Source organism: Acartia tonsa, chromosome 9, assembly GCF_053477335.1.
Source record: "Acartia tonsa isolate MP-2025a chromosome 9, ASM5347733v1, whole genome shotgun sequence".
Lineage (NCBI taxonomy): Eukaryota > Metazoa > Arthropoda > Copepoda > Calanoida > Acartiidae > Acartia > Acartia tonsa.
Genome location: NC_137268.1, coordinates 16041566 through 16279693, shown reverse-complemented (window position 1 = coordinate 16279693; position 238128 = coordinate 16041566). Strand labels below are relative to the sequence as shown.

Here is a 238128-nt window from a genome sequence, read left to right as displayed (position 1 = left end):
TTTTAGTTTAAGGCAGAAGTAAGGTTTTCCAAAAAAAAAAGAAAATTCTCAGAAATTACAAGTAGATAATACTATTGAAACAACAAATTAATATTTAAAGTGCTTTTTTTTGAAAATTTGCTTAACATGGCTCCAATTCAAGTAGGTGTCTTTTTATTTAACCCAACCTGTAGCTTCTAACTAATGGATGACTCTCTGTAACAGTTAAAATTGTGCTTAGAGACTCTTTATATATTTCAGAAATATATATAGTAATATTTCTAATACAAAACCTGTTAGCTTTAAGCAAAAGTAAGGGTTTCCAAAAAAAGTAGATAATACTATTGAAACAACAAATTAATATTTAAAGTGCTTTTTTAAAATTTGCTTAACCTGGCTCCAATTCAATTAGGTTTTTTTTCATTTACCCAACCTGTAGCTACTAACTAATGAATGCTTATCATAACTCCAATTTAATTAAATGGTCATTTAGATAAAGTTTCATTTCTTTAATAGAAATGCCATTAATTCAATTTATCGGCTGTTGTCTTATCCCTTAAGTTCCCTGATCGGAAGAGAGTGTGATGGAAATTTAGAAATTCAAAGAAGAAAAGAAATATTGACATTTGGTTTATTTAAAATTCCATGGAATTGGATAATTAATGATTCAGAAATTTATTTCTTACACTATTGTTACAATCTATATTCTATTTTTTGAGTGTATTTGTCCAGTAAAACCTACGAAAATAGTCATCTGGTTGATTTTAAATTTGTTTCAGTTATATTTTGATATATTAAACCCCTAAGTATTTATTTCCCCTTAAGAAGGTAAGGGGTGAAGTACTCATCGAGGACTGATGGAATTAGTTTACTAATTTAAAACTAAAATTTCAGCCTTTAAACTAATGTACAAAAATATGCCTTTTGTTTAAGTTAATGGTTAAAAAGTTTGCACACTGCTAGTTTAAAAAAACAACTCAGAATTGACTAATGGTATTCAAAGTTTTTAAGCTAACTACAGGGTGTCCCACGTAAACTGTTTTTTTTAAAACGCTTATTACTCACTTAATATTTGAGCTATCTTAGAAAAATAAAAAGTATTTGGCCGCCTACTACTGACCATTTTATAGGGTATTGATGAAAAATCCACAAAATAAACAGGAAAAAATCTACGAGGTATTACATAAGAGGTTCATTTTATTGAATTTAGACTAACCCACAAGAAAATATTTGCTTTGTGAACTTTAAGATTAGTTTGGGTCCAAACTGCTGGTTGCTCAGACTTTTTAAGCACAAAAATAGAAAAATCTTGACATGGCATACTAGAAATTCTCAATATTTAGGAATCTGAAGTGTAATATAAGTGAACAATATGTAAAAATAGGCATAATATTAATCTTCTTTGTTAATTTTTCATGTGAGCTCGCTTTAAATGCATACAAGAACCTGAAATATACCAGATTTTTTATTAGACTACAATGCCAGTTCTTATAATGTCAGAGTAAGTCTTTGTGATCCACCGTTTGACCACCAGCTGCTTTAAAAGTTAACTAAGGCATATTTTTCTTGTGTATTAGTCTTATATTCACTAAAATCAGCCTGTTATGTATTACCTTGTAGATTTTTTTCTGTTAACTTTGCGGATTTTTCATCACTATATCATTAAATGGTCAGTAGTTTGCTGCCAAATACTTTTTATTTTACGAAGATAGCTCAAATATTAAGGGAGTAATAAGCGTTTAAAAAAAAACAGTTTACGTGGGACACCCTGTAATTAGAAATGCAATGTTTTTTGAAACTTTGGATACCAGTATAATTAATAGTCAAATGTTCTTATCTAGTCTTATTTCTTACCAAATAATACAAGTACAACAACTTAAAAAAGTTATTCATTTTTTTTACTTTCAATATAATATTTCATCTTTGATATTATTAATTCCTAGAATAATAATTGTAAGATAAAAATAATAAACTAATTGGGGATTAATCCAATTATCTTATTGTTAATAGGTATGCTTACGTTACTTTAAAAATTAAGGTTTTCTATATCTAGGTTCTGTTAGTTCGTACATCCGTAAAGGATAGCTTGTCACGTTAATATAGTTGTGTTAGTATAATCCTATTGATTTCAAACTTGCAACATTATAATCCCTTTCACATTAGTTACAATTTAATAAGTGTAGCAATTCTACAATCACAACTAGACTTGGGAAGGTTTATTACTATTTTCGGGAAGGTAACCACCACTCTCCCAATAGAAATCACCCCTATAAAAAAAAGTTACCCCCACCCCGCCAAAAATGTAATTTTTCTTAAAAAATCAAAAAGGAATTAAAATAAAAAACAAAAAGTCGAATTCAACCTCCCACCAAATCAAGTGCCTCTATTTTTTCTCCAAGTGTAATATCCCTTTTCCTCTGGGAGAGCTGATTGGATTAGCTGGAATTACAAATTAATTTAATATATGCAAACTTTTAACTTTTTAGCTTATCTGTAAAATTCACATTTTTTAGATTATAGCTAAAAAAAACAGTTAAAAAAGTTCCGTCTTGAGCACTAATAACCACCCCTCCCCTTTTTAAAAGGTTAGTTTTTCGTTTTTTCATCTTTTGTACCCAAAATTTTATAAACACGATCTCTCATTTGTTTGCTTAAAAGCATTAGGAGGTTTTATTATATCTTATTTGGTTGATTCAAAACAAAAGTGTTTCTCCTTTTCAACCAATAATTTTATAATAAAGCAGGGGCAATTTTGTTGATTATTATTAAGGGTTAACATAAATTTATCTATTTCTATTTATTCGAACAAAGAAGAATTAGCAAAAGCACAAATTATTTTTTCATGTTTCGTTTATACCTATTTAAAAAAAACAATTCTCAATTTCCAAATGACCTAGAATTCATTAATTGATTCATCAATTAGTTAATATTATTTAAAATTAGTTAAAATTATTTTGGGAATAGTTCCTTTCGTGGCAGCGCCCCTTAAGGGACAATTCGTCGTATTTTTAAAATGGCTTTTCATTGGTTATTTTAGGCTATGTTAGGGTATTGGGTTAGATGATTGCCCCACAGGGTTAGAGTCCCCCGCTGGGGCTAGTAATAGGAGAAAAGCTACTGTGAAAAAAACAAACGCCCCTTAAGGAGCGTTGCCACGAAAGGGACCATACCCGACATTTTAAAATGTACTGTATACTACAGGGAAAGAAGGAGGGAGGGGATTTTCTGAATTAGGATTCTGAAAATTTAATTTTCATTAATTCTAGATATATTTTACCAGGGGCGTCCAAGCTTTTTTTTTTGGGGGGGTAAAAAATTTTAGGGGGGGGGGTAATTCGTGTTTGGGGGGGGTAAAATGGCGCGCGAAGCGCGGCGAAATTTTTTTTTACCCCCCCCAAAATTTTTACCCCGGGGGTAAAATTTGATTGGGGGGGGTAATTACCCCCTCTAAAGTCTGTTGGGGGGGGTAAATACTCCCCCCAAATCTGTTGGGGGGGGGTAATTACCCCCCCCCCAAACTAATTTACCCCGGGGGTAAAATTTTTGGGGGGGGGTAATTTAATTATGTAAAAAAAGCACCTACCTAATCTATTAAGTTAATAAGTACTATCTTATAACATAAAGTAGTAAGTAAGGTTTATTTGACTATAGCTTCAGATTTCATTACTTTTAATACTGAGTTCTCCTTTTTAGGAAAGCTTCACATAGATCCCATGATGGTTCCACACTATTATAGGTCAATCCTTTGAGTGGTTTTAGGCTATTTTTCTCCTCCCTTTTTACCCTTTAGAAAACACGAGTTCTTAGATGCTAAGGGCGCCACTACTATTCAAATATATAGTAGTATCTCATTCTTTAGAACATAAAAATACAATAATTAACTCACTAACCAATGAACCAATATGATTTTACTTTAAAGTGAAGCGTCTTATAGGTCCTGGTAAGTTTTATAACTAGTTTTGAGACACCCTGACATCCTCCCAAAAGAAATCGCCTATAGAAATTCTTTTTCATTATTTAATGAAATATTTAATTTAGTTAGGTATCTATTTTATGGAATCTTCAGTGCTTTACAATTACATCATAGATCCCCGGGATGGTTTTAGCCCTTATAAAGGCCCAAGCAAATAAAACATGATCAAACTATTAAATTTTTTGTTATCATGGTTAAGAACTGTTTTAACTGGTTGGACAGTAAAATTTTTTTTTAAGAACATTCAATTTGGGGGGGGTAAATACCCCCCCCAAAAAATTTTTTTTAAAGAAAATTTATTTTTGGGGGGGTAATTACCCCCCCCAAAATCGTTGGGGGTGCCTACGGCACCCCCAAGGTAGGGGTAATTTTTTTTGGGGGGGGTATTGTTCACAAAATTTTGGGGGTGCCAAATGGCCCATTACCCCCCCCCTTGGACGCCTATGTATTTTACAGACAATTGTAGACAATTTCTTAGAAACTAATTTGGCTAGATAAACTTCAAGATTATGGGGTCATTTAGCACCCTTTGATTATCAATTATACACCCACTAAAAATTAGAGTAAAGCAAAGAGTGGGAAGGGGTTAAATAACTGTACGTCCCCTTCCCTGGGACCCTGTTCCGACTTTCAATCTTTGAAAATCAACCAATATCGTCGGGAATATTAACACAGCCATGTAGCTACAAAAGAGCAGAAAGCAATTTGCAAGCAATCGAAAAAGGTCCCCAACAGTGGGATCCAGTTAGTTGTCCGGTGATACATCTATACCCGTCCCGTTTTAGAAAAGTTTTGTTAAAATTTTGACCCTCAGCCAAAATATGGTTGATTTATGCAAAAAAAATGACCCATGCAAAATATTTTTTCTGTAATGCAAAAATTGCGTTGGTACAAGCTATGCAAAGTTTTTAAAATCTACAAAAAGACCTGTTTTTAAAGCTCTTGTACCATCTCCATTTTAAAGATTTTAATCTATACTATAGGTTTATTCACTAAACATAAAAGTTAACTCCCCAAACAATCCTTCTGTAGGTTCAAATTGTTAAACAATTTAGGTTTGATTTACGTACCACCCTTGTGCCTGGTTTTGAAAAAATAACCCCCCCCCCTCCCCACCCACCGCAATTTTCATTAATCTTTTCTTGTAAACTATCACTTGAGTTGTTTATGATCATTGGAGATGCTGGATATAAACAAAATTTAAATATTAAAGTCATTAATTTTGAAGACACAAGTAAACAAACATGTATTTATAGAAGTAGCGAAGCTACTCTATATGTGTTTGTGTCTGTCTGTCAGTCAATATTTTGTTATTACTCATTTTATTATGTTTTGTTTTTCTTAATTCTTTCTCTTTCAGTCTCTCTATGTTTTAATTACGTTCCTCATCAAATTAAAGTTCAAACTTCCAAAGACATATGATAAAAATCAATAAAGATCTGTAAAATATTTTTGTTGCCTTAGCACTAGACAGGATTGTACTTGGTTTATTTGTCTATAACGTCATTCTAAATTCAAATTTTTTTTGTTATGTTATTTATTATGCTAAATATCATGCTACCAAATAATATTTTATTTTATTTACTTCAAAATTTTGGTAGAGAGAGGCTTAATGAAACTTTGAAATTAGCTAATTTTTTTCTGTTATAAAAAACTTTTGTTATTAAAACAAGAAGAATTATTTTCTAGGAAACACATAATTAAATAATTTAAAAGCAGAGATACTCTGCAACATGCTGTAACGATCGTTACACAATTTTTAATAAGCCATGGATATTTGTATATATGCGTGGATATTATGACAGGAGAAAAATTGTCACCAATTTAGGTTGCTAACATGGACATCACTTATTTGTCAGTTCGTTCTTCCAGTAAAAGGGCAGAGGATAGGGTAAAGGGGGTTGGTGGGGGATCGTTATTTTAGCCAGCTAAAAGTTTCACTCTATTATAAAACATGAAAATCTGGTGTAAGTAATAAAATATCCATTCTTATTGGACGGTATTAAATGCCTTTAAAAACTTTTCTCGTATTCATTCGAATCCGGTGGATAGGAACCGGTTCAAATCCATACGAAAAAACTATGTAGCATCGTATTATATCCAGCTTTCAACGAATATAAAAAAGTAAAATCATAAGATTAAAACCAGTTTTTTAGCCGGTGCCTTCGGCACCTCGGGGCTAAAAAAACTAGTTATAATCTTATAATTGTACATTCTATATCCGCGGAAAGCCGTTTTTAATACGATGCGAGAAATAACTATTCTGTCTTTTCTATCTACAGGAACAGACACAAAATGTATGGCTTTCTTTACTATTTAGCGTGTAAAATTATGCTGGTTTTGGTACATTTAATTGGCCAAAATAAATGTAAACAATTTTTTTTTATGGTGGAACATCCTAATTTTAGAAGTTGATTGTCTGTTAAAAAGTCTCTTATTCATTGTTTTAAAACTCATAATAGGGTAGCTGTGCTTTTAACAAAAAAAAGTGTTAAACTTTGCCTAAAAAGTTGTTTAATACATAATAAATGTGCAAATCCTTGCAGAAAAAAACTTTTTCTTTCAGATTTTCATTTCATACTCTCTGCACATATTATTTAGTTTTTTTAGGATAATATCTTTAGACTAAGATTTTTAAGTTAAAATGAAATATAATATTTTTAAATTTGAAAAAAAAGGCCTCTAGGGGACGAACCCTAAACTGTCCCACTTTGAGAAGGACGATTCCAGTGACGTCATATACGTTTCGGGAAAGAAAAAGGGAAGGGGGGACGAAAATCTCTTCAAAAGAGATGGGAGAAAAGGGAAGAAATTTTCTTCCCCCCTTCCCTAAACGTATATAACGTCACTGGAATCGTCTTTCTCAAAGTGGGACAGTTTAGGGTTCGTCCTCTAGGATGAATGAAGTCCAACTCAACTTCAAGTGGAAATTGCCCATTTCCTTTTTGCAAAAGTTATCCTAAAAGTGTCTGAAATGAAGTGGATGGAAAATGCATGTTCCTTCTTTCACAATCTGCCAACATTGTATTATGATATATCACTATATACTTACTATTCACCCAGTGTGGCTCTAATATAGCAAGATATACCAACAGGGTATTATGGTATATCACTATATACTTACTATTCACCCAGTGATTCTCTAATATAACAAGATATACAAACATTTTATTATGATATATTACTATATACTTACTATTCACACAGTGTGGCTCTAATATAGCAAGATATACCAACAGGGTATTATGGTATATCACTATATACTTACTATTCACCCAGTGATTCTCTAATATAACAAGATATACAAACATTTTATTATGATATATCACTATTTTCTTACTATTCACACAGTGATTCTCTAATATAACAAGATATACCAACATGGTATTATGATATATTACTATATACTTACTATTCACACAGTGTGGCTCTCATATAGCAAGATATACCAACATTGTATTATGATGTAGCACTATATACTTACTATTCACCCAGTGTGACTCTAATAAAGCAAGATGTACAAACATTTTATTATTATATATCACTATTTTCTTACTATTCACACAGTGTGGCTCTCAAATGGCAAGATATACCAACATTGCATTATGATATATCACTATTTTCTTACTATTCATACAGTGTGGCACTCATATAGCAATATATACCAACATTGTATTATGACATATCACTTTATATACTTACTATTCACACAGTGTGGCTCTCATATAAAAGATATACAAACATTTTATTATGATATATCACTATTTTCTTACTATTCACACAGTGATTCTCTAATATAACAAGATATACCAACATTGTATTATGATATATCACTATTTTCTTACTATTCACACAGTGTTGCTCTCATATAGCAATATATACCAACATTGTTTTATGACATATCACTATATATACTTACTATTCACAGAGTGGCTCTCATATAGCAAGATATATCAACATGGTATTATGATATATCACTATATACTTACTATTCATAGAGTGGCTCTCATATAGCAAGATATACCAACATTGTATTAAGATATTACTATATTAGTAGTATATATACTCACTATTCACACAGTGTGGCTCTCATATAGCAAGATATACCAACACTGTATTATTTTATATCACTATATATAATTACTATTCACACAGTGTGGCTCTCATATAGCAAGATATACCAACATTGTATTATGATATATCACTATATACTTACTATTCATACAGTGTGGCTCTTATATAGCAAGATATACCAACATTGTATTATGATATATCATTATAAACTTATTATTCACACAGTTTAGCTCTCATATAGCAAGATATACCAACATTGTATTATTATATATTATTATAAACTTATTATTCACAAAGTTTAGCTCTCATATAGCAAGATAACTCAACATTGTATTATTATATATTGCTATATAAATTTTTGCAAGTAGAACCTTTCCCTTAAAGTCCCTGCTTATTTTTGAATTTCATTTATATTTCATTTCTTAATAAAAAGGGTTTCTTTCCTCGACTTGGTACATGACTTAAAATTGAATAATATCTGTAATCAGCTTTAAATTGACAACATTAAATTTGAAAATATAGGAAATGTGATTTCATAAAGGTAAATGATACATATACTAAAGGATACTATAGTTTGTCATGTATTTTGCCATATATTGGCTACAGTACAGTATCATTTGGGAAAAGGATATAGATCTCATTCAATAGCATTGTTACTAAAACTATGAATGAGAAAAATTTTCTTTTTTATTGTCACATCAAACCTTTCTTATTTTAGATATCAAGTGTCAAAAATCTTAAGGATAAACTATTGTTTGCTTCTTTTGCTGGAAAAATAAAAAGTTCATTATTTGAGACATGTCCTTCAGAATGATTTCCTTTATTAAGTAAAAGAAGAAATTTGGTATAAATATTTTTTATTTCGATTAAGTGAAAGGAGAATGATTTTTTTTTATTGTTCATATACTGGCTTATTAGGGCTATTTCATATAAACTACACACATACATTTTAGGTTTGTGTAATAGTTAAATATCTTACGATAAAAAAATTCCTAACATCATTGAGAATACAAAAACAAGTGTAGTCTAGCAATATAAAAGAAAATGAATAATTTAGAAGAAAATATGTGTCTGGTTCTAAATTCTGTTCATGTAGCATGAAATATATATATAGAGATTTTATCCCTGTAATTTAGGATTATATATCCTTCAAGTAAATGGGTTGGTGTTTAGTATTCATGATTCACTTAAACAAATTCATGTATTAGTGTTAATAAGATTATTTTTGCTTATCTTCATTTGAACCTACATTATTTTTTTTATATCCCAATCTTGTTTTTGAAAAAAATTAAAGAAAATAAAAAAAATTATTTTAAGATGAGTTTCATGTTAACTCTTTAACAATATTAAGTGTTTTTTACTAATGGCAAAAGAAAACCTAAAAGTTCACTACCAATTTATTTATTACTAGCGGCTACAGCCCTAGAGGCCTCTAGGGGCACTTGAGGACAAGGAGGGGAGTGTCAAATTTGATAACCCAATTGTGATACCTATTAGATTTGAAAAGAAAAAGTAAAAAAAAATTTTGGGGGGAAATAATTTTTTTTTTTGGAGGGTGGGTTGCCTTCCCCCAGTTTAAAAAATAAAAATAAAAAATTTTGAGGGGGTAGTTTTTTTCTAGGGGCGATTTCTCTTAGGAGGGTGGTGGTACCCTTCCCCAAAATAGTTATAAACCTTCCCAGAACCTATGAGAAGCTACCCTGTTAAGGAGAACCCGATCGGTTCAGCAGTTAGCAAGATCCTTCGGTACAAACACACAGACACACATCCTGTTACTTTAGTATAAGGATAAACATAAATTTATTTGCTATAAAAAGATAATTTACAAAAAATGTAAAACATTTTCTACAAAGAAAATAAATTAAAACTTTCCTGGTTCTAATTCTTTTTTGTATAAAAAGCAACTTAATCAGCAAATGTTCCTTGATTAAGACCCAGATGCTGGTAAAAAAGAAAGATCAAGTGTTTTTTACTAATGGCAAAAGAAAACCTAAAAGTTCACTACCAATTTATTTATTACTAGCGGCTACAGCCCTAGAGGCCTCTAGGGGCACTTGAGGACAAGGAGGGGAGTGTCAAATTTGATAACCCAATTGTGATACCTATTAGATTTGAAAAGAAAAAGTAAAAAAAAATTTTGGGGGGAAATAATTTTTTTTTTTGGAGGGTGGGTTGCCTTCCCCCATTTTATTTTCAGTTTAAAAAATAAAAATAAAAAATTTTGAGGGGGTAGTTTTTTTCTAGGGGCGATTTCTCTTAGGAGGGTGGTGGTACCCTTCCCCAAAATAGTTATAAACCTTCCCAGAACCTATGAGAAGCTACCCTGTTAAGGAGAACCCGATCGGTTCAGCAGTTAGCAAGATCCTTCGGTACAAACACACAGACACACATCCTGTTACTTTAGTATAAGGATAAACATAAATTTATTTGCTATAAAAAGATAATTTACAAAAAATGTAAAACATTTTCTACAAAGAAAATAAATTAAAACTTTCCTGGTTCTAATTCTTTTTTGTATAAAAAGCAACTTAATCAGCAAATGTTCCTTGATTAAGACCCAGATGCTGGTAAAAAAGAAAGATCATTGCATTTGTAAAGTAAATATTTGATTATATTCAATTTCCTGATACAATTGTCTGTAAACTAATCTAATCATAAGTGAACAATAGCATTACAGCAATTATACTTATTGACATGGAACTGATCAAGAACTTTTCTTCTGTACTATACACAATAGGATTGTAACATAACAAAAGAACACATGTATAAACGAATATTGGAACAATTACATACAAAAATGATTGAGTTGGCATAGTGAAGATGTTATTGTACTCAATAATATGATTTAATCCATATTTTATTGATACATACTTTTTTTTATGCTAAACTTCCTTAATTTTTTGTGTCAAAGAAAACAAAGGTTTAACAATATCAATCTTATGTAGCACAAATTCTAAATACTTTTGATAAATAATTAACTGTTATTTCAATAAATATTTATAGTTTTGAGAAAAATTTCATAAACTTATTGAGATGGATTGATAGACCAATCTTAGCTATAGAGTGTCTTGCGATACTAAAAATAGTATAATTATATTCTGTTCATCTAACTTTTCTTTGCTAATCATGCTAGCAGCTTCGCCCCTAGTAAATAGAGAAGAAAATAGCATGAAACTATATTAAGATATAAATAATAAAAAAAATTGGATAAAACCTTCTTGGGAGCTTTATGAAGCTTTGCTAAAATATAGAACTCAATCAGTCCAAACTACTGAAATTTCAGCTACATACAAATAAAACCTTACTACTTGATAAATAGGATTATTATCATGCATCAGGTGTACTTATGTATACTACTACAAATTATAGTTATAAATTGGTTTCTACCAGATAAATTTTCCAATGACACATATAGGTGTGTAAACTGCTGGACCAATCTAATTTTTTTTTTGTCAGTGACGATTAGTACAGATTCTTCAAACAAGAAAAAGTATCAACCCCCCCCCCCCCCTCCTCCACACTCTTGTATCACATCACATCTAGGGGCAAAGCCACTAGTTTTTACAAGTTTTGTATTGATTACAATATGAGTCTAGTGTATTTATTTGAAAATTTACAAATTGCTACAGATTTTGTGGCTATTTTCGAGGAACACTATTAAATCTTTTCATACATATTTAGATGTAAACGAAACGATTATTTCCAATAAAACTTTCAAACAGCTGGATTAGAATCTGGTTTTAATCTCATAATTTTTCAAATATCCGTTGAAAGCTGTCTATACTACGATGCGATAAATAACTATGTCAGTATGGCTTAAAAACCACTAAATTAGAACCGGTTCTTTGTCATACTGAAACATGTGTAGTATCATATTACAAACAATTTTCCACGAATTTTAAAAATCATAAGATTAATATCTGCGAAAAACTGTCTATTTTACTATACATAACAATTATTTTCAGAAAAAAATGTAACTGTAAGAACAAAGATTGGATTGTATTACTCAACAATATCAAAACAGGAATTCATATTATTCAATAATAGGCTGCTGGCTTAAACATAGAACAATTATTAACAAGGATGCAAAATTCTATAAAAGCACAACTCAAAATACAGATAAATGGTCAAATCAAACTCTAACAATTCATCAATTTCAGTGAAGTTTAGTATCTGTCTTTAAAAGGTTTCAGGTTAGGGTGGGGGTGGATAAAGGGGGGGGGGGGGGGTTTGTTGGGGGCTGTGATACCAAACTAAAAACTGAAAAATCAGTCCATACCCCAATTTTTAAAAACTGTGTTTGTATGGATGGAAATTACTATCTTTTCTCAAAGCGAAACCCTTTGATGCAAGGAAAACAAACCCGCCATTCTTAACATTGATAGTAAAATACTTAAAGTTATAATTAGAGTTGAGCCAAATATTCGGTTTGGCCGGATATCCGGCAATTTTCAATATCTGGCCGGATAACGGATATTCAAACTATCCGGATACCAGATATCCGGCTGATTTTTAATGCCAGATATCCGGTAATTTGCCGGATATCGAACGTTGACCAGATATCCGGCCCATCCCTAGTTATAATAATGATTAAATTGAATAAATAAATAAGATAGAAACAGAGCCAAAAATAAAAGATGACAGATTCCAATAACCTTCCAACCAGCTGGACATACCTAGAACCAAGAGAGGAAAGATCACAATTTCATAAGAATTTAAGCAGTGGCGTGCACAGGGTTCAGAACCTTGAACATTGGGGATGAAAATGAGGGGTAATTTTATTGACACCCCCCCTTTCGCATCAAGTAGAGTTGCTAGATTTAACTTAAAACGACAACCACCAAACAAATTTTTCTTTATTTATGTTGTTGGTATATCTTATTTCAGTATAACTATATGTTAAATACTCTGTTTTAAAACTACTTTACTTATGGAGGGAGGTGGCATTGTATTGTAAAATATACTGTTACCTAATGTTTTTAATGTCATTTTTTGGCTTTTATACTTTGGGTACTTTTATAAGGTCTTTTAAACTAGCAGAGTTTAAGGTTTTCCATTAATAATTTTAATCTACGAAATGCTTATTAGTTTATTATAATCGGTGTTGTATATAAATTTTTTATCATTCATTGTCTTATCTCCTAAGATCCCGGCTTTTACTACCTAGTATTTACCTCTTTATTATTTACTTTTATCTTCTCAAATTTGTGCAATCAATTTAAAACCTAATTGATTAAAGGGGTAGTTTCACGAAATGCATTTGAACTTAATTTAGAGAACCGCATATTTTTTGCTAGTTAATGGTTTTAACTATATTTAAATTTTCTACCACGTAGTTTTTAAAATATCAAGACTTGAAAATCGTCTTTTTAAATTGCATATATCACAAAAAGACGATTTTCAAGTCTTGATATTTTAAAAACTACCTGGTAGAAAATTGAAATTCTTTCAAATATTTCATTTTATGCAATTTAAAAAGAAGATTTTCAAGTCTTGATATTTTAAAAACTACGTGGTAGAAAATTGAAATTCTTTCAAATATATGTCATATAGATGTAGTTTAACCAATTAACCAGGAAAAAATATGCGGTTTACTAAATTAAGTTCAAATGCCTTTCGTGAAACTACCCCTTTCATCATATTTTCTATTGCGCAGCTACTATATAGTTAGGAAAGGCCCGTAAGTCCGTCCGTCCATTTATCCATGTGTCACAGTATAAAAGTAAAAACTAGTAAAAATGTTTTTGCACTTTTTAATCTTTACTACTTTTATGAAATTTTTATTCATATGCTTTTTAACAAAATTATTATAGTGAAAGCTTTCCTGCAAATAATACCTTTCTTTGTATTTACTAAATTTTGACCAACACTAAATCAAACAATAAATAGTGCTTTTCTTCAAAGTGCTTGATGGGCACAGAATCCCCCCCCCCCCCCATATTTTATAATGAAATATAGGAGTATTGCCTGGCTATATTGTACTTAATGTAACCTAACCTAACTAAAGTAATACATAAAGACACGAAAATATCCCCCTATCCAACTGGTCCACTAGAAACTTTAAGGGCAACCACCAAATAACAGTACATACAAACATTTTAAAAATTTTCTATTTTGATGAAGTGAAAATCTAACCTCTTGTGACAAATTGTAAATTGAATTCAGGAATTTTTCAGCGGGTTTCGTCAGCCACAGCTACAGCCAGAAATGTGAGAAATGTAAAGCTGCCTTTTATAAATAAGTAGCTTCATTCAGTCCAAGTTTAGTAAGGCTGATACGAAATAAGAATTCAATAATGGATTTATTATTACTTGGATCTTACACCAGATTATCATGTACTCTAGATAACTCGTAGCTTGATAAAAAAAACGATACCACCATTCTCTCCCCTCCTACTGGTTGGACGAACTGACCAATAAATGATGTCTATGTTTATCGCGGCTGAAAACAAAACATTAGCTTCAGTTGCAAATATTTTTAAGCTTTTTAACAATAGAGAGTGCAAGTGCATCCAAAAAAATGACGGTTGCCGATCCCTATCTTTTTTTGATATAAAAAAGTTAGAAGGAAAACATCTTAGATATTAAAGAAAGGAAATTATAATCATCCTGAATATTATACAGGGATCTAAAGGGATAAGACAATGGATGCAAAATTAAGATTATTGATTAAAAAGTTTGGATATTGGAGATTGTACAACACCCTAAAGATTTGTATTCCCAATGTTGATCATGTTTTAAACACTTTGGGTACCAATTTTTTCCTTTAAATCCCACCCCCTGACTCCCAACCACAACGATTGCGCAGCCAAGCCTTCCTAAGAAATATTAAACTGCCGAGCCCTGGACACAAATATATATTTGCAGCAGCACGCATAAGGAAAAACTAAGTTTTGTTACGTAAAGTAATTAATATAATTTGATTTAATCTTAAATCGTATTTGAAAACATATAAAACTAAAAAAATGCATTTAAGAGCAAAAAAACTCAAGGACGAAGAAGTTCTTTGTAATTAACAGATGGCCAAATCCGATAAAAGAAAGTTAGGATGTTTTAGCCTTCTATGGACATAAAGTCTGAACTGCTTGAAAGTTTTGATTATGCCTTGTAAGAAAGATAATTGTCCTTGTTTAGAAAATTATTTTTTATTAACTAGCGAGAGGCCACCCCTAGAGATCTTTAGAGGGAATTAAGGGGGGGGGGGGGAGGGATTTCCTTCGATTTTCCATTTAGATTTTGTAGAGAAAAAGTGAAGAGACAAAGAGATATCATGTTACATCCAATAAGAATTTACGAAAATTTTTGGTAGCTTTAAGAATAAGCCAAAAAAATAAAGTTAATTTGCTAGTTGCTATGCTTCTAGAAATCTTGTTTTAGCCGTTATTATGACGTATGACTACTTGTGCATATAAATTCCAAATTTCCAATTAATTATACTATGAAAGTACAAAAAGTATGCCTTTTTCTGCTGCTGGAAGCCGTTTTTTGGTTGCTAAATAAACAAAAATTTTAATGAAATTGTAGACAAAATTATTCCCTCTGTAGATAAAAATAATGATGTAAACGTTTGGACACCATAGTTTGAAGCCAACTAATCAAGATTGATTAAATGTACCCAAAGTTTTTAAACCAACAGAGCTCAATTATTAACCTTTGGGTACCAGTTTAATTTCCTGACCAATATGTCTCTTCCTTCTATATATTAACCATTTTTTTTATTTGCAGCTAAAATGAACCATAACTTGTCTCCATTTAAAAATACTAGCTTATTATTGGATGATGTAGCGGCAATTCTTAGATTGATAATTCTGATGCTGTCTAAAATGGTGCAAAAAATGGGGACAAATTTCAAATTGATTTGACTGGGCTGTTTATTTACGTCACAAGTGAGGGGAAAGAAAAGGGAAGGAGGAAAGAAACCCCCTAGAAAAGAGATGGGGGTATGACGTCACACGCCAAAACAATTTGAAATTTGTCCCCATTTTTTGCACCATTTTAGACAGCATCATAATTCTACATAATATGTGACATCATACGATGCTTGGTTACATGTTATTGCTGCAATACTTATGGATAAAACTGCCCTTGTTCCAAGGACATCCAAGCTTGATCAAGGTGTTAAAACCACTTTTTTGGTTAATTCTAAATTCACATCATTTGAAATAAGGCACGAAGCACAATTTTTGGGGTGGGGTAAAGCATCCTTGCCTTGTTATTCAAAAATTTTGTTTTTGCAACTTGTGATCTCTGAAACAGGAGGGCAGTCTTGTTCCTACACCTTTACTAATTTGTTTTGGTAAGTTAGTGTTTGTTAAAAGCGAAGCTTTTTTTTCTAAATTTTATGGCTATTCCGGATGTCCTACGAAACCACTTTTTTTATAGTAGGGATGGGAATAAAAAACGCTTCTTTTATTTTTAAAGCACTTACAGTCTCTTTAGTATATAACAGATAAAACGGCTATAATAAAGAGATCGATAAAAATACAAGATAAAATTATACCAATTTTTTTTTTCAGGGGGCCTAGCAATCCTTGTTTTTGGGGCCATCTGTTGTGGCATTGCCAGAATGTGCAGGTATGATAAAATGCATTTTTGGGAAGGATATAAGTTCACTGTAAAATGTTGCTGGAATCTAACTTTCCCCCCTCAAAATATTTTTCTTTTAGATCACGTCAGGGTCACGGTAAAATGTTGCTGTAAATGACCATTACTGCTGGCGGCCAAACGGCCCGCCCATAATTATGAAAATGGAATTCGATGGGGCTTAAGAAAACATTTATATCATATTTAATTTTATTCCCCCCCCAAAAAAAAATATTTCAAAATGATTATTTAAACAAATTATATCTATAAGATTTAAACTTTTAATTGAGGTAAATCATTTTAATTCTGAATTAAACATTCATTTAAAATTTTGTCTAGACGTTTATTAGACAAAAATTTAAATTGTCATTGTTAATGATAAGTAATAAGTATTAGAATGTACAATTTATTGCAGCTATTATTGAAAACAAGGGTAACAGTAACAATTAAAGCGAAGCTTTTCAAACCGATCAAATGAAGAATGAAAGTTATGGAGTTTTCATACCCAATCGTCTGGGAATCACTATAAAAATGACTAAGATAACTTGTTAATGTTCTGGCTTGCTTTCAACATAATATCACATTATTACAGGAATCTTTTGCACTATACAAGGTATTTTAGCCAGTTGCGACTATTACATGAAAATCTGGTGCACCATCTAAGTAAAAATATATATTGATTATGTGAAGTTCAAAATGTACTATTGAACATACAATCTTTTGGTAACGTTTTAGGAGAGTCTCGATTACCAAATAGCTCTAATAACTATCATACAAAGTTTGAATTTGAACGAACAATTTTAAAATACATAAATTAACGGACTGATTATGGTTTATCTTTTAAAAATTTAAAATTATCCTATTATATAAAGTATTAAGCTTTTTTGTCTGTAGCGAAGAATCTTCGTAACCGCTGAACCAATATGGTTTCCTTTACAATGAAGCCTTTTATAGGTCTCTGTTTTAGGCTGTTTTATATATCTAGGCTATTTTCCTACTTTCCTTACTCCTTTGATTCCAGAGCTTTTAGATGCTAGGAGCGCAGTCACTAGTCTTTTATATAGTAAACAAGGATGACAACATCCATACGTAGCGAAGCACAAAATTTTGTGGATGGGACTGACCGTCATGGTTGTTTCTTCAAACGACGTGAAATATAATTTTGATATCTTTAACTGAAAAAAAATTGAAAATCGGACTAAAAACACCAAAGATATGTGGGAAAATGTAAAAAATATAAAAATAGCCAGAAACCTGCAAAAAGGCAGTCTGACCGTCATTATTGTTTTCTCCAAACGACGGAAAATTTAATTTTGATATTTTTAACTGAAAAAATTTTGAAAATCGGACTAAAAACACCAAAGATATGGGGGAAAATGTAAAAAATATAAAATAGCCAAAAACCTGCAAAAATGCAGTCTGACTGTCATAGTTGTTTTCTTCAAACAATGTGAAGTTTGATTTTGATATGTATAACTGAAAAAATTTTGAAAATCGGATCATAAACACCAAAGATATGTGGGAAAATGTAAAAAATATAAAAATAGCCAGAAACCTGCAAAAAGGCAGTCTGACCGTCATTATTGTTTTCTCCAAACGACGGAAAATTTAATTTTGATATTTTTAACTTAAAAAATTTTGAAAATCGGACTAAAAACACCAAAGATATGGGGGAAAATGTAAAAAATATAAAATAGCCAAAAACCTGCAAAAAGGCAGTCTGACTGTCATAGTTGTTTTCTTCAAACAATGTGAAATTTGATTTTGATATGTATAACTGAAAAAATTTTGAAAATCGGATCATAAACACCAAAGATATGGGAGAAAATGTAAAAAATATAAAAATAGCCAAAAACCTGCAAAAAGGCAGTCTGACCGTCATTATTGTTTTCTCCAAACGACGGAAAATTTAATTTTGATATCTTTAACTGAAAAAATTTTGAAAATCGGACCATAAACACCAAAGATATGGGGGAAAATGTGCAAAATTAAAAAATAGCCTAAAACCTGCTAAAAAGCCGTCCGACCGCCATTGATGTTTTATAGTTAATTGTGCTCCTTAATGATTGGAATGTTGTCAATAAATTTCAGAATCCTATCTTTTATAGGAGCTGAGTAAATCCCATTTCCCCCATAGCGTTACGGACGGACGGACGGACGGACTGACTGACGGACGGACGGACGGACATAGTGAATTATAGAGTAGCTTCGCTACTAAAAATGTGTGATTTTTTCAAAAATTATGTCAAATAAAAATATATAAAATGACTCTTTCTAAATATATATATCTTTCTTTTGGATGTGCTGAAAATGGATTGCCTATTTCTTCCCTAATTTCTAAAGTTGTACAGCAGATAACCTAATTATTGCAAACGCTATTTTCAGCTACTCCGGTCAAAGGTAAAAGCGATATAATGTATAAACGATTTATACATTATACATTCAAAATTTCAATCTTTTTAAATTTAGATTTTTTTGGAAGTTTGAAGCTTTTTTAGCTAGTAGCAAATATAGAGGTAGGAGGCGGAAGCTAGGTACACCTTCGGAAACTAAAATTCAGTACATCTTCTTTTGTGACTTCTATTTTTAAGTAAGTTTTGTAAAGTTTTGAGAATAATAAAATTCATAGGAAAACAAGAATGACAATATACATTAAATATAAAAGAGAAAAACATCAGCGTGATTTAAACGGACGAACGGACTTTCTGGTAACGATTATAGAGTTATTATTACTCTTTATATTAGTTCCTAATTGTTAAATGAATCATAGTGTAAGGTTTGAAATGGAGAGGAGAATTCTAACATGTCTAAATTAACGAAAAGAGCTAACCGTTCCAGACGGACGGCCCGACTTCAATTATAGAAAAGCGTTGCTTTTAAAACAAAATAGCCTCATACTATTAAGCTTCTCAAACATTAAGAACTAACTCGTTTAAGTGATATAGATTAGTCAACACAATACGATGCTATTAACTATCAGTGACGCACAAAATGACAGACGTAAATTTATGCCCTAATTCTAGAATAGCTGCGCTGCTAAAAAGATATAATATTGATATATGCTTAGCTGGCACACTTCAACTTTAAATTGCAAGAATATTTTTTCAAAATTTGATTTTCATCTGTTTTTATCTGTCAAAGAAACGTATTTTCCGCTGGTTTTGAGCAGTTTTATAATATCCTTTATACTTAGTATCATGATATCCGTCTAAGATCTCGTAAACGGCTAGGCCAATCGTTTCTAAACTTTCAATAAAGTTTATAAACAAAAAAAATGTGGGGGATGGTAATACTACTTTAGTACTTAATTGCACAAAGTCAATAAAGGCTTCCTCCGCCCTTCCCCCCAATTATTAAAGCAAAATAGATATAGGTTAAACCCGTACCAACATTAGAGAGTGTATATAACAAGGATGACAACATCCATAAGTGGCGAATCTTGATTATCTCGAAATACGAAATTAAAAGATGGATAGGAAAAATGAATCTACTAAAAAAAAACCTACAAATATAATGAGTTGTAGAACAATCGATCATATCTATAATACAAAGTACAATGATGTCTTTCCGTCTTTCTGTCTTGCTGTCCGTCTGTCCCTTAAGATCTCGGTAACCACTGAACCGATCGGATTCTACTCTTCAGGGAATATACCTACTGGTCCTTTGGTGGTTTTAGGCTATTTTCTTGGGTGTGGGACACCCCCAACCCCCCAAAAAACAAAAAAAATCCCTTCATTTTTTTATTCGCATTTTTTTTCAGCTGGGTAGGTAATAGAAGATGTAATTATACCTCTTGGGGAAAAAAGCCCCTAGAGGATGGGGGCGAAGCCGCTAGTATTCCATAAAATATGACGCACGGACCTACGAGTATTATGATTATAGAGTAGCTTTGCTAGTAAATATTATATATTAGATGTCATAACCAGAAAAAGAGCATGTTTACTTAATAAATACATTCAATTAGTATCTTGATTGCCCTATTAAACAAACATACCAAATTCTTTGTTTAGGTCTAGGTGTGGTTTTGATATCTTATACAAAGAAAATAATTTTTTTTATTGGATTTTTCCTTTCTATTAATTATCAGGGATCTTAAGGGATAGCCTATATAGAATGGAATACACCACGAGATCTTATTCGTTGTATCTCTGAACTAAATCTTGATTATTATGCCCCATGATTATAGGGTCGAACACCCTTTTGAAAACTAACCCTTTAATTACACGACTTATGTCTGGAGGTTCTAACTGTGCATAGTAATGAGTTGTGCTTAGTTTGGGCCAAAGAATTACAATTACTCTAACTTGAGGAGGGGGGGGGGGGGGTTAGAAAGTATTTCCACTCTCCCAAGAGAAAACTCACCTTTAAGTCCAACAAGTTTTAAAAAACATTATATGCATTCAAGTGCAGGATGATAGCCATTAATTCAATTGATTAATTTTCTGTTTTAGAAAAGAAGAGTTTATTGAGATGGAGGATGGGCAGTTGACCCAACCCCTGGGCCCCGGTGGGGCGGGATATAGTGTCGCCATCAGTAACAGTCTTTTCAAAGAAAATAGCGAGTAAGTACAATTTTTACCAGGGTCGACAGCCGCATGGATGCTGCATGTTAGCCCCTCAGGGAAATGAACTTTTTAGAAATTTAAAATCAGCTGTAAGTGTAAACCTGACTCAAATATGGTAATCCCTCGTTTCAAAAAACTTTCAATGCACCCAAAATTATATTAAATTAAATATATAATACCCCAAGTCCAAGAAAACTTGATAGTACCATCATTATTATAAAAGCTTGTTGTTGGTTCAAATTCCTGATCTTTACTACTTATGGATATTGAAATACTTGACTATATAAAAAGAAAAAACACTAATAAACAAAGGATTAATAATTTTCCTAATAAATGTTACTTAAAAAACAGTATTAATAAGAATTACACTTAAGAATAGATAATTAAAAAACTAAGACAATTAAATCAAATAGTGTTATTAAAAATTAGATTTAGGAAGATTTTTAGTATCAGCTTTAGGTAATTTAATATTACCAGGAAGGGAGGGGATATGGATCTGCAAATTATACTGGTCCCCAAACTTTTATAAACACGTTGGCTTAACATATGTGGGAACTTAAATATTGATTGAAATCCTCACCAATAATTTTAATCTACAGAATAGATAATCTTGTTTATTATTTATTGGACACTTTATTATTCTTTAAAATATTTATTATTTAGGTACATGGCACTTTTACGACTATCAAAAGTTTCTCAACCTACTGTCATAAACACAGTAAATTAACTGTCATAAACACAGTAAATTGACGGCCACAAACACAGTAAATTGACTGTCATAAACACAGAAAATTGACAGCCACAAACACAGTAAATTAACTGTCATAAACACAGTAAACTGACTGTCATAAACACAGTAAATTGACTGTCATAAACACAGTGAATTAACTGTCATAAACACAGTAAATTGACGGCCACAAACACAGTAAATTGACTGTCATAAACACAGTAAACTGACTGTCATAAACACAGAAAATTGACAGCCACAAACACAGTAAATTAACTGTCATAAACACAGTAAATTGACTGTCATAAACACAGTAAATTGACTTTCATAATCACAGTTTTTTTTTCAAATTCATACCTGTATTTTGAATGACAAAAATATAGAGAAAATGTTAGATATATAGTAGCCTCGCTACTTATAAGAAGTTGCATATTAAGACAGAATTATAAAGAATTAAGAGTCAGCAGCAGCTATAAGAGCATTATAATTACTTTTTTGTGTAGCATTATATTATTAATCTTATACATGAAACATTGATATGGAATAAAACAAACAATAAAATAGTTATTTTAATTGAGGTTTCATTATGTTTTTCCATTACAGACTTATAGACGTTATGGATTATACAAACGGCTACAATTTTTTAGTTTTGCTAGCGGCATCTAGGGGCACTTGGGGAGGTTAAGGGGGGGGGGGAGTTGAATTTGATAACCCAATTTTATTTTAGATTTAAAAATAAAATATAAAAATAATGTGTAAATGAGAACCATATCGGTTCAGCGATTATCGAGATCCTTAAGTAAAAACAGTCAGACAAATAAAGTTAGTTATTGTCAGACAGACAGACAAACATCCTGTTACTTCATCATAGGGATAAATAAAAAGCTTCTCTGTAAATAAGAGTCATATCGGTCTTCCGTTATAGACAGACAGGGACAGACAGACAAGGACAGACAGACAGGGACAGACAGACAGGGACAGACAGACAGGGACAGACAGACAGGGACAGACAGACAGGGAAAGACAGACAGGGACAGACAGACAGGGACAGACAGACAGGGACAGACAGACAGGGACAGACAGACAGACAGGGACAGACAGACAGACAGGGACAGACAGACAAAAGAATAGAAAATCTATGAGAAAGACAGACATCCTCCAACTTTTGTATAAGGATAACTGGATTAAGAAAAAACATGAAAATTCTATAATCTGTAAGAAAAATGATGATATACTAAATTACCCCTTCTGATGATTGGTGGAAAAAGGTTTAAAGGGTGTTAAAATAAAAACCAATAGCTTCACTTTTTAGTAGCGAAGCTACTCTATAATTCGCTTTGTCCGTCCGTCCGTCAGTCCGTCCGTCCGTCAGTCCGTCCGTCCGTCAGTCCGTAACGCTATGGGGGAAATGGGATTTACTCAGCCCCTATAAAAGATAGAAAGCTGAAATTTTTTGACAACATTCCCATCATTAAGGAGCACAATTAACTATAAAACATCAATGGCGGTCGGACGGCTTTTTAGCAGGTTTTAGGCTATTTTTTTATTTTCCACATTTTTCCTCATATCTTTGGTGTTTATGGTCCGATTTTCAAAATTTTTTCAGTTAGATATATCAAAATTAAATTTTTCGTCGTTTAAAGAAAACAACAATGACGGTCAGACTGCCTTTTTGCAGGTTTTTGGCTATTTTTATATTTTTTACATTTTCCCCCATATCTTTGGTGTTTATGGTCCGATTTTCAAACTTTTTTCAGTTAAAGATATCAAAATTAAATTTCTCATCGTTTGAAAAAAACAACAATGACGGTCAGACTGCCTTTTTGCAGGTTTTTGGCTATTTTTATATTTTTACATTTTCTCCCATATCTTTGGTGTTTATGGACCGATTTTCAAAAATTTTTCAGTTAAAGATATAAAAATTAAATTTCCGGTCATTTGAAGAAATCAACAATGACGGTCAGACTGCCTTTTTGCAGGTTTTTGGCTATTATTATATTTTTTTACATTTTCCCCCATATCTTTGGTGTTTATTAATCGATTTTCAAAATTTTTTCATTTAAAGATATCAAAATTAAATTTCCCGTCGTTTGAAAAAACAACAACAATGACTGTCAGTCCCATCCACGAAATTTTGTGCTTCGCTACTTATGGATGTTGTCATCCTTGTTTCAATATAAACCTTACAGTTTTGGTCCAAAACTAATAAAAAATAATACAATTCATGCCCAAGCAATGACAATGAGAAAACAATATTGAATTTTGAATCTACTCTCCCTTCTAGCTCCCTAGAGCTAAAGACCTAGCCCTTGCAGAGAAATTTGCCCTACGCCGAAAGTGCATATTTTATTACAAATTTGTCTTTTTAAAAACCAATCGCTCACAATTTGAACCACCATAAATACTTAAAATCTTGTAGATAGACCCCAAAATTTTTGAAGTTTTTGATGGGGCATGTGAAGACCTTTCTTTAGACACCTTAACAAGGTTTCTAACTATGCAAATTTGGCATAAAAAAGAAAGACCTGTCTTTTTTATGTCAAATTGGCATAGATTGAGTTAGAAACCTTGTTAAGGTGTCTAAAGAAAGGTCTTTACATGCCCCATCAAAAACTTTAAGCATTATGGGGTCTATCTCCAAGATTTTAAGTACTTATGGTGGTTCAAATTGTAAGCGATCGGTTATTTTTTTAACACCCTTTAGATACCGCATGTTTGATAAGATTCCCAAAGTATTTTAGCTAACAACTGAGAAGGACCTCTTTTATTTTCAATCCAATATACCCCCCCCCCCCTAAATAAAAGTCTAAAGGAAATTAAGACAAACCGTCATATAAGATGAATTTATGAGTTACAACGCTTCCAAAACATGAATATACCTAAAATTACATTTTGTTTGGGTAGGATATAAATAAGATTTATATTCAATTACACCATACATTGTGTTACACATAAATGAATATATGTTTAAGTTTAAGTTTAAGTACTTTTTTACTTTTTTAATGACGATAGCACAGCTACTAAATAACTTTGTATGTCCACATGTCCGCCCTTTGTTTATTCGTATGTTACTTAGTAACACCGTTTAACTAGTTTAATTTACAAGGTTTCGTTAATTTTAATATTTGTTATTATTTACTCTATTTATCTAACTGTACGTCTGTCTGTAACGCTTCAGTATAAATTACGTCTATTTTCTTCGTTCGTATTATGTCCATGACGCTAAGGTGATATGGGATTTTCTCATCTGCTATGAATGATAGACCGACAATTTATAGTAAGATAGCCCTTACCAAATAGCATTTATGATACAACTTTATGTTCCGTCGGATTTTCGGTCATGCTACAAACTATCCAATCTTGATTAGGTTGTACAAACTATTAGTTATCAACATATTTCAATAAATCTCATCTAAAGAAATGGCAATTTTGTTTATCATCATTGGGGGTGTACCTTTCTTTACCGTCCATTATCTTAAACCCCTTAAGATGTCCTTTTTCTTTTCATTACTATGGTGCTTCTACTTAATATTTATGTATGTCTGTATGTCTTTTTAAAGGCGAAGCTTTTCTATAATTAGGGTCGGTCCGTCCGTTCGTACGTAACGGATAGCTCTTTTCGTTAATTTAGGCATGTTAGAATTGTCCTATCGATTTCAAACTTTGCATGCTGATTCATATATCAGTTAAGTACGAGAGTTAGAAAGCGAAGCAACTCTATAATCGTTACCAGAAAGTCCGGACGTCAATTTTAAATATGTTGCTTTTCAACTTTTTTAACATCAAATTTGTATGTGATAAAATTATCCGATTGGTCTGATTTTTGGAATACTGATTCCTAGGACAGCAAAGTACATTGTTATAAGCGAAACATCTCTATAATCAAGTCCGAAAAGCGTAAGTATGTCCTTAAACAATATCTGGTATTTAAGCAGTGTTTCATTAATTAGATTTACTTACAATTTTGTTTCGTTAGACTTTTATACATTTATATTCTGATTATTTAGTTCTGACAATATACAAGTGTTAATGATCGTTTGTCCTACCTTTTCAGAGCTTTGCTTTTATGGATGTTGTCATTCTTGTTTTATTAAAATTATAGGTGTACGTTAGTTTACCGTCCATTGTCTTATCCCCTAAGATACTTAGTAATGACACTGTTACGTCTATAATTAAACACCCAGAACAGTGAATCAGGGAGTAAGGGAGGGGACAATGGATCGAATTTTCAATTTTTAAGAGTTTCAGACTGTGGGTACTGGCTTAAAGGGAATGTGCACGAATTCAGCAAGTTCTGATTGAATTTGGGTACTAGCGCATCAATGCCCCGCTAACTAGCTGAGTTAGTTTTGAATATAGCAGACAGAAAAGATGGCTGGTTTTAACAAATTTTTTTCCCCAAGAAAATGGCTTTTCATAAAAAGAAACTCTACTGTGATATTTATGTATTACACAATCTAAGATCCCCTTGAATTTAGTTTGCAGTTAAAAATATATGAGAAGGGTTGACAAAGTTCTAAACACGATTTTTCTAGTGATTAATTACAGAATGTTTACTACATTGTGATGTATTGGTAATTTAATTTTCAAGTGAATGGGGTATTCCTATCCAGTTTTTTGTTTAGGAATGAATATTTCTTACTCGAGGGAATAAATGATGGACCGATAGGTCATCATTTATTCACGAGGGTAAGAAATATTCATTCCTAAACAAAAAACTGGACAGGAATATCATTCTCATTTAAACAAAAACTCATTTTTATGCTAGTAAAATGTGGTTTAATTTTGGTTTTTAAATTTCATTTATTTCCCTGGTATAATTTTTCTTTCTTTTAGTAATTAATAAAAATTATAAAATCTTCCAAAAAAAATTAAAAATCTTCTAAAATCATACCAGGGATATAAATGAGATACCAGGGAAATAAATGAATATTTACATCCACTATTTAAGGGGTTGTTTATATGGGAATGATTTTTTTCTTAGAACTAATTTTGTTCTAAATTATATTACCATGATCCCCTTACAATTTTGGTCAAATTTTTTGGATAAATCTGGTTTTCATTGCTTTTCAGCGAAAACTCTTAAATTGAATTAATTGCCCATTGTCCCCTTCCTTACTCCCTGACAGTGAATACAATTGATGATCAAATATTTTCCTGCTTATAAATTAGATTTACTCGTTTATAAATTGTTTATATATTATCATCTTATTTTCTATAATACAAAGTAGAATGATGTCTGTCCGTCTGTCTGTCCCTTAAGATCTCGGTAACCACTGAACCGATCGGATTCTACTCTTCAGGGAATATACCTACTGATCCTGTGGTGGCTTTAGGCTATTTTCTTGAGGGGTGGGACACCATCAACTACCCCAAAAAAAAAATCCCCCGCCATTTTTTAAAAATTATTTAAAATAGTGGTGGAGTGGGGGATCTCCAGGTAATAACAAAATGTAATTATACCTCATGGAGCAAAGCCCCTAGAGGCTAGGGGCGAAGCCGCTAGTATTACATAAAGTAGTACATTTTTTGTCTGTAGCTTAAGATTTCGATAACTACTGATCCGATTGAGTTGTCCATTTTTTTGGAATATTTTTATAAGTCCTTAAAGAAATTCAATTTTTATATCTAAATTTGGTTTTAGGGTATTTTTCTACTTTCCTTACTAGCTACTTGGAATACAGAGCTCCTAGATGCCAGCGGTGTAGCCGATAGTATTAAATAAAGAAGTAAATTGTCTTCTGTTTTTTCCGTTAAAGTCTCGCTAACCACTGAACCGATCAATTTTTACATTAGATAATCTTAGAAAACTTTAGCTGCTTTTTTGACTGCTTTCAGAATACTATTTATAGTGCTCTTTTAATTAAAATGTTTGATAATTTAAAAAGACGTCTTAGATACAAAAATAAATATCCAAGTAAAATTTCCATTCTTTTGTTACGCACTACTCTACACTAAAAATGTACAAATTATTCCATTTTCTCTAAAAAAAAATGCAAAGTAAACTTTAAACAAGGATGGAAACATCAATTAAAGCAAAGCTCTATAAATCAGACGTCCAAAGCAAACATCTCCATTGAATTACAGCGCATTAATATCTAACATTATATATTGAAACTTAATTATATACAGGGTGAGTCAGAAAAAACTGAGTTTTACGATTTTCTGATACAACCAGTAGGAATATTGAAAAAACAATTATAGGTTCTTGTTCTCTATAAAAATATACATTAAACTTAGAAAAGGTGTTTTTGAATATCTCTGAAAACAACGGCACTTTTTAGAGCATAAAGATTTCAAAAAGTGTGTGTGATGACTTTTTCGGCCATTATTTTGTACTTTTTAGGTAGATTTATTTATAATAAAAATGTCTACTATTCTAAAAAGATAAACAAACATATTTTTTGATTATTAGAATTTTTATTCAACAAATTGTAAATATTTAACATCTTAAAAATACAATTTATTTAAATTAAATTATAACATTATAAATCAAACGTTTTGTTGTAATCTGTTGTTAAGATTTAATACCCCACGACCGAAAAACCAGCTCATGACCGGAAATATTTCATCTTGTTACCTAAATTCTTCACCTCTCCCCCTGAATTTCCTCTATATTTGGTGCAAGACTGGATTTAATCTCCAAAATCTCCGCCCCCTTTTGACAAATTATACTTGTGTGTTATAATCCATCATAATAACTTCATTTAAATAGGGTGGGGTTTCTAAAAGGCATTTTTATTTTAAAAATTCAAACCTTGATATCTATTTTATCCTAAGAGAAATTTTTTTGTCAAATAAAAAGGTTTTTTTTCTTTTTACTATAAGCTACGTTAATATAGAAGATTCTTTTAAACCACATGCATCACAATCAAGAAATATGAAAAAATGACAAATTGCAGTATTCTAAAAATGCTTGTGTGAGGAGCCAAAAAGCATTTCACCTTTAAAACTCATTAAAGTACTTTTCTTAGACCTTTTTCTAAATAAATATTGAAATTTTAAGATTTTTTTTTATACAAAATAGATGAGTTATTTTAATTTTTCTTGATCAACATTTTTCACACAAGGCATTTTTTGACACCATACACCTATCATAGAGGCCACATTTTTAGAGATAATGAAAAACACCTTTTACAAGTTTAATGTGCTTTTGTACAGAGAACAAGGACATATAATTATATTTTCTGTATTTCTTCTGGTTGTTTCTGAAAATCGAAAAACTCAGTTTTTTCTGACTCACCCTGTATTAAGACTAGATTTGGCTTTATAGTCCCAGAAATCATCATGATAATTATTTCATTTAAAATATTGTTTTCCTAAAAGCTAAGCAATCATAATATTTATTGTGTACATACGGACTAATGATTTTAAGAATACTAAGCTTACTAAATTGTACAAATTGTATAAACTGTTACAGAATTGATTATGATAAGTTTGACATCAATAGGACAACTCTAACATGCTCAAATTAACTATAAGATCTAACAATTACGGACAGACTGACGGAAGAAATAACCCTAACTGTAAGAAAGGTTCACTTTTAAAAATATTTGTATTGACCATGATTTAAAAGTTTTTCAAGCGCAAGGGTTTGTCTAAATGTAAAATAAAAGCCTTAATAACAATAGGCCTATATATTATTTGTGATTTTACAAAGAACAATTATGTTCATATGAAGCGCAGTGTTTAATGTTAACAATAGTTTAAGCGAAAAAGAACAGTAAACTGTTATTTTAAGAAAAGCAGGAAGTTTATAAATTAAAAAATCTATAGAATAGACGTGAATAAACTTTAAGTATTAAAAACAAGAAAATTTGGTGACGAAGTTACACACTGACAGACAGACACAAGTTAGTAGAGAGAAAGGGGACTGTAAATCGTACTGGTGCCCAAAGTTTTATTACCGCGTTCTCTCATTCTTTGGCTACTTTTATTAAATCTTGGTTCAAACTAGCAATATACAAACTTTTTGTACCAAATTATTTATCATTATTTAGATATACATTAATTTAGTGTCCATTGTCTTACCACTACATATTTCATAGAAAATTGAATTGAATTTCACAAAAAGAAAGAGTTAGTTATAGAGTAGCTGCGCAACTATTCAAATTTAAAAACAATTAAATGTATTATTCTATTATTGATTTTTATTAAACTTTTTAATAAATATAATTGTCGTCAGTGCAAAAATGTTCTATTCACAATCACAAAGAATACGTGCTTTTTTTGAATTTATGCTCTCTTATGGAGCAGCCTATAGTAACTACATATCACCAATGATAGACCAGCATTTTAATTGACAAATAGTAAAATGTATATCATTGGGTATTTGTATTTTATCACATCATTTTTATATAGGCACTATAAGCTGATTATGAAATTTTATAAGTACGATAATAGCCTAGGAAAAGTTTCCATCAAAGTGCCTATTCGAGCACAGAAACCCCCTCCTCTTATATTGGAAAATTTCATGATATAAGGAATCAAGGAAAGGTCTTGACAATTGAATTGGAGTTAATAGATTTTGTTCATTTTGTAAAACTTCTAAAAGAAAGTGCAGAATATAGACTGTATAAAATCAGACCCTAAATTTGCTTGTCATCATTCAAAAAGCTCAATGATTTCACAGAAGACATAAGTAAATTGTATAGAAGTCGTCTATAGAAATATCAAATAAAAATTATTTTTCTTTCTCTTTCTTTGTTCTCAATACAACCTAGCAACATCTTTTAATAAAAATTCTTTCAACTAGCTCCTCGTTTTATATACTACAAGCGAATATGCCCCTAGAAGTATCTAGAATCAATTTAAGATTTTTTTTAAGTGCCGATTTTTGTTGCTAAGGTTCAGGTACGTTATCCTAAAATAGTTTTAAACTTTTAATGAACTTAAAAGAAGCTTCTCAGAAAAGGAGAATCACATCAGTTCGGCAATTAGCGAGATAAAAATTTCTGTTACTATATCATTACCTAAGCTTAATATTTTATCATATTTCTAAAAAATATTTATAAATACATCGCTGATGTAATCAAATTCTAATAATTTTAATATATATATATAGGTATTTTTATTATTAGGGAAGCTACTCTATAATTCGAAATGTCCGTCTGTTCGTCTGAGTGTCGTCTGAGTGTCTGTCCGTTAGACACCAAATGGGGGAAATGTAATTTGCTCGGCTCCTATTCAAGATAGACAGCTGAAATTTAGGGATTAAACAAGTTCACATCCTACATATATCAACATATATAGTTTCATCAAGATTACCCTAATAATTGGGGTACTAGATCGAATCCTACATTTTTAGGTTTTTGTGATTTTATGAATTTCTTTTCAAGAATGACAGCTAAAATTTTTTAGGGATTGAATATGTTAAGATTCTTCATATTTACATTAAGTTTCATTGAGATTTCCTTATTGGTTTGGGTATTCAAGTATTCTTGATTTACTTGACTCCTTTTCAAGATAGACGGCTGAAATTTTCAGAGATTAAGTAAGTTTATCTTCTACAAATTTTCACTAAGTTTCATTAAGATTTGTCAATTAATTGTGGTGCTAGATCGATTTCTAGATTTTTAAGTTTTTGTGATTTAAAAGGTTTCGTGATTATCAAGTTTAAAGTTTTTTTTAAAAGAAACTGTTCTATAGCTAATTTTTTTTTCTGATATCCATTTATGCTTTTTGAGCTTCGCTACTAATGGATGTTGTCATTCTTGATTGATATTATTTTTATAAATATATTTTAGGAATCAATCAATACATGTAACTTTATTAAACAGAAATAGACTAAAAGATGGACAAGAGATAGAGTTTGAAAAGAGAAAGGAAAATTTAGGGAGTGAAAATTTGTGAATTGGAAGTGAATTATCTACATTACAAACATACATGGAAACCTAAAGAGCTGCTTTGCTACAATAATATCTAAATTTTATTTCTATTCTTTTAGTGGAATGCCAGGAGCTCTTCCTTGTTTGAACTGCAGGCTCATAGAGATGGGAGAGATGGCATGCTACCAGGAGAGGTGTCCACAGTGTGGCCAGATACCACCTGGCAGGTAATATATTTAGTTATCAGGAGAGGTGTCCACAGTGTGGCCAGATACCAGGTAATATATAGTTATCAGGAGAGGTGTCCACAGTGTGGTTTGATACCACTTGGCAGGTAATATATTTAGTTATCAGGAGAGATGTCCACAGTGTGGCCAGATACCACCTGGCAGGTAATATATTTAGTTATCAGGAGAGGTGTCCACAGTGTGGCCAGATACCACCTGGCAGGTAATATATAGTTATCAGGAGAGGTGTCCACAGTGTGGCCAAATACCAGGTAATATATAGTTATCAGGAGAGGTGTCCACAGTGTGGCTAGATACCAGGTAATATATAGTTATCAGGAGAGGTGTCCACAGTGTGGCCAGATACCTGGTAATATATTGTTATCAGGAGAGGTGTCCACAGTGTGGCTAGATACCTGGTAATATATTGTTATCAGGAGAGGTGTCCACAGTGTGGCCAGATACCTGGTAATATATTGTTATCAGGAGAGGTGTCCACAGTGTGGCTAGATACCTGGTAATATATTGTTATCAGGAGAGGTGTCCACAGTGTGGCCAGATACCTGGTAATATATTGTTATCAGGAGAGGTGTCCACAGTGTGGCCAGATACCAAGTAATATATAGTTATCAGGAGAGGTGTCCACAGTGTGGCCAGATACCTGGTAATATATTGTTATCAGGAGAGGTGTCCACAGTGTGGCCAGATACCTGGTAATATATTGTTATCAGGAGAGGTGTCCACAGTGTGGCCAGATACCAGGTAATATATAGTTATCAGGAGAGGTGTCCACAGTGTGGCTTGATACCACCTTGCAGGTAATATATTTAGTTATCAGGAGAGATGTCCACAGTGTGGCCAGATACCACCTGGCAGGTAATATATTTAGTTATCAGGAGAGGTGTCCACAGTGTGGCCAGATACCACCTGGCAGCAGGGGCGTCCAAGCTTTTTTTTTTGGGGGGGGTAAAAAATTTTAGGGGGGGGGGTAATTCGTGTTTGGGGGGGGTAAAATGGCGCGCGAAGCGCGCCGAAATTTTTTTTTACCCCCCCCAAAATTTTTACCCCGGGGGTAAAATTTGATTGGGGGGGGTAATTACCCCCCCTAAAGTCTGTTGGGGGGGGTAAATACTCCCCCCAAATCTGTTGGGGGGGGGTAATTACCCCCCCCAAACTAATTTACCCCGGGGGTAAAATTTTTGGGGGGGGTAATTTAATTATGTAAAAAAAGCACCTACCTAATCTATTAAGTTAATAAGTACTATCCTATAACATAAAGTAGTAAGTAAGGTTTATTTGACTATAGCTTCAGATTTCATTACTTTTAATACTGAGTTCTCCTTTTTAGGAAAGCTTCACATAGATCCCATGATGGTTCCACACTTTTATAGGTCAATCCTTTGAGTGGTTTTAGGCTATTTTTCTCCTCCCTTTTTACCCTTTAGAAAACACGAGTTCTTAGATGCTAAGGGCGCCACTACTATTTAAATATAATAGCGGCTTCGCCCCTAGCCTCTAGGGGCTTTGCCCCAAGAGGTTTGATCAACCTAATTTTTTGTATTTTAGATTTAAAAAGAAAAATAAAAAAAAAAAATTTTTTTGGGGGGGTATTTTTCATTTTTTTGGGGGGTTTGGGGTGTCCCACCCCCAAGAAAATAGCTTAAAACCATCACAGGACCAGTAGGTATATTCCCTGAAGAGTAGAGCCCAATCGGTTTAGTGGTTACTGAGATCTTAAGCTTCAGACGGACAGACAGACGGACAGACAGACAGACAGATGGACAGACATCGTTCTACTTTGTATTATAGATAGTAGTATCTCATTCTTTAGAACATAAAAATACAATAATTAACTCACTAACCAATGAACCAATATGATTATACTTTAAAGTGAAGCGTCTTATAGGTCCTGGTAAGTTTTATAACTAGTTTTGAGACACCCTGACATCCTCCCAAAAGAAATCGCCTATAGAAATTCTTTTTCATTATTTAATGAAATATTTAATTTAGTTAGGTATCTATTTTATGGAATCTTCAGTGCTTTACAATTACATCATAGATCCCCGGGATGGTTTTAGCCCTTATAAAGGCCCAAGCAAATAAAACATGATCAAACTATTAAATTTTTTGTTATCATGGTTAAGAACTGTTTTAACTGGTTGGACTATATTGGGGTATAGTCCCTTTTGTGGCAACGCTCTTTAAGGGGCGTTTCTTCGTTTTTTTCACACAAGCTTCTCTCCTATTTCTAGCCCCTGCGGGGGGCCAATTGCTTAACCATGTGGGGCAATCACCTAAACCAATATAACCTATCCTAAAATAAACTATCAAAAGCCATTTTAAAAATACGACGAATTGCCCCTTAAGGGGCGTTGCCACGATGCAAATTATGTAAAATACAATAAAAAGAGAGAGAAACTAAAGAAAATTGTGATTTTAACAACAATTAACAATTTTCAGTAAAATTTTTTTTTAAAGAACATTCAATTTGGGGGGGTAAATACCCCTCCAAAAATTTTTTTTTAAAGAACATTTATTTTGGGGGGGGTAATTACCCCCCCCAAAATGGTTTGGGGGGGGTAAATACTCCCCCCAAAATCGTTGGGGGTGCCTACGGCACCCCCAAGGTAGGGGTAATTTTTTTTTGGGGGGGGTATTGTTCACAAAATTTTGGGGGTGCCTACGGCACCCCCAAAATCGTTTGGGGGTGCCAAATGGCCCATTACCCCCCCCCTTGGACGCCTATGCCTGGCAGGTAATATATTTAGTTATCAGGAGAGATGTCCACAGTGTGGCCAGATACCACCTGGCAGGTAATATATAGTTATCAGGAGAGGTGTCCACAGTGTGGCTAGATACCTGGTAATATATTGTTATCAGGAGAAGTGTCCACAGTGTGGCCAAATACCAGGTAAAACATAGTATTAAATGATCTCTTTCGAGGTTTAAAGTCACCCATTTATGGAAATTCCAACTATCATTCTAATTTTTTTAACAGAAAAACATTTTTAAAAATATGGCTGTCAAAAAAAGTTTATGTTTGTTGTTGAATTGAAATATTTAGAAAAGTTTCAATAAGTTTGATTATATAATATAAGAATGTATGTCAAGGGCGCTCTAGGTATTATTTTTTGGGGGTGGGGGAGTAATAAATCAATGATTATTTTTAAAAGCGAAGCTTTTCTATAATTAGGGTCGGTCCGTCCGTCCGTCACGGATAGCTTTTTTCGCTAATTTAGGCATGTTAGAATTGTTCTATTGATTTCAAACTTTGCATGGTGGTTCCTGTAGTAGTTAGATACGATTTAGAAAGCGTAGCTACTCTATAATCATTACAAGAATGTCCGTACGTCCATTTTAAACATGTTGATTTTTTTACTTTTTTAACAACAAATTTTTATGTGATCTAATAATCCGATTGATCTGATTTTTGGTATACTGATTCCTGGGACAACAAAGTACAATATTATAAGCGAAGCAACTCTATGATCAAGTCCTAAAAATGTAAGTATGTCCATAAACATTATTCTGTATCAAGCAGTTTTTCAAAATTTTACTTACAATTTTGCTTCGACATTTATACATTTATATTCTGATTATTCAGTTCTGACACTATACAAGTGTTAGTGTCCGTTTGTCCTACCGTTTCAGTGCTTCGCTTTTATGGATGTTGTCATCCTTGTTTTTCTACATATATATTAATATACAACTTTTATTAAAGAATAGCTTAATCGGTACAAAAAAAAATATGATCTCTTGATAAAAAAATTACTTAAAATTTTTGAGGATAAATTAAAAAATATTTCCCTTAAATGCCTATCAAGCATTGATCCCTATTTTTTCCAATATTTTATTCCTATTTCATTCATGATGAAACCCAATGGGACTATGCATTATCCAATATGACCTAACCTAACAAGATCTAAACTAAAAATCAAAATACCCCCCCACAAATAATTTAATTTAATTACAAAATAAAAGAATTTTTTTTTGTGAAAGTGGGTAAATAATTTTTTTTTTTTTTTGGGGGGGGGAGTATTATGGCAATAAACCACCCTTCCTTAAAATTTCCTGCAGAGAAAATGTTGTCATTATTTGTGGATAAATACAAAATATTTCTCAATACATTATCCAATAATCTCGAAACTTCACAAATATAGGGGTATAGGTTAGTTTTATCCGTTTTAAAAGTATCCTTACCTTTATTAAATATTGAATGGGTTGTACAAGCTAACTGTGTTAATACATCATTTAGAATAAACAATATCACACCTATAATACAAAGTAGAAAGATGTATGTTCGTCCTTCTGTCTGTCTCTAGCTTAAGATCTCAGTAATTTTGAACAAATGTGCTCTACTCTTCAGGAAATATATCTACTAGCCTGAGGTGGTTTTAAGCCAATTTTTACCCCCAAAAGGAAATATGAGCCCATCAAAATTGAAAATAAATTATCCCTATATTTGTGAAAAACTTACATATTTATGTCTTTTACTCATGTAATTCACTGAAAGATATTTCTAGATTTACAACAAACACAATATCGTCCAGCGGTCCAATAGTAGCGAAGAAACTTAAAGGGACTGGGAAGGGGAGAGGAAGTTCAGCAACCCCCTAGCATTCTAGACTGATAAAAAATTTATTTTTATTTTCAATAGCTGGTTGTCTTCGTTTCAAAAGCTACCAATGGCTTTACATTTATTGGTCTTGATTTGTTAAAAATAAAATCAAAGAATGAGAGTTTTTTTTGAAGATTTGTTTAGCAAAATAATTTTTTGTATTCAAATATCTTCTTTTTATGTCATTGTCAGGGATCTTAAGGGATAAGACAATGGTATAAGAAAATATACAGTACCAATTGTGATAAACAATATTATCCCTTCTGTAGAATGAAACTATTATTAGAAAAGTACCAACCAAGATTCAATAATTTTCCCCAAACTTTGGGTACGAGTACAATTTACAGCCAACCGTCCCTTCCCTACTTACTAAATATGGGATTATTTTCTATCTTATTATTCCTTTTGAAAACATGTATTTTTTTACCAAATACAAATGTATGTAATTCATACAATATTTCCTCACGACGTTTTCCACCTAAAATTCATTGATTTTCTCCGAATTTTACGCATTTTTGGAAAAAACCTTGAATAACGTTAAATCATACATAACAAAGTTCATATGCCAAATAGAAGGGTACATTAAAGTATTTTTAAAAGCGTATATTTTAATATTCAGTCAGTAAATTCGTCAATCCGTAACGAAATGTTAGAATTGTCCTATTGGTTCTAAACCTAGCATTATGATTTCTGTAAAATTTTTAAGTTCTTGAGCCAACCAGAATCATTTCGAGTCTAATATCCCACCCATCCATAGACGTCCTATGGTGGTGGTGTTTAACCCCAGAAACTTTAAAGCCCCTAATTTTACCCGCCACAAAATTTTTATGCATTAGGTTATCCCCCTTTCACCTCATAAAACCCCTCGTTTTATCCACATCGAAATAAAAAGCGTGAACGTCCTCTCCAACTCTTCCTGGGCCTTTGAAACATCCTTTAATTGCACTACCTTTATCATTTAGGAAACGAGAAAGTGTGAAGCGCTCGAGGTGGAGCATACGATCCATGCAACAGAAACAAAGATATACAGACTCAAAGGTCTAAAGACAGCAAAACAAATCTTCACAAAAAATTGTAAGTGATAAATTTGCTTTTTTTGCAAATATGAAACAATAATTATGAAACATTTAAATAAGGTAATGTGTCAATTTTAATTATTGTATGATATTAAAATATTTTTACCCTATAAGAGTAATCAAAGTATGTAAAAAATGTAAGAAGATGTAAATCAAAGTATAGATTAATATAGAACAAAAATAAATTAAATTATAAAGAAAATATTTAATTTTTTTGTAGTTATTTGAAATAGAATTTATTTTGCTCAAGAACTATTTTATTCAGATTAAAAAAATATTTTTAGATAAAAGAGAAAAATAAAAATATTAGCAAAAGAATTTAATTTTTTAATTTTTGAGACATTTTGAGTTAATTCATGTAATATAAATTTTTTTCTTTAATACCTAAACAAGCTTCGTTTAATCATAAAAATTATAAATTCTGTATAAATGTTTCTCTAAACTTTAATCTTATATCGTTAAGAAGCGCAGCTATTACAGTATATTAATCTCTTTCCGCTTTTAAAAAGTCTCTCACATTTGTCATTAATATCTCCATTAGTATCAAAAGTATCTATTCTATGTTATAACATCAACTTTTAACGTTCTACATACAAACACTAGTTTTAGAGAAGCTGTGTTACTTAATAAATTATCAATAAAACAAGAAGCACAAAAAACTAATGTAATTTCTGATTGTCAAAATTTAAAGATTTAAACTGAATGTTCTTCAAATTGATGAGTACCCTGTCAAAAAAATGTGTCTTTATCAAATCAACCCTTTAAATTTTATATCGATAGAATTCCAACATTTTTTGACAGGGTATAGACATATAACTTTAGCTACACATATACCTTTATCATTTTGAGAAGGGCAATGAATCGGCATCTGAAGAAAATTATTTTGCCTCATATTCCTTATTCACTCATTAATAAATAAAATCTGGCAAAAATTTGAGGCAAAATATTTCTTATGATGCAATAACCCTGTCATTTTTTTATTTTATGTCCTATTAGCCCTTTCAAAATTAAAGTAAATTATTTTTATTTAAACATAAATTTACAATCAATTGCTATACTAAAGTCAAATTGACGAAAAAATTAATTACTTGCTTAAAGATTATCTTATATGTTGAAGTATATAAGAAAATTTTTACTTGTTGTTTTATGGTCTAATGTTTGATTTTTGTAGCATATCTGATAAATGATCAGAGAATTCCCGTGGGTCCGTACGTCCTCATGTCTTATATATTATATTCTTTATAGCGTGGCTGCTTTATAAGAGTCTATTTGTACGTATGTCTTCTACTTAAAGCAGCTCTTATATTGCTTGACTATTAGTCGTATAAATAGTTTTTGTTTTGTTTTATTATTTACTATTTTTTTAACCTTTATCTTGTAATTTAGTTTTCTATTTATTTTTAAATTCAAACTGTATTTTGTGTATGATACTGAATATCAGAGATAAGACAATAGACAATTAATTGATAAAAATCCCCAATGATGATGATAAGCATTACCCCTTCTGTAGATTACATTATTGGTTCAAAAGTTTGGATCCAACCAATGAAAATTCAGTAAAAGTATCCAAAGTTTTTAAGTCAAAGATAAATATATATTATGGTTATAAAACTTTGGGTACCTAATTTTCGGTCAATTGTCCCCTCCCCGAGTAAATATACACAAATAAATGAATAAAATAATTGGTTTTCATGGAGAATTAAATTACATTTTCCTCTTCATTCATATGAGTACATTATGTACTTTTATATGAGATCATACAGTGCCAGCTATTTAAATTATTTTATCAGGGAGAAAGGGTCATTGGACCTCAAATAAATGAACTCGTAAAACCAATTTATCTTATTCGTTTTTTCAAAAACTTAATAAATTTTGATTGGTTGATTCCAAACCATCAGTGTCCAATCTGAACAACTAATAACAACATAATGGGTAATTTTGTTTGGTATCATTGGATATAAAAAGTAATTAACCATTTAATGTCTTAAATTAATGTACAACCACCCACAACGAAAAACAAAATTAACCATTCTGTAAATTCCGGAAACGCTTATTTGTAGTACCCAATCAAGAATTTTAAAAAAACTTTCAAGACAAGTATTAATTTACAGTCCAATGTTCCCTCCCTCCTTAGAAGTTGCAATATCTTTGGCTATTTCTCATTTATTGGTTTATCATTTAAAAGTGCAAATACAAATTGCATTTAACTCGTATAAACGTAAATAGTTTTTTAAATGCAGTTTACCCTAGAGTAAAAATTGGAAAATATATCTTTCTGAACATGTAGTCTATTAAATCTATTTAGAAAAAAACGAGAGAAAATTGTTGCCATTTATTTTGTTGTATTTCAAACCTAGTAGTGGATACTTTAGAATAGATAAACAAGAATGACAACATCCATGAAGGCGAAGCTCTAAAATCGGAGGACAAACAAACTATAACACGTACTTGTAGAGTGTTATAGTGGAATCTAATAATCGACATACTTACATATAGAGATACTTCGCTCATAATATTTTATTTTGTTGTCCTAGGAATCATTATTTCAAAAACCAAAAACATTGTTTCAAAAAGTTAAAAATCATCATGTTTTCAATGGACGTATGGACTTCATAGCAATGACAATTAGGCGATGCTAATATGTCTAAATTAACGAAAAGAACTATTCGTTACGAATGATAGGACTGCCCTAATGATAGAAAAGCTTCACTCTTAAATATATGTAGAACTTTCTTTTAATTATTTTACAATCTAAAAATTATTTAGATTTTATTTTTTCCCGCATTTTGAAAGTTTTAGATAAAAAACTTTTTTTTTCACAGAAATAATTTTGTCAGATTTTTCCCTAATTATATAATTCAAACAATTTGTTTTATTTCAAATTCTTAAGATAAGGAAGGTTTAATATTTTATCAATATCATAATTTATCAAATTATTTCTTTCTAAAGAATATTGAATTTTTCAGGGATCTAAAAGGATAAGACATTTTTTTAATAAATTTTATTTTATACCCAGTGATGCAAAACAAAATTACCCCTTTTGTACATTAATATTATTGATTAAAAAGTTTTAGACACATAGAAGCAACCAAAGCCCTTAAATTTTGAAGCCAACAAATGAATATAAAACTTTGGGTGCTTTATGAACAGTCTCACATGTCTCCACCCACCCTGGAATTTTAGAATTTTACAAATGGTTTTCTAATTCTCGTAAAACTATTATTGAAATTCCATTTGTATTTTACAACATATACCTAAAGGTGTACATTCGTTACAGTAAATAACATTTCAGTAATATCTTAAGCACAGTAAGTTGTAATACAGCTTAATGGTAAAGGATAGCTATTCTTCACATCGCTTTATAGACAGCTTTCCGCTTATATTAAAATGAAAGATTATAATATTAAATCCAATTTTGATAGTCCCGACCGGTCGAATGCCCGGGTTAACAAAACTGGTATAAATTTTATGATTTTTATTTAATATTCCTGGAAAATTGTTTGTAATATGATGCAATATATGATTTTTTGGTAGAGAACCGGTTTTTATCCAGCGGATGTTAATCGGTATCGAAGCCATACTGGAAACTTTATTACATATTTAGTAAATAGTCAATATGCTCTTACTAATATCTTAAAGAGTGTCTCTTCTGAAAGCGTATTTCTCCGTTTTTTTTTATATTTTTGATTCCATTTGTTTAACACTGTTTTAAATTGTAGGTTTTCAAAACTAATTTAAAATAAAATATGGAACAAAAGTTGTGTAAAATAAAAAGGTCTAGACCAATAACTTTTTGGAATTATTTTTCAATTTTTAAATATAATTTGTTGATTACATTTCTAAGAGAATAAAGAAAATGGTTTTGTATATAACTTTTGAATAACATAAAAATATGGGTGGTTACCCTCAAATCCCTGTTCGCAAAAAAAAAACCCCTATTAATCTAAAATATTATGATACAAGTGGAGGAGGGGTGAGGGATTGAAGAATTGTTTTCGTGTTTTTGTGGTAATACGACAACCAGACGGACAGGCAGTTTACAGAGTTGCTACGCTGTGACTTATCATAACAAACCCACTGCACTAATCTTATTATATCACCATCTATCTCATGACCGATGTTGACCCCGCTATCTAGCGGTCAAACTGGCCTGCCTAAATGTGGGGAGGGACTCAAACATGCAGCTATCACGCGCCCCTCACGCGATTATACAACCGGGAGGCGCTGCCTCCCCTTTTACCACCGCTGCCCCCACAGCCTGTCTACCGCCGGGAGCTAAGCCCTAGCGTCCCACACCCCCTTCAAACCTAACCATTGTTATAATCTGTTGTATATATATAGTAAACATTGCTTGTAAATATTATTCAGTTAAATATATAATTTCTGTATGACTAAATCCTGCTAGTTTGTTTTGGTAGAATAATTCAAGGCTAGGGCTCGTTGAACTCGAACTCGTTACCCTGTGGGCCGAGAATGCTCGGCTTACCATAACTTGGTGTCAGCGTGTTTCAATCGAGCCTTACAGAAACTAGCCTATTCTACCTCTGATTGGACCCTTTGGCAAGTAAGGGGACAATCAGCCGCCAACTGAGAAGCCAACTGACCTGTGAGACGGCCTATTTAGGTCGAATTTCCATCATTTTGAACGCAATATGTGGGCCTCTGGCCTACGGCAAGCAGATTTAGCCTGCTAAAAGCGCCAGTTAAGACGCTTTTTCCGTACCGTGTAGGAGTAGCGCTAGGTGCGCAGCCACGGTAATCGGATAATTTAGCTCAGACGGCTACAGAACTGAGTCTAAATTGGCAAGTGTAGCTGGGACAAGCCCCAGGACACCCAGGCCAAACCTACGAGACAGACAGCTGGGTGCTGGTCTCCTTGAGAAGGCAATGTGTGGCTGCGAAGCTTCAGCACACAAGTAAGCCCTACCACTGCGACGGATAGCAGATCTTGAGCCACAGGCACGGCAGGACGGGACATTCCCTGCCACTGCCTTCCAGGATTCGAACCCGAGGCGCTGTAGGACGGGCCATTCCCTGCCGCCATTTTCGGGATTCGAACCAGCGGCGCTGTAGGACGGGTCAAGTCGCGGCCGGACGCCCACGGAGCCCAGGCTGGACCCAGCGCCTCGGCCTCTCCCAGCGCCGAGCCCGTCAAATCGTGGCCGGACGCCCTCGGAGCCACACCTGGCTCCGACACGTCAGCCCCTCCCGAGGCCGAGCCCGTCAAGTCGCGGCCGGTGGGTCCCGGAGCCGAAGCTGACCCCGCACCAGCCACGTATAGGTTAAGCGCTGTCACTCCAACTGACGGCCAGCCGCCCCAACTGCGCACGGCCAAGCGGGTGGTCTTGCCTGGCCGCGGTGTCATGGCGGTCCCTGTTGAGCTAGTAGGCCACCGCACCAAGGATGCCATCCAACTAGCTGCCCCAGAACAGAGGTTTGGGGAGGATCTTGTCATCCCAGAAGGCCTGTATGCCCACAGGCCTGGATCCGCCACTGTGTTTCGAGTGCTGGTGGTAAATGAAGGGGAGACGCCCCTCTTGCTGGACGGTGGCCTCCCAGTGGCAGGGGAGCTGGTCAAGCCTGACATTTTAGAGGTTTCTGATAAGCCTCCCCCGAGTCTCCACTCGTTCCAAGAGCCTGCTGAGCCCCCAGACATGCAAGAGTTGTGGGAGGCCCTTGAGATGGAAGACAACGAGTTCCTGCGCAAGGACCCCTTGCTCAAAAAGGAGGTCTGGACCATGCTATCAGAATACAGGGACGTCTTCTCCAACTCTACCCCCGGCTGCACAGATGTAGTCGAGCTGCAGCTGCGCCTCAAGCCAGGGACCCAGCTGATCCGCCAGAGATTTAGGGATCTGAACCCGCGGCAGGAGGCTGAGCTGGAGAAACAATTGGACACCTGGCTACAGGAGGGAGTCATAGAGCCGTCAGACTCCGCCTGGAGCAGCCCCCTGGTGCCCATCAAGAAGAAGGACGGGAGCACCCGCTGGGCCGTCGACTACAGAGCCCTCAACAAGTGCCTGGAGCTGGATAGCTACCCTCTGCCCAGGATCCAGCAGTTGGTAGAACGAGCTGGAGGGCACCGCGTCTACAGTGCCCTAGACGCGGTGGCCGCATACTACACCATCCGGGTGTCTGAGGACAGCCGGCCCTGCACCGCCTTCACCACCCCCAGGGGCTTGTACCAATGGAAAAGGATGCCCTTTGGCCTAGCTACGGCGCCATCTGTCTATTCCAGATTTATTGCAGGGGTCCTAAACCCATTAGGCACAGCCAACCTCCAGTCATACCTTGACGACGTCCTGACCTTCCACCAGGATACCTGGGCCCACCTGGCTAGGCTCCGGGAGGTCTTGGAAGCCCACCGCCGGGGAGGAATCCGCCTCAAGCCAGCCAAGACCAAGCTGTTCCGAGCCAAGGTGGATTATCTGGGCCACACCCTCAGCCGTGAGGGGATAGCCATGCAGGAGGATTATATTGACCGTATCCTGGACTGGCCGGCCCCCAGCACCCCCAAAGATTTGCTGGCGCTTCTGGGGTTCTTTGGATACTACCGCCTGTTCATCCCAGAGTATGCCGACCTCACCTACGAGATGAATCGGCAGAAGACGGCCAAGACCCTAGCCTGGACACCTGAGATGGAAGCCCAGCTGCTGCAGCTCAAGGACAAGTTCCGTCAAGCCCCCATCCGAGCGCCGCCCAGGTTTGACTTGCCAGCGGTATTCCAGCTCACCACAGATTTCAACAGCCGCGCCATCTCTGCCATTTTGAGTCAATGCCAGGACGGCAAGGAGAGGCTGATTGCTGCCGTGGGGCGCAAGACAACCAACCCCGAGACTCGCTACCCGTCCTGGAAGGGAGAGATGGCCGCCATTATGTATGGAATCCGGAAATTCCACGGCATCTTGTCCTACCGCAGCTTCCAGATCAACACTGATTCCTCAGCCTTGCTGCAGATTAAGTCGCTGAACACATCCACAGGGATGGTGGCCCGCTGGCAAGAGGAGCTAGCGGCCCTAGATTTTACTGTCTGCCACCGTCCTGGCACCCAGAACACCAACGCTGACGCCCTCAGCCGCCGAGAGGACGCCAACATGCCAACGGCCAGCGCCGAAGAATTAGCAGAGCAGGCTGAGTATATCCATAACCTTTGCCAGCTAGGGGAGCCCGCAGCCAGCCGGCCCCCTGCCGCCCAACTGGACCCCACTAGAGTACTAGAAGCCCAGACACAAGACCCTCTCCTGCTCCGTGTCCGCCAGTGGGTGGCTGATGGCAGAGCCCCAACCAAGGCAGAGCTGCGCGGCAAGGAACGAGACGAGCAGCAGTACGCCAGCCGCTTCCCAGCCCTGGGACTTGACGAGCATGGCTGCCTCACCACCACTGACCAGACCCTGACAGGGGAACGGACAAGATACCTGCTGCCTTCGGCCCTCCAGCAGGACGCGTTTTTTCTAGCCCATGGGACCCCCATGGCCGGGCACTTTGGGATGGACGCGACTATCGCCCACGTTGCCATGCACTTCTGGTGGCCCAACCTGGCCCGTGACGTCCGCCTGATGGTTCAGACTTGTCCTGAATGTGTCCAGAAGGTTACCAAGGAAAGGTTGAAGCAAGGGATACATGTGCCCTCCCGCCAGGGGTATCCACAGCAAGTCCTGTTCATCGACCTGGTGGGGCCACTACCAGAGACTCCAGCCGGGAACCGCTATATCCTCACCTGTCAAGACGGGTTCAGCCGGTTTGTCAGCCTCTACGCCATCCCCAACAAGCGCACCCTCACGGTGGCTGAAGCCCTGCTGCACCGCCACCTGGCCACGTTCGGATGCCCCCTGAAGATCCACTCCGACAATGGAATGGAGTTCACCGGCCAGGTATTCCAGGAACTGGCCTCCAGGCTTGAGATTGGCCTGACACATCCACCACCCTACAACCCGCAGTCCAACCGAGTGGAAAGGTTTCATCGGACGCTCAATACAGGCATGCGTCTGTTCTTAGACAGAGACGACAACAACTGGGAGCCCCACTTGCCTGCCATTGCCTTCGCCTACAACACCAAGGCCTGCAGATCTACCAGCGTGACCCCGTTCCTGGCCTCTTCTTTGGGAGAGAGGCCAAGCTTCCGGTGGACATGGTGCTCCGGCTGCCAGAAACAGAATATGCCTCGGTTCCAGCCAACGTCCAAGCTCTCCTGCAACGTTACCATGCAGTGTATGATGCCATCCAGCAGAAGGAGGAGGGAGCCATCCGGAGGAGCGCGGCAGCCTACGAAGGCACGGCCAAGTATGAGGTTGGAGACTTGGTCTGGTACCTGGCCCCCCGCCTGGTGCCAGGGAAGGCAGCCAAGATCACCAAGAGATGGACTGGCCCCTGGAAGGTAGTGAGGAAAGCTACAGAAGTCCATTATGTCATCAAACCTGCCTCTCCAATAGCCAGGATCTCGGAAGTTACCGCGCATGTAGGCCGACTGCGCAAATACACTGGAGATGTGACTGCCCACCAGATTCCAGCAGACATTCAAGTCGACGTGGACGGCGACGAGGATGCCACCGAGCTGCCGGTTGGAGCGGCGGCGCCCGCAGCTAGCGACCCAGGACAGTTCCCAGTGCACCAGCCGGCCGCAGCCGCCCCACAGCCCAGCGGCCAGGATCGTGACCCAGTAGAAGAGGACCTGCAGGAGCAACCCAACGAACCACCGCCGCCGCCAGCTCCAGAGCCACCCAGAGATGCCATCTGGAATCCTGATACAGACATGGAGCACCTGCCAGCCAGCAGCGAGCCTGTAGGAGGAGAAGCAGCTACTGCAATGGAAGAGGCCGCCCCAGAGGACGAAGCTGAAGCCATGTGCCCCCTGTTGATGACAGCCATCCCTATCCGGGTAGGAGCTAGGAGGCCAAGCAACCTGAATCAAGCAGGCGCCCCCATGGAATTTTATGCGCCCTCATCCATCGTCATTCCCCCCTTGGGAACCACCAGAGTTAGCCTAGGCCTCCGTGTCCAGCTACCCGCTGAGGCAGAGCTAGTCCTGCAGACGAGGCAAAATTTCCAGCGCCGGGGCTTAGCCGTCGCCAACCCCCGTCTAGAAGCCAACCAGGAGCTGACAATGCTGATATCCAACCACAGCCAGACCGAGCAACGAGTGTCCCGTGGAGCCTGTGTAGCCCGAGCTGTCCTCCATCGAGCTGTGCCCCAGGAAGAGCCTGTCCTGCGCAGACATAGGTTGTCGTATCCCCAGGTTCAAGGCCTGGTGGCTCGAGAGCCACGCAACCCTTGAAGGGGAGGTTGTGGTAATACGACAACCAGACGGACAGGCAGTTTACAGAGTTGCTACGCTGTGACTTATCATAACAAACCCACTGCACTAATCTTATTATATCACCATCTATCTCATGACCGATGTTGACCCCGCTATCTAGCGGTCAAACTGGCCTGCCTAAATGTGGGGAGGGACTCAAACATGCAGCTATCACGCGCCCCTCACGCGATTATACAACCGGGAGGCGCTGCCTCCCCTTTTACCACCGCTGCCCCCACAGCCTGTCTACCGCCGGGAGCTAAGCCCTAGCGTCCCACACCCCCTTCAAACCTAACCATTGTTATAATCTGTTGTATATATATAGTAAACATTGCTTGTAAATATTATTCAGTTAAATATATAATTTCTGTATGACTAAATCCTGCTAGTTTGTTTTGGTAGAATAATTCAAGGCTAGGGCTCGTTGATCTCGAACTCGTTACCCTGTGGGCCGAGAACGCTCGGCTTACCATATTTTGGTTTTACTTTAGGTTAGGTTAAATTTGGTACTATTGGGTACAGGGTTAAGGTACCCGCGGTAAAAACCCAGAAGGGTTAGGTCCACCAGCAGGTGTTAGGCATAACACATCCAAATAAGATGAGACGTATAGATACAACTGTTACACAGAAAAGCTTCGCTATCAAAAATAAGAAAACTTATTATTGTCCTATTTTCTAAAGAAATTGTCAATTTATTTGTAAAAAGAAAAAATCTTTTCATGACCTAAATTTTTCTCATATTACTAAAATTCTTCAAGTTAAAAAAATATGGTTTTTTTTTTGTATTTTTCTTGATCTAATATATGAGATTCATTTGTAATTATGTTTATTTAAAATATTCTTATTAATTTATGTTTAATAAGTATTAATATTTAATACTATTTTACTATTTATCCCATGTAAATTTGTATTTATTAGTAATAATGTGTTTGTTTTATGACAAAAATATTCTTCAATTTAATCGGCTGCTAAATAATCAAACTGATGTTCGATAAATGTTGTCATCCTAGTTAAATTTTAAAATCTCACCTTAATAAGAATTCTTTTTATTAAGGTTACATAGGTTAAATCAAAGAATTAAATTTTGTTCATAAAAAAACACTTTGTCATAATTTGTATAAAAATCTATTTCAGTATGGCTTTAAATCCATTAAATCTCTGATAGTTTAAAATCAGTTCTGAGCCATACTAGGAATTCATGTATCGTATCACAGAGAATTAAATCAAATTTAAACCGTAGAATTAAGTACTAAGTTATTGTTGGCCCGGGTCTCTAGCCAATCTTGGCCTACCACCAAAATAATTTTAATTCTATAACACGCGGAAAACTGTCTATAATACGATGCTATGAATAACTATTATTATATTTTCCTTACAACCTGTAAATAATAAAATTTTTATATCTTTCAAAATGTATTAGTGTATATAAATAAAGATGAAACATATATTTTTTTATTTTATTTGCATTACCGATAGAATTATAATTAACAAAACAGGTTTATAGATTATTTTATTATCTTATTTTAAAAAATAAGTTCCATATCGTTTTGAAGTTAACTTTCTAATATTGCGTAACTTATGAACATAAATGTCCTTATTTACATGAAATCATGGAATATTCAAAGAAATTTATATTAAACTTGAGATAAGGACACATTGTAAAGTGTTAGTTTGACTTTACTAAAGCCTTTGATCCCCATTCTTACAGACAAACGTACTGACGAACAGACTGAATGCAACGGGCGGGCATACTAATGGATAAAGTGATTTATAGAGTAGCTTCGCTATTCTATTGTTCCATCAGTTACTAAATTAAAGTGTTTTTTAAAAGCCTTCGTCATTTACGTCCAAGGGTGGTAGCAAAGGGGTGTTTACCCCTCAAACTTTGAAACCACTCATTAACCACCCCCCCCCCTTTCAAAATTAAAGAAATTCCTCTTAAATATCTAAAATCCCTCATTGATCCCCCGCAAATTAGAAAGCTTAGACGTCCCTGCCTTCGATCCTTGTTCTGGGACCTTCTTTTTTAGGATAGGTCATTGTTTCTGTACTCGAGTTTATCAAAAATCTTAAAAATATACAGTATAAACCCTTAACGGTCGGGGGGGGGGGGGCGTTGAACGCCCCCCCATCCGGTTTTTTCTATCTCATTTTCTGTGTGTGAAAGATAAAGAGCCCAAACTGCTTGACTTTTTAAGTATGGGTATGACACATAACTGAGAGTTGGAATTTTTTGAATATCTCCATCCTGGCGGGCACAGGATGCCAGCAAACCTGGCAGGGTCATCCAGGTAAAGAGCAAAAATATTTTTTTGACTAAAACAAAGCATTTTATCATACCAAAATACTAAAAAATCCTAGTAGTACATCCTTATATAAAATACAGGTGTTCAAGTCACTTTCAGGTACCAGGTATGATCCTGCAGGTCCTGATCCTCCAGGTCTCCAGAAATCTTTAAAAGGCTCCTGTGGCCGTAATTTTTTATTTAGAGACTTCAAATTTTAAACATAAGCTTTTCTTACATGTCTACATAACGTATTAAAATTTCATTAAGATCCGCCGCCGTTTTCCCGCCGACCGCCGACTGCGGCGGCTGGCAGCTTCCAAGTACAGCTGCGCCCGCTGAAACTTATATTTGATATTTCTAATGTAAAATTTACATAAAGATAAACATTTTGTGGAAAAAAATTTTCTTCTAGCTTCAAAAATAAGAAAGTTACAGCCGTTTGAAAATTTTAAGTAAAAAAAGACCTAAAAACAAAGGTTGTTAAATAAAAGGGTGAAGGAAGCGAAAATTGACTTAGACTTAAAAAAGGTCTATCAAACCATGGACTTGCACAAAAAAATTTAGCCCTCTAGCTCTAATAGGAATTGAGATAATAAGGTGCGATTAAGGTGCGGCAAGGGGCCCGACTGTAAGGGGTAAAGATAACATACAGTATAATTTACAGTCAACAACACGTTTTAAGCATATGAATGTTTCAACAGACAGACAGACAGACTGGAAGATTTGCCTCGCTAATACGCAAATAAAAGTATAATTTTCCTCTCATAAGTTCTCATAAGTTTTTGACATAATTTTCTTTTCTTTTTTGATTTTATGATAATAAATACAGGAGTATAAAGGAATAAGACAATTCAGGATAAGTTGATGTACAATGTACATCCCCAATAATGATGCACAAAATTACCCCGTCTTGAGATTATAATTAGTGGTTGAAACGTTTGGACACTCAACTCAAAATTCAATAAAATGTCCCCTCCCTCCCTGTAATCAAGATATATGATACGGAGTGGGGTGTACATTCATATCCGCAGGTGCATCTTATTGCTAATTCACCAGTTTTGTAATCTATTACAACAGCACAAACTTTTTACCTTTTTCTTTACTTCTCTCACAATATTTAACAACTGCTAAAAGACATTTGTTGTTGGACAATAATGAAACAGTATGCGAAAGTAAATTCACACCATAATACATTATCAGGGATCCTAAGGGATAAGACAATGGACGATCAATAGATGCACTCCCTAATATAATAAACAAAATTACTTCTTCTCTTCTATAGATTAAAATTATTGCTGGAAAAGTTTGCATACCAAAAGTGTCTTCTGACCTTTAAAGATTTAAAAAAAGGAACCCCAACGTGTTTATAAAACTTTAGGTACCAATGTAATTTACATCCCAGTGTCACCTCCCTCCCTGATATATTTGATATACTGATAAAAATAATGTAATAATCATGTTTGAGTGACTCTACTATTTCACCAGAAATTTGGGAATAGATATATGGTAGTGAAAACATTTTTTTCTGAATTAAATTCATCGATAAGGCATTATAATCAAAATGTCAATTTTTACAGTTAGGATAGGTCCTTCAGTCCGTCATGTCAGAAATATCCTATCGCCTTAAAACTTTGCATGAAGATTCCTGTAACAATTAAGTACAATATAAGAAACAGAACCCTCATTGTAAAGAAGAACCTTATCGGTCCAGCGGTTAGCTAGAGATCCAACGGTACACAAAGACAGACACTTAGAAAAACAGACAGACAGACACATATTCTGTTACTTTTATATAGGGATACCATGCTTTAATGGACATTAGACTTTGGAGATACAAAAATTTTGCCTGTAACTTTATCTCTGATATGTGTCGTGGGCTAATCATATTTTCTTTTTTTTTCAGAAAGAAATAGGATCAACAAATAGATATTATAAACAATGGATAAAAAATAAAATAAATCAGTGGCGGGCTCAGCGTATAATCGCCGGAGGGGGGGGGGGGGTTGCAACCACAACTGTTTTTGACTGCTGATAGAATACAAATCAAATATTATTAGGGATTTGCCTTGGCCCTAAAAAAGTAAAATTTCTATCCCCCAATTATACTTAGACAAATTTATATAGAAATCATCATCCAAAGTTTAAAATTTATAAGACGTTTTAACAAGCCGTTTAACAAGATCAAATAACGGAAGGAACCTAAATGTAGTAATTCTTCACCTTAAATAAAGAATTTTTAAATTAGAATTTGACATTGCTGTATGATGAATCCATAAATATTATGACCATTGAAAACCAAGGAGAACCACGTGTATTTTAGAAGGTTATCTTTTATTATTTAAAAAAAGGATATCACATTATTATATCCCATCTAATCTAGAGATATATATGCCTTATTTTCGTCTGATTGTATTTTTTTACTTATGATTAAATTTAAATGTCGGCACTTTAAAATATTCTATGGTATTTCTTTTCCATAGGCGATTTATCTTTCTAATAAACGATAAAAAGCACCAAGCACCATGTATGCCTTTGGGGGCAAGAAAAATAAAAAGACAAAATTATATTATCATAATTACAAAAAATCATATTCATTGGTGATAAAACTGAAATCTTAAGCAAAAACTTCCATGGCCATAATGATAAAGATATCTTAATTATGACAAATAGCTAACTCTAGCAAAAACGTTTGACCTTACAAGAGTTTGTTAACTTACAAGGATGAAAACATAAAACTGTTTCCGGCAAAAAAACTTTTTTATATAGTGGTAGCTCTTCCCCAAGACATATGTGGTTAAACACCTACATACGTACATTTGAATTAAACAAGGATGGATGAACAAACATGCAAAGGAATGTTTTAAGGGAAAAACCGAATGGAAAAAAAGAAAATACATAATAACAATGATGACAACATCTATAACGGAGTGACGGACAGACAAAGTGAATTATAGAGTAGCTTCGCTACTAAAAATCATAAAACGATTAATATTTAAATTTCTTTCCCCGACAGAACTATGAACTCTGGCCGCAGCGCTTGGCTCCCTAGCCACAGCGCTCGTCCCCCTTGCCTGCCTAGCCGCAGCTCTCGGCTCCCTAGCCTATAACCTAACCTAAAATAGTTGTTCTCTGTCGGGGGGAGGAAGGACCAAAATTTTCAAAATTGAGAGGAGAACGCCGCTCTATGGTAAGGGGTATCATAACCAAAGAAAACAGCAATCTTAAATAACAGCTGCGAAAATCACACTTTCTTCCGAGCTTGGCGGACAAACAGATGAACATAAAATGAAAATATGTTCAAATTTAAGAATATCTTTCTTTCCCCGTGATCCTACAAATAAAGCTGTTTTTTTTTCTCTGAAGCTTAAGATCTCAATAACTACTGAACTGATTGGCTTCTTTATCTTAATTAAGCTCCACATAGGTCCTGTGATGGTTCTAGGCTATTTCATTTTCAGATTTAAGTCTTGGTTTTAAGTTTTTTTTGTCTAGACTCTTTCTGCCCCGTTGAAAACAAAAATACTATTTGCAAGAGGCGCAACCGCTTGTATATACATACATATACAAGTTTTGGCGTAACTTTGTATATACAACATACTTATAGTATCTAAAAAGTTTGAGTTTAATTGACACAAATCATTTCATCAATTACTGTCAAACTTAGAGTGTTTTCAAAAAATAAGGCGGTGCTACAAATTATATAATGATACATGATAAATGATCTAATGATACAAAAGGTCTGACCCTACAAATAATCTAATCTTAAAAATGTAAAAATATCATATATTATCATATAAACGAGGATGACAACATCCATAAAAGAGAAGCTCAGAAACGATAGGACAAACGAACATTAACACTTGTAGAGTGTCAGAACTCATCAATCAGAATATAAAAGTCGAAAAAATTGTAAGTAGATTTGTCAAAAAACTGCTGAAATACAAGTAATGTTTAAGGACATACTGACATTTTTAGAACTTGATTATAGAGATGCTTCGCTTATAACATTGTACTTTGTTGTCCTAGTAACATTAGACCATTTGTAGAATTAGAACTTTGTTAGGCCGGGTTAGACTTTTCGTAAATTAGACCTCTTGTTTAATTAGATTATTTGTAATTTAGATCTAATTAGTATTGAGTCGAAAATAAGCTAGGATAATAAATTACACAAAATGCAAAGCACATAAAATTAATTTTAAAGACCTGTTTGTCTGTTGACTAAATATAGATTACAGATTATCAAGAGGTCAGGGCAAACATCTCAAGAAATGTACCAAATTAAACTATAAAACTTTTTTAAATACTTCTGTTTAAATTACTCCTTTTTAAAGCAGTTTCAAACAAATTTCTCAAATAATTCATCATTTCATCTTTTAATTTAAACAGAAAAAAATACTGACTGAAGGACAAACAGACAACAAATAATTATAGAGTAGCTTCGCTACTTATAAAAACAAGTGTTTATAAAATTTGTCTATGCGTCATATCTTCAAAAACTAGATTGTTAACTTTTAATTAAATACATTACATATTCTTAACTTTTTGTAGAATTTAATCAAAATATAAAATACTGGCGGTTACGACCCTAGAGGCCTCTAGAGGAGGGGGGAGTGGAATTCGACAACCCAATTTTTTTATTTTAGATTAAAAATAAAAAGTAAAAAAACGTCTTTTGGGGAATTTTTTATTTTTTTTTGATTTCTCTTGAGTTGGTTTTGGTAACCTCCCCCAAAATAGTTATAAATCTTCCTAGGAACTATGAAAAGCTACCTGTAAAGGAGACCCATATCGGTTCAGCGGTTAGCAAGATCTTTCGATACAAACAAACACATAGACAGACATACAAACAGTTGAACATCCTGTTAATTTATTATAAGGATTATCATCTATTGCCAGCTAAACGTTTTAATTACTATTGGTATCTCGTTTGCGTGATTTATTTATTTTTTTATTCTTCTTTTATGACTAATGAACACATGCTCCAAAGATCACTTTGTCAGTTTCTTAATTAATAATTTATTTGGTGCTTCGCTACTTATACGTTGTTGTTATCCCTTATGAATTTTAAAATAATGTTGTACAGGATTTCCAGTTTTTTCAAATAAGAAAAGTGACACATACACATAAGTAATACGTTGATGTTATGAAATTTCTGGATTTCCAATTAAATCTTGGATCTTAAGGGATAAGACAATGGATGATAAATTCACATAGACCACCAATTAAGAAAGTTTCTTAATTCGTATGACCAAATTTAGATTTAATAAAAGTACCCAAAGTTTTAAGTTTATTGAATCCAATGCTCCTCCCTCCCTGAGCACATAACAATCGATTTATAAATACATGGATGTTGCACCAGATCTTCATGTACTATCAAAGTGATGTTTCCCAGCTGGCTAAATAACGATACCCCCTCCCATTCCACTCCGTTTACCCCATCCCCTCCCCTCCTACTGGATGAACGAACTGACCAATAGATAGGGTCTATTTTAAAGCCTAAATTGAGGACAAAATTGTCAATATATCCACGTATTCTATATCCATTCTCATAACTAATTCATATGTGCTAAGAAATTTCTAGATTTCCAACAAAATAGACTTTACACATTCTATGTGTTGCTATATTTCAACAATACATCTAGCTAACCACTGGACCGGTAGGTCTAAAAGGTTTTTTTAATTATTTTAAGTGTTTTTGGCTAGAGATCTTTAGGGATAAGACAATGGGCAATAAATAATTGATGTATACCCCTAATGATAAACAAAACTACCCCTTTATTAGATTAACATTAAGTCTAGAAAAGTATAGACACTTCTAATTTGTATCATTAACACTACCAGAAGTTTTTAACTATCTTTGATGACGTGAAACGTTGGTGGGATTGATTAAACACCCCAAAAAACAGGCCTATACTCAAATAAATATTAAGAGTCAGTGTCTGCTTATCTAATTTTATCAAAGAGGGGGGAGACATTGGACTGTAAATTTAGCTGGTACCCATAGTCTCTTAATTGATCTCTTAAAAACCTTTAGGTTCTTAGATTAGTTCGCATAAACCATTCAATGTTCAAACGTTTTCAAAATAATTTTAACTATAAAATATATGTTTATTGTGAGTGTAAATTAATTTATCGTCGATTATCTTATCCCCTAAGATCCCAGAATTTATTTTATCTGATATTTCATTTAAGTACAAATACTATATATCTATATGAGATATCAGGGACTTTAAGGGATAAGACAATTGATGATAAATTGATGTACAAACTTTTTGCTTTGCCCTTAGTTAAGACACAAAAAGTTTAGAGCAACCAATCAAAATTAATTAAAAATGCCCAAATATTTCGAGCCAAGGAAAAGGATTACGTGGTTATAAAACTTTGGGTACCACTGTAAATTACAGCCCATTGGGTACCATAGCCCTGTATAGAAATATGTATTTATATGATAAACAAACATTTTTTTTGTTTGCTCAAATTCTAGAGAAATTTTCACTCAGTCAGTTAAAAGATCTGTAAGAGATAACACATTGTTTTTATTCTTCAGATAGATAAAGAATTTTTAACAAGTTATGAATTTGTTGATTAAATTCAGTTATCATTGAGTGTGGTTAAAACGTTTAGACACACTCATTTCCTAATGAACCAACTAAGCATGAGAAATGTATTGTATATAGATTAATCTAACTTATTTTATACTCCTTTTTATAAACTGCTGAATTTATTTTTTGTTACCGTTTATCAAAGCAACAGATCTATAGTATAGATGTATATACAGACAATTACCTCCCTTCCTTTTTCAAAGACCTCTTTCGTCTGCTTCTGAATTATTTTCTGCTACTTGGCTATGTCTTTCTCTCTCTAGTGTTTTACTCTAATATCAAAGCGTTTGTAGTCTGTCAATCTGTCGGTCATTCTACGATAAGACATTTATTTATTAGTAGCGAAGCTACTCTATAATTCACTTTGTCCGTCCGTCAGTCCGTCCGTAACGCTATGGGGGAAATGGGATTTACTCAACTCCTATAGAAGATAGAATTCTGAAATTTTTTGACAACATTCCCATCATTAAGGAGCACAATTGACTATAAAACATCATTGGCGGTCGGACCGATTTTTAGCAGGTTTTAGGCTATTTTTATATTTTTCACATTTTTCTCCATATCTTTAGTGTTTATGGTCCGAATTTTAAAATTTTTTCAGTTACAGACATCAAAATTAAATTTCCCGTCGTTTAAAGAAACAACCATGAAGGCCAGACTGCCATTTTAGCAGGTTTTAGGCTATTTTTATATTTTTTACATTTTTCTCCATATCTTCAGTGTTTATGGTCCGATTTTCAAAATTTTTTTAATTATAGATATCAAAATTGAATTTCCCGTCTTTTAAAGAAAACAACCATGACGGCCAGACTGCCTTTTTAGCAGGTTTTAGGCTGTTTTTTATATTCCTAACATTTTTCTCCATATCTTTAGTGTTTATAGTCCGATTTTCAAATTTTTTTCAGTTATAGATATCAAAATTACAGGGTTCGGAAGCCGCAGCCGCAGCCTCAGCCTCAGCCACCATCAGCCGCGCGGCTTACGAGAAGCCTCAAAATCAGCCGCGCGGCTTCCTCAGCCACCCAATAAGCCTCAGCCTTAGTCGCAGCCGCGCGGCTTAAAGAAAACATAAGCCACTGTAAGCCTCAGCCGCATTCAGCCACTGTAAGCCTCAGCCACTGTAAGCCTCAGCCACAAAACTCCAATTCAGCCACATTAAGCCTCAGTCGCACTAAGCCTCATTCAGCCAACGCCCCTCTAAGCCTCAGCCGCGCGGCTTATAGTTGGGGAAGCCTCAGCCACACTCAGCCGCGCGGCTGTTAATAATTTGAAGCCGCAGCCGCACTCAGCCGCGCGGCTTCAAGAAAGCCTCAGCCGCAGCTGCAAAGTTATGATTATGCCGCAGCTGCAGCCGCGCGGCTTGATATTTGTAAGCCGCAGCCTCAGCCGCAGCTTAATTTTTTAAATTCAGCCGCAGCTTTGACACAGCCGCGCGGCTGAGATATTGTATGCCCCAGCCGCAGCCGCAGGTGCTAAATTAGTACAAGCCTCAGCCGTCAATTCAGCCGCGGGGCTTAATTTTCATTTAATTTTGTCTGTCTGAAGCTTAAGATCTCAGCAACCAATGAACTGACAATGTTGTCCTTCTCAGGAATCCTTTTACTAAAGTAACAGGATGTCTGTGTGTCTGTGTATCTGTGTGTCTGTGCCGAAGGATCTCTCTAACCGCTGAACCGATCGGGTTCTCCTTAACAGTGTAGCTTCTCATAGGTCCTGGGAAGGTTTATAACTATTTTTTTGGGGTTGGGACACCCCCAACCCCCCAAAAAAATTAAAAATCTCCCCCCCCTCAAAAAAAGAAAAAATGTTTTAAATTTTTTAAACTAAAATTAAAAATGAGGGGGGAGGCCCCCCCCCTAAAAAAAAAAAATTCCCCCCCCCCAAAAAAAATTTTTTTTTTACTTTTCTTTAAAAATTTAAAATAAGAAATTGGGTTATTAAATTTGACTCTCTCTCTTCCTCAAGTGCCCCCTAGAGGCCTCTAGGGGCGTAGCCGCTAGTTATATATATATTGACATTGGATGGTTTTGAGCTAATTTTGGGGTGGGGGTCAGACATTTCCATCGCCCAAAAATATTTTTTTTAAATGTTATACTTTTAAATTTTTTTATATTCTTTTATAAAAATTTTATCTTAAGTTTTTTTTAAAATTACAACATAGAAACTACCATCTCGAACAACTACAAAAAGTTTGAACCTGTAATGTAAGAGCTCCAGTGGCGTAATCAGTTAGCGCACGGTTCTTCTACACTGTTATGCCGGGGTTATAAGTTCGAATTTCACCAGGAGCAATACGTTTTTGAACGTTGATACTTATGAATATTATTGAATACTATTTATAGGGTAACTGCCTTACTGACGTTTGCCTAATTTTATTGTTTTTAAAAGATACAAATTTTTCAGAATTTACTTAATATTCACTATGAATTTGTATTATCTTAAATTTTTTTTCTTGTACAAGTGGCCTATTTAGCTCAATGGTAGAGCACTCGTCTTGTAAACTAGGGACCGTGAGTTCAAACCTCACAGGGGGCAATCAATTTTTGTGATACTCAAGTTATATAGTAGCTTCTCTATTATTTTTCCGTTTAGGTACGCAATACTTGTTCTATATAATTAAGCTTCTCCTACTTAGATATTTCTTCAATTTTAAATGTATTTAATACTTTGTGGTTGATGAGAGACACTGAAAAAGTTATGCAAAAAAAAAGATTTATACATATTTCATTTTTCATAGTATTTTTAAATTAAAGAAAATAATTAAATTAAGATTTGGGGAGGGGGGAGGGTGTGTGTGTGTGTTTATTTTGAACACAAATTATCCTAATATGTTTTCTAACAAAAAAAATTTAAACAGCGATGTATTTTACTTTTTAAAGTTGGTTAAAAAAAGGTCTGTAAAATGCAATAAATTGTCCTGTATAATATGCAAAAAAATCTACATAATCTTTATGTACTCGATAGATTGAAATAGTTAAATGATTATCATATATCATCCGATTTTGTTTATTTTACAAAGATGCTTACTAAAATTGATTTTATTTTCGAAACTGCAATTATTATAAAAAAAATGTTTCTTTATCTTTATCATTATGTTATACAATTTCTGAATTTATAAGCAATACATGAATCGATATATTATTACTTTGATGTTGTCCATATTTTCATGTACTCTGATAAAGAAATAATCTCAGCTGGCTAAAATAACAATAACCCCCATACACCCCCTTTAATCCATCTCTCCCCTCTTGTGAAGCTTCTTATTGATCCAGGGAAAGTTTATAATTTTTTTGGGGAAATGTATCTTTTCCCTCCCAAAAAAAGATGACCCTCAAAATAAATTATTTTTGCTTCCCTTAAGTATTCCTAGAGGTTTTAGGGGCGCAGCCACTAGTATCCTTTAACCATTAACTCATTACATATTAAAACAGGTTTTAAAAGTATGTACATAAGAGTTATACCTATGAAATTTAGCACCCAATAATTTATTAAATTGTGATATTTAGACCTAAATTTTTCTTCAAAACTTCTGTCACCTTTGGTCTAGGGGTCAGTGTGGCAGTCTTGTGTTGGAAAGGTTCTTGGTTCAATTCCACCAAGTTTTTATTCTGCTATGGACATTGGGACAATGGACAATAATTTTTGTTTCCTCTCATTTATATTTAGTTATTTTCCTCTGAAGTTGAAAAAAAATTTTAAAAGGAGGGTGGATATAATGTGTAAAAAAAGATTAGAGGAGATTTGTTCTAGGTAAACTTACTTTATTTGTAATATTATTAACTAAATTTTAATATAAAATTGCTTTACACCTATGTTCTAAGGGTTAGTGCACCATAATGTGTAAGAAAGGTTTTCTGTTCAATTCCACCAAGAATTACATATGATTATTTCTAAAACCTTGTATAGATTAAGAATTCGATAACTACTGAACTAATGAAAACTTTTTAAATTGCCTTTTCCAAGTTTTTGAATTTTTAAAAAAACTAAAATTAAAACTGGTGGGTGCTCAACCAAACTCCCCCCTATTTTCCCATAAAAAAATAATAAAAGTCACCCTTCATCCCCCCCAATTTTTTTTTCTTCTGGGATTCGAACCCGGATGATAGATGGTTCAAAGCTGTTACCGTACCAAAAAGCTATCAGAGCTCCAATATTTCAAAATGAAAATTTGTCTTATTTTTAGATCATTAAGTATTATGATGTCTGTTTGTTTGTCTGTCTATATGTTTGTACTACAGGATCTCGCTAACTACTAAACCGATATGGTGCTCCTATTCAGGGTAGTTTCTTATAGGTACTGGGAAGGTTTACAACTATTTTGGGGGAGAGTACCATCACACTACCAGAAAAAAATTGCCTTAGAAAAAAAATTAAACATCACCCCAAAATTAAAAATGGGATTTACTCGCCCCGGCCCTCCCCACCCAATAAAAATCACCCTACCCCCCAAAAAATTATTTTAATTCAGTTCTTCTTTTTCCAGTACCTATTGTTTAGTATTTTTTGTAATAACTTCATTATTACATTGTCATTAAGATTATGTGACATAAAAAGTTAGTCATAAAAATTATACCCATGAATAATTGTAATAAAAAGCACTTTTGTAAAAAAAACATTTTTCATAAGAGGTAAGTTTTTATGACAAATACATTTATTGCAAGTGTACATATGATAAGCATTTTAAAGACGATTATTTTTAAGACAAATTTAACCTGCGTACCATGGCTCAACATGTAGCGCATCTGCTTGTCATCATGGAGGTAATAGGTTTGAATCTTGGCCAGACACTGCGTGAAAACTGAAGACGTTAAATGGTTCCTACTGCAGCTATGCCAGGTATGCAACATGTAAAGTTAGAGTTTGAGGATTTCCTTGGCTCGTAAACAGGCGTAACTCATTACCATAGGACTTTCTGGCAGGTAGTTGGTTGCTGGATAGATGTCACTTAAATTGGAAAGAATTGGTTCCCCTTAATTATCCAAGGTTCAACAAGAAGCGCATCTGCTTGTCATCAGGGAGGTAATAGGTTCGAATCTCGGCCAGACACTGCGTTATAACTGAAGACATTAAATGGTTCCTATTGCTGCTATGGCAGGTGTGCAACATGTAAAGTTGGAGTAGGAGGATTTCCTTGGCTCATAAACAGGCGTAACTCATTACCATAAAACTTTCAGGCAGGTAGTTCAATAAAAAAAAGTTGGTTGCTGGATAGATGTCACTTAAACTAATACAGAAAAGGAAAGAATTGGTTCCCCAAGGTTCAACAAGTAGCGCATCTGCTTGTCATCAGGGATGTAATAGGTTCGAATCTCGCGCAGACACTGCGTTATAACTGAAGACATTAAATGGTTCCTAGGTGCTAGGTGTGCAACATGAACAGTCGCAAAGGAAAGATATAATTCCCCTTGGACCTTGAGTTAATGTCATAGAAACCCTCGACCGTGGCTCAACATGGAGCGCATCGGCTCGTCGTCTGGAAGTTGATAGACTTTGTACTGCATCATAACTAAAGATGTTGAAATAAATTCCTACTGCTAAAATACTTGTATAAAACTTTGGGTACCAGTATAAAACTTTGGGTATCAGAATAAATTTTTGTCTATTAGTATAAAACTTTGGGTACCAGTATGAAACTTTGGGTACCAGTATAAAACTTTGGGTATCAGAATAAATTTTTGGCTATTAGTATAAAATTTTGGGTACCAGTATAAAACTTTGGGTACCAATATAAAATTTGGGTACCAGTATAAAACTTTGGGTACTCGTATAAAACTTAAGGTACCAGTATAAAACTTTGGGTACCAATATTAAAACAAAATTTTAGGTATTAGTATAAAATTTTGGGTACCAGTATAAAACTTTGGGTACCAGTATAAAACTTTGGGTACCAGTATAAAACTTTTGGTACCAGTATAAAATTTGGGTACCAGTATAAAATTTGGGTAACTGTATAAAACTTTGGGTACCAGTATAAAACTTTGGGTACCAGTATAAAATTTGGGTACCTGTATAAAACTTTGGGTACCAGTAAAAAACTTTGGGTACCAGTATAAATTTTTAGTACCAGTATAAAACTTTGGGTACCAGTTTAAAACTTTGGGTACCAGTATAAAACTTTGGGTACCAGTATAAAACTTTGGGTTCTAGTATAAAAGTTTGGGTACCAGTATAAATTTTTAGTACCAGTATAAAACTTTGGGTACCAGTTTAAAACTTTGGGTACCAGTATAAAACTTTGGGTACCAGTATAAAACTTTGGGTTCTAGTATAAAACTTTTGGTACAAGTATAAAACTTTGGGTACCAGAATAAAATTTGAGTACTAGTCTAAAACTTTGGGTACCTGTATAAAAACTTTGGGTACCAGTATAAAACTTTGAGTACTAGTATATAATTTTGGGTACTAGAATAAAACTTTTGGTACCAGTATAAAATTTGGGTACCAGAATAAAACTTTGGGTACCAGTATAAAATTTTGGGTACCAGTATAAAACTTTGGGTACCAGAATAAAACTTTGTGTACCAGAATAAAACTTTGAGTACCAGTATAAAATTTTGGGTACCAGTATAAAACTTTGGGTACCAGAATAAAACTTTGGGTACCAGTATAAAATTTTGGGTACCAGTATAAAACTTTGGGTACCAGTATAAAACTTTGTGTACCAGTATAAAACTTTGGTTACCAGTAAAATTTGGGTACCAGTATAAAACTTTGGGTACCAGACTAAAACTTTGGGTACCAGTATAAAACTTTGGGTACCATTATAAAACTTTGGGTACCAGACTAAAACTTTGGGTACCAGTATAAAACTTTGAGTACCAGTATAAAACTTTGGGTACTAGAATAAAACTTTGGGTACCAGAATAAAATTTGAGTACTAGTATATAATTTTGGGTACCAGTATAAAACTTTGGGTACTAGAATAAAACTTTGGGTACCAGAATAAACTTTGGGTACCAGTATAAAACTTTGGGTACCAGTATAAAATTTGGGTACTAATTCTGAATCAAACATTGGAAAAAATCCTGCTGTCCTCCCCCCTCTTCCCTCCACTCTTATTCTCACAACCCCTAACCCTAACCCCTAACCCCAACTCTCCAAAAAATGTCCTAGAATGCATTTAATAAATCCAATTTAGCCGAAGCCTCAGCTGCAAAGCTTATTTTATAATCAGCCATAAGATCAGCCGCAAGGCTTAATATTGTATTCAGCCGCAGCCGCATTCAGCTGCGCGGCTGAATTTAATTCAGCCACAGCCTCAGCCGCACGGCTTTCAGTAAGCCGCAGCCTCAGAATCAGCCTCGAGGCTTAATTATGTTATCAGCCACTCTCAGCCTCAGCCTCACTCAGCCGCGCGGCTTAATTTTCCAATCAGCCACTGTAAGCCGCAGCCGCTATGAGCCGCGCGGCTTTCAGTAAGCCGCAGCCTCAGCCACAAATCCTTCAGCCACTGTAAGCCTCAGCCACCCTCAGCCACTGTAAGCCTCAGCCGCTCGAAGCCTCAGCCACAAAATTCCAATTCAGCCACTGTAAGCCTCAGCCACCCCAATTCTTATTAAGCCTCAGCCGCATTCAGCCACAGCCACTCTCAGCCGCACTAAGCCTCAGCCACTCTCAGCCTCAGCCACTTCCATAACTTTAAGCAGCCGCAGCCGCAGCTGCAAATTAGGATTCAGCCGCAGCCGCAGCCGCGCGGCTGATAGCGCGGCTTCCGAACCCTGCAAAATTAAATTTCCCGTCTTTTAAAGAAAATAACCATGATGGCCAGACTGCCTTTTTGGCAGGTTTTAGGCTATTTTTATATATTTAACACTTTTCTCCATATCTTCAGTGTATATGGTCCGATTTTCCAAATTTTTTAAGTTAAGGATTTAAAAATTAAATTTTTGTCGTTTTAAGAAAACAACCATGGCGGCCAGACTGCCTTTTATCAGGTTTTTGGCTATTTTATATGTTTTACATATTTCCCCATATCTTTGTTTATTTTGATCCAATTTTCAAACTTTTTTGGGATATCAGTATCAAAATAATTTTTCCCATTGTTATGAACATCTTTAAAATAATTTACTTTGACCATCGTCATCATACAAAATAAAACAAGGTTTCATGTTTATTTTATCCAATAAATCTATTCTTGATTTTAGTAAAAACCTTTTAAATCTACTTGTACGTATTCCCATCTACGATTTTTTGTGCTTCGCTACTTATGGATGTTGTCATCCTTGTTGTCAAGCAAATACATCTTTTTTTCCATTATTTATCTTATGTAACTTTTTCTCCACTTTTCACTTCCCTCTTAAGTTTATGAACTTTGAACACAAGTTAGGAAATTCGCTTTGTCCGTTTGTTTATCTATGTATTTTTAGTAGCGAAGATACTCTATAATTCACTTTGTATGTTTTTCAGTCCGTCCGTAACGTTATGGGGGAAACGTGATTTTCTCGGCTCCTATTTAAGATAGACACCTGAATTTTTTAGTGAAGATTCTCAATATATATGCCCATATAATATATACATTATTTTGTCCATCTGTCTGTTATTTGGAATGCTAGATTTTTACGTTTTCGTGATTTTCTCAAAACCTTTTCAAGATAAATGGCTGAAATTTTCAGGGATTTATTATTTTATATTCTACATATTTTCACCAAGTTTTATTAAGATTTGTTTATAAATTGTGGTGCTAGATCGATTCCTAGATTTTTAGGTTTTCGTGATTTTCTCTATTCCTATTCAGGATTGACGGCTGAAATTATCAAACATTGAATATGCTCATATTCAAAATTTGTCTATTAATTGCGGTGCTCGATCGGTTCCTAGATTTTTAAGTTTTCATAATTTTAAAGGGTTCATATTGTATTAGACTGGTCTGTATTGATCTTTTTCCCGATATTCCTTCATCATTATTGAGCTTCGCTACTTATGGATGTTGTCATCATTGTTTTGTATTTCGTTGCTTAAGGATGATTTTCAGACTTTAAAATGAAGGTTGCAATCATTTCATCAATTGTATTACTTCTACTTATTTCAGGTATAATAATTTAATTTTTAATTTTGGTTAAAAAAATTTAAAAAAAAAATGTTTTTTGGGGAGATTTTTTTTTTTTTTTGGGGGGGGGGGGTTGGGAGTGTCCCAACCCCAAGAAAAATAGTTATAAACCTTCCCGGGACCTATGAGAAGCTACCCTGTTAAGAAAAACCCGATCGGTTCAGCGGTTAGCGAGATGCTTCGGTACAGACACACAAACACACACATAGACATCCTGTTACTTTAATATAAGGATTGGAATTAATAATCGATATATATTATTATGTGGATGTACTTTGATAAAGTGATGCTCGCATCTGGCTATAATAACGATACCACACCCGTACCCCATTCCCTCCTCTCCTACTGGATATACGAACTATTCTCTTTTACTATATCCACGTACTAGCGGCTTCGCCCCTAGCCTCTTTTGGGGGAGGGGAAGTCGACCCCACTATTCTAATTTAAGTTTTAAAAAGAATTTTTTTTCTTTTCTGGGAGGGGGGTATTTTTCACTTTTGGGGGGGGGTTGGGGGTGTCCCACCTTCCAAGAAAATAGTTATAAACCTTCCCGGGACTTATGAGAAGCTACCCTGTAAAGGAAAACCCGATCGGTTCAGCGGTTAGCGTTATCCTTCGCTACAAACAGACAGACAAACAAACAGACAGACAGACAGACAAACAGACAGACAGACATCGTTCTACTTTGTATTATAGATATCATATATATATATATTGAAATAATAATGTAAAAGGGTTATTAATACGATCGACAATAACTTAATTCTATACCCAATAATAATAGAATTATTGGTTGAAAAGTTTTGGCCCTGCTTTCGACGCCATGGTAATCATCCTCTCCTTTTTAATAAAAATAATTAAAATTTTAGCTACATGAACTAGATTATTATTTATTAATATCATTAAATCATTGTTTTTAATGAAAGATTAGTAAAGTTTGTTATTTTCCATATTTATTACATCTAAAATATATGAAATTTTAAACGTCAATTTATTGTTGAACAATTTATGAAGTTTAATATTTCCATTATTACTAACTGTTTCTCATATTTTGAAACATAGATTGACGTCATTTTTAATGAGAGAAAAAAAGAGAAAAATTATGTCTATTTCAATTTTACCAGTCTTATTCAATGATTGTATTTTAGAAACCTTTTCCATGAGGATAAAGCGAGATGTGACTTGTGCTACTGGGGGCCATAAAGGATGTAATATTTCTTGTAAGGTAAGACAAGTATGTGAGATGTGACTTGTGCTACTGGGGGCATAAAGGATGTAATATTTCTTGTAAGGTAAGACTTCGCATCCAACGATTTTATTTCATCCCTCTGCATGATAGCAAGCATTGTTTTAAACAAAGAAACTACAACTACTTGACAATTTATTAAGTAACTAATAGCTACGCCCCAATAGAACTCTAGTGTCACGTAACATTTTTTCTTTTAAATCTATGTTAAGATCAGCTGTTTACTCAAAAATATCGAGAAGGCCGCTAGGTGGCGCTAGTTCTATTTTATTGATCTTGCCCATGACCTATGAGAAGCTACCGGTTTAGCGGTTAGCGAGATCCTATTGTACACACACACACAGATAGACACACAAACAGAGATCCTTTTACTTTATCAAAAGGATAAATTGCTCTGTTTTTCAAGTTTCTTATCTAAATTTAAATTAAATTTTGGAATGCTGGTTGAAAGTTAAACAGATTACTGAGAATTTAAACTTTAAAAAGTTTTAGGTCATATAAGGAAAAGTGCAAAAAAGAAAAGACATGTATAGGAATTATGAATGATACCTTTGATACATATATTAACAGCTATCTACACTCTACAGTCCCTCAGTCCGTCTTTCTGTCTGTCACCTCCACATTAAGTAGATTTATATTATTGAATGTACTATTACAGTTTGAAAAAAAACCAAACTCATTTAATCCAACGAATAAAAGAACGTTGGAACTATTAGTCAGGCGCCATGAAATTAGATGGTTTATTTTATAAAAAAAATATTTGATAAAATAAGACTATTACAACTTCTGTAATATAATGTGCAAGATATGTAGTGTAAACAAATACTTATTCTACAATGTTAAATAACCAGGGATTAGAAGGATATGTAAAGTAAACAAATACTTATTCTACAATTGTAAATAACCAGGGATTGGAAGGATATATTAAGTAAACAAATATTTAATCTACAATGTTAAATAACCAGGAATTAGAAGGGTATGTAATGTTAACAAATATTTATTCTACAATGTTAAATAACCAGGAATTAGAAGGGTATGTAATGTTAACAAATATTTATTCTACAATGTTAAATAACCAGGAATTAGAAGGGTATGTAATGTCAACAAATATTTATTCTACAATGTTAAGTAACCAGGGATTAGAAGGATATGTAATGTCAACAAATATTTATTCTACAATGTTAAGTAACCAGGGATTATAGGATATGTAATAAAAATAAATACCTATTTTGCAATGTGAAATAACCATGGATTAAAGAAAAATAATCTCTTCCTCAATCCCTAATTTTCATTAGTAATATTTGCCTCCAGTATTTGTGAATCCTCTCGGTGCATGAAAAATTAACAAAATTTTCACGGTGTCTTTGAAATGAATGAAATTCCTATGGTGTCTAGGAATTAATTGAAATTCCCACAGTTTCTAAAAAGTAAATGAAGTTGACTTAGTCTCCATAACATAAATGAAATTCACACGGTCTTCATAAAATAATTGAAATTCACACGGTCTACATAAAATAAATGAAATTCCCACGGTCTCCATAAAATAAATGATATTCTAACGGTCTCCATAAAATAAATCAAATTCCCATGGTCTTCATAAAGTAAATGAAATTCCCATGGTCTCCATAAAATAAATGAATTTCCCACGGTCTCCATAAAATAAATGAAATTTCCACGGTCTCCATAAAATAAATGAAATTTTCACGGTCTTCATAAAATAAATGAAATTCTTACGAAAGATAAATATAATTTCCAAGAAATAATTTTAACATACTAACACTAAAACTGTGAGGAGGGAAGGGTGCAAATTAATTTCTGATCCATTTTCCTATCTCCATATCCCTGGAAGTTACCTCTTTGTGTATAATTTTGCACTTGAGCAACCTGATAACAAATTTGATTCCATTTCAAGTACAATAGTAGAATAGAAATAGAATGTGAATTTTTATATGCACGCAGTCAAACTATCAACTTTTATTGTTATTATGAAGTGCCTAGGCTTTAATATCTAAGTATGGAAGTGTATATCCTTTATACCCTTGACCCATCTAAAACTTTAAACAAGGAATAAGGCCTTATAGGTGAACTTGATTTGGTTGAAGGGGGTAAGCAGGTTAGCGGGGTGAAATTAGAGCCTTCACTTTAATTTTTATTCGGGGGGGGGGGGGGGGTGAGGGGGTATTTTTCTGTGGCAGATTCCTCTTTGAAGGGTGGTGGTACCCTCTCCCATGATAGATATAAACCTTTCCATTTCGGTTTAGCGGTTAGTGAGATCCTTTAGTACATACAAACAGACACACATAGAGAAACATCCTGAGATATAAAGATTGAAACAATAAAAGTATGCACAGAGCCGAAGGTTCAGCCAGGGAAGTAAGACATATTACCTTCTACATTATTTGATGTTTAAAATTGCTTCCACAACACATATGCATGTCAGGGATTTCAAGGGATAAGACAATTGCCGATAAATTTATGTATATCCTCTATGATTGTACACAAACGTATACCTTATAATTAGTAGTTAAAACGTAGGACGCTTAAGTTAATGATCCAACCAATCAAAATTAAATAAAAATTTCGAAAGTTGTTGAGCCAACGAATAAAAAAACTTTGAATACTAGTGTAATAAACAGCCCAATGGCTTCTCCCTCCCTGCGTGCATGTATATACAAGATCGAATATATAAACCTCGTATCACATGACATTCAACAAAGACATTCATTTTTCAAAGTTATTACTTTTCACAAATCTAGTGTTTTTACATTAATTTCACTAAAATATGGGGAGTTTTACTCCCACTCCCTCAAAATAAATATTTGGGCTTTAGATTTATAGGAATAAAACACTTTCGGTGCCATTTAACCCACCCCACCTCCGGTTCCCCTAAACTAGAAGTCGATATCTCAATCCTAGCTCCCGTCGTGGCACTCTAAAGTCAAACCGAAGAAGAGGCGATATGGGGGCGGTGTTACCAAACTAACTATAAGCAAGAAGTGTAGTTACGCTCAATTCTCCCTAATAAAACTTCCCCCCCCTCCCCTCTACAAGCTTGGACGTCCTTGCACGAAAGCAACCTATTACGCACAGAACTATAATTTTGCAAATATGTTGCATTAATAATTTATAAATTTTTTTTTGCTATATTTAAAAAAGAAATATTCTTATTTATATTCTGCTGTTTTTCCTAATGCAAAACATTAAACTTTAAGTAAATTTTGATGTTTTTTTTTACAAAATAAGTTTTATTAATTTTTCTCTATTATCCTTCTATTAGAGTACAAAGTACGAACATTATGAAGGATAGTACAATGGGAAATTACAAAATTTTCTACTTAATTCCTATTTAAAAGGTTAGGTATCTTTATCACAACGTAAGTGCCGAAGGCCTGGGGTAACAAAACTGGAAAATTGTATGCAATAAGGTGCTATATATGAATTTTTAGTGGGCTTATTAATCGGTTTCGAAGACATACTGAAATGTAACTTGGAGAATGCTTAACTTTTAACAATTTTTAAAATCAACTGTCTATCTAAATAACAAGGATGACAACATCCATAAGTAGCGAAGCTAAATAATTATGGATGAACATCCAGAATGAACTATATAGCCTTTTAATACAAAATAAAATTTTAATAAAATAACGAAACCTTTCATAATTTATAATATGGAAATCTAGGAATCCATCTAGTACCACAACCAATAAGTTAATCTTAATGAAACTTTGTAGAAATATGTAAAGTGTAAACTTATTCAATCCCTAAAAATTTCAGCTGTCTATCTGGACTAGGAGTTGAAAAAACCTTGAACACTTAAAAAACTAGGAATCGATCTAGCACCCCAACGAATGAGTAGAAGTGTGCAGAATTTGAATTTATTTGATCCCTGAAAATTTTAGACTTCTATCTTGAATAGGAATCGAGAAAATCATAAAAACATAAAAATCCATCAATCGATCTAGCACCCCAATTAATTGACATATCTTAATGAAACTTGGTGAAAATATGAAGAATGGATACTTATTTGATCCCTAAAAATTTCAGGCGTCTATCTTGAAAAGGAGATGAGAAAATTACGTTTCCCCCCAAAACGTTTCAGACGGATATACGGACAGACGGGCATTTCAAATTATAAAGTAGCTTCGCTACTAATATTATGATCTAGTAATTTATCTTTTTATATCAGGTTTTAAGACCTTTTAAAGGATTGGCTTACTAAAACAAAAGTATATTATTTCAAGAAAATTATTTATGCATTAATCTATTTTCATTTTGTCTGTCTATACTGTCTGGTCTATAATTAGTAAATTAAGGAACTATATGGGATAAGACAATGGATGATAAATTAATGTACCCCCAATTTTTATAAACCAAATAATCTCTTCCATAGATTAAAGTCATTGGTTTATAAGTTTGGACACGGTTATTTTGTACCAACCAATCAAGTTTTAATCAAAGTTCCCAAAGTTTTGAAAATAATGAATGAAAGAACGCATTGATAAAACTTTGGGGACCAATATAGTCCAAAGTTTCTATTATTTCCCTATTTTTTTTTTAATGTTTGTCCTAATCTCTGTAATTAATAAGCTTATTAGTTGATATAAGGTATTGTCTGGGGTGGTTTGAGATAGCCTGATATCTAGTTGCCGAAAGTGTACGCAGTTTCCTGAGTGTTTCCTCATCCTAGCTCAATATTTACTACTAGCTACAAATCTTCAAACTTCCCTTAAAAAAATCAAAATTTGAATGTGTAAACGATTTATACAATATACATTATAAATTTGAATTTTTTAAATTTTGATTTTTTTTTTTTGAAGTTTGAAGCTTTTTTAGCTAGTAGTAAATATTGAGCTAGGATGAGGAAACACTCAGGAAACTGCGTACACTTTCGGCAACTAGATATCAGGCTATCTGGTTTGAGGTTGGATTCAGGGAGGGAGGGAACATAGAACTGTAAATTACACTGGTACCTAAAGTTTTAAAACCACCTTGTTGGCTCAAAAAGGTTGGGCACTTTTTTGAATTGTGATTGGTTAGTTGTAAATTTCTACTGCCCAAACTTTTCCGCCGATTATTTTGATCTACAGAAAAAGCAATTTAATATATCCCTGACAATCACAGGGCAGGATACAAGTCGCAGATTAAACATTAAGGAAATTTTTTATAAGAAAATTGAAAAACCTATTTTAAAGATGATTCAAGTCCCTCCACAGATCATGACGTCATACGATAGAATAAACAATGAGAGGCCAGCATAAATTTTACCATTGGTCAATTACAGTGTATACTGTCCTCTCATTGGCTATTCTATAATATGACGTCATTATCTGTGGATGGACTTTATTCATCTTCCCTATTTTTCTTACAATCTTCGAAATGATGCACTTGTTATTAAGAGTAAGGTGATTTAATGCCTTCTTGAAAAAGGAATTTGAAATATAATTTTACTTACTTCAAAATAGTTTTCACTTTTTTCTTCACATTTTTTTTAACGAATTTTTGGATTGTAAAATTCAGAAAACAATTCAGTATGGCTTTGAAATTAATTAACATCCACTGGATAAGAACTGGTTCTCAGTGATTCTGAATAATCATGTGTAGCATCATATTACAGACAATTTTCTACACAAATTAAAATGAAAAATGATAAGATTAAAACCAGTTTTGTTAACCCCAAGGGGAAATAATAACTATTCTAGTCTTCTAGATCTGTTCTATTTTTTATGTATGTTATTGTTTATAAAAGAACATTAATATCAGTATAATTTGAAAAAGACATCAGTTTTCATTAAACTGGTTTTCTGACAATTATTGTCTACGTGTACAGAAGTCGTTTAATTTAAGTTTGTGTTCTGTACCCCTTCTTAAGATTTCTTATATGAACAAGGATAAAAATAACAATAGTAAACGAAGCAAAAACTGTTGACTATTATTTAGAAATAAGGCAAAATTTATACAATGCTTCAATTTTTGTTTTGCTCAAACAGAAGATTGGGTTAATATTATTTTACAAATCATAATCTTTTTTGGGTTGGGAGTGTCCTATCGAAATCATATTCTTTGAAAAGCTATGCCTGATCATTCCAGCAATTTAATTGAAACATAGAATATGATATCATTGTGAGATAGCTAAATAGATATATAAACAGTCATATCCTTTACTTAGTAAAATGTTCTTACTTAAGCATGAATGTTACCTATATATTATAGAGAAGTTGCACTACCACTTTAAAACTGCAACTCTGTCTAAACTCGAGCCCTTCAAGATTTAAAAAAAAGAAAGAGAGTGGATCAGTAACTGCAGGGATATTAAGGGATAAGATGATGGATGATAAATTAATGAACATCTCAATAATGAATAATTTATGAAAAATAACACCTTCTTTAACACAATTAAAAGTGGTAAAGTTCGGACATTATGAGCGTGTACAATCATTCAAGTACATCTTCAAACATGACATAGTTGATCTTTAATACATTTGTATGTAATAATCAATATATAATTAATTTACTCTAATAAAGTGATACTTCTGGCTGGTTAAAATAAAGATACACCCATAGCTCCTTTTCCCCATCCCCTCTCCTCCTATTGGATGATCAAACTGACCAATAAATGGGGTCCATATTAGCTACATAAATGAAATACAAATTTTCCCCAGGTCAATATATACAATTAGTTAACACTTTTCCCCTCGCAATATATGTCCCCCTCTTTGAATTAGATTAGCTGAAGGGTAAAAAAAAGTAATAAATTTAGCAAAAGATTTACTAACTCAGCATTTCTTAGCAAAGATAAAAAGATAGGTAGTCAGTTGCTTTTAATAGTGCCTATAAAAAATAAATTTTTCTATAGGCACTATACACAGCTTCTGGCACTTAATATATAATTAGAATAATAGAAAACTATTTTGTCTTAAACTTTTTCACAAGGGATATAAGAGAATATGAACACCATAAAATTACTCTTTCTGTTGATTAAATTTGTTGATTTAAAAGTTTATAAAAGTAATAGAAGGAAGGATGGGGTTATTCTTTTTTTAGTGTAGATTTAAAAAAAATTTAAAATAAGATATTCCTTACTTCTAAATGAAGTGCTAGTGCAGATCTTACTTTTTAAACAGACAGGAAAAAAAACAAATATCTATCTATCTTTATACATTCATTGATCAAAAACACTAATATTAAAAGCCGTGTTTTAAACATCTTGAAATTATTTATATCTTTTAAAAAATCACCTAAAATCACAATTATTAAACAAATCTTAACATGATTATTTGCTATTAAAGCTTAGCTCTAACTATTTTATATAAATGAAAGTTATCTAGAAATGCTTTCTTCTGTCTAAATTAATGTAGAATTAAATTATGGACAAGTTTTCATTACACAATATTTTTTGATAAAAGATTTTTTTCAGGTATTAAAATTATATAAAAGATTTATTTGATTATATAGTGTAGTTCATATTATTTGAAGCTTATAATTATATGATAAAATTGCCCTAAAGTATGGTATGGTTATTTTGGTTTAGTTGTCAGACAATACCCTGACCTCACCCACCCCAATCACCCTCACCCCACTTCACCAATAACAAATTATAATTCAATGATGGGGTAAAGAACCAACCTCCTTAATATTCCTAATATACAAGTTTTATTTTTCTAATTTTATTTATAGAATACATTAGTTTTACTTATTTAATAGATCATTTGTTCTAATTAAAATGTTACTAAGATATTAACCCCTTTAGAACCTCCCAGATAATAAAAGCATGTTTAAAAACAAATAAACACAATCAATTTGTGAAATTGTATTGGACCATTAGTAACTAGTGAGGGAGGGGGCAATATGATAATACACTAGTCCTTAAAGTTTTATAACAATATTTTCTCATTTGTTAACAACTTTAGCTTAGGGACTGTGCTTAACTTTGATTGATTGGTTGATTAAGCTAAGCATCAACCACTTATTGCAATGTACATAAGGGCTAATTTTATGTATCATCATTGGGAATGTACATCAATTTATCGGCCATTGTCTTATCCCTTAGATCGCCGATAAGTAACAGACATAAAAAAACTATTATTTTCAGATGAAAATAAATACAGTAATGCATTTTATATAAACAGTGCATTTAATCCAAGGAGGGAGGGGACATTGGACTGGAAATTACACTGGCCCCCAAACTACGTTATATCTTATTCGTTGACTCTAAAAATTGACTTTAATTTCTTGGTTCTTAACTAGCAGTGTCTAAACTTTTCAACCAATAAATCTTAATCTTAAATGGGAATGATTTTGTTGATCATAATTGGTTTTGTATATACATATCAATTTACTGTCCAATGTCTTATCCTTGATTTTAGCAAAAAAAAGTGGGTAAATATTTTTTTTAATCTGCAAAAAAAAAGTATACGTAAATTATTTATTTTCTTTCTGTTGCAAAAATAAACGGCTGGATCAATAGATTTATTTTCCTAGATGATCAATTTAGAAAGAATTTGGAAGCATGCAAAATTTGTGAATTATAAAATCTCTAAACCAATAAAGCAGTCGGTTTCTTCCTACACTGTGTTCCCATGGGTCCAGTTAATTGATTGGCGGATCTAATTTTTATATATTTGTTGCTGGACAATTTAGTATGACTATATCAATGTGTGTGTTTTCTTTTAGTGGTGAAATTACTTTGTATGAATCGATATACCATTACGTGGATGTTGCACCAGATTTGTACGTACTCTGGTGTAGTGATGCTCGCAGCTCGCTGAAATAACCTATCCACCCCATTTACCCCATCCTGACCAATAAATGAGGTTCATTTTCCACTGTCAATATATCCACATATATCCAGCTATATCCATTTCTAAATTTTATTTCCATACAGTTGTATCAGTATATAATTTTACTAGCGGCTACGCCCCTAGAGGCCTCTAGGGACACTTGAGGGGGAGATTTTTTTTTTTTTGGGGGGGGGGTTCATTTTTTAGGGGGGGGGGGGTTAGGGGTGTCCCACCACCAAAGAAAATAGTTATAAACCTTCCCGGGACCTATGAGTAGCTACCCTGTTAAGGAGAACCCGATCGGTTCAGCGGTTAGCGAGATCCTTCGGTACAGACACACAGACAAACATCCTGTTACTTTAGTATAAGGATTCTTCTAGTTAACTAGTTAAAACCATACCGTGAACTATGAGAAGCATAATCGGACATAATGGTTTTACTGATACGTTCTCTCATTCGTTGGATACTTTTGATTATTTGGTTCAATAGCAGTATTTAAACTTTTTAACAAATAATTTTAAGCGACAGAAAGGGGTAATATTATTCCTCATAATTTAGGTTGTACACCTATCTTTGCTCATTGCCTTATTCTTTAAGATCCCTGTCACGGAAATGGATTTAGAATATACGTGGATATTATGACAGGGAAAAATGTTAATTTAGGTTGCTAACATGGAACTAATTTAGTGGTCAGTTCGTTAATCCAGTAGGAGTGAAGGGGATTGGGTAAAGGTGGTGGATAGAATGTATCATAATTTTAGCCAGCTGGGAGTTACTTTATTAGAGTAGATGGAAATCTGGTGTAACATTCAAGTAATTATATATCGATTGTCGAACCCGGTATTAGTGTCGGACTGATTATGACGTAACAAAAAAAATTAGCCAATGAGAGGACATTATTGACCAATGGTAAAATTCATAGTGGCCTCTTATTGGCTAATTTTTTTTGTTACGTCATAATCAGTCCGACACTAATACCGGGTTCTCGATTGTCACGTGCCTGATATGAACTGTTTATTTCAGCTTCGTGGTTGGAAGAGTGGTGAGTGTTCTTGGAATATGGAGACAGCTGCCTTCAACTGTAACTGTAGCCAGGTATATATATAAAGTTACTAGTTCCTGGAATATGGTGACAGCTGCCTTCAACTGTAACTGTAGCCAGGTACAGATATAGAGTTACTAGTTCCTGGAATATGGAGACAGCTGCCTTCAACTGTAACTGCAGCCAGGTATAGATATAGAGTTACTAGTTCCTGGAATATGGAGACAGCTGCCTTCAACTGTAACTGTAGCCAGGTATAGATATAGAGCTACTAGTTCCTTGAATATGGAGACAGCTGCCTTCAACTGTAACTGTAGCCAGGTATAGATATAGAGTTACTAGTTCCTTGAATATGGAGACAGCTGCCTTCAACTGTAACTGTAGCCAGGTATAGATATAGAGTTACTAGTTCCTGGAATATGGAGAAAGATGCCTTCAACTGAAACTGTAGCCAGGTACTTACAAATATAAAGTTACTTGAGGCTACGCCTCTAGAGGCCTCTATGGTTAAAGCAGGGATAAGGGATAGGAAACCTGGCCATAAATTAGGTCTCGGCCTGGTTTTGAAAGGGATCATGCAACTTTTACCATTTGCCTAATTTAATGACCTTACTGGCGGACGGCTCATATTGGCTACCGCTCTAAACCAATAGTGTTCTGTGATTTGGGCTTGTTTTGTATCAACCAATCACCAATTGGCGGAAATTTTAGAAGCAGACAATTCTAGAAAAAATAATAATTTCGTCTGCTACAAAAAAATAAATATAAATGGTGTTAGATCACATTAGTTTAATTATTAAATCTGCTTCGAGTTAAACATTAAAAAAGGGCCATATAGAAAAAACAAAAATAATGGGATTATTTTTTTGGAAAGAAGGTAGCTACGAATTTTCATTTGGTAGTTTATAAATTAGATGTTGTATTTTGAATTTTAAAAATTTAGTACGGATTTGATACAACACCTTAATCCTAATTTTTGTACAATACAACACAGTACAGATATATCATTACATTATAGTATCCAAAGAACTTGATAGAATGTTACCCAAGTGCATATTTATTTATTTATTTTGAATTTTAGTTAGCAATGAAGTTTTCAAATAAAATTTTTACTCATTAATAAAAATGCAAATAATACAAACTAAAATTTGTCTGAGGGAAACCCAACGATAGCTTTCTGACAGTTCAAATTACCAAAGTAAAAGATAAAAAAATTCTGGGAGAGAAAAAACTTCATTTTAACAAAAGCCATTAATATATAGGTTTATAAAAAGTTATGTTTTTTACTTTAAACTAGCTACCTGAATTTGATTCTATACTTTATCTACACACACACACACAGCTTTTTCATTAGCGTTTAGGACGAACCACTGCGTCATCCCAAAACTGGTTTATTAGGCCTAGGCTTGAAATAGGCCTGAAATAATATTTTCCTACGTTTCCCATCCCTTATCCCTGGGTTAAAGGGAGAGGTGAAAGTCGACAGTTTCAAAATCTATTCCGTAGTAGAAATAAAACTATTGAATACGCAATTTAAAATTATCAAATAAAAATAAATGATTTTTTTAAAATTTATTAAATTTAAAAAGAAAATAAATTAAAAGTGTGAAAAACGAGTAGTATGAATAATATCATTAATTTACATAATCCAGACTTCTTTAGAACACATTTTAATAATATTTACAGGGATTTAAGGGCAGGTTAAGGAAAGTTAAAATTATGTACATGGTACGATAAAAAGAATTGATAACTAACAAATTTTGCAACCTTATTCGATAATTAATACCAATAATTTATATACAGAAATATACATTATCAAACAAGCAAAAAAAAAGATAAATTGACCCTGCCAGTTTGAACCAATCAATCAAGTACTCAAGTTTTCTAGCCAACGATTGAAAGAGTATGTTTATAAAACTTTGGGAACTAGTGCAATTTACAGTCCATGATACCCTCCCTCCCTACCTTAGGTTTTAATGTCGGATTCAATTTTGTATTTTAAAATATCATAGCTTCTTTAAAATAAAACCTACATGTAAGTCCATTGAACATACCAACTCTAAAAAACAACTACTTCAAGCAAACACTTGATTGTTTGTTGTTTATCATACTCTATCTGTAACTGTATGTATGTAATTTTATGATGGTTTCCCTCAAAGTGCCTGGAGATCAAAAAAATCCCTCCCCCTTACTTTTAAAAAGAAATGAAAATTTAGGGGGGGGGGGGGGGGGCTATACCTCCTGTGCCTAATCCCTCGCTCTGTACACAATGTAATCTAACCTTAACTTACCAAAAGTAAAAAAAAAATTACCCCCTCCCTCCTTATCTATAATACAAAGTAGAACGATGTCTGTCTGTTTGTTTGTGTGTTTGTTTGTCTGTTTGTTTGTAGCGAAGGATCTCGCTAACCGCTGAACCGATCGGGTTCTCCTTTACAGGGTAGCTTCTCATAACTATTTTCTTGGGGGGTGGGACACCCCCAACCCCCCCAAAACTGAAAAATACCCCCCCCAAAAAAAACCACTTGGGGCAAAGCCCCTAGAAGCTAGGGGCGAAGCTGCTAGTTATTACAGTATGCACTTTGTGGGAAACCACCAATTATATCTTTTATTTATCTTTCCCTGAATCTGTGACTTGAATAGTCTGAGAGAGATTTCAAGACTGACAAACAGGAAGAGGAGATTAGAAAGATTTCAAAACATTTTGATAATCCTTTGTTTTGCGGATTTTTATACTTTTTGTTTTTTGATATTATTTTTGTATGATTTTTTCATTTTCTTTTCTTTTTATTGCTTAAAAGATACGATACATGGCAATTTTAAGATGAAAAAAATCATCCTATTGCTTTGAATACTGTCATTGTAATAAATTAATATATAAAGCATGACTCTGATTGGTTTTACATGCCTTAAACTTTTCTACCAATAATTTAATTCTACTAATGGGGTAATTTTGATTATGGTCCATTCTCGTATTCCTTATTTTTTCTTGAGGTTGTCATCCTTGTTAAAGCAGCTTATAGTGCCTAATAAAAAATGACATCCTACAATAACAAGGATGACAACATCCATAAAAGCAAAGCACTGAAACGGTAGGACAAACGGACATTAAAACTTGTATAGTATCTGAACTGAATAATCAGAATATAAAAGTATAAGAGTCAAAGCAAAATTGTAAGTAAGTTTGCTCGGACGGACGGACGGACGGACGTACGGACGGACCGACCCTAAATATAGAAAAGCTTCGCTTATAAAAATGACCACAATAATAGACCGCTGCTTCATCCTTGTTTATTTAGGAAAGACGTGGAATCCGATGTAATGTTGGTGGGGAGAACACGTGTCACATCAGCTGTCTAGTTCTGGGACACACACACGGCGTCTGCGATGCTCAGTAAGTTTTCTTCCTTGTGGTAGCGCAGCTATCATTTGATTAGGTATGTCCATATGTGTGTCACGACGAAAAAGTATGGGGGTTTCTGTTTACAGTTTAACCAAATTCTTGTATTTGAAATAAAAGTTTTCTGTTCTTTCTTGATCAAAAGTATAGTTTACCAGAGAGAGAGGTGACCATGGGCTGTTTATTTAGAATCTGATTTTTTGGCCATATATTTCTATTAGTATTTTGCTTTGGTTTTACAAATATTATTATTTTAAAAAGACATATTAACTAAAATGTAAACAAAGAGATTCTTAAAACCAAATATTAATTAAATTTGAAAGTGGTTATTTGCTCTTGTACTTTTTGAACTTGCATATGATCTCAGTCCACTGGTTGTCTATCATGCAAGTTTAATTGCTAAACAAACACCCGTTCAGTTGAAGGATACATCTTAAACAAGGCTGACAACATCCTTAAGTGGTAGATAAAGTAATTTAAAAAGAAGTTGTGCTAGGGTCATAAATCAATAATTAAACCAACTAGCTAACTAAATTACATACTAGATGCACACTGGTAAATTATAAATTATTAATAACTGCTTAGATTTTCCCCCTAGTGTTATGGACTTACAGACAGACTTATATGTGGAATAGCTTCGCTGCTAAAAAATCAATTGCTTACTGTTTTAGGTCTAACTGTCAGTGCTCTGGTGAAAATACAAGGTAAATAAAGTTTATTCCACTATGACTTCGAAACCGATTGATATCCGCTGGTTTAGAACTGGTTCTCAGCCATACTGATCAAGTATAGCATCGTATTACAGACAATTTTCCACAAATATCAAAACTAATATCATAAAATTAATACTAGTTTTAGTAGCCTGGGCCTTTGGGTCTAACAAAACTGGTTTTAATCTTATAATTTTTCATTTTAATATCCGCGGAAAGCTTTCTATTGTACCATACTATAAATAACTATTACAACGCCCCAACACAGGGATCTAAAGGACGATACTGCACACCAAATTATGATCAACAAATCTACTTTTGTGAACAATCGTAGTTTGTATCAACCAATCAAGGTTGAATAAATATCTACAATGTTTTATTTTTTTCTAATGATAAAATGCAAGATCTTTAAGTGTTTGTTAAGGAAGCTCCATAAAAATCACCATCGCCTTGTGCAGGGACGTCCAAGCTTTTTATTTTGGGGGGGGTAACAAATTTTTAGGGGGGGGTTAATTTGTGTTTTTTTTGGGGGGGGGGGTAAAATGGCGCGCGAAGCGCGCCGCAAATTTTTTTTACCCCCCCAAAATTTTTACCCCGGGGGTAAAATTTGCTTGGGGGGGTAATTACCCCCCCTGAAATCTGTTGGAAGGGGTAAATTTAGTTTACCCCCCCCAAAATTTACCCCCGGGGTAAAATTTTTGGGGGGGGTAATTTAAATTTTATTAAATATATAGTATTAAAAATGCGCGCGAAGCGCGCAAAATTTTTTTTTATTATTTTGGGGGGGGGGTATTTACCCCCCTAAAATTGTTTGGGGGGGGGTAAATACCCCCTCCTAAATGGTTGGGAGTGCCTACGGCACCCCCAGGGTAGGGGTAAATTTTGAATGGGGGGGGTAAAATGAAAAAAAATTTGGGGGTGCCTACACCCCAAAATCGTTTGGGGGGGGGGGGGGGTAATCGCCCCATTACCCCCCCCCCCCCCTTGGACGCCTATGCCCTTGTGGTAGGGGCTCGGCAATTATTATAAGAGAAATATTAATTGGTAAATAATAATAACATAAAAAATCTTATACTCAATAATTTACCAAATCTAAACCTAAAGAAATATTTAAAAAATAGGGCTTTAGAAACAACTTTTAAAATTAAAGGAAAAATATTATTATGCTACTCTGCATATGGATATCAATATTCTTGTTTTGTAACTGCGTAATATTTCACTTTAAATCTCAGAAGATTTCTAAAAATTAAAAAAGATTCAGATTGAATTATTTTACAGATAAATATTATTTGATGTTTAAAAGTGTGAAAGATAAAAGGAATATATGGTGCTTTTCCTCCAATTTCATATCTAGAACTGAACCCCCCGCCCCATCTATATTTTTAATATATTGATAATAAATAAAATTCCTAGTCCTGATACATCAAAGATTTATACCTGTCGTGACCTAAACCTGGTGGACTACCCAGTACCCTATTTAACCTATCCTAACCTGAAATAAACAATTGAAAAACTACCCCTCATTATTTTTTTTATACAAAGGGGGGGGGGGGGGGAGATCTTTCCTCGACTATGTACTTTAAGAGAAACCGCTGGAATATTTACTTGAAAGGTAACTTATTTATAGCCCTTCAAGTTCAAAGATTTTACAAGAATATAAAAATGTTTTGTATTTTTTTGCTTTGATTCTTAAACTTAAAATTTTACTTTATTATGATCTTAGTAGCTGAGCTGATATCTTTAAAGCTAGGCAAAGTTTTTCTGTAAGGATATCTTTGATTCAGTCAAGTAAATTTGTCCTATCGATTTCAAACTGAGCACGATGATTCCTGAAAAAATTAGGTACAATTTTACAACCGCAGCAACCCTTTGTTGTTTATGTCGTACACTGATGATTTTTGAAAAGTTTTATTAAACGATTTGGTACAATTAAATAAGTTCAGCATTACTACATTTAATACAAACGTAAATATGCTGGTATGAAATATCCTTTTTTTTTTTAGCTAATTAACGATAACATCAAATCTTTGCACAGATATCAAAATATCTTTTTTACTCATAACGATATAGTCACTGAATGTTCGTTTGTCCATCTGATTAGGTAAGTTTTTCTGTTGTGGATGGTGTCATCCCTATTTATTCCAAGTTTTCGAGAACAATATTTTTTTCATTTTTTCTATTAGTATTCTGACTTAATATATACTGCCGTCTCTATCTATTTCCATAATTATTACCTTAATTAAAAGCAATTTGACATAATCATAGCATTTGACATTACGCATATTCGCTTATTTAAATCCAGATTCAAATAATAAGGGATATTTTTTTTTTACATATTATATATATTTTTTTCTAAAAGGGATAGTAAGATGGAATCTATTATGAATATTCGATTCCCTAAAAAGCAGAGCCCAATCGGTAAAATTAGGCAAAAAGTCTACTTTGTATCATATTTGCTAGCTAACACGTAAGATATTTAATTGATGTATAGAACCTTCAAAAATGAAAGAATTAAATTAAAATACATTCAACAAGGTATTAATTACTGATTTAATATATTCCTTTAGCTATTTGCCTAATTTTTACATAGACATGTATTTCCATTACAAAGAAACAAGAAGTGTCTTGAAAATCAGCCATGTGATGTCATAAAAATGAGGGATATGAGAGAAGAAGTGAGAAAGAAAGTCCCTTAACAAAATGGATTTTCCCACGTTTTTATGACGTCACATGGCTAAATTTTAAGACACTTTGTAAAGTTACTAGATTAAATACTATAAACCTATGCAAACTATTAACGCCACAACAAAAAAGGCTTCAGTCTTATGCATGTCGATATAATAATGATGCTAATTTTCTAACAGGGTATATTCATGTTGGCCTAATTTATAGTCATCTAGATATTATCTAACTTGGCGTGCAGTTTCTTTTATCATAATATCTAGGGTGAATCATAAGTAAATAAGCAAAAATAATATCTTACACGGAGAAATTTAAGATTACTTAAAATCTTTTTTTTTTGTAGTTACAGTATCAATAAATGCTACTAGCGGTTGCGCCCCTAACATTCAAGGACTATATAATAGAAGGGTTGGATAGAAAATAGCCTAAAGCCATCCTAAGATTTAAGAAAAAACAGTCTAAAGCCATCACGGGAACTATATATAGCTTCCCTGAAATGGAGGAATCAATCAGTTCAGTAGGTATGGAAACTTTAAACATTATCACGTTATATATTAGGATAAGAATCATCATAAAAATTTCAAATCTTAATAGACTACTCTTACATACCTGAATTTACCATCTGAACTATATAGAATGGACGGATGAACAAACGTACTATTACTGACTGGTCCTAAATATAAAAAGCTTTGCTTTTAATATTGTTCTACTGATGTTACGTAACTATAACTAAGATAAATTATTTCCTTATTCCCTTTCCTTTGCACATTAAATATAATACTGTAGCAAAAATGATATTATTATATTACTTTTCTCATCTATTCATTATTTTATTTACGCAAATAGATACAATCTAGATACACAGTCTATGAATTTGCCAATTGAAAGGCACAAGCCGGCCATATTGTTAGTTAGAAAGATATTGCTACAAAAGGAATTTTTTTTTTTCAGTTCATTCGCATAATGAATAGTCGCAGTTCTTTGCTTGGGAAATTTATATCATGTTCTCCGCTCGTATAATGTGAACCTTACGAAAAACGTGTAGCTTTCTATAGTACCCTAGCAAAATGGGGATAGATGTCACTGCTTTTGGCCTACTTATTCTATTGAATTCCGGAAATACTGTATACTCCATTTCTTTTCTAGGGGGTTTCTTTTGACCTTCCCTTTTTCTTCCCTTCTACTATGACATTAATTGAATAGGTACGCCAAAAGCGGTGATCAATACCCCCATTTTAGTTGGGGACTATAGACAGTTACAAAAACGTATATAACAAGTCAAATATAAATAGTTGATTTTTTGAGGAAAAAGTTAGCTCTAGGTAAATTATATCGTAAAAAACTTCGACCCTTTAATTTTGAAATAATCTTTTATAAAAAAAATTTAAAAAAAGTTGTTGGTCTGCAAGAATTTCCTTCTTAAGTTTGACGGATTATAGAGCCAGTTTGACCATCTAGATCTACTATATCTATTCTCATAAAGTATTTATAGATGAAATGAATTTTAGTTTCCGAAAGTGTACTTAGCTTCCGCGTCCTATCTCAATATTTGCTACTAAATAAAAAAGCTTCAAACTTCCAAAAAAATCAAAATTTAAAAGTGTTTAATGTATAAATCGTTTATACATTATATCGCTTTTCCCTTTGACTGGAGTAGCTAAAAATAGCGTTTGCAATAATTGGGTTATCTGCTGTACAACTTTGGAAATTAGGGAAGAAATAGGCAATCCATTTTTAGCACATCTATTTATACATAGTTAACAACATTCATACAATAATAATAGCATACATAATAGCGAAACTCAACAACAAAGTACTCTGTCAGACAATGCCTGTATTAATCATCATTAATTAGAAGTATGAGCGCATAAATCCATCCCAAAATTACTTAAATGTAGGATGTTTAATATGGACATACTTATATGTTAGACTATGATATGGAGATGCTTTTCTTTTAATTCCAAAAATTAAAATAATTAAAAAAATAATGTTATAAATAGACATTTTCATTAATTATAATAGAGTTGCTTTCTAAATTGTGATTTGTTACAGGAATCATTATGCCAAGTTTAAAACCGATAGGACAATTACAATATTCCAAAGAAAATAATGTTACGTCCCTATTGAAAGAAATGCCTCGCTTTTAAAAATGTTATATCATTTTCTAAACACTAATGCGATAATGAATTATTCCCACTTGCCTATAGCTATACTGTCTTCAGCAGGGAGGGAGGGAATATTGGACTGTAAATTGTATTTGTACACAAAGGTTTATAAACACGCTTTCTCGTTCTTCATAGCTCAAAAACTTTAGGTCTTCCTAATTGTTTGGTTGAAATTTGAATATTTGAAACTAAACGAGGGGTAATTTTGTTGTTTATTATTGGTGTCGTACATTAATTTACCGTCTAGTGTATTATCCCTCAAGATTCCTGATCTTTAGATAGAAAATAAATATATACTAAATGTAATTCTATTTTTAGTACTTCCAGATAGTTGCTATGCAGATTATTAGGTCAGGAGACCAATCTTTATTTAAAGGCTATTTATTATCATTTGTTAAGATTGAGAAGGAATGGGTATAGTATTTCTAGATGGGTAAACTAAAGGTTGGTTTTTTAGAGGGCGCTTGACCATTTGATCATGCACATCATTAAACAAAAATTGGTTCAAAGATACACTAAAATAAGAACTCGTGGTGTATTCCGTCCTCTATAGCATAGGCGTCCAAGGGAGGGGTAATGGGGCGATTACCCCCCCCCCCCCATTTAAAATTTACCCCTACCCTGGGGGTGCCGTAGGCACCCCCAACCATTTAGGAGGGGGTTATTTACCCCCCCCAAATAATTTTTGGGGGGTAAATACTAAATACCCCCCCCAAAATAAAAAATCTCTAACAAAAAAAAAATTTGCGCGCTTCGGGCGCATTTTTAATACTAAATTTTTAATAAAATTTAAATTACCCCCCCAAAAAATTTTACCCCGGGGGTAAATTTTGGGGGGGTAAACGAATTTTACCCCTGCCAACAGATTTCAGGAGGGGTAATTACCCCCCCAAGCAAATTTTACCCCCGGGGTAAAAATTTTGGGGGGGGGTAAAAAAAATTCGCGGCGCGCTTCGCGCGCCATTTTACCCCCCAAAAACCGAATTACCCCCCCCTTAAAAAAATTTTACCCCCCCCCCCAAAAAAAAAAAGCTTGGACGCCCCTGCTCTATAGACCGTTCCTTATCCTCCAAGGTCTCTGATTATCTTTACCTTAATTTTTGTAAACGTTAATAAGTTTATTAGATCTTGTTGAATAGGATTCTTACATAATTTATGTACTGCCGTAATTGATATTCTACCATCGATGGATATGTTTAAATATTGGTTGTTTGTACTGCATAACCCAATCAAGATTTATTGTAAGTTCTGAAAAGTTTTAAAACAAACGAATGAGGGAACGAGTTAATTAAACTTTGGGCCACTGCAATGTCCCCTCCCTCCCTGATTCCCTTGACCTTAGTTATACAAAAGTAAATAAACTTTTATAATTGGGATGTCATACCTCAACTTTTTGGGTGTGCAATAAAATTATAGTGAAACACAAAATTTCCCATGTGAATTAAAGCCATTGGTGGAAAGGTTAAAACACTTTGTTGAACTTTTTAAAGATGCTCTATAATTCACTCTGTATCTCTGTCTGTCAGTAAGTCTAAGATATATTTTTTTCCCTTAGTCTATTCATGTGTCCTTTTTTTTTTCTTTTCTTTCTCTTTTTTTTTGTGACCAGTGAACATCTGAGGTGGATTCTTAAAAAACTTTTGCCCCACTAAAATCAGATTCCCCCACTAAAATCAGGGGGGGAAACTAAAATTTTAGAGGGAATAATCTTGCCTCACTAAAATTTTAATGCGGCAAAAGTTTTTTTTTAAAGAATTCACCTCTGATCTTTAATTCACTTTGCCCGTTTATCCATTCATTATCTATTTGTGCTATGCTACTTATCATCCTTTCTTTTAAAAGTTTAGCTGTTTTCAATGAACAGGCTTCTTGATTTATAATTTTCTCGTAATGCCTGCCATATCAAACTTTATGTAATACTTGAAAAACTATGTTGACACAAAGTTGCAAATATTTGTCCTTCACATCACTAGATATTCCCCCCCCCCCTTAACAAAATAATTGAATATATTATTTCTGTTAGCTTAAAACAAATAAATCTGTCATTGAAAATGCTTTTCCTGTATGTCGATACAATATCTAAAATATTTATTTCTGAGACGATTAGGCAAAATATTATAATCAAAGCATCTCTTGTCTGACGGTATGATTTGCTGAGCTCCGCTTTTATATATATTGCCATCCTTGTTTCTTTTAATTCTACATAAATAAGCTTGATATATTATTTTCTAGAATTACCATATCATACTTTATATAATTCTGGGACTATGTTTTAACAAAGTTACTTAAGGGGGGGGGGGGGGGTTAATGCAACCATCTCGTAATCAGTGAACTTTTGCATGAGTAATCCTTGTTAGGTATATTTTCCCTGAATCGAACAAAAAGTTGGAAAAGTAACGGCTGGCGGCTCAGCCGGTTAGCCGTTTTTTTTGCCTATTTTCAGGGTAAATCCATCATAAATTATGTAGGCATCAACTTCTTATAACATATTTTTGGTTTAATTTATGTTAAATGAAAGCAATAACCATTTTTAAAACTTCTAGTACCAACAGCTACCGTATAGAACCGTTTGATAGCGTTTTGGAGTGACAAAGAGTATTATGTGGAGATAGGTTTCATGACTAATTTACACTATAAATAGCCGAAAAATTGCAAAACGGCTGAGCCGCCAGCCGTTAGCCGTTACTTTTCCAACTTTTTGTTCGATTTGGGGAAAATAGACCTACCAAGGATTACTCATGCAAAATTTCAGATGGAAATTCGAATTCTAAGTGCCATTTGCTCACTGATTACGAGATGGTTGCATTAAAAAACCCCCCCTTTATTGCTAAAACGAGTGCAGCACAGCGTACCCAAAGTTGTATACCTTTGTTGAATTTTAAACGTCTCAAACGTGTACATGGGGCTTATTTCAATTTATCGTCCATGTCTTATTCCATACGATAAGGGTATTTCTAGTAATCCTGAATTAACACTTTTGATTTATAATTTGTCTCGAATTCCCGTAACTAATATTATCAGGTGTCTTAAGGGACGAAGCCCACTCTGCACAACTTTTGTACCAGTTTTGATTAAGGTGACGTCATAAAAATGAGGGATTCTACATCTTTTTTTTAGGGGTTTTCTTTTCCACTTATCCTCTCATCTCCCTCATTTTTAAGACGCCACATGAATCAAAAGTGGTACAAAAGTGGTGCAGATTGGACTTTTAAGGGATAGATAAGACAATGGATGGTAAACTGATGTACATCCCTAATCATTATTATAGTTATTTATTGTATCATATTATAGACAGTTTTCCGTGGATATTAAAATAAAAAAATATAAGATTAAAACCAGATTGGTCAGCCCTTCAGGGCCTATTACCCGGGCTAACAAAACTTGTAATTTTATGATTTTATTTTAAAATTCGTTGGAATTTGTTTGTAAAACGATGCTATACACGATCCAGTATGGCTAAGAACCGGTTCTAATCAGGCGGATATTGATCGGTTTCCAAGCCATACTGGAAATAAAATTATCATTTTAACCAATTAAGATTTGATAAAAGATTTAAAGAACCCAAAGCTATTAATCAAAAGAATAAGATAATGTGCATGAAAAAGTTTGGGTACCAGTATTGAGTATTAATTAATTACTGTCCAATGTCCCTTACTCCCTGAATATTATGTAATATTATTAAAATAACTTTCTAAGACTTGCGGTTTCTTTTTCTTACTACATATTTTTGAAATATGAAATAGTGAGAAGAGCTTTTTTTTTTTTACACTTTACACTTTTAAAACTTTGAACTGTGAGAAAATTTTCAAACACTTACATTCACCTCTAATAGATCAGGGGAGGGGGTTGAGGGTTCAAACCTTATCTCTCCTCTTTTTCAAGGTATAATATTCATAAAAAATATTCCTTACAAAAATATCCATCTAGCAGAAAAAATGAAAGGTTGCTATATCAAGTGAAAGATCAAAAACATAGACTGTTTGAAATATGAAAAAATTACTGGCTTTAATAGGATCCTGCATCTAAATATAATCTTATAAACTACCTGGATCCAGTGTTGGGGACCTTTTTCTTCAGCCTGCAAATTGCTTTCTGCTATTGGCTGATATTCAAAGATTCAATTGAAAGTCGGCTTAGGGTCCACGGGGTGGGGACATTTATTTGACTCCGTCCCCTCTTATTGTTTTACTCTAATGATTTGAAATCTCACTGAATATTCAGCCAACTCAAACAAGTACTTCAATTCATTATTTTTACAAAAATTATCATTCATTATTCATTTAATTTAACTTGATAATTTGTGTCTAGAAACTTTTCTTTCATAATTAACATCATATTGGCATGAATAAATGGATAAATTCTCACAAAATATTGATATAGTGAAAAATTTTTATCAAAATATTTTGTAGATCATTGAGCAGTAAATTTTACTGGTACCTAAATGTTTTATAAACCCATTGTATTTGCATAGGTCTTAATGTGGTTTTATGCTAATTTTAAAAAATTTAAAGGGCTCTGATGCTTTTTTGAATGAGATTTCCAATTATACCCCATTCACAAACAAATGTCCCTAAAAAATTGGCACATAGCCACTAGTAAATATATATATAACATTATTTTTTTTCTTCAGGTTGGGAGATCTCTATGAGACTGTTGCTAACAGACTAAGAAAATAAATGGATGTTCAACAAATTTTTAATTTGCCGCTAAAATCAACTAATAACGTTTCTCCTTGTTAAAAGATCATCCAATAAGAAGCTGGTATTAACCTTGAGACAATTGATTGGTTCAATCTTCTGCAAAATTTCAAAATCAACCAATCACGTGTCTCCTTATAAAAAAGATCATCCAATAAGAAGATGGTATTCTGAAAAAGAGACACATGATTGGTCTATTTTTTTGGCTAATTACAAAATCAATCAATCACGGGTCTCCTTGTCAAAATATCAAACAATAACAGCTGAAATTTTGACTGTGTGACACCTAATTGGTTAGCGGCAAGCAAAAATTTGATTTCGACAATTTAAAAGCAACCAATTACATAATTTCTGTTAAAATATTTACTACGATGTTGTTAAACCCCTTAAATGAAAAATCTAATGTAATTTTCTATAATTATACATTTGTGTCAATAAAAAAGAATCTCAAAATTGACAAATAAAACCTTTCTGTATGAAATTCATGTTATTTCTAAATTTTTTAATAAATTAATAATCATCATTGTATCCATTTTGTTATTAGTTTTACTCTAGTCTATGTTCCAAGAAAAGCTTTGGCACCCTAGAAGTTGCGCTACCTTGCGGAAATCGAGAAATACTTTTATGTATCTAAAGCGATTTTTCTTAGTGGTACCCTTCCTCAAAATAGCTATAAAACTTCCCAGGACCTAACAGAAGCTACTCTGTAACGAAGAACCATATCGGTTTAGCGGTTACTTGGAGCCTTCGGTATAGACAGAAAGACATGGATCCTGCCTGGATTATGCTTTGGCCAATAATTAGGCACAATTCATTACCATGCACAGTTAGGACCTCTAGACAAAGGTTGAACAATAAAAATGTTGTCTGTTATCATTCATTGTTGGACCTACTGTTACAGTATGAATTAAAAGTAATAGTAGCAGGGATGCTTTGGCCAATAAACAGGCGCAACTAAGTCTTATTCACAGTTCTTACTTATTGACAAAGTTCGTGCAATCAAAGGGTAAAGTTATGTACATTATCTTTAGATTTACTGAAATATAAATAAAAATCATTTCTTATGATCAAATATACCCAATTCTAATTAATTTCAGTTACATAACATGTAATAAACTGAGTATGAATGATTCATAAAACATTATTATTTAAGAAACATATTCCGCACTTAATAATAACTAGATAAAAGGAGAAATACTAGATGTGTCAATATTGTCCAAAAATCTATAATCTTTTTTGCTTCTAGTAGCCAAACGTCTAAACGTATACCGACAAAAAAGAAGTCCTACAAATAATCAAGAATAGCCTTTACTTAAAAATGCATAGTTATTCCGCACGAAAAAGACTTTTTTTATGCGAGTTATCTTTAGTTAAGTTTTCCATGTGCATCATTGGACCTTTGCAATTCCAGATTATTTTTTGGCCTTCTGTGATGATGTGCTTGTATAACACATACGTGAAGCCGTTTGGCAGCAAGCGGCCTTTAAAATTCATGGTTTTGTTTAAAGATAATTGATCCTAGGAACATTTGTATAATCATTTTCATTTAACAGACCAAAAGAATAATGCAAAATTAAGAATCAGACAACTTACATTTTGGAAAAACAAATATTATATAGATGCTAAACTACTGAATAATACCTAATCTTATTGTGAAATAAAAATCTACTGAGCATCTAAACTAAAGCTTCCTACTTTGATTTTCTATGCATCGCAACAAGTTGGCATCCTTGTTAAGTCCGTCCATTTAAAACATGCCGATTTTTTTACTTTTTGACAATAGATTTTTGTATGTTAAAAAGATCCATATCATCTGATTTTTGGTATACTGATTCCTACTACAACAAGGTACAATGTTATAAGCAAAGCATCTCTATAATCAAGTCCTAAAATGTAAGTATGTACTTAAACAGTATCATGTATTTTAGCAGCTTTGCATCAAATTTAATTACTATTTGTTCAGATTTGTAATTAATATTCTACTTATACAGTTCTGACACTCTACAAGTGTTAATGTTCGTTTGTCCTTCCATTTAAGAGCTTTGCTTTTATGGATGTTTTCATCCTCGTTTATTGTTATTTGATTAATTCATGATAATATTAATAATAATCATAGATTATTTTTCTATATCTGACGTTTACACATAATACATTATGATAGCATTTCTTACTCTGTCTTACAAAGTAATTTTTAAAAGCAAAGATTTTCTATAATTAGGGTCGCTCTGTCCGTCCATCCGCGACTTTTTCGTTATTTTAGGCACGTTATAATTGTCCTATTTTGCATGGTGATTCCTGTAGTAGTTATGTACAATTTAGAAAGCGTAGCAACTATATAATTGTTAACAGATTTTCCGTACGTCCATTTACAACATGTTTTTTTCACTTTTTTTAACAACAAATTTTTATATGATCTATTTATCCGATTGGTCTCATTTTAGGTATATTTATTCCTGGGACAACAAAGTACAATATTTTAAGCAAAGCAACTCCTAAAAATCAAGTCCCAAAAATGTTAGTATGTCCCTAAACATTATCCTGCATCAAGCAATTTTTCAACTTTACTTACAATTTTGCTTCATCTCAAATACATTTATATTCTTATTATTCAGTTCTGACACTATACAAGTGTTAATGCCCTTTTGTCCTACCGTTTCAGAGCTTTGCTTTTATGGATGTTGTCATCCTTGTTTTTCTTTGGAGTGGGTGGATGTTAATAAGATATAACATTTTAGGTCCATAAAATTTAACTGATTTGTAAAAAGCAGGGCTGTGAACCATGGCAAAAGCGGCAAAAATTTTGTCTTTGATGGTTTTAAAGGTTATTAGGGGGAAAATATTATCCCCCCCCACACACTTGAACTTCAATAACTCTTAAAATAGCCTGAAACCTAAACTTTGCCAAAAGCCGACTGTTCATTGAGAACCTACATGCATAAAGTTACAAATATATGGAGGTTTTTATTTTTCTTGTTTTCTATAAAATAAGTTTTGCTGTTATGTGAGAATACTGGAACCATATTATTATTTGTCTAGAGAGGAGGTCAGGGATCTAAAGGGATAAGACAATGGCCGATAAATTGTTGTACATCTCTCCAAGGATGAATCATAGAATTACACCTTCTGTACTAGATTAAACTTTGTTGTTAAAACGTCAACCCAATGAATTAGCCAATTAAAAATCACAAAAGTCCCCAAAGCTGATAAGCCAACGAATAAGAAGGTTCTTATTAAACTTTGGGGACTAGTTTATTTAACGGCCCATTGTCCCCTCTCTCTCTGGAGGAGGTACTAAAGAGAATATTAACACATAATCAATTGTAATACATTAATGACATATTATTAACAGTTTTTTTTCTACATTTAGTGTCAGTCCGTCTGTCTGTTTATTAGGGATATTACGTATATTAGATTTGTCCTAAGAATTTCAGCCCTATAATCATTACAAGAAAGTCCATTTGTCTATTTTTAAAATATTGTCTTATTTGCTTTCTTAAAAGCGAAGCTTTTCTATAATTAGGGTTGGTCCGTCCGTACGTCACAGACAGATAGCTATTTTCGTTGATTTAATTAGGATAGAATTGTCCTATCGATTCCAGACTTTGCATGGTGATTCATGTAGTAGTTAGGTACGATTTATTTAAAGCGTAGCAACTCTATAACCGTTACCAGAATGTCCGTACGTCCATTTTAAACATGTTGATTTAAATTTTTAACAACAATCATGTGATTAAATTATCCGATTGATCTGATTTTTGGAATACTGATTCCTAGGACAACAAAGTACATTGTTATAAGCAAAGCATCTCTATAATCAAGTCCTCAAAATGTAAGTATGTCCTTAAACAATATCCTGAATTTACGTGGTTTTTCAACAAATTTACTTTTATACATTCATATTCTGATTATTCAGTTCTTTTAGTTTTTAAGTAGTATTAATGTTCGTTTGTCTTACCGTCTCAGAGCTTCGCTTTTATGGATGTTGTCAACCTTGTATTTCTATTTGTAGGATAGTAGCTACTCTATAACTAGTATTTCTTTGTATGTTTGCTAGAATGTCTATAACATCAGTTTCACAAATTATATTATTTTAAATTAAAAAATGGAGACAACTAATTTTAAAATAAATGTGAAATATTCTTCTCTAGCTTAAACCTTGAGATAATATGATTAAGTTAAAACTATTAAAACTATAACTGGCAGTAAAATTAATTCTAACAAGGATGAATAAATCAAAATCTCCACAAAAATGTATTAAGTAGTCTGTTACGCATGTCTGTCCTGTCTTCAGTATGATTCGAAGCTTTTTATAATAACTATAATAAATGACGTCATACTGGTTTACCATTGGTCAATGAAAATGTATACTGGCCTGCCATTGGTAATATAGACTGGGGTATTAGCTATTTCTTTATAGGCAATATAAAGAGCATCATTAATTGAAAAAAAAAGATAGATTGCTTGAAAGGGTTATACTTATACCCTCCTCTGTTGGTAACACCTAGTGGTTAGGAATGAAGACTCTAACCTTGCATGGCCCTATTCTTAACAGGTTATTATACTGCGAAGCTACTCTAACCTATAATTAATATTACCTTACCTAAAGCACCATAATTACATCCAATCCGCAAGCAGAAAGTATGTTGTCTATTTGAAATGAGAAAATCCGTCAAAATAAGGTATGGACGACATACTGACTGCCTTTAATAATAGAAATGTTTTACTACTTAAAGTTTTTGTTAACTAGATAGAGAGATTCTTGGATATTCTTAAGAGTGAGAATACAAGACAACAATTATCACAGCATGGCAAATGGCTTAGTCTAAGTTGATAATATGTTGCAAAATTGCTTAATAACAGGATACTGTTTAAGGACAAACTTTTATTTCAGGTCTTGATTATAGAGATGCTATATAACAATGTTGTCCCAGCAATCATTATTCCTAAATATTTAATTTAAATTCTGATAAGGATTTTAGAGTTATTGCGCTTTCACAATCGTACCTCACGGTTAAAGGAACCAGTTTTGAAATCGATAAGACGATTCTAACATCCCCAAAATAACGATAAGAACCCTTCGTTACGCATCTAACCAATTCTAATTATAGAAAATCTTCACTCTAAAAAGAGCAACTCATGTTTAACTTTGCACAGACGTCCATTGTTAGGGGGTAAAGGGTGTTTACCCCCCCTCGAACTTTGAAGCCACTTATTTTAACCTCCTAAAAATCAAAAGCTTTGGCGTCTACGTGACTTTGGTTAATTTTTTGGCTGTGACTGTTTAAATTTTGTTGTTATGTAAGAACACTATTCAACAGAAGAATAAACTTATTAACTTTTACAAAAATTAGATGTGCTGAAAATGAATATCCTATTTCTTTCCTAATTTCCAAAGTTGTACAGCAGATAACCCAATTATTGCAAACGCTATTTTCAGCTACTCCGGTCAAAGGGAAAAGCGATATAATGTAAAAACGATTTTTACATTATACATTCAAAATTTAAATTTTTTTTTGGAAGTTTGAAGCTTTTTTAGCTAGTAGCAAATTTTGAGATAGGACGCGGACGCTAGGTACACTTTCGGAAACTAAATTTCAGTATTTCAATAATTAAGGTAAAGTTAATCAGGGAATTTAGGGGATAAGCTAATAGCCTCGGATAGTAGAGGACGGGATAAACCACGAAAACTTATTTTGTTTATCTTTGAACTTATTCTTGCTTAATATGATGTGCATGAATAAATTTTTAAATTGCTAGGTTGATAAAGTTAAAAACATATAAAATTTTAGTTAAGATTTAATGAACAAAAAAAAACACTTAAATTCAACACAGAAGATACTTAGAATACGGATTTGTAAAGATTAATTTATTCACACGTCCAATGGATATAAAAGTAGATAAGCCTCATAACTTGTTCCTAAATGTTACAGGAATCATAATATCAAGTTTAAAATCGATAGAATAATTCGATAGGACAGTCCAACGCTAATCATAGTAAAGCTTCGCTTTCAAAAATTTTACTCTTGCAAAAAGCTTGGATTGAAATGACAGGGGAATATTTGTCGTCCATTTAGCAGAAAATAATTTAGAAGCAGACGAAGAAGGTCTTTGAAAAAGGAAGAGAGGTATTTGTCTGTATATATATTAGGGCGGGTTCATATCGGAATTAGACAAAGAGGGTTTTAGAACGTGACCACTAAAAAATATATTTGATTACTTATTAATATGCAAAAACGACATTAAAAAAAATTTGAATTAGAACTATGGCTTCATGGTGCTCCCTGGAAAGGCCTTGAAGAGCTGAATCAGGAACTTTTGTCCGTTTCAAAACATCTCGTTCCTAGCCTTAGAAATCACTAAAAAACCACATTTTTAAAGGTTTATTGAGAATTGTCCAATTTGTAGAGTTTTTTTTTAGATTTTCTCAGGCTAGGAACGAGATTTTTTGAAACGGTCAAAAGTTCCTGATTCTACTCCTCAATGCATTTCCTGAGAGCACCATGAAGCCATAGTTCTGATTCAATAAATTTTTGACTCTCATTTACAAATAGCTATACAATTGAATGCCTGGTCGTCAGCGGTTTTAAGACTTAGGATAAATTTTCAATCATCCAGAGGTGTATTATACTCATACAAATCATTTGCAGATCCCCGCTTTGGCCTCAGAAAAAAATGTCAAAAATCGACCCACCCTAATATATATCTATACTATAGATCTGTTCTTGCAACAAGCGTGGATTTATTGACAGGGGAAAATTTGTCGTCCATTTAATCCAGCAGGAGGGAATTGGATGGGATAAAGGTGGGTGGATGGGGGCTATCGTTATTTTAGCCAGCTGGGACTCGGGAGTATCACTTTAGTAGAGTACATGAAAATCTGGTGCAACATCCAAATAAGTATACATCGATTGGATGGAGACAAACTAAATGTATAAAAGCTGAAAATCTAATACATAAAATTATAATAAAAAATAAATATTACACACGTGCTAAAAAATGTGAAAGTAAATAAAAACAAATCAAAAGAACCACAAGGAGTAAAGATACTAGATACCTACTTTTACATATACTAACGGATTCGCCCCTAGAAGCCTCTAGGGACACTTGACGGAATGGGAGGTGGATTAAGTCGACCCTTTTATTTAAATTTTTTGGGGGGTTGGGTAGGAATTCATTTTCTAGAGGCGATTCCTCAAAATAGTTATAAACCTTCCCTGGACCTGTAAGAAGCTTCACTTTAAAGGAGAACAAAATCGGTTCATCGGTTGCCGAGATCCTAAATATAAAGTTACTTATTTGTACTGCTAAAACAAACAAATGACAACATGCAGAAAGACGTACAGACAGACACAAACTACTAGAGAGTAGCTTCAGCATAGTTCTTAGAAATAGGTGAACTAAAATTAGTTTCCGAATGTGAACACATTTTCCTAGGTGTTTCCCAATCCTATCTCAATATTTGCTACTAGCTAAAAAACCTTCAAACTTCCAAAAAAAAAATCTAAATTTGAAAAATTAAAACTTTGAATGTATAATGTATAAATCGTTAATACATTCAAATTTTGATTTTTTTTTTAAGTTTGAAGGTTCTTTAGCTAGTAGCAAATATTGAGATAGGATTGGGAAACACCTAGGAAAATGTGTTCACATTCGGAAACTAATTTCAGTTCATCTAGAAATACGATAGGTTGAGTACTTTACCCTATGGATTTTATTTCAAAATAAAACACAAAAAGAAAAGTTCAACCAGCTAAATCTAAACTATTTTAACCTAAAAATATATATAAAGAATTAGCAGCTAAGCCCTATCATCTAGGGGCACTGTATTTGAAGGGGTAGGGAAGACTGAGATATAAAATAAATAAATAGCATAAAACCAGCCCAGGACCTGCGAAAACTCTACTCTAATTGTGATTGTTTATCTGATATGTAAGATAGACTGCGAGTTAAGATACCCATTACCAAATACATCCAAATACGTTATCCGTTTTTTATAATTGATTTTTTTGCTCTTCGCTACTTGCTATGAATGTTGTCATCCTTGTTATCTTCTAGAGATCCATATTTAATCTAGCTTATAATACAAAGTGTCATCTTATAGATTTACAAGAATGGATAAAGAATACGTGGTTATATTGACGGGGAAAATTTGGTTGTAAATATGGAATTCAGTTCGTTCATCCAGTAGGAGGGGAGGAGATGTGTACATAGAATGGATGGGGTGGGGAATCGTTATTTTCGTCATCATCGAGTATCACTTAATTAGAAAAATTAACAGGATCGAAAATATGGTGCCACATATGTACAAGTAATAATATATCAATTTTTACAATTCTAATATTAATAGATAGATAGATATAACCGAATGTTAACTATGATTTGGAAAAAGAAAATATTATTTTTTTTGGAAAGTAAATCAATTAATTTGGGATGTCTCTCTACCTCTTAACAGAAATGGTAAAAAATATTTTTTTTTCTTTCTTCACATTTACATATTACATTTGAATAATTATCCAGTATGGTTTTGAAACTGGTTAGTATCCGCACGGTTAGACCGGTTCTCAGTCATTCTGAAAAATCATGTATAGCATTCGTATTTAGACGAATAATAAAAATCACAAGGGAAACAGTCTCTAATACGAAGCATTATACAAAGATTATTGCTTATAACTTTTTCCCGTATATATATATTTTGTTATGATGTGTTTTGAGACTTTTATTTATTCATTATAATCTTGCCAACCTTATTAAAGTCTGTCTCAGATAGATATGAAAAGGAAGACAACATGCGTAAGCAGCATAGTACAACAAATCATTAATAGATAAAAAGAAAATACAAATAGAAAAATCCATAAGACCGATAGTATAATTTAGATACTGAAAAAAATGGATATATTTTCTCGTTTTCTCATTAACTCAACCCCCTTCACAGTAGCTTTTGATAGGTTATTTTAGGTTAGGTTAAGTTGGGTTAGGTGATTTTCCCGCAGGGATAGGCAATTGGCCCAGCAGGGGCTAGAAGTATGGGAAAAGCTACTGTAAAAAAAGACGCAACGCCCCTTAAGAGGCGTTGCAACGAAAGGGACTGTACCTTAAAATATTTACTGATCAATGAGTGTTTAACCTTTCATGGTCCATCGTTTATGTTTCCGGTCTGTCTCTCAATTGCGTCGTAAATAGCAAATTACTTTTGATTTATGAGCTTTGTTAATTATAAAAGTTGTCGTCCTTGTTTCCTTTTTCAAGCTTTTTAGCAAATAACTTCTCTATGGAATGAATATCTAAAATATTTATTATAATTTTTTAGGAATGGAAAAAAAATTTTAAACAAATATTTTATTCTTATTTATGAATTTTTTGTTGACGAACATTTTGAGAAATAATGTGTTTTCTAACAAAGCTTCACCATAATTTGCTTGATGCTACATTTTATTGTAATACTATTCTCAAAAAAAAAAACGCGCGGCTAGAGCTGTACTAGACAATAAAAACACACTTCTTAGTAGAAAATATATTTCGCTTTATTCAAGCCTTCTCAATTCTAATTATTTAAGAGTTTCTGTACAACTGTAATACTATTATTCTCATTATTCGAAGGTATTAGCAAACAACCACGTCCTCTCTTTCGTTGGATGAATTTGAAAATAATAGTTGGTTTGGGTATTCAATATTTTATATGCTTTGCAAATTTTAAAAGCGAGGCTTTTCTATAATTAGAGTCCGTCCACCCGTCCATCCATACGTCACGGCTATCGTTAATTTAAGCATATTTAAATTGTTCTCTCAATTAAAAATTTTGTATGATGATTTCTGTAGCAGTAAGGTACGATTAGAAAGTGTAGCAACTCTACATGTTTGGTATGCTATATTTTGGAATATTGATTCCTAGAACAATAAGGTACAATGTTACAAGCATCTCCATAATCAAGTCCCAAACAGTATCCTGTATTTAAGAAATTTCGCATTACATTTACATACAATATTGTTTAGACTTATTAAGTTTTGATTCTCTACAAGTGTTTATGTTTGTTTGTCATACTGTCTGATTTTTTTAGCTTTACTTTATAGATGTTGTCATCCTTGTTATTATTTATGAATATGTCGTACAATGTACACATCAATCATATTACCCTCAAATATACATAAAAAATATAATTTTTTTTAAGCAAAGCTTTTATATACTTTAAGCTGCTGCGAATAGACTTTTTAGGTCACGAATATTCTATGGTGAGTTAGACCTATGAGAAGCTACCCTGTTAAGGAGAACCCGATCGGTTCAGCGGTTAGCGAGATCCTTCGTTACAAACACATGACATCCTGTTAGTTTATTATAAGGATTAGTTAATTAACTTAATTATACAGAGGAAAATAAAATTTGCTCTTTCATAAAACAGCAAAAATACAATTTTAGTGTTTTGAAAGAGTTGAATGAATTAGTATAAAATTAACATTTTCTGGACAGTACGAGATGTATTTTTCTTTTTGTACTTACCCGGATTTTTAAAGGAAAATCAACAATAAACTATTCTATAATATAAAGTAGTAAGCTTTTTTTTGTGTGTAGCGAAGAATCTCGCTAACCGCAGAACCGATATGGTTCTCATTTACAGTGACGCTTTTTATAGGTCCTAAGATGGTTTAGAGCTATTTTATTTTTTATATAAAGATCTGGGTATAAATTTATTAGGATTTAATTTTGCGTCAATAAAATACAAATAATCCTTAATTTATCCTTTTTCCTCTTAAAATAACAAGATTTAAATAATGCTCTTAAGATGAAGTCTTTTTATCTTTTTTTTAATTTGCAAGAATCAATAGGGAAATTTCAATAACAAAATAACGAAAATAAAAAGATTATGATTATAAATATAAGACAGAGGCGTTAAACTAAAAGCTAGTTATTTATCGGATCGTAGTAGAGACAGCTTTCCGCGGATACTAAAATAAAACCAGTTTTATTGGCCCCGAACAAAACTGGTGTAAATTTTATGATTTATATTTTAATATTTGTAGAAAATTGTCTGAAGTACTATGCTTTACACGATTTACTCATTTTTGAGAACTGGTTCTATTCCACCGGATATCAATCAGTTTTGAAGCCATATTTGAAAATACTGTAAATGTTTGTTAAAATATGAATTAACATTGTTTTTCAGTATTTGAATATTGCCTATGTCCAATATGAATATGACAAGCAAAATCACAGCATATTACAATTTTATTATTGCCTACATAAAAAAATAAATTAGAGTAGAATGTATCCATGTCTACCTGAGCTGGATCTTTTAAATCATTTTAGTGGTGAGTCAGATCGGGGTGAGCCAACTTTCCACCAATGAGAGCACCAATGAAATGCCGCGCTATGATTGGCTGAAATTCGGCTCAACCCGATCTTGCTCACCACTAAAATGATTTAAAGATCCAGCTCTGGTTTGATTGCCCCAGTCGTGGGATACTACTACCATAGACGCCTCCCCCCCCTCTCAAACGTTGAAACCCCTAATTTCACCACCATCAAAACTTCAAAAATAAAAAAAATACATTAGATTATTCCTCTCTAAGATTTGAAACCCTAATAAAAAAGCTTGGACATCATTGTCTAACCTACATAAAAATGTCTCTAATAATTTTCATTTCATTTAAAAAAAAGTGTATGGGGGGTTTGAGGAAAAGATCCCCGATGCTATGGGCCAAATGCACTATCTATAATACAAAGTAGAATGCTGTCTGTCCGTCCGTCCCTTAAGATCTCGATAACCACTGAACTTATCGGATTCTACTCTTCAGGGAATATACCCATTAGTCCTGTGGTAGTTTTAAGCTATTTTGGGTGTTACACCCCCAACCCTCCCAAAAATGAAAGTTCCCCCCCCCCAAAAAAAATATGTTTTTAGGCAGTTACTTCACAAATACTTCATAAATAGCAGCACCAGAAAAACTTAACTTACATTTTTTTAAAATCACCTTTTGGGGCAAAGCCCCTAGAGGCTAGAGGCGAAGCTGCTAGTTAGAATATATGATTTTAACAAACTTTATATTATTGAATATTTTTTTGGTACTTGCTTACATGTGGTAGACTGGAGCACCGAAAACCCCCCCCCCCGCTTAGTTTTGACAAAAATAAAAAATAAGGGGGGGGTAGTTTTTTAATGTCTGGAAAACGGCAAGGAGGCAAAAAGCACCGCAAGGCAAAGAATTAACCCCCCCCTTAATTTTGAAGAAAATCAAAAATAAGGGGGGGGGGGGGTAGTTTTTTCACTGTACAACACGCCAGAAAGTTGAGTGAGGTAAATCAAGTAAATCCAGTATACCAGAGGGGAAACCTTATTACGAGATATTCATGTTTTGGGGCGTAATTTCCTTATTTACTGGCCAAAGTCAATAAATAAGGAAATTATGCCCCAAAACATGAATATCCCTGTAATAAGGTTTCCCCTCTGGTATACTGGATTTTCTTGATTTACCTCACTCAACTTTCTGGCGTGAAAAAACTACCCCCCCCTTATTTTTGATTTTCTTCAAAATTAAGGGGGGGGTTAATTCTTTGCCTTGCGGTGCTTTTTTCCTCCTTGCCGTTTTCCAGACATTAAAAAACTACCCCCCCCCTTATTTTTGATTTTTGTCAAAACTAAGCGGGGGGGGGGGGGGGGGTTTTCGGTGCTCCGGTCTTCACATGTAAGCAAGCACCATTTTTTTTTCTAATTAACTCATTTTATTTGGAAATGTTAATTAAATTTGTGTTGAATACAACATCTGTGCACTTAGTGTGTATCAGCGAAGCTTCTCTTTAATTATCTCTGTCTTCTTGTCCATCAGTCAATCTGTCAGTCAGTCAATCAGTCTGTTAAGCTATAAGGGAAATGGGATTTTCTCAGCTGCTGCTCAAGATAAATAGCTGTTTTTAGTAAAGATTTTCTATACCATTGAGCATTCTTTATGAAATTTACTTTGTCCGTCGTTCTATCAGTTATGCTACAAAATATAAACATTTAATAATAATAATACCTGAGAAAGTTTTCGTGACCTTTCTCCAATAAATCTATTTCTTTAAAAAAATGCTCTTTGAACTTGTCAGTATTCCCATCCATGATTTTTATGCTTTGCTACTTATGGATGTTGTCATCCTTGTTGTAGGTTAAAGTGTTCCAATGAAAAATAGCAATGAGATATGTTGAGAATTTTAAATTTTAATTCCTTTTGCACTAGAGATTTAAGGTTTAAAAAATAATTAAACTTTCAAATCCAATTTTATAAAGTAGTGAGGTTTTTTTTTGTCTGAAGTTTAAGATCTAAATAACTTAATCGCATGGGTTCTCTATTTTAGGTAAGATTCACATGGCTCATATGATGGTTTTAGACTATTTATTTTTGAAATTAAATCTTGGAAGGATTTAAAACTATTTTTCAAGCTCTTCTCTGTACCTTTGAATACAGAGTCCCTAGAAGCTACGGAATAGCCGCTAGAAGTATACAATCTAAGTATAGTAAAGTATCGTTTTGTATTGTTTTTTTCAATCTTTAACTTTTCCCCCTAACTTTGCACTTTTTTGTTACAAAAAATCTAGCATTACTTTTCCAAAATAAATAAATCTAAGACGACATTTAAATACATTGTAGTTGTAAACACACGCTATACAGAGATCCTAAAAGATCGTGCCCAAAGGCGGACATTAATATATAGATCAGGGGCGGAGGAACGCCCCCCTACTCTTATTTCATATTATAGCAAGGGATCTGTTTTTGAAATGTGATTTCCTTTAAAAAGATTTTTGGACTTTAAGACATGCAAATTCATTTTTTGCTTTCTTAACTCCTTTATTTAGCAACCTTACTTGAAAGCCTTTAAGAAACTTCACTGCAAAGAAGAACCATATTGATTCAGCTGTTAACGAGTTTCTTTGCTACAAACAGACAAACACCCTGTTGTTTTTATATAAGAATTATAAAATATATTATAGAACAATTTTATATTTACAGGTTTATTTTTAGTTGTTAAATGTTTGATAAATAATTATTAATTAACTACAGTATGATTACTTTAATAAGTATATCTGTATTCTATAAAGGCATGAAACTTTAAGTTTAGAGAAATAAAAAAACTCTATGGAGATAATAAAACGTTATTTTGAACACAGTAATAGTGTCTGACTGATTATGACGTAACAAAAAAATTAGCCAATGAGAGGCCACTATAAATTTTACCATTGGTCAATAAAGGCCTCTCATTGGCTAATTTTTTTGTTACGTCATAATCAGTCAGACACTATTACTGTGTTCCGTTATTTTGTTTAATTTAATGTTTTACATGAATGAAAATTACGAAGGAATATATGATTTATTATCATTTCTCTATGTTCTGTTTTTTAAAAAAAAATATACAAATTTGAATTTTAACTAAAAAATAGTTAATAAAACTTTAAAATAAGAAAAAATCAGGGATCTTAAGGGACAAGAAAATGGACAATAAATTGACATACATCCCCAATAATGACAAACAAAATTACCCCTTCGGTAAAGAATAAAATTATTGATATAAAAGTTAGATTGAACACTACTAGTATGGAACTAATATCAATTCAATACCAGTGCCCAAAGTTTATTAGCCAACAAATAAGATAACATGGCTATAAAACTTTGGATACCACTGTAATTTACAGTCCAATGTCCCCTCCCCCGCTGGAAAATATACATTTATATATTTGCTTCACGACCAAATCACTACAAAAAAGTGAATAAATAATTATTACATGAAACTAGAATATGACTTGTTAACTATATTGCACTTAGTTACGACATTTGGCATCAGTAATATTCAACAAAAAATTTAATTTACTTACATATTAGTCAAAAACATATTTAGTAACTTGTTTAAATACATGTTTAAAATAATCTAGGAAAGGATTGAAGTATTAATCCTTTCCCAATATTTTCAAGATATATTATAATAAACTAATGGAAGAATAATTTATCATCCATAGTTCTATATCTGCAACTATTAGTTGATATAACTTAGGACTCGGCAGCCAAGCGTCAGTCGCCTGTAAGCCTCAGGGAAATAAACCTTTTACAATTTAAAAATCAGCTGACTCAAATATGGCAATCCCTATTTTGCAAAAAAAATCAACGCCTTCAAAAGGGTTTAAATTTGAGGCTTATTGGCGGATGACGCGCGGCTGAAATCATATGTCGATAGGCACTATAATAATGACCGCTCTTACCGATTTTAAGCTGCTTATTTTGAAAAAAATAGCGGTTGCAGGGGCAATGTTAAATATTATTGTTAGAACTACAAGTTATAATACATATGTTATAGAATTAATCATAATATCAATAAATGTACATTGTACAAACTAAGAATATTGAATTCTCCATAAAACTTGAGTTCTATTTGGCAGCTACTGAACCTAAAATGTATAATTATGAAATTAAATATTTTGTGATGAGCAAACCTATCTATCTATCTGTATAACTATCTAACTAACTGTCTAACTGTCTATTGTCTACTGTCTAACTGTCTATCTGCAATCTGTCAATCTGCGAATCTGTGAATCTGGCAATCTATCACTCTATATATCTGTCTAGCTATTTGTCTGTCTTACTGTCTGTCTGTCTGTCTGTCTATCTATCTATCTATCTACCTTGCTGAGTTCTAGTAATCCAAGACATCATTCTGCTCTGTTTGCTCTCCTTCCACGAAGCATCAACTTGGGTTCTAGAACAGGAAAAAAATATTCTCACTTTTTTTACTAAAAAAAATGTTAAATAGTTGGACACTCAACTAAATGAACCAACCAATAAAAATTCAATACGAGTTTCAAGGTTGTTAAGAATCTGAATAAGAAAACGTTACTACAAGCCGTTGGGGACTAGTGTAATTAACAGCCCAATGTCCTCTTCCTCCCTGCTAAGAAACCCATCTTCCAGGCTAAGAATCTATTTATAACTTGGCAGGATGAAGATATGTATTATGTATAGTCCTACCTGTAATTTTCAAGTCTGGAAGCAGAATGTGGATCTGGAGATCCTACGGGAGGAGTCTAAATAGAAAAAAACAAGATTATGTAGATTTTACAAAAGTTTTCAAAATGGAAAAAGATTTCTTTCTTTTCGTGTTTAGACATACAGACCCCATAGAAATAAATCTAAAAATCTAAAACAGATACACATCTTACCATATTGGCAGACATGTTTCAAATAAGCAGGCACTATGAAACTTTTTGGAGACCACTATTTTGAATATTCCTAGGGCCATAGAAATGGCGAAAAAGCTTTATTTTAATGAATTGGCGGAAGAAGTAAATTTTTCAGGTTTCTTCAAAAATTAGTAAACAGAGCTAGTTTAGAAAACTTCCGTTTCTTGGCAACAAAGCCCTATTTTTTCAATCTGAGTTTCTGATAGATAGATAAATACTCATAATAGATTATAAATGAATAAACAAATAAATAAAACTTCAAGATGGATATATAAATTGATGGGAAGATAGTAAGGGTGGATATAAAATAGTACATTGATGTCTGTTATAATGTTTTTAAAATAAGATATTGAGACAGATCTATAAATGAAAAAAAAGATAAATAGACATATCATTAAGGATGGGTTATCAATAAAAATAGATAGAAAGATAGATAGCTACCTTGATGACTGTATTGGCAATGTATTGAGATTTATCTGACCTATCCTCAAAAACAGCTGAGGATTCATTGGTACCATGGCTTGTCAGAGAATTATCCTCCTGGTGGCCTCCATCTAGATACACAGAATAAGAGTAAAACACTAGAGGGGGAAGGGTTTAAATAATTGTATTTCCCTCTCTCAATGACCTTGCGCTTGCTCTCAATTTGGTATTTGAAAATCAACCAATGTTGTCGGGAATATTAAAACAGCCAAGTAGCAGAAAACAATTTGCTAGCAGACGAAAAAGGTCATTGGAAAATGGGTAGATGTAGTTATCTGTATATAATTATACATCTATACTATAGATCTGTTTACACAGATAAAATTTTTATATAATTTGAAGAAAGTTGCTAGAAATCCCTATATATAAGTAACAGGATGATTGTCTGTCTGTCTTTCTGAAAGATCTCGCTCACTGCTGAACCGATGAAGCTGAAACTGATATGATGGATATGGAATATACATGGACGTTACAACAGGGCAAAAATTGTCGTCAATTTAGGTTACTAAGATAGACATTACTTATTGGTCAGTTGGTTCAGCCAGTCGTATGGGAAGGTGATGAGGAAAAGAGGGTGGATCATTTTTAAACCAGCAACAAATTCGACTTTATTAGATTGCACGATAATCTTGTATAACATCCTTATAATAATACATCCATTACTGATACTTACCAGAATGGTTGTTAGAATTCTTTTGATTTGACTTCTTTATTGGTTCTGGGTATCTAAAATAATAGGAAAATTAGAAAGTTTAATGAAAATGATAGATTTATAGTAAAATAGATAGATAGAAAAATAGATATATATATATGGTGCATTATTTGCCAAATGTACCACTTTTCTGCACTACCTCTCCGATTTTGTTAATACTCTATATTTTGGTCCGTTGGGTCATTCAAGGATGCTGGATGGCCAAAAAAAAGTTTCAGAGTCCCTGGATGTCTAGATATCTATCTATCTATGAAGGTAGGTAACAAAAATGTAAAAAACACCCATTTTTTCACAATTTTAAAAATTAATTTTTTCATCAATCTTACATCCAATCTATACATTTTATACACCAAAATGATTGTTTATTCATGTAAAAAGCGCACATAATGCTATTTTGGCCAAAACTCTAATTCTACAGGGTGTCTAACAAAAAGTGTATTTTGGATATCTAGCATAATACCCAAAATACCTGTTCGAAAAAAAACATTTTTTTGGGCTTAAATCCTGTGTTTTATCTGTGTGCATATGTGGTATTTAACGGTTCGGACCACCCGGGACTATAAGGTTGTCAAATTTCACTTTGGGACACCCTGTAAATGTGATTTTTGCGTCTGTAGAGCTAAAACTCGGTCCAAATTGGCTATTTTTTTCAAATTACTCTAATATATGTCTTAGTATGTTTGGCCATAGTGTTTTCTGACCAGATCAATAATTTCATATTTTTGGACACCCTGTATTTTCAAAAAATACCACATATGCACACAGATAAAACACAGGATTTAAGCCAAAAAAAATGTTTTTTTTCGAACAGGTATTTTGGGTATTACGCTAGATATCCAAAATACACTTTTTGTTAGACACCCTGTAAAATTAGAGTTTTGGCCAAAATAGCATTATGTGCGCTTTTTACATGAATAAACAATCATTTTGGTGTATAAAATGTATAGATTGGATGTAAGATTGATGAAAAAATTAATTTTTAAAATTGTGAAAAAATGGGTGTTTTTTACATTTTTGTTACCTACCTTCATAGATAGCAAGATATCTAGACATCTAGGGACTCTGAAACTTTTTTTTTTGGCCATCCAGCATCCTTGAATGACCCAATGGACCAAAATATAGAGTATTAACAAAATCGGAGAGGTAGTGCAGAAAATTGGTACATTTGGCAAATAATGCACCATATACCTGGATACTTGTGGTGCACTGAAAGGACCATGAGGACTATATATACCACCAGGTGTATACACTATTGTATATATATAGATAGATATACCTGGATACTTGTGGTGTACTGAAAGGACCATGAGGACCATATATACCACCAGGTGTATACACTATGGTATATATATAGATAGATATACCTGGATACTTGTGGTGTACTGAAAGGACCATGAGGACCATATATACCACCAGGTGTATACACTATTGTATATATATAGATAGATATACCTGGATACTTGTGGTGTACTGAAAGGACCATGAGGACCATATATACCTCCAGGTGTATGTATGTATGTATATTTCAAATTCAATTATTATACATATGACAACGTTTATGTAAGTTTATAGAAGAAAAAACAATTACAATTAATCATAATGCAAAATAGAACATAAAGTCAGTCATAAGTAAATAATTGCGACTTGACACCTCACTTATGACCATTAGTTAAGTTAGAGGATTTACCCAAGCCGCTGTTTGTGTTATCTGATAAGGGAGTAAAAAAAACCCTTGGAGATATGATTGCATTTATTTACACTGCATTAAATTAAATGTGACTTAACTGGTGTTTGTTATGTGTTTCTATTGGAATTTGTTTGTATATATAGAAATGTAGTTATAAATGTAGTTACCTTGTAGTTATATATGTAGTTATTATTGTAGTTATAATGAAATTTTGTAAGTAAAACGATTGTAGAAATAATGAATGTCATTTAAGAGTTATAAAATGTAAAAAATATGCTGATTTGTGTGTTTAGAAGAAAATTATGCTGATTGTATCATAAATAAAAAGTTTTTATTGTGATATTTAGAAGGAAGCTACTCTATATTTAGATGTCTAAATTGTTTGAAGCTGTGATTTATTAGAATGGAATGTGGTGGCCGTTTAGGATACGGTAGTTTGGTTTGGAGAAGTTTACATTGCTGACATTTTTGTTAAATCATATTGACATTCCTGAAAGTTTAGGTTAGTATATGTAGTCATAAATAGATAAATGCCCTTGCCCATCATTCAATAAGCATAATCTAAAGACTTTTTTTTGGTAGACCTTTATAATTGAAAATGCTAACCTCACTACTTAGCTAGCAAAATTCTGATACTAGGCCATTGTTGTCACGTTGTTACAAAAATGAATAATGTAAGTATAATTTATAACTAATGTCTAGCAGATTAAGAATTGAACGTGGTGGCCGATTAGGATACATTATTTTAGGTTTGCAGTTGATATTGGTGACATTTGCTGTTAAATCTATTTAATAAAAAAACACCTCTGAAGTTTAAATCATAATATGTAGTCAATATAGATTCATGCCCCATCTCATTAAGCGTAAATCTATGGACTAATTTTTTGGAGACCTACATAAAACCTAGAAAAATGCTAACCCCTCCCTTAGCTAGCAGAATTCTGATGCTAGGCCAATTTTGTTATGAATATTACAGAAGTGATTGATGTAAGTATAATTTTACAACTAATGTCTGGCAGATTAAGTTATATTAGAAGATTTGATGGAAAATTATTTTTTGAAGGCTAAGTTGACTATATTGCTGAAATATTGCTTATTTTCTTGGGACTAAGTGGCCGATTTAGGTAAAATATTTTAAATTTGAAGAATTTTATTTTTATAAATGAAGGCGGAGATGACATAGTAGCGATTTTAATTTATGAGGATTATGAAATTTTGAAGATGAAGTGTTGATATTGTCTAGGAAATGTGGTTGACATTGAATTGGGTTTGTAGATATTATCACTTAGATCCATTTTGAGTTGTAGTTTCTAGAAGATATGTCTTGGGATAAATATTTTTATATAACTAAAGTTGATATTTATAAGTTACATTTTTTGTGTGAAGTTACTCACTTAAGTCACAAGTGAGTTTACTGCAGCTTTCACATTGTGCATGCGACTGTATGCCCTGAGAGCTTACACCATTGTATATAGATAGATAGATATACCTGGATACTTGTGGTGCACTGAAAGGACCATGAGGACCATATATACCACCAGGTGTATACACTATTGTATATAGATAGATAGATATACCTGGATACTTGTGGTGTACTGAAAGGACCATGAGGACCATATATACCACCAGGTGTATACACTATTGTATATATATAGATAGATATACCTGGATACTTGTGGTGTACTGAAAGGACCATGAGGACCATATATACCACCAGGTGTATACACTATTGTATATATATAGATATGTATACCTGGATACTTGTGGTGCACTGAAAGGACCATGAGGACCATATATACCACCAGGTGTATACACTATTGTATATATATAGATAGATATACCTGGATACTTGTGGTGCACTGAAAGGACCATGAGGACCATATATACCACCAGGTGTATACACTATTGTATATAGATAGATATATATACCTGGATACTTGTGGTGTACTGAAAGGACCATGAGGACCATATATACCACCAGGTGTATACACTATTGTATATATATAGATATATATACCTGGATACTTGTGGTGCACTGAAAGGACCATGAGGACCATATATACCACCAGGTGTATACACTATTGTATATAGATAGATATATATACCTGGATACTTGTGGTGCACTGAAAGGACCATGAGGACCATATATACCACCAGGTGTATACACTATTGTATATAGATAGATATATATACCTGGATACTTGTGGTGCACTGAAAGGACCATGAGGACCATATATACCACCAGGTGTATACACTATTGTATATAGATAGATATATATACCTGGATACTTGTGGTGCACTGAAAGGACCATGAGGACCATATATACCACCAGGTGTATACACTATTGTATATAGATAGATATATATACCTGGATACTTGTGGTGCACTGAAAGGACCATGAGGACCATATATACCACCAGGTGTATACACTATTGTATATAGATAGATATATATACCTGGATACTTGTGGTGCACTGAAAGGACCATGAGGACCATATATACCACCAGGTGTATACACTATTGTATATAGATAGATATATATACCTGGATACTTGTGGTGCACTGAAAGGACCATGAGGACCATATATACCACCAGGTGTATACACTATTGTATATAGATAGATATATATACCTGGATACTTGTGGTGCACTGAAAGGACCATGAGGACCATATATACCACCAGGTGTATACACTATTGTATATAGATAGATATATATACCTGGATACTTGTGGTGCACTGAAAGGACCATGAGGACCATATATACCACCAGGTGTATACACTATTGTATATAGATAGATATATATACCTGGATACTTGTGGTGCACTGAAAGGACCATGAGGACCATATATACCACCAGGTGTATACACTATTGTATATATATAGATAGATATACCTGGATACTTGTGGTGTACTGAAAGGACCATGAGGACCATATATACCACCAGGTGTATACACTATTGTATATATATAGATATATATACCTGGATACTTGTGGTGTACTGAAAGGACCATGAGGACCATATATACCACCAGGTGTATACACTATTGTATATATATAGATAGATATACCTGGATACTTGTGGTGTACTGAAAGGACCATGAGGACCATATATACCACCAGGTCCATAAACCATTTCCCTCTTCTCTTGTATACTCAGTCCAGATATATTGGTCTCCTAAATATTAGAGTAAAACACTACATGGGGTTAATTAACTTTATATCCCCACCCCAAGTACCTTGAACCGACTATAAATTGGATCTTTGAAAATCAACTTAAAGTGTCGGGAATAATAACACAGCCAAGTAGCAGAAAACAAATTGCTAGCAGACGAAAAACGTCCTTGAAAAAGGGAGGCAGGTAGATATCTGTATATGCATTTACACTATAGATCTGACTCCTAAAAAGAGTTGCAAAAATTGAACAATAATGAATATTCTCCAAAACTTTAAGCCTAAAAATTATTTTGAAATAAATTGGAAATAGGGGGGGGGGGGTCGTGGTTCACTACCGCTCAAAGGGAATTTTGAGGGAAAGCACATAATGGCTTATTTTGCTTGAATTCTGCCTTTTGTAGCATGCAAATATAATTTAGGTTCCAGTTTAGATTTATAGGCGTCGTAGGCCCAGAATATCAAAACTGTTATTAATTCTAATATTTGTTTTAATTGTCTGTAATATGATGCTATACATGATTTTTCAGTACAGCTGAGATACGGTTCTATACAGCGGATATTAATTGGTTTCCTTTAAAAGAAATTAAATTACCTTTGACTTGGCTGAGTCTGGGCGTTTCATATTTCTGTCTTGGGAGGAGTGACTTCGTTTGTCTGGGGATCTAAATAAATAAAGTATTTAAATTATGCCCTGCAGTTATCCTAAATCTATGAATGCTAGCCTAATATAAGTAAAATAAGTCTATTTAAAATTGTCCATATGTATGTCGTATATGCTTAAACAATGTGTGAAAAACATTTCATGAATTTGGTTATTTTTGTATATTCTGCTCTATAACTCACTTTGTTTGTTTGTACGTCAATATTTTTGTGCTTTGCTATCTGTGGATGGTGTGTTTCTTGCCTTTAAATAAAGCTTAAAAGCTATACCTGCTTCCATTGTCTCGCCGTCCACTGGGAGTCCGCGGCAGCTGACGGCTGCTGCCCCTAAAGTATCCCGCACTCCGCTGTTTCGCGGGACTTGCGGTCGCTGCACGCGGTGGAAGCGGCGAATTGTTTTCTGCGTACCGCATTTGTCTACGCTTTATAGAGGACCTAATATAATAAAAACATAAATGAGAGCATGAAGGGAAGGGATATAGGACAATACACTATTACGGTACCTAAAGTTTTATACCTATGCAGTATGCATGTTCCCTCATTCATTGGCTGTGCATCGATTTATCTTTCATTGTGCTATCCAGGGAAAAGGGAATAATATTCTGACAAACAATTCTAAAGGAACATTTCCCCACAACTACCTTTCCTTTTTCCTCTTCTTCTTACCCACTCCTCTTCAATTACATATAAAAATATACTTCAACCTTACTTTTAAAGGTGTCGGGATTATTTGTAGAATTGATTGTTAGAATAGCTACCCCTCTATATCCTAGGAGTTTTTGTGCTTAATCTGAAGTCTTGCCTTAAACCACAATTTTTATAAGGATTTATATCAACCATTTAAAACTGGATTTTTTTGTGGTAGGAAAAAATAGCAAAACTGATAATAAAAGCCTTTTTTACTCTAATATAGAAATGAAAACCATTTTCTCTTTTGAGGCAATGCTAATTTTACCTGCTTTCGGCCCTTGCTGGTAAGAATGCTTCTGGAGTAATACTTCCAGCTCTTAGATTATTATGGGAGGGCTTATCTACAGGGGTACCCAACCTAGATAATATAGATAGATATATACTATAAAGATAAATTATTGAGTGGATTGATATTAAATTTGATTCATAGATTGATTTGATAGATATACAGACAAACGGAATGACATATAAACAGATTATATTTAATAGGTTGATAGATAGAAAAATCGTATTTTTAAAAACATTTCTCCGATTCCTTTCCTTTGGTTTAAAATCAGTTCTAAGCTATATTGTAAATCTTGCATTACATCTCATCATACAACTTTCTACTGTTTTTTTTAGACTGGTCTTCGACCCACTTGGGTCAACAAAACTGGAATTAATCTAATGATCTTTATTTTCGCAATCCGCGGAAAACTGTCTATGATATGATAAATAACTTTTACCTGTGGCTATGTTCTGTAGACTGTCTGGAGGAGCGGCCAGCCGCTGATGTTCGTCCTGACGTAGCCGCAGAACCCTGATTCCTGTAACTGGCACTAGTAGGCGGTGGGTTGGGTGGTGGGCTACGAACTTGAGCTGATCCATCTAAAAATACATAAATAAGAATAGTAGCGAGCACAGACGTGACAGACATTCATTCACAAAAAATTATCAGAAAAAAATATTATTGAGAATTATAAGCATATAAATGTAAAGTATAAGTTTGTTCAAGTGGGAACGCATACACTAGTGCATAAATTATAGTATTACTATACCACGTTATCTAATTTGTTGGCTCAAAAACTTTGGATACTTTCATTAAAGTTTGATTGGCTAGTTTCAAAACTTCCAACTAATAAGTTCCCTTTACAGAAGGGTTAAGTTAGTTTATCATCATTGGGGATTATAGACGTTCAAGGGTGGGGGTAAAGGAGTGTTTACTCCCATCAAACTTTGAAAGCCCTCTTTTAACCACCCTCAAAAAATACACATTAGATTACCCCTCTCAAGCCTCAGAAGTAAAATTTACCTGAATTGTATGTACACTCGTATAGGCTGTCACAATCACAGGAGTCTGATTCTTCTACAGGCGCCAAAGTACTTCCTATTAATAGAAAAAAAGATTGTGAGTTAAGTATGACATTATAAGATCAGAATCTGGTATCGATTATGCACGCACACAATTTAAAGCGGCATATGAAGGCCTATAAATAATCTGGAAAAGCCAAGATCCATGGATGCACAGGGAAAGCTTCACTGTAGATAAAACGTGTAAAATAAGTCCCTTTCGCGCATGTATGTGCACTGCGATAAAACTGTGCTTCATTGTGTAACGACTATTTCAGATTATTTGTAGATTTTATTTTAAAGGTTACAATTTTGAACGTGCAAAATTTATACGTTCCACCGTTAGCAATAATTAAAGTTAAAAGATTTTTGGAGATAATCAAAGAAGGAATATTTCTCCCTGAACTGCACTAGACCCTCAGTTTAAAATTTGTTTCTCAACCAAGACATTTAATGTATTATGCATATCAATTTAACGCCCATTGTCTTATTACTTAAATAAATATTTTGTTTACCTGGGGAGATTTCATTTTGTTTTCTTCTATGAGCATAATCACTTGGCCGTTTAGGAGGTCTTTGCTCTTCCATTTCCTACAAGCAAAAATAAATTTATTAACTTATAGAAAGTAAGTTTACATGAAAATAACATAAATTAATCAATAATGAATATTTGTCCTATTAATGGATGTAGGAAACGAGGATATTATAACAGGGAAAAATTGTCGTCAAATTTGCTTTATATTTCATTTATTAGGCCGTTCATCCAGTAGGAAGGTAGGGAATGGTGTAAAGGGGATTTGAGGGAGTGGATCATTATTTTAGCCCGCTGAAAGTACAAGTAGAGTACAGGAAAAATTTAAAACTACACAGAAATATTAACTAAAATTTTTTTTATGTAAGAACAGAGAATTAAATGGTCAAGTGAATATTAACATGAAATTAAGATTGAAACTGCTAATAAAAGACTTGAAAATCAAATTTTTCAAAAGCAGAAGGACGAACATTTGCAAGAAAAGTTTTAATGAAAATTTCTGTCGTAAAGTCTTTCCTTTCATACAAAGAGGTACAAACCAAAAATTTAAGCCTCGGTGTTAACTGGGGTGTGATTGATTTTCAAGCTTGGGGTCCTTGGGGCCATACAAATAAAATTACAATAATAAACTATTATAAAAAACCTGAGATTGTTTTAGTCCCATGTTGTTGTATTTACTATTTTGGAGAGTATTGTTAGGGAACTTCTCCTTCAACTTTGACTTCAATTCCCTAAAATATTAATAAGATATTTGTAGATAAATATGTTAGAATATATAGATACTAGCGGGTACGCCCCTATTTTGAGGAGGGGGGTGTTAAATTCCAGAACAAAATTTTTTATTTTAGATTTTTTTAAAATTATAAATTGGGGGGGAGGCGCTTTTTCTTGTTGAGGTGGTGGTACCTTCCATCGAAATAATTATAAACCTTCCCGGGACCTATGAGAAGTTACCCTATTAAGGAGAACCCTTTCGGTCCAGCGGTTAGCAAGATCATTCGGTACAAACAGACAGACAGAAACATACAAATAGACAGAAAAACATTCTAAGATGGATGGATAAATATGTGAATGAAATAACCTTAGCATAGTATCTCTCTTCTTTCCAGGAGGAATTATCTTGTCTGCAGGATCTACGGCCCCATCCTATAAAAAAACATCAAACATAAACAAAAAAACCTAATATTTCACCTATTAACCCTAAAAGTTTGGGCCCTTAAATCGAAATATTATTATTTGGATTATTACACCAGATTTTCATGTACTCTAAAAGTGAAACTCGTATCTGGCTAAAACAACTATATACTCCATCCACCCCTTTTCACCACATCCCCTCTTCTCCCCTACTGGATAAACAAACTGATGATGTCCATGTTGGCAACCTAAACTGACGACAATTTTTCCCCTGTCATAATATTCACGTATATTATACATCCATTGGCCTTAGCAAGTTCTTAATTGATTAGAGGTGGGCATTTTCGCAGGGAGTAAGGGCGGGGACAATGGGTAATTAATTCAAAATAAGAGTTTTCTCTGAAAAGCAATGAAAACCAGATTTATCCAGTAAATTGTAAAGGGATCATGGTAATATAATTTAGAACAAAATTAGTTCTGTAATTCTGTAATTAATCACTAGAAAAATCGTGTTTAGAACTTCGTCAACCCTTCTCATAGATTTTTAAATTCCACCTAAATTCAAGGGGTTCTTAGATTGTTTTATACATAAATATCACAGTAGAGTTTCTATACATGAAAAAACATTTTGTTGGGGAAAAATATTTGTTAAAACCAGGCAGAACCTGCTGAATTCTTGCACATTTCCTTTAAGCCAGTACCCAAAGTCTGAGACTCTTAAAAATTGAATATTCGATCCATTGTCCCCTCTCTTACTCCTTGGCATTTTCGGCCCACCTCTGGTTCTTTCAGGGTTAAAGCATACCATAAATAATCAAGGAGTGAAATTCTAATTAAATGATATTCCGATCAGTATTTTAAAGATACAAATGGCACAATTTAGCACAATAATAAATTAATCATAAAATAGCCTTCTTCTTATTTATAGATAAAATTGAAGTTGTTGGGAAAGGGGTTAATTTTTTCCCCTTTGCTTAACCCCTAACTTTGAGAGGCTTACTGTGTACCCTATATAATCAAACCTAACACATAACCTTGCCTAAGGTAAAAAAAACTATATCAAGACCTTACCCCCCCCCCCCCCTCTTTATTTTAATATAAGCGGAAAGGGGTTTTCTATGCTCGACTAGGCACTTTGTCAGGAAAACCGCCATAATAGCGAATTGACTTACCTTTGAAGCATCCGTAAGGTCTGATTTTGGACTCAAACCTGATGTACTCAGGCTGGCAAGGTTGGAACTTATTCCTGAAATCATGGTTTTTAGTGGTTAAGACATGCAAGAAAATTTGCTAAAATTTCTTAAGTTTTTTTTATGAAAAAAAAAAAAAATAGTCTACAAGCAATTCATGACGTGACTTTAAAAATAAAATAGCTTAGAACAAAACTGAGACATATGCAAAGATCCCTATAAATGTAAGATCTTTGGATAAATTTTTTCCTACTTTATAATAAAAGAGTTGTTTTAAATAACCATAACCATAGTAAAAGAACCATGCCTGAATCGCCCATTTCTGAAGTGCCCAACTTTAGAAAGCTAAGAGTCAGATTGTCGATATTTTGTTGTTGTTCATTATTATCTCCAGAACCGCCATTAGGGTTGTTATTCACTGATTGCACGCGTAATAATAGCTCCTCGTGGGTTATCTAAAATCAAATTTTATTAAGCTTTGTCTTTAAAAATATAATTTATATAACAAAAATATTTTTGAGAATGCTATTTTAGACGTCTTTAATAGCATAACATATTAACATAAATGTAAAAAAGTCAGGATTTAAAAAAAAGGTAGAATATAAAAGGGTTCGGTGGCTAAGATTTAAAGTTGGACTGTCTTTCAGTCCAAAACAGATAGCTCTTTACTTTAATTCAGGGATGTTAGAATTGTCCTATTTTTTAATCTATGATTTTCTGTAGAATCTATCAAGCGTAGCAACTTTACAATCATTACCAGAGAGTCAATACTTTTAATTTTAAGCACAGTGATTTAAAAAAAAATGTGTTACCTTTTGATTTTTTAATTGATGCCTATAAATTTGACTAGCTCTCATATCTTCTACAGAATCAAAATATTGTTCAGCTGGCTCGGGAGATACTGTTCGGAACTGAGACCTTGCCACTCTTCTATTTAGATAGATAGTTTTATAGATAGATAGATATATATATAAACAATTAGATAGATAGATAAATATTAATCTGGCTAGGGAGATACTGTTCGGAACTGAGACCTTGCCACTCTTCTATATAGATAGATATTTTAATAGATAGTTTTAAAGATATATAGATTAATAAGTGTACGTTCAGCTTGCTAGGGAGATACTGTTCGGAACTGAGACCTTGCAACTCTTCTTTATAGATAGATAGTTTTATAGATAGATAGATAGATATATAGATAGACAATTAGATAGATAGATAAATATTAATCTGGCTCAGGGATAAGGGATAGGAAACCTGGCCATTAATTAGGTCCCGGCCTAGATTCTAAAGGGATATTGCAACTATTACAAATTCCTATAAAACTGGCGGACACTCCCAAGTAGCTATCGCTCTAAACCAATAAGAATCGGCCTTATTATTTAACAACCAATCACCAATTGGCGGTAATTTTAGAAGCAGACAATTCTAGAAAAAATAATGATTTCGTCTGCTACTAAAAAATAAATATAAATAGTGTTAGATCACATTAGCTTAATTATTAAATCTGCTTAGAGTTAAACATTAAAAAAGGGCCATATAGAAAAAACAAAAATAACGGGATTATTTTTTGGAAAGAAGGTAGCTACGAATTTTCATTTGGTAGTTTATAAATTAGATGTTGTATTTTGAATTTTAAAAATTTAATACGGAATTAATACAACACCTTAACCCTAATATATGTACAATACAACACAGTACAAATATATCACTACATAATAGTATCCAAAGAACTTGATAGAATGTTACCCAAGTGCATATTAATTTATTTATTTTGAATTTTAATTAGCAATGAAATTTTCAAATATAATTTTTACTCATTAATAAAAATGCAAATAATACAAACTAAAATCTGTCTGAGGGAAACCCAACGATAGCTTTCTGACAATTCAAATTACCAAAGTAAAAGATTTTCCTACGTTTCCCATCCCTTATCCCTGATCTGGCTAGGGAGATACTGTTCGGAACTGAGACCTTGCAACTCTTCTATATAGATAGATATATGATAGATAAATAAATAGACAAATAGATAATTTTTTATTAAATGTTTTGCAAATAGATATTTTCTAAGTATGATTAATATACATTTAGATTGTTATATACCTAAATAAATAGGTAATTCTGCTCAGCTAAAACAGTGACATATCTAAAGGCATTAGAAATGGTTCCTGATGCTGATATATAATGACGTGGTAATAATAAAAGACTAACCAGAATATCCAGGAGAATCTTATTATCAGTATTTGTCAGAAGTAGGAATTTCAATGTTAGAATCAAAAATGATGAGGAGTACGAACTGTACAGTCGAAATTTACCTTTGAAAAGAGTCAGTATTAGTTGGGGTAGGACTCTCGTTGTCAGAATTCAAATCTCCCGCAATTTTCCCTTTTCTCTCTCTTTTCTTTTCAATATTTAGACTAGATTCAGATTCCATCCTGAAAAAAATACAAGACTAATTCCTGGCATTTCATGTAAACATAGACATACAGAAACAATGATATAAGTATAAAAATGGGCGGTTTAACTTATATACCTAATGAACCAGAAAAGAACTTTGTAAAAATGTCTTAAGGTTAAGTTAGGTTATTTAAAGGTCAGGCAAGCAATGTAGGGATATTACCTTATCTTTATACGTTTCCATAAAATGGAGAACTCAACTATTTCAATATGTAATTTATGTTTCTTAGACTTAAGAAACGCGTTTGATTTGATATTAAATTAAAATATTGTTACTTTACTACTTATACTATTTATAATCTTACATCAGATTATCATGTACTCTAATAAAGTAAGACTTGTAGCTGGCTAAAATAACGATTCCCTTATCCACCCTCATTACCCATCCCTTTATATACTACCTTATTAATGATCAATAAATGATGTCCATGTTAGCAACCTAAATTGACGAAAATTTTCCCTCTGTCATAATATCTAAGTATATTCTACATCCATACACATATCATACCTTGACTTAGCAGATGAATTTCTTGATTTAGGGGGCAGGGGCGGGGGCGTTGGCTCAGGGATTGGCGGTCCCCGCCTCACCTGGGGCGGAGGGGGCAGCAGCATATCTTTCATTGGCGGTGGGGGTGGTATTGGGATGATTGGGGGATTTTTTTCACGGTTTCTATCCCTCACATTATGATTGTTGTTGTTATTGTTTATTTCTGCTTCGTTTATGTGATAAATATTCCTAAAATAGTTAAATGGATTGTTATTTAGAAATCTTAGGGGATGGTACAATGGACGATAAATTGACCCATATTGCAAAAAGTCAAGTTTACTCTTCTTTAGATTAAAATTCTTGGTTGAAATATCTAAAAAACGCTAGTTTTTATGTATAACCCAATTAAGATTTTTATAAAACTTTGGGAACTAGTATGATTTTCAGTCCAATATCACCTCTCCCCCCTTGTCATCTGCTTGTTAGTGTCAGTGTCTCTCTACAGCTTGAGTATGTCCGTTCGTCTACGCTTTAAAAAAGACTATACAAATAAAAAATTTTACTTTGTTTTGAAAGAAGTAATATTATTACAATCCGGACAATCTTCACATGCACAACTTTCTGTCTCTACCCCACTATATACATCTGAATCCTAAATAGATAGATATATACATCTGTAGATAAATATATAGATAAATAGACATGTAGATAGAAATATAATCCTAGCAAGCACATCCTTCTGTCTCTTCACAACTGTATATATCTGATTCCTAGATAGATAGATATATAGATAATTAGATAGATAGATAGATGTTCATGTAGATAGATACATAATCCTAGCAAGCACAACTTTCTGTATCTTCACCACTGTATATATCTGATTCCTAGATAGATAGATATATAGATAATTAGATAGATAGACATGTAGGTAGATATATAATACTAGCAAGCACATCTTTCTGTCTCTTCACTACTGTTTATAACTGATTCCTAGATAGATAGATATATAGATAATTAGATAGATAGACATGTAGGTAGATATATAATTCTAGCAAGCACATCCTTCTGTCTCTTCACCACTTTATATATCTGATTCCTAGATGGATAGATATATAGATAATTAGATAAATAGACATGTAGATAAATATTTATATGGAGTTTTTAAATATGTGTTAATAATATAATTTTTTGTGTGCTGAAATACTTAAAATTTAAACATTAAAACAAACATTTTGTAAATATATATAAATAGAGAATTAAACAAGAATGACAACATTTGTAAGTTGCAAGTCACAAAAAAATCATTTCATGGACATATGGACAAATGAGTAGTAAAGCAGATGTTCAGAGTTAATAAAAGAGGGGTAAAAACCCTTTTATAGTATTACTGACAGTCTGACGGACCAAGTAAGTTAAACTGTGTGCTTTTTGGTATGAGTTGTTCTCCTTAAAAGAAAACAGCAGAAATTATACAGTACCCGAGGAAATTGAATGTTCATATGGACATACAAATTGATTAAAGTTTAAAATATTTTTAGTTACTCACCTTTCCTCTAGAGATATGAACTTGGGCTTGAACTAACTCAGTTCTGACTATAGAATCATCAAATTCAGAATATATTGACACAGAATCATCTAACTGCTTCCCTCTCTTGGTATTTCTAAAAACAAACAACAGTAAAATATAAGCAATATTTAAATGTTTCGTTTAATTACGATTGATATTTGACAATTTTTGCTTCTATAACCTACCCTTAAAAACTAGGGAGGTAGGGGATATTTAATAGTAATTTGCACTAGTACCCTAAGTTTGAAAACCACGTTATGTTATTTGATAGCTCCGAAACATCCGGTGCTCCTAAATTGATTAATTAGCCACCAGGGGAAATCTCGTCAGTGGAATGAATCTGTGTTTTCTGTTCAAGTTACGCCCTCGTCAAGTTTAAGAAAATTCGCCGCCAAAACAGGCTGAGTCCATAGTGATAAAACTGTAAAATGCGTTGGATTGTTTGGGCAGTTGAACAGGTGAACAGTGTCGTGTGGTGTTTGGTTGCAGAGCGGGCATTTATCTTCAATATTCTCGTCAATTCTATGTAGATATGAGTTTAAAAGTCTGCTATAGCCAGATCTTAATTGAGATAGCTCCTAAAGAAATACATTGGTTGATTCCAAACTAGTTGTGTCTAAACTTTTTAACCAATGGTTTTAATGATTAAAAGGGAAAATTAAAACTTTCTCTTCTCAAAACCTTAAACTTCTTTGAATTGAGTAATTAACTTTAAGGTTAAACACTTCCATTTTGTAGGTAAATTTAATAGATTATATACATTTCTTACCTTAGAAGTTTGATGTCTTCCGATGGGATTTTATTATTTGAAAAATGTGGTGCCCCGGCTAACATGTTTGTTGAAGAATCTCTGTTTTTAAAAAATAATAATCATAAATATATAATTATCAGGGTGGAGGGTACATTGGACTTTAAATCATGCAGGTCCCTCATACTTAATGAACAAATTCTCTAATATGATTCTATCAAAAGATTTATCGAATCTTGAATGGTTAATATAAACTAGCATGGTCCAAACTCTTCTGACAATATTTTTTGATCTACAAAAGGGCAAATGTTAATTTATACATCAATTTATAATCCATTGTCTTATCCCTTAAGATCCTTAATAAGGATATTTAATTATTTCTTAAAGATCCTAATTAAAATTTTGTCACACTAAAAAGTTTGTAGATTTTTTTATTACTTTAGGTAAGGTTAGGTTAGGTTATATTGGGCAGTGGGCAGTGGTGCATAGGTTACCCTCCCACCAATATTTTAAATTTATTTTTAAATAATGGGGTGAGGGTTACAGTCCTCGACAGACACGTTGTGATTGGGAAAGAACTGCTTGCAGTTATAATTATATTTTTCCTTGAATAAACAGAGCCAGAGTCGATAGAGTCAGGATTAACAGCGTAGAATGCAGTTGAGCTACTAGCATTAGATTGAGAGGAATCTCCTACAATAAATAGATATTATTCAGATGGGTAGAGAGATAGATAGATAGATAGATGAGTAGATAAATAGATGGAAAGCATGGCAGTTGAAATACTAGCATTAGATTGGGATAGAAAGATAGATCGTTGGATAGATTGACGAGAGAAAAACTAGCATTTAAAAAGTTAGCTAAAATAGACAGATTTATACAATATACATAAAAAATTATATACATTTATATAAAAACCCAACATGTTTTACTTCAATTTAATTTTTATTGTCTTTAAAAGATAATTTAGATATGTAATTACCTATATTATGAAGATTATAGATAATAGTACTGTTACTACTCTTAGTGCTTGAAGACCCAACAGAATCTTTTCCTATTAAAAGAATAAAATAGTTTCTAAACTTGATGTATAGTATTTTCATTTTAAGTACACGATAAGCAGCTTTTGTTTTCACTTAAGCTAAAGTATTATATTTTAAGAATAATAAATCAAAGACATTAAAAAATATTTCAAAAATTTGTTTGGTTTTTTGATACTGTCTATTATTATATTTGAATTTATTTCTGCCATATTTATTATTGTTATTTAAGATATCTAAACATTTATACCTGAAGAGTCAGATTTATATTTAGCCTGTTCTTTCCAAGTTGTCCTGGTGGACCTGGACCTTCCAGAACCTTCCCATACCTGGATGATAATGATTGGTTAGTACTAACTAGCCATTTATTATGAAATATCTATCTAAATTTATATCAGAATAGTATAAACATACATACATTTACATCCCTAGAGACTTATAGCAATATTTTTTGTGTGTTGTTTTGTATGGGTGATTTTTCTAGGGAGGGTGGAGGTACCCTCACCCAATATAGTTAAAACGGTCAGAGGATCTATTAGAAGCTTCACTGTAACTGAGAACTGTATTAGTTCGGCGGCTAGAGAGATTCTTTCCTACTCACTCTGGCAGACATCCAGTTACCTTTGAATAAAAGGAATGATTCAAATTATATTTAAGAATATTTCAATGAATTTTTCTATAAAATTTATTAAAAATTCTAAATATATAGTACAGTTTGGACTTTTCGACAAAGGTCATGAATTCATTGAAATGGTTGTCTGTAAAGGACTTTGTGTACTTCATTAGCAAAATAATGTTCATAAATTTACCAAAATAAGATATGCGGGTGTTTTCTGTCTTCTTGAGGTTATCCATTCAAGTATATATCTATCCATTTAATACTATATAATTATTTCTACCTTATTCAAGAAGTTATCCTCTATGAACATTTGTTGTTCCTGTTCCTCCGAGTCTCCGTGGTCTCCGTGTTTCCCCGCCAAAGACTGGAAGATTCGAACCCGCTCTGCAAAACTGGTTTTACCAACTAAATGAATATATTAATTATTAGGTTATATTAACAACGATGCAGATTATAGTGCCTATAAAAAAGATGACGTCATACAATACAAACGACCAATTATAGGCAGTATACATTTAAATTGACCAATGGTAGGCTAGTATGACGCCATTTCTTATAGGCAATATAAGCTGCGTCAAAAACATCGTTAAATGAATGATTTGATATAAAGAAAGGGATTCGAACCAACTCTGCAAAACAGATTTACCAACTAAAACATATTTTCATAATTTGAATAGATAACATTAACGAATGGAAAACAATATCGTAAAAATGTATGATAGATTAGATTACATATAAAGAATATATTAAAACCTGCAAAAGCATTCTTGGCAGGATTTGTAGGAGCAGGTTTTCCATTGGGGACTGCGCCTACATGGCTATGTGCTTTCAGAGCAGATTGTTTACCTAATTGGTCCTCGCTGGAATCATCAGAATTAGACCTTAAACAGAAAAAATATATGTTTAATTAAGAAAAAATAGATTAGAAAGAAAGCAATAGAGAGAGAGAGAGAGAGGGATGTGATAAACAGATAGATAGATATAAAACAAAATTAAATAAAAATGCATGTGTGTAAAAAATCTTTTTATGGAAGAAAAGTTGTGGACAAAATATTCCAAAACCAAACAATAACTTTAGCACCTGCTGCGGTCAGTGGAGGATTTTCTGTTACCAGCATCAAATAGATTTGTAGGGGTAGGGTTTCCAAGTCTGTTAGAATGATATTTGGAATTTCTACAAATACAAAATATAACTTAATCATCATAAGACTTTTTACTAAACTAATGTATTTGATACTTAAGTTGGGTTTCAAAGGTTAAAACGCAACATTTAAAAAAACTATTTTCACCTATATTCAAAATCAACAATTTTATTTATTACTGACGGCTACAACCTTAGATGTCTCTAGGGGCACTTAAGGTAAGGAGTTGGGTTTGGTTCGATAACTCCCCTCCCCCTTTTCAATTTAAATTTTTTCTAGGGATGATTTCTCTTATCTCTCCTAATGAATGTACCCAAAATAAAATAGTTGTAAACCGTCCCTGGTCCTCTGGGAAGCTAAACAGTATAGAAGACAAATTTTGTTTCATCTAAAACATTTTACCTATTATCATTTGCATAATCTTTACTGCTGCTTCCAATATTATTACTAGCCCCCTTCTTATTGCGCGTCTCAGCATGTCTTCTCTCCATAGACTCACTCAGCACAGAGAGGGCATTTGCCAGTAATTTCTCATTGCGCGAATGTTGCTCCGAGTGTTGGGAATATAATTCCGGGATTTCGGGTAAGCGTTTCCCGGATTTATTTCTCCGATTATTGTTGTTGTCTGGTTGGTGGTGGTGGTTGCTGTTTTGGTGATGGCCACCTGAAATAATTTTTTTTAATATGTGTTTTTCCTCACAGTGTCTTATGAGCACTAAAGACTTTTTAAAAGAAATTGAAAATAAGGGGAGAAGATATCCCTAAACCTACACAGCCAAAACTTGTGGTGCCCTAACCCCTGGAGGCTAACCAGCCTAAAGTACATAACTATCCATACCCACTTTTATTTAAATTTATTTCAAGTTAAGAGGGGGGGATTGCATTACTTGGCACAGTGAGAAAAACTACCTAAAATTTGATCCTGTGTTGACAACATAAAGGACCAAAACTTAGAAGGTAAAACTTAATAACAGGTTGAATTACCAGTTTAGCAAACTGTTAAGATAGTAAGGATAAAAATTAATTTAATTATTTCTTTATTTTGTAAGCTTACCAAAAACGCTTCTATTATTGAAATATTAACCTGAATAGTTTTCTTGTTCTAGATACTCAAAGGACTGTGTAATCTCTTCAGTGGCTTCTGCTATGGCTTCTTCAGTTGGAATCTATCAATAGAAAATATTAAACCTTAAGCATAAAAAAAGCTGGTAGCTAACTAACGCTAAAACAGAGCTACTTACTGGTTGCTATAAAAAAACTGCAGTTTTACACAAAATCTTAGAAATTAATATAAAAAAAATTAGATTATTTTTTCAATTGTTGGTATAAGTCCTATTACATAAAATAGTATTTTTTTGGTTTATCCTTTAAAATCACGTTAACAACTGAACCAAAAGAGTTTCCTTTTTTTAGGAGGCCTCATTTAGGTCCCAGGATGGATTTCAGCTATTTTATTTTGAATTTAGGACTTAAGATGGTTTTAGGCAATGCAAGATTAGAAATATAAATGGTTAACCTCTATAATAACTATATTTACCTTTGGTTCAAATATAAGAGAATCAATGCTTCCAAATGTATCATAATCTGTATTTTCTCTACTGGCAACTTTGGCACTTTCTGTTGGATGTCTCTCCATTGGCACGTACACATGACCAACTATAATTAATTTGTAGTACTATATTATTTGATGAAAATTGAATTCAATATGGAGTTTTTTTAGTCTCTTTTATTTTTGGTGTTTTGGTCCAATTTTATTTAAACAAATCAATAAAAATAAAGTTTTTTCCACTGTGTGTTGATACATATTTGGGATAGCCTGATATCTAGTTGCCGAATGTGTACGCAGTTTCCTGAGTGTTTCCTCATCCTAGCTCAATATTTACTACTAGCTAAAAATCTTCAAACTTCCCTCAAAAAATCTAAATTTGAATGTATAAACGATTTATACATTATAAATTTGAATTTTTCAAATTTTGATATTTTTTTTAAAGTTTGAAGCTTTTTTAGCTAGTAGTAAATATTGAGCTAGGATGGGGAAACACTCAGGAAACTGCGTACACATTCGGCAACTAATTCGGAGGTCATCATATTTGGCAATGACCCCTAAACAAAGAAATACAGTGATGCAGCCTGAACAATAATTATCAAGAAACTACAATCCAATCTTCAAAACACATCAGGCCTTTTCTTGAAATTTTTTCATCTAATATACTAATTACAATTTTCTCAGATTTTATAGTGTTTATAAAAACATATCAATGTTCAAGTTAAATTGAACTATAAACATTACTATTTTTATAAAAAAATATTTTGGTTGGTCTCATTAAGGTTGTCTTATCAGAAAGCTTTATATTTGTTTTAAAAGGGGGTTACATTACTTTTCTGTCAACTAAAAGCCTTTTAGGCTAGAGCTAAGCTGCAAGTGTTTTAATATTTTATAAGAATTTCTTTAAATGTCTCCTGTATATTATTTCTAATGAGTGTAAAACCATAAAATGTAGTGCAAGCAGCTTGCTTAATAAACCATATGGTTGTAAATTAACTAAAAAACAAAGTCCTAGTGCAAGAATATACAATGTGTTAAAGTTAAGCTTTAAATAATTTTATTAAAAGATAGCTATTTTCTTCAAAAATATAACATGTTTGACTTCTTAAATAAAATTTTTGAAAATTACAATGCAAATTTTTTTGTTGAAATTTAAAAAAAAAAATCATTTAATTTTCTCAAGATGCTAAGTATAGTTACTCTATGTAAAATCTGAGATCCTAATTACACTGTAATGCATAAGTAGACGCATTTCTAGTCATTATCTAGACGCAAAATGACGCCAATATTAATAAAAAGCTGTGGCCTCATAAATAACTAGATAACAAGAGTTGTGAAGTGTGTGCATGTTTTGTTGTTGTAATGGATTTATGTAGAATGTATAACAGGTTAACTCACAGACAAAATATGAATTTTGCATAAGGAAAAAGAATAAGAGGATGAATACTCACCCCTTTTTCATGGTAAAATACTACTTCCCCATCCCTAAATTTAGAAGCAGACGAAAATCAAAAGCCTCCCAGGGCTTTTTGTAAGTCAATCATAAATAATAATGTGAATAAAAAGAAAAGCGGTAATTAGCAAACAGCCGTGGGCGGTCAGAATCAGCTGAATGTTCATTATGAAAAAAATTTCCCCCTTTTTAGAAATAGAAGGATTCATCTTTCATGAACAAATTTTTTTAAATAAAAATAAAATTCTATGTAATTTTTAATTAAAACATTAAAACGAAAATATTTAATCTAATATTCTTGCCCTAAATATGGAAATAGTAAAAAGTAAAAAAATATTTTTTTTATTAATTTTTAATCCTCCGATTTGAAATGTAGTGAAATAGCAATAAATTTTAGCACGGCAACAGCGCTGAGTAGGCCTCTAGGCCCACTGCCTATTTTTGTCTTCTAGTTGCTTCGATTCCTCTCTTTTATTTTTTTCTCTATGGAATTTTGCATACGTATTCAGACATTAAAAATAGTTTTTTTCATTTTTGCCCTCTTCAGATGCCAATGTAAATTTATATTGACAAGGGAAAAATTCGTCATCCATTTAGCTTGTTTATATAGACCTCATTAACTTTACTGATCAGTTCCATTAGAAGGGGAGGGGATGAGGTAAATGTGGTTATTGTTATATTAGCCAGCAGCTAGTATATCTTTTTCAGAGAACATGAAGATCTACTGCAACATCCAAGTGATAATATATCGATTGTTGTTGTTTAAGCTTCTCTTTAACTGATTGTAACATTTTTTTAAAATCATAAAAGAATAAAGAATTAAATGATAAATATGAGGACAAAACTTTAAGATAACTTTCCATTCTCTTTTAGTCCATTACAAAATAATTTTTAGACTTTAATAGAGGACAGGGTCATTAATAAAGATCATAAAACAGTCCTAAAAGAATATTATTAAAGTAAATATGTTCAAAAAACTTATTGGCTTAAAAAATATTCTTGTTTTAAATAAAATTAACCAAATGTTGTAATTTTCTTGCTTATTTGTTTAGTATGCAGTATGCACTTCTTAATTGAAATTTCAAATAGAAAATTATTCATTAATGTATTTGGTTTCAGAAACCATATTGTTTGCTCTTTTTTAGTAGGGACAAAAATTATCTATATTTAAGTCTTGAACATTATTTCCCAGGGCTGATGTGAAAATAAAAATTCTGAACGTTGTACAAAACGGACAAAAATTACCTATATTCAAGTCTTGGACATTATTTCCCAGTGCAGATCTGAGCACTTGATCAAGATGTTTACCCAGGTCCTCTTCAGAAACGTCTTCTAGGGTCATCTAAAAAATAATGGATTTTGGTTGATTTAGATCTATAAGAAACCATTTTTAAAAATGCGGTTAAAATGTTAGACAGCAAGGGAGGTTTACTTCTTGTTAGAAAGAAATGAGTTTAAAACTCTTGGTATTAAATGATTACAAACAAGGATGACAACATCCTTTAAAGCCATGTCCTAAAACAGTAGAACAAACGAACATTAACATGTGTCAGAGCTGAAAAATCAGAATTGAGTGACCATAGAGTTGCTTCGCTTCTTAAATAGTACCTAAATAATAAATATGCCAGGAATCGTCAAGCTTAACATTTAAAAATAACACATGTATTACCTTGTGGGTCATCACATTCTGAACTTGTTTGAAAACCTTCTTTCTCTTTGCTGTGTTTATACTGCTTACAGCCCTAAAAAAAGTGTAATATCTAAATTTTCTTTGTATTTTTCTAAACCTAGCCTAACCTAAAAAAGCTTTATAATACGTTTTACATTCTCAAAAAGCTCGTTTCAATTCCATATGCTATGTCTAAATAATGTTATATAACTTTCTCATTTTAACTGCTGGCGATTTCCCCCAAAGTGGATAGTCGATAGCCCCCCCCCCCTTCTTCTCATATTAAAAAAATGAAAAGTTTGGAGGCTTAGATTTAGTTTTTTTGATTATTTCTTTAGGTTATATAGGGTAAAGAGACCGCAGGTAGTGGCACTTCAGGTAAAAAATCCTCAACTAACCTATTTTCAATAACTTTTAAAATAAAGGGGGGTTCGGTACTTTGAAAGAAAGCACATAATTGTCTATTTATTCAGCTTACCTGTCTAAATCGGGGGCTATGGCTTTTAGCTGTGTTTCTATCTGCTTCATTTGGCGCTTTCTCTTCAATTCAGCTGCTGACACTGGCTCATACAGCTTCTCAAACAGCTCATTGGACCAGCTGAACAGTGAACTATTTTAAATAAAAGGAAACAAAGTTTATTATAATTCTCAGTAGCATAACAATAACAATCAAACAACATTTTAAAGTAGTTTCTAGGGATCTGTAGGAATAAGACAATGGCCGTTAAATTGATGTACATCCCCAATGAGGATACACAAAATTATCCCTTCAGTAGATTACATTTGTTGAAACTTTTGGATACATAACTTAATGATCCAACAAGCCAAGATTAAAAAAAAGTCAAATGTTCATTTGTCACAGAAAGTAAACAAATCACAAAACTTTTCTTTACAAATTCTTATTTTTACATTCAAGAGCTTCACTACTTCGCTACTTTGACGGTCATTTTATCATATAAACTGATCTTTGCCATCAAAAATTGAATGAGAAACAATTGAACAGGCGAACTATATAACATGTAAAGATGCTTTGTTACTACAAATAGGAAGCTAGCTACCTCTTGGAACTTTTATTAGAGTTTCTACTAGGGCCAGATCTTTCATCCTTGGACCTGTGTCCCTCGTCTGAAGAGGGCTCGGGGCTTAGTTTTGAAGTTGTTGATAACTTTTCTACAACACTGAAAAATATATGTTATATTTTTCTTCAGATACAATTAATAGATACACAAATAAATAATGTCAAATGACAGTTTTTTATCAACAAGAATGCGTTGAAAACATGTAATTTAGCGAAGAACATTAATAAAATGAATCATAGAGTAATATTCGTAAAATAGTATGAGATAATATGAATATCACAAAATCTTTTCACTTCAATATTCAAATTTCATTTGTAACATGATCACAGACTGACGGGTCAAGTAAAAACGATATGGACAGACAGACAGACAGGTGAAATATAGAATAGCTTCGCTACTATAAAATCTTTACCTGGGTGGTTTATCCCTTCTGGAATAGTTGGACAATGCTTCATATTTATTGTTCGATCTCTTTGAAGAAGATCCTTCGCTACCATTTACTACATAATGGTTTTGTCTGCAGATTATAAAAAAAACATTAAAAATTTGTTTGTATTTACTATGAAAATAGGCTAAAACCTGCTAAGGATCGAAACAAAGCTTATCTTATGAATATATTAAAGATGCCCTTTTTATGGGCGAGGGTGGAGGCACCGTCTTAAAAACAGGGAAGGGATTTTTTTAACATTCTGCAGAGATTTGACCTACCACCCCTTAAAATAAATAAAAAAACTAACTCGAACCTATTCCTCAGTCTGAAGAAATATGATAGCCGAATTGGTCTTCCCAGTGAATAGCAAGAATCTTAACTAAAACCAGACATACAGACGAACAGCCTACCTTTTTATATTTGGTTGTATTATAATTACAATGTTTGATTACACCATTGAAACTCAACACGAAGCATGATTAAAGGAAAATTTCTAGCTTTGAGGCCATATATTTATCTATCTATCTAACTAAGTACTAGCCGCTGCGCTCTTAGCATCTAGGAGCTCTGTATTTACTGGGGTTGAGAAGGATAAAAATAGCCTAAAACCATCATGGTAATTAATAAAATGAAGAATGAAATCGATTTAGGTTCGAAATCTTAAGTTACAGAAAATACTTACTACCTAATAAAATATGATTTTTTTGCTGAGGTTGGAAAAAACTAAGTAAGTATATATATATTTTTTAGAATGGCGACAGACCAACGGACCGAGTAGTTTCTAGAGGGTGTCTCATAGAATAGTGGGTAGCGCACTGTGCTGTGGTTGGGAGAATCCGAGTTCCAGTCCCCTCTTAGATATTGCACTTGGATGACAAATTCTGTTGCAATTTGTCAGAATATAGTCACGCAACCTTCCCTGAGATGCCCTAAGGATGTAAGAAGGGGATTTGTAGGAAGTTAGGATCCTATTATGCAACTGTAATCGTGCTTTCCCTCGTCCATGCTCCTCATTCATATGAGAGTGCCATTAATTAGGGTGGCTTAATATGGAACACCTGCCAAAACTCTAGAACAGGGTGATGTAATAATTGAGTAGCTTACACGAAAATTGCCGGTCAGCTTGTAATTTAACATAGAATACACTCAGCTGTGCGCGAAGTTTACCAATCTAGAATTGACTAAAGGATTCTCACCTCCAATCTCCTCGTATATCTGAATCCTAACTTCAGAGAATCAAGGCTACATACACACACCAAGTAATTTCTAGACTGACTTTATCCGCGGTTTATCCAAAATAACAGCCGAGAAAATCATAATTTCCTTATAGTTTCACTGGCTGACGGACAGGCAAAGTAAATTATAGGTTAGCTTCGCTGTTAATAACCTTACATTAATAATCTTGATTTACGCAAACTATCCATTGACAAAATGGATATACTATTACAAGGATGTTGCACCAGATGTAAATGTACTCTGTTAAAGTGATGCTCGAAGCTGGCTAAGATATTATATATAACGATACCACCAATCCACCACTTTTACTCTATTCCTTCCACTCCTACTAGGGGATCGAATTGACCAATAAATGCTAAAGCTAAATTAATGACAAATTTTCCCCTGCCGATATATCCACGTATATCATATATCCATTATTGACAATGATTAATCCTTTTCAGAATTGCAACTCTCCATGACTAAAGATATTCTATAAAATGCACCTTTTAAACATTATTTACTACATCTATATAATCTTTTATAAAAGTAATAGAATGTCTGTTTGTTTGTGTAAGCCGATGGATCTTGCTAATCGTTGAGGTTCTCCTAAAGCTTCTTATAGGACCAGGGTAGGTATGTAACTATTTTGTGGGATGGAACCTCCACCCTCCGAAGAGAAATCGTTCTGTAAATAATATCCCCTCCAAAAAATAAGAATTGCATCATAACATTTGGTAATTGATATGACTTGAATCTTTTACTACAAACAAAAGACGTCCGTATCATATAAATTCTATCTATCTTTTTATCATCTACTACATGAATATTCAGAATTGCATGAATAATTTGAAGTGTCTATAGCTTAGAGCATTGTATATGTATGAAATGAAACTTGGTATTATAAGCAGAGACGTCCAAGCTTAATAATGGGTTCAAAGGTTTGAGTGGGGAGGGGGATCTATTGTACTTATAAATTTTATTAGGGGGGTAAAATGAATGGTTTTAAAGTTAGAGGGGGTTAAACCCCCTTTACCTCCCTCCTGAGGCGTCTTTGATTATAAGAGAAATCAAGAAGAACTTATACATGTTAAAAAAGCTAACATAAATATTTTTTGAAGATATTGTTAAGAAATAAATAATTAGTATATAATTGAAAAACTTCCCTATTAAAAAAATAAAACTAAAGTTACTGACCGGCATAAAATGATGACCTACCGACGGAATATGAAATTTGAAGTGTTAAACTCAAAACTAAAATGAAAGTAGAAAAAAAACATATTGTCACTAAAACACTATTGTTCAAATTTTCTCTTTAAAATAAAAGGAAGAAAAAACACAGAAAAATGTGCTTTGTCGTGATAAACAATTAGTTGGTTGACTGTTTACACTGTCGCTAAAAGTGTCACAGATTTACTGAGAAAAATGCGCGCGATTTCGCCAACAATAACATAGGTGTCACTTAAATTTTGTCACCAGAAAAAATTGTCAACAAAAAATTGGACAACTTAAAAATCCGCAACACAGCTAATTTTCATGTTTTTTTTTATTTTAAAATTAAATTTTTAAAGGAAGTATATATTATTATTGACTATCGTTTAACTTCCTATAAAATTAATAGGGCATCAAATTTTTAGATAGATATCTTTAAAGTGCATTGGTGCTTTTTTTGCAACTTTGGAGAGTAAGTAATTTTAACTTTTTGGTTTTGCACTAAATTAGTAATTGAACTATGCTTATTTTATATTTATAAAGTGTACAATTATGTAGATTTTCAAATTGATGGATATATAGTAAAGAAATATTTACAAGGTTGATCTCATTATGAGTGATATTATAAGAGAAAGAGAGATAGGAGACAATGGGCTGTTTATTACACTAGTCCCCAAAGTTTTAAATTAACGTTTTCTTAATCGTTAGCTTAACAACTTTGGGGACTGTAGTGAATTTTGATTGGTTAGTTAATTTACTTCAATCTACTAATTTTAAGCTACAGAAGGTGTAATTTTGTGCATCATCGTTGGGGAAGTGCATCAATTTATCAACCATTGTCTTATCCCTTTAGATCCCTGGAATTTATATAGATAAACTGATAAATAGATAGAAAAGATAGACATACATAAAAATAGATAGATAGTTTGTTAGTCCAAGCTCACTATGACCACTCTGTTTAAATTATCATATAGAGTTAAATTAGACATAAATACAAATAAATAGACATTAAGATAGATAGATAAACAATTAGAAATAAAATTAGATAGATAGTTTGGTAGTGCAGTGCAAGCTCACTATGACCACTGTTTAAATTGTCATGAGGACTGAAATTAACGACTCTATACATTAAACCATAAGATAGGGTTACATTCATTAAACTTCCTAACTTTTGAAGAAAAAAACAAATTAATATTTAATAAGTTAACAAAGTACAATATAAATTTTTTTTTATGATTTTCAAATACTGGCTGTAATGGCGACGTAAATATATTTGAAATATGCTTTAATATAGTCTATACGCCTTGATACCTTTCATATTAAAAGCCAAATAAACCATATTCAAAATAAGTTTTGTTTCAGTTTATAGAATCTCTCCTCCCACCCCACTGCTTTTGTTATGTGTATGATAGTGTGCAACTCTCCGGGAGGACGGGGAGGGCCAATGGACGGTAAATTATAATAGTACCAAAAGTTTTGTTGACATGTTTTTACCACTTTTTTACTTTAAAACATTTGATAATTTTTAAAAATCTTAATGGGATCGTTATTTCTAATCAATTTTAATTAATAAATTTAATCTACCGCAGGATTCTCTTTGTTCATCATTTGGGATGTACATCAAATTATTGTCCATTGACTTATCCCTTAAAATTCTTGATCATTCTTAATTTCTTTAAGGACAATACAAAATTTCGAAGGATAACAATAGACGCATTATTAGTTTTAGACTGTGCAAATCCATGTTCTAAAAAATTGCATACCTACTCTATAACTAATGTATGTCCGTTAAAAGTTTAAGAAATAAAATCTAATGTTTACTCTGATATCTAGTAACGATAACTCTAATGTCTAGTAAAGATAACTCGAACATATAGTAAAGATAACTCTAATATCTAGTAAAGATAACTCTAATATCTAGTAAAGATAACTCTAATATCTAAAAAAAGATAACTTTAATATCTAAAAAAAGATAACTCTAATATCTAGTAAAGATAACACACTTTAATTGTTTAAAGACAATACAAGATTTATTAATTGATTTTCATTTATTTTATTATACAAAGTGTACTTTTTGCAGTGATATTATTAGTTTAAAAAAGAGCTTCCCTTAAAAGTAAACTAAGAACGCAGGGATATCCTAATAATTTGAATAACTATTCTGTAATACAAAGTCAGGTTCGATTGCACTTTTCAAGGAAGCTTTACAACTGTCTTGGATGGTTTTAGGCTTTTTTCTGACCTTACCCGCCCTCCACTAGAGGCTATGGGCGATTAATACAGAAAAATATGCATTTTTGTCTGTAGCTAAAAATCTTTAAAAATGCTGGTCCAATTTGGTTGTACATATTATGTGAGCTTCGTAAATGTTTTCGAGTAGTTTTAGGCTATTGTCCTGACCTCCCCTGAAAGCTAGGAGCGAAGCAACAATAATAAAAAATTTAAATGTTTTTTCCTTCTGTCTTTTAGATTGTGTACTTCGTCTCCATAATCTTCTATACCTAGAATAGATAGATAGCAAGATAGTAAGTTAGTCAGAAGAAAAATAAATTGATTAAAAGATAGAAAAATAAATAAATGAGAATAGAATTAAATTAATGGATGTACAAATTAATTTATCTGATAATTAGAAAAATGAATAAATAGTTAGAAAAACATTTATTGTAGATAGATTACAAGATGTATAAATAGATAATTAATTAAATAGATAAATTGGGAGATAGATAGAAAGACTTGTAGAAGAATAAATAGACTGATAAACAGATATATAAATAGATAGATAAATGGATAGATAAATGTATAGAAAAATAAATAGAAAATAGATAGAAAAATAGATAAATGAATAACTAAAAAGATAGATTAATAGATGAACTTACCGACAACCGTATTAACAGAGCCAGTAGAGCTATCAGAATCATTAGATCCTCGTGACGTCATACTCATCTCAGAACAGCTACAATCAGTCTAAAAACAAATATTATTGGATCCTCGTGACGTCAAACATCTGGAATGTATAGCCAACAAGCGAAATAAATCTAAAATAATATTTTGGTTGCAGATAAAAAGGCAGTCTTAACTACGAAGAGTTGCTCCCAGGCCAAATCACGAAAAAAATCAGCTGATATTACAAAATATTTTTAAAAATCACAGACATCCTTACAAACTTTTATATAAGTTAAGGATTATAGGGATGTTTCTCAAGTTGCCCTATTGGATTTATTACTATTCGAATCTTACACCAGATTATCGTACTCTAACAAAGTGAAGCTTGTATCTGGCTAACATAACGATTCCCCCACCACATCCACCCCCTTTACCCTATCCCCTCTCTTCTTATTAGATGAAGGAACTGGCCAATAAGTGATGTCAATGTAAGCAACCTAATCAACGTATATATAAATCCATCATTGCTCACATAGCGATTCTAGAGCAAGAAACTTTAACTTTCAGCAATCAACAAACGAAAACTTCAGTCCTATGTAATTTTGGGTCCAGAATCATAATCTGTTAAAACTAAAATCCTATGTCTTCCTATTTGCAATAAAATCGCATTAAAATTGCAACAAATATTTGCGATACCTTATTTTCATCTTATAAGAAACAATAATCCATTTTGCTAAAACAAAAATTAAAGTTAACCATTTATTAAGTACTTTCATATATTTAAATTTGCCAAAAAAATATTTTTTTTGCAGAATAATGCCATTTTTGTCAGCGATATAAAAAGTCTCCTTTAAAACAGATTGTTAGAAAAAAAAGTAAATGTAAGTATTATAATATGTTTTTCTGAAGTCATTTAATAAATTTATACAGTAAAAACCAGAATTGTGCAACTTATTTGAATGAAAAGCCAAAAAACGTAATTTGCAAAAAAATTGCAACCCCTAAATCACCTAGAAAAATAAACTTTTAACCAAACTAAAGTAATATGTTTTAAAAAACATTAAAAAATATTAATCTTTTATAAAATAAAGTTTGTTTGAAAAGTTCTAATCAAATAGAACAGGGCAAAATTATTTTTTCAAAATGTAAACAAAAACTTTGAATATTTCTATAGTTTTTCTAAAACTTGAAAATCAAATCGTACTCAAAATCAATGTTTTGTTTGTTAAATCTTCTTGTGGCGAGATTTTTAAATGTTATTTTTTTATATGTATTGAATAATCATAAAAAAAAGAAAAAAAATTGCATTAAGCCGATTCAAATATATTAAATATTTCCTTATTAAGGCAGCAAAATAAAAAAAGGTGTTAAATAAAAATTATTTATTTTTATTTTTTAAGCTGTATAACTTTTTAAAAATTTAAAAACATGATTTTTGCAAAAATAGATATTTTTTCATTAAAAGGAAATATTGTTTTTCTAATCAGCTGTTATCAAAGAATATATCGTTTTCTTATGTTGGGCTAAGAATAGTAATTTCAAGAGATCGACAGCCGCGCACAAGCCTAAAATTCAACAGGTGTGCAAAATAAGATTTTAATAAGGAGAATTGTCTGTTAAGAAACAAATTTAGATATCCTGCTTAATTTTAAAGTTATAATATGATGATTTAACTGAGGCTTACCCGCAGCTGCTGAACCCTGTTAATTTTAAAAACTATATTCATATTAATAAGATTAAGTTTGGAATTTGCAGTCACAGGAGCCGATAAAATTTTCCTGGTGACCGGGAGGATCATACTTGAATCATAAAGGGAGAGGTCATTTTCTAGTAAATCCCGTAAAGGTGTGTGTTATAAGGCCTAAAAATAGTAGTAGAACGATAAGGTGCTCTAGATATATGTATTCCCTATTGAATAGAACAATAGGGAATTTTTTTTTTTTTTTTTTGATAACCGTACCTGGATTATTTTAAAAAAATACGAAATTTCTATCAAACGCTTTGTTTGGCTCAAACTGACAAAAATTTAAAAAAAATATAATTATAATAATAATGTTTTCTATAGGTACAAGGTAAAGGTTAAGAACAATCTATACCATTAAACAAAGGAAGAAGTCATTCTTTACAGGTTGATTTATTATAATTATATTTTTTTTTTATTTGTGTCAGTTTGAGCCAAACAAAGCATTTGATAGAAATTTCAGATATTCCAGGTACGGTTATCAAAAAAAAAAAAAAAATTTCTTCCCTATTGTTCTATTCAATAGGAAATACAAATATATAGAGCACCTTATCGTTCTACTACTATTTTTAGGCCTTATAACACACACCTTTACGGGATTTACTAGAAAATGACCTCTCCCTTTAGATTGCACTCTCATTTTAATTGCGTGAAAGATTGAGTTACGCCCTCTGTTCCCTCCAAACAGTAATTATTTGGTCGCCCCAAAATAGACATTAAAAAACAAGGATGACAACATCCATAAAAGCGAAGCTCTGAAACGGTAGGAAACAAGGTTAATACCTGTAGATTGTCAGAACTCATTAATTAATATATAAAAGTATAAAAATCGAAAAAAAAGTAAATTTGTTAAAAATACATGACAAAGTTTAAGGACCTACTTACATTTTTAGGACTTGGTTATAGAGATGCTTCACTTATGAAATTGTACTTAGTTGTCCTAGGAATCAGTATTCCAAAAATCAGATCAATTGGATAATAACATCACATACAAATTTGTTGTTTAAAAGTAAAAAAATCTACATGTTTAAAATGGACGTACGGACATTCTAGTATTGAATATGGAGTTGCTACGCTTTCTGAATTGTACCTTACTATAAAAGGAATCACCCTTTAAAGTTTCAAATTTATAGGACAACTCTAACATGCCATTATTAACGAAAAGAGCTATCCGTTCCGGACGAACGGACGGACCGACCCTAATTATAGAAAAACTCGCTTTTAAACATGCATCTATAAATTCTAAAGGATAAATAAGGGCAGAAAAATAGCCTAAAACCACCTCAGGACCTACAGAAAACTTCAATGTAAAGGAGAACCATATCGGGTCAAAGGTTAGCAAAAACCTTTGCCTCAGACAAAAAAAGCTTACTACTTTATATAGCAACAACTGCGTCCTTAGTATCTTGGGATATTTGAAGGGATATAAAAGGGCAAAAAAATAGCTTTAAACCAACGGACGACTATTAAATAAAATTAAAATAGCATAACACCTTCCCAAAAATAAGAAGCTTCGCTGTAAAGAAGAACCATATCAGTTCAGCGGTTTGCGAGATCCTTCGCCACAGAAAAAAAGCTTACCACTTTATGAAATAGGACTAGCAGCTGTGCTGTGCCCCTAGGATCTATGGGCACTATATTCGAAGTGATATTGAATGGCAGAAAAATAGCCCATCGCAGAACCTATAAGAGGCTTCATTGTAAAGAAGAACCATATCGGTTCAGCTGGTAGCGAGATCATTCGCTACACACAAAAAATCTTAATACTTGGAAGATAATCACATTTTAATTCAATAAATTACGGCCTTTTAATTAGTGTAAAGTTGGGGGGGGGGGGGGGGAAGTTCTGACTCTTTTTCGTAAACAGTGATTACAGGCTTTGTCTTTGGAGGATTATTTCACAAAAAAAGTTTCCTTTTGGAATGTAGTTTTCCTATTATAAATTTATTTGGCCTCCATGTTCAGGTAGTCTCCAGGTGGATTCTGGAAAGGTAAAAAAATTCAAGTTAGAACAAAACTTATTTAACAAAAGTTGCAACTTCATGGATATATGAACTAATTTGAAATTAAATTTTAAAACCTGCTTCAGGTTCAGGTACTGCAGGCCTCCATTTGGATCCCGGACTTGTAAAAACAAAAAATTTTTACAATAAAAGTTAGAATAATTCTTATTTAACAAAATCTGCTACTTTATGGATGGTATGAAATAATTTGAAGAACATTTTAAAATTAGACCCCAGGTTCAGGTTCCATCTGGAGTTCAATAGAACTTGAACCTTGAGTCTAATTTCAAATTTATCTTTGAATTAGTTAATATTATCAACAAAGTAGCAGTTTTTGTTAAATAGATATAGTAGTTCTAACTCTAAAGATAAATATTTGCATTTTTACTTGTCCAGAATCAACCTGGAGGCCTTCAGAACCTGAACTTGGAGGCTGATTTCTTCATTTTTTTCTTCAAATTAGGTAATACTACCTAAAAAGTAGCAGCTTTTAAAATAAGGTTGGTTCTAACTTAAATAGTAAACATTTTTTAGTTTTTAACTGTCCAGGATCCACCTGGAGGCCTGCAGTAACTGAAGCTGGAGCCTGATTTCAAGATTTTCTTCAAGTTAGTTCATACCGTTCATAAAGTAGCAACTTTTGTTAGGTAAGGTTTGTTCTGACTTCAAAAGTAAAAATTTTTTGTTTTTACTGTCTAAGGTCCACCTGGAGGACTCCAGTACCTGAACCTGGAGCCTAATTTCAAAAAGTTCTTCAAATTAGTTCATACCATCCACACAGTGGGATCTTTTGCCAAAAAACGGGACATTTAGAGTAGACAAAAGTAAACTTCAATAAATAAGCTTGTATTTGAAGAAATGATGTAATTTCTTTTGCTTTAACTCGGAAATAACTTAAATTTTGCCTCTGTTAACTTCTAATGTGCATTTGGTAAGTACGTCTTGCTGTTTTGGAGGAGTGAAGCTACCCTATTTTTAAAAAATCTATAAAACTTCATAACTTTAGTTAGGATAGGAATATTTTAACAAAATCAACGTCTATGTAAATATTTCTTCAATGCAAACAATGTTTGTGAACAAGAATATAGCGTCAGGTGCACCCATTTCGAGTCCCGGCATTTTTAGGTAGGTCCAGTATAAGTAAAATAGGACACTTATAAGGCATGTTTTCAAATATTTTTTTTACAGATATAAACAACAATAACATAATTTTCAAAACACTTTTGATTTTGTGTTAATACCTTTATTCTAGGTCTAGCTATCTTCATTTAAAGTTTGTATAAGAATATAAGCATAATTACTTAAATTATATTCTCTCTCAAATGTATATTTCTCTCTCTCTCTCTGATGCGTATATAATGTTTTTGCAATATTATAATTAATCTCCAAATTTGAATTTCTGCTGGACCAAAACCAGTTAGAACTACAAATTTTTTTAGAACACATGAAATTTAGCAAATTTAATTGCTAAAATAAAAGTATTTTTAAGTCATCTTTATTTAACGACTCCTTTATCCCTTAAATGTCCATTAAAACCGCGAGAACGGCAAAAATCGTTAAAAATCACGCCAACGGCGGCAAATAACAGCGAAACGGTTCGCCAGAGGCAAATGATGCATAAGTCAAGAAAGATCCGCCTTAATAAGTTTGAAAATATTGCAGAGATGACTTTGGGCTCTAAAATGACTCCTTCCCCCTCTAACGGGGGAAAATTTGAAATTAACAAGAACGAAATTGTTCAAACCATGCAATGTAAAATGCTCAATTACTCAAAAACGGACAAGAGGCCCCAGGTTGTGAAAACTGTTTTATACACAATACATGTTGCATATTAATATTATTATTGCAAAACCCTGGGCCTCCTGTCCGTTTTTGGGTAAAATGGAGAAAACTGATTTTTTGGGGTTAAAAATCTTAATATTTTTGGTGAAATTTTCTCACAAAATGTCAATTTACACCACCAAAAAAATATTTTTTAAAATTTTTTCTTTAATTAGACATTGGTACAGGTATCTAAAAAGTACCTCAATAAATTTTTTTTTTCATAAGATGAACATAAATGTATTTTTTGTTGCCTTGAAAAAATTGTGTAAAAAAATCTGGAAAATCATCAAAACTGAAAAGAAATTTTTCACTACCTTTTTTAAAAATGGCATAAACCCGCCAAAAATTAATATTTTAAAAAAAATTCTTTTCTAGCTGTCTACTTACAGCCATTATAAGGTCCTAGAATAGATAAAAGTCGATTTTAGATTTTTTGGATGTCCCGATTTTTTTCAAAAGATCCCACTGTGATCCATGAAGTAGCAACTTTTGTTAAATAAGTTTTGTTCTGACTTCAAAAGTAAAAATTAGTTCATACCATCCATGAAGTAGCAACTTTTGTTAAGTAAGTTTTGTTCTGACATCAAAAGTAAAAAAATTCTGTTTTTTCCTGTCCAGGAACCCCCTAGAGGCCTGCAGTACCTGAACCTGGAGCCTGATTTCAAAATTTTTTTCAAATTAGTTCATACCACCAATAAAGTAGACACTTTTGTTAAATAAGTTTTGTTCTCACTTGAATTTTTTTACCTGTCCAGAATCCACCTGGAGGCCTGCAGTACCTGAACCTGGAGGCCAAATCCAAAATTATTTAAATAGGAAAACTACATCCCAAAAGGAAACTTTTTTTTGTATAACAATCTATCCTCTCACTCCAAAGACAAATCACTGTTTACGCAAAAGTGTCATAACTCCCCACCCCCCCCTTATAAAAATATTTACTTTTACCTATGTAATTCAAATTATGTTCTATGACTTGGATCTGAGCCCTATTTTTAAAAGCGAAGCTTTTCTATAATTAGGGTCGGTCAGTCAGTCCTTCCGGAACAGATAGCTTTTTTAGTTAATTTAGGCATGTTAGGATTGTCCTATTGATTTTAAACTTTGCATGATGATTCCTGTAGTAGTTAGGTACGATTTAGAAAGCGTAGCAACACTATAATCGTTTCCAGAATGTCCGTACGTCCATTTTAAACATGTTGATTTTTTTTACTTTTTAACAACAAATTTTTATATGTTCTAATTATCCGATTGATCTGATTTTTGGTATACTGATCTCTGGGACAACAAAATTCAATATTATAAGCGAAGCAACTCTATAATCAAGTCCTAAAAATGTAAGTATGTCCATAAACATCATCCTGTATCCTGTATTTCGACAAATTTACTTACAATTTTGCTTCAACTCTTATACATTTACATTCTGATTATTCAGTCCTGACACTATACAAGCCCTCCGTTCCAGAGCTTCGCTTTTATCGATGTTGTCATCCTTGTTTCATTTGCAAATTGAATAAATGTTTGCGGGAGATAATTTAAATTTCGTCTTGGTTACCGCAAAATAATGCGGCACTGCTATGACTGTAAAAAAAAACTCCAATGCTGATTGATTAACACTTTTTTTTATATATGATTATATCTTATAAAATCAAATACGAACGCTATTACATTAAAAATCTGTTATAAATTACATTGAATTAATATTATTTTTTTTTACCACTGGGAGTTAATAATGTGAATGTTGTAAACATTATAGCAGACAGATCTAAATTTCAAATTTAGAAAGGTGAAATTTTCAGGGATATAAAAAATAAGTGCAGAATTTTTTTCATTTAAAAAGATAATCTAATTAATTGTCAATAATCGTATTTCAATATAATATAGTTTTGATAGGCAATATATTAACCCTAAAAATTGAAAGTCGTCGTAGTGCTTTTAAGAATATGGTTTTTAATTTAAAAAAAAAAATTAAATATCTCTGAAGAAGAGGAAAGAAGGATTTAACCGTAAATGAAAACATGAAATATAGGCCTTAATTATATCGCCACACTTTGCGGATTCTTGCGGATAGGTGTGGATAGTATAATACGCCTCTGCCTTTAGGTGTGCTCTGTTTTCTAATACATTTATGAAAATAATATATATCAAAAGTCACCTGTTGGCATGTATGGCAGGTTTGGCATGAACAACTGTCCCAATCTGATTCCTAAACAAAATAAATAATTATCTGTCTGGCTATCTGTCTGTAGTGTATATCTATCTGTCTGTGTGTCTGTTTATATGTCTATCTGCCTATATATCTTACTGTATGTATGTCTGCATTGTTTGTAAGTATGTAAATAAAGTTCATAAGGTTGTGCATGTACATCCGTCCCAATCTGATTCCTATACAATATATGTATTTGTATGTCTGTCTATCTGTCTGAATGTATGTCTGTATTGATTGTAATTATATGTAAATACAGTATGATAGGTTTGACAGGAGCACCTGTCCTAATCTGATTGATATATAAAATAAATATTTATCTAACTTACCAAATCATCATGTTCATAATGGTTAGTATGATGAACTCTGATAGCCTCCTTATTTCTGGCATCTTTCATAACCATTTCCTAACACCACGGACATTATTTTTAATTGAAAAGGAAACTAACCCCCCCTTACTTTTGTTTTTTTTTCAAAGGAGGAGGGATCTGTGCTCGACTAAGACACCATTTTGAGAGAAAGCTTTGTGACCTTTTTATAAAATAATAATGAACCGTTCCTGTCGTCCTCTAAAGGATCCCTCCTTGCTATTACCGCTGCCGCCACCCGACTTTGGAATGCCCACTGGCAGCTGCTTCTGACCGCTCTGATGGTGGCTGCGTTGGGATTCCGCGGCCGAGGATTTTAACGATGCCCGCGAAATTCGCTCCAGTTCTTGCTCAAGATTTTGCTGTCTGCAATGAATAGATATTTAATAAAAGAATTGTTCTAATAACTTCAAACCTTCCAGAATTTGCCTTTTAATCAACTTTAAAATAGTAATAGAATTGAAGGATATTTTTTGGAGGTGGACATATTTTGCCTTATTACTTTCTACCAGTCAAAATCTATTGTTACTAAAATAATTGGTGCTTTCCCTCAAAGCTATCTATTGGCCACCGAAACTCCCTTATCTCTGTTTTGAAGAAAACATAATACTAACCCCTGTAGGTCTACACATTTTCATAATTTAACTAATCTAACTAAACATCTTTTAAAATTTTGATTAATTATTTTATTTAAGTATTCTTTCCTGTTTTTCCAAGCCCTTATACTCGGTTGTTGGCTGACAGCTGGACCAGTTTTATTAATAATATTCTTGGATGGAAGTGGAGGGTTGTTTGTCTTGGAGGATTTGTCACTGCTGCCACTGCTTTTTCCTGATCCATTACTTCTGTGACTGTTTCCTATTATACATAAATAATATATATATATTATTAATTAGACGTAACACCAGATTTTCATGGTCTCTGATAAAAGGAAACTCAACCATCTTTACCCCATCCCCTCTCAACCTACTGAATGAACGAATTGACCAAAAAATGAGTTATATGTTACCAATCTGACAATTTTTCCTCTGACATAATATCGACGTATATTCTATATCCATTAAATAGATAAATACTTCAAAAATTTTTTTAAAGATCAACTTATTATATAAATCCCCATGACCGTATTGTAACATTAAACGGTTTCAAAGCCATACTGGAATGAAATTTACCTGAATATTTATTATTCTGTCCATTTTTGACTGTACTGGCGTCGGAATCTGAATCCTGAGATTGGGAGCCGGTAGAAGCAGCACTTAGAGCCTCTGAAATAGATATTAGATATATAATCAAAAGGGAGGGAAGGGAAATTGAACTTTAAATATAAAAGTAAAGAAAAGAGGGGAAAGGGGTTAAATAACTGTATGTTTACGGGGTAGGGACGCTGTGCTGACTTTCAATTGGGTGTTTTAGCATCAGCCAATGGCGTCTGAAATACAAACACAGCCAAGTCGCAAAAAAGAGAAGAAAGCAATATGCTAGCAGACGAAAAAGATCCCCTCCCCTAAAACCAAGTCTCAGTTTTACATCTATAATTATACATTTATGGTTTTCATTCCATTTGATCGTGTTATCTTTTTTGTTGGCCCAAAACTTGAAGGGAATTTGTTGTATCTTTAACCTTTAAAGAAAATATATTTTAAAAAGATAAATAAAAAAATAAAAAACAGCTTTAATTTGCATTAACATGTAAAAATACAAAATTTAGTAAGGGCAAAAATTGTATATTTGACAAGAATGTTAATTCCTATTTTAAGGTCTTGTGCCAAAATGTAAAATTTTTAGAGATTGGAATAAACATACACAAATACCATCCAATTATTGTTTTTTCAGTATGGCTGGATTAGAACGAGTTCTCAGACATACTGAAAAATCACGTATAGCATCGTATTACAGACAATTTTCAATAAATATCAATACAAGAATCATAAAATTAATACAATTTTTTGCCATCAGACCTTCCGGGCTAATTTTTAATTTTATTATCCGCGAAAATCTGTCTATAATATATGATATGATGAATATTTTTATAAATATAAATCCTATATCTTTTATCAAAAGCCAAAACATAGAACAAAATATCTGATTAGTTTCTCTTAACTGTTCCCGCCCACGACAGACATTTCACAAAAATATTAATAGGTGCTTATGTTTTACAGCTAGTTTTACCACGTAAAGTGTGTACTAAAAAGTTTAGGATACCTTACTTTGTCTTATGTATGTCCGTTTGTATGTCTGAATGTAATGCATGATTATAGTGCAAATAAATATGTTGTTTATAAAAGAAATATTGTGACTATGACAATTAGTTCCATTTTAAAATTTTTCCTTAATTTACAAAATATGAAGAAAAAGCCTGGGATCTAAGGGGATAATGGCCGATTTATTTATGTACATCCCAAATGTTGACATATAAATTTAGCCCTTCTGCGTATTACAATCAGTGGTTGATACGTTTAGACACTAAATTAACTTGATATACCAACCAATGAAAATTTTAAAAAGTCCCCAAAGATGTTAAGCCAACGAATAAGAATGGTTATCATAAAACTTTGGTTACTAGTGTAATAAACAGCTTAATGTCCCCTGAGAAAAAGAGCAATTTCTTATTTGCGAGGCTACCTCATGACTTACTTTGTCGGTAAAAAAGGTCCCAAAAGGCACAGAAAGTGCTATTCTTCGCTTCAATTTTATGTGTTTTACTTTCTTGTTTTTAAGAATGGATCAGCTATTTCTAAAAATTTGTTTATTTGTTTGACCTCCCAAATATAAATTACAAGACTCATAACTTGAACAAAGCATTACAACAGTGTATGACTAATTAGTAGTGCTTTTAAACAAGCAAATTTTCCCAAACATTAAAATAGCATTACTTAATATAAGAAATTACTAGATAGTTCATAGTTGGAATATTTAAATTATTATGTTTAAAATAATAGGGGAAAATATTTTATAATAATTCCCTCTGATGATATATTTTATGTAGTATACAGTATACTTAATGCATAAAAGAAAGAAACATAATTTTTGTCTCTGTATGATGGATAATATCTTGTAAATTGCTAGATCGAAATCTCAGTTTTTTTTATTTATTTTGGTCTAGTGGTGGTTTTAAGCTATTCGAGGGAAGACTTTGACTCTTCCACGATAAAAACCTCCCCTAAAAATCAATTAGTTGTCAACCAGCCTATCAAGATTCTGTGGAAACATTTTGTAAATTAAAATAAAATATAGCCATAATTTTATCAAACACAAAGGTCATTACTATATTTTTGAAATATATTATTGTACTATTTATATTATTCTCATAAATTGTTTTAAACTATTTATGCAATGATTACAGAAAACCTTTCATTTTTTATCATTAAAATCAACTATATAAAACAAGTATTTATTAGAAATAACTATAGAACTATAGACTTAAATTCTATTTTTGATACTTTATTCAAAAAACTCTAAATCACAAACAATCACCCTATTAAGTCTTTGACGCATACATTGTGCTGCGTTTAGATGTAATTGTCCTTGTTGTGTGATGTTTCATTTACTCCAAGGAGGGAGGGGACATTGGGCTGTTTATTTCACTAGTACCAAAAGTCTTATAACAACGTTTTCTTTTTTTGGCTTAACAATCTTTGGGACTTGTGTCTTGTGATTGGTTGGCCTTGAGTTGAGTGTTCGAAGGTTTTAACCACTAATTGTAATCAAATTTGTGTATCATTATTAAGGATGTATATTAGTTTATCGACCATTGTCTTTTCCCTGCATTTATTCCTTATAAAAGTACTTCAATTTGATTGCGAGAAAAAGATACAATAAAACATCAAATGCAACCGATTTTATTTCAAATTAAAATAAATATTTGGGTATACAAAGAAAATTACCAAGAACAAATATATCTTAGTAGCGAAGCTTATCCATAAGAAAGGTCTGTTTATATGTCTGCGTTAGATAAATATCATCGTTATTTACGATTTCTAAAAATCTTATCACATTGAATGCTTTATTTTTGTTAATGTCTTTGATTTAACTATCTGATATAAGAAACAGTAATATAAATCGATCAAATAAAAGTCACTTTTCATATATTCGTATGGACGTAGCTTCAAATTGACTTACGAAGAGTAGTTTCGCTACTTAAAAAAATATTGATACACCTACTCTTAGCAAATAAAGATTTGGCATATTTTACAATTTATAGCTACTCATTATATCATTCTTTCTTTATTATCTATCCATCTATTCATCTATCTGTTTATCTATCTGTTTATCTATCTATTTATCTGTCTGTCTGAATGACAATCTATTAATCTATCTATATATCTAATTATTTATTTATCTAGCTACATATCTATATATCTAAGAACCTACCTATAGATTTAACTTGTATTTTATGTAGTAGCTCTACTCTAGAAATATACATCTTTATATCTATCTATCTATATTTATCTATCTATATATCTAAGAACCTACCTATAGATTTAACTTGTATTTTATGTAGTAGCTCTACTCTAGAAATATACATCTGTTCCACGGGTTCAACCTAAATATGCAAATTTCTTTGAATCAAATATTTGTAAAAAGTCAATAACAATCAATTTCTAATTATACAGGGTGAGTCAGAAAAAACTGAGTTTTCCAATTTTCTGATACAACCAGTAGGGATATGGAAAAACAATTATAGGTTCTTGATCTCTATAAAAATATACATTAAACTTAGAAAAGGTGTTTTTGAATATCTTTGAAAACAACAGCGCTTTTTAGAGCATAAAGATTTCAAAAAGTGTGTGTGATGACTTTTTCGGCCATTATTTTGTACTTTTTAGGTAGATTTATTTATAATAAAAAATGTCTACCATTCAAAAAGATAAACAAACATATTTTTTGATTATTAAAATTTTTATTTAACAGATTGTAAATATTTAACATCTTAAAAATACAATTTATTTAAATTAAATTATCACATTATAAATCAAACGTTTTGTTGTAATCTATTGTATCTACCTTGTTGGACCACCGACCTTGCTCTATGATACTATCAGTGCAGGGGCCTTTTAACCTTTACTTAACCTAGCCTAATCTATATGAGACATAAGCTAAAGCCACTAAAGTCATAGAGGACTAAAGGGGCACCTATAGAAAGGAGAGGGAGAGGGCGTACACTCAACTTTTATTTTAGTTTCTAAAATAATTTTTTTAGGGGTATCATTATTTTCTAGTAGGTATTTCTCTTGTAAGGGTGGTGGTTGATGTTATCCTCCACTAAAATAGTTATAAACCTTTATTGGCCCCATGAGAAGCTTTATTGTAAATGTGAAAATTATATTAATTCAGCGGTTAGCGAGATCCTTCAGTACACACATCCTAATACTTTTATAAAAGGATAATATTTTAGTTAATTCTTACTAACCTGTGAGTTAGCTTTGTTGATGATACTGCTAGCCCTACTCGACCAAGAATCATGAACTTTTCTATTCGGAGCCTAAATTAACAATTGATAATTATTAATGGATATAGAATACGTGGATAGTGTATGCGATTCTCGCATACACTGATAATATACTAATTCCAGCTAGCTACTATAACGTTACCTCAATTCACCCCCTTTACCCAATCTACTACTGCAGAAACGAACTGATCAATAAATGAGGACCATTGTAGCTATCTTAATTGACATAATTTTTCCAGACATATAATCCATATATTCTATATTCATTAACTTATTGAAGAACCTACTTTTATAAAGCAGATAAAAATGGTAGAAATAGGTATACAGACACAGGAAAAGATAGATAACTGTAGAGAAAAAGACAGAAAAAAGTATACTATGGAACATTGGGCTGTAAATTATACCGGTCCCCTACTTTACAACTGTTATCATGATTGGCTCGTTCAAACTTCTGGTAGGTAAGCATATACAAAAATATTTTCGCCTTTTAATTAATAAATTTACCTTTTCTAATTGTTTTTCTTCGAATTTTGGATTTTCAAATATTTTCATATTTTTGAGAAGTCCCACTCTTGAAACATAGTTACTCTCTGGATCCTGTAATTCATAAATATTTTATATATTTCTGAGAAGTCCCACTCTTGAAACATGATTACTCTTTGATCCTATAATTTATAAATATTTTTATATTTTTGGGGAGGTCTCACTCTTGAAACATAGTTACTCTCTGATTCCTATAATTTATCAATATTTTTTAAGAAGTCCTACTCTTAAAACATAGTTACTCTCTGGATCCTATAATTTATCAATATTTTTTAAGAAGTCCTACTCTTAAAACATAGTTACTCTCTGGATCCTATAATTTATCAATATTTTTTAAGAAGTCCTACTCTTAAAACATAGTTACTCTCTGGATCCTATAATTTATCAATATTTTTAAGAAGTCCTACTCTTGAAACATAGTTTGAAACATGATTACTCTCTGGATCCTATAATCCATAAATATTTCTATATATTTAAGAAGTCCCACTCTTGAAACATAGTTACTCTCTGGATACTATAATTTAAAAAGATTTTTATATCTTTAAGAAGTCCCACTCTTGAAATATAGTTATTCTCTGGATCCTATCATTTATAAATATTTATATATTTTTAGGAAATTTCTCTATCGAAAAATAATTACACTTTAGACTTAGTATATGAAGTAGTGTTATTGTATGATGCAAAATATCTCATAAATTGCTAGAGCAATTATGTTTGAAAAATTACCTTCATAATGCTGCTAGCTCTACTAGACCAAGAATCATGCTTAGAGTTTCCTTTTCCAGATTTTCCCGCGCTTGAAGGAGGTGACGACATTTGTTGTTTTCCACCGTTGCGCGGCAATTCCTCACCCCCTTTAAATGAAATTATTCTTTGAAATAAAATCATCATAATTGAGACAGTATGTATTATTATTTTTTTACCCGCGACCGTGGCTCAACACGTAGCGCATCCGCTCGTCGTCGGGAAGGTGATAGGATCGAATCTCGGGCCGACACCGCGTCATAACTAAAGACGTTAAAAATGGTTCCTACTGCTGCTATGTCAGATGCGCGACATAAATAGTTAGAGTAGGGGGAATGCCTTGGCCCAAAACAGGCGCAACTCGTTACCATGCACAGTTGGGACTTCTCAGACAAAGGTCGTGCATCACAGAGAGTTGGTTGTCTGATGGATGTTACTTAGCCTAATATCCTTGGGTGTTTGGACAGAGAAGGGTGCGTTAGTCATCCTTAGTTCTCCTGGATTGCTGGACCAGGACCTGGACAGTACATCAAGTCGATAAGGTCCGGTACTGCAATCCCGCCTGTACGAGGTAATGTATTATTTTACTCAATATCACACAATAGCAAACAACGAGTAATCCTGTTGTATAAACTAGAAAGTTTTTTGGTTTGTTTCTTAAGATCTCAGTAACAACTAAACCGGTTAACCTTTTTTTAACATAGTTTTATCATAGAACCTTGGATTGTTTTAAGCTCTTTTGTGCCCACTTTATACCCTTTAAAAAAAGAGCCCCTAGATGCTTTTGACTGGCTTTAAAATGTTTACTAACCTGTAGGGGACATTGACACTTTTGAAAATTTTGTTGAACTTTTTGAGTTGGTTGGGGAAGCTTTTTTGTCATAGATGTTGTCAATTATTTGGGTTCTGGATTTTACAATATTGTTACAATTTAGTAACGAAGTTACTACACAGTCATCTTGGACAGTGGACATGTTTAGGGATAAGACAATGGCCGATTAATTGATGTACATCCCCAATGATTATACACAAAATTACCCATTTTGTAAATTACAATTATTGGTTAAAAGTTGAAAAGTTTGGACATTCAAATAAATATAATAAAGTTTTGAGGACTAGTGTAATAAACAGCCCAATATCTTCTTCCTTCCTGAGACATGTTTCTAATAATCTAACTCAATACTCTATCTACATAACATTCTACTTGGTCAGTGTGACTCTTCTATCAAAAAAATAAGCCCTCATAAAAAATCTGAGGGGAGGGTTCACCATAACCTTTTGTGGCGAATCCCCCAGAGTCTTTGGGTGTAACTTATAACTATCCTATTATATAAAATAGTAAGTTTTTTGTCTGTAGGAAAGGTTCTTGCTAACCACTCAACCGATTTGGTTCTCCTTTACTTTGAAGTTACTTATTGGTCTAGGGAAGGTTTTTAAACTATTTTTGGGAAAAGTACCACCACCCTCTCAAAAGAAATAGCCCCAAGAAAAATTACCCGCCACCAAACAAATTCTTTTTAACTTTTACTTTTCAAAACTAAAATGAAAATAGGATGTGTCGAATTCCACCAACCACCTCAGGTGCCACTAGAGGCCTCTAAGGGCGTAGCCGCTAGTTTAAAATAATGTAACAATATATCCCTAGAAAGATAAGTATCTTGTCTGCTGATGAAGCTGGCATCAGACACATTGCCATCAGTCTCCATGTCAGTGGCTGAGTCTTCTTCACCATGATCACCATGCTCATGGTCCTGCTCGTGATCATCTTCACCATAATTGCCCTAGATCAAACAATTTTATTTTCATGGGAAAGACCAATGGCATCAAAATTTAAGTGTTTAATGAATCAACAATCTACATTTCTTGTTAACCGTACAAATACTGTTATTAATGGCTTGGAACCTTAGGGTTGTTTTTCTTTTTTCCTTGATAATCCTTCCGCGGTTATTAAAATGAAAAATTATAAATTAAAACCAGTTTAAAACTAGAATTAATATAATGATTTTATTTTAGTATTCGTGAAAAATTGTCTGTAAAACTATGATATACATAATTTTTCAGTATAGCTGAGAACCGAATCTTATCTATTTGGAAGCCAGGCCATATTAGAAATAGTTTACCTGTTCATTTTCAACTTTTGGCATCAGATGAACAATTCCAAATTTCTGACTCAAATATCTGGCGTTCGCCTGAAAAAAAATATATGATAATTTAATTAAACTATATTGTAAACTTCCAATGCTGAAAATAGAAATTACCCTTCCTACAGATTAAAATTCTTAGTTAATTGAAAACTAAAATTTTGTACTACCAAACTGAGATTTAATAAAAATATCCCCAAAAAGTTTTATGACAAATAAGAGAACATGTTTTTTAAAACTCCCTGAAAAATAATAATGTATTAGCATTTCTGACAGACCTACTTACTGTGTACATTATACACTGGATGCCTATTAGTATAAGAAATCTTCACAAAAAATTAGCCGTTTATCTTGAATCAGCCGCTAAAATCACCATAGCGTTACATACGGACAGAAAAACAGAGTTAGTTATAGAGTAGCTTCTCTACTAAAAAGCATACCTGCATTTCAGCAATTTCCTCCAATGAGTTACGTACGGACATACAAACAGAGTGTATTATAAAGTAGAATCTCTACTAAAAATCCTACCTGCATTTCAGCAATCTTCTCTAGAATTTGTTCATGGGTGAGATATGAGAAGTCCTTCCTGATTTTCTGACTATTTACTTTTCTCAAGATTTCTCTCTGGGGTTTTTTTTATTAGAAAATCAATTATATATCTATGTGTATTATATCCACTACAGGCACCCCCAAAATTTTGGATTTCAATTTTTACCCCCCTCCCCCCAAATAATAAAAATGCTTTTATGAAATAAAGATTACCCCCCCCCCCCCCTACAAATGAGCTTGGACGCCCCTGGACTCCCTTCCTTCCTAATTCATTGTAACACATTTCGGTTGTTATTTATTCAGCATATAACTCTCTAAGTCATTATTATAATAGCGTTAGATTTATAGTTGTGATGTTACAGAGTAATTGATAAAAAAGTCAATTGTGATAGCACATTTCGATAATATGTTAGCCGCGACCGCTTTCAATAACTCAAAATGACTAGAAATTACATTGATAATAATAAATATGAGACGTCTTTATTGTTGTCGTTAAAGTCTAAAAACAAAAACAATCTACAAAATTCACGAAACCTTTAAAGCTAAAAAGGATGGAGAAAAATAAAAATATTTTTTTGCAATTTGCAATTGAGGCAATTAGTCTTTTACATCACGACTAGCATAGATAGATAGATAGATGTATATTTCCCAGGAAGTAAGGGAGGGGATAATGGGTAATTAATTCAATTTAAGAGTTTTCGCTGAAAAGCAATGAAAACCAGATTTATCCAGAAAATTTGACCAAAATTGTAAGGGGATCATCTATAATACAAAGTAGAACGATGTCTGTCTGTTTGTTTGTGTGTTTGTCTGTTTGTTTGTAGCAAAGGATCTCGCTAACCGCTGAACCGATAGGGTTCTCCTTTACAGGGTAGCTTCTCATAGTTCCCGGGAAGGTTTATATTCTATTTTCTTGGGGGGTGGGACACCCCTAACCCCCCCAAAAATGAAAAATACCCCCCCCCCCCCAAAAAAAATTTTCTTTTTAAAACTAAAATTAAAATAGTGGGGTCGACTAAATCTAAAATACGAAAAATTGGTTTGATCAAACCTCTTGGGGCAAAGCCCCTAGAGGCTAGTTGCGAAGCCGCTAGTGGTAATATAATTTAGAACAAAATTTGTTCTAAGAAAAAAAACATCACGATGTAGTAAACATTCTGTAATTAATCATTAGAAAAATAGTGTTTAGAACTTCGTCAACCCTTCTAATATATTTTTAACTGCAACCTAAATTCAAGGGGTTCTTAGATTGCTTAATACATAAATATCACAGTAGAGTTTCTATATATGAAATAACATTTTCTTGGGAAAAAATATTTTTTAAAACCAGCCATCTTTTCTGTCTGCTATATTCAAAACTAACTCATCTAGTTAGCGAGGCATTGATGCGCTAGTACCCAAAGTCAGTCAGAACCTACTGAATTCGTGCACATTCCCTTTAAGCCAGTACCCAAAGTCTGAGACTCTTAAAAATCGAATATTCGATCTATTGTCCCCTCCCTTACTCCCTGATATTTCCAGAGTAGGGCTATACTACATAAAATCAGGGAAAAGGGAATGGTATTCTGACAAACAATTCTAAAGGAAAATTTCCCTACAACCCCCTTCCCCTTTTCCTCCCCTTTTTACCAATACCCACCCCTCTTGAGTTATATGAAAAAAACTAGATATACCCCCCAGCTAACTTCCAAAGGTTTCGTGATTTTTTTTGTAGAATTAAATTGTTACAATAGCTAGGTCTGCATAAAATAGATAGATAGTTAGATAAGTAAACAATTTTAAAGTATCACGAAACATTCATATTTTGAGTTTAAATTACTTACAGATAAAGTATTTAAATATGACAATCGTTGGTTGAATGTATTAGTCCATTTCCTTATTGGTTAGTTACATGAGAAATATATTTAGTATAGAGTGACGTAGCCACTCCATAACTAAGCTATGTAAGTAAGTCCAATTATCTACTCATAACTTTCTGTTTTATAAACTGATTTTAAAAACTGCTAGAATATAAATTGCCGAAAATTAAATAGGTTATACTAAAAAGATTATTTAATAATTTATTTTTTGTTACAGAAATATTCTAATATTTTATAGAAAATGTTATTTTAGCAACGCAACTAAAATTTCCTTTGTTAAACTATATAATAAGTAATTGTTGTTATAAAACCTTTACCTAAAATAGTTGTAAAAAGATTTGCATTTTTATATTTCAATGCTTTTTTTAGAGGGTATTTATCATTTTAGTCTCTATAATACTTACATTTTAAATGAAAAGCATTTAACAAATAACGAATACTTTTTAACATGAAATAGTCTAATACAAAAACATCCGAAAGAAATTCGAGGGTCAGTAAAAGCTTAGTCGTGCGAGAAACTGTTGTAATTAAAAGATAAATAAACAAGGATGACGACATCAATGAGAACTTAAAATATCTGACGAAAAAAAAAACAATCCTTACAATAAAGTAAAAGAATCACTGTCTAATTATTCGTTTCTCTGTCTATGCCGAATGATCTCGGTAACCGCTGAACCGAAGTGGTTTTCCTTTACAATGGACCTAGGAAGATTTATAGCTAGGAGAAATTGACAAAAAAACACTTAAAACATAAAGAGCCGCCTAGCGGATATTTTGGTACACAGCTGATCATAACATAGATTAAAAAGAAAACAATTTGCATGCCCCTAGAGGCCTCTAGAGGTGTAGCCCCGAGTAGCAAACAAAAAGCGACTTCAATTTTAGCAATATAGAGAATATTATTATTTTTTTTACCAAATAATGTAGATATTTTGTTTTTGCTAACATTGTTTTATTTGACAGTCAGTCTGACGACGAACCCCAAACTGTCCCAGTTTTGAGCAAGACGATTCCAGTTACGTCATATACGTTTCGGAAAATAAAAAGGGAAGGGGGGAAGAAAATCTCTTCAAAAGAGATGGGAGAAAAGGGAAGAGATTTTCTTCCCCCTTTCCCTTTTTATATGACGTCACAGGAATCGTCTCGCTCAAAACTGGGACAGTTTGGGGTTCGTCAGTCTGACAGACATACCATAATTATAAAATTACTGTTCTTTTTAAAGGGTTTATATAAAGAGTAAAAGATAATAAAAAATAAAATAAAAATTTATGGTCGAAAGATAAATTAGTTTTATTATAAAACTTTTTAAAGTTCAAATTGTCTGTCCTTTCGATTTTTTATAATGTTGGTCTTTATATAAGGAAGGACGCCTAAGCATTTTTGGTGTGTGGGGGGGGGGGGGTGTAATCTCTTTTTAATTCTCCTATTTGAAGTACCTTCTTTTATATGCTATGTATAATTTTAAGTTTTCAATTATTTTATCATGTAAAAACTTCACAATTGAATTGTAATTTTAAAAGTATGATTGAATATAGAGTTGACCTTATAAATAATCTAAATGATAAATGGATGCATTCACAAAATGAAAAGGATGTCAACATCCATAGAGCGAAGCAAACAAATCATGGATGGACAAACTGACAAGCGAGTAATAAAAAAGATGTTCAGTTGTCGTAAATGAAATTTTTTTTGTAGAATGTAGATAGACAAATTGGCCATGTAAATTATATATTGTTTGCTTATTGGTAAAGGAAATCTTCAGTCGTTTCTTAATCAGCAATTGAGATAACCCCATAAAGTTACGGATGGAAAAAGTAAAATATAGAGTATAAAAATGTACACTAATCAAAGCTAAATTATACTACACTATTTTTTGTTATCCTAAGAAGCAGCAGAAATAATCAAAAAAGAACTAGGTGACAAATAAAGTGATTTACAAATTAAATTGTTCGTAAAATCAGCTGCTATCCTAAGTAACCGCCGAGTAAATATAATTTCCCTCATAGTACAGCGTTATTGACAGACATATATTATAAACTATAGACAAGATTCGCTACTAAAAATATCTATAAAACTCATGAATTTAATTTGTTAAGAATATGCCCATTGCCTATAGCTATTTATGACAAGCTAATATTTTCATTAAATCGTTTGGTTTTAAGGTTATCCTATCATGGAGGAAGGGAACATTGGACTATTTATTACAAAAGTCCCCAAAGTTTTATAATAACATATTCAAATTCGTTGGCTTGACATCTTTGGGTACTTTTCCTAAATTTTGATTGGTTGCTTCAGTAAGTTAAGTCTCCAAAAGTTTTAACAACTAAGTGTGGTCTACAGAAGTAGTAATTTTGTGTATTATCATTGGGGATGTATATAAATATATCGGCTATTGTCTTATCCCTTTAGATCCCTGTTATCATATGATAAATAGTAGTAAGACTATCTTAAACGCCTGGTCCTTTTTAAAGATTTAAAGATGATTTTAGGCTATTTTATAAAAAAATTTTAATAATTTTTTATGAAGATGAGATAGATTTAAAGTGATAGGTGGATAAATATAAACCAAGTTTAAAACCATTTAGTAAATGTTTTATCTCATTTATCATTTGGTTAAATTATTGCTGTATCATTGATGCTAATAAAAACTTTATAGTCTGGGCAGAGGTAGGACAAGACTAAATAATCCTCTCTTCTTTATATTCAGCTTTAAAAAAACATGGATGAACGAGAAAAAATATAAGATATTAGACTAAAAGTGTGAATTAAAAAAATTCAAAAATAGTAAATTCAAATAGTGTTAATTCAAAAAATTCAAAAATATAATTTTTAAATATGACAAAAACAAGTGTGATTAAATCCATGAAAGGCGAAATCTAAAATATACATGCATAAATTACATAACACTCTTTTAATCTTAAAATAGTAAAATTTTTATACTTTTGAGCACAATAGATATTTTTTAGGAAAAAAATTTAAGTTACTGAAGATATCTAGAAATATAGAAAGATATGAGATGTCAGTAAAAACTACACACGTCTTAGTAAAGGAGGGGAAATTTGATTTAAAATAATATTCAGATTTTATTATTACTTTCTAGCATTTGTTGGCTCATAAACTTTGGGTACTCATATAAAATCTTGATTGGTTGGTCAAAACTTTTTATCTAAAATATTTTCATCTACACAAGGAGTAATTTTGTCTTATCCCTTAAGATCCCTAAGAACATACAAGGATTAGGGACAATTGTTCAATAAATTGTAATATCCTTATACTAAAGTAACATGATGTTTGTTTGTGTGTCTGTACCGAAGGATCTCGCTAACCGCTGAACCGATCGGGTTCTCCTTAACAGGGTAGATTCTCATGGTTCCCGGGAAGGTTTATAACTATTTTGGGGGAGGGTACCACCACCCTCCCAAGAGAAATGACAAAAAAATCGAATTTTTTTTAGATTCGGGTTACTTCAACGTAAAGTAAAGAGGTATCGAACGTTAACGTAGAGACTTTAACAAACAAAAACATTTAAAGTGCCACTAGAGGCCTCTAGGGTGCGTAGCCGCTAGTGTTTAGATATTTTAATAGTGGACAAAGTGCTTTATGGATTATTCCTAAATATTAATGTCCGATTTTGTGCAGTTTATATGTTGTTCATATGTATGGGTTTCATACAATGAAGATATGGGGTTTGGCTATGCATAATGTATATTCTTGGTCTACTTGGTGTCTGTCAAGTTGAAAGTTTCATTTTCATTATTTTACAAACTTACCTAATTACACTTGTCTCCAATCATATACATATAACACAACTATTACATAAATAGAATAGATTAAAAGTGCAGAATATATATTAATGTCCGCGGAAACGTAGAAATAGAAAGTTGTGTTAAATTGTTCATCCAACCAGATAAAGAGTTAAAGCATCAAGTTTCTAGAGGTTTTAGAAATAGAGGAATATATAGATAGATAGATAGATACAAGCATAAACGAAAAAAAAATACATTAGAAATAGATTGATACATCCTAATATATGAAGAAGTGAGACTGTAAAAATTTGCTAATCACTAAACCGATTGACTTTTACTTTTTACGGTCCTGATATGGTTTAAAGCTATTTTTCTCCATATTATCTTTATTCTTTGATAGAGGGTTGAGGTAGAAAATCTAACAATAATCAAAAATGAGTAACTTAATCATTTCAGGGGTTAGCGATATCTCAACGGACAAATCAAAAAAAACTTACTAGTTTATATAATAAGGAGGATATAATGAAGCTAAAAATTAAGGAGGGTACAAGAAAAAGAGACACATTACAGACCAAAATTGAACAGGCAGACCTCAGTCGAATCTGTATATTTATATAGTGATCATTGAGACTCTAATTAATCTAGAAATGGTTTTAGTGATACAAAAAAACAATATTTTTACAATTAAAACAATAAAAATTATGTCCAAAATTAAAGAAAATATTTTGGTAAAAATTTGTGGGGTTTTTGATTCGATGGCTACTCTAAGAAAATTATTAATTTCAATCAACTTTTAATTACAACCCTAGCCTCTTCCCGCTTATTTTTGAAGAAAAAAACTGAGAATAGGGTATGGTTAGTTTTTTTTCTATACCCAACCCCTTAAGGATAGCTCTCGCCATTCGGGGCTTATGTCTGCGGTGCCTAACCCTGCAGGCCTACCCATCACTCAATATAGCCTAGCTTAAACCGACCTAAATTAATAAATAAACAAACGAATAATTACCCATGCTCATCTTCAATTTAAAAAAAGTGTAGAGTTTTCAGGCACTTTAAGTGAAAATTCTTGTTATTTTGTATCCCCCCTGTTCATTATAAGAATAAAGGAAACGGGGAGAGCATGAGTGGAAACAGAGCAATTAGTGCAACCCAGTTCCAAAGATTTTAAAAGAATATATATCACAATAAGGACAATGATATCCATTAGTAAGACAGTAATAACAAGTTTAAGTTTTAAGACCAGTAAAGAAGGGAACAATGGGTTGTTAATTACACTAGTCCCCAAAGTTTTTAATAATGGTTTCTTATTCATTTGTTTAACAACTTTCGGGACCACTAATTTTAGGGTTGATTTTGTGTATCATCATTAGGTATGTACATCAATTTATTGGTCATTGTCTTATCCCTTTAAACTCCCGGGTTGAGACCAGTATTAGGGCCCTATTAGGGGAATAGAATAATTAAACCTCTAGGGTTTCGAGGATTTTTTTATGTAACAATATCACATCAAGAACTCTTATATATGTATTTAGATCAAAGCTAAATCAAGTGAGCTGTTACACTATGACATTGTTTGACTTTAGGACCAGTTTTAAATGGTTTAGTGGTCATTTTAAGTTAACACATCCTCATACAACGTAAATAGGGATCTAAGGAATAAATAATAAACATCCCCGATGGTGATAATCTAATATCCTCTCTAGATTAGAAATATTGGTTGAAAAGTTTGGACATTTTAAGTTTAGTACCAAAATCAAAATTCATAGTAGTTTACAAAGTTTTTGAGTTTTGGTTCCTGCGTACAATGTACATCCCAATGTCCCCTCCCTACCTGAACACAAAGGGGGTTTATACAATAAGATAACACAAAGTATATATAGCTTGAAATATTTATGTTAATATTACTGAAAAGTATATTTTATCTACATTTACTTCAATTCAATGTCCCCTATCTTTAGATTAGATAGACAGATGAACGGATGGATGGAAAGACAGGCGTGGTCAAGAGGCATGAAAAAGGTATCTATTATCCACCATTAAGATAGCAATTAATAACTTTTACTTTTAAACTTAATGTTACAGATATATAATTAGAGAAATTAGAAAGGAAAATGCAGGGATAAAACAATGGAAGATAAATTAACGGCCAAAATGATAATAAACAAAATAATCTTTTTTTGCAAAAAAAAAGGTAAAAGTTTTTACACTGCAATACGAATAAACAAATATTATAAAAGTAGCTTTTGAGCCAACCAATGAGAAGTCATTTTTAATAAAACTTTTGTTTTATAAACTTTTAATTATTGGTTATTGACATAAGAACTGACTTTAATTGTAGAAACTTAATTTTAAGTTATTGTTACAGTTTATATAATTAAATTACTAGTTAAATATTAACGCTTACCAGATGGGTATTGAAGTGTAATTCCTTTCCGGGAGGGAGAGGACAATGGTCTCTAAATTACACTGGTACCCAAAGTTTTGTAAGAATGCACTCCTGCTGTTTTTGAGATCTTTATTAGCAAAAAATAACTTGTAAGAAAGGGTAGGAAGTACATAAAAGCGTAAAACAGCGTTAACTTTAAATACGTTCTTGACCTTTCAAGTTTTCTTATTTGTAGAAATAAACAAATTGTAATTTTGTCATTCAAACCTCAAGGAAACTCTTACAGTTTGTTTTATCTGGTTAGGAGTAAAGCTATTCTAAAGTAATTTTAGGACCTATGCCCCTAGAGGCCTCCAGAGAAATTGGAGGGGGGAGTCGAACTTCCACATTTAATTTTGGTTTTACAAAAAAATGTAAAAATGGAGTTATTTTTTTTCTAGTGGTAAGTTGTCATAGAAGGGGTGAGGTACCCTTCCCATAAACAATTTTAAACCTTCACTGTATCTATAAGCAGTCTCATCTAAAAGGAGAACTGTATTTGTTCAGTGGTTAGCCCTGTCCTTAACTACACACAAATAGCTAGCCATACATCCTGTTATTTTTATATAAGACTTTTTAAAATTTCTGTTAGCTGCGATTTTATTGGCCTAAACCTTAGATATATAGTAGAAGACAATGAATGAAAGATGTGCTAAATTTGCATAAAATTGTAAAAAATATTGTTGCGGGTTTGTAATTATTTCGCACCCCCCCCCCCCCCTGCTATATTCGACTTTTTTTCATATTAGAGATATGCAGAAAAAATGTTTTTAATCAAAAACTGATTTAAGACAGTTCCTTTTCTTCACCAAAAAAAAGAGGAAAAATGTTCCAAGTCTAAATTGAACTCATCTAAAAGTAATTAACAGTTAACACGTATTTATTTTTTCTCGTGTAAAACCGTTTCAATTCAGGGTTACCATAGGATAGATAGATTCAGTAATTTGTAAATGGATAGACAAGGTCAAAACAAACAGAGAAGATAGATAGATAGACAGGCTTGATAATTCCAAGTTCAGATAATCCAACCTTTGATTTCAGATCTTTATCTTGAAGTTCTAATTATGCACTGCAACGGATTAATGGATAATTCATATCCCAAGTGTGTATAGTAAATATTATTTGATCCAAGGTTCTGCAGACAGAATAGGATGTTCATTAACCCTATTCCGATTGGGGGGGGGGGGGGCATTAATTTGTCTCTCATTTAAGTTTAGTAAGTACAAGTACTATAACTAAATTTCTGACTTTTTGAATAAGCGTTCTCCCCTTCCGCCCCTCTTTCCCTTAGTAGAAGGCATCTGGAAAAGGAATAGGAGCAAATCAAGAAAGGTTCATATTACCTAAGTCTTAACAGATCTTAATTAGATCTTAACAGTTACTGTAAAGATATCGTAATTTAGAGCGCTCTATAATTCTTAACTTTCTTTGTAAACTTATCTGATTCATAATTGATTTTCTAAAATTCCTTTGTCATTTTTCTCCATGTTTCCATTTTGATGGACAGTGGAATAGGTTCATATGCCAGGGCAAAATTTTCCTCTAAAATATATTATTAGATAGATACAGGGGTAAATATATTTAAACATAAATATTTTGATGGATTATCGAATAGGTTCATATGCCAAGGAAAAATTTTCCTCTAAAAATTATAGGTAACCATGCAGAAAATAGTTATTTGTTATAATAAAAGCATATCAAAAAAGAAAATCTAAAATAACTTAATCTATTGATGTTTTCAAAATTCATCTTCAATATTAAACGGCTTGCTTAAGATAAATAAAACAAATATTTATAACTGAATACAATTATTGATAAATGAAGAAAATTTAAGCAGCAGTAGGAAATATAATTTCTTACCTAAATCAGACCAGGAATCATATTCAGAAACACTTTCTCTCCCTTCATATACCTCCTAAAAGTAAACAAGGATGACAACAACTATAAGTATAGAAGCAAAAAATAAATGGAAATTCGGACTAACAGCAGATTTTCAGTGGTCATCAATTTTTTTTTATGAAAAAAATCACGAAAGATTTCACATAATTTCTTTTTGCATGTTTTGATATTAATTTTTTGTAGTATGACTTACAGACAGACGCAAATGAAAAGAATATATAAACTTCTTTTTATATAAAAAAGGATTTTTAAGCAAATGTTGCCAATAAATCACAGATTGGGTCATTTTTGTTGGATAAAACATTAAGCTATATTTAATATTTATACTTCAATAGTGATTAGTTTTAAAAACAATCTACTCTACACGTTCAATTTTGATTGATTCAATCTGATTGAATTAATACATAACCCGTTAATTTAAATCCATACATAATTTAAATTATAATTGATTGAAAAACATCAAATTTCTAACTATCCTTTGTTTCAAAATATAGATTTAAATTAAAATTAACATATGTAAAAAGAATATTTTTTTGCCCTTATATGGTTATATTTGATTTCTTTAAAAATAACCAAAATATTTTTATTTATATATCATATTTTTTGTTGTCTATAACAATAAAAAATAACAGGATGTCTCTCTTTTTAACCAACCACTGAACCGATATGGTTCTCCATTTCACTGAAGCTTCGTTTAGGTCATTTTATAGCTAACTGTTTCGGGGGAGAGTACCTCCTACCTCCCAAAAAAGTCGCCTCTAAAATATACACCCCAATTTTTCTACTTTTTCTATTTAGAGCTAAAATTGAAAATTAATTATATATTTAATTATAGAGTAACTTTTACTTCTCTAAGAAATAAAATTAGCTATTAACTTTTTTTATCAAACCCACAAGAACACTAAATTCAAATATATGTAGTTAGGTTACTCCATACAAGATTAGTCAGTTTTTCTATGGCTTTAGATACGGATTTTTATTCAAATTTTTTTGTACTTATACAAAAAAATACCACCTATTTCTGAAAGATATCCTAACCTTATTAAGGTTTCAAATCTAATCCATTTTAAGCTTTCCAACAAATGTTTTGCGATCAAATGTCGGCAGAATTTTTTTGGTACCTAGATTGAAGCTCTTTTTACGATTCAAATAACCAATGATAAGCCAATACACAGAATAAATTTTAAATTGCAGGCCAAAAATATTTTAATCGACAAATGGTAGGACGTCATTTTTATAGGCACTATAAAAAGCTTCAACTAGATTAATTTGCTTGCAATGCATTTTTACACTTTTAATCCTTTTTTATGAATAACTATACCTATCCTTAATTTGACTTTGGTTAATAATGAAGGGCATATTTCCAAAACTATTTGACATACATACAAAGGATTAATTAAGTTTTTAAATAAGAATAATTTTTATTCAAAGAAGGTTTTAAATAGAATTTAAGCTGGAATGCAATCAATATCCTATAGTATAAAGTGGTAAGGTATTTTTTCGTTTGAAGCTAAACATTTCAGAAATTGCTGGTCCGTTTGGGTTGTGCTTCTCATGGAAGCTTAAAATGTTTTAACTAGTAAATAATGAAAAAATATTCATCTTCACAAATATATTACAGATACAATTTTTTTTCAGATGCATATATTACCCTATCAAGTACATAAGAAGCGTTTCTTCTCTGCAGTTCCTATAAAGAAGAAAAGTACGTACTTAAAACTAATGATATTTATTTATCGATTCGTATTATAGTCAGTGCTCAGTATAGCAAATAATGAAAATGATTTACCTTAGCTATTTGTTTTTGAATTTGACGAATGAGTAACTTCTTGGAGACATACACTGATTCAGCATCTGAACCTAAAATAAGAATAATTATACATTATAAGGACGTCCAAGCTTTTTATTTAGGGGGAGGGGGGGGGGAGGGTAAATGAGAGCTTTCAAAGATTTGAGGGGATAATCTGATATATTTGTTAAAAATTTGAAGGGCTTATATTGACGGGTTTTATAGTTTGAGGGGAGTAAACACACCTTTGATCCCACCCTTGAACGTCTATGTCTATTTTTTTACTGGTTAGCCCGAATAGATAATGATAACAGATAAGAACAGATAAATTGATAATAAATTATTTATAGAATAAGAATTATAAAATTGAAAAGACCATCTGTTCCTGTGGGCGAAACGAGATTGTTTTCATTACATTTAAGAAATTATAAGGTGAATAGATAGATATGTACTGTACATCAATGACAACAGATAAAGAAACAAAAATAAAGGTAAATAGATGGGTAGATAAATAGATAAATAGATAGATAGAGTGATAGAAAGATAACCAAGAGTCAGACAGAAATGATAAATATCAACATAAAAATGATTGATGATAGACAAACAAATATCTGTCCATAAACTACAACTAGGACAATCATATACATAAGTACATAAGTAGCGCAGAAATTACAAAAAAAACTATATCTAGCTAATCACCTAATAGATTATAATTAATGTTTGAAATCCAGTCTTGGAATGATAAAGGCTATTATTTGCCCTTAGATGCTAGGGAAGCAGCAACTAGAAGAATTTAAAGGACAAAAACCATGAATGCATAACTAATTCAAAGTGACGAAAAGAAAAGTAAGATAGAGGCTGTATTGATAACGCTCTTTCATAAATGTCGAACAGAACTAAGTCAATTATAGAGTAGCAGCGCCACTAATTTCATGGTCATTGGTGAAACCGTTTATGGTCAAGGGAGTGACAACATATAGCAGAATTAACTTAGACTAATCACTCCTTATCAATTTAAATAGGTATTATCAACATAGCGCTTAAAATAGTTAATTTTATTTTAAACTAACAACAATAAGCTGCTTTCATTATTATCATTTTCTCACATTTACTGAACATACCAGAAGATTATCAATGTTATTTCTGTATTATAAAATATTGTTCTTTTTTCTGTATAGACTTTCTTTTCAGGGATCTAAATGGATAAGACAATGGCCGATAAATTTATTTACATCCCCAATGATTATACGCAAAATTACCTTTTCTGTAGATTACAATTAGTGGTTGAAACGTATAGACACTCAACCTAATAAACCAACCAATCCAATACAATTTAAGTACCCAAAGTTGTTAAGCCAACGATTAAGAAAACGTTATTATTAAACTTTAGGGACTATTGTAATAAACAGCCCAATGCCCTCTCCCTCCCTGGTTTCTTTTAATGTGTAGAGAACTATTTATAGACATAATTGTCCTTGTTTAAATGAATAATTCTCTAGTTTTATTCTAATGTAAGAAGAATGACAACTTATAAGTACTATAAGTGTTAAGGTATTAGCAAGAAGGGAGAGGACATTGGATTGTATATTATTCTAGTGTCCAAATTATTATAAACATATGCAATTATTCGTTGGCTTGAAAACTATGGGTGCTTTTATCAAATGTTTATTGGTAGGTTAAAGTAGCAGTGTACATACGTTTTAATCAATAATATACAGAAGGGGTTATTTTGTTTAACAATATTATATGGATGTAAAAAATTTAAGTTCAGTGTCTTATACCTTCAGATCCCTGCAGGGTATAAAAAAATATTTACAAAATGGTAATTTTGTTTATTTTTATTACAAGTTTAAGTTAATTTATTGCCTATAGTGTTTGCCAGACCAACGTACTGACTCAAAGCTTAGCTACGATTTTTTAAGGTTAAAGAATAATTTGTCTTTTGAAAAGGCATGAAAGATAAATATTGACAGATATTAACATATTTGGACAGGTAGACAGTTATTCAGTCAGTTTTAGATACATACAAAGTAGACATTCAGATTAGCATACAAGGATAATTATGTTCATAAGTAGTGCAGCAATCTAATAACATGTTAAAGTAGGGAATACGGGGATATTGGACTACTTTTTATACTACTCTCCTACTCAGTGACGTCTAAGCTTGTTATTTTTAGGGGATTCAAAGGATTGAGGGGTTAATCTAATGTATTTTTTTATGTTGAGGGGGGTAAATGAGGAGTTTCAAAGTTGGAGGGGGTTAAAAACTCTTTACCTCCACCCCCAGTTGTTATCAATGCAATCGTTTGCTTAAAATAATAAAAACCTTGGGTACTTTAATTAAATTTTCATTGGTCGGTTCAAGCTAGCATTGTCCAAATTTTTCAACAAATAATTAAATTTTAAAAAAGAAATTTTGTTTATTATCATTGGAGATGTTCGCCAATTTATCGTCCATTGCCTTATGCCTAAAAATCCTTGCAACTAACCAAGCCCCAAATTTTAACTTAATTAAGTCAAAAGATTACAGGCAGTTTTAATTCATAATATTTTTTGGAACATTTTTTATCGCCTTCAATTTTTAAAATAAGGTCTGGAGTAATTATGGGAGGAACAAACTATTTTTATCTTGATAAATAGAGTTTACTGATGATAGATACCCAGTAGACTCACAATATACACAAGTTTTAAAAGTACAAGGGCAAATCACCACCAGAACTTAAATTATATTAGGTTTCATGAACCCCTTTTTATTTTGTACATTTTAGTAAATTAACTTTTCTAAGACTCTGAAACTGGAGAACGACTAATATGTACAAGAAACGTACTGTACAAAAATTGTTCCTAAATTAACTCACACCTATTTAAACCTGCTAGATCAAATCTTATTAGAGATGTATCTATGTGGGAATTGTGGCTTTAGAAATAAAAAAAAATGTTTCTTTTATTATTTAAAGAAAAATTAAATATTTTTCTAACAAAAAATAAGAACTGTATAAGATCAACATAAAGCTTTCCCTAAATGTAAATCTAATAAGCCAGCAGTTACGATGGTCTTAGGTTACATGGATGTATGAAGAATTATATCTTATTTGTGTCACTCTACCAAATATTTGTTCTATTATTCAGCAACATAATGTTGTCATTCTTTATTTTTTCAAAAATCATCTTCCTTAATAATCTATAATTGGTATTGGCTCTCTTTTGGTTTTCAAGGTGAAAATATATAGTATATATAAAAGTATATAGATAGATGGGTGAATGGATGGCTAAATGCATGAATAGATGGATGAATGGATGGATGTATAGATGGATGATTGGAAGAATAGATTGATTAATGGATGGATGGAAGTATAGATGGATGGATGGATGGATATATGATTGGATGGATGGATGGATGAATGAATGGATGGATGGATTAATGGATGGATGGATAGATGGGTATGAGGATGGATGGATAGATGGATGAATGTATGGATGGATGGATAAATATCTGGATAGATGGATGGATAGATGGATGAATAGATGGATGGATAGATGGATGGATAGATGGATGGATAGATGGATAAATAAATGGATGGATAGATGGATAGATATATGGATGGATAGATGGATGGATAGATGGATGGATAGATGAATGGATAGATGGATGGATAGATGGATGGATAGATGGATGGATAAATGGATGGATAGATGGATATATAGATGGATGGATAGATGGATAAATAGATGGATGTATGAATGGGTGGATGGATTGATAGATGGATGTATAGATGGACGGATGGAAGGATGGATGGATGGAAGGAAGAATGGACGTATTTACTATGATACGTGAATGGATTAATGAATGGATGGATGGATAGATGAATGGACATTTATAAAAGATGGAACACAATGATATGTGGCAGGATGGATATATAAAGATTGATAGACTTTGATATGTAAATGGATCGCTAAATAGACGTATGGATGGATGTATAAATACATAGTTGTCTATGTGGAGGATTGGTTAAGTAGGATAGATGAATAAATATATCGATAGACTATGATATATCAAAGAATATATACATGGATAGAAATGTAATAGATATTACATGTAGGTGGATGGATGGATAGATAGATAGAAAGATTGGGAATAAAGAATGATATATGTATATACCCATGATGATAAACAAATTTACTCCTTTTGTAAATTTTAATTACTTTTGAAATGTTTGAACACTCCAAGTTTTTAACCAATAAATTTAAATTCAATAATACAAATATAAGCCAAAGTTTTTAAGCTGACAAATAAAATTATGGGTACCAGCATAATTTTTAGTCCAATATCCCCTTCCGCCCTGGTTTAACTTTTTACGCATAAAAAGTCCCACATAAAAGAAACAAAATTATGCTTACAAGGTTAAAAAAATGCTAGATTACTGATAGACTGTAACTTATTAAGGTACTCAATTTTTACAAGCAAAGCTTTTCTATAATTAGCGTGAGTCCGTCCGTCCGTCCGAGACGGATAGCTTTTTTCAAGCCGTTTTTCGACAAACTTATTTACAATTTGGCTTCTACTCTTATACATTTATATTCTGATTATTCAGTTCTGACACTATACAAGTGTTGATGTCCGTTTGTCAACTTTCAACCAATAATTTTGATCTACTAAAGAGGTAATATTGTTTATCATCAATGACATCAATTTATCGTCCATTGTCTTGTTAAAAAAAAGATTTAGTAACAATACCTTCATATTCTCCATTTTCAAGACCATCTTTAGCATCTCGTACTTCCTAAATAGATATAAAGTTTAAAAATAAAGTCATATGTTATTACAAATAATAAGATAAATATTTCTTAAGAACAATGCACCATAAATCAAATGATATATAATCTCAAAAACACAAATATAATTTAGATAAAAATAATGCAACCACAATGGATATATTATTCCTTGGATCTTACACCAGATTTTCATGTTCTAATGAAGTGAAACTTGTAGCAGGCAAAAAACGACGATTTCCCTCCATTTACCCCATCCTGTCCCCCCTCTACTGGATTAACGAACTGACCAATAAATAGGCTAAATTGAAGATAAATGACCCTGTCAATATAATAACGTATATCCACTATCTCTTCATAGCAGCCGAAAATAAATACTTACTGGTCCTAACACAGGTTTCCTGTTTATTTTATCCAATTAGTAGGTACTAATTAGATAAAAGATAAATCAATAAATCCATTCTAATTAGAGCTTGCTATGCTTTTATTTTCAATCCTTATTATAATAAAGTAACAGTATGTGTGTTTGTCTATTGTCTGTCAGTTTGTTTGTTCCAAAGGATCTCGCTAACCGCTGAACCGATCGGTGTCTCATAGGTCACGGGAAGGTTTATAACTATTTTGGGGGAGGGTACCACCACCCTCCTAAGAGAAATCACAAATAAATCAATTTTTTTTACGTAAAGACTTGAACGCAACATAGAAAGTTTACGTATTATTTAAAAAACAAGGATGACAACATCCATAAAAGCGAAGCACTGAAACGGTAGGACAAACGGACATTAATACTTGTATAGTGTCTGAACTGAATAATCAGAGTATAAAAGTATAAGAGTCGAAGCAAAATTGTAAGTAAATTTGTTGAAAAACTGCTTGATACAGGATAATGTTTATGAACATGCTTACATTTTTAGGACCTGATTATAGAGTTTCTTCGCTTATAACATTGTTCTTTGTTGTCCCAGGAATCAATATACCAAAAATCAGATCAATCGGATAATTAGATCACATAAAAATTTGTTGTTAAATAAGAAGAAAAATCAACATGTTTGAAATGGACTTACGGACATTCTGGTAATGATTATAGAGTTGCTACGCTGTCTAAATCGTACCTAACTACTACAGGAATCAACATGCAAAGTTTGAAATCGATAGGCCAATTCTTACATGCCTAAATTACCGAATAAAAGCTATCTATCTCGGACGGACGTACGGACGGACCGACCCTAATTATAGAAAAGCTTCGCTTTTAAAAAACATTTAAAGTGCCACTAGAGGCCTCTAGGGTGCGTAGCCGCTAGTTCTGTATAAAGCGCTGGAAATAACAACTTGATCTTAAAAATTGAAACTGTATAGAAGAATAAAAAGATGGAACTTTCATGTTTTATGCATTATTGATTTGGTTGTTGTCAAGCGATAAACATTGCTAGATTTTACTTTTGTATACATCACTTTCTTTTGTCTTCTATACGCGTTAAAAGTCAAAATAGTGTTCAAAATTAGAGAGGGAATGGGTTAAATAACTGTAAGTTTAAGTCACAATCCAATCGACCCTGTACTGTTTCATTTGGTCTTTGAATACAAACCAAAAGCGTCGGGAATATTATCACAGCTACGTCGTTACACAAGAGCAGAAAGCAATTTGCTAGAAGACGAAAAAGGTCGATAACACTGGACCTAGATAGTTGTCTGGGTTATACATCTATATTTATACATTTATTGGTTAAACAATGTATAACTATGTAAAAAGTATTCCACTAACTAAGCCCTAAGAGCCCTTTAGGGTCCTTTAACAATAAAGGTACTAAGAAAGAGAGGGAATGTCTGATTGAGCCAATAGGAGAATCGCATCGGAATTTACATTGGATCTCATTGGTTGAAATTGTGTACACATTTTGCTACGAAGGCATGTTTTTTTTTCATTTCATACATACATAAAAGTCAGCTGTAAACAGTATATTTTCTTAGTAGAAAGCTTTGCGGAATCAGAATTAATTGCCCAAAAATTTCGTTTAAATTTGAAAGCTTAGTAACGAGGTGGATTCTTAAAAAAAAAGTTAGGCTGGCTACTCGCTGGTGAGGCAAAATTATTTTTGTGAAAAATCCTCCAAAATCGAATAAAAAAATTTACAAAAATTAAATAAAATCTTAAAGGGTTATTAACATATGATTTTGTTTAATTTTTGTAGATTTTCAATGTGCGTTTGGATGATTTTTCACAAAAATTATTTTGCCTCACTATCGAGTAGCGAGTCTATAATTTCTTAAGAATCCACATCAGCTTGAGTCGAAAGTAAACAATACTTTTGTCTGCTAGAAATGTTCCTTCTTAGATCTGATGAAAAAAGGGTTCATAATATGCTTCTATTCTTCTATTTCTATTCCTTTAACCTTAGAGAGAGAGAGAGAGAGAGAGAGAGAGAGAGAGAGAGAGAGAGAGGGGGAGGTTTGCTCGATAATCTTTTTATATCGGTGTCCTATAGTATCAGGAAAAAATATGTATTAACATGTTATTTTCAAGTCAGCAAAACTCTACAGGTACTACACAGATGCCTCAATTTTCCGGTAAAATTCAAGGGTCTTTAAAAGTCAAAAAGCGGCATTGGTAAGCTAGTATCAATGTTTTTTCGTGTTTGAGCAAAAAATGATCAAAAGAATATTCAGTTTTTTACAAGTAAGAAACGTAACTGATTTAACCTGGATTTTGGATGACCTGTATCTGCCAGTATGAATGGATCCAAAACTTTTTTCGTAAACATAATCTAATGCTCAATTTTGGTGGGAAAACACTTCCTTTAAAGTTTAAAGTTATATTGAACAAAAAAGGGAAATATGTATGGGACAATCCGATTAGTATGTGTAAAATTCAACAACAACAAATATTTTCATATTTTGCATTGAACTTGAAACCCTTTCGTGTATGTAATTTATGTTGCTACATGGGAGACTATTATCTTTAAAAAACTAAAAAAAAACACAATAAGAATAAAAAATTTACGAATCTATTTAAATTACAATTAATTATATTTTGGATCTAAAAAGTTACAATAAAAATTCACCAGACAGAGAACAAACATAAAATTGGTATCAAGGAAGTTCAAGGGGGAGAGATTCACCCCGATTACTCTCCCCCTCCGAAAAAAAAAACACATTTGGTGTTGGTAAGCCACACTCAAATTGTGAAAATATATTACAACAGAGTATCCCTTTAGATATGTACATATGAAATTTGGTGTTGTTTGACTATTATTTTAATCAGTCAAGTGGAAAGTCCAAACTTTTTATTAATTTCTAAATAATAATCATATATGTGATTGCGTGGTCAAATAGATAGATACATTTTTATCACATAGATAAATAGATAGATAAATAGACACATCTATCTTTATTACTAATTTGGTAGCGTACCACAACCCTCCAGAGGGAAATCGCCCAGAATTACCTCCACCCCCCCCCCATCCCCTACCATCTCAAATGGCCCTAAATGACATACACATTACACAATACACATTACACATAGATAAGGAGATACATATGTAGATAGGTACTTTTTAGTTATGTGGATAGATATACCTAGGTACTTGGACCTCAAAGGGTGGAAATAAAGGAATGTTTATCCCCCTCAAATTTTGAAACACCCCATTTACCCCACTAAAATTTTTAAAAATACATTAGATTACCCCGTCAAACGATTGAAACATCTTATTTCACCCCCCTATATTTACCTGGGGTAACACACGAGCAATTTCTTTGATTCCCTCTCTTTTCTTCTTCAATTTTCTTATACTGTTTTTCTGCTCACGGGCAATCTAAAATAATATGTGTGTCTGTGTGTTCCGAAGGATCTTGCTAACCGCTGAATCGATATAGTTCTCCTTTAAATGTAGCTTCTCATATGGCCAAGGAATGTTTGAGTTTTGATAAAAGCAAGATTATCAAAAAAAAATTGAACAAAATAATATTAAATTTAATTTTCAAATTCAGCATAATTTGTAAATAAATCACTAAAAATGACATTGTTATATCAAATTATATCCAATTAATATTAGCCATGAATCATTTTGTTTTGGAGGGGGTTAGGTGTTAAAATTGACAAAAATACAATCCTTTAAAAATATTTTTCTTTTTATAAAATTATACTTAATTAACCTATTGTGCTAATTCATTTAGCAAAATGTCATGTAATACATAGTAAGTCAAGGATATCACAATGAAAGATAAATTAAATTTAGATTTTTAACCAAATACATAGTTTTTTTGCAATAATTTTTGTTCTCCGATTAGAATTAATCACATTATCTTCCATTGGCATAAAAAATCAGCCGCCTATCTTAAAAAACAACAGAGAAAATGGATTTCCATCATAGCGTTACGGACGGGTAGGCAAATGGAATTATAGAGTAGCTTCGCAACTAAAAAAGGAAATCATGACATCAAGTTTTTAATTCTCTTTGTCTCTTTGATATGTTATTTCAAAATTGTGATAACCATTAAACTTATGAAATTAACTGAACTCGGAAGCTGCTAAAAATACAGAAATTTATATAGCCGCAGCCACGCCACATGCAACCGAACCAATTAACAATTCATCGGCTACTAAGAATTATTATTAATTTGGATTGTAGCAGGTATGAGATAAAAAGATCAATGGGAAAGGGGGGTCGGAATTTTTTTTTTAATATATCTGTTTATCAATAAAAAATTTAAAGACGATGAATAATGGTCTTTTAGCCCTTTTGACAAAAAATGGATCGATCTGACTATCTTTTACTATAAAGCTTATTATAGGTTTTTAACTATTTTTTGGGAAGGGTACCGCTATTATTCCGATAAAAATCGCACATAGAAAAATCACTGCTTTTTTTTGAAAGATTATGGTCCATGTTTTCCCTCTATACGTGACTTCAAGGATAAGAACTGGATTATTTTAAAGATGTGTAATGAATAATAATACTAATGACCTTCAACATTGATTTAGTCAAAGCATGTAAAAATACGTAACTGTAGATTTCAATTCATAATCCTCAAAATTAATTATAATGTATCACATTATCAAATCACAACAATCTACTCTATGTTTTAGTATTTTTTACTTTGGAAATTTTTCTTGCGAGGATTAAGGAACCCACCCACAAAATATTTCAAAAGTTTTCTTGTAAGGAGAACCATATAGGTCCAAACACACAAATACACAAAAAAGACATCATGTTACTTCTTCATTTAAGGATTTATCTTTCTCCAAAATCCTACCCTCTAATTTTCAAAATAAACACGGAAAAAACTTAAATTAGTATTAATTATTGTTTAACGTTATGCAAAAGCATATGATACGACATATGCCTTCTTTATTTTGTATTCTTGTAATGAAAAACAAGGATAACAATATTCATTAAAGCAAGGCTCTAGAAACAGAACACTAGCCCTTGGAAAGTGTTAAAATTTAAAACAGAATAACAATTAATAATTGTAAAAGGTAAAATCATCATTTATAAATGGACCTACGGATTTTTAAGATCTATCCGCGGAAGTACGGACGGACATACTCTAATTTTAGAAAAGCTTCGCTTTTAATAAAGCTAATCTTTTACTAGTTATTTGTAGATTAATTTCTTATTAATGACCCACCCTCACATTAAATTAAATAATATTCCGGAAGTAGGAAAAATTATAATCATTAATTAATCCCATTCATTTACTTACATTAAAGATACACTCTGCTTTTATGGAATATTTTAATTTTGTATAGACCATCTACTCAACATCAGGGTTTTGTTCGTACGTACGTCCATAATATAAAGTTACGAAAAATGCCTATGACTATATAGAGACCCAAAATAAAAGAGCTGAACAAAAATATCATGATTGGTGATTTGTTGACAATACATACAAGCAAAAAAGAAACTTTTAGTAATTGGATAATCGATAATTGGATTTTACACCAGATTTTCATGTACTCTAATAAAAAAAGATTTAAAAGAGGATAAAAATAAAAGTTTGAAAGATTTAAAAGAGGATAAAAATAAAAGTTTGAATGTCCTCTTAATTATAACTCATATTTACTTTGTAATTTAACTAATATTTTATTTTTGCGCGTGCACCTTTAATTTTACCACAAAAAAACAGGGGATGACAATGGCCGATTAATTAATGTACATCCCCAATGACTTTCCCCTTCTGGAGATTAAAATTAGTGGTTAAAACGTTTGGACGAAAATAGCCCTATGCTTTCAAAGCATTACCAACTTTGTTTTGTATTGCTTTATTCAAGAACAAATATTTGTTTAGACTTTATTAGATTACTAGTGGTTAGGCTGCAACCCTAACATTTCATAATTTTGTATTCAAAGGAAGAAAAAATATCCTAAAACCATCCCAAACCCTATATCTAAACATAAAATAGCCTAAAACCAATCTGGAACCTATGTAATTGTAAAGCTACCCTTAAATGGAGAAATTCATCGCTTCAGCATTTAATGAAATCTTAAGCTTCATAAAAAACATGCTTCCCAGGACCCAACAATTTTGTTGTAAGTTATTACTTGATTCTAAATTCGATTATTTGTAATTAACTGACTACAAAAATGAAAGAAATTTTAAAGTTGCAACTGCCTTCCCCCTGTAAAAATGAATAAAAACAATAACCCTCTAATGATAAATCTATGTACATAATGATACATATGGTACAGAAAAATGTTAGATTAATTAAAGGCCATGTAACAAATAATATACGTTTTTGCCATTTATATGAAGGGATAAGGCAAAGGAGATGAATTTATGTACTTTCCATTTCTAATGATTAAAATTATTGGTTGAAAAGTTTGGAAACTGCTAGATTGAATCTACCAATTAAGATTCAATAAAAGTATTTAAGTTTTTGGGTCAACGACTGCAAGAAAGTTATTATAAAACTTTTTGTAACATTGTAATTTACAGTTTAATATCCCCTTCTTCCTTGAAAATATTAATCTTACCTTTCCCTTACTACCCCTGCGGGCATTCAGCTTTGGAGTGGAGCCTCGTTTTGTCCTTCGTATTTCTAAAATCAAAAGTTAATAATTAGAAGATTTTAAAAAATTAAGAATGGTCGATTTTTATTCCTTTTCATATCCGCTGGATTAAAACATTATAGGTTAATTTCAGTTTTGTTAGCCTAAACTTTGGCACGTCGGGCCAACAAAACTGTTCTTTATCTAATACTTTTTCATACTTCCATCCATGGAAAACTGTCTATAATACAATACACGATGTGATATATAGAGTAACTTTCATAATTGATGCCAAAATTTTAAATACTAATCTCTGTAAATATTAGAAATAAGGAAATAAAATACTTTTAAAATTCAAATATTTGGTCGGAAGTAGATCAGAACCAAAAAAGTATTAAATTCTAAAATATTTCCTAACAAGGACATTTGTGTCAACAGGGCTCGGCAGCGGCGCCTTAGCCCACTGTAATCCTAAGTGAAAAAATCAACCTTTTACCATTTTAAAAATCAGCTGGAAGTTTAATCATTACTCAAAAAATGTCAATTCCCTCTAACTAGAACAGTAAATTGTCATACAGTAACCATTTTAGAATGCTTGCTTTTATTAATCGTGTGTATTGTTTAAACAACAAAAGCTTCTAGGTGCTAACGGGGATTAACTGTTGGTTGTTCGGAGTAGCTGCGCTTTACTAAAATGAATTAAATTCTAAATTATTTCCTAAATGTGTATAGTCCTACTAAAATGTGCCAAAAAACGTCCCAATATTTCAATATTTTTTTGGTATTCATTGCATATCAGAAAAGTGATTCATTTGGTGTTTTTCAAGGATATGCAAGATTCTTTTAATGTATGAAAATATTTTTTGATATAATTTTAAGAATCACAAACCTCGATAAATCGATGTACGATAAGATTTACATAATAAGATATCCGCTTCTGTATATTAAATGGTTTTTAAAAAACTAGATTTGTTTTATATTTAACAAATTCGAGATACAATAATAGTTATTTCTCGCATCGTATTATAAACGGCTTTCCGCGGATATAGAATGTACAATTATAATATTAAAACCAGTTTTTTTTAGCCCCGAGGTGCCGAAGGCACCGGCTAAAAAAACTGGTTTTAATCTTATGATTGTACATTTTTATATTTGTAGAAAGCTGGATATAATACGATGCTAGACATAGTTTTTTCGTATGAATGAGAACCGGTTCCTATCCACCGGATTCGAATGAATACGAGAAGGATAAATAAAAGATTTTATTTAAAACCGTGTTAATAAAACTTTGGGTACCATTATAATTCACAGTATAAATGTCCCTCCATTAAAAAGTCTCCTATTTTAGTATAGGTTAAGTAAGTTTAATTTTTCCTAAGCCTGAATGGTATAAAAAATACCAGATTTTTTGTAAAAAAAAAGGCCAACATCTCTGCTCAATAATTAAGCATAGTTATATATCGCATTGTATTATAAAAAAGCTTTCCCCGGATTGAAAAATGAAAAAAAGATCAAGTCCAGGACCTATAACAAATAAACTAGGATTAAATTAATGATTTTAATTTTATTATTCGTAAAAAAATTGTCTATATCACGATATGATACATTATTTTCAATGTGGCTCCAAACCGATTCTAATCCAGCGGATATCAATCGGTTTCAAGGGCCCATACTGGGGGTAAAACTGTATTACCTTCTCTCGCAGCCTCCTCTTCGATTTCATTTGTCCTTGGTTTTGCCCGTCCAAATAAACTTCGTTTACCCATCTTCGCCACTCCTTTCTTACCACCCTGAAATAGATAGATACATATCAATAAATGGGTAGATGAATAAATAGATAGATCAATAAATAGATAGATACACCAAGACAGATGAATATGTATAAATGGATAATAGATAGATGGATAGATGGAGAAATGGATAGATTAATCGACGAACAAGTGGCGATATAGATGGATAAATGAATATATATATAGTTAAATGTATAGATAGATAAATAAATTACAAGGTAGACAAGCAAAACATATCGACAGAAAAATAGACTGATAGATTGATAAATACATGCATAAATGATATATAGATAGATAATTATTTATGAAAAAATAAATAGAATGAATAAATAGTTGTAAGGAAAATAAATAATAAAATAGATAGTTAGGGGATATAGAATAGATTGTGATACATAGCTCGACTAAGATAGCTGGATGCATGGACACTTAATAGATAGACGGATAAATAAATGTTTAGATAATCAGATAAATATAAAGATAGATAGATAATTAGCCGATAGTTAATAGATAGTCATTAAAAAAGAAACGTATTATAAAGCCTTTTTAACTATTATTTAATACTTATATAACTTTTGTTTAATGAAATCTTCCAATTTTTAACATTTACAAAACAGCCTGCTTTATTGCATCAAGATCCATGACAGATCTACATATATAGGAAATAAATGTCTATATATGAGCTCAAGTTTTCCAAGCAATAAATGTTTAAAACTTATAGTGCTCCAATAATCTGTAATAAACTCTCATTGACCAGAACAATAAGACCCATTATTTTACTGTATGAAGAATAAATTCATTTTTTTTATTTGATGTTGCTATTTGAATTATATTGAAGTATTAAATTTCTATCCATAAAACAGATAATTTAAATCAATAATATAGTAAATAAAAGAAAACTTAGTTTTAGAATAAATTGATACTAGCGATACGTGCGTAATGTGGTCAGATATTGAACTAAAATTTAACAGTTAACTGAACATTTTAACCCTTTCAGGACAATAATTTGAAATAAAAAATATTAAGATCCGAAAATAGTTTAAAGAAAGGAATCGTCAGGGAGAAGATAATGGAAGAATAGGGTTAATTAAATAAAACATTAAAACATAAAACATTAAATAAACCTAGCCAATAGCGAGATAATTATATCGAGCCCAACTCTAGTAGTAGATATTGATAAAAATGATGATAACAACGATAAATAGCGAAGCATGAAATTATAAAAAGATATCACGAAGGAAGCATAAAGAGTAGATGCTTAATAATCTAACTGTAAAAATCTGACTAAATATAAATCATGAAAATAAAACCGACTTGTTCTTACATCTAAAAACACAAAAATCCATTAGAAATTTCAGCCGTCTATCTTGAAAGGGAGACGAGAAATTTACGTTTCCAACTAAATGTGTCATACGGACAGACGTATATTTCGAACTATAGAGTACCATTGATTCTAAATGATTTTAAAGAAACATACAAAGGGGGTAAATAAGTAAAACTTAAAATATAAGATTAATTAATAATGAAAACATATGTATATAATTAATATTTTTTGTTATTGGTTTTTTTTTAGAGTAATACTTACTTATTTCATAATATCAATAGTATTACCTATATAGTGACATATCTATATCTAATCAACAAATGGTTTTTTCAACATATGATTCTTTTAGAAACAAGACCAGCTATTTTCATTAATAGAGCAGCCAAAACTGTTTCAAGTGGAAAATGGACAATAAATCAATGAATGAATGTTATCATCCTATTAGTTAAAGAAATAACTGTTTTTAATTTGTCCGTTAAAATCTCACAAACCACTGAACATGGGATGGTTTTGAGCTATTTAGTTTTTAGCTTAAATTATTAGGATAGTTTTAGTCTATTTTTCTGCATTATTTTCGAATGAAGATCTCCTAGATTGTCTTTTAAAATTTCGATAACAACAGAACCAATTGAGTTCTTCATTTTAGGAAAGTTTTGTATGGCCCTTGGTTGGATTTAGGCTATTTTTCATCTTTCTCTTCAAATACAGAGAGAAATTGAACAGCCGGACCTATCAACCAACCAATACACAAACACGTATAGACATTTTTATAATTAAAGATTTGCTGCGCGTCTGGTAATTAATAAAATATTAATTAATTTCCAAAAAGATACTTAACATTTGATAATTTTATTATTTTGACATATCTAAATTAATCAAAAAAATAATTAATAATGTTACTTCATAACTTGGAAGGGTGTCATAACTTAAGCCGTCAACAAAGATTCCTACTCCTGCTATGTCCGATGCGAGACATTAGAGCAAGAGAAATGCATTGGCCCAAACCAGGCGCAACGCAATATTATAAATATTTAGAACATCTAGGCAAAAGTCATAAAATCAAAGAGTTGGCTATCTGTTAGGTGGTAATGAACCTAATACCCCGGCCAAGTGTTTGGACAGAAAAGGAGATACTAGTTCCTCTTAGTCATCCTTGGTTGCTGAACCTGACGTTAAAGTGTCATGGACAACAGAGCTGGATCTTTAAATAATTTTAGTGGTGAGTCAGATCGGGGTGAGCCGAATTTCAGCCAATCACAGCGCGGCATTTCATAAAATGTCGTGCACTTATTGGTGAAAAGTTGGCTCGGTCCGATCTGGCTCACCACTAAAATGATTTAAAGATCTAGCTCAGGCTAGGCAAAAAAACTTTGAAAACTAAGAAGAACAGTAAAGTCTAGTATATATTTTAAAGATTGACAATCATGACAATTTTTATAGCTAAGAATTAATGTATGAAAAGTTTCCCTTCTTAGGAATGTGGAGCCAAAATGAACTTTAAAAAAAATGTTATCCTTATTTTAGATAATGGTAGGTTAGGTAAAGGTTATAAGAGCACCGCAGAAATTTAGAATGGACAAATTAGAGCTCAGGGTTGGGTAAATATTTATAAAACAATATCTAACTTTAATAGCAGCCTAGAAAATCACGTTCAACCTCAAGGAAGCAATGTAATTAAAGAGTAGCTTTGCTTTTAAACAAAATGATTTTGACCTAATAATATTAACAAAGAAACTTACCCAAGCTGCGAAAAAGGGCATTTTGGGGTTAAATTTCTTTAATTTCTTTTGTTGAAGAAAAGTTATTTTCTCACTTTTCTTTATTCACTATTTGTTATATATAAACATGCTTTATTTCACTCATTGTTAATTTTAACTAAAATATATCAAACATTTTTATGATGTTTTGTTATTTGTTAATATTTTTCAAATTTATTTAACCACACACGTTCATGTCATATTTTAATTTAAGTATTTCTTTCTTTACTTTTTTATCCTTCTTGTCACTTTTTAATAAAGGGCATTTTAGGATAAATGTATGCACTAATTTCTAATTATAAAACAAGGAATTTTATGCCAATAAGAAGAGCAAAAGCATTAAATCTATAACAATTTTGAAAGAAAAATTATCAAGGAAACTTTTACACTTTTAAAGGCCTGTATGATTAATTAGAAAGGCATTTAAGTAAATTAAACCTTTTAATCTTAAGCGATTCATAAAAAAATAAGTAGTTTTATAACATGTCATATAACAGAAAAACTGCAGCCAATTTTAAAATGATAGACAGACTTACGAACATACTCTTGTTTTAGAGTTTATGCAATAGCATCCATAAATTTATCCAAAAATACACAATTTCACTACATTTAAATTTTAAATTCTTCTATGATAATTCGGAGAGCGATAGAAAACTACTAAAGATGCTTAAACCATAGAGACATTGAAGTTTCTGAGAGAGAGAGAGAGAGAGAGAGAGAGAGAAAGAGAGAAAGAGAGAGAGAGAGAGAGAGAGATAGAGAGAGAGAGAGAGAGAGAGAGAAGAGAGAGAGAGAGAGAGAGAGAGAGAGAGAGAGAGAGAGAGAGAGAGAGAGAGAGAGAGAGAGAGAAGGTCAGTAGATATATGAGTAACATAGGAGGGAGGGGGGAGAGGAGTATTTAAAGGGACTTGAACGAAGGAAAGCAAGGAATCGTAAAGCGCAGCGAATACGTCAAACGTCCCCCCCCCTCATCCTCCCTTTTAAACAGATGAATAAATAAATGCGCGGTCGGGTCGCTGAGGTTACTAATTAAAGGCGACGGACTAATTTAACTAAGAGGACACTCCTATATTTATTTTTAAGTATTTTTTAAAATGATAAAGTGTAACCAATTATGACTTACTAACAAAATTGTCCCTCTTATACATTATATTTATTTGAGAAGAAGCTACTTTGTGTTTATACAATCATATAATGATTTAACCTACCCACAATTTAAAAGGCATTTAAATTAATTAATTTTTGGGGGGTGTATGATCATTCTCTTTCTATGGAAAAATTCTTCCTAAAATTCTAGATGGTAGGATGTATAATAATATATAAAATCTTTTAAATTGTCATTATCTAAGCAGAAAACTACTTATAGCATATTTTGATATGTATTTAATTGCTTAAAATCAAATAAACTCAGATTTTCTTTTGATTTAACTGCTTTAGAAAGTGTCACTTAGATTATATCAAAACGATTTAGCCTAAAAAATTTATTTGGATTAAAAAAAAAATTAATGTTTATCTTTTTAGCTTGCCATAGACAATAGCAAAAACAAATTTAGTAATTATTATATGGGGAGGGAAAATATATTTAAAAATATATTGTTCAGAGAAAAAAAATACAAATCAAACAAAATTGTTTGACATCTTTGTAATTCACTAACCATTGAACCAATTGGATTTTTTATTTTAGGGAGGCTTCACATAGGGGTGGGTGGGTAGTAATATCTTTCCTACTAAGATATTTTGTCCAGAGAAAAAATTACAATGGAAACAAAATTGTTCTAATTCTTTGTAATTCAGTAACAACTGAATCAATTGGGTTTTTCATTTTAGGGAGGCTTCACATAGGGGTGGGTGGGTAGTAATATCTTTCCCACCAAGCTATTTTGTTCAGAAAAAAATTACAATGAAAACAAAATTGTTCTAATTCGTGTAATTCAGTAACAACTGAACCAATTGTATTTTTTTTATTTTAGGGATGTTTTACATAGGTCACAGGATGGTTTTAGCCAATTTTCCTGCTTGGCGTGCACCCTTTGGTAATTTCAAAATATCCAGAAATGGTATGAAATAAAACTATTAAAAGTCTCGTAATTGTTTCCCTGCATGATGTCTCAGTAACATCAAACGCCATAATAAAACATTTATGTCTTTTCTTTATTTCTCTTTTTCCAAGGTTTACTATTTCTTAAACGGACAATGCATCATTTTAATTTATGTATCAAATCTTTTCAAACAATTTGTCTGATTTTGAATGTTTTTCTTTCTATATAGAATCCTAGAAAATATTTAAATAGATTTTATAAGATAATTTGGTATTTAAAAAAAAAACGTCTTCCTATTTTTTCTCTTTATTGTATAAAGGCCTTCAAAGAAATCATGTAATTTAATTTCTTTTTCTTTCATTCCATACTTTGCTTGTTTCTTATTCACTAGCGGCTGCGGCCCTATTACCAAGGGGATCTGTAATTAAAGGGATACAAATAATAGGATTAAACTTACCAAGAAAAGACTAATAAACCAAAAACTCGGAGTGTCCTTTAAACGTTTAGAGATTTAATGTCATTTCTTGCGAAATTCTTGTCGTGTCTCTTTCTATTTCCTTTACTTTTAACTCCTTTTTTTAATAGTTGAAAATGAATATTATTCTATTATAAAAAAGTAGTATTTTTTTGTCTGAAGCTTACTATTTTGATAACTACTGAACTGCTTGAATCATCTTTCATTCAAATTTCCTATTTTCAGATTTAAGTCTTGGTATGGTTTATACCCTTTTTCTCCAACCCTTCTCTAACTCTTTTAATACAGAGCCTGAACATGCTTATGGCGTAGGTTTAGAATAAATACAAGTGTAAAGAATAATCTTCAATATGAAAAAGTAAAAAGAAAAAAAAATTATTATCTAAAAATTGAGCATTTACAGTATTTTTCATTTAGATGTTTATGTCCTTTCTTTGCTGTTCTTATATCAATATATGCATAAGTCGCCCACCCTTAACGGTCGGAACGCCCCCCCATCCGGTTTTTTCTATCTCATTTTCTGTGTGTGAAAGATAAAGAGCCCAAACTGCTTGACTTTTTAAGTGTGGGTATGAGACATAACAGAGAGTTGAAATTTTTTGAATATCTCCATCCTGGCGGGCACAGGATGCCAGCAAACCTGGCAGGGTCATCCAGGTAAAGAGCAAAAATATGTTTTTGACTAAAACAAAGCATTTTATCTTACCAAAATACTAAAATATCCTCTAGTAGTACATCCTCATATTAAATACAGGTGTTCAAGTCAATTTTAGGTTCCAGGTATGATCCTGCAGGTCCTGATCCTCCAGGTCTTCAGAAATCTTTAAAAGGCTCCTGTGGCCGCAATTTTTGACTTAGAGACTTCAAATTTCAAACTTAAGCTTTTCTTATATGTCTACATAACGTATTAAAATTTCATAAAGATCCGCCGCCGTTTTCCCGCTGCCAAGTACAGCTGCGGCCGCTGAAATTTATATTTTGATATTTCAAATATAAAATTTACATAAAGATAAACATTTTCTGCAAAAAATTTTTATTCTAGCTTCAAAAATAAAAAAATTACAGCCGTTTGAAATTTTTAGGTAAAAAAGTACCTAAAAACAAAGGTTGTTAAATAAAAGGGTGAAGGAAGCGAAAATTGACCTTGACTTACAAAAGGTCGGAAATTCATCATAACACATGGGACTTGCACAAACATTTTTAGCCCTCTAGCTCTTATAGGAACTGAGATAATAGGGGGGGGGGCGTTGAACGCCCCCCCCCTCCGACTTATTAAGGTGCGGCAAGGGGCCCGACTGTAAGGGGTTAAAAAATTACTAAACATATTAATTTAATTAAAAATAGTGTACAAATTAAAAATAATGAGACTTACAAATTAGATTATAACCTTGTCGAGTTTTCTCTGGTCGCAATCAACAATTTCTTCAACATTGCAAATAATCATCTTATTCTAAAACAAGGCTGAAACTATCCAAAGTGGTAATATATTAGAAAAGTAACACAACTAAAAAGTAACAGGATATTGGTATGTCTGTCTATCTCTCTGTAACGAGTTGTTTCTCCTTTACAGTATCGCTTCTCATAGGTCCTGTAAAGGTTTATAGCTATTATGTGGGAGGGTACTCAACCCTCTAAAAAGAAATTTAAAAAATCAAAATATAACTAGCGCTACCTGTGGTGATTTTTGATAGGTAATTCAATTGATAGAAGATATTTAGGTAGCCAATTAATGTATTAGCTAGATATAAAGGTAGACAATTAAAGTGATAGCTAGACATATAGGAAGATATTCAAAGTGAAAGATAGATACATAAATAGAAATACAAGTAATATAAAGATAATTCAAGTGATAGTTAGAAACATAGGTGAACTGAACATATTCATGTGATAGATAGATAGATAGACAATTAAAGTGATAGGTAGATAGATAGAAAGATAATTCATGTGATAGATTGATAGACAACTCAAGTAATAGAGAGAAAGATAGATAGGTAGACAAAAAACTTAGACGGTTTGTTAGATAGATAGATAGAAAGACAATTTAGCAGATAGATAGATAACCTTGAAATATATTTATGATTAAATCCTAATCTTATGCGTGCTTCCTTATTTCTAAGGGTTGGGATACAAATGCCATATTTTAATAAATATAGAACAATTCTAAAGAAATAAGACAAAGACCAATAAATTGATTTTCTACCAAAATTATGACATATAAAATTATCCCATTAGATTAAAATTAGTGGTTTAAACGGTTGAACACTAAATTTAATAAACCGATCAATCAAAATTTAGTTTAAGTCCCTAAAGTTGTTAAGCCAACGAATAAGAAAACGTTATTGTAAAACTTTGGGGACTAGTGTAATAAAATGCCATTTGTCCCCTCTCTCTCTCTCTCTGACAATTATATCCAAAACTTATGCAGAAAAACGTATTGAATACAGTTTGTAACAGCGAAGCTTTTCCGAATTAAGATTAGGAATCGTCCGTAACAAAAGCTCTTCTATCATATATCATCACAGGCTTAATTTAACGAAGTTCATATCTAATTTAGGAGAGGTTATCTCCAACCGCAAGAGAAATCTCCCAAGGGAAAAAAACAATTTTTAAAATTTTTCTTCTTATAAATAAAAAGAAAATGGTTGATTTAACCTCCAACTATTACCTCAAGTGCCCGTAGAGGCCTCGGGGGGCGTAGCCGCCAATATGTAATTTTGTAACACAATATTTCTACATGTTTTCATCCTTAATCTAAAATTCGTCAAGAATTTAGAAGTCAGATGTCTCATAAATTTTAGAGAATACAGTTATTAGATGAATGAATAGTTAGAATAAGATAACGCGGTTATTTTATTTTGGGTACCAGTCTAATTTACAGTCCAATGTCACCTCCCTTCCTGATTTCTTTTAGTTAATCCTGTTAAATCGATCATTTAGTTGAAATAAAATTGTCGACGAACCCCAAACTGTCCCACTTTGAGAAAGACGATTCCAGTGACGTCATATACGTTTAGGGAAGGGGGTAAGAAAATTTTTCCCTTTTCTCCCATCTCTTTTGAAGAGATTTTCTTCCCCCCTTCCCCTTTTCTTTCCCGAAACGTATAAGACGTCACTGGAATCGTCTTTCTCAAAGTGTGACAGTTTTGGGTTCGTCAAAATTGTCTATTTTTGTTCAATAGTATTGGGGGTGTACATCAATTTATCATCCGTTGTCTTATCCCTTGAGATCCATGGACATTGGCATTGCTACATTATTTTTACAGTGTTGTTTTTTATTCAATGTATTATGATTTTGTTTTCTATAGTTTATTTATTCTTATAACTTTATTAAATTTAAAAACATGCATATAATATATATCTCTCTCTCTTTATGTAGGAAGTGTTAACACAAATAATGTTAAAATAAAAGCATAAGTAAAACAAAATTATTTATTCTCGAATCATTATATTAAAGTAACAAGATTTGTGTAATGTTTTGTATTTTGTAAGATTTCGTTAACCGCTGAACCGATATTACCTTTCCTTTTGATAAAAAATACTTTATTTATGTCAATTTTTTATATTTATTTTGGCTGATAGTACCCCCACTCCCCCAAGAAAAATCGCGTAAAGAAAAAATATCCCCCCCAAAAAGGTAAATTTAAAAAGTTTATGGAAGCATTATACCATTTTTAAAGCAGATATACTTTTCATTTTATGCTGTGTTAATACATAAATGTGTGTAAAACAGTTTTATTCGCATCCAATGCAATTTTAGTTATTTGCCAATAAAAATATCGTTCTATCTGTCTATCTTTTATCCATCTATTTGAATATCTAGAATCTGTTATCTATCTATCTATCTAATACTTTAACTTTTTTATCTATTTAATATGTATATTCTATTGATATCTATCTATCTATCTGTCTGTATATTTAAATATGTTTATCTTTATTCATATCGATCTATCTATTATTCACTCTATTTATCTATCATCATCATTCCCCCTGTCTATCTCATTTTTTCATTCTCTACTTTTTGTAGCATATTAATTTAGTTCACGATATTGACCCCTTTTTTGTTAATTTTAATCTTTATAAGACAAAGACAATGCCCTGTGGGTCATTATGCCCATAAATGGCCTGGAATAGATTTTAGAAACAGTTCACTGCAACTGGACATTATAGTGAAGCTTTTGAAGTTATCCTAGTGTAATGGAGTGCAGTATTCCTTCCAAATGGTTGCATTTATAGGAGTAGAAGGATTAAAAGACTTAAAATATCTAGATGTTCAAAACACCCCCTTCCCCCTCAAAAAAAATTCTAGATCAATTAAAGAAAAATTCATTAATCAATCTACTGCTCCGTGTAGGAATGAATATCCAACTATCCTATCCCCAAGTGATGCATACCCTTTACGTCTGCTAGCAAATTGCTTTATGTTCTTTTGTAGGGACTTGGCTGTGTTTATATTTCCGAGGTTATTAGCTAATTTTAATGACCCAATGCAGCACTGGGTCCCTACCACCTCTATTCTTTTACTTTAATATACATACCTGAAAAAATAGCTTGTTTTATACTTACAATACAATAAAATATTAAGGAGATTATAAGATCACTAGCGGCTTCGCGATCAAAAAAAAGGACCAAGGAAATCTTCAGCAAAAAAACCCCTAAAAAATAGCCTAAAACCATCACAGGACCAGTACGTAGGTATATTCCCTGAAGAGTAGAATCCAATCGGTTCAGTGGTTACCGAGATCTTAAGGGACGGACAGACGGACAGACATCATTCTACTTTGTATTATAGATAACACTGCCATAAATTCAATAGCCTTACCTACAAAGTTTAAAAAATAGGTGTGAAATAAAGGATTTAAAAGGAGTGGGGAAAATAGGTAAATAAAGATAAGCATATGCATGCATTAATCTATCAATCAGATTATCTATCTATCTATTTATTCATTTTTTATTCTCAAAAATCATAATTTGACTTTCTTTTTCTTTAATCTAACTATCCGTCCAAATAAGAATATACCTATTAATCTTTTTTGCATATCTATATAAATGGATGTGATATATACTTGGATATTTTGACAGGGGAAAAATTATCGTCAATTTCGGTGGCTATTTTCCTTGTCATTTAGTGGTCAGTTCATTTATCCAGTAGGAGGGTAGGGGTTGTGGTAATGGGGGTGGAAGAGGAGATTCGTTATTTTGGTCCTTGTGTGTTTCACTTTATTAAAGAACATGAAAATCTGATATAAATCCATTTTTATACATAAACTCTATATCTATAAACATATTTTTTGAACTATTGATTACACCTGTTCAGACAAAACGGTGGCCTAAAAATGGTCAGGGATCAAGGAATAGGACCAGAAATAATTATTTAAGTACACTCCAATTATGCCTTGATATGAAATAGTTCTGTAAAATAATCTCTCTCTCTCTCTCTCTCTCTCTCTCTCTCTCTCTCTCTCTCTATCTATCTATCTCTTTCTTTCTCTGTCTCTCTCTCCTAGTCTCTCTCTTTCTCTCTCTATATATATCTATCTCTCTATCTCTTTGTCTTTTTCTTTTTCTTTCTTTCTCTATCTCTCTTTCTCTTTTTTTCTAATCTTTAATAACAAACTTCTTCAAATATTTACGATGAACTGAACAGTATAAAAAATAGTATTATTACCTTTTTATTATTAAGTATTTTTTCTTTCTTCTAAATTTACATCATATACCTAAGTAGCTCAGTCTTTATATCAAAGTAAAATTTAATAAATTAATGTGTATGAGTAAACTCATATAACCCTTCTATTTTTATTTTTAAAATTTATTTTACCTTTTTTTAAATCCACAAAAATTTCATATTGTGATGAAAAATCCCCTGTGTAGGTAATCCAAATAAAACGCCCACTGTAAATCTACAGCCAGTTTCTGAAGATATTAAGTTAAGTCATTATTACATTACAGAAGTATGTTATTATACTTCAATTCTATTGTGATACCATGGTAGTAGGAAATTATTAAACCAGGCTTAAAGGTGCCAAAAATATTCAAAGCATATCATTCACCCTCCTTTATTCTCTCTCTCTCTCTCTCTCTCTCTCTCTCTCTCTCTCTCTCTCTCTCTCTCTCTCTCTCTCTCTCTCTCTCTCTCTCTCTCTCTCTCTCTCTCTCTCTCTCTCTCTCTCTCTCTCTCTCTCTCTCTCTCTCTCTCTCTCTCTCTCTCTCTCTCTCTCTCTCTCTCTTTCTCTCTCTTATTTTCATTCATGTATTATAAACTTTGAAGTTACTAGTTGCTTAGTCCCTAGCCTCTAAGGGAAAGCAAGGGAGGTCAGATAGAAAATAAAGGTTTTTTTTCTAGAAACGAATTCTCTTGGGTATAATCCCCCTAAATAATTATAAACCTTTCCAGGACCTATGAGAAGCTTCCGTTTGAAGGATAATCTTATCGGTTCAGTGGTTAGCGAGATACTTCGGAAAAGAAAAACAGACAGACAGAGATCCTGTAACTTTAATATAAGGATATGAACCGTCCTTATATCCATGAAAATCAACACCCCTTCTTTTAATTTGATGTTATTCTCTTTTGGTAAAAATTCAAGACAAAAGTTGCCCGTATTAGCAAAGTGGCTTTATAATAAGTAGTCAAATTGAAACAAGGATGAGGACACCATAAGAGCGAAGGTTGACAAATCAGATGGCCATGCATACTAACATTTTGAGATTAATAATAGAGATGCTTCGTTTATGACCAGTGGCGTGCAGAGGGTTTTGCCAGAAAAAATTAAACCCCCTAAATCTAACATATGTGATACGTACGTACAGATGAACCAACTATAATTGTAGAAAATCATTGTTTTTATATATACTGTAGATACACTTTACTATTTGACTATCAAAGAATAAAACTATTTTTTTATATCACAACTTGTCTAATAAAAACTTTGCTTAGCTTTTCATCAAAGCAAGTCAAATTTTCAAGGGAGTGTATTATACTATTTTTTTTATAATCATTTTTTTAGATTTGAATAAAAATTGTAAGACGAATTTGAATGATATTTTAATCTAACCTTTTATAAACCAACCATTTAAAAATATTATATATATTTATATTATTTATGTTGTAGAATTTATGGCATTTAAACTTTGTAGTCCCATACATATCTTGTTGTCTATTTTAAAGGGTTCTTTATGGAAAAGACAAATTTTATGTTTATCCCTAATTCAATTGTGATAAACAAAAGTAAACCTTCTGTATATTTAAATCATTGGTAAAAAGTTTGAACACTACTATTTTTAAAGATCAATGCAGACTTATAAAAGTACTCAAAGTTTAAGCCATTTAAGAATGAGACAGTAAATTAACCCAGAATAATCTCAAGAAATGTCAAACTCATTTTAGTTTTAAGTAAGGTTAAAAAAATCATATTCGCACAGTCCTTTGAAAAAGAAAAATCCCACGTTTGTAATTTATGTTAGAGATGTGCTTGGATATCAGGGATACAGGTATAAGACAATGGACGAAAAACCAGTCTCCCCCCTCTCCATTATCACTAAGAGCGTTTCTGTTAGCTTGTTGGGGGGGGGGGGGTTTAAATGGTTGCATATTGATCTAGACGACATTGTTCTCTCCCTCCATGTGCGATATGCATTTGCAAATCACTCTCTGCAAAATTTCAAGGATACGAAATAAGTAATCTAAAGGAATATCATTTTATCATTCTGTCATAAAATAAACATAAGATCTTTAGCATTATTATTAGAATATAGAACAATTTTGTTTCTAATACTATTTATTGGAGCCTAATAAACCCCCCATAATTCGACTGAGAACTTTTCATTTACTTAATCTTTATGTACATTAACCTTTTACACTATATACACGACGAAATAATTTTCTATTAATTATTTATCCCTCTCCCTCACAAATTTAACTATCATTCTACCAATTTTGTTATGACTTTGGCATATTTATTGGATGCAAGTTACTCTTAAATTTTAGTAATTGTTATGGGCTACTTTTTAATTTTTTTTTACATGTGCTAAATAATTAGAAATATGGCCTAAACCACAAAAGACAAGCTTCTTTGTCAGATGCGTGATATATCTAGCAAAGATGAGGGAAGAGAATTAGCCCATATAAATCATACAAAGCTAGGAATATAAGACAGAGGTCGTGCAATTTGATCTATTGCAATTTTAGTTTAATAACTAATACAAAAATAATATGATATCAAATCTAAAAAAACAATATATAGAAATTTGTGGAAAAAGAGTTTTCTCAAAAGATCTATGAAAAATTCAATCCTTGTATGTACTAGAATAGAATAAACAACAATGAACAAAAAGGCTTCAACATTAAATATGCACAGATAAATTAAATAGAAAGTGAAACAAGGACAATTATCACAATAAGTAGGGCAGTTAGAAAACTAAAAAATATATCGTTTTTATATTTGTGTAATTTGGTGGATTTTTAAGATTTGAGGACGTCTCACAACCGCTTGTCGTTGGGGAGATGACAGGTTTTAATATCTAAACCTCGTCAAAACTAAAGACGTTAAAAGTTGTACCTACTGCTACCATGAATGATATGCGAAATAATAATTAGAGTAGGATTTCCAGTAGAAGGAAGTGAAATCGAAGGGTTGGTTGTTTGCTAAAGTTGTAATGTTATGGCCCTGGGACCAACTATATTCAGCAGCTGTAGGTACTTCTTTTAACGTCTTTCCCCGCTGTTTTAAATACATCAAATCACCAAAGTCGCACAGTTGTGATACATGCTTCACTACAGTCGCTATATTAATCAGGCATAATAAAAAGATGTTTGTTGACTGACAGTCAGACGGACATACATGGTTATTGAATAACTGCGTTACTTGGAACAAAGATACATGAATTGCTAAATTATTTACCTATAAATTAATGTATAGGCAAATCTTAATCCAGAAAACACAATAAGAAAAAAAAACAATGACATCGGTTCAGCGATTAACGAGATCCTTCGGTACACACAGACACACACACAAACATCCCCTTGCTTTTATTTAAAGATTGTAGGTGAAAAAGAACAGTAAACTATTAAACAAAACAAAAAACTAGTATATTATATTGGTCCAATACTAGGCTAGTCTTAGTAATTTTTTTAGGATTTGGTCTTTATTTTTGAGCAAAATCTTTATTTTAGAACATTTCTAATCATAAGTTAGTAAAACAACTTAATAAGAAAACGATAGATAGATATATAGCTATACAGATAGAGATAGAAAGATATATATATAATATGTAAAATATTGGCCAAATGAATGAAGGCCAAGAAAACTTTTTTTTATTGCCTTGGCACTCTCGAATATAAGTTTTCAACAATTAATGAAAAGAATAGTGTTTCCACATTGCTGCCAATAAATAATACGAAGTTAACTTTTGCACAAATATGGATGATACCAGCAAAATTTTTTAATAGCCATAAATAACTCATTTAAAACATTTGGGACTTTTAGACAAAGGTAGTGCAATCAAAATGTTGTTTATTTGTAGCTGAAATCCTATCATATAAAGTAGTAAGGGTTTTTGTCTGAAGTCTAAGATCTTAATAACTACTGAACCAATTGGGTTTCAGATAAGCTTCACATATATCCTGGGATGGTTTTAGGCTATCTTTTTTTTCATGTTAAGTCTTAGGATGGTTTTAAGTTATTTTTCAAGCCCCTAGATGCTAGGGTATTCCGCTAGTCAGATATATTTCTCTACGTTTATAAGAATATCTGTAGAAATTATTCTGCTTTTTCAAATATCTTTGTTTGATTGTTAGAAAGAGAAAAAAGCGCAAAAATCAATGAAATTTTTTTGAATGACAATCGCATTTTGATAACAATTATTTTATGTTCATTTAAAACAACTAAGTCGTAATTAAAAACAAAATTCAGAATTTTATAAAGCGAAGCTTTTTATAAGTTTCGTACAGCCGTTTGTCAGTACAGATATTATTTTGTAAATACCTTGTAATTGAGCGAAAAAAGTTATTTAGAACATAGACGTCCAAGGGGGGGGGGGTAATGGGGCGATTACCCCCCCCCCCCAAACGATTTTTTTCATTTTACCCCCCCCATTTAAAATTTACCCCTACCCTGGGGGTGCCGTAGACACCCCAAACCATTTAGGAGGGGGTATTTACCCCCCCCCAAACAATTTTAGGGGGGTAAATAACCCCCCCCCAAAAAAATAAAAAATCTCTAATAAAAAAAAAATTTGCGCGCTTCACGCGCATTTTTAATACTATATATTTAATAAAATTTAAATTACCCCCCCCAAAAATTTACCCCGGGGTTAAATTTTTGGGGGGGTAAACTAAATTTACCCCTGCCAACAGATTTCAGGGGAGGTAATTACCCCCCTCAAGCAAATTTTACCCCCGGGGTAAAAATTTTGGGGGGGGGTAAAAAAAATTTGCGGCGCGCTTCGCGCGCCATTTTACCCCCCCAAAAACGAATTACCCCCCCCTTCAAAAATTTTTACCCCCCCCAAAATAAAAAGCCCCTGATTCAGAAAATCAATTTTTTGATTGTATAAACTTTGTCTACAAGTTAGTACTATAAAAAAGAACTGGCGATTAACAAAGTAGTTTTTTTGACTTTTTAATATTGAGTTTAATGTCTTAATTTAATTTACCCTGTAATGATAAAATTATTACAGGGTAAATTAAATTAATAGAGCAGAAAATGATAGGGGGAAAATTTAATTTTAAAACATATATTTTACACATTTTAAAACCATTTATTATAGAAAATATAATAACTATACTTTAATTATTTAATTGTGTATTTTTTAAAAAAAAGCGATGTTTTTCTAATTATAGCGTTGGTCCGTCCGTCCCTAATGTATATGATTCTAAATCCATCCATCAACTTATTTGCCAGTCAAATTATTTATCAAACATTTAAACTTTATGAATATGTAGATCCAATAATCTTTAAAAGTATCTAATCAACAGGGAGTTCAAGGGATAAGCAATGCATGATAGATTAATGATGATAAACAAAACTACCACGTCAGTAGATTAAATTTTTTTCTAGCTTGAAGCAACAAAACATGATTAAATGAAGGTTTTAAGCAAAATGAAAGAAGGTGTTTATAAAACTTTGGGTACCAGTTGGATTTAAAGTCCAATGATCCTTTCACCCCTGCTTATTAAAGATCCAAGAAGTCACTTTTTTTAAAATCCCACAAACACATTAGTGAATTATTAGTTACTAATGGTATCTATTCATATATCTATCAATCTGTTAGTCTATCTTTTCATCTATCTATTTATCTATTTACTGGAGCAAGAAGGTGATCATTACAAGACCAATAAACACTTAAAAATGTTGAAGTAAAAAGTTAAAAGTTTGGTCATACTCTAATAATTTTTGTGTCGTGTGTCTACATTAGACTTTAATTAGACTGACCATTCAAATTTTTAAATTCACTTTTAGTAGCACAGCTTTTGTAAATTGCAAATTTTTCTTTCATCTTAGAATATGTGTTCAAGAATTTTTTTAAAATCTTGAATTTAATGTTTTAATGACTATTATTATCAATAAAACTACTTGGTCTAATATTTATCTTGCTTTAACATCCACAGTACCACTGAAATGTCTTGCTCATGTAGTTTCAAATGTTTCTGCCATTCAGCAAAATAAAAAGATACAAAAAAGCAAAGAAATGTATGTATATTTCAAATTCAATTATTATAAATAAGACAACGTTTATGTAAGTGGATTATAGAAGAAAAAACAATTACAATTAATCATAATGCAAAAAAAGAACATAAAAAAAGAACATAAAGGCTATCCACCAACCCCCTTTTTTTCAAGTACATCTAGCTGTCGAAATATAATTTCATTGTTTTAAATCTACCAATCTCAATTTAATAAAGTACATGGCTGCTATAATATTGAATATTGACATGACGTTATTACTATGATTACTAGTAATAATGAACTCCTTAAAAGCTTATAATAATTAGGGAGAAGAAAGAGGCGTATATTATTTAATAGTTATAAAATATTTAGGCACTTTTTTGGTGAATATTGCAGAAACATATAATTTAAAAGTTTGTAGGTTATTTGACTTTCTCTGGAGTAAATAAAATATTGTTGTTGATATACACGTTTAAATATTACTGATATATCCAGAAATCTTAAATGATGGCAAATTGACCTACATCTCAAAATATTATGAAAAGCAAGTAAAATTATTGGTTAAGTTATTTTATGAGATTAGACATACACAAAAATCGTCGTCTGCAAGATATTTCTTTCTAACTGACATGAATCATTGTGTCTGATTGCCCATCTGGGAGTAATAAATCTATTCAAAATTCTAAACTTTTAAAATTGTAAAAGCAACTAGTGCCTACTAATAATGACAATACAACTGACCAATGCTAGGCCAGTATACATTGTAATTGATTCATGGTAAAATGTATACTGGCCTATCATTGGTATTTTGTATTGTATGACGTCAGTTTTTATTAGCCACTATAAGCTGATTTAAATTGTACATTTCTGTAAAATGAAGAGTACAGCCACTTGTCCTATATTATATTTGGTTTTACTTTTCAAAAATTAAATGATACTGCTTTTAATGATTAATAAATGTAATACAAGATTAATTTATATGGTTTTTAGAGTATTTTTTGCCTTTTAATTTTATTTCAAAGTACGATATAATAAATTTAAAACCCTGACACATATACAGAAATCTTAAGGGATAAGACAATTGACGATGAATTCATGTAAAACCCATTTATGACATTAATGGACAAATTTTCCAACAGCTTTTTACATATTTTGTATTCAAATAAAGTAGCTTAAAAATGCACGATTTAAGAATTGATTATATGAAACATGGCTGTATTCGAATATAAGTACTGTACATATTTTAGCTACTCTATGTATATACTCCTATCCTCTTGATAATTCAGAGACTAAATATAAATATTATTACGGTACCTATGTCTATACGTCCGTTTGTCACTACATTAATTTAAATTGCAGTATTTTTCTATGGAAAATTAAAGAAGTGGGGGAAAAGCTAAAAGCTAATTTAAAATCTTGTAAAGCAATATTAATTGAGTCATTTAATATAAATTAAATGACTTCTGGGTCATTTGTCCTTCAGTTTTAAATAATTTTCTTAAAAATATTTTTAATCTAGAAATTGTATGGAACAAATTCTTTCATATAGCTCAAATAATTATAGCAACACTTCTTTGGTTTGTTTTCATTCTTGTTTTAACAAAACATACAACAAAGTAAGTGAGAATGAATTGACTTTAAAACATAATAATTTTCAAATATTATATGTATATTTTTATCCCACTACATTGCTTATAGCGAAGATTTTAAAATTAATTTTTAACCTCTAGAGGACGGGATACTATGCGAGGTCTTAGGGCAAAATGTTCTTCAGACATTATATCTTTTTAAGTTTTTATCGACCTTTGTCTGCAAGTACAAACTGTGCGTGGTAATTAGTGGTTCCTATTTTCGAACCTACCACCTATCATAATTATGTCAGTAAACAATAAAAAAAAGTCAAATAAGATAGTTTGTATGATAACTTTTGTAGAATATGGAAAAGGCATTTTTATTACTATGTAATTACTTTTTATGAGTGAAGCTTTATATCGATGGGTTATATCTTTATGACTTGGGAGGGAGGGGACATTATAAAGTAAATTATATTGGTTACCTAAAAGTTTTATTATTTTATTCGATGAATTAAAAAGAGTTGGCTTGACTTAATTAAATATTGATAAAAAAGAACTAACAGTATTAAAATTGATAAATAATAACTTTAATCTACAGACAGGGTAATTTGTTTATCATAATTAAGGGGGTTCAAATTGATCTATCGTTCATTATCAATCCCTAAAGACCCCCCTGCGTGTAAGCTTTTAAGTAAATTAAATGATTCATTTAAAATTTTCAAACATAATTTTGATTGACGTTAACACGTAATTTCATTTATTCATGTTTGCACCTCTTTGATAAATTAGATTTACTGACTTACTAACTGCGCTACATATTAACATTGTTGTTTTTGTTAAACAAAGGTCAGTTGATAGCGGCATGCCATTTAGAAGGATTTGGTTAATGGCAGTGTAATGTTACAAGAAGAAAATTCATAATTTTACAAAAACATATTGTTTTCTTGCTTATTTTTCTGTATATCACCTTTAAATTTTTTTATCTATTAATTGATATAAGAAGCAAATATACTCAACAAGTTGTGTATGTTGTTTTAACGTCCGTTTGTCCTTTGACAATAGAGTAAAGTTCAACTTACATACCTAAAATAAAAACAATCATTTAACATAATTTCTATTATTTTATATTCAAGAATATCTTTATAATCAAGATTTATCAATAGTCACCTAATTTTAGTAATTTTTAAAGCCAACGAATAAGATAACGTGATTTTAAAACTTTGGGTACCTACATTATTTACAATCAAGTATTTCATTCCTCCCTGGTTCTCCAACATACCCTATGTCTAGAGTAGCTTATGCAATAGTTAAACATAATCACCCCTACTGCAGTCAAAAATTGTTAATGGAAAAGTTTATACCAATCAATCAAGATATATTAATTGCCACAATAGTTTTAAAGCAGACCAATGAGAGAACGTGATTTTAAAATTTTGGTTACTTACAATATCCCCTTCGTTTATAGTTCCATTTCTTAATGACTTTAGAATAAATCAAAATTATCGGTTGAAAAGTTTAAACATGGCTAGTTTGTATCAAACAAAATGTATTCAAAGTCTTCTATGTTTTCAAGCTTTTAAATGAGATAACCTTGTTTTTATTAGCAAAGCTACTCTATAATTCGAAATGTCCGCCCGTCTATCCGTCATTCACGAAGTGGGGGAAACGTGATTTTCTCGGCTCCTATAAAAAATAGGAGGCTGAATTTTTGTAGGGATTGCATATTTTAACATTGTTCATATTTTCACTAAGTTTCATTAAGATAGTCAATTAATTTCTCAACTCCTATTCAAGTTAAACGGCTGAAATTTTCAGGGATTGAAAACCTTAATATTCTGCATACTTTAATTTTTAAGTTTTGTAGAGATTTGCTTAAAGGTTGGGGTGCTCGTTCGATTCCTAGATTTTAAAGTTTTCATGATTTTCTTTACTCCTATTCAAGAGACACGGCGGATATTTTTTGGATTAAATAAGTTAACAATATACATATCCCAACAATTTTTTTATTAAGATTTGCCCTTTGGTTGAGGTGCTAGATCGATTCCTATATTTTCACTTATAAATCTTACAAGGTTTCGTGATTTTTTAGTTTAACGTTTTTTTAAAAGAAAGTTCATTTTTTCAGGATATCCATTCATAATTTTTGAGCTTCTCTACTAATGGATGTTGTCATCCTTGTTCAAATAATTATTTACGGTCCAATGTCCCCTCCCCCCCTTGGTGTGACTCGGTCATATTTTAACCATAAGATTGAAACAATATCACTATGTAATTTAATCATTCACATGTCCCAAGGACATCGATATTGCAAATTAATTACAGTAGCGAAGCTACCTTATAACTATCATAAATTGCTTAAAATTTAAACTAAGTGACATATATTAGGAATTGATATGTGACTGAGATATCGTGTCAATAAAACTTTGGGTACCAGTGTAATTTATAGTCAAGTAACTTCCTCCCTGCTCATTAATTATTCAAATTTCTAAAGTGTACTATTCGTCAGGGATCTAAAGGGATAAGATAATGGCCGTACATTACAATTATTGGTTGAAACTTTTTTAACACTTAAATTAATAAATCAACCAATCATAATTCAGTAAATGAAAACATAATTATAAAACTTTGGGGACTAGTGTAATAACCAATCCATTATCCCCTCTCTCTCTCTCTCTCTGGCTATTTGTAATTAATGTGTTAGTGCTGCGCTTTCATGGACTTATGATTGTTATTGTTATATAATTAGATTCGCTAATTATGGATATTACTATATATGTAGTAGTTCTATGTAAACTTAATTTATGACTAACTGTTAGATTTCTTGGCTAAAGAGTTGAGATAAATGTACAGATAAATATTATTAATTATGTTTAAACTAAGCTACAATTACAAATGAATGGAAATAAATTTATAGTATAGATGTATATTGTATAACCAGACAACTAAATAGATCCCCCTGTCATAGGCGTCCAAGGGGGGGGGGTAATGGGGCGATTACCCCCCCCAAACGAATTTGGGGGTGCCGTAGGCACCCCCAAAATTTTTTGCATTTTACCCCCCCCCATTTAAAATTAACCCCGACCCTGGGGGTGCCGTTGGCACCCCCAACCATTTAGGAGGGGGTATTTACCCCCCCCAAACAATTTTGGGGGGGGTAAATACCCCCCAAAAAATAGAAAATCTCTAACAAAAAAAATTTTTGCGCGCTTCGCGCGCATTTTTAATACCAAATTTTTGATAAAATTTAACTTACCCCCCCAAAAATTTTACCCCGGGGGTAAATTTTGGGGGGGGTAAACAAATTTTACCCCTGCCAACAGATTTCAGGGGGGGTAATTACCCCCCCCAAGCAAATTTTACCCCCGGGGTAAAAATTTTGGGGGGGGGTAAAAAAAATTTGCCGCGCGCTTCGCGCGCCATTTTACCCCCCCCCAAAACCGAATTACCCGCCCCTTAGAAAATTTTACCCCCCCCCAAAATAAAAAGCTTGGACGCCCCTGCCCCCTGTGAAAGACATTTTTCGTCTGCTAGCAAATTGCTTTCTGCTCTTTGTAGCGACTTGGCTGTGTTAATATTCCAGACGCTATTCATTGATTTTCAAAGACTCAATTGAAAGTCGGCCTAGGATCCTTGTGAAGGGGACATACAGTTATTTAACCCCTTCCCCCCTCTAGTGTTTTACTCTGATTGCATGGCAAACTACATACAAGACCAAATATTATAATCTTATTGGAAAAGCGACTTTATAATTACACTAATACAGGTACAGATCTGTAATAATGTATAAACTAGATTAAATTAGCACACTATGCTACAAATACAACCCTCAAAATGCATATTATGCAACAACGAAAGTTTAAAATCAACATATTAAAAATTCTTGTAACGCTTTTTAAATCGTACCTAACTACTACAGGAATCACCATGCAAAGTTTGAAGTCAATGGGATAATTCTAACATGGCTAAATTAACGAAAAAAGCTATTCGTTCCAGACGTACGGACGGACAAGTCTAATTATAGGAAAGCTACGCTTTAAAAATTCTTATTTCATTGCAACGCATTGGTATTTAATTATTCACGTTTTCAAGTGGGAGAAAAAAGGACCAATACAAATATTTAAATAAATGACAAATGTTGCTTTGTTTTTTTTTTAAGCAAAGCTTTTCTATAATTAGGCTTTGTACGTCAACATATCTTCACGTCCATACTTAACGGATAGCTCTTATTGTTTAGTTTGGCATGTAAGAATTGTTCAACCGATTTCAAACTTGTATGATGATTTCTGATACAGTTAGGTACATTTTAGAAATTTTAGCAACTATATCTGGATATACTATAATTATTATTAAAATATCCTTAATTTATATTAAATTCAACTTATTGTTTGACTACACTAATGAACTCTAACCTATAACATAAATTAAAATAATTTTTGGGACAACACCCAACTTCAGTTTTTGGAAAAACTCCAAAAATCTAACTGTAATATTAGTCTTTAATTGTTAGTTAGTTTTACTTTTTACATGTTTAAAATGTATTCATGACTAATGGATATATGGATTAATATACATATGAAATGAATAGATTGATTAATAGACTGATAGATAGATGTATTAATGGACTAATATATATATGGATTAATGGGTTAATAGATAGATGGATTAATGGAAATTTGGATAGATGGATTGATGAATTAATAAATAGATATATTTATGTATTCATAGACAGTTAACTAAAAAAATATGGAATAGATTAATAGACATATGAATTCATAAACTAATAGATAAACATATGGTGGATAAAATGATAAATAGATTATTAATGGATTAAAAGCTAAATCTTACCAATATGCTTGAATTGGTAGATTTTATGCTGAATTTACTTAAGATTATTTATTATATAATTAATAAATTCATTCATAGGTTAATAGGATTATTTTAAAATTTATTTCTTGGGATGGTTTTAGGTTTTTTAGACCCATTCCACAACTCCCCTTCAAATACAGAGTCTCTATATGCTAGGATTGGACTAGCTGATTTTAAAAATATTTTTTTAAACATTTCAACACCTGTCTTTCATAATATTTTTGAATAAAAGGATAGAAAGAAGTTTTTTGAAAGCTAACATCTGGCAAAGATTTTATGTTTTTAAAAATAAAATAACATGACATTTATAAAGAAAATAATTTTTAAAAAAACAAAGTGATGTTTAATCCTGTTATTAAGATTTTGATAATTACTTGACCGATTATTTTCTCCCCATAAGGGATGTTTTGTATTAACAAAATAACATGAATATGAAAGTCCAAATTAACCCTTCTGTAAATTAAAAAAAAGATTGGACACTTTTATTCCCAAGTTTAATAAGTTTTTTAATACTCATATAAAGACTAAACATCAATTAAAATCCATTGTTTTGTTTGAAAACTGAAAAGTATTAAGCACCACCCATCCCCAAAGGAAAAAATCCGCCCAGAAACTAATGCCATTCAGGGATCTAAAGGGATAAGACAATGGACGATAAATTGAGGTAAATCCCCTATGATGATTTACAAAATTACCACTTCTGTAGATTATAATTAGTGGTTGAAAAGTTTGGACATTCAACCTAATAAACCAACCAATCAAAAATCAACCAAAGTTGTTAAGCCAACGTAAAAGAAAACGGCAATATAAGAATTTGCGGATGAGTGTAATAAACAGTCAAATGTTCCCTTCCTCCCCTCCCTCCCTGAATGCCATGGCCAATATGATGATTCATCATATCTGCAAGCTTTTTTCTGTGATCATTTCTCAGGGATGAAGGAAATAGTTAATTTGGTAACATATGAATTGATTTATCAACGATTTCTTATCCCTTAAGATCAAAGACGATGGTTTTATTGTGGAGTAGCTGCGCATCTAGAAATTTATATTTAAAGGACCTGTTACCCACAATTTTTAATGCAGAAAAATTGATTAAATATAGCTGCTGTTTGGTAGCCATAAATATAGTGCCTAGGTGCCAGTAGAGGCGTGTATAAGTGTAGAGGGGTTTATCCACACTCCTGGTAAAATTACACCGGTAATACAACCTTATAAAGTATACATAGATAGATAGATACTTTAGAGGTCAGTGGTCATAAGAAATACTAAGCTGAAAATCAGGAAGCTTTTTAAATAGTTAACACAATTTAATATTTTTTCAGCATGACTGGCAGACTGACGGACAAAATGAATTATATACTAAATGCTTATTTGTCTTAAGAGTTAACAAAAAAATTAGCTTTCTTAAAAACAGCCGTCGAATTTACCCTATATTGTCACAGACTGACGGACGGACAGACAATGTAGATAAATATATTAATGTTTACCAGTGAATTAGAAATATAAATTATATAGGATTTACATTTATAAGATAGACAGCCAGGAAGACGCAAATGAATAGATAGATAGGTAGATTAATAGCATGGCATTGCAAAAAAGATGTCTAGAAAAAGCTTATTTAGTCCATTTTCGCAAAACTATGATTAATTGCTAGTAAAAAAGGCTCAAAAGATTTAAAGATAAAGATTATAATACCGAGATAATAAAACTGCAGTGAGGAAGTAAAGGATACCTGTAATAAATGTAATCTACATCTCAGTGCTACCCAGTACCTTATATTACCTAACCTATTATAAAGTAACATGAGAAAAACTACTTCAACTTCTACAATTTCAAATTATTTCAAAATAAGAGTGTGGGGGTTAGTAGTGCTCAACAAGGCACTTTGAGTGAAAAGCCAATTACTCTTTCACTCTCCAAATATTTATTGACTACTTAATTCTAAATTTCAATAATAATAATTTGTCTATTGTCCTACCCCTGTACCCTCAAGTAAAAGAAAGGCGTTGTTTCTTTAACTCAAATGGCAAAATGTTTATTTTTATATTTTTGCATAAATAAACTAATCAATTTTGCAATGGTATTTTAGTAATAGCTACAATTAGAGTTTAAATGTAAAATATTATGATTTTAATTATTCTATTTATTAGCAAAATGCAAATTTCAGATGTTTTTAATAATGTAGGTAATTAGTTTAAAAGTCAAAAAGTTTTTCCACAAGTAGCCAAGCAAAAAAAATTATTGAATTTTTATGATTTTATTTGAATTTTCGTTGAAAATTGTCTGTAATACGATGCTAAACATGATTTTTAGTATGTCTGAGAATTGATTCCAATCCAGCGGATATTAGCTGGTTGTGAGGCTCTACTGGAAAGATATTTAAAATCTTAAATGAAATCAATAGACGTGAAACCTAAGCAAGGAAGGAACTTTGGACTGTAATTTAAACTAGCTGGATCTTTAAATGTGTAGCCGTTGCCTTTGCCGTAGCCGTAGCCGTGGACGTAGTCGTAGCCGTAGCCGTAGCCACCGCCACTGCCAGTGCTGCCAATAAAACATGGATTTTTAAACGTATAATTATTATTTTTTTCTTCATATTTTTACTGAAAATTTAAAAGGTGGTTGTGATTTTAAGATTTAAAGCCGTGGCCACGCGTAGCCAATTTGATTTAAAGATTGCTATTAGATTAGTGACTGTACCTCTGGCAGCAGCAACGGCAACGGATACACATTTAAAGATCCAGCTCTGATTCCTAAAGTTTTGTAACACGATCTATCATTCGTAGATGAAAAAGATGGGTACTAAAAATCTTGATTGGTGGTATAAACATTCAGTGTATAAACGTTCAACCATTAATTTTAATATACATAAGGGGTAATTATTTTAATCGTAATAAGGGATCATCTATTACAATTAGAATATACTAGCGGCTTCGCCCCTAGCCTCTAGGGGCTTTGCTCCAAGAGGTAATTAAAGAAAAAAAAATAATTACCTCTGGAGATGCCCCCACAAATTTAAAATAATTCATAAAAAAAAATGAGGGGGGGATTTTTTTTTCATTTTTTGGGGGGTTGGGGGTGTCACACCCCCCAAAGAAAATAGCCTAAAACCACCACAGGACCAGTAGGTATATTCCCTGAAGAGTAGAATCCGATCAGTTCAGTGGTTACCGAGATCTTAAGGGACGGACAGACGGACAGACCGACGGACAGACATCGTTCTACTTTGTATTATAGATAAATAAACACAAACATGATATGTTGCAAATCAGTGGCATGCACAGCGATTCCCCAGGCCAGGGTGTGAAGACTCGAGGGCGTTGAAAAAGGTGGAATTCAGTACTTCCTAAAATGTTGTTTTTGGTGTGATTCCTTCTAGATCCCCCTTATACACGCTACCTATTTAAAACACTTAAAATCCTTGCATATCGTTCCCTGTATATTGGTATATCGTGTGACAAAGTAGTTTTCTTAAAAACTATTCTTGATAGATTTTATGTACGCAGAATGCAGCATATTTTTTATTCATTTTATTCCAATCAATATTTTTTGTAAGGATAAATAATTATTACTAATAATTAACAGTATTTATGTATTATTATTGCTCTATTGTTGTGATATTTATGGACATACTTGTTCTTGTTTGTGCTGTTGTATTAATAAAATAAAAATCTGGCAGTTTTGTAAGCAGACATAATTTTGTTCGTGGATTAACCAATGACAGACAAATTCAGGATCCGACTTTGTACAGTATATAGTATGTATGAAGCTCTTTATAGTGCTTGTAAAAAATGACGTCATACAATACAAATGACCAGTGATTGTCCAATTACCAATAGCAGGCCAGTATAAAGTTCAATTGACCAATGGTAGGCCAGTATACTGTCATTTTTTAGAAACTATAAAAATGCATGGTTTTTTTTCTCGAGTTAAAATTTAAATAGTTTATATCATAAAATGTAGATATTTTATATTCCAAATATTAATATTCAATTCAACTTTTAGAAGCAGTATTTTTAGTACTTTTTACCCTTGTACTGAAGTACATTATTGGACTACTTGGTATGTGTGACATATTTATCAATAATAACCTCCAAGGATATTTACTTCATTAAAACTTAACACAATACACATTTATCTTCATTATTATTAATCTATCTATCTATCATACTTTTATAAAAAAAAAACCGCGGCCGTGGCTCAACCCGTAGCGTATACGCTCGTTGTCGGGAAGGTGATAGGTTCGAATTTCGGACCGACACCGTTTCATAACTAAGGACGGTGAAAATGGTTCCTACTACTGCTAAATCAGACGCACGACATAAGAGTAGGGAGACTGCCTTGACTCATTACAGGCGCAACTTATTACCAAGCACAACATGGACTTCAATAAAAGGTAGTGCAATTAGAGTTTGTTGTTTATTGGGTGTTACCTTACTTAATACACTGGTTAATTGAGTGCATTACACTGCAATTAAAATGCAGAGTATTTTCAGGGTTTCATGGAGAGAACTTGTACCCGAAGCGTCAGAGCCCACAAGAGGATATATATCTAACTAAAATATTGTCTGCTAGATGTCATCTTTTATTTATTTAACAAATTGGTTAGTGACCAAACAATACTTAGCAAACATAAACATTAGGTAGATACATAAATGGTTGTATGTGAATTAGGAAAGCTAATTTATATGATTTTCTAAACAACACCACTAAAACTACATTAAACTGTACCCAAGATATTTTATCATTGCACCTCCTTATCTAACTTTGGTTACTTTTATTCAATCTTAATTAGTTGGTTTAAAATATCAGTGTTCAAACTTTTCAGCCTATACATTTGATACTTGAAGGTGTAGCTATCGTCTTTAGCCTAATTCTTAAAATGTTTTTTTTTTATACAAATTTATCAAAACTTAGGTAACTTTTTCTTATCTATAGAGCAATAGTAACTTTAGAATAAAGGGATCTAAAGGTATAAGACAATGGCCAATAGATTGATGTGTATCTCTAATGATGATACACAAAATAACCCCTTTGAAGTTTACAATTATAGAGATTGAAACTTTTAAAAACTGACACTCAACTTAATGAACTTACCAATAAAAATTCAATAAAAGTTCCCAAAGTTGTTGAAACAACGAAAGAGAAAATGTTATCTTAAAACTTTGGTTACTAGTGAAGAAAAAAGCCCATTGTCTTGATTAGAATATGCTCTCTCCCTCCCAATATATAAAAATCCAATCTCATATCTAACCACTAGATAGTACGTTGTACCCCACTATACATAATGTTTGTAAAATACAAGTATTACAAAAGGCAGATGTTTCCTTTATACTTTCGTTCAATAGGAACTTGAAGATAACAATAAAGTATTATTTTTATATACTAGGGATCTTATGGGATAAGATAATGGAGATGAATTTATATAATTCTCCAATAATGATAAACAGGATTACCCCTTATGTAGATTAGAATTGTATGTTGAAAGGTTGTGCACTAAATATTTGATACTAAATATTCAAAGTTCAATAAAAGTGCTCAAAATTTTTAAGCATTCAAATAAGATAATGTGGTCATAAACTTTGGGTACTAGCATGATTTACAGTCCAATCTATCTTAAAAACAAGGATGCCAACATCTAATGCTTACATGGACAAACGGAGAAAGTATGTAAAACAGCAGATTTTCAGTGGTCAAATATAAGAAAAAAGGATGTAAGAAATAATAGAAAATCGCGAAACCTTCAACCCCCTCCCCCCAAAAAATATTTTTATTTATTCTTTGGAAACTAAAATTTAATATGGAATGAGGTCGACTTTTCCCCCTATAAGTGCCCCTAGAGGCTTCTAGGGGCGTAGCTTTTGTCATAAAGAAAGTATTTGTAAAAATAGTTAAATACGGACTGTAGAGTTGCTAAGTTTCCTAACATGTCTTAATTAATGAAAAGAGCTAATTGTTATGGACCACCCTAAGTATAGAAAATATTCGCTTTTATAAAGAACATCAAAGTTACATTTGTTCCAAGTTTATGGTAAAAATTTGTACTTTAAAAAAGAATTATTTTGTGTTGTTTGTATTACTCTGCAATTAATTGGGTTTACTAAAAACAAAAGAATCTGTATTGTATCATAAGAGCGTATTTTATTGTTTACATGCTTAACAAAATATCTACTACTAGCGGCCACGCCCCCTAGAAGCCTCTAGGGGTACTTAAGGTAGGAGGGGTGAAAAGTCGACCTGATCCCATTTTAAATTTGTGTTCAAAAGAGTAAAAAAAATAATTTTTTTTTGGGGGGGTAGAGGGTGAAGACACCCTCCCCAAAAATAGTTTAAAACCTTCCCAGGACCTATAAGAAGCTTCACCGTAAAGGAGAACAATATCAGTTCAGCGGTTAGCGAGATCCTTCGGGACAAACAGAAAACGCTTACTACTTTATATAATAGGATATATCCTATTTTGTCAGTTGGTTCTTATAACTTTAACTACAAAAGTAAAAAGTCAATATGAATAAATTAACGCCGTTACAACCAAAACGCTGACTGAAACCACATAGTCAAAGAATATAAAGTTCTAAAAGCAAAAAAGAACTAAACCACTACTTTATAAAAGCTAAATAGGTATTTATCACATCGCATTAAAGCCAGCTTTCCGCAGATATTAAAATGAAAAATTATAAAATTAAAACCAGTTTATGATTTTATTTAATATTTGTTGAAAATTGTCTGTTATACATTGCTATACATGATTTTTAAGTTTGGCTGAGAACTTGTTCTAATACAGTGGATATTAATCGGTTTCGAAGCCATACTGAAAATAAAGTTCCTTGTTTAAATATTATAAAACAAGGATGACAACATCCATAAAAGCGAAGCACTGAAACGGTAGGACAAACGGACATTAACACTTGTATAGTATCTGAACTGAAAAATCGGAACATAAATGTATAAATGTCGAATCAAAATTGTAGGTAAATTTGTTGAAAAACTGCTTAAAAACAGGATAATGTTTATGGACATACTTACATTTTGAACTTGATTATAGAGTTGCTTCGCTTATAATATTGTTCTTTGTTGTCCCAGGAATCAATATACCAAAAATCAGATCAAACGGATAATTAAAACACTTGAAAATTTGTTGTTAAAAAAGTAGAAAAATCAACATGTTTAAAATGGACGTACGGACATTCTGGTAATGATTATAGAGTTGCTACGCTTTCTAAATTGTACCCAACTACTACAGGAATCATCATGCAAAGTTTGAAATCGATAGGACAATTCTAACATGCCTAAATTAACGAATAAAAGCTATCTATCTCGGACGGACGTACGGACGGACGTACGGACGGACGGACCGACCCTAATTATAGAAAAGCTTCGCTTTTAAAAAAGGATTTACATTGTTTATAATACTAATTAATGTATAGACATTGTTATAGAAGAAATTTCAAACTATCAGTGGATATTAAACAACATCTGTTTGTTCAAAGCGTAGCTTGCCTAATACATATATTTGGATTTTAGATTATTAATAACCAAAGTACGTTCTAGGTTAAGCCTAACTTAAAGCTACTCGACATTTAACTATATCTGTTAGTTCGTCCGCCCTTCTTTAATTTCTCTTGAGAGGGTGTTGGTACCATCCACAAAAATAATTTTGTACCTCCCCTTTGCCTAAAAGAAGCTTCATTACAATATAGAAGTTTCGGGGATCTAAAGGGATATGACAATGGCCGATAAATTGACTTACATCCCCTATGATGATACACAAAATTATCCATTATGTAGATTAAAATTTGTGGTTTAAACGTTTGAACACTCAACTTAATTAACCAACCAATCATAATTCACTAATTAAGTTCCCAAACTTGTTAAGTTAACGTTATTATAGTACTCTGGGGACTATTGTAATAAACAAAACATTGTCCTTTCTCTCTCTGGAAAAGGCTATAATCCAGACAAACAGACAGATATCATGTTATTTCCATATCTATAATTAATATATCCATCTTACGAAAAATTGCAATCCTTATTAACATTTGAAATTTCAATTATATAAATAATTTTGGCTGACTATCAAGGATTTCTGTTATTAGATAATTGTAAGATTAACCAGGGATAGTAAGGGATAAGACAATGAACGATAATTCGATATTCATCCCCACACAGTGCGTTAGAATGTGCTTTGACTTTTGTGTCAGAACCTAAATTGAGTGCATTTCATTACCCTTGGTTAGGTAACTTCATTTCACTTTTCAATAAAAATCTAAAATGCAGCCGTTTTTGAAAAAATTATATTTGAAAATTTCAAGTTCAATTTTCATCCCCTAGAAGTTACCGCATAATCATGACAAGAAAAGCAAAGATTATTTATTTAAAATTTTGAACAACTTTGCTTTTATGAAGAACTTTATAAAAGCAAACTTTAAAATGACTGGTTATGAGTTTGGACACTTATAGTTTATTTAAAATAAGTTTATTTTTGCAACAAATAAGATAACTTTTCCTTCCTCCCTGAAGATTAACAAAGATGCCCATGTCAATGTGAAGCGAAGCTGATGGAACAGTTTAAACAGAAATAAAACTACAAAACAGAAATTGGGTTAAGTATGGATTCCACTGGTGTTGGGATAGCAGGGAAAACATACACTGGTACTCAAAGTTTTATTAAAATGTCCCCTCATTCATTAAAATCTTTGGATATTTTTCTAAAATCTTGATTATTTTAAGTTCATAATGGTATATTCCAAAATTAAAATTTAATCTACAGAAGGGAAAATTTTGGTAAGGATCTGTGTACATAAATTTAACGTCGATTGTCTTATCCTTGAGATTTAACTTTCATCATTCTAAAAAAGAGCTTTTATGTAAACCTAGGGGGTTCGGTAAATTAGATTTAGATTAGTCATAGTTATTAAGATTATACTTTAAATTATTTTGGTGAAGATTAAATATTAAATTCTAATCATTCTTAAAATTGCATGTAAGTGTTTATGTCTATTTCTGTGTGTGTGTGTGTGTGTGTGTGTGTGTGTGTGTGTGTGTGTGAGTGTGTGTGAGTGTATGTGTGTGTGTGAGTGAGTGAGTGAGTGAGTGTGTGTGTTTGTGTTGTTAATGTTTGTTTTAAAGTGTTTTTGTGTGTTAATATGTTAGTTTGTATGTTTATGTGTTAATTTACGATACCACCATATGGCAAGTTTATATCACATTAAAGAAGGTTCCTATAGCCATCTTGTGACAATTCAAATTAGATGTAACAAGAAATTTGACTCCACTGTTATTAGATATTTTAATAATTTTTGAACCAGGTTTATATAAATTCCTTAAGATAATTTTATCAGCTGATTACCTAATATCTATTTTCAGACAATTATCCTTTTTATCCTTCTATCTTAATTGTTTTACATAGATATGTATCTATCTTTAATGGGGTTATATTTATATTTATTTTTATTTCTGAAATTATGAGGGTACATAATATGTTTTTTGCATGTATATCTATCTACTAGAATGCAAAACTGTGTTTTGTAAATGTTTCCCTATAGGGTCAACCTAACATTATGTGCGTATTTCTATGTTTAAAACTATTGGTACCTCATAGATATACCTGAGGGGAGGGGGGAGGTTGAAGAGTTAAAATATTGACCTTAAAAATCCCCCCCCCCCCCCTTATCTATATTAGATTGAAACACAAGAGGGAGAAAGGGTTAAATAGCTGTATCTCCCCATCTCAACCACCTTGTGCAACTTTTCTATTGGGTCATTGAAAATCAACCAATGGTGTCGCTTATATTAACACAGCCAAGAAGCACAAAATAATTTAGAAGCAGACGAAAGAGGTCTTTGAAAAAGGAAGGAAGGTAGTTGTTTGTATATATACATCTATACTAGTGATTTGTTTCCTCAATAAAAACATTTTTTGGAGTACTCACATTTTTGTTATCAAAATCATACTAAATTATTTATTTTTTGTGGTGTCTATTGAGTAGAGATCCCGGTGGTGTAGGGGGTAAAGTACACCCCTGAGATAAAGTTCAATTAGGGAGACTAGGAGATTTGTATAAGCAGGGGGGGGGGGGGTAAAATGTAAGTGACATTAATCAAGAAGGTCTGACCTTATATTCCATCAATATGATGATCTAGAAAGGGGGGCGGGGTTGGTAGTTTAGAAATAGTTCTGGGTGAAAGCATTAGTAAAGTATATAGGTATCTTTAGTTCTATACATATTGAAATGAAATTGAAATGTTCCCCAACGATTTCTAACTACGTTCTATTGGTCTTGATTGGTTAATCGAAAACAAGAAATGTCCAAACTTCTCTGACATTGATTTTTATCCATCTTAAAATAAACCAAGACTACAAAAATAATGTACAGTAAACATTACCTGTTAAAAAATCATTTAATTCTCAAAAAAAGCGTTTAAACGCACATTTTCTTCACTTTAACTTAAAACTTCACACACACATCACTTACTTCCATATAATAATTAAACTTCTAGGGAAGTCCAAATCACTGGAAACCACCCTGAAAAAATCGATTTAGGGTTTTACTTTTTGAGTGTACAAAATAAGCATATGATTATTCCAAAAATCGCAGCAATAAAAGCCCTTTAATTTTTAGTAAAAGACAGACATAAAAATTTTGCGGGGGGAATGATAAGAATCTATCATTAGCGGGTATAAAAACTCCCCTAACCCCATAAAAATTTCCAATAACTTTCTAAAAGACTATACTAAATAAAATAGGCAAGAAAAACATATGTTTCTCAGAAAAAATTAAACATAGGTTTTTGGAGAATAAAGATTAATTAATCAATATATGCAAATATCACTTATTGAAACTGCTATAGAAAGACACACATTTGAATTAATTATAAAGCAGCTGCGGATGTACAAAACAGCTGTTTCTGCAGCCGTTGTGATCTGCTATGGTTTCACTAATTCAAAATCTGAATTTAACTGACGGAAATATACAAAAATTTTCTCACCGCTCATGTCCTTGAAAAAATTAATTTTAAAAATCTAATTTTTAGAAAAACAAATTTTGTATCATTTATTTTATTCTTCATTTTTGTAATATTTTTATTTGAAATTATGTTAAATTTAAATCTACAAAACTAAGGGGAAATATACCCACCCCTCGCTCTAAGAAGAAATTTTCACTCTCGTTTTCTCTTGGACGCGTCTTATATATGTTATCATATAGGCATGGGCCTATTTTTTTTTCTTATCAAATTCTAAAGCTAGCTTTTTATTAAACTTTATTCAATTAATATAATGGAATTCAGTTAATTCATAAATGAAAAATTGACTATTATTTTAAAAAGAAGTTCACAATGTTTTGATTAAAAAACATTGAAGTATTATACAGTAAATTATGACTATAAAAGAATAACCAAAGGAACAATTCATTCAACAATTTTTTAAAAATAAAAACTTCATATGATATCTTAAAATAAACGAAGATTAGATTAAAATATAATAAAAAAACCAGCAAAAATATTTGAAAAATTTCGTCACTTGGTCAGTAGTAAATAACCAAGGCATATAAGTCAGTTGTGTGTGTGTGTGTGTGTGTGTGCGTCATAAATTGAGGGAAGACGTAACAAGGGGAAAGGGGCAAATGAAAGTGAATGAGGGGAAAGAAAAGGGAAAGTAGAGTACTAGCTAGGCGCCAGAGATTATAAGTATAAAATGCAATATAACATAAGGGGTTTTCATAAGCGAAGCAACATTATAATTACTGTAAGGCCGTTCATTCCTTTAATGAAAATTACCCCTAGTGTCTAACTTATTTTTGACAAAAATTTTAAAAATACAACCTAACGTCCTAACCTAATTATCTGAAACTAAGTAATAAACAAACAAACAAAAAACTTTCCCACACCTTATTTTTAATTCATTTCAACATAAGGTGTAAGAGGTTCTGAATTAACAATTTACTTTAACTATGTCAAAATTTATTATATATTTGATTTAATTAACCTTTTTTTGTAACCATAACATTTCTGCATTTCTCTTAATTTTCTCTACTCTTGCTGTATAATACTAAATAAATACTGCTTTTATGACTACTTATAATAATAATAATTAAACTAATTATTGCTACGCTTCTTATAAACTGGACATATTTGTCCTTGTTATAAGATACATGGCGTTTAATTCTAGTAGAACATAGATAAGTATTAGGACAATGACAATAAATTGTATAAATCACCAAATGCAAAATAAAAAATAAAATTATCTTTTCTGTACATTAAAATTATTGTTTGAAAAGTTTGGACACTTCTTGTTTGGAACCAACCAATCAAAATTAGATAAAATATCCAAAGTCTTAAGCCAACGAATAAGATAACATGGTTATAAAACTTTAGGAACCAGTGTAATTAACGGTCCAATGCCACCTCCTTATCATACCAGAATTTATTGTTCCAGTTTTAAATGTTAGAAAAGACGTCGAAATTTAACTTATTTTATGTACGATTCGTAAAAGAGTGTGGGGCGTGTCATAGCTCTCAAACAGGAGCAACTCAACACCAAGTACAATTAGAACTTCCAGATAATAGTTTTGCAATTAAAAGTTGTCAAACGGTTCTAATCATAAATACACTCATAATCTCAAAATTTGTTGAATAAAAGTAATTTATTTTATTTTTTATAATCATTATTCCATGCTCCTAATTATGAAGTGCAATTCTTTAGAGAGACGTAGAAAGCAGGGAACTAAAGGATAAGACAATGGACAATAAGTGATGATCATCCCAAACGTTGATAAACAAAATTACCCCCTCTGTAAATTGAAATTAAAGGTTGAAAAGTTTGGACACTGTTAATCTAAACCCACCAATCAAAATTTAATAGTGGTCTCCAAAGTTATTAAAAGATTATAAAACTTTGTGCACCATTATGTTTCACATTCCATTGTCCCGTCCATCCCTGTGTAGAAAGTAAAAAGATATGCAGATGCATTGATTGCTAGAATAGATGTAGAATATACGTGGATACTGTCACAGAGGAAACATTGTCGTCAATTTAGGTTGCCAACATGGATCCCTTATTAGTCAGTTCGTTCATCGAAAATGAGGAAAGAGGATGGGGTAAAGGGGGTGTATAGTTATTTTAGCCCGCTACAAGTTTCACATTATTAGAGAATATGAAAATCAAGTTTAAGGTATAATTAATAATAAAAATGTAATATAATAATACTAAGTCAAGGACTGAGAAATAATTTTCTTTACTTTTAAACAACTGTGGTGTGTTCTAGTCTTAAATCTTATTTCAAATACGACATTTAAAGTAAACATACAGATCAGAAATAGATATTCTTTTTTTAATTTTAAAGCAAATGTAAATATATTTTATGAGCTTGGCTGCTTGTTCAAGTACTTTATTAAAAGAAAATGATTTTAAAAGAAATTTATTAAAAATATAAAACATAATCTTTAAAAATTTTAAATATAAACAAAAGTTATCCAAACATAATTTTTGACTGGCTATGCTTGTTTGCTTCTTGTGGTCAATTTTGATATGAAGATCAGATCAGTGGCAGAATATACTTCCACAGATATCCCAATCATCAATGTATCTTTTACAAAGACCCTGTTGGTCAGCAGGAGCAAAACCACACAGGAAAGTCAAGGCATTTCGACAGTTCCTGAAATAAATTACATTTTACAGTATTCTAATTGATCATTCAATTGTATAATTGCCCAATCATCTGAGACAGCGTAGTGTCATAAAAAAATGACGTCATACAATAAAATGACCAATGAAAGGCTAGTATAAATTTTATTATTGGTCAATTACAATGTATATTGGCCTATCATTGGTCATTTTATTGTATGACGTCATTTTTTGGAGGCACTTTACTCTGTCTCTATCGTTTTTTAACAGTAGTAGGTACAATTTAAAAGGTGTAGCAACTATATAAACACTAAAAAGTCAATTTATAATACTTTTTCATTTTTCATTTTTCTTTGGATTTGGCCTTAGTAGAGGCATCACTGAAAGATGGTTTCTCCTCTTAAAGTTCACCCTCCTCCAGGTTTGTTTTTGGTCTACCTTGTTTTCTCTTTCCCGTGGTTTTAACCTATTTTTAAAAGGTATACCAAAAATATACTATGACACCAGTATAATCATACTGCAGAGCCAAAAATGCGAATAAGCTTTTTTTATTATACAGTGTGTTTTTTTTATGAGAACTTTTTTGAAAGCAATTTTACCCAACTTATAGTTATCAGAATTTAATGATTAATGGTTTATTTTCTTCGTTTTTATAACAATTTATAGAACATCAAAAAAATATTTTAGTTTTTATTAAAAAAGTGCAGTAAAATAAAAAATTCAAAACCTAGGTGTCAACATCTAATAATGGTTTTAGCGCATTTTTCTCATACTCAAATCTTCTACCCTTTTCAAGAATGGCTGCAAAACGCTTCAAAGTTGAGATACAGAGTACTAGAACATATCAAAGTTTGAAGGCCATATCTCAACCAGGGAGGGAGTACTGACCCCCTAAAGTCGACTACTGAAAATCCAATTTTTTTCTTGCAAAGGGTAGAAGATTTGAGCTTAATAAAAATGCGCTAAAACATTTTAAGATGTTGACATCTAAGTTTTGAATTTTTTTTTTACTGTACTTTTTAAATACAAACTGAAATATTTTTTTGATGTTCTATAAATGGTTATAAAAAACGATAAAAATAAGCCATTAATCATTAAATTCTGATAACCATAAGTGGGGTAAAATTGCTTTCAAAAAAGTTCTCATAAAAAAACACACTGTAGATTGAGAATGATTTTACAGATCAGAAGGTTTTTTTTATTTTTGGGTAAAATTTTAAGCTTTTAGAGTCTTTTGCTTCATAAGTATTGTATTCTATTATAGAGTTAAATAAGTTCTTTTGATTTCATTTATCAAATTCATAAAAAAAATATTTTATTATATCAATAAATTAACATACAAACAGTGGTAGCGGAGGGTATGGGATAAAGAGAGTTGAAGGGATGGGTCGTTATTTTAGCCCGCTACAAGTTTCACTTTCTTAGAGAGCATGATAATCTGGTGAACGATCCATGTAGTAATAGTTCCTTTTTTCGCTTCCATTGATTTGCTAAACGCCCTTAACTTCACTTAAATCTATTTTTTTTATTAATTCCTAATGTAAATAAATGTACATAAATATTTTATAAATTGCATGTATATATGTATTTATGATAAATGAAATGTATAATTTATTTATTGATTTATTTTATATTTATTATAATGTGTTATAAGTTGTTCGTACCACTACATAATCATGCACACAAAATACAGCTAAAAAACTTTTGAATTACGATAAAAATCTTTTAAAAGAACGTGTCCTTACTTTTTAAAATTTTATTTTAACCTATTCGTGACAAGCTTACAAAGTTAAAAGTTTTGATTCACTGGGGTTTAACAAAATAGATTTTTTCAATAATTACTCAACAGAATCAAACAGTAAGGTGTCAAATTAAAGACCTTAATATTTTTGTTCATAACGGCAATTTCCTTTTTTTTGTTGCGTTTTTGTACCTTAAAACCAACTTAATTTTAAAAAACCTTAAATTGATTTTTATAAGAGGTCTAAGAAAAACCGATCACGTTCTTTAACCCATCTTTTAAAATCACCCAAGCTTCAATAAATTAATGTAAAAATAAAAGTACTAAACGATAATGTAATCAAAATTTAATTATTCCTTGCCACGAAGTTTATCTATCTAATTAATTTTCTAGACAACCTTTTCTGTAAGATGTGCCTTCACTTCCGTATGTTGTTACATCTAATTTATGTATTTTATTCAATAAAGCAAGGATCTTAGAGGATAAGACAATAAACAAAATGACCCTTTCTATAGATTATTATTATTTCTTGCACAGTTTGTCTACTGTCAGTTTGAACCAGACAATCAATAATTGATGAGAGAACCCTGCCATGTTGTGAAGCAAATAGAGAATTAAAGAACATGTTTATCAAACTTTGGGTACCAGTATAATTTACAGTTACAAATCCTCTTCCATTCTGATAATTTTGAGATGGAGAAAAAGATAATTGATAATAAGTGCGTTTAATTATAATATTCAGTTCGGATCATTTGCGGAAGTGAATACCGACTTCCTTGTACTCTTTTTCAGTAGCGAAGCTACACTTTAATTTACCGTCCTTAGTCACTTACAACGCTTTTGAAGAATTGTAATTTTCTCGACTGCTATTTAAGATATACAAATGATTTTTTTTTGTGAGATTTTCATTACCAATAGGCAATTAATATATATGATTTACTTGATCTTTTAGATTTAAAATACTTGTGAAAGATTATTTTATTTTTCCCAATGATTTTATCCTTAATTCATAAGCATAAAGGTCTGCTCTATAAATAACTTTGTCTGTATTTCTACCCATGGCTTCGGTAGTTAGATGTTGTCATCCTTGTTCCTATTTTTAAATACATTACCTAGTACAGTTTATAGCTACTCACTAATTGTCTGTCCATTGCCAAACTGCTGAAATATACGTGCATATTTTTATGACAAGGAAACTATTGTCGTCAAATTAGGTTGCTAACATGGACATTACTTATTGGTCAGCTCGTTTATCCAATAGGAAGGAACCGGATGGGATAAAAGGACTGGATTGGGGAAATCGTTATTTTTTATAAAATGTATTTTGGTCCAGCAAACATAATATAATAATAATGAGGGAAACTGCAACATTTTCTAGGACCATAGTTTCTACTGGACCACAAGAATAGGGCACAAAAGTTAACACCTTTTTATCGATAAATAAAAAATGTACTTATAATCATTCCATTGCATTGTTATTGTGATAGACAATACGACGAAAGTAATAGATGAAAATAAAATAGACTGATCGTCTAAATTGATAGTATGTAGTACAACTTTTCTCGTATTCATTCGAATCAGGTCGATATGATCCGGTTCTCATCCATACGAAAAAACGATGCCTAGCATCGATTTATATCCAGCTTTCTACGAATATAAAAATGTACAATCATAAGATTAAACCCAGTTTTTTTAGGCACCTCGGGCCTAAAAAATGGTTTTAATCGTATAATTGTACCTTCAATATCCGCGGAAAGATGTTTAAAATACGAGGCGATAAATAACTATTCTATAACTAGATATTTGTACGTTCGTCCGCCATTCTGAGCGTCTGTTTATAAACCCTTACCGTTTTTTTCTACCTCATCTTATTTGTGTGAAATATAGAGGGCTAAAGTTAAGTGACTTTATGAGTATGATACATTTGAATATCTCTATCCTGGCAGGCACAGGATGCCAGCAAACCTTATAACTAAAATATGTTATAGTAGAACATCCTAATATAAAATAAGGTGTTCAAGTCAATTTAAGGTTCCAGAAATAATCATCCAGATCAAATAATTTATACAGAAGCTTCGCTTCGTTAAGTTCCATATAATGAATAATTTCTATTTTTTTCACTTTTGGTCACAACACAGAATGAGTTCAGAATAAAGAAAAGAAAATTAAATTTTAACATATAACACAAGCTATTTTGTCATTTTAACCTCAGTTTAAAGCTAGAATTTAGAATTAGTGGTATTGACCACAGATTTTAATAAAATCAAGGCATTTTGATAATTTGTATAAAAGCGCTTTTTATATTTTTGGTGAATTAGGTTTTACTTTTTTTATAGCCCAACCTAAAGTGTTAGAAGTTGAAATTGTTATTAATATTGATATCATGTCTAGTCAGGGATATAAGGGGACAAGACAAACGACAGAAAGTTGATTTACATCCACAATATAATAATGATAAACATAATTACCCCCTCTTTAGAGGACGCCCTTGAGCTGTTATGCTTTATTATGGGAAAATGTTGGTCAATTTTTTTGCTTTAATTGTATCTTTTATCATAAATATCAGAATTAAATTTGCAGGGATATTTCCCCTGAACTTAAGTTTTTACTTAAATCTTGCTGGCTTGGCTTTTAACAAGGATGACAGAGGTTGGAAGAAAATTTGTACAGGTGAAACTTAAAATATCTCAGTTTTTTTTCATGGATTTAAAAAAAAACTTTTTACATTGCATTGTGTTTAATTCAACAGTTAGCCATTATCAAGATGTTAGATGTTATCAAAAAAATACATATATGCTATTCAAACATGATATTTAAAAAAAAATTCATAAAGAAAAAAGTATTCCAATATGCAAAAGAAATATAAAATTTAACGATTTGTAAATTAAATCAATGCAATGTCTAAGGTAGTTAATATGTCGTAATGTTGGTTAGGTTTATAGATCTAAAAGTTATTTCAATTTAGAATACGAAAGTAAATGAAATACTGGGTTGCGTCGTATTTTTACAATAGCTTTTCTTCTTCTAGCCACTTCGGGGGGCTCTAACCCTGCGGTGCCTATTTCCTAACACTACGAAGAAATAATTAACAATTACCTAAGTAACCTATCAAAAGCTACTGTGAGTATAAGACGAAACCCGCAACTTTATTTTCTTTCCATGATCCTTCAATTTTTATTAGATTTTGGCTGCAGCCACACCAAACTTATGTCAGGTACACATTCTAATTAATAAAATGTATATTCACTTCCTTCTCCTTTCCTTTATTTTTGCTTTTTGTTTCCATGATAACAATTGTGACAACATCCATAAAATTCAAGCTCTAAAATTAAAGGACAAACGAACTTTATCAGAACTGAATAAACTGAATATTAATGTTTATTCAAAGTTGGAAGTAAATTTGTTGCACTGATTAAATACATAAGGACATACTGACATTTTTAGGACTTGATTTTTAAGATGCTTCGCTTATCACCTTGTGCCTTGTTGTAATAGGAATTAGTATGTAAAGAATCAGATGAATAGGATAATTTTAAAATACAAAATTTAGTTGTCAAAAAAGTAAAAAATCACCTTTTTTAAAAAGACCTTACGGACTTTCTGGTAACGATTATCGAGTTGCTGCACTTTTTAGATCGTACCTAACTGTTATAGAAATCAGCAAGCAAAGTTTGAAATCCATAGGACAATTCTAATCTGCTTAAAGGGCTAACCGTAACAAACGGACGGACGGACCGACCATAATTATAGAAAATCTTTGCTTTTAATAGTATTACTCCGTGTAAGTGTAGTTTTTTAGGAACTTGTTTATTTTTATAGTTCACAAATGGATTTGCTGTGTCTCTTTCGTCATATGCTGTGCCTCGATTGTTAAAGGTATAAAACTATTAATATTCACCCCTTTCCCATTTTTTTTATTTCTTTCAAAACAAGGTAAGGGGAGGGGGGACTGTAATTGTTATCAAGAGACTTTGGCATATTTGCCTTATGAAAAAGTTCATAGCAGACTACTAAGTGATATAACTGAACAGACATAGATTAGAATAAATAATCAATTTAATTTTACACCCCTGTCCTGGATAAAATGTTTATTTAAAAAAACATGCGCATTCAGTTTTTTTCATTTCCTGATTGATTTTTGTCCCCCAATTCCAAAAATATCTTTCCCGAAATCCTAGCTGTTCTATAAGATCTCCAAAAATGCAAATTACTTTTGGCACTGATTTTTCAATATTTTTTCACTAAACTAATAAGAAATTTTGTTAAAAACATGTTTTAGTGAACAGTAAAAAGGGTTTATCACACCTTAGATTATACATTTCTTGAATTCCAACAAAACCTAACAGAATCAATAAAAAATACCTGCCATTTTGACCTTTATTAACTGTTAAACATAGCCATTTTTGGTTTTAACCAGAAAAGACATTGAAGGAGCAGTTTTTGGGACTAAGAAAAACAAGTTGTAGAACTCCTCTAGTAGTAAACCCTTATATAAAATATATGTTTCAAGTCAATTTAAGGTTCCAGGTATGATCCTCCAGGTCTCCAGAAATCTTTAAAAGCCTCCTGTGACTGCAATTTTTAACTTAGAGACTTCAAATTTTAGAAAAAAGCTTTTCTTACATGTCTACATAACGTATTAAGATCTGTTTTTCCACTGACTGCAGCGGCTGTCAGCTGCCAAGTACAGCTGTGGCCGCCAAAACTTATGTTTTAAGATTTCTAATATAAAATTTACTGAAAAAATTGTTTTTCTAGCTTCAAAATAAGAAAATGACAGCTTTTGAAATTATTAAATAATAAAGGACCTAAAAACAAAGGTTGTGAAATAAAAGGGTGAAGGAAGCAAAAATTGAATTTACCTTACTTATAATCAGAAATTCATTATCAAACAGGGGACATGCACACAAAGTCCTCTATCCCTAATAGGAACTGATAAAATAGGGGGCGGGGGCGTATTTTAAGTCAATTCTGAAAAACTGCTCCTTCAATGTCTTTTCTGGTCAAAACCAGAAAAGACTATGTTTAACAGTTAATAACGGTAAAAATGACAGGTATTTTTTTATTGATTCTGTTTGGACTTGTTGACATTCAATGAATGTATAATTTCAGGTGTGTTACCCTTTTTTACCCTTTTTACTGTTCACTAAAACATGTTTTGAACAAAATTTCTTATTAGTTAATTTTAAAAATATTGAAAAATCAGTCCCAAAAGTAATGTGCCCTATTTTCTCAGCTCCTATCAGGGCTAGAGACTTTGTGTGCATGACCCCTGTTTGATAATGAATTTCCAACTATAAGAAAGACAAAGTCAACTTTTGCATCCTTTGCCCTTTTATTTAACGACTTTTGTTTTCAGGTCCTTTTTTATTTAAAAATTTCAAAAGGCTGTCATTTTCTTATTTTTGAAGCTAGAAAAACAATTTTTTCCAGAAAATGTATATTTTTAAGTAAATTTTATATTAGATATCTTAAAACATGAGTTTTGGCGGCCACAGCTGTACTTGGCAGCTGACAGCCGCTGCAGTTGGTGGATGAACAGATCTTAATACGTTATGTAGACATTTAAGAAAAGCTTAATTTTAAAATTTGAATTCTCTAAGTCAAAAACTGTGGTCACAGGAGGCTTTTAAAGATTTCTGGAGACCTGGAGGATCATATCTGGAACCTTAAATTGACTAGAAACCTATATTTTATATAAGGGTTTACTACTAGAGGAGTTCTACAACTTGTTTTTCTTAGTCAAGTCCCAAAAACTGCTCCTTCAATGTCTTTTCTGGTTAAAACCAAAAATGGCTATGTTTAATAGTTAATAAAGGTCAAAATGGCAGGTATTTCTTATTGATTCTTATAGGTCTTGTTGGCATTCAAGGAATGTATAATGTAAGGTGCGATAAACTCTTTTACTGTTCACTAAAACATGTTTTTAACAAAATTTCTTATTAGTTTAGTGAAAAAATATTGAAAAATCAGTGCCAAAAGTAATTTGCATTTTTGGAAATCTTATAGAACAGCTAGGATTTCGGGAAAGATATTTTTGGAATTGGGGGACAAAAATCAATCAGGAAATGAAAAAAACTGAATGCGCATGTTTTTTTAAATAAACATTTTATCCAGGACAGGGGTGTTTAGAAAACGATTAATATCCGCTGAATTAAAACTGGTTCTGAGCAATATTCAAAACCATGTAAAGCATCGTATTGCAGACAATTCTCTCGAATATTAAAACCAAAATTATAAAATTTATACCAGTTTGTGAGCCTGGCCTTTCGGCCCCTCGGGGCTTACATAACTGAAGCTGTCCATAATACGTTAAAAATAAATATATCATACTTTTATTTAGGGGGAGGGAGGAAGAGTTTTTACAGATGAGGAAACTTCTTGGTTTGGTAAGATTTTGAAATATACAAATTAACAAGGATGTCAGAAGGACAAAGTAAGTTATAGAGCAGACGTTCAATTTTCATAAATATAAGAAAGATAAAGAATAAGTCTTTTGAAGACAGACTGGCAGACCAAATAAATTACAATTCAAATTTTAACATAAATATTCGTTTTAAAGGATTACTTTTAACTTCCACTAGCGGCTTCGCCCCTAACCTCTATTGGCTTTGCCCCGGCCAAGGGGTAATTACAAAAAAAAAAATTAAAAATAGAATTAAGTATTTCTGGTGCTGCCATTTATTTTGAAATAACTGCCTAAAAACTATTTTTTTTGTGGGGGGGGGGGGGGCAGGGGGATTTTCATTTTGGGGAGGTTGGGGGGTGTCTCAACCTCACAAGACCAATAGGTATACAACAGGACCAATAGGTATATACCCTGAAGAGTAGAATCCGATCGGTTCAGTGGTTACCGAGATCTTAAAGGACGGACAGACGGACGGACGGACAGACAGACGGACAGACAGACGGACAGACGGACAGACGGACAGACGGACAGACGGACGGACGGACAGACGGACGGACAGACGGACGGACGGACGGACGGACGGACGGACGGACGGACGGACGGACAGACGGACGGACAGACATCATTCTACTTTGTATTATAATAGATCACAATCGCAAATACTTTAATATTTTTATGTACTATTTGTCAGGGATTTAACGTTACAAGACAATGCATGATAAATTGTTCCACAATCCCCATTATGATAAACATTACATCTCCTTCTTTAAATTAAACTTAGGGATGGGAAAGTTTAGACACTGCATGTTTGTACGACTAAATCAAAATAATTATCTAAAAAATACCCAACTTTTTAAAGAAAATAAATGAGATGATTTTTTTTCTTGACTATCTGATGTTTTTTTACCATTGTTTATACTTTCTTTGTAGCTACACGTGTCTAAGCATTAATAGTTTTTAAACTACGTGTAACGTATTCTATTGTCTGTCTGTTGATTATGGAAAAATTTAAGCAATCTTTATAATTGTTTTTAAAGAATATTTTGACAATTAGTAGCGCAGCACTAACCATCTAAAGAAATCCTTGCCACAAAGAAAAGGTTTTCTGTGTGTTTGTGTTTTTGTTTGTACTTAAGGATCGCACTAATCACTGAACCTATATGGTTCTCCTTTACAATATAGCTTCCAGTAGGTCCTGGGAAGGGTTATAACCATTTTGTGGGAGAGAAATCGTCCCAAGAAAAAATCAACCTCTGCTTAACATTTTTTGTTATTTTTTTAAAACTAAACTTATAATTTTGGGAGGGGTCGACAATCCCCCCCCCCCCCTTTTACCTAAAGAGCAATAAGTTGTTGTGCTAATAATGAAAACATTAGTTTTGGTATTGAATGTCTTATGTTTTAGCTAGTATAATGGCTCTTGGCTGCATTTCTGGTGCTTTGCATGGTGGTTATGTTGCAGAAAAATTTGGCAGGTAATTTTAGGTGTTAAGTTATTCTATTAGTTACCTTTCCCTTCATCGATAATTAAGGCCTCTGCCGAAATATAAAGAAACATGTGTCATAACTTGATATAATAGGCTAATTTTTATTAGATAATTGTCTATAGTTTGTTCCCCAATTCCCCCCATTGTAGGTGCCATTGTATGACTTACTGGACTTTCGTTCGTACAAGGGTGCCGAAACTTTTTCTGGGAATAGTCCCTTTCCTGGCAACGCCTCTTAGTTTCGTAGTATTTTGACAGCAGTTTTTGATAGGTTATTTTAGTTTAGGCCCCGCAGTGTTAGAGCCCCCCCCCCCCCCCCCACAGGGGCCAAAAAAGCTTCAGTGAAACAACGACGAAACGACCCTTAAGAGGTGTTGCCTCGAAAGGAACTAAACCCCTTTTTCTTTTTAAAATAATTGAAATTATGGAGGGTGGGCGACTTCCTCCTCTTCTTGTTTCCCCCACCTCCCCTCAAGGCCCCCATAGGGCTCTAGGAGCGTATTAGCAATTTATATATATAAAAATAATAATAATGATTATAATATTTTTAGAAAGAAAAGTGTGATGATAGACTGTATTGGTTTTGTGTTGAGCTTTCTTATCGTTGGATTCTTTGATAACTTCTCACTTATTCTACTCGGCAGATTTCTTTCTGGTAACATTATTATCTATTTATCTATTTATCTATTTCTTACTAAAAAGCATTACAATATTTTATCATTAATACATCTATGTTATCCTTCTATCTATCTACTGTTCAAGGAGTTGACATGACAACCTATGGACAATCAATCAATTAAGAAATTGTTTTATTAAACTAACTAATTATATTTTACATATCAATTTAATTATTTTCATTATTACATGCTGTAAGGGTGTGGGGAGGAGATGTAAACCCTTATTTTTATATTTTAGTTTTTTTTTGAGGAGATGCTTTTTTCCAGAACAAAGGAGAACCACATCGGTTCAGTGGTTAGCAAAATCTTTAGCTCGTGATATGCATGCAAACATCTTTTGTACGAGGATTGGTTTAACTATATGTGTACTTTCTTTAAGGACATTTTGGAGGAAGCAACATGGTATCTACATCTATTTTTGTCAGTGAAACTTCACATGCATCTCTTAGAGGTAGGGTTGCCTTAACAAATGACATAGATATATTTTAATTGTGTAATGGCAAAACTAGTTCTTTTATTACTTTTCTTTCTTTCGATACATTTCTATTCAAATCATTTATAGGATTTACTGGAACACTTTTGATAATCGAGTATTGTTGCGGCTTCTGTTTGTCTATGTTCCTGGGAGCTCTGTTCCATTGGAAAGTTGTCTGCTACATCACAACTATCTTCCCAACCATTGGTCTCTGCATCATGTTCTGCCTTAGAGAGACTCCCAGCTGGCTGTTGAGGTAATACAATGGATTTGATATTTCTTGGATCTTACACCAGATTATCAAATACTCTAATAAAGCGAAAGTTGTGGCTGGCTAAATAAATGATACCTACGCTCCTACTGGATGAACGAACTGACCAATAAATGATATCCATTTTTGGAAACTAAATTGACTATTTTTATTTTCCTGTCATAATATCTACGTATTCAAAACATTAATTTAAAGCAAGAATGACAACATTCATAAAGCCAAAGATCAACAAATCAGAAACTGTGACAATATCATTAATTCATTTAACATTTAACATCATTTGTATCTAATGTAGACTTGATATTAGAGATGATTCACTTATATCATTATATCCAATGTTTCTAGAAATTTATGTTCTAAAAATATTGTAAATAGGGTGATTATATATAGACAAAATATCATTTTTTGAAGCCAAAATTCATCACATTTAAATTAGATAAATGGACTTTATGATGATAATTATAAAGTTGCTATTCTTTCCAAATTGTAAACAAACGATACATTAATGATCATTTCAAGTTTTAAATCGGTATGATAATTCTAACAGCACTTGATAATCATAAGCCCTATCTATTAAGAATAAGAGTTCACTGCCAAACTGTAGAAAAGTAAACTAATATACAGTCTTAAGATAAATATTTTACAATTAAGGTCAAAACCAAATCGCCAAATGCTATGTTTAAGTCAAATTTACAGAAAGTAAAATTTGCCATATTCCCTAAAATATAAATGGACTAAAAGGGATAGACCATCTTAATATAAACTTGGATTATATTAAATAAAACAAAATATTGAAGATTTTTTACTAATTTAGACAAGGGAAAGAAACTGAGGCCAAAGAAGCTTTATCATTTTACAGAGGAAACCCGGAAATTGAAAAGTGAGATTTAAAATTTTAATACATTTAAAAGCAATATGTTGCCTTCCTCTGATTTAGTTTTTATTTCATAAGACGTCTAGCTATATTACATTAAATAAATTAACTAAATGTTGTAATATGAATATCCTTATAGCTACATTAACGACCCATCCCCATCCCCCATTCTACAAACTTTTTACCCATCTCCTCCCCTCCTACTTGATTATCGAACAGACAAATAAATAAGTTCCATATGAGCAACCTAAATGGACGAAAAATCTTCCCCTGTCAATATATCAAAGTATTCTATTTCCATTGCTGTGTACTTATTGGTTCATTAATCAACTTATCATGGATCTAGATTTACTATATCATTTGTATTCTTAATATTCTTTAGAGATGAGTTAGAAAAGATGAAGGATAACATTAAGAAAATAGAAAAACAAAACGAGGGAATGGGAACATCAACCTTGGAGTGGCTTAATTCTAAATTCAGGTAATACTAGCAGAAGTTTCTACGTGTGTCTGTTTGTTCTGTAGGATATCGTAAAGTGCTGGGAATAAGATTTTTTAACCCCAAATTATATTAGTAAAGAAGCTGTTAAATTATAAATGATAAAATTAATTTTTATGTCCGATCGTCATTAGAGTAAAACCAATGATGTGTCTACTACATATTTAAAATATTAAGTATTCCAAACCCTAAACGTATCGTATTTCGAGAAAAATCAAAAGGGAATTTAGAGACATGATAATATTGAAATTGGGGAATATTAATTAACGTCGCCAAGAATTCTATTTCAAGAATATGATATATATTCCCCTCTCCGTTCGTTCACAAATAGCTCCCTATTTATATTTTTCTAAATATTCAAATTTCTTAATATTTATTTACGAAGTGCTTCGTAAATAAATACTAGATTTTGAAAAATAATAAATTTTTACGTTGTATATTTCTATTTCTGAAATAAATCACGCAATCTTAAATGAAGTATGTTCGTTAAACAATTCCGAAATAAAATTTACTAAATATATTAGACTTTTAGGTTCTTTCTATGAAATTAATGTGATGACATAATTTCCTTACTCCAAAAAGTCTACCTGTTAAGAATACGACATTTTAGACGTCTTACTTTTTTCATTGCTTTTTTTACAGGGTAAAATAAAAATTCTTCCTAATATTAAAAAAGTATAATTTTGCATTACGTAAAAAAAGTATATAACGATAATGAAATATATTAAAGTTAACTTATAATAGTTTGTAATTGTATTTGTAACAATATATTTATAGATTCCCTGTTATTTGATATCATCCGTTTCCGGTGTATGCTGTTCAATTTATATCAGGGATAAATATATACATTTTTACCACCATTTTTACTATTTTTCTTTGTTGTCGGTTTCCAAGAAATTATTAAGATTAATAATATTATAGATATCTTCAAATATGAAGTGTTGGGATGTGTGAAATATTTTTAACAAGGATGACAATATCCATTAAAGCAAAACATTAACATAAATGCATAAGTATAATCAAAATTATAAGTAAGTATTCTGTCTATAAATTATATAAAATACTAACATATTAATGATGAACAGACTGACGTCTATAACCAACACAAATTATAGAAAAGCTTCGCTAATTCCTAGTATTTTCCATAAGTTTTGTTTTGTTATTTCTTGGGTGGGGGGGGGGGAGGGGAGGGGTCAATATCAAGTGTTGGGATGTGTGAAAAATTTTTAACAAGGATGACAATATCCATTAAAGCAAAACATTAACATAAATGCATAAGTATAATCAAAATTATAAGTAAGTATTCTGTCTATAAATTATATAAATACTAACATATTAATGATGAACAGACTGACGTCTATAACCAACACAAATTATAGAAAAGCTTCGCTAATTCCTAGTATTTTGAATTTTCCATATGTTTTGTTTTGTTATTTCTTGGGGGGGGGGGGGGGGGGGGAACATTAACATAAATGCATAAGTATAATCAAAATTATAAGTAAGTATTCTGTCTATAAATCATATAAAATAGTAATACTAACATATTAATGATGAACAGACTGACGTCTATAACCAACACAAATTATAGAAAAGCTTCGCTAATTCCTATTTTCCATATGTTTTGAATTGTTATTTCTTGGGTGGGGGGGGGGGGGAGGGGAGGGGTCAATATTTGTATCGTAACGGTCAACCTTCAAACTAGGGGGGGCGAGGTAGGGGTGAATCAATATCATTAGCATATATATATCGACAACATTTCTTAAATAGGGGAGGGGTGAGACTACACTAGTGTAATAAATTATTATCGATTCAGCGTTTTTTTTTTTGGGGGGGGGGGGAAAACATTTATGACCTCATAAAGCTAAGGGTCAACTCATCATACAAGAAATATGAGACCTTAGAGAACAAGGACAAAACGTTACAATTTACAAAACTAACTCCAATCCAAATAAAATAAAAATATTTATTTTCATTTTATTTAAGTCAACATAGTTTATTTATTTATTTAGAATATTTATTTCATTAAAGTAAAAAAAGTTATGATTATTGTTTTGTTAGTATGTTAGGTTAAATTAGTACATATTACTTGAGTTAGAATGATTAATACATTATTTAATGGTTATTGGTGGTTTATTTTTTAACTTTTCTTTCACTTTATGATATTAGCAAGTTTGATATATGGTTGAGTTGAAATGTAGAAGACAGTAAGCAGGGTGGAGGGTTGGAGAATGTAGGGTGTTGGAACTTTGGAAGGTGGATTATTATAGAGTAGATACGCTGAAAGCCTGAAACAAAAAATCTTAAGTCTTAACAGCTATGTGAGGGAGAGGGGGGGGATGGTAATTTATCTATCTTGCTTAGCGTTCGGTTAATTCTAAATTAATGAATAAATAAAAGCTATCTATCTTAAACGGACATACGGAGGGACGGACCGACCGACCCTAATTATAGAAAAGCTTCGCTTTAAAAAAATAAATTTTACTTTTATTTGAGCCAATGTTAGATAAAAAGTTAATAATTTAACCAACCAATTAAAATATCCTTGTATTTATGTTTTGACATGTCCTATAATCAATAGGCATCTATTAAATGTAATCTAAACAAGGATAACAAGATTATCATCCATTGTCTTATCTCCTAAGGTGTACTTTACAACCCTCTCACATACTCACACGACAATACAAATACACATAATAAATACTAGGATATGACAATGAAAGAAAAATCGAGATTTTTGGAATAAAGAAAGGGGAGAATAAATTATTTAAAAGTCTTATCTATTATACAAATTTTATATCTAAGTTTTCATATTTATTGAATTGTTTACAAGTAAAACTGATATGGTTCTGATATCGCAAAAACCAATCAACCAATATTATTTTTTTATAATTCATTCTAAAAAAATAAAAAAAACTCATCAATATTTAATTTTTAAAGTTTTCATATTTATTGAATTGTTTAAAAGTAAAACTGATATGGTTCTGAGTTCTGATATCGCAAAAACCAATCAACCAATATTATTTTTTTTATAATTCATTCTATAAAAATAAAAAACTCATCAATATTTAATTTTTAAAAAAAATTTGTATAAAAAGTAAAAAAAAACACTGAGAAAATATTAGGTGTAGAGGTTTCGTGTTCTTTCTAGACAGCTATATTGGCTATTTTTCCAAATTTTGACGGAACGAAAAAATTTATTGGAAAATATCAGTAAATATTAACTTTCAGGATCGTAAAAATTTAGAAAAGATTTTAATATTTCTGTTTCATGTCCATTTTCAACCCTTTCCCTAATTATTATCAACGACTTTGGACCGTTCGTAGATAGGGGGAATATCTGAGAAATATTGACCCGTGGGTTTCAAATTTCCATCGTCAAAGATATATTGGATTTATTTCAAGTAGACATATGTCTGAGTAAAACACTAGAGGGAGAAAAGGTTAAATAACTGTATCTCCCCATCGCATCAACCATATGTAACCTTTCTATCGGGTCATTGAAAATCAACCAATGGTGTCGCCTATATTAACACAGCAGTAGCAGATAATAATTTAGAAGCAGATGAAAAAGGTCATTGAAAAAGAAAGGGAGGTAGTCTGATATACATCTATACTATAGATCTGTTCAATCGTCAAGCCGTTCGTTTGTCCTTACTTGATTTTTATGTGCTTTGTTACTTATACATTGAGTTTGTAACTTTTAAAACTATAGTCCTTGTATTATTTTAGGCGCTTCAGAGACGGAGCTTTTCTAAAGCCATTTTTACTGTTGAACCTGATGCTTAATATTGGTTTGGACTGGGGTGGCTTCCCTGCTTTAGGTAAATACAAATATCATATGATATTTTATGGTTTTTGTCCATTAAGTTCATTTAACTGTTTAGTTTTCGAATAATACAGGCCACTAGAGGCATTTGGGAAGAAAAAATGAATTTTCTTTAAACTAAAATTGACTTTACCTTCTTCCAAGGACATGTGAGAAGCTACACTGGTAAGGTTCAGCAGTTAGTGAGATCCTTCAGTACAAACAGACATACAGACTGACATCATGTTACTTTTCAGCTTTTTACATGCACACAATTCTGGAGGAAGTGAAGGCTCCTGTGGATCCTTACTGGATGGCAGTTGTTCTGGCGGCCTTCAGGTACACACAATTCATACTGTTGTGCGTTTAGTAATTAATACCCTGCCTTAATATATTTCAATTTCACACCCTAGAAAAAGTGATATTATAGAATAAAAATTAAACTTGGTTATACAATAATTTATTTCGTTTTTCAAAATGTTCTCTAGTTATTTTTTTAAAATCTCAGTTTGTGTAATAATCAGGGGTCAGCAGCCGCAGCCTCGGCCTCAGCCACCATCAGCCGTGCGGCTTAGAGAAGCCTCAAAATTAGTCGCACCCAATAACCTTAAGCCTTCGTCACAGCCGAATGACTTAAAGAAAACATAAGCCACTTGAAGCCTCAGGCACATTCAGCCACTCGAGGCCTCAGCCACAAAACTCCAATTCAGCCTCAATAAGCCTTAGCCGCACTAAGCAAAACAGTAATAAGTAAAGCAGAGACCAATCTCCCACTAAAAATACTATATTATATTTTTAGATCTGTAATCTGTATTGGTTTGTCATTTATCCTCATTAAAGCTCCAAGGTATAACAGTCTTACATATGATTAGATTTTTTCTCAAAATTTTTAAAAAATATTTACATATTTCTAGCAGATTTAAAAGATAGAATAATAATAACTCTATTTGACATATTAGTTAAGTAGGAAGGGGACATTGGGATGTTTATTAAACTAATCCACAAACTTTAATAATAACGTTTTCTAATTGGTTGGCTAAACAACTTTGAGAACTTTAACTTGAAGGGATTAAACAATTTTGATGATGGAGTTTGGGGGGGGGGGGAGGTGATTGTTGCTCATTGCTCCTATGACTATCTTAAAGAATCTCATAAAAACCATTTAATTTTCTTACATGAGCGTTGCTACTTATTTATTTCATTATCCTTGTTTAGGAGAAAAATGTACCTTTTCTCTGGGAGCTTAGTGGCCACTGCTTTGTTTTGTCAAGCGGCTTTTGCATTTCTTAACCCTTACATCTCTGAGGATATGATGGTAAGTTATTTTTGAAATGAAGACAGAGGCGTGCAGGGAAGGGTGTAAGAACGTGTTATGATGTAACATAGAATTAATAATAAAAGGTTATAGGTGAAACAATGTGTTTTGTAATGATACAATACTCTTCAGTTACAATAACATTTTCATACATATATGAGGGTAACTTAAAACAAAATTTGAATTTTACATATTTATTCAGTCTTTACAAATTATTACAAAAGAGAGTGTGTATAGCATAAATCTTGATTTTTTTTAGGTATATGCAAAATGGATTCCTTTGCTGGCCATTTTCTTGCAGTACCTCGGCTTTGGCTTGGGATGGGGTGCTATTATGTACATGTTGCAAGGTAAATACCAAGGCTCGTCAGTTATGCCTCAGCCAGCTTAAGCCTCATAGAAATCAAACTTTAACAAAAATCAGTTAGATGTCTAAACATGACCCAAATATTGCAATCCCTTTTCTAAATAAATTTCCCCGCTTTAAGATGGGTTGTAATTTAAGGCTTGGTCGCGGCTGCCAAGCATTTGTAAATACATTGAATGATTGATCATAAGTTAAACAAGGATGACAGAAATCATAATATACATAGAATCATGTCTCTTCTTTTTTTTTTTAAACAAATAGACGGCAGTAATTTCTTACCCATGTCTAACCCCCGCGAAGGGTCCTAACCTTTTGAGGTCTGTACCTCAATATACCTAACCTAAGCTGATCTAAAATAAAAAAAAAATAAAAAAACGACCCTTAACCCTCACCACCCCTGAAGTTAAATTTTATTTAATTTAGGAGAACTGTTACCATCAGACATGAGAAGCTTTGGGGTTGGACTCATTGGTATCATGGATAATATTGCTCTTTTCTTCTCTGTTAAGTCTGTCCCTGCACTCATAGCCAGGTCTGCTTTTATATAGTTTGATGCAATTGGTAAGAATTTAATCACGCAACCTTATCTTTCTGTTTTAAATCACATTGCTTCTTTTCCTACCCTGAAAGCCAGGTTTGCATTTATTAATTCTGTAGCAATTTATTAAGATTTAATCACGCAATCTCCTCAAAACATAATTAAAGCAGAACTAAATATATATCTATGTTTCTGTAATTTGAATAATTTAGTTTTTTCTTCTCTGTTAAATATTTTTTACTGCATGTTTAAAGTCAAAATATAAAGTAATGTATCTTTTGACGAAAAAGATTGTAGATTAGAATTTTAGAAATTGCCCAAATAAAATATATATTTTAAAAGTATTTCAGCTAATTTATTATTTTAATTTTGTAACATTTAAAAAAAATTGATTTAGTGTTGGAGTAGGAGGAACGTTCAGTCTGTACTGTGGTTTGGTTCTGCTCGTCCTTGTGGTTTCTTTCTTTACTATGCCAGAAACTAAGGTATAGGATTGGCTCTATCAGATATAGTAAAAAGGTTACTCCTTTTGTCTGTCTGTCAGCTACGTTACAGGGAAAGTGAATTTCTCAGCTGCTATTTAAAATAGATGACTGAAATTTATTTTGAGAATCAATGATTTTCTAATACCTAATTGAGTCAGTCTATCTGTCGGTCTGTAATTCTTTAGAAGACATTTAATTTCTATACTTTTTTATCATCTGCTATTTAAGATAGAAAGCTGTGTTTTTTATAAGATTTTAAGACCAATGTATATACTGTTTGAATGAAATAGTTTATTATTACAGGGAATGAGTTTAGAAGAAATTGAAGATTTTTATTCCTCAATGAAGCAAAGTACTGATACAAAGAAATCTAAATTTCAAGATGTTTGATATGTTTTCATTTCATTAAAATAAAACTTATATCTTTTTATGTTTTGATAAACTTAGGAAAATTAGTGGCATTAATTTAAGTAATAGCTATGTAAATCAAGATAACTTCTTTTTATCTTGTTTTTTTAGCATTATTTACTGATTTTTACTACCTAAATGGATTTATTATTACTTGATATTACATCAGATTTTTATGTTCTCTAATAAAGTGAAACTCACAGTAGGCTAAAATAACCCTCTTTATCCATCCCTCCCCTCCTACTGGATGGACGAACTGACCAATAAATGAGTTTTAAGTTAATCGAAGACAATTTTTCCCCTGTCATAATATCCACCTTTATTTTATATCCATTATCACTTAGCAAATTGAATGACTAACGAAGATAAATGGTATATTTGTTTATTTTGGAGTTGCACTTCTTATAAACATAATTTTCCTTGTTAACATTAGGAACACGAAAAGTATTTTTGCCTTTTCTAAACTTCCTAGAAATTCAAATGTGTCTAATCGTCCTTCTTAATTTTATCTCTCTATCTATTTTTCTCTTTGTACCTCTCTATCTCTCTCTCTCTCTCTCTCTCTCTCTCTCTTTTCTCTCTCTCTCTCACTCTCTCTTTGCCTCTCTCTTTCCTTCTCCTCTCTGTCTCTCTCTCTCCCTCTGTATCTCTCTCTCTCTCTCTCTCACTTTCTTTCCTGATTTCTCCCAGGGAGGGAGGTACATAGGACTGTGAATGACACTGGTACCCAAAGTTTTATAAAGTTAACATTCGTTGGCCCACAAACCTTTATTTAATTGCTTCTATGCTAGTAATGTTTTACTTTAAACCAATAGTCTTAATCTAAAAAAAAGGTAACTTTGGTAACATCATTGGGTATGTATATAAACCCTTTACAGTCGGGCCTCTTGCCGCACCTTAATCAGTCGGGGGGGGGGGGGGGTGTTCAACGCCCCCCCTTATTATCTCAGTTCCTATTAGAGCTAGAGGGCTAAATTTTTTGTGCAAGTCCCCTGTTTGATAATGAATTTCCGACCTTTTATAAGTCTAAGTAAATTTTCGCTTCCTTCACCCTTTTATTTAACAACCTTTGTTTTCAGGTCTTTTTTTACTTAAAAATTTCAAACGGCTGTAATTTTCTTATTTTTGAAGCTAGAAGAAAATTTTTTTTCCAGAAAATGTTTATTTTTATGTAAATTTTACATTAGAAATATCAAAATATAAATTTCAGCGGCTGCAGCTGTACTTGGCAGCTGCCAGCCGCCGCAGTCGGCGGTCGGCGGGAAAACGGCGGCAGATCTTCATGAAATTTTAATACGTTATGAAGACATGTAAGAAAAGCTTAAGTTTAAAATTTGAAGTCTCCAAGTCAAAAATTGCGGCCACAGGAGCCTTTTAAAGATTTCTGGAGACCTGGAGGATCAGGACCTGCAGGATCATACCTGGAACCTGAAAGTGACTTGAACACCTGTATTTCATATAAGGATGTACTACTAGAGGATTTTTTAGTATTTTGGTATGATAAAATGCTTTGTTTTAGTCAAAAAAAAAATTTTGCTCTTTACCTGGATGACCCTGCCAGGTTTGCTGGCATCCTGTGCCCGCCAGGATGGAGATATTCAAAAAATTTCAACTCTCAGTTATGTGTCATACCCATACTTAAAAAGTCAAGCAGTTTGGGCTCTTTATCTTTCACACACAGAAAATGAGATAGAAAAAACCGGA

General features: G+C 32.2%; 4 protein-coding genes and 1 long non-coding RNA gene across 9 annotated transcripts; 3 read left to right on the top strand and 2 right to left on the bottom strand.

Moving 5' to 3' along the window:
* Nucleotides 1-11989: 11989 nt before the first annotated feature.
* On the top strand, nt 11990-37952 carry LOC145328326 (uncharacterized). The gene is made up of 7 exons (XM_080171956.1): nt 11990-12050; nt 12639-12719; nt 16284-16321; nt 16542-16599; nt 21060-21170; nt 31847-31954; nt 37535-37952. The coding sequence occupies exons 2-7, from the start codon at nt 12664-12666 to the stop codon at nt 37614-37616; spliced, it is 453 nt and encodes a 150-aa protein (XP_080028082.1). The 5' UTR covers nt 11990-12050; nt 12639-12663; the 3' UTR covers nt 37617-37952.
* A 28101-nt stretch (nt 37953-66053) lies between these two features.
* Nucleotides 66054-90123, top strand: LOC145327616 (uncharacterized). 4 transcript variants are annotated; one of them, XR_013882191.1, is made up of 5 exons: nt 66054-66168; nt 75923-75994; nt 79241-79335; nt 80013-80045; nt 89529-90123. It is a non-coding gene; the product is annotated as an uncharacterized LOC145327616 (long non-coding RNA). The 4 variants fall into 4 exon arrangements; XR_013882192.1 differs by lacking the exons at nt 66054-66168; nt 75923-75994 and adding an exon at nt 76064-76128; XR_013882194.1 differs by lacking the exons at nt 66054-66168; nt 75923-75994 and adding an exon at nt 76154-76195.
* A 14747-nt stretch (nt 90124-104870) lies between these two features.
* LOC145328325 (uncharacterized) lies at nt 104871-145434 on the bottom strand. Its single transcript, XM_080171955.1, has 41 exons — nt 145264-145434; nt 145032-145111; nt 144652-144702; nt 136925-137012; nt 136506-136549; nt 131604-131710; nt 131171-131290; nt 130591-130710; nt 130113-130185; nt 129689-129785; nt 126982-127100; nt 126529-126610; nt 125847-126108; nt 125384-125476; nt 125056-125183; nt 124583-124707; nt 123934-124012; nt 123626-123697; nt 123251-123336; nt 122665-122747; nt 121875-121989; nt 120892-120980; nt 120350-120577; nt 119700-119819; nt 118197-118314; nt 117692-117839; nt 117367-117440; nt 116142-116206; nt 115704-115791; nt 115044-115119; nt 114491-114565; nt 113925-114066; nt 113465-113557; nt 112780-112944; nt 112442-112511; nt 111744-111850; nt 106945-106997; nt 106230-106342; nt 105577-105632; nt 105234-105307; nt 104871-104999 (listed from the first exon to the last, which is right to left on the bottom strand). The coding sequence occupies exons 2-41, from the start codon at nt 145104-145106 to the stop codon at nt 104980-104982; spliced, it is 3993 nt and encodes a 1330-aa protein (XP_080028081.1). The 5' UTR covers nt 145107-145111; nt 145264-145434; the 3' UTR covers nt 104871-104979.
* A 270-nt stretch (nt 145435-145704) lies between these two features.
* Nucleotides 145705-183086, bottom strand: LOC145328596 (uncharacterized). The gene is made up of 18 exons (XM_080172339.1): nt 182821-183086; nt 179664-179760; nt 177956-178020; nt 174710-174793; nt 170950-170995; nt 166215-166285; nt 164387-164441; nt 163997-164068; nt 154476-154573; nt 153927-153995; nt 153450-153587; nt 152618-152714; nt 151789-151916; nt 151024-151116; nt 150481-150552; nt 149544-149613; nt 146243-146335; nt 145705-145928 (listed from the first exon to the last, which is right to left on the bottom strand). Exons 1-18 carry the CDS (start codon nt 182839-182841, stop codon nt 145705-145707), a joined length of 1593 nt encoding a protein of 530 aa, XP_080028465.1. The 5' UTR covers nt 182842-183086.
* A 37853-nt stretch (nt 183087-220939) lies between these two features.
* LOC145327612 (facilitated trehalose transporter Tret1-like) lies at nt 220940-236444 on the top strand. Of its 2 annotated transcripts, none has more exons than XM_080171151.1 (19): nt 220940-221082; nt 221395-221484; nt 221996-222028; nt 222634-222690; nt 225158-225203; nt 226629-226698; nt 227262-227365; nt 227767-227838; nt 227950-228118; nt 228948-229013; nt 229390-229488; nt 233236-233327; nt 233569-233650; nt 234111-234158; nt 234527-234626; nt 234886-234976; nt 235417-235525; nt 235929-236016; nt 236320-236444. In XM_080171151.1, exons 2-19 carry the CDS (start codon nt 221455-221457, stop codon nt 236404-236406), a joined length of 1443 nt encoding a protein of 480 aa, XP_080027277.1. In that variant the 5' UTR covers nt 220940-221082; nt 221395-221454; the 3' UTR covers nt 236407-236444. The 2 variants fall into 2 exon arrangements, with proteins under 2 accessions (XP_080027277.1, XP_080027278.1); XM_080171152.1 differs by having other exon boundaries at nt 220961-221082; nt 233569-233644; nt 234105-234158.
* Nucleotides 236445-238128: the final 1684 nt, after the last annotated feature.

Coding starts and splice junctions, on each gene's coding strand:
- LOC145327612 (XM_080171151.1), top strand. CDS start 221,455: ATGACAGAGGTTGGAAGAAAATTTGTACAG. Junction 225,204..226,628: donor TGAGGAAACTTCTTGGTTTG/GTAAGATTTTGA, acceptor CTTATGTTTTAG/CTAGTATAATGGCTCTTGGC. Junction 236,017..236,319: donor TTACTATGCCAGAAACTAAG/GTATAGGATTGG, acceptor TTATTATTACAG/GGAATGAGTTTAGAAGAAAT.
- LOC145328326 (XM_080171956.1), top strand. CDS start 12,664: ATGACAGATTCCAATAACCTTCCAACCAGCTGGACATACCTAGAACCA. Junction 16,600..21,059: donor GGCATTGCCAGAATGTGCAG/GTATGATAAAAT, acceptor TTTCTGTTTTAG/AAAAGAAGAGTTTATTGAGA. Junction 21,171..31,846: donor CTTTTCAAAGAAAATAGCGA/GTAAGTACAATT, acceptor CTATTCTTTTAG/TGGAATGCCAGGAGCTCTTC.
- LOC145328596 (XM_080172339.1), bottom strand. CDS start 182,841: ATGCCCTTTTTCGCAGCTTGG. Junction 179,761..182,820: donor TGCCCTTTTTCGCAGCTTGG/GTAAGTTTCTTT, acceptor TATCTATTTCAG/GGTGGTAAGAAAGGAGTGGC. Junction 153,996..154,475: donor AGAAGATTGCTGAAATGCAG/GTAGGATTTTTA, acceptor ATTTTTTTTCAG/GCGAACGCCAGATATTTGAG.
- LOC145328325 (XM_080171955.1), bottom strand. CDS start 145,106: ATGGTTATGAAAGATGCCAGAAATAAGGAGGCTATCAGAGTTCATCAT. Junction 123,698..123,933: donor ATATAAATCTGACTCTTCAG/GTATAAATGTTT, acceptor TTCTTTTAATAG/GAAAAGATTCTGTTGGGTCT. Junction 105,000..105,233: donor GATTACTAGAACTCAGCAAG/GTAGATAGATAG, acceptor TATACATTTTAG/GTTCAGTAGCTGCCAAATAG.